Source organism: Pseudopipra pipra, chromosome 1 (genome assembly GCF_036250125.1).
Source record: "Pseudopipra pipra isolate bDixPip1 chromosome 1, bDixPip1.hap1, whole genome shotgun sequence".
In the NCBI taxonomy this organism is placed as follows: Eukaryota; Metazoa; Chordata; class Aves; order Passeriformes; family Pipridae; genus Pseudopipra; species Pseudopipra pipra.
The window spans coordinates 115,436,563-115,724,920 of NC_087549.1; the positions used below are offsets into that span (position 1 = coordinate 115,436,563).

The following is a 288,358-nucleotide window of genomic DNA, read 5'->3' on the forward strand; positions in this document are numbered from 1 at the left end:
TCTTGTTACCAAGGATGATGAAACTGATTTGTCTGCTAAACAAAGAGCTTTGTGGGGTTTTTTCCCCCACATGCTTTGTTCCAGCATTGCTTTATACTGTCACTGTGTAATTTGTAGTGATTTATTCCATTAATAATTGCTCATGCAGGCTGCCTTTGTAGTGGTGATTTTTAACGATGGGCATCTAAACTGTTCCACCCTGCATCCTTTACCAAAAGATTCCAAAGTCTAAACATGACAGGTACTGAGTTATTTGCAAAGCAGATACACTTCCATTTTTGCTATTGAAAAGTCAGAAATGACTTTCTGAGTGGAGTCATAGAGTTAATTCATGATCAAAGTAATTTTCTTGTCTGTGCACACTTCCTGACCAGATGTGGTTTTCCATTCTAACTGTGGTGGTTTATCAGTTGTTGGTATGAAGAGAGCATATGGGTAAACGATCTAATCAAAATACTGATAAACACCAGATACTGGAAAAATTTAATAATGTGTTTGTGAAAAGGGAGGGGAAATAATTTTCTATTTCTTAATTTTGCTACTAGTCAAACAATCTTGACTATGGTTGTTGTCAGCAGGTGCAAGAGTAGCTGACTAGAGAAGTGGCATATTCTTCTCATGAATTATAGAAAAAACAGTAACTGAGTGGTTGCTATAGTCAGGTGAGCTACAGAATTTGAGTTTAATAAAAGCTCTGTGCGTTTACAAGTTATTTATTTTCATAGCACAGCAGAATAATACCATTCAGTGCTAAATGAAATTAATGCACTTACCAGTGAAGAGACAAAGTGCCTATCGGTATATGATGTAATCATAATGAATTTTGAAATCCATGACAATTACGTAGATTTTCACAAGATAAAGTTCTTCAGACACACAAGTGAGTTGTCAGTATGACAATCAATGAAATGCTGTGCTATCCTCCTGTTGGTAACTTCAGGTAGCAAGGCTGAAAAGATGTTAGTCCTTAGTCTAGGAAAGAGCAATCAGAAGAAAGAAAGAAAAAAGACATCAAATACAGACAAGATGGCTGCAAAATGGAAAGGAATGAAGGATTCCCAGTGTTATCTCTACATAGTACTTGACTTGCAGCAAGTGATGTTTAGACTGGATGCAGGCAAGGCCTCATTTAATAGCCGAGGTAGTGCCACTCTGCAACCTTTAGGAGACAAGAGAAAAAAATGCAGTCAGTGTGTCAAGCATGATCCTGTCTCAGAGGAGGGAGAGAAACTTCTAGATGAGGTTCCTTTATTCTATGATTTCCTTCAAATGGGGCCCAACAAACCAGAGCCCTCTCAGTCAATGAAAACAGCAAGGGCTTGCTGAAATGCAGCCGCGTTCTGTGTCTCTAAGCAAGGCTTATATGTCTAGGGCATCTTCAGTTAGGTGGTCAGACCTTGTCTGGTTGTCTTGAGTCTCCAGAATACATATAATGAACCAGGATCATGTCTCTGTGAATGAGGAAATAGATATCCTATGAGAATCTCCTTTAAACCTGGGGGGAACAGAAGAAATGTAAAATCTTAATTGCTATTTCTCAGATCAGTACATTTTTAGGATTCCTGTTGAAATTCGTTGGGGCACTTTGAAGTTACTTTAAGGGAGGAACTAAGAGGATGAGCTGGAATCAGCTAATCTTACGCATGTGAGTGTTGTGGAAGCTGTTGCCCATATTTTTCATCACTAACCAGTTTGGTACCTGGGTTCTGCTCACATAGAGTTGTCCTCCTCCACTACTGAGTCTCTTTCAGGCGTGAAAATTACCAGTGGAAGTGCATGATGTCTGAACTTCTTTTCTGAGGCCCAGACTCACAACTTGAGTGCTTTTGTTTTTGAAATCCATAAGACAAGATTGTATCACCTCTCTCTGTGTTTGCCTCCAGCAGACAGAGATGTGGAACCTGAAAACAACCACAGAAAAAGAAACACACGTGCTGATCACCATAGATAATGGACCGATGCAAAATATGTAATCTGTGTGTGGTAGGTTTCTTACTTTCTAAAGTTTTAGATCCAAATGTATTGAAGAACACTGAATTTACACCATAAAACTGTTAAAAACATTTTCTTGTGGCCAGTGATGATCTGCCTGATTTAGAGTATTTTTTGAAATCAGCATTCCTGACTTTGCAGAGAAAGATTCTCTGTGTTCTTTCTGTGGTATATCTTGTATGTTAGACTAATCCATGAAGCTTTCAAATTGATTTTAGAAGGAATAAAGGTTTAAAGTTAAATGAATAGCAGCTAATACACAGTGCTCAGTATGCAAGATTCTGCCCTTGACAAGCCATAGTAAGTCTAATAATTCTTCTCACTTCTTCTACCTTATAAGTTCCTTAGAAGCAGCCATGAGATAGAATCTTAGAATCATTTAGGTTGTAAAAGACCCTTATGATCATCTGCTAAGTCCATTGTGTCATTTAGCACCACGTCTTTTAAATCTTTTAAATACCTCCAGGGATGGTGACAACCACTTCCCTGGGTAGCCTGTTCCTGGGCCTGTTAAGACTTTCAGAAGGTGAAAGATCATAATGGGCAAAATATTTCCTCCTCAGAATTCACAGATATCTGCATGAACAGTGGTGCAGTTCCATGCAAGAAGGCCGTTTACTGGTCCTTCCATGTACCATTGTCTCCTGGGGCACCTGAAGAGAAACGTACCTAGGAATTGGCAGTGGCACTATCAAAGTGAGTAACTGCAGCTTCCTGCTATGCGCTGTAAGAGGTAGTGGGGAAATGCTGCCAGTGTTTCAATTCCACATGCAGCAAGTTGTATTCACTTAGTGAAGCCCCAGACATTTTCCACCAGCTTACCTGCTCTCCAGCAAGGAGCTACTTCAGTCATGAATTACCACCTGTGTTTAGAAGTGCCAGCTTTTTAAAGTGTGATTTAGTTATTTGCTCCAGGGAGTTGTAGTATGTGGATTGTAGACAGCAAAGTGAATAACCCAAATGTGGTATTGGGATTTGGTAAGAATATGTTCTTGACAGGGTAGGTTTTTTCAAATACGTTTAATGATTTGTGTTGAATTACTTGATATTCAGTGAAGTTTAGTTTTGGATCCTCAAAGATACAGAGTTGCCCAAATTCCTCAGGTTAGGAATTACGCACCTGAAAATAGACAGGGGTAAAATACTACTGACAAGTACTGTTAAGTAATTTTCTAAGCTGCTCTGGCAGCTGATAGACATGCTGGTGGGCTGGAAAATTTTGTGGGAGGGCTGGAATATGAGTGAATGTGTTTGCTGCATGTATTTGAATGAGGTGTTCTTGGCGCAGCCCTAAGCAGAGCATGTTTTTACCTGCTCTCACTTATTTTAAAAGTATCACTGGACAGCCTTTTTTTTTTTTCATGTGGGATCATAAATACATGACATGGTGAAAGCATGACAACTCCGCAGTGTCTGCTCTGAACGCAGCTGTCTGCAGAGAGATACAGCTTAAGTTGTGCCAACGTGAGGCAGTTCTGTTTATGCCAACAATGATACTCTGTACCAGGATTTTAATACAGAATTGCACCCTTTTTTCTTTCTTAAAGGTACTTTGAGCGGGATGTAAAAACAATGCAACAGTGCCTGTGTTTTGTAAGGAGGATGGGATTTTTTAAGGCTTATCAAATATGTTTAAAAGGAAAGACTAAAAATTCTTTCTGCAAGTAGGACTGACTGTGAGAAATTTTTGCTAAGTGTGGTTCTGAGTTCTAATTTTGCTTATTGGTGCTTATATAAATCTGAAATATCTTCACTGAAGTCATTTGAGCTGCATGGAATTAAGCGATTGCAGAATTTACATCAAATGGTCCCCAGAGCTTTTTGTGCTGCTGTAAGCAGTTACAATTCATAACAGTAAATGAGCTAATATGTGTATGGGACATTCTTTTTGGATAGTGTGAGATACAGAGACTGTCAATCTAATTCTCATGAATGGAATTTTCTACAGCAACAGGGAAAAAAAATCTAATTTCCTCTTAGTGTAATTCAGAAAGCTTAGAGATATAGGAAATTCACTTGTAGCCAAAAAAAAAAAATCCTTTGTTGGTATGTGGGTGATATTCTTGCAACCTTTTTACAGCCCTCACATAAGGCATAAAGCTGACAATCTTTCAAGTCATTTCTGTCAGCCAATACAGGCCTGATGTTAAGAGGCCCTGTTACTGCAAAACTAGCCTTTTCTCTTTCTGGTCCAAGGAGCAGAAACAATGTTTTATTTGGATTGTTCTATCTCTAGGGAAGTAATAACTTGCGCATACACCCTTTGAACTAGTTAGGGATTTGATGCAATGTTTTGGTAAACTAACAGTACTCCACGCAAAGCATTAGATGTACTCTATCTGACATTAGATGTCATGTGTTCGATCAGAGAGTTTTCCTTAGGCAACAGCTAACCACAAAGTGAAAGGAAATCAAAGCTAGAATCGAAACATTTTATGGAAAGCCATCAGTCTCTTTTTCTCCCTTGCATCCTCTTTCCCTTTCTTTGATTAATTGATTTTATTAATTTATGATTGTGAGTCTTCAGTCACCTTCAGCTGAAAAGAGCATCACACATTGCCAAATATACATTTCTAGGAAAAAAGCTATTGCTCTTAGTCCAAGACTGCTATTCACCTTTCTTTCTCCTCCATTAAAATAGAGTAATGTGTGTCCAATACTGGTTCTTCAAGGGTGTTAAGCTTATAAAGACTGTTGTAGTTGTTCGCACTTATGAGATCCAAAATACATACTTAGCATATCCAACATGTATAGCACTTAGCATGTGAAGATGCTGTGTAAGTCATACATTGCATTAAAAACAATGGTACTGACATTTAGTTCATGAGATAGGAGAAGGTACATCCAGGTACAAACATATCTACTGGCTAAATTGGAATATAGTTAAACTTGACGGACTACTTACAGGACAAGAAATTAAGTATCAATGCTTTCATGGGCATAGAAACAAACAGAAAGAAGTCCATGTTTGGTCAGATTAATTTTTCACAAACAATATTCTTTGCAAGAACAGCAGAAAGATAAAACCCAGCTTGAAGCTTTGATAAGGAATTATTAAATAACTTCTATTTCTGCAAAGCTGTTCCAATAAGATAACATAAGAAGCAAACATTATAGGCACAGCAGTCAATATACAGAAGGCTGGTTTCAACCTAGCAGCAGTGGTTTGTGTGACACAGACTCAGGCTGCCAGCGTGAAGCCATGTCCTTTGGTACAACATGGAACAGTGAATGCAAATCAATCTCTGCTAGCAGAAGTAAAGAGAGAAGCTATAGTGCTTAAGCTAATTCCAAATAGATGAACTCAGTCCAACTGTTCAATTCCTTTATGCCTGTCACCAGTCTTGGCCAACGTGACTAAAGCCAGGTCTGACACTAAAAGCTAGAGCAGATAATGGCCTTTGGCTGCTAGGCTATTTGTGCTCCGAATCTTTGTAATATGTCATTATGAGAGACTGCAAACACAAAAGGCACTGTGAAGAGCATCCTGCCAGCACCCAAAGTACTGTTCTGTAGGACCTTTACTGTGCTTCATGTCCTACATATGCTATATACAAGGTCAAGTTTCCATGTTTTAATTGTAATAATAATTTTTTATTCCATAAATTTATTAGCATTGAAAAACAATCTGTCATTGCTTCTCTACTTTGTTGCCTTGCCACCTTTCCATTAAGATGGAAATGGTGCAGTTGTCTCTTTTAGGACTGCCTTTGTCAGAGGGTCAGTTAAGAAGATGGACTGTGCTTTTGGGACTGTGTGTGAAATGAATACATTTGCTGGGAAGTAGTCTGGGTGCCCATTAGGAACAATCAGGTGTAGCAGCAGAACTTAAGGCTTGGAAGACATGTTTCTCTGATGCAAGAAAAATTGATTTGTAATCACACTTTGAAGTCCTGTAAAGTTCTTCATTACTGAGTAATTGCTTTTTCTGTGACTATCTAAGGGAGAAGGAACATTACCCCGGTGGGAAGTATACCCTTCAGTTGAAGGTGATGATTCTAGATTTTGTCACAGAAAAAAGAGGGCTTTCTGAAATAATGGTTTTCCTGATGTGCAACAGAACCTGGTCCTGTCTTCCTTGGCTGTATGAGACTTTAGCTATGAGCACAAAGAAGAGGGAGCACTTACACTGATGTGGGATGGCTTTCTAGGCTATTTTGCCTTAGCACTGAAGGAGCACAGAAGCTCTACTTTAGAAGTGCTGATCTTTTAAAAAAGCTGCAAGCAAGATACCTCTTCCTCAAACCAGTATGCTTAAATTGATACTATTACAGTGTAGGTAATGACTGCAAAGGCTTTGGCTTCATGGCCTTCCTTGGCTGATAGACCCCAGCATTGGATAGGAGCAAGGACAGACTTCATCACTAGCCAAACAGGCCCAGGATGTTGAGTTTGGTAGCTTGACAGGCTTTCAATAGGCCTAAATTTTATATTCCCATTGTACATTATCTTACTATATTTTGCACATATATGGGGAAATGTAGCAATGAGTATAAGGGTTAAAATGTCAAGATATCTATCGGTAATACTTAAAACAGCCTTTGTAGCTGCAAGAACACAATCAGGACTGTAAAACTGGGTAAGGCTTGAAAAGATAGCTTAAACTGTGTTAGAAAGGATTTTAATATGCTGTGCAAAGTCTCTGTAAATATGGTGGCAAGATGCTAACTTGACTTGTCATATTTTCCTTTATTTGATGGTATTGTGATTTAAAGAGTCAAATAGTAACAAATCTGAAGAGATTTAATAACTTTCAAAACCCATCAATACTTAAATATTAATTTTTCTTAAAATAAATATATTTTAAAAAACAGAGGAAACTTCCCAGATATTGACTTCCTCTGTATCAGCCAGTTTGTTTAGGTACAGTACAGACAGATAGGAAGGCAAGGTTTGTGGTCCCAATGAATGTAGAGTTACCCTAGACTCAGAAGTCATTGGTTTTCGAAGCATCTGGAAAATTTCCCCTTGTATTCCACAAGATGTGTGAATCACGTCCAGTGGGTATCTTGTCAAAATTGATCGACTGAGAAACATATTTGAATGTGGGCACTTGCAAAGCTGTGTCAGCAAGTGCCTGTCAGCTGCACTGCGGGACCTGGCCACATGAGTGGTCTCTGCTTGCAGTTGTGAGGTGAAAGGTATCAGTTTAAACTGCTCACTCTGGTGCAGTGGAGATGCACGTATATATGTATATCAGGCATATATAGGACAGAGGGGCCAACGGGCTGTCACATGCTACTTTTCAGAGTCAGGATCACTTTCAAGCTCTCCTAACCTACTGGTGTGCTTTTCAGAAAGGACTTCTCAGTCCTTTCCTTCAGTCTGCTTCACTGGGACATATAACCGGAATAAGTTGGTCTTAAAAAGTCAAATTATTTATTCTCTAGCTACCTGTATGCAACTTATACCTTGAAAAGGAGGGGGAATGTAGATTACAGACTTCCTTAGTGAGAAAAGTATGTGCCACAGGGTAATTTGAATTGTCTTCTCTTGCTCTTACTGTGTGTCTTTCAAAGTCTCTGCCTTAGGGCAGAGTTATTCCTGCTGTACATGAAGTCCATATTGCCCTCCTCCATGTATATTTGCCATCAAGAACAATCCTTCAAATCCATTTTCAATGGGAACTGCCAGCAGTTCCCCTCCTGGGTCTTATGGAGCACTAGTGACAAGTGACAACACTGGAGTGACATCATTGCCGGATTTGTCAAGAACGTTTCCATTCTGGAGGAGAGCAGCCTGGGTTGTATGTTTTCCTCATATCTCAGTCAGCCTGCTGCTGTACTTTTGCCAGGTGTTTCTCATTAGAGCCCACTTTTGCTTTCCGTGCTTCAGCAATGATTAAATGTGTCCTGAAGCAAGATCCAAGAGGCAGTACAAACCTACAGGCCTAAGGGATCCAAGAATCATTTCTCAGGCAGAGATTTTGCGTGGCAAGGTAAAAAGAGTGATGGTGTCTGGGTTCCTAGGTTGTTCTAGTTCCTAGTTCTTCCTAGTTCTAGCAAGAAACTGAAGTTGATAGTACCTGAAGAACAAAGACACTGTGGGATAGTTGCTGGAGGATTGTTCTTATCAGGACCAGTCACATAGCACCTGTGCTGGCAATCTACTGTCAAAGTATGTCCAAAGAGTACTTAAGTTTCTATTGTCTTATTTTAGTAACGCAGTCTAGACTTTGTTACCAGGAATCATGTTTGGGCCTGTTAATAAAGGTAATTTGAGGTGCCACAGATTTATAGTATGCATATTGCTCGAGGACTGCAGGAAGGGTAGAAGGAACAGCCTGATTTGTTCCTGCCTTATTGCCTGAAAATAACATGCTGGTAGTGCTGAGTCACCTCCTTTTCATCCTGCAAGCTTGGTGTCCGTGAGTTTACTAGAACTGGGCTGAAAGTGGGCTCAAGGTTAGAACATGCATCTGAAAATAGAGTGGAAGAGCTGCTGTCTGTGGTGTTTAGTCAATATGATGGGTACACACAGAGTGTGTGCACTCTATTGGATCTAGGATATGGAACTTTTATTGCCTTGTTTCTCTAGCTGAAATTTTTGTTCTGTATTTGTGTAGTATATAGCACAGACATAGCGAGTACTTCAAAGATTATCACATAAACAAGTCTTGCAAATAGGCAGGGTAAGTAAACAAGAGGGATATTTTTGATCTGTGTTTATAGCAAGTTGTCACTGCATGTCAGCAATTTCACCCATGTTAAGTGCAGGGGGACCGGAAGGGGAAGAATGAGATAGCTCAGGGGTTGCTTAGGAAGAGCTTCAGCTAACTGTGAGAAGCTGCAAGAGAAAAGCACAGGGCTCTGGTTAGAAAATCTAATGGAGGAGACAGTAGAGCCTGATGTGATGGGCAAACTGGAGATGAGAGCAAAGGTGCGGTATGGCAGCAACTGTAGCTGAACTACTGGAGGCTGCCATGGTCCTCTCTCCTTTGAGGGCAGAGCCAGACAAAAATGAATCCCTCTTTTTAGGAATGTCTTTCAGCTGTCTCACCACACTGAACGATTGCTGAAGCAGCAGTGCTAGCACAAGAGAGGTAAATGGTAGCATGCAGAGGAGAGCGAGACTGCAGCAGCCCAGGTTCAGATTAAACCACACACCAATGGGATCACACACCAGCCTTCTGACAGTGAGTCAGAAATAATAGGTGCAAGGGAAGGAGTCTCATGAGTTGATTTTTCCTTACCTCCATGCGAACAGCTAATACAATCTCTCTCTCGGGGACTAGATTTGAACAGAGCATTTCAGTGATAGAAATAAATGGTGGGATATACTCCCTTGTATGGAACATTGTGCAAAACTTGAAACTTGGTAGTAGCAATACACACTAGAACTTTAACTTGTCCCTGGCCTAGACATCTTCAGAGGTGGTATTTTGGGTGTAGCTTCTCACAGGGGAAAATCCTTCCCCTCTGTAGCCAGAGAGAACATATAGCAGCCAGAAATGTCTGATTACTGTTGCTCCTGCTCTGTGAGACATAATGGAATTTATCATCTCTGTTGCAAAGCTGTCCTATTTTAATGGAACCATTTTTATCCACTCTGGGTCTTCTCCAAAAAAATTCTAGTGGCAAACGAATTTTATTTTAACTAAAAACTAAGAAGAGGGAAAGCCAGATGTGCCTTTGAAAGCTAATCATTCTGGCTGTAGAAGGAATTGTTTTCTAAATAACATAAGTCCTTACAGTCTGTTCCTACTAGTGCCAGAGTTCTTTGGGGAATTATTCTAAACTCTAGTCCTCAGCAAAGTAAGCTTTCCTGCAGCCAAGTATTAGAGTTAACCTTCAAGCTTTATTTTTATCTACAGTTTTCTTGGCAAATTCTGAAGCTTATGTTTGGCATTTTATTTCCTTCTGCAATCTTCTATCTTTGGTTTGTATTACACTTTGCAGAGCCTAGGGTTTATACAGGATTTTGGGTGGGTGATATAAATTCTAATAGATTTCTATATAATGTAATTTAGAAGCTTAAACAAAGAAAGCCATATTCTGCACTGGAGGATTTGTGCAGAGCTTTGCTGGACTGATGTTAATGTTACATAAACAACTATTTTCAGTAGTGTTTTGTTTTTCTTTCAAATGAAATTGTAATGGAGAAGAAGGTGGAGAGCAAATTTCTTACTGAAATGCAATACAACACTTAAATATCTTGGATGATCTGAGAATAGAGGCCAAACTTGGAGCCCTAACATTGTCATTATTATGTATATTTTCTCTGAGAAATCAAATCCTAGAAACTTTGTTTTTATAGACAATTCTGGTGTGCTAAATTTCTGGAATGTGTTTCTCTGCAGCTATCATAAAAGGTTTATATTAAATAGAGAAAAAAGTGTGTATAATGATTGCAAGACTGTATGTTCTTATTGTACCTTGCTATTAGTATAATTGTAACATACCTTTTGATCCCTAAGTCAGAACTGAATGTGTAAACATGATTTCTGTATCTGCTGGTGTAAATTAATGTTTTACTCACAGTTTAAGCAGGTCTGCTTATAAATAAAATTGTCAAAATCACTCCAAACCACACTACACAGCTGAAGATAAAAAGTGTTGTCTCTGTATGTTTTCACTTTGACAGAATGATATAAATGGAAGCTTAAGACAAATATTAACGGGGAGACAAAGTGGAAAGCCAGACCATTGACAGTGCCTGTCAAAGTTCAGCAGGGTGGTGGCAGCTTTAAACTGGAAAGTCTCGTGTGGGTGTCTTGAACAGACTTCTAGTACTGGTTTAGATCCAGAAATTGTGAAGGAATAAAATAAGAACAATTTCTTGGCTATAAATGGCAGCTCCCATAAAAGGCAAAGGAGAGTCATAAAATGTCAGGAACTATCTGAGGGTATATCTGTATGGACTATTTCTCACCAGAGTGATTAGCCCCAGCAGAGTTCCATGCTAACCTGCCAACTTGGTTCTCAGTTCAGAATGGCCTCATGTCTGGTCAGCTTTTCTTACTCTGTCTCTCCCTGCACACTTTTGAGATGATATACTGCATATATTTCTTAGGTTGTACATGAACTGCTTGACACAGATGCAGTCAAACCAGGGTAGCCAAAATTATTTACACAAGTTGTAAATCTGTAGTAAAGGAAGACTTTTGCTCCGACTGTATCTTGTTCAGGGAAGAATGAAACAGCAGAGACTGTATTTGGCTTTTTCTACCCCTTCTACATCCAGGCCAAGATGTATTTCTGTTAGACATAGTTAGTATGAGTCTTTATAGTCAAATAGTGTTGGAGTATTGGAACTACAAATATGGAAGAAAAAAAATAATTTTTAAGCTCAAATAAAATAGATAAACAAGCTGCAGGAGAGTTAAGCACTGTAAATGGGATCTTTAAAGTAGGTATATGCTAGTTCTAAGTGAAAACATGCATTTAGGTCACTGGTACAAATCATCAAAGTTGATATCCTAAAAATTAGGCTACTCGAGGATGTTTTAGGCAATACTGCTATTGTCCTTTAATATTTTCTACTTCTGGCAGCATTTTTCCTTTGGTGCTGTAGGAACTTCTGTTGTCCTGGAAATGGTGATAACATTTGTTTCAAAAAATCCTCTTATATCCATTGATAAAATGCTTAAACCAGGATAGTGAAAATTATGGCGTTTTTTTAAAAAAGAAATAATCTGAAAATCTGTATCAAAATTAGAGGTGAACAGAAATTCTGTGCAACTCTTCACAAAGTAGTAATGAATCTGTTGATGTCACTCAGAGCCACTACTTTTAGTTAATATCACTACCATGGCAATAATACTCATATCACCTTGGAGAATCACAGAATCATAAAATTGGATAGGGTTCTGAGCTACCTGATCTAGTAGATCTCCCTGCCCATTGCGACGGGTTGGACTAAATGACCTTTAAATGTCCCTTCCAAACCAAACTATTCCATGATTCTAAGATACCACGCCTGAGGGAGTAGCACAGGGCTCCTTGCTTTGTTTTATATTTTAGTCTGGAAATACTTTAGCAGATGCAACAGTCACCAAAGTAAGCAAGAGTTTTGTAACTAGGAACTGACTTGAAATGAGAGTCATGAGTTAGGTTCAAGATTTTTGCTTATTTTTATATTTTTTTCCAGGTTTGACTATTTGAAATTTAAATTGTTACATGTTCACTAAGAACCTACTGTTTCTTAAATTTTGGAGTAACTACTGTAACCCATTTGGCACATGTGGTAGTCTACTGACTAGTACAGACATCTGGTTACAAATGTGAAATATTTCAGGCTAGGTAGCCCAGTTTGAAAGATGTAAGTTTGTTTTTTTTTTTGTGTCTTGTAAATATCTTTACCAAATAATCCACTTTCATATTCTGTTTCCACATATTTTCTCTTTCCTTATTATTTATTTAAACTTAATTTATCTAGATATTGTTTCTTCTTTAATGTATTTCATAAATGATCTAATATCTGATTTTACTAAAATCCTTCGGATGAATTCCTTAGCCAATGTTGTGTATGAAATTTTCTGCTATGGTAGGTGAACTGCATGATCACAAAGAGAAAAGTTTTGTCTTTCAAGAAATCTGATTTTTCCATTATCAGACAGAAATTTGAGACTGTCTAACTATACTGCACTTTTGAAACAGAACAGATAAAGAACTAGTATTGTGAAGAGTATAAAGTGGACTTCAGCAGTACAAAGACAGTAGTGTCTATCCCATGCACTTGTAAACCTGTACAGAACAACTTTTTGCAATAAGAAATACACAGGAAATTAAACTCGTAGGACAAAGGATTTTTGAAGGCACCTGAGAGGAAGCTGAACGTGTCAGTGTACCCAGACGATTTTTGAAGACAGGGAGACAGCATAAAATTTGAACGTTGCAATTTCAAAGGAAGAAAATCCAAGAAGCTCTATATCTTTTCTATCTAAATGTTGATATCAATAGATTCCACCTCATCCCCCACTAATTAATCAATCAATCAATTAAAAAAACCCAATTTTAAGATAAAATGATTGCATTTTACTAAAACTGTAAATCCACGTGCCCTGTTTATAGGCATTTTAATCCTTTGCTAGAGAAATGCAAGTGCATTAGCAAACTTTTCCTGAACTTCTATGATTTTTTTCCCCCAGACTGGATTGTAACTTCACAGGCAAATTGTTTCGCAACAGCTGTGGAATTAAGGTGAAGTCCATATTTTAGATCTGAAACTCTTAAATGCAACTTCTCCATAATTGGAAATTCTTTGCCTAGATGTCTGTCAGGGACACAGCTATTTGTATCTTGCCAAAAACAACTTGGTGGTTTGCAATCACAAGGGAAAACTTAGCTCAGCTGGCTGATGGGATGTAATCTGACTCCTGCTCAGTTACCAGCGTGCTGCAGAAACATGTGTTCCATTTGTTGACAGAACAATGGTCCTGGGTAGCATTTACTTACAGTTTGGTATTTTCATAAATATTCTAAGAACTTAAGTTGTATAGCACAGAAAGTGCAGGTAGCAGTTTCCATTTTCACTGTGATGGCCTTGGGCCATCACTTCTCAGCGCACTGCCAGCTCACTCAGTAAATCCTCTAGACTGGAGTACGGGCAATTTAGGAATTGAGACAGACCATGCTGTACCTTGCTTTCCTTAGCTGGCCATTCTCATTTCTGGCTGCTTTATTCTTGCTCTAACCCTCAGAGCTTCTTTGCCCAAAATTGCCTAATGGGGGGGATTTGTGCCATGGCAATCTCCAGACTGGAAATAGAATTGAAAGCACATGGTGGAAGAGTCTTGAATGACAAGAACAAGAGTGCACTTTGATACTGGCTCAGGAAGATTTTCAGCTGTGATCTGTTTTTTTCTGGGCTCTTTTGCAGACCTGGAAAGTATTACTTTGTTTCGTGTTATCTGTTGGTGATTTATGAGGAATCTTTTTTGCTAAGAAGAATATTTAGGGAGACAGTAATCTCTGGATTTATGCTGTAATCACTTTCTCTCCTCAACAATGCATCTATTTGCCATTCATTTTTTTCTCCTTTCAGTTGGGAATCTTAAATGTATGGTATTTGCTCTTTAGAAGTCTCAGATAGATTTGAACTTTCTAGAAGTCGCATTTACACAAGGGACTTTGACAACAGTCCCCACACGAGGAGGTTTTAATCTCAGTAATTCCTAATCTGATTTGCATTAGGGAATACATGCAGCTCATTAGCAGCACTGTCGTCTTAAAGTTAATTACAGCATATCAAAATGTGGGACGTGTATTTGACTTGTAAATAAACGTTCCTAATATCCATGCTCCTCTATCAGTGCCAGAAACCCAGAGGTAGTGAGGATGTGCAGTGTTTCTCTGTAAGTGAGTGGGGAAGCAAAATAGGCCACCCATTTTCTCCCCCAAAATATCACAAAGCTGTGCCTAGAGGAACATGTAACCTCATTTGCATCAGTTGTGTCCTTCGTCAACAAACACATTTTTCACTATACGTTCCATGCTCTGTTAGAAACAACATTCAGATCTGTTCTCTCTTAGGAGACCAGGAGTGAGAGAGTTGCCTTCCTGTCTTATTGGTATCTTCTTGCTTAATTCCCCTTTGAAAGTAAAGGTTTCCTAATTCTTATGGAGAAAATAGGTTATATTTGAACATAAGAGATGGAAAAGGCAATGTTTAATAAATTTGATAATATTTAATAAAACAGTTGCAATCTGTAACTAGATTATATTTTATTTTGATTTATTATAATGTTTTATTTAAATATTAAAGGACTATAACTTCATTATGTTGCTGTTTTCTGTCTCTAAGTACCTCACTTCTCATGAGCTGAAACTTCTTAAATATGAAAGAAAATTATCTGGAGTTAGACATGCTTTTTGACTCTATTCTTGGTCAGAAAACAAAGATCACAACAGTGAATTGAAAACTTCTTATGTAGTAAAGATAGTTCATTTAAAAGGCAGTGATTCATAAATGTAGTCTTTCTTTTTTTAATATCTCAACTGATTACTGAAAGAAAGGAAAATTGTGTTAATGCAAATGATGTTAAAACTGTCTATAAATATATAGTCACCAGATCCTGGGTGAAGACCTTGTGGTATGACATTGTGAAACATAAACGCCAACTCTGAAGGCATTTTATATGTAGATAATTGGCATGTAGTTAATTGGGCGTTTTGGAACTGAGTCCAGAGGGTGTCCAAACTCATTTAGAACTTGGCTTTTCATCACAACAGGTATGATTAAATTCCCTGGGGTGATGGAAGAGAAACTGTGTGGGAAGAATATGCTCATCTGGAGAGCCTTATGGGAAAAGAGATTTGGTGTCCCACATTGCACAATTTACCTCAGCTACCTGTAATCCAGGATATATTAATATCTTTGGTGTTTATTTGCTGTCTTCCTTTTTTTGCTGTGCATGTGAAAAACTTTTACAGAGGTTGAATAACTTTTAATATTCTTCCTTGGCTGAGGAACAGGTTAAAGGTTAAATTTGTGACTTTAGGCTAAGTAGGGCTATAATAAAGGGTACTGATTGTTTTGGTGATGTGAAGGCCTGCATGGGTGAGGTTAAAATATTACACTGAGAGCCTGTTCAGAAAACAAGGAACAAGTGCAGCTGTGAAATGTGTGAAACTACAGGATTGAAAAGAACTTCTTGAAATCTTTTCTTGGAAGAGTCTTCTCCTACTGCAGGCACTTACATGCTGAAGTGCTTAATTACTACTTCAAGGTCTAAGGTGTTTCTTGCTTTCTCAAGGTTCCCTAGATCAATCTGAAAAGGGTTTCCTAGACCTTCATTCTCCTGATGTCTAGAAAGTTTTTTCAGCCTAAATTGACCCAATGTTGTCTTTTCTGTTAAACTGTTCCTTTCTTTGTCCTGGGGATAAAAGTAAATATCGTGGCTACCATAGAGCTAAACCATGCAAAGGTGGAACGTCAGGAAGGCCTCTTCTTCTAGTAAGCTGGCCGTGGTCGTGTAAGTTGGCACTGTGATCCAGTGAGCATTAAACATATGGTTAAGTCTGAGGATAGATTTCGCTGCTTTTCTATACAAGGGGTTGAAATTTCTTATATTTTAGATATTGCACACAAGCTCGATGGGGGAAGAAATATAAACTGGTGTTAAAAGTCAGCTGCATATATTATGACATGTAGAAATGTAACTGAAATGTCTTTGAAGTCTGGTAGTGCTACTGTTGATGGCCAAAGCTGTTATTTGTGTTACTGCAGCTGGACAAGGTAGGTATCACGTACAATTAAAGATAGTGCTAAGGAGGGATAAATAACAATAGATGGACATACTGTCAAGACATTTGGTAGTTTGTTAGAGACCTTTCATACTATTTGACCTGCCTTCTAAAATGGCCAGGTTCTATACACTGACATTAGTAAGTATTTTCCTTCTGTCAGAGGTATGTACTGATTTTACTATTGTGACATACCAGAAAGTTATTAAGCAGCAGATTTTTCTTTTCTTTTTTTCTTTTTTTTAAAGACAAGGTGAAACAAATTTCCCTAGACTAAAACCCGGTTTTGATCTGAGTAACAGTGGAAACACATATCTGTTCTAAAATGTGTATTCTTTCTCTTTATGTGGAAGAAAAATAGAAAAAAACTACAACTGATCTTTCAAAAGACATGAGAATTGAGGAGAGAAAATGAAGTGGAATAACCTGTCTTGACTTGCTATATACCTTTCAAATCTACTTTACTCATCTGAACCTGTATTCATTTAAGCTAGTGACTGTAATGATGGTGACATCACTGTTTTGTTTATACTGAAATTTCTTTCGAGGGCAATCACAAAAGAGATAATTATAGGAGATTGATTACTCCTCAACTTTGGAATTTGATAATTTTGGTATACCTCAAACATGCTGCACTTGTTCTCTAGTCTGCTTTTTTCTTAGCTTTATATTATGAACTCATCATGCCTGTGATTATTTCTTCATAAGCATTTAAAAACCACATAGTACAATAAATCTTCTGGGAAGAAACAAGAATAACTTTGATTCTTGACCATTTTAATGTACAATAAATATTTAGTCACAATTTTGTATTTAATATTACACCCAGAAACTGTGCAAAGATGAGCACTCAACACTTGTATATCTTAGTTAAGGATATCTGCCAGAATGCAGGTTGCTGTTAGTTTAGATTTGACCCTGTTATTCATGTGCCTGATAAGATGGTCTTCATTTACACAGTTGCTTCAGATTTGGGGTTTTTTTGTTAGTTTGCTTTAGGTTTTTTTGTTTTGTTTGGTTTGGTTTTTTTTTTTACAAGACCATTCATGCTGTATTCAGCATAGAAAATATGACAGCATTTACTTAATGAACAACTTCCCAGTGTTTAAGTGTTTTATTTTAGTTGTGCAGACTTAGGATATATTTATTATTTACTGCTCTAGGGTGATATTATTGTTTTATGCTTTTTAAAGTATTCAGCTTTATATGTCTGTTTGTTTTATAAGCACTGACTTTCATGACAGCTTTCACAAATATGAGAAGGGGAATTTACTCTCTTGCAGGTGGCTAGCCAAGCAATGTCAAGAGTTTCAACTGATCTTCAGTATCCAATTTTAGACACTTCAACTGGTAATTTTTTTACATGTTAAGTATTGCATGACACTCACCCTTTATTTGCAAATGTCTTTGGCTTTTTTTCAGTCTGAACCTGGCAAATCGGTACCCAGAAGGTAAAGAATACACCATTTAGTTGACCACATATGAGAAAGCTTCATTTTTAAAATTGTGATATAGAAAGTGCATTGGCAGGAGTCCTCAGACTCTTCAGTTTTTCTGCTATAATCTGCCTCCTGCCAGTGAAGTCTTACTTCCCTATGCCCTTTGGTTTGTCTTTAAGAGCATTAGGCCAGAATGCCTGTTTCTTCTTTTGCAGCGCTGTAGTTTGTGCTTCTTTCCTCACCCCTTCTTCCCCTCACCGCAGTTTTCACCTCTAATACTTACCTTTCTGATACTCAAGAAATCAGCATCTTTGTCCCCAGGCTTACTCCACATCTTTGATGGAGCCAGTCTTCTCAGCCTACCCAGGTGTTTCTCTTGCCTGTTTCCTTCTGCACCCGTGATTGTTCGCACTAGTATTTGTGTCTTTTTGCCCTTACTCCTTTTGTATGACTTTTGTTCCTCCTTTTTAAATGTTCTTTGTCCTAGTGCAGCTATAGAAACTGGCTTTCCTCTTTTCCTCACACAAAGATTTAATTTCTTGACTTTTTATTTGCTTCTGCCAGCATCAGATGCTCTAATGAGAAAGAAAGGTCAGGCCCTTTATCTTCTTTTCCCCTCAGCTCCTCCTTTTCTTTTTGCATTGGTGGCTTCTCAGTCTGAGACTCTGTCCTAGCCATGGAAACAATTTCTGCTTTGTCTGGGAAGAAAAGGTTAACAAGAACTACGGAATACTGACTCCTAGCATTTTCTTCCTTCACCATTCTTAGGGGCAGTGCTGCACCTAAAATAATCTTCTCTTGTGATTACCTGCCCCAGGTACTCTGCACTGTTAAAGTTGTTTATGTTTTCATTAATAATATTGGTCATCCCGTAGGAACAGTCTGTATTAACAGATAAAAGCCTTGAGAAAGAATCTGCTTTGGTAGAGGTAATGGCTGTTGCAGTTATCCCATCAGACGTCATCTTTTCTTCCTGTTCGTGAGGTCTGTGGTAGCTTCCTGTCAGAGGTTGTACTTGCCAGAGCAGCTGATGACTGGAGTGGATCGGATGCTGGTGTCAGGCTGGATGGAAGGTGCCTTTATCAGCCTCTAACTTCCTTCCTTTGAGCCCTGTGAATGCCTCATAGTTGGCAAGAAATTAAACAGGAGGAGAATAAAGTGTAAAGCTGACACTGATGGTGCTGCCCTAAGGAGACAGGCAATTTCCTAATCGGAGATGTGGCTTATCCAACCATTTCTGGCTCTTCTATCTGTGTCCAAGAATGTGTTTAGGGAGGGGGTGAGGGGAGGAAAGGGAGGAAGAGGAGTGGAGGAAAAGCACCATCAGGCCACTCTTGGTGGACCAGGTACATTATCTTATTAAAGATACTGATGATCCACTTCTTCAGTGCCACAAGAGCCCTATCCACCTCCTTTCATATGTCACCTGGTGTGTCAGTGACAGTCACACTAACACTCATATGCACAATGCTGGCCTGCTTCTATTTCCATAATGAATTCTAGAAGGTTTGGTAGGTTTCTGAATGTTTGGAAGTTCTGGACAACTTGTTGTGAGCAGTGGCATCACTTTCTCTTCACTCAGGCAGCATGGCATGGGAAAGCTAGGCTGGCCTTTTCTGCTATAGTTATACATATGGTGACCAGATGGAATGCAGTGAGCAAACAAGTTTTTCAGCTCAGCAAATGACTGCATGCTCACCTGGAGATATTGTTCTCAGTATAGTGTGCAAAGGAAGTACGGTGAATGAATGCTGGTCCCTACAGCCCTGCTGAACCTTGATTTGTCCATTGGGTATTCTCCGATGCCAGTGAAAAAAGTGCTGGAGCATCTTGACAGAGATCCCTCTACAGAGATCAAGAAGATAGTGGAAAAGGAACATTCTTTTATGCCAAAACCTAACCGGCATTCATGTCAGTAGGCTCCATTTTGATGGACTAAACATTCTTCTCACTCTGACTGAATTTTTAGAAACACTCCATCTGCTGTCCCACAAGAAATCTCACTAAATACTGTAGTTCACTGCACATTAAGGGAAGTTCTGCTTTAGATATTACTGTTCTCTGGACTGAGTCCCCAGAGAATGGAAAAGTTCTGTGCTTGTGAAGATGGGTTGTGTTTATCCCAATATCAATGAAGGACCTCTGCAATCTGCCTCCGAAGACACATATTTAGCACCAATTATGTGGGACCTGAAGTTACAATACATCCCTACTATATCCATGCTGTCTAGTACAAGACCATTTTCGATGGTTTATCTGGGTTGAAACCTGCCAGTACTGTTCCTGGAAGAGGAAAGCATGGAATAGGTCACAGTTATAATCCAGGTGTATCAAGGCCCTTTATATCAAGGTTATTATTTTTGTGGTGCCTGTGCACAGCACTTTATTTCTGTCTATTATCTATTCAAACTCAGCTAAGACCTGATCCAGGTCATAATCTTTGACTGAAGCGTGTGTTAAGATTGCTCCCTGTTCAATCAGTTCCACACAGCTTGCCTTACTTCGTCTCCTCAGTACAACTAGCAAGTGTAGCTTACACTAATGATAAGTTCCTCAAAGTACAGGTTATAGAGACCTGGTGTAGGCCCATGCCAAGTATTTCATTTGCAAGTTTCTTCCAAGCTGAGCTCTGGCCTTATGGCCAGGATTGCATTTGTGCCCAGTGCCATCCAACAGTGTGTGCACCTGCTGTTCCTTCCAGAACATTTGCTTCTGCTCAGAAAAACATTGAACCAATTTCTTTTGCAGACTGATCTGTCTCTGCCAGCGCCTTTCCTGAAAAGCACAGAGGGGGCTACTGGTCACCAACCCACTCTTCCTGCCCTTGCTCAGGCAAAGGTTCTGAGCCTTTCACTCTCCTGTGGCCAGCCTCCAGAGGAAGTGGGTCTCTGAGGTTGTGTTGAGCCTCCTGCCGACAGGCAGAGTGAGAGGCCTGCTTTGCCTCTACAGCCTGGTTTACATTTTTGTCTGTGGGCTCTGTGGAGCCTTCTTTTATAGTGCCCTTAGTCCAGCAGGGTGTTTGTTGGTGCACACATTCCTATCATTTGCTGCTTACAAAGCTGCTGATAAGACCAATAGCTCTCCTATATCCATTTGAGAGGGCCTGTTTGAGACCCAGATCCAATTCTGATCCCTTTGCCCTGACGCGTCGTGGATATATTGTATCTGCATAAGTCTGCCTGCCTTCTCTTTTACACTGCATCTCCTGTGATCCTAGTCTGATCCTAAAAACTCTATGCCTCTCATCAACTGACTCCAGACTTTGCTGCTTTTCATACATCAGGCTGGGACTGGTCCTACAGCGAAGTCACTGCTATTTTTTCCTGATGTTTTCCAGCCATTCAGAGTTCAGACACTGTATGTAACAAATAAGCACTAAGCCCAAAGCATCCTGAAAGTGGTCTAAGGAATTAGCTGTATTGCACGTGGTGTGGAGCAGTGTGGCCTCTCTGCCCCCCTGGTGCCTGTCAACTCCTTGTGTTCATGGTATCAGAGCCTCGCTGACAGCTCAGTCCAGAAGTCCTGGGCAAATAAAGGCTGCCTTCTCCTCAGGCCTGGTGGGGTGTCAGAGTGGAAAAAGGAGCCACAGCATGCAATTCCCCCCCAAACTGTAGTGGATGTTGTTAGAAGGAGAAGCCCCAGGGTGATGTGAACATGTCCTCAAGGAGAGGAAGCATGAAGAGATGGTTCACCTGCTGTGTGTGGATGTTCAGTCCCGTCAGCACAAGGTGTTTCACAACCGAATATGCCCGAGGAGGTGTCATCTTCACAGAGGCAGACAAGGCGAAGTTATCTCTAGTAGACAAGTGCAAACAGATGTTTCTTTCTAAAAACTTTCACCAGACCGAAGCCTTACAGGGGCAGCCAAAAGCACAACCTTGACACTACTCTCCCCCGCCACCCCTCCGGGCCTTTTGAATAAAGGATTGTTGGAATATTTATGCAAGGTCAAATAACATTATTTTTGGAAATGACTGAATTATTTTGATAACTTAAAAAAAAAAAAAATCAGCCTGAGGCAGGCACCTGGCATGGAAAATTTCAGCTTGCGTGTAAAAGCTTGGCAGAAGTTACCAGCAAGTGCGAAGGGTGTCAAAAAAATAAAACAGAAAAAAAAAGAGAAGAAAGGGAAGCGTCGAACAGCCGTAGTCACTGGCAGCGCTGGGAGCGCGCTGCCCTCCCGCCGCGCCATCCCGGGAGCTGATCCCTCGCATCCGTCGGCGATGCCGGCCGGGGAGCGGCCGGAGCGCGCGGAGCCGGTCCCGCCACGCGGCTCCGCGTGGGACCGCGCGCCCCCCTCCCGCCCCGCGCAGCCCCTGCCCCGGGAGCCCCGGGGGGCCGCGGCGGGCGGGCGGGGCGGCGGGCGCGGCCCTGCCTCCCATTGGCCCGGGCGGCGGCGCGGGGCGGGGGCAGCGGGCGCGCCGCCGAGGCGGTCCGGGCTCAGCCCCCGGCGCGGCGGAGCAGTCGCGGCCGCCCCGTCCCGAGGGCACCGGCGCCGCCCGCCCTCCCTCCGCCAGGCAGCGCAGCCCCCGCGTCCGGCTCCGGCGCGCCGTTCGCCTGTCGCTCCGCGCCCCCTGCTCTCGCTCTCTCTCGCTCCCGGGCGATCTCGGCGGGGCCGCGATGGAAGAGGAGCGGGCGGGCGAGCAGATGAGACCGTTGCTCACCACGGTAACGCGGGGGTGCGGTGCGGTGGGGGGCGCACAAAGGGGCTGCCGCGGGGCAGAGCCGCGGGGGGGCCGTCCCGCCCCCCTTCTGTCGGGGGACACGGCGGGGACCCCGCTGTGGCTCCCCCGCCCCCGGCGCCGCCGGTCCCCGAGCGGGCGGGGGGTCTCGGCCGCTGTCGCCCGGCGTGCCCGCATGCCGGCCGCGTGGCCGTGTCTCACCCCCCCGGCCCCCCCAGCGCGGGGCCGGAGCCCTTTGTTCGGCCGCGGGCTCCGTGCGCTCGGCGGCCGCGTCTGCACGGATCCCCCCTCCGCCCCCCTCGCCTTCCTTTGTGAGAGCCCCACGGGGCTTGTGCCGGCGGCGGCGGTGGGCGGCGCGGCCGCCCCTGGCCTCGCCTTTCTGCCTGCCCCGCTCGCTGACGAGTTCCTGGGCGAGGGAGAAGTGCGCACACATGGCAAGCGGCGAGCTTCCCCTCGCCCTCGAGGTGCGCGGCGGCGTGGTGGGGACGGGTGTCTAATCCTAGGGGTGGGAGTGTTGTTGGGAGGCAGATGGGTAAAACCACGGAGCTGAGGTTCGTTTCCTTCCCGGGCCGGTGGCTCAGTAAAGCAGGCATGTGTTGCCTTACTTCCTGTGCTACTGAAAAATACATGTGGTTCCACGGTTGTAATTTCCCCTCCCTTCGAATGACTCAAGGTCTGGATTTTGTTAATGAGCCTTTGAGCTCTTATTCTGATGTTCTCCTTCAGGGCCTTTTCCAAAAAGGTGTCGCACAGCAACTTGTCTACAGTGCCTGAAGAGGAGGCTTGTGGGCTTGTGTAGTTTGTAACACAAAGCGTGCTGTGGCAGACAGAGAAATAATACTGAAAACACATGCGTTTTCATCGTTTTTCTGTTACTCTTCAAGGAGAGACTTGAGTCACATTTGATAAAATTGGCAGTCTAATGAAGTATTCGCTTCCTGTGACATCAGTATGTTCAGTGTGTTTTTCCTTTGTTATAACAAGAGCGTTGATAATTTAGTGGTTCAAAGGTCCATGGATTTTGCAAATGTTACAATCTTTGTAGGTTGACTTCAGAAGTCAGTGTTTTGCAGATCTATTCCAGACCACTTCTCCACCGTGTCACTGCCCCCAAAAGGCATATTCCCAATTTATGTTAGATTGCTCAAGATAAATTCTAATTAAGAGCAGACTGCTTGATAGGCTTAATTCATGTTAAAACTACGTTGCTCCTCTGTATCAGGTGTCTCTTCTGAGCTGGCAGAAGAATACTCCCATGTAGTAAAGAGATGCTAGGCTTTGTAGAGCAAGGTGCAAAAACTGTGGGCTTGAAGTGTGGGGTTAAAGTTGAAGATAGTAATGGTTACGCTCAGGTGAATCCAAACAAAAAGAGGATTGCAGATGATGTGAAAGTCAGTGTGTCTTGAGCACATTTGTCAGGCCTGGCAGGAGTCATTAGGTTCTGTTGTAACAGAAATTAATTAGGGGTTTTTGAGACAGATGCAAAAGCTGCTGTGCTGTTGCATGGTCATTTTTGATGTAGGTGTTTTAAACAGAGGTGCTCAGTGAAGTGGTCCAGGTTGGTTTCCTTGCAACAGCAATGCCTGACCTCAGTACCGGAACTAGAAAAAAGGAATTTCTGTGGAAAACACAACAGGTAAATGGCTTACAGAAAAGACAGAATATGCTGATCTTGGGCAGTTACATAGTATAGCACAATATTGGATTTGTTGTGGGTTTTGTATGGGAGAGGTGTAATTTTAGATACACAAAAGCGACTTAATCCAAAATACGAGTATTTTTGACAATACAGCTTGACTTAATTTTTCTAATCCTGTGTTTCTTGACAGTACAGGCCACCTTCCTGATAGCAAAGCTTGCTGAAACTGCTTACATATGCATAGTTTTTTCAGAGGTAAACATCTCAGTAAGATGAAAGGACTTTGTAGAAAGTGAGAATCAAATTTAAGAACTTCAGTGCAGTGGCTTAAAAGTACAGGAGCATAATCAAACAAAGAGCTCTCTAAAATTTTCTTTTCTTCCTTCATCCAGTGTTGTTTCTGTGTTCATATAGTATTAGATATGTTATGTGTTAAGTTCTGGTGCCTTTCATATGGAGGAGTGCTTCTGTCAGTCACATGTTCCCCTCCCCCTCTGTTTATTTAATCAAAAGTATAAAATATTCTGTAACCTTGCTTGTTTTGTATTTTAGGTCCAGTCTTAAAGAAGAGAATCATCAAGTTTTTAGGACTTGGGTATTTTGAGGAACCTGCTTGGTGGCAATGTGTACATGGAAGTTGGAAGGGGGAGGTGAAGCAAATACCTGATAGTTATTACAACCAGAGAGCAACTGATGATCAGAACATCTGGTATGGCTAGAAAATACAATAGGAAAAAGACATGGAACTGCATAGATCTGTGGTCCTTTCATACCTTACGTACTGTAAGCTGTTCTGCCCCTCATCTTAGAACAGATACATTGTTATTGGAAAACCTTCACTAAAGGACAACAAAACATGAATTAGTTCAAAGACAAGAATGAATTCAACAGTCTGAGAGTTTTCAGCCTGGTAGAAATGATGGCACAGTGATACGGTAAGGCTCTATAAAACTGCTTTGGAGAGAGTAGGTGAACATGGAAGAGGAGGCACACAGTCAAATCAGAGTTAGATGCTTAGTTCAGAACAAACAAGATGATTCTTTACTCAGTGTAGGGATTCACAGGCGTACTTGTTATACAATGTGTACATAAAAAGTTTTTGTGGACTTAAGGGGAGGTTGGACAAGCATTGGAAGACAAATACATTGAGGTTTTTAAATAGATGAGCAACAGCCTCAGGAAGTCTGACTTTGAAAACAGCTGGAGGTTGTGAGAGTGTAAGGAGGAGCTGTTATACGCTTGTCTTGTTTTGCCTCTTCCCTCAGCATCTACTTATGGTAATTCTTGTTGGGTTTGTTTAAATAGGAGTGGAACATGGCAGTTTGTTTTCTGTACAGTGGTGAGTTTGACAATTACAATAATGGTGTTAAATACTGTGTAGTTTGGTGGGCTTCTTTGCAACAGCTGTAAGTAGCATCTAAAGGAAAATATATTGCTGTTCTGTTTCTAGGTATTTGCAGGTAATATTTTCAAAATACTTTGTTACCTTAAAAAAAAAAAAGTAGATGGAAACTTTTTTCCTTTGGTATTTGATACTATTTCATGTATCTCAAAATGTTCACAAGGTAGACCATGCAGTATAGCTGAGTAATGGGTTTGTGTTTTCTTTTTCTTTCGATGAAGCACATCTGTTTTTATCACTAATTCTACTGTAGATGATGATAGAACTGAAAGTGGCTCTGTTGGAGAAGGGTGAATTTCCAGCTTTTCCTTCTGGCTTTCCTAATCAAAGCAGTAAAAGTACTGTGGTTTGCCATATCTCACTGAAGAGGGCATTAATGTCCTTGTGCTTTTTCTGAAGTGGCTATGTGGTTGTCTGCTGTTTTTTATTTTTTAACAGCTGTGCATGCACATTATCAGCTGGGTTACAGGTACTTTCATCTGCTGCCTTCTTATTTGACATGGGGCTTTTGTTATGTTAAGTCAAATGACAGGTCTGAAGAGTATTATGCTGGTGAATATAGATTTTTTTCACATTAACATAGTAAGCTTGAGCTGGTGTTTTCCCTTTATGGTTGGACAAGGGCAACTGAGGGTATGTTTGTACTGCATAATTGAGGACTGTGCAGGAAACTCTCCTCCCCCACAAGTTTGTGGCATCTGGCTGAACACATGCTCTGCACAAGTTAAAGCAATACAGTTAAGAGTTGTGTGACAGTGTCCTAGCTAAATAGCCCTGATCAGAGAATTGTACTAGCTTTGCAGCCTTGCAGTCTTGAATCTATGACTGGAGAGACAAGCTGCTTTTCTGTGTTGTGCTGTTTGGGTATGGTGCATGCCTCGTACAGCTTGCACCGTGTAGTGGGCCTCTGGATTAGAGTATTGTAAGCTGCTCCTAAGTGCATATCTGGCAGTCTTTTTGAGTTCTTGAAAAGTTACCATGGCTGTCAAAAACTTGATGTCTTACTTGAGACCTTTCATTGAGCTTCATTGTAGTAGTTCTGTTTACTCTCCAAAATAAGCTATAAGGTGTACCAAGTTGAGTATTTGTTGCTTTATATCCATGTGATTGATCTGCTTCTGCAGGTGATTTGACATGTCACCATAATTGTTGTTGGCCTTTGAATATTGATGTCCTTACACAAGGATATCTGTTCCACAGGACCTTTAGTGGCCCTGAAGTAGTAGTCATACTTAGTAAATAGAACTGCTCTATAACTAGTGATTGATAAAAAAAATATAACTTTGAATATACTTGAATTTAGTTAGAGAGGGTCTCCAAAGAATACTGTCATGCTTTTGGTATAGCACATTCTGGAATGATAATCAAGTTTAAGGGCAAATCAAATTTTTTGCTAAAATGAAGGTAGCTATCCAGCTAGTATTTTGAAATAGTGATATGAATAGTGAGGCTCAAATGAGGTTTTTTTATATAAGCGGATGAAGTTGAGCACCACGTACTACTTAATCCAGTAGACCAGTGTCTGAATGCAAAATGAGACTTTAGATTCTTTTACAGATGATCTTACAATGTTCTTAAATATGTATTTCTAAATTTACATTTGCACAATTACTAGTAAGTGAAAATACTACAACATTATTTTTAATAAAGTGCAACAGTTGTGTTTAAAATGTCGGTTTTTACATTTTAGGGGCTCCTTTTTGTATTATTGAGACTAAACATTAATTATGCAAGCATCCTGAATCTACCTTGCCAGCATATCTCAACAGTTATTAGAAGGGATTATCTGTCTAAGAGTCTTATGTTAGTTTGTGTTTGTTACCCTCAGAGTTCCTTGTTTCACTGGGAATTAAATTTGCTGCAGTAGTGTCATAACAAAGAAAATGCGTATTTTAACCAGTAGATGGAGCCACTTTAGTTACATATCAGTGTGCCTATTTATCTGAGTTTAGAAAACTTAGTTTCTTCAAGTCTTTTCAGTCACTTTGTCTTTAGAGTATGGCTTATGGTGGTTTTAATAATTTCTTTACCTGCAGAAAAGACTAAATCTTTTATTCTTCCAATAACAGTGCCAGGATTGTATAGCAGGAAGGCTATTCCATTTTTATAAATGTGAAGGAAAAAAAAGTGAATGCTTGCTCTTAATGAGAATTACAGTTATCTCTGTAAATTGTCCAGTGTCACATGAGTAGAGCTCTATAGCCTTTGTACATCTTGTGTTGCCTGAAGTAAGGTTTTGGAATATTGATCCATAGTGATGTATATCTGACAGTCTGGAGGCTCTTGCGACTTCTGCCCAGGAAAGGCTGTTAGCTCAAACTGAGGTTTTGTTTTCCTTACTTCAGTGCCTTAAACTAAATTGACTCAGAGCTGTGTAATGAAATGGTTGTCCTATTTGGGTATACTGGCACCAGTTGTTTTATTTCAGCAATGCTGGAGTACTTCATAACCTTGAAATACCCCTTGCTTATTAATTCTAGCAAGTCCTGTTTTAGCAGAAGTATTCACAGTGCTGTACTCATTGTATCATCCTGTATCTTCCTTTAGAATCCACTTTTATAAAAGGTATATTTATGTTTTTCTTGGAGTTTGACTCTTTGCCCCTGCATTTGTCCTTAGTAGTGTATTAGACCTTCCCTTTCTCCTACTCTTTTGTCTTCTGCTCTGAAGGTTATGTTTGATTAACACAGTGTCAACTTGAAGAGTGGGACCTTATTCAAATCTTCGTTTGAACTGTCTCAATATATGGTATTTTGTGAGCTAGAGGTGTGTCACCTTCTTTCCCAGAATCCTACTGTGAGAGATTTTGAGGTTTCTTGTGACTCAGTGTTTTGGTTTTTTTTGATTATTTTGTTTGTTTTTCTGGTAAGGTGTGGGTGTATTTTTTTTGTTTTAACTTACTCAAACTAACTGGAAGTTTAAACTTTCTACAGCTGATATGGAATGAATACTGATATTTTTCGTAGTTGTGCTGGAAGGCATCTAGACTTACCTTCTTGGAGTATGGTTAAGATAGTATCCTGAAATATCAGAATATTTTTAAACTTAAAAACACACTTGAAGGTTTTTTTAAACTTAAGTAGATGTTTCCGGATTGGGCACCTGTTGTCACACTGTTGCTCCAGTTTAACAGAATGTCTGGAGTCTGCCTCCAAGCAAACTGGAGCTTCCTGTGAATGAGGCATGTGGGTGGAAGCTGCTGAGAGGAAGTGGGAGTTACAGAGAAGCATCCCCTGTATGTTGGAATTCTGCTGTTTGACCTACTCTGCCCTTTGCTACTGTTCTTTCTACAGTACAGCTGTACTATGATGTTCTGTTAGCTGAGATCTGCTTTCAGGTGGAGTGAACTGAGGAATCATATGAAAACTTCACTGTTTTTTTCAGTTATTATCTTTTTTACTATGGGGGCATGTGTGTATTAAGAGTGTGTATGTGGAAAGAATGTCTTGAAAAACTATGCTTCCCTAGAATGTAAAGTGAAGATTTATTTTTTCCCTTGCTCATTGTTGCACTAGACTGATTCCTCTGCATTTTCCATGACTAATGTCTGCTAAATATATGCTGTGTCTTGACTGGGATCTATTTTGAGATGAAGAAAAAGGCAGCTAAGTTATTGTGAGTACCTAGGCTGTGGCAAGGGTAATGATACCAGTGATTCCTTGCTAGAAAATAGTTAAGACTTTGCTCCAACAGAAAATGCTGCCTCTAAACACCATGACTGTTTCATTAGCATATTATCATCAGACTAGAAAATCAATAATCAGACTGCCTTGTGTATATATCTTTGTTACCAAAGAACAGAAAGACATTAAAGCAAACCTGTATTCATAGAGGTGTTGCAATGGAAAGTCATTTGGTGCCCATTTTTTGACTGTGATTGCTTCTCAGTGCAAGAATTGTTTTGCCATGTCAAGAGATTCAGGCTGCTGTGTTCTGGATCTCAAAAATCATACTAAGTGGAAGCATGTGCAATTTCTTTCTTTTAGACAGGGTTATGAGTAAGCTAATACAGCTACTAAATCATGTTTATTGCTAACTGATCAGACTTCAAGTTTGCATTTAGAAGCCCCGATTCTTCAGATTTTCTCTTATATTTTTAAGTAAAGGATGTCTGGCAGATGCTGATGTGTGTATCACCTTGTACAAAGGTCTTTTTTCTCTTTTTTCTATATAACTTCACTTTCAGAGGAAAAAATCAAATTGTGTGTTCTCCTCTTTATACTGCCCATCACATCCATTGTTAGTTTCAACCACAGCAGAGCTCTGGATTATCTAACTCCACCCCTGCCGATTAGGCAATGTCTGTGTATTCCTCCCACACCTGCTTCCACTTTTCATATTCTCTGTTTTGCATTTGAGCTCAGCCACAGGTTCCCTTTTCTTTCACATTGGTTCATTGTCAGGCCTGCTTGAATTCCTACATGCAGGAATGGTTCCTCTTGTGCTTTGAGGAGGTTGGTCTTGAAGATCAGCCAGCACTCACAGGCTTTCCCTTCACCCTCCATGGTAGTCTTCCAGGACATTCTACCGAGCAGATCCCTGAACAAGCTGAAACCTGTTCTCCTGAGTGTCATGTTGCAACTGTATCTACTGGGTCTTGCACTGTATGAGGTACTATTTGTCTTTCTCACTTCTCTTAAGACTTTAAACTTCACAATTTTCATGGTTGCTGTGGCCAAGGCTGCTCTTGGCTTCCACATTTCTGTCTGTTTCTTCCCTGTTTGTGAGCAACAGGTCCAGCAGAGCATATTTATTAGTTGGCTCATTGATGACTTGCATCAAGAAATCATTTTCAACAAACTCAAGAAAATTCCTGGAGTGCTTGTGTTTGGCTGTACCCTACTGGCAGATACTAATGGTTGTAGGCCCTAGTATGTGCCAGGGTCTGCAATCATGAAGCTTCCTTCAGCTTTCAAATGAAGGCTTTTTCTACTGCCCCTCCTTGATCAGGAGGTCTGTAGGAGGCATCTAGTACAAAGTCAGCCATGTTGCACTATTCTCTGATCCTTTCCTATAAGCTGTCGAGTACCTTGTCACTCATTCCAAGTAAAGCAGTGTGTGTTGCAAACAACCCTTTGCATGGATTGAAAACCATGTTCTTTACCTTCCCAGGCTGGCTTTTTTAGAGAATCTCTGTCCTTCCATTGCAGCACTCCAGCCATGTGAGCTGTCCCACCATCACACTAATTCCTGTGAGGTTATAGCTCTGCAATGGTGCATGGACTAAGTCCTCCTGTTACTTCTCGTGCTGTGTACATGTACTTGAGATGGGCCCACAGACAGGCTGCTTTACAGGGAAGTAAGAGAACCTTCTGTCTTGTGTTGCCCTTGTCTTCACTTCTCTCAATGTGACAAGTCTTATTCATAAGCTTATTGTGCCTGGTGGCAAGAGTACTCTTGCCACACTTTGTCAGATGAATCCTTGTTCCCGAAAGAAGTTCCTGTGGTCATAGCAGTAAAAGTTCTGCTAACTGATTATTGATGCTCTGAATGTATCTACTCTACCCTGAGCCATTTGCTTCTCACTGGAGAGACTGAGAAACACCACCTCAGCTACCTTGCCCACAGTGCTCAGTAGTCACTCTTGATTTTCTCAGTAGTTGCATTTTGGAAGTGTCATTGGTGTCCATATGGATAAGCAGGAAAGCGCAGTAGTTTGAGGATTGGATGAGCCTCAGTTCTCACAAAACAGTGTTCAAAAAGCATCAGACTTCCCAGGACCTCCTGCTTATGTTCCCTGTTGTGCAGTGTGTTCATCCCCTCCTGCAGGTCTTTCACCAGGACACTCAGCACCTCAAAGACAGCACACCACCATCAGATGGGGGAGGACACTGTGATCCACAGCACCAGGGAGGGGCAGCAGGTGCTTCCTTCAGGCCAACACCTGCATGGTGACATCCTCCCTGTGCAGTTCTTGAAGTTGAGATCTCTGATGTGCAAGGGACAGTTAATGTGGCAGTTGTTGGAAACTTCACCTTGTAATATGTTGCACAAACTTGAACCGTGCTTCAGGGCCCTTTTTAGTTTTGTGAACATCGGTTAGGTACCTCTCTTGTCTGAGCCCTGGGAGATGGATGCACTGCACAGGGGTTTAGGTCGTGAAAGTATTAAACTTTATCATCTAATTCTGTTCACAATATGGGTTTAAAATACACGTTTATGCGACTGTTTTGTTCTACTTCCAGTTGGTTTCTGATAGGTATATCACGTCAATATTATTTTAACAACTCAGTATTGTAAACTTACCTGTAATAACTGCTATTTCTTCAAGGCAGCTGTTCTTTAACAGTAATCATTTAAGTTTTTATTTGGCTGGTGCTGTTGCGTTGGCTGATGTTGCATAATTTCTTGGCTTCTCTGCTTGAAGGGACCAAACACAACAGATTTTCCTGTTTTGCCAGGTCATGTGCCTGTAATAATATATATCTCTTTCACTTACCTTGAAATACTTAACAACATTTAATAAATACCTCATTGTGTAGATGGGAGGTAGTTCTGCCATACTGGAGATGCTTCAGTTGAAAAGCCTAAATTTTCTTCTCTTTCTCTGTGTGATATCTGTAAACATAATTTGTTGTAGGTAGCTTTAGTCTATGTTCTAGGAATTACTTTCTGTATCTGTGTCTCTTTTACAGCGGGATTTTAACTGAATAATGCTACTGGGGCTCAGTAGGGCTAGACAAAACCAGATCATCTTTTCTAGTTGCTCCCCAGAAAAAACACTTAAAAGAAGGTATGCTGTGGGTTCTCTGACTAACTTGTGAAGTCAAAGGACTGATTGTGAGCTCTTCAATTACATTTCTAAACAATAATGTAGAATTATTTAGACTGCTGCCAGATTTATTGCTTCTTTGTTTCTATTTAAAAAAGGCTGTTGGAAACATATTTAAACTTACTGCTTGTTTTAGGCTACTGATTTTTGGAATTTTTTTTCCTTTGGCTTGTGTAACACTATTGTGAGGATATACTATTATGTAAGCACATGCATTTCTTTAACATGTCAGACATATTTCCAGACAGACTTTGTGTACAAAAAAGGAAATGAGAAACTTCTTAGTGACTAGCCACAGTTGGTGTTACTGTTAGTGGTAAATTCTTAATTTTGTTTGTCAAATAACTACACCCTACCAGCCATGAATTTTAAAACAGTTTATATAAAAACAAACAGATAGCATCTGATGATTGTTATGACTCATTTAAGGAAGTGATAAAACCCAAGAGTAGTAGAGATCCTTTCCTTTTTCAGCTTGATTTTTTTTTTATTAATATTACTGCGCTTGCGTGCCATTGAGAGATATCGAAAAAGAAATTAAGAAGGCAGATACTCTTGTAATTAATATTTGGTTGAATTGTAGATAGTGAGATAATGATAGAACGGAGAGACATGTTTCAGCTTATAAATTAAGTTTACAAAACCAGTTATTGTACAGTTTTAATTTTAGATTGTAAATACAATTAATTTGATTAAAGCTATTCTAACTGATTTTGTGGAAATTCTTGTGTTTTAAAAACTGCTGATATATGTCAATCAAAAAAGGGAGAACAACCTTTTTTTTTTTTTTTACATCACTGTTGCCATCCATCACCTGCCTTAACTACTGTTGTTATACAAAATGCTTGCAATTGCTTTACATTTTTTTAGAAACATAACCAGAGGTTCTTTTCAGCGTATTGTGTAATGTACTTTGCTAGATCAAATTTGATTGCTTTTACTGAAATCTGTAACTGTGCACGATTCTGTGTGTTGTAAGGATAAATATTCGTGGGCCTTGTTTTATATGCAGATGCTGTAGATAGAGCTTCAGCTGAGGAAGATCAGTTTACTGAGAAGTTGAGAGTGTTTTTCCTTAAAGTCAATGGAAGGAACATTTATTTTCAAACTAAGTAAAATTATAGAGTCTAGCCTCTAGAACAGGACACAACCCCCAAAAAATTACCAATCTGATCACTGAGAAGTAGAACAAATTAAATAGGGGTAGGATGCTGGCTTGTTTGGTTTTGGTTTGTTGTTTGTTTTTTTTTTTTTTAATGGAACAGCTGTTCACCAAATGATTTTGTTTGACGTGATAAAAAACCTTATTTGTCAAACAGAACATTTTGTTTGACATGATTAAAGGTACATAAATTGCGTTTTATAGACACAGTTTCCAGTTTATAACATTTGTATATTGCAACTGTGCTTGGTAGGTAGGCCCGTTGGCTTATAGTTCAGGAAGTAGATGGCCATATTGTACTGAGTGAAGCCCAGCAGTATTAGTCTGAGGCTTTAATTCGCAAGCACAAATGAGTTGCCTTGCTACGAAGACATAAATGAAGGGCAAAACATAAGTAGGGAACGGAGGAAATTTGTTAAGCTCAAGGTGAAAGAATATACCTACTGTTTGTATTCTGTGCTTTGCATTGACAGAACCTTTTGAAAAGCCAGGCAAACAAGAAAGTTCAGTGTCTTTTCTTGCTGGTGATGGGGCTAATGTACTGTAACCTATTTGGTATATGGGATTTTAGCTAATCCTAATACAGCAAATAACTTGGAATACGCTGCTTTGTTAAATAAGATAACGAATTTCTCTCTGTCACATTCAGTGGTTTGTTGTTTGCATTTACAGTAGCCCAGGCTGGGTGTGTGATGAGTATAAACTTCTGGATCCTGGAGGCAATGTAGAAGATGAACATTTGCATGTTGAAACAGTAGTTCTCAAACCAGGTCTAGTTTCCCAGGCCATATTCCATATGCTGTACAAGTGGTGTGCCCTTGCTAGTCCACATATATCAACTCTATAGTTGTGTTTTCTTTATGAGAGGGGTGCAAAGTTTTCACTTTGAAAACTATGTTGGGGGTTAATGCATTCACAAATAATTAACTTCAGCTTTTTGACAAAAGGCATTTTTTGTCTTTGGCTATTCTTAGAAGAAATGTGTAGGGCTTGATGACCACTGTTAAGATAAGGAATTTACAAACAGCTAAGGCTGTAGTCTTTGTTGCAGAATACTTTGAGTTGAAATTACCACTGGGGTATATTTTGAGTAAAGTCACAAGTGTCCACTTCCAGGTGCTGGGGGAGGTCTGTAGCCAGAAGGTGAACTTGGTGGCAGTGAAGGCACCCGGGATCCAGGAAAATGTGTATCTGTTTTCAGAAATAGCTTCTAGAGAATGCTGGCAGTATCTCCAAAGAGAGGTTTGAGTTTGTTTTAGAAGCTGCAGAGGTGGCAGGAGCTGGTGAGAGACACGGACAGTGGCAGTACAGGTGTCAGATGCTGTGAAAGCTGTAGAGAGCCCAAGGGGATTGCAGCTGGGGAGCTGAGTACTTGCAGAAGTGACAGAAAGGGTATGTATGCATGCTTGTTTCTGGAAGTAAAATGAGAGTGTACAACATGCTTGAAGTTCTACTGAAGAGTAAAGAATACATAACTCCAAGATGGCATATTGACTTATGTGTTGTGGCCTGCATTACTGCTATTTCTTGTCAAGCTCAGAGGATCGATTGTAAGTAAGGCTGTAAATAGTTTTGTGTATTATGGCCTCTTCATGATATGGAGAACCTGTTTGTTGCTTCAGTTGTCTCATAGTATAAAACAGGCTCTTAGGCGAAGACAGAAAAAAATTCTCTCCCCCCATTTTGAGAGTTGCTAAGAAAACCACCCAAATGCCATGAGTGAATACAATATGCTGTACAATTTAATGAGAACTGAACAATGTCTCTTTATTGGTGAACATTGTGTGCATTTATGTTTAAGATGTACTAAATTTAAATGGAAGAAGTTATATTGTTACAGAAAAGAATGGATATGACCTTAATTTGCAGAACTTGTCTCCTGTAGAACTCTGTCTCAAAATACTTTTGTCTTGTACAAGTCTAATACTTCACTAACAGATCCTCAGTAAACATTTAAGTCTAGTAGTATTCCTGAAGTGAAGTATAAGATAGAAAAGAGGAGAAGAATCTGGGAACTGCTTTCAACCTCCTCTTGCTTATATAGGAATCATTAAAATAATGGTCAAGAAAGTGGTTTATTGTGAGGAGTGATATGGGGCGAAGGAAAGTTGGGTGGTGTCCTTCTGTAGGCTCTGTGGTCAAGGTAATTCTCAAGCATTCCATGGAAAATTCATGTGTAACAGCAAGCAACAGAGATGAGTTTTAGGCATCTTGACAAGGCTGTAGTTCCACCTTTCCCCTTTTATTTTGGTGTACTATTTGGTATCCAGTGCTTTTCTTTGTTAGGAGGAGGTGTGCCTGACTTCTATCCTTAACCTTATCTCTTTATGATTGATATAAAGGTTGGATTCTATAATCTTGGAGGCCTTTTCCAGCTGAAATGGTTTCAAGTTGACAGATGGCCTCAAAGTATCAGGAACTGCAGAACCTATAAGAATAATCCTGTTTCCCCCTTGAGATACATTGTGATCATGCTTTGAGACAGTCCTAAGCAGTTATCTCCTAATTTTGCATCACCAGAAGGGACAAAAGTTCCAAATAAGTTACATGCTTTATATTCTATCTGATGACAAGGTCAGTAATCCTGTATCAATCCAAGTCATAAAAAGCCCAAACCCAGAAACTGTTACTAGTAAAGGAACAAGACTAAATGAGCCCATGGAAAAGAAACAAAGCTCTTGGTGCAGTTGGTCATGGAACTCTTTGTAGATGAGAAAGCTGGTCATTGTTAAGTGTCCTCTACTAATTCTGTAAGCTAATGTGTTTAACTTACTTGTAGCAAGTAGTTTGATGGAAGTCTTATTAATGGGAACAATGATTTATAGCAGTTGTTCAGAGGTTAGATGGAAGGAAACAACCAGAATTACTTGCTTTAAACTAAATAATTGGATGTGATCCTGTCATGGTGTTCTAAAACCGCACTTGAGAACAATCAAGACATCTTTTCATCACAGAAGGTGCTAGAGAATATGGCTACAGCACAATAGAGAAGTCGAGGATTTAGCCATTTATCTTCCCTTGCAACTGAGGGCTATGTTAGGTTTCTCTTTTTAAATATTTACTGGTGACTGGTTTTTTTGTGTTTCTGTTAGTGTAATAGAGAGGCCTGTAATTCAAGGCCTGCTCATGATGTGTTAGTAAAGTGGTCCCTGATTGTCAAGGCAGCGTCATGTGGGTGACTTACGTTCATGGCTTCTTAGTATTATCCTGTTGCAAATGGCTCCTTCAGTGGCTTCCTAATTTACAATAGTTAGAATTTTCCTCTGCAGTTCTATAAATTTCCAATTAAAGCAACTTAAGCAGAGGGATTTTTTTTTTTTTGTGTATGTTGTGATTATACTGCTATTTGTTCATAAAATCTGGGTGAAGAGGATAGTGCTTGAAAAATTGTGTTTGAGTTGATGCTTGATTAATAGAAAGTGTTGAGAATGTTCCACTTCAGAAGTGTAAGCACTGATATGTCTCCATTAAAATCATAGAAATCATAGAATCATTTAGGTTGGAAAATACCTTTGAGGTCTTCAAGTCTAACAAACTAATGTTTGTGCATTTATTAATATGCATTGGCAGTTCTTTTGATAACACTAGTAAAAAAGACTTTAATCAAGTTAGTTGGCAACACCTGGAAAATACACGAATGGCTATTTGAAAGAATATGGAGGTTTTCTGGAAGGCTTAGTTACAGAATGTAATATGGCTTTGAAGTGTCAATAAGTACATAGAGCTATTAAAGTAACAGAATTGCTATTTAAAGAAAAAGAAAATGGGTGAATTTCAGGAAGCCCTTAGTGAACTGTCTCTTACATCAACCTCTTCTTCCATCCTCCTTCTTATAAAGTGTTAGGCAGTGAATATTCCTAATTAATCACATCTCTTAAAACTACATACTTATCTTTGTCTCCTAATGCTTCTTAGTTCTTCTAGAGCTTTTAGAAGTGTGGGGCTGTCTTGCATATTCAAATTAAGACCTAGAAGAGAAGTGAAGCCTGCTGACAAAGTGGTTCCAAAAGTCTGAACTGTGGTGTAGTTCCTCTGTTGTGTGGTGTGTTCAGGATGATACTGCTTAGGAGAGAACACATGTTTATGAATATGTGTAAGTTGCTAATAACATTATATATGCCATATATACCAAACATCCAGTTGCATTATGGAATGAGTCAAAAGTAGAAACAAGCTTCAAATACATAGAATAAACTTTTCTTCAGACTATTTGCTTTGTTTCATTTCCTAAACATTAAGTGTAAATAAGCATTGCAGCCTTTTAAACTGCTTTTTGTTTAACATACTTCTCTTAGAATTTGAGCATGCAGCTGGATAATTTTCTTATAGAAAAGACTAGAAGAACTGTAACAATTGAGAGTGATGGATGTTGTCTGTACTACTGCACAATGGCTTCCTTTCTGAGGTTACCAGAACACCATGGTTTTTTTCCCATTTTTGTAGTCTGTATGACGGCATTTCAGATGTTTAAGTGCTTTGACCTTCTCTTGCATATCTAAATCACTTGTCCATGAGTGAAAATTGGAGGTTAATGGCAGGATCAGTGCATGCAAGAGATTTTTGACGTGTACTGCTTTCAGGTTCCCCCTAGTGTCCTGGTATGGATGTTGTAATTTTAAGCTGAGCTATCATTCAGTTTTCCTTTAATGGGGGAGCTTCCTTTTGGCACAGTTGTTCTGTCCCACTGAGAAAAGGGCATCTTACCCTTTCTCTGAGTTCCTGTCAGTGTACAGGGACCTCAGACAACATAAATAGCTTTTAGTAGACAGTTGACCTGGTTATAAATATTTTAAAATGGTCATTTATTTGTCCCATTTTGCTTGAATGATTTTGCTTTATATACTTTTTTTAAAAAAATAATGCTTCTGTTAATGTTGATTTTGATAATCAACGCTGGTTCAAATTGAAAAGACAGATGCTTTTGGAAACCTCAGTTTTTGAGGAAGTCTGTAAGAGGTGGCTATATCAGATATGAAATTATTGCTTCTATTTAAATGAATTAAATCTCAGACAGAAGCTCTGAAGTTGGTGCTAAGATAAGCAAAAGCTATGATGTCGTGCTGCCCCAAATATCAAAGTGTATTCAAATGTTAATAAAAAGGTACCACTTTCTGCCAAAGTTGAATGCCTTATTGTAATTCAGAGACAGTCTCATTTGATTAAGGTTAGAGTGCAGTAGAAGCCAGTTTGATTGTTTGTTTTGTACATGGGAGATCTTTACAACATGCTGTTGGTGACACTTTTCCAACCTAGTTTACAGGCAGTTGATTTTCTTCTGTTGAGTCAGTCCTGTGAATTAATGTAAGAATAAAAGCAAATAATTTGGTGGATAGGTTAATTTCTTTCTATGTGTCCAGACTTAGGTGAAGTAACACTGGAAAAATGGATGGATATGCTTATAATATGCATATGATCTAGACAAATGAGAAACTTTATCATTAGAAACATGGGTAGTTGCCTAGAGGACAAGTATATTCAAATTTTTCCTATTTAAATATTTCTTAACCTGTTGGTTTTGGCGGTAGGTGAGAAAGTTTCAATATTGCTGCTCTTAGTTGTTGTTTCCTCATATATCTTGTGTTTATTTTTTCAAGCTCTCTTCTGTATCAATTTGAGGTAGAACACAGTCTTTTGGAATCATGGAATGGTGAAAGCTTGGTTTAATTGCTAAAAACCTTCAAGTAAAGATGTTCTTCACCCCCAGAAAAACCCAATTGAACATTAAAGTTGTATTAATGCATACGTAATTAAGATATCTGATTGCAGAAATTTACTTGATATGATAACACATCCCCAGGGCTGTAAGCTGTGTTGTTCTTATTTTATGTCACAGTAAAAGCAATTATTGTATTCTGTGTAGATGGCGTCTCTATAGATTTGATAGTGTCAGAAAGAAATACTTATTCTCAAGACTTAGTTTCTAAATAGTTAGAAACATAATGCCATTTTTTTTTTCCCTTATCTGATATTTGAACAAAATTCATTTGGTTGCCAGGTACAGTTGTCATTGTCTAGATCAACTCTTGCATTTTTTTCAGCATTTAAAATTTCCCTGCTAGCTGTAAAGCCCTGAATTACAAATGTTAAGGTAAAGTTCTTGTAGCTGTTGGATGTAGCATATTTGATTCATATTGCTGGAAGGTCTTTTGCTTAGGTGTCCATTCTGGATGATGTATTTTATGTATTTGTCTTAATGTTTGGTTTACTGTGTATTTGACTTGGTATTTTATTTTTCTATCTGTTAAAAGTATCAGTTGTGTTTGTAAGGACATCTTAAAGGTGTTGAATCTCTTTTCAAGTTCAGGCAGAGAATGCAGGCGGGGACTTTGTGTCTAGGGCCATGACTTTTATTTATGGATGCCAGCCTTAGAGTTCCTAGGGCTAGTCAGAATTGCTGTAGTTGCATCTCATGGAGCTGGCTGGTGTAAGTTTACTCTGCAAGTTCAAATTTGCCTTACAAGAAAATCATGGCAGTAGAATTTTTATGGGTAGACCTTATGCAAGGCTGCATAATTGTCTCTCTTCCAGAAGTCATTGTGAAAGCCAAAAGACTAAGTTCTTTGTTGTTCATGCTCCAATTTCACTTAAAATCAATCTTTAACTTGTATTTGTGCTACTAGATGGCAGTGTAAAGATTAAGGTGTATGGAAGTGTAGTCTGGGTCTATGGGAGTCTGGGTAACTTCTATAGCTTATTTTAAAGTAATTAAAAATGCATTTTCACAGAGCACCCTTTTTAGTAGTTCTTGGCTGGTTAGAACTCCCATGCAAATGATGTTAAAATTCTCTAAAGCAGAGAATTCTAAGTGTTAAACAAATCAAGAGCAACTAATTTGCCTTCCATGTGTTGGATGTGGTCAACTTTTCTTACTAAATAGCCCCTCAAGTCATAAATTTACAATAAGAGTCCTACAGCATTTTTTTTTCTCTTTACAAGAAAAGTATGTGGACCTTTCTTAAAAATACTGTATTGTAGATTGTCCTCTACATAGTTATTCACAAAATGAAAAAATAATAAAATACTACAAACAATATCAGTAGTTTGTCCTTGAGACAAAGCATGAAGTAGCTAGAGTTAGGTTTTCTTTTTTTTTGGCTAATTTTTAGATCTGTCTCGGTTTCCCTTTGCATTTTGTGAACTGAACTTTCTTGTAAAATTAGCATCATATGCGATGGCATACATGAATCAGTTGTGTCAGAATCAACACCTTACTTTTAAACTGACTTCTCCCAGAACCTCCTAGTCAGACATAGTGAAAACATTACACTTCTTAGTACATCAGAAAATCTAGAAAGCTACTTGCTTTTTTTGAACAGAAACTAAAGGAGCTCAGCTGCATAGCTTTACATGATGTTAGGCAGGGCAAATAAGGAACAAAGTGGATCCCCTTTTAAATGTCCCTTCAGTGGCCCTTCTAAAGCCAATCCCTTTAGATTGGCTCCTAGAAGTTTCAAGATCTGAGAGATTTTTGTCTAATTATGTCTTCTCTTATAAAGGTTATTTTAGACTTTTCAGACATATAAGATACTCTGTTGTACTTGAGAATTGCAAGAGGAAAGTGGAAGAAATTTTGGCAAGAAAGTACACATTTTAAGATATGGCTTCATGGTGAGGGTGAGCTGGACTAATTAGATCCTGATCTCTGCAGGGGACATGTCATTCTCACTTTGTCCTGTCTCCGATCCCATAAGCTGATTAAACTTGTGAAGCTGGAAAAAAAACCAAACAAAAACGTCAAAAAATACCCAACATACTGAAACAGAACTTGACAGTGTTAGCTTTCTGAAATGAATATTAACTAAGATACATGTTTACTTATAATCAGAATTACAGAATCATAAAATGGTTTGGGTTGGAAGGCACCATCATTAGTTCAAGACCCCCCTGGCATGGACAGGAACACGTTCAACTAAGACCAGGTTGCTCAGACCTCCATCCAACCTGGTCTTGAACACCTCAGGAATGGGGCACCCACAGCTTCCCTGGGCAACTTGTTCCAGTGCCTCACCACCCTCACAGTAAAGAATTATTTCAGATATCTAATCTAAACCTACTCTCAGTTTGAAGCCTTTCCCCTCGTCTTGTCACTAGATGCTCTTATAAATAGTCTCTCTCCATCTTTCTTGTAGGCTCCCTTCAGGTACTGGAAGGCTGCAATTAGGTTGTCCTGAAGCCTTCTCTTTTCCAGGCTGAACAATCCCAATTTTCTGAGCCTTTCCTCATAGGAGAGTTGCTCCATCCCTCTCATCATCTTGGTGGCCCTCCTCTGGACTCTCTTCAACAGGTCAATGTCGTTCCTGTGCTGGGGACCCAGAGCCGGATGCAGCATTGCAGGTGGGGTCTCACAAGAGCAGAGTAGAGGGACAGAATCACATCCCTAAAAGGACCAACTTGCGTTGGCCGGGAATCGAACCCGGGCCTCCCCTCCCGCATGGCAGGCGAGAATTCTACCACTGAACCACCAATGCTAGTGATTTTTATTATTATTATTTCACCTCATTTTACACCTTGTCTTTATTTAAAAAATTTTGAATAAAACAAAACCTTTTATGCCACAAAAACCAAGGCACTAGCAATTTCTTGGATCTTCCCATCTGTTCTTCTACTGAAGAACTTTGCTTTCAGGTTGCTTGGGTAGCTTCCCCTTGCTCAGGACTTTGTGTGTGCAGCATCAATGGCTGCAACCAGCCCAGCCTTGTTTTTTATGTAATTGAGCCTTTTCAGTTACAAGTGTCTGTACTCTCTGCTAATTGAAAGTAGCACAGAACTTTTGGTTTCTTTTCAAGTAATAGTGTGTCATGCTACTTTTCTGAAGTAAACAGGGTGATATTTGTCAAAGTTCAAGACTTGCTAATACACTGGTGACTAGCTGACATTTAACATGTCACAGTGGTAATAGGCTAACTGGTATGCCTGATAAAAGTAGATTTCAGATACCTTGAAGTTACTCAGCATAACTTGGGAGATGTAATTTGTGGATTTTTTTTTTTTTTTACATTTTATTAAAATAATCTGCAAATAACAGCACCTGAATATTCTGTATGTTACAGCACTTAGCAAATTAAAAATTTATGATGGAATTCTGCCCTACTTCAGATTGCAGTGGTCATTAGCAGACCTGGAGCTTTACTTCCATTCTTCCTGCCGCCTTTTTAAAAAGAAATGTCGTGGGCCAGCAGATTGCTGATTCCTCCTGCTGTATCAGTTGCCTTCTACTAATGTTGGAAACATTGCCTTATGTTCCCATTATAGCTTGCTGAGTTTTGATCTGTAGGTAGTAATTTTTGTTCAGTCTAAGAGTAAACATGTCAGTAAGTTATTTAGAGATACTTGATTTGACTGGGATGCAGTTATATAAATGGAGAACTTGAGACACAGGGAAAGCTGAAGGTGAAGAGTTAAGGCTTGAATTCATGTGAATTGGTGAGATTCATGGTCTTTCACTTTGCTATGGAGAGAAAAACATGTATGTAAATATTCAGAAATTGCAGTAGTCATTGAAAGAATAATTTTTTTTATTTATTAGCTGCTGGTAGTTGGTGGTCTTGTCAGGGAACTGTTCTTTGTGGGTGTAGCTTGGTGTGATTGTATTTGAAGAATCTGCCCTAACTGAATAATTGGATGGTTTTACTTTTTAAAAAAATTTTTTTTCTCTTTTCCTTTTCTATTTTCCTCCTCAGTTTGCTGTCAGGAAAAAGCTTTCTTGTACCTGTACTTCAAATAATGTCAATACAAACAAGATAAAATTATCTGCCCCTTATTATGCTATTTCATATCTGGACTCATCAGCTGTTTGCTTCTATGCCATGTGTTCTAGGAAATTAGTCTAGAGGATGAATGTTTAGTATTTGGACATTGACCTGTTGGAGGGAGTCTGGAGGTGGGCCACAAAATTGATCAGAGGGATGGAGCAACTCTCCTATGAGGAAAGGCTGAGAGAACTGGATTGTTCAGCCTGGTAAAGAGAAGGCTTCAAGGTGACCTAGTTGCGGCCTTCCATTGCCTGAAAGGAGCCTACAAGAAAGGTGGAGAGAGGCTATTTACAAGGGCATGTAGTGACAGGATGAGGGGAATGGCTTAAAGCTGAAAGAGAGTAGGTTTAGATTAGATATTTGGAATAATTCTTTACTGTGAGGGTGATGAGGCACTGGAACAAGTTGCCCAGGGAACAGATTACCCCATCCCTGGAGATGTTCAAGGCCAGGTTGGATGGAACTCTGAGCAACCTGGTCTAGTTGAAGGTGTTCCTGTCACACCAGGGGGTTGGAATTAGATGAGCTTCAAGGTCCCCCTCCAACCCAAACCATTCTATGATTCAACATACTTGTACAAGTGATTGTAAAGCATTTAAACATGTGGCAAGTGATGAGGAATATGTTGTAAAGTGAGCAGGTTTGAATTTAGGAAATTATCCTCATCCTTCTGTGTGTGTGTCCATACCACATGCCCCCCCCCCCAAAAAAAAAAAAAGAAAACCAAAGAGTAAAAACGCAACCCCCTCAAACTCCCCAAAATCAAATCACCCATCCCCCCTAGCCTAACTCACTGCCATATGTGTGCTGACCTCATGCTCATACATTTTGGAGTGAAATTCTGGGGGGGTTCTGTTTGAAGATGGTCACTTTCATCCCTCTCTGCTGAGGGATGTTTTTGAGTCCAGGAATAAGTACTCAAAAGCTTTACACACATCTCTTGTTGTTCTGCTTCATCAGTGTATGCAGATCAGGGCTGTGGGGTGATTAATGAAGTAGTACATAGTACAGTAGAAAGCATAGTAATCTCACTGTTAATGAGGATTCGGATTATAAATTTCAGTGGTATCCTCTCTGGAGAGTAAGTTCTCAGCTGTCCAAGCGATGTGTAATTGTATAATTCCAGGAGGGTTTAAGCTAGTGATCTTGCCTCATTCATGCTTGTTCTCAGCATCCTGGTGGCTCCTGTCAGCTCTCCTGCAATGTGCTGCGAAACTCAAGAGTCCACTACTGCAACAATACACCAGAGAATATCTGCATAGGATACATCTTTTTTTTTTTGTACTCTTTCCTTTTTTTTTTTTTGGAAACACCCAGTTCCACGTGTATGTGCTGATACAAACTGAGGCAAGCTTGAAGTGTGCTATGCAGATGTATGCCTTGGCAACTAGCTATTATGTGGAAATTTTTATGGCTAGTTTTAATTCATGAAATGATGAGCCACTGTCTGCAAAAGTCTCTGTGTTCCCTTGCTAAAGTAATAACATCTCTTTGGAGGTATACCTTAGATTTAATTTCTTTGTAATAAGATACTCCTAGGAAGCTGTTCTTCTTAATATGAGTTAGTAGGTTCCCATTTAATAAGAAGCTGAACAAAACCATCCTGTGCTGGTTTAAAGGTAAACCAGCAGGGGAAATGAACCCAACTCAAAAGAGAGATTATGTCAGAATAACAATTTAATAAAATAATACAATAAGTACGATTATACAGACAAACAGTTGGTTTTAACCCACAAAACCCAAATGCATAACCCAGCACCCTGGGGCATGAACAGAGTGGTGTTCGTTGGGCCTCCTGAGTCCGAAGTAAAAGGAGAGGGGAAAACCTGTTGGTGAGAGTGCTGTTGCAGTCTGGTCAAGGGTGGTGATCTGCAGTCTTCCTCTGGATCCCACGAGTGGTTCCAAAAGTTCCAAGACTCCAAGATTATATATTCTCCAGTTCAGGCAGGAATGCTCAGTACTTCCCTCAGGGTGGAGGGTTCCTCAGTGGGCGTGAGGACAGGGAGGCGCCCTCCTGTCTCACAGGCCTCTTAACACCCAGTTTATAGTCTGAGGAGTCAGGCTCTATGTGCAGATGGTGTAAATGGTCCATTGATAACAGTTTCTGGGAAATGGCATGGAAGGCTATAGAATGCACAGTTTTGGGTTACACCCATACAACGATGAACTGGTCCCAGCTGTTCTAACTAGGACACATCCATAGTGGTATTTGACATACTAACATTAGACTGTGTCATACAACTTGCCCCTGCGTCATCTTAATCCCCTGGCACCTTGCCTCTCTCCTGACTCCCCCATGACCTGGGCCAGACTTGCCCCCTCCAAAATAAAGCCTCATTTAGAAGTATTGTCTTGCTGTCTCATAAGTATTTCTTGGTTTTTATATTCTTTTCTAAAGAGAGGTGCTTTGAGTTTGTTAAATTCTGCCCTTTCAGATGCATGAAGAAAGGCAGCAGTAAACCTTTGTTTTTTTCTTGGGGCTGCAGTATTGGAAAAGATGGTCATAGTATCATAGAATATCTCGAGTTGGAGGGGACCCATTGAGGTCATCAAGTCCAACTCCGTACTATAATTTGTTCATACAAGGAAGGATTGAGTTTGTATTATGGGTGCAATTCGTAACACCCCAATCCTCACCCCCCAAAACAGAATTTTAAAATATCAATAGAAACCTCATACTAGGTCTACCATTTTACAGGGCTGGGTGTCTGGGTATGTCAGTATGGTGCTTCTTTGCTTGCAAAGAGGCACTCAGTCTCCTTGCGCTCATATCTGGCTCTGTCCGATAGCAACTGGGCTGGAGCTCATGTGGTAAATTCTGCTGAGAGCTCAGTCCTGCTTACTGCAGCTGCTTTAAATGTCCTGCCATTTCAGAATGGCATATTAGCTCTGCCTGCTAGACACTCTGCAGACCCTGCAGTAAGGCAGTTCACTGCCACTTCATGATGGACTGGGATCATAGTTCTATATCGCTTGTGAAAAGATGAAAAGATCTAGGAGCTCAAAAGAATATTTTTTTTTTATAGGAGATACTTACTCTTTTGGACCTGTCTTTCAAAAATGTGATTTTATAGACTGAGATAAGATCAAATAAGTGTAGCTTGAAGGGGTATAAAAGTGAAAATTAAGAAGGATATATTGATAAAGAAAGTGTATGTTTCCTGATAGCTACTTATGTTTCTTTTTATTTAAAAAAAAAAGTCCTCATAGACTTCACAGAGATTCTTTTGCAGCATAAAGCATATGGTTAAAATATTGCTGCAGTACAAATAGTTCTGCTGAGTTCTCAGTGTTGTCACTGAACATGTTCAAGGATGTGATAATTTTGAATATATTTGCCTACAGTTTGTTTTAGAATACTTCTGTAGTTAAACATGTTAAGACAGTTGCAGTTTGAAGTTGCTGTGTTGTTCTCCATTTAATGCAAAGCTTTTTCCTGATATTTATTCTTAGGGAAGAGCAGATGTTTATCCACAAAGTGTTTTGGTATAGGACTTAAAAGACAAAACCTTCCATCTGTTTGAAAAAACCACATTTATATTTTGGAGTGTTGGATTTTTCAGCTTGGCTCTTTGTGAACATGTTCTTTGCTTTCTGCTTTTTAAAAAATGAATACAGCTTCTGAGTGTTTTTTTTCTTGTTTGTTTGTTCCAAAATTGAGTGACTGTTAACTAGGAATTGGTTGACTACAGCCTGTAAAGAGATTTCAGTAAGCTGCTTCAGAGAGGTGGGATTTTTCTGTAAGTTTCCAAACAAAGCAATTATTCTTTCCCAAACTTATAAAAAGAATAATAAAAAAAAATTCAAACCTGTGATTCCCACCCCGCTTATTCTATCCCAAAGGAATAGGCAGCCTCTTTCCCCATCATACACCCATCCTCAACCTAAACAAACCATCTTTTTGAACTTGTAGCAACTGAATTACTTCTAGTATGGATTTATGCTAAGAAACAGTGCATTGAAATATGGGAGAGTCAGAACACCAGGACACAATTCAGCAGAGCTGTTTCAGTATTCATCTGTGCAGGTGAAGAACTGTATGTATCTGTGCTCTGCATCAGGAAAAGAACAGGTTTGTTTTAGGATGCACAGTTCAGAAGAGAGCACTAAGAGTTAGGGTATCTATTTTGTTTGACTTTGTGCTTCCTGTATGAATCATTTAGTTTATGGTCATTTATGTATGGCAGCAGAGAGACCTTCAAGAGCTTGGAAGTGAAAAGGTGTATACATATTTTAGAGTGAACATATATTTCCAGAGTGGAAACAAACTACTTTTAAACTCTTGTCAGCACTATCTGAGAATACTTTTTGTAGTCTATGAATTATTGAAGCATTACTCTAGTCCAGAATTTTCTGGACTGAGAAAGACAGTGAGAGGAACTGAATGTGGCCTTCTATTTCTCTGCAGCTAGGTGATAAATACAGTCTTCGCAGTTGCACAATGTGGCTGGTGGTATTTGCACCAAGTTTATGAACAGTATGTTACTTGTTTTATTTTGTCCAAGTTGTTTGTTTGTTGGCATGGCACCAGTCCAGCTTCATTACTAGAGTTCTCGTCATACAAGAAGTAGGAATGAAAGAAGAAAAAACAAGGAAGGCAGTGGCATGTCATGAAGGTTAAGTTATGGATAACACCTTAAAGAGCCGGTTTTCTCATCATTTTATGATGGGACAAGGAGATTAAGGTATATGAGTGATGAAGAGGGAAAGAGTGAACTGAAGCTCTGAATTTGATCTGCTGGAGCGAAGGTTGCGTTTTTCTAAGGTTGGCTTAAGTGAGGAAAAAGTACTGCTGCTCACATCGTACCTGGAACAGAGAGCCATCTTACTCAGGCGGCAGCCATGAGGTTAATTGCAGCTAACAGCAAAGCTTTTTTACCTCTTCAACAGGAAAAAAAATAAATGAGGGGTTCTCTTTTTAGGAAGCCCTGGTTTATTTTGTCAAACAAGAATATATGGCTTGTGTAAAAAAAACCACCTGCTTTATAATGGATATTCAGTGAAAGGTTGATAATGCAGCAATAAACACACTTAGCAGATGTTTGACTTCTGGGTTGTTCTGTTCTGGGACCTGAGGTACAAATGTGTTTTCATTTTGTAGTGCTAATGAAGTCTTGGATCAGAGCAAAAATATTATCTTGGAGCTGTTCTTAGCAGCTGCTGATACAGAAAATGTTAAGTCTGGAACTCTGTTTCAGTTCCTTTTTTGGTATTCTCTGAGCTGGAATTGAAGGCACGCCGTCTTACCCATTCTGCTGCTGTGCGACCCTGCAGTAGCTGTAATCAGTGGCCTGGGAGATGAGAGACTGGAGCGGGAGCGATTGGCTGGAGAGCAATTTCCCGGAGTACATCTGTGTCAAGCAGAGCGAGCTAAAGCAGTCATGTATGCGCAGGCTCTGATCTCTTGGGAGGTTCATTACAGGGTCTCGTACAAGGGCATTCTCCGCTTCTGCACATCAGCATGGAAGAAGCTCGTCAAGGGAAGAAAATGCAACCTGTATGTAAATAGCAGCTGTATTACTTAATAATGGCTCAAACGTGCTTTGGTGCAAGTGACATGTAACAGCTGTGTCTCAGAATGGTGTGCTACCTTAGACTCACCAGTTGTGGAAGAAATTTTTGAAAGATCTGGTGATAGAAATAATACTTTGAGTACAGATTTCTGTATTAGGGAAGATATTTGCTCTGTTGTTGAAATTGCTTAATCATAGTAACCAACTTAATTCAGAAAGAAAATATACTTTTACAATTGTGAGAGCATACTACCAGGTTTTGAGAGTGGTTGAGTGTTTTGTGTTGGGTTATTTTTTATTTTTCTTTTGCATTATTTTGAGTCAGCCTTTTTTAATTTGAAGGTTATCAGCTGTGGCTTTGAGTGATTCTATGCAGGTATAGCAGGGATGTTTCTGGTAGTGAATCTTGAAATAATCTATTGATTGTTCTTTTTTGACCAAAAAAAAAAGGGAACTTAATTAGCTATGTAACTGAGGTAAAATGATCACGGAGATAGCATTTTCTTCAGACCTCAGTGGCACAGATAAAAAACTCCATTTGTGGGGATTTGTATAATGAAGCAGTGAATTCTAATATTAGTATCACAAGCTATTGCTTAGCACTTGTATGGGTTGTTGTTACCTCTGCCATGTAACTGCAATGCAGTGTTGTAACAGGGTTTACTACTTTAAGAGTTTCCTGGAAACTAAAACTTAGGGAATGGAATTTTCCTAAGCTGTAAAGCTTTACAGATTCCTGAATTATTTTATATAAATTTTATAAAACGACAAGTAAATTTTCTCTTTCCCTGTGTGAGCATAAGATGTTAGAGTTTGATTTAGACATGTTAAAATGCATCAGATTGCAGTGGCCTTTTGTTTGTAAGGGTCTCTGTAGAACAGTGATCGATTTTTGATTTTCATTATGATGCTACTTTTGGCTCTGGACGCAGCACTCTATCAAGCATGCATATGCCTAGAAGACTAGGTAATGATATGAGGTGGCTCGTTATAAGGATTCTGGTACTTCTGCTTTTTTTAACTGTAATTTCAGAAATTTAAGTGAATGGCGATGTGGATTTTTTTTTTGAATGAAATTTAGTCCTGTGAGGCAGTGATAAAAAACAACTTTGTAAAATAGCTACTATAATATTAGATATGCAGTTTGATATGTTGTGTTGGATTGGTGACATTATTTGCTAAGATTATGCAAATAAATAATTTTAAATTATTTGGTAAATTAATGGTAAATTTTCTGGCTTGCAGAACACTCACATTGACTTCAAATGGGCTTCTAATTTTAATCAAGTATTTACTTGTGTTTTAGTCATACTTTGCTAGGAAATAAGCCATCCTTTTTTCTTGCGTTTGTTCTAACCCAGGTTTTTTTACGAATTGCTGTGGTGTGTCATAGTTGACAGCCATTCATAATTGTGACCAGTCTCTTGGTGTTATGCTTCCTTTTCTTTCTGACTTTTTCTCCCAGTTTCATGTTCTGGTCTGATTAACACAGACACTTTGTTTACTGTTCAGAGATGTGTTTGATTTGTCTGGGATGGGACATGGCTTCTCTTGCAGGTTGTGGTGCTAAGTGTCACCCTGGCTGGAGTAACACCTGCTAGAAGTATTGAGATAAAACTGCTTATAAACATTAGATTTCAGTGGTATGAGAAGCAAAACATTAACATGTTTAGAGTCATTTTTCCTGAAAGGGTTTGGGGTTTGTGGTGTTTTTAAAGTAGTACATATACATATCTTTACTGCCATCCACATAGAGTTTTGGAAAGTAAAAGTAAAATGCAACTTGTGGAGAGTCTGACTGAAGTCTGTTTATGTCTATTGGACATACTTGTCCAAACAAGGTTTGTATAGCTGCTGTGTTTCTTGTAAGTCTCCTAGAAGCAGATTGGTCAGATGTATTTAGTAGGGTAAGCTGAGCAGCTAATTAGAGGATTAGCAGGCTAGGAAAACTTGTCTAAGTATTTCTAACCTCTTTCGTTATGGCTGTGGTCTTGCTGAAATCTAAATGTTAAACCTTCAGGCGAGGCTCTGAGTTGCTTTGATTAGGATGGATCTTCATTTACATGTGAGGATTATTGTATACAATAGTAATTGTACAGCCACAGATAAAATTCACAAGAAAAGGGGGTGTGTGCGTGTGTGGTGACACTAAAGCCATAGAGCTGTACTAGAGTCTTTACTGTAGTGCTTGAGCAATACACGATGCTAAGATAGTAGTGAAAAAAAATCTGGAAAGCAGCTGCTCCTGTGCAAATGAGACCATAGAAAATACAACTAAGGGGGAACCCATCAATATGGTATGCTTCCTATTTTAAACCTGGCAAGTGTTCTGTTTGTGAATTATTATTAATTGTGCTCTCATCCGTATATATTTAGAGGGCAAGGCCAGCTAAAAATTGTACTGTGACAAAATGAGGCAGGGCTCATTTATATTTGGTGCATTTTCCCTTGGCTGTTAGGCTGATGTGCTTGATTTAGAACTGGTAGTGTTTCATCACTCTGGCAGCTTCTGTAGATACAGTATTGCTGTGTAGAGGCTGTGCCCAAAGAACTTACTTCAGATGCATCTATAGGACTATTTAATGGACTGGGCAATACCTTCATTTACTGTTATTTAGAAAGAACTTTAATTTTTCATATCCTGGCTGTCCTTAAAGGAGGCAACAACCAGAGATGCCTGCCCTCCTTCCCACCGTGGGCTCACCTTACTTCTGGTTTAAAAGCAGACTCAGTTTGAAAGAAGTAAAACAATATATTTAGAACTAACCAAGTGCTGCTTTTAGTCGTTCCTGCAGATAAACCATGTCAAAAAGCCCTTTCTAATTTACTCGCTCTTAACTAAGGCTGCTCGGTGCTGTGTATGAGTAGCAGTGGGAGAGCTGTAGGGTAGACCTGATGATTGTCTGAGGTAGAATGATTGTCATTGAACTCTTCATACAGTAATCAAAGATGGTCTTATCAAATATATTTTTCTGGTTTCTTTTGTTATCACTTTCAGGGTTGCTGTCACTGGTAGACTTATCTCCTAATTTTGTAGGATTAGAACGCTGGTCTTGTCTGTTCCCCCCCTCCCTTCTTCTCCCCTTCCCGAACTATTAGTGGTTATTAACTTGCAGTTCTGGGAGGTTGCGTGGATAGAGAGGAGTCTGTATGTGCATTCTATAAATTGGAAATGTATTTTATTTCCGACCTACATGGAGTATTATGTGTGCTTAGAACAGAAATAGAGGCTTCTGAAGCAGACTGCTTTGGAAATGTGGCTGTGAAAATGAATCATGAATTGCCTTGCTGGTTCTTAATTATTTTGAAAAATATATTTCAATAGCTGTGTAACAAAACAAATGAATTAGTCTATCTATCTATCTATGAAAATTGTCAGTTTTAAAATATTTTTTATATATACATCCACATAACCTGGATACAGCTGCAAACTGAGGTTTTGTAGTTCCTCCTTGGTTATCTTTGAGATGTATGGTCAAAATGAAGGGTTTCTTTTTCATTGGTTCTTGAGCTAAACCTTTATTTTTGAAGCAGAGCAATATTAGAAGTATTCTGTTATTTAATTTTTTTGTTTGATTTGATCACTGGAGCCTTCCTTGATGGCTGTCTTCTGAATGCAGATCCAACAAAGGAGGGCTTATAATGAAACAGAAATCCTGCTTAGGCTATGCTTCCTAGGTTTACACTCATTCTGTTTACACTTGTTGCTGTAGGCCTCTACTGTTGTGTTGGATGGGTGGTTTGATCCAGCTTAACTGCTCTCCTATATACTGATGATGAAGGAAGAAAGAGCAGTATATGAAGAACAAATGTGATGTTGATCTCAGTTGGTAAATCTACAGTAGCATGCTTATAGAGATTTGCCAGTTGGGTCTGTAAGCAGTGTGTGCTCCTGCTTTGGGGGGAACGGCTTGTTGGTGCCACATTCCAGCCGAAGAGCTAAATCCTGTCTGCCAGATCTGGTGTCTCTACAAAAGCAGAGATGTATCCATGGGTTCTTGTGGGAAGGAGAAGGGAAATTACTTGCTTTCTCTTCAAGCCAGAGAGGTTGGGTTATAGTTACAGTCATAAAACAGTATGTAGGTTCACTGTGATGGTGTATGCAGTTGTATTAGAATATTATTAAAATAAGAACTACTACACTCTTGGCCAAGGACAGATGTATATGGGAAAAAAGTAGATATGAATACATCCCCTCTCTACTCTGCCCTGAGTTGGGGTTAGTTGTTTTTTTAATTGGTTGGTTTTGGTTTTTTTTTTTCTTAGTTTTTTTTTTCTTCATTTGCACCTACTTTAATAAATGCTGCAGCGAAGCTTCTTTGTAGCATGAAAGTGGTAGTGTAATTTTTTTCTGGGGGTGAGAGAGGAGGGATGATGGTGGATGTGGGGTTTTTTTGTTTGTTTTTGCCCTCTCCCACGGCCTACTTACTTATTTCCATGAGCACTAGTGCTGTCTCTTCTGGTGCTGCAAGTCTCTCAGTAATTCTGCTGGGGAAGAACTTTGATCTGAGAGAGTGTAAATGGAGCACATGAACATTGGCTTAGTTAAGTGATGTTCTTAAATGTTGAGCTCAAATTATTCTCAAAACAATTATTGAATGGCCTGTAGATTTCAAAGGTTTACGGTTAGCTGTATCAGCCATTTATGATCACTGTCTTAACACCAGAAATGAATTGACTGAACTGTATTTCAGGTACCTTAAAAATGTGCTGCTAGCAAGTTGTCTGTCTTGGAAGTGGTTATTCAGTGATGCACTTTGGCAGCGTGCCTGTCTGAAGTCTGTCGTGTGTGTGACTGCATAAGGTTAAGTGAGTTGCATGGTGAGAAGAGCTTGTACAGATGACCGTGGAAACTTGCCTTTGGAGTTAATACTCTGTGCGTCATGTTTGTGCTAGTCCACTATGTGGTAGCTAACACTGCTGGAGGTTGTCAGTTCTTCCAAACTTTAGGAACTTTCCTTCATGGTTCATGCAATTTAGGATTGACTCTTTTTTTCAACAGTACTTTTAAAAAACATGTAGCACTAATATTGTAGATATAAAAAGTGTATTGTACTAAATGATGACAGATGTTTGACAAGGTGAAGTGTTAATTTCTAACACTTGAAGTGAATTTCTGGGTGCTCGTTTGTCTGCAAAGGGGAATTACTCTTTCCTCCTGGACTGAGAAAAACCATTCAAAAGTCAGAGGTGGCAAGAGGAATTCTACTGGAAGTCTGGTAGAACACAGAGTGTTGATCTGATCTGCAGCAGTTGAAAAGGGATTTCATTTTCATGCTGGTGAGAGTTAGAAAGCTGAGAAGACAGGTTCTAATGTATGTAGGCACCTCTGGCTGAATATGAAGGTTTTACTGGAGGGTTGTTTCTACAGTATGTTTGTGTTAGGAAAAAGTAAGCATACGTAGTGTATCTTAATAGAATGTACTAGGCTTTTACTTTTCTCCCCCCTCCCCCAATTTGAAGTATGCTGGATTTGTTCTGTTTTTATAAATTACTATCTCCTTAAAAAAAGAAAAAAGACAAACCAAACGTGAAGACTTAATCTTGCTCTGGGGTACCTTAGTTGCTGCTTCTGTTGGGTTTTTTCCCTTCTCAGTTGTTCTGTCTCTTGACTGGAAATGAAAGTTACATACATTCTAAGTCTTGAATTTTACTTTGGCTCATCTTCAGCAGCTGTATTTGGGCATCTGTGGGATTATTGCATGTAAAGTTTCACATAAAGTGGCTGGTAAACTGCAGAGGAATGCTTGCTTTAAGCTCAAGTCATTCTCTGTGCCTAAAAAAGGGAAGTTGACAAGTTCTCAACAATCCCACTGCTCTTTGTTTATGTATGTAAAAAGTTCAGAAAGTAGAAGAGAGAACTAAAATGGCAGCTGTAATAGTTTTCCCTCGCTTTTGTGCCTTCAACTGGCATGATAGATCTAGAATTACTGGAAACGTGTGCCCTAGAGACTTTATTTTTAACCAGGAAAAGGTTGTAGTTTGGAATTACTTTTATAGAGTATTTGAATATTTTTGGTTTTTTTACCTGACCTAAGGCAAAAGTATCTCATACTGGGATTTGCTCTCGGCATTGCAAACAGATATGTTAAAATGATGCTTTGTGTTTTCCTGAACAAAGGCTGTAAATTATATGCTTTCTTCATGTATGATATTTGTGGTTGTTGATGGTTTATTCTTGGAAGAGTCTTTGCATATGTTGAGTACTTTGAGATAGTGATAGAACCGTTTGCAAGGGCACACGTGCCTTCCTGTAATCTAATCTTAAAAGTCATATTACTTTACACATTATGTGGTTTTTGAAGGCTGCTTCTATATGTTTGAGTTTGGCAAAGAACCTCTTTTACTAAAACAAAGGATGATAAATATTCATAATATGATGTAGGGCATACAGCAAATACTGTCTCAAAATGTTATTGGGAGATAAAAATCTTTTCTTGTGTGTGTATTTTCTGCAGTGTGTATGTAGTTTTCTATTGGTATGCAGTAGTTTGTATAATCTGGAGAAAAACTTTGTCTTCCTTTATTGCTCAAAAACTCTGTGTTTGACCAGATTTCAAGGGTCCTAAAAGGACTTTGAGGATGGGTGTATTTAGATACAGGATTTTTTTTTTGTAGTCTGTGGCTATATCAGTGAAGGTAATTATGGAACAGGTTTTGATAGCAATTTTCCTGTTATTAGTTTTGTGTTTTTTTTTTTTTTTCTCTCACATGTGATAAAATGAGATAGTTTAGAGGATTTGTGATTCTTCCATCTATATGCATCTCTATTTGGAGTTTAATGGTAATGTTCAAGATTACTGTGTGTATCTGTTTCTGTGAACTGGAGTGTATTACAATATATTTGATTTTGTTGTGTAGGAGACAGGAAATACTATTCCCCCACCCCCCATCACTCTCCCATCATCTTACCATGACACTTTTCAGATTTCTGCCAATCCTTCATTAATAGGTCCTTGTAACATTTTCACACATTTGTCCAACAGACGTGACTTTGGTTTAATCACACCAATTTTTTTAATTGTAGCTGTGTGAAGTGTGCAGGAATTTTGATTTTTCTACCCTACATGAAAAACTACTTTTGCAATGCAGCAGTAGTGACAAAGTTTAGGTTATGGTGTAATGCCTTCCTTGAAAACCCTATTTTTGGGGACACAACTCAGAGTCAACCTTTATTTAGTTTTCAGAGGCTTGTTCTGCCATGTGCCACTCTTTTTTTTTCTCTTGTATTCTTGCTTATTTACATAGTGCCAACTGCTGTTGGTTTTTTTTTTGCGGTCTAGCTGTCTTTAACCTTTTTTTAAACCTCATCTGACTTTTTTGTTCCCAGTATGTGGTGTCTGTCATCTTCATATTCTTTAATGTCTTTTCCCCAACAGGCAAACTAAGATTTAGATTTATTTTGGTGTGTGTTTGTATGTGTGCACAATACACTGTAGTAAATATCTTTTTTTATTAAGACTGAGGAGCTACATGTCCAAAACCAGCTTTCTCTGGGGGTGGGACCTGCTACAGTTTGTTTTAGCTTAAACCTGTTAAACAGGTATGTTGTTTTTCATCCTTGTCGCTTTCCTGTGAGATGACAAACTTGTTCTATATATAAAGCAATTGCATAATTCTAAGACCAAAGTTTAGGTGAGTGTCAACAATGTTAGGGTTCCCAGTCCCTGTAAGACTCCGGATTTAGGCTTCTGTTTTTTTCCTCAGGAAAAGTTACTTTAGTGAACTGATCCAGTGGAAAACTAATTAAGTTGTTATTAAAACAGCTAAAAACATAAAATCCATTGCTTAAGCGCTTTTTATCTGATGCCATGGTTGTTAGGTCTGGTTTAAGGAAAAAAGCATGTGCCCAAGGGAGCAGAAAGAGCAGGGACAACAACTCAGAGTCAACCTTTATTTAGCAGTTAGTGTGCCCTTATACTTGGATGTAAAGCACTACCCTTAGGCTGTGGGTCTTTTGGAGAACCAGTTCTGTCAGGAGGCTGTAATTTGTGAACTGTTAAAAGTGGACTGTATTCTAAGGAATGCAAACACACGCAGAAAGGCAAGTTTAATGTTATTTTTGATGTCAGGTCTGAGATGAGATTGAGATTTCTGCTGCTCAGTTAATTTCTGTCAAGACTGAGCAAAGGGACTGTTTTAAGGTTTTACATTATGAGTGGTGTGATCTCAGTAGTAATGGAATCTGACCAGGTCTTCTTGAAACTTCTGCTTTTTAACTTTGTACCTAAAAAAAAAAAGTGAATGCCTAAAAAAAAAAAGTGAATTAGGTAGGGATGTGGTTAACAAGCTGGCTGTTGAAACCTGAGTGAAGCAGTTATTTTCATCTTTCCAGAGTTGCTGGTGTAGGAGAGGCCCCCAAGTTGTGTAACTTAACCCTTTTGCTACCCCTTTGTTCACAAAAGCTTCTTATTTGTGCTGGAAAATCTCAGGAATTGTCCTCTAAGCAGATGAGTTCAGGATCTCTGAATGTCAAGTTATGTAACTTCCTATTAATTTCCCAGTTGTTTTATTAAAGTAGATTGATTGCTGTTGAATAAAAAACTAAAAGAATACTGCACTCCTGAAATGTATGTCCTAACCATTTATACGATGAAATCAAGAGCAGTGAAAAAGCAAATTGCCTGGTATTTAGCCTGTCTGTTGATTTACTCTCGTTTTCCTTCAATATAGGGTAACGTTTTCTTGAAGAATTGGATGGGTAGATTTTCAGTGATGTTTTCATTCTCAATTTCTAAGCGGTGAAAATGTACTGGTTTAGAAAACTTTGGTATACTGTTTCAGAACATATTTAGAAATTTAGGAAAAAATTAGTTCTACTTAATTTTAACTTAAACTTGTGTCTTCTTTCTTCAGGGTCACGATGAAGAAGCTGTTGTAGATATGGGCAAAATCAGCTCTACTATCAATACAAATTTTGAGAAGGAAGAACTAGAGAGTAAGTTTGTGGTGGTTTTCTGTTTGTTTAACACGCATTTTTTGCCTAGGGATAAAAGATGTATTTTCCATGCTAAAAGGAATCAGAATTTTATGGCTATCGTGAAATTCTAGCGAATAAAACTAGCGAAAGATAGAGATGACCTGCCCTGTGTTTTTGGTCTCCGTGCATGCTGGTAAATACTCACTGTTGTTCAAATCTGTCACAGAAGAAAATTAAAAAAAAAAATTTCTTTATGAAGCTTTCCAAGGAAAACTTGCTTCTGAGATTTAGGTTTGAAAAACTGATTGCTGTTGGTAAGTAATTTTCCAGCATGAGTGATGTCAAGTTCTGCAGAATCAAAACTCAGGAAACAGGGGTCATGAGGGAGATATTTGTTTTGTTTTCTGAAAGTTAAGTATTCTTGTGATTATGGTCATGCACTTTAAATACTGAGAGTCTGAACAGATGGGTAACAGTGCTTCTGGTTCCATAGTAAACTGTCCATGCCACAATCTGCAGAAGGTTACAGCACTATGGAATCCTGTTGGTCTTCATTATTTGACTCAGCATTTTGCATTTAGCGGTGAAAATAGCACTGTTTTAGTTTCATGTAGCAAAATGTAAAATTAGATACTTCATCTAAGACACAATTTCTTTCTTATTTGTAGAGGAATTAGATTGAGATGAAGATTCATGGATGCTAATTAATGAATCCAGAGGAAAAAGCTAGAGAGATCCAGTGTTAAAATCTTAGTTGTCTTTCATATAGAATGCTCTGAAGCTTAATTAACATTTGCAGAATGCTAGAAGACTATCAGTGGATTCACTAAGTAGTAGTGGCTCTTACTGCTGTAGAACGCTGGAGAGAGCCATGACAGCAGCAGTTTCTAGCTGAAAGAAGTTGATTTAGGTTGCTGTCACATTTTTCTTATACCATCAAGAGATGGTTTAAAATGATTAAAGTTGTTTGTTGCTGTTGCAGTCATACTCTTGCTCTATCCCTTCATTCTCCTACTCTTTTTTGTCTTGTGCTAACACTCTCCTTTGTCTGACCGTACCATAAGCCTGGTTAAGTATGTTAAGCCAGTGGAAAATGTAACAGCCCTGACTAAGGAAGATGGTCAAGCTCTCAGCTGTTGAGCATCCCAAACTGATTTGCCACGCAGATGGATGTGTGCCAGTGCTGAGCAGAGGAAGGAAGTATGAATGTAAGGCTGAGAGGTGCAGTGGTGGAGGCTGTGACAATGCCGGTTTAGATGGGGTTGAGCGGTGGGGAAACCACTGCTTTGGCTATTTCTGCAATTAAATCTTCAGTGCAGATTTAAGCTGTCTCCTCCTTAATTTCCTTCTCTTGCTTTTCTCTGGGAGATGACCCAGAGAAAGCATGTGTATGTTTTGCAGGCAGGCAGGGGTTAAAGGGGAAGCAGGCATCCAGCTGGAGTGGTGTGCTGGGCAGCAGCCTGAGCAGCTGTAATGCCTCAACCACAACGAATGACATGGGAATGTGCAGCCAAATAATTTCCCCAGTCTCTTTCATAGCACATTGTAGGAGTGCCTCAACTAGTACAACACTGTAGTTACCTGAGATACTGGGTGGGAAGGCAGGGGGTTCAGGCTGCTTGAGGCAATTTAAGCACTGACTGTGGAAAGTACCCTTGTCTTACCCACAGCCAAAGAATAAATTAAGGTAAAATGAAGACTTCTGTCTGATGAGCAATTGAGTCAGCAGTTAAAAGGAGAAGGCAAGATCTCACTGTCCTCACCTTGCTCTTAGTCATGCAGCTTTATCTTTCCTTTTACTACATCTCACTCTTTTTGGAGTGACCCAGTGTAAATGTCTCAACACAAACAGAGGTTAAACAAATAACTAGTAAGAATCATCTGACAAGGTTGACAAGAAAAATGTATTCCAATAGGATTATCAAATATCTGAAGCTTGATATAGGCACACATTTTCACACATGAGTAGGAATTATTCACATATTTTGTAGTGTCTTCTATATTTTTAAGAATTTTTTTTTTACTGGTAGAGTGGCGAAAGGGAGGGACAGTATGTATTTTGACTTTAATCAGTGGAAATTGTTCCAAAGTAAGAACAAGTTTTTCTTTTCCTGTATGAAAGAGAAAGGAATGTAAGTGTGGTTGTTTATGACTCATATAGTTATCTTCTCAGAGATTCTTCAAATTCAGGGTATTCAGGATAAACTTATGTGAACTTAACAGCTCTGTTTACAAGATCATTATTTATGAGCTATTATGATGAAAGTAGGTATGTGGGATTTTGAGGTTTTGTTTTTAATTGTGGTATTAAAATCTTAAAAGGGGAGAAATGGAATTGTTGGCTGCAAGCAGTAAAGCAACTCCAATTAGTATTCTTTTTCATTTCTGACGTGAAGATTTTCCTGTAGGCTTAAGAAGACCTGTACTAAAGCATTAGGCATTGGAAGTGTTTTAAGACCTGAAACTATTTCAGTCCAGTCTTTCAGCATGTGTTTCTGGTGACTTGAAAAGCAGTTATAGGAATTTGGAACCTTTCCAGAAGTGTGTGTTGATATATTTTCAAGGAGAGGCAGCAAGCAGTAAATGCAGTTCAGCTATGATGTGAAGCACCAAACCTTTAAGAGCCAGCATGGACAGGTGATATTTAACTGCTTTAAAGTGTGTTGATAGATTTGCTGCTGTAGAAGGTATAATTTTGCTACTGATACTAAAGCAAAGGTTTCTTGTTGTTGTCAGTATTGAATATTAATATCTTCTGGAAATTTTGTGATGAAATGCTAATGGAAAGAGGGCCAAATGCTAAAGGGAAAAATAGTTCTTGGATTTAGGGCTTCTCAAGCTCTGCATTCTATTTATGGTGGCTGGTAAAGTGTGGTACCTATCTGGAGTGACAGTGTTTAGTTTAGAAAGGTTAGGCACAGGCTATTTGCTTCCTAACACTTTTCCTGTAAAAGAGAAATGGTTAGAGACAGTAAATTGCAATTGTGGGCAGACTGTGTGTGTACTAAATAAAGGTACTGCACTTTGCTGAAGCTGTAAGGCCTTACTTTGAAATAACAAATGTCAGTTTACAGAAGAACTAGAAGAGGGAATAACATCTTAAAATAACCTTTTTAAGAGCACCTGATGTTCTTAACTTGATGCCAGGCTCTTTGAGATGCAATGAATGAGAGTAATAACAGAGTAAACCAGGAGGTGGAAGTAAGGCAAGAATATTAATGGCAAAGGTATTTTCTGTGATCTTGTTAAAGGTGTTTTCTCTTAAGAACCACGTTCAAGGAAGGTGTTCAAGGAAGATTTTCTTAAACCTATGTTACGATGTTTGGCTTGATACTACCGAGACCTGTCTTTTAAAATGTGTAGTTAATTTTCAGTCTTGATTTGAGGATACATCCACTAGATACAGTTTAAGGGAAAAGAGATGTATTCTATTACTCTTAGCAGACCAGTTACAAGCATAGCAAAGATAAGGAGTTTACATATAACAGAAGTTTTATTCCAGGAACAATCTGAGGTCAAGAATGTGTATCTTGGTAGGCTGGTTTTCTGTGGCATAAATCCAAGCAGCAGCTTCAAGAGTTAAGATGATTTAATAGCTACACTACTCTCACACGATCCTGTGGCAGGTGTAAGTAGTGTTTACGTTTCAAGTGACCCTTTCATCTCTTACACGTTGATGGTTTAGAGCCTTAATTTTTACTTATGAAAAAAGCTTAATCTTAGTTGACAATGACAGGTAATTAAATTTTTTCCTTCTCTATAAGTGAATATTGTGTATATAAGTGGAAGAGTTGCTCTACGAGTGTTTTGCAGTTTAAAGGGTTATGAGTCATTAAAAATTGTTTCAGTATTATGAAAGGGTTTTGGGGAACTAAGAATTATAGGGCAACTTGTAGTAGAATCTATTGCTGGGATTTTTTTTCAGGTGGCAGGTTTACTATTATTTTATTCTATAATATTAATACTAGCTACCTATTCTAGATGTATCTAAGTTTCAACTGTTCAAAAACCCATGAATTATTGCTGTCAAATCTTTTAAGAAAACAAGTTGTACAGGAGCAGGTAACACAAGTAATAAAACAGGACATTGTTGTTGCTGGTAGTTGAAGATTGTGCTTAGTTATGTTTTTGTGCTCTGTAATAGGCTGTACAGATTTGAATAGGCAGTACAGAACAGGTTTGTTATGGTGCTCAAACTGAGAATGAAGGCTTTAACCTTTAGGAGACCCCTTATGGTCTAGAAAAAGAAACATATTTAACAGGAAAAAAAATCTGAAATGGTTTCTTATGAAGTTGTGTCTTTTTATGTGGTCCACAAGTAGAAAAATGCAAAACTACTTTTGAAAACAAAAATAATTTAGGATGGCCATCAACGATTCTTGCAGAACACCATTTATCCATGCTCTTTGGTGATATCCCTGAATTGAGAAGATTCCCTATGTAATATTTTTCATATCTTAAAATATCAGGAAATAGATGCATTTGGCAAAACGATCCATTTAAGCAGTTGTACAAGAGAGGAGTGTGATCAAAATTATAAAGTGTCTGTATTAGTGACCCACAGATGAAGATAAAAAGTCTTCTTTGCGGAAGTTTTTTTTTAAATACTTAACATGCACAGTGTTACAAATGTAGAAGCCTTCTGTCCTTACAGGGCAGTGGAGGTATGTGTGATGGAGGCCTGATGATTTTTAATGTCCCTTCCAACCCAAATCATTCTTTGATTTTATGATGTGATTAGTGGACAAAGGGCCAGTCTTGGATCTTAGTGGGACTTTAGCTTGAATTGTGTCTTTCTAGGTTTTCTCTCCTCCAACAGAAACTACTCTCTGAAATTTTCTTGGGTATGTATCCTTTTTCCTGAGCTCTGCTGCAGAGACAGGCTGGACCAAAGACTTTCATCTCAGATAAAGTGTGGGGCCCAGCTCCCACAGTACCAAGTGCTGGCTCCTTTCCCAGGCAAGGGACATGGGTGCTGGCAGTGAACTACAGAGACCTGGGGTGCATGTATTGTGCCAGAATCCCTGTGTGGCTTTGCCAGCTGGCACTAAGCTTTTCCTATTACTGTTCCTACCTGCATGTCTAATGTAATTACTGATTATGGCTTTTTGAGTATTTGATTATGTCAAATGGAAATAGTGCATTTCTCTCTATGACTGCCCCTACCCACTCACATTTGGTTTCAAGTCAGAAAAAAATCACTTTTATGTGTAATGAGAAATCTAGCGTTTACTGCTTCTGTTAGCGTAATATAATGCTGTCTTTTGTTGTATAGAGAGAAAACACTCTTACTGAGCTGCCTTACCATATGCTGTGCTTACTGTGGTTTTGGATTATGCTTCTCCATTTTATCTATCCAAGTATAAAGAGTGTATTCTCAGATATACTTAATTACTAGGAGCAGTAGGAGATTTCGGAGTACAGCTTAGGAGATGTTGTGGATTCTAAAATATGCTGCACTGTGGAGAACCTTTGGGTTCCAGCTATGGCATATAGCTATCCTGTGAAAGAATTTTCTTTACTCCCTTATACAGATTTGGTTTGAAAAATTTATCTCAAATGTTTAATTCTGAAAGCAAGAGATAGCTTTTGTCAGATAGTTCTTTTAATAAAGCGCAGAGTCCTCGGTAACTAAAGTTTATACAATAACTGAAAAATGCTCTTCGTGTTAAAATATTCAGTTTATGTCTTGTGCAAAGAGTTTCACTATCAATATTAATTTATGTGTTTAATTGTGCATTCTTCAGAAATGAGGTATTACTTTTAATTAGAAAATTAGAGAATTAACACAGAAGTATTTTCAGTGAATTACTGACTTGAGTGAATTTTCAGAATTTTCATTATAAATAAACAAGGTGGGGGGAGGGCGGTGTGTGTGTGTGTGTAAATGAGGGATTCTTCTTGTTCCTTAAGTTTTGCCAGAGCAGGGACTATTTGGAGAAGACCTGTGGGTTGTGAAGTTTTTTGGGGCATGAAAAGACTTTTTTGTTCTCACACTTATTTCTTGCATCCACTTTAGGTAATTTTTCCCATTTGTGTGCTTCTACCTTCAGAGCAGTCCTGTGACTGAAAAGGTAGAATTTGTGCTGATAGATTGTGTTGAGCTTATTTTTGTGCATACAAGTACTCTGTGACGTAAGAGAAATTAATGTCAAGGCATGAGATGCTATGTTCCAAATCTTTCCTACTAGGGTAATGCATTCAGAGATGTCAGTTAAGAGACAACAAAACAGCTGGGTTTTTTCCCCCCATTTTATGATCTAAAGGAATAAATTAGGATCTCTCCTGCAGATTCTCCAGTTTTTCCATAATTGAATGCTTTGTATTGGGGCAAGATAGACAAAGACATTATTTGATTAAGTAAAGGCTTCTGTTTAAAATAAATGATATATCTTCAGATTATGATTTGAAGACTTTCAGAAAAAAACAGTAATTCTTGTCACTAAGTTTTTGTCTTCAGCAGACTTGGGAGTTTATTGAGAAGATGGGGTCAGACTCTTGTTGGAGGTGCATTGTGAAAGGGTGAGGGGAACCACATGAAGATGAAGTATTGGAAGTGATGATTGAATACTTAAAAAATTTTTTTTCATGCAGTATATTGCTATAGATTGTTATAGGTTGCCCGAGAGGCTGTAGAATATATATCCTTAAAGGTACTAAAAGCTTGGCAGGTTGTCATCCTAACCAACCTGATCAAAAAGATGGCTTCAGCTTTGAAGTTGGCTGTACTTTGAGCAAGATTGGACCAGGTAGCTCACCTCTCTGATGGTCCTTACATCCATCAATAATATATGATCTCTCTTAGTTCAAATTTCTAAGTAACAGGAATTGAGAATTCACATAGATATACACTTGAATTTTTTTCCATTATTAACATGTGGTGGAAGAATATTATTGTTTGTATGAAGCTTAAAAGGCATCTAACCAAAGAAAAGAGAAAATTCTGTGTGGAATTGTACTTCAAGCGTTGCCAAATCAGAGGATTTTTGGATACGTGTTTTTGATCTCTCAGACTTCAGAAGTCTTCTACCATTTTCATAGGAGCTTTGGGGAGAAATTGGGAAACTTAAAGCATTTTCTTTTTTGTGAATTTTAAAGGACTTTAAACAAACTTACTTTTGGAGTGATACCAACCATGTGATAGAGATGTTGCAAGTTCCTAACATTTAAATTTGTTTCATACTGATAAGGGCCTTAAGTAGTAAATGCTCTTGGTGGATTTGAACAGCTAAGCTTGGATAAAGTCATGTTGGATTAAAATGAGCAATTATCTCTTGAGCTTTGTATTACTAAATTTAGTATTGGGCAGTCTACTAATTCTATTGATTATTGGTTTATAGTAATTCTGTAAGAAGCTTTGCTTGAAAGTTGTACTGTGGTACAGACATTTATGTGAATAAAGCTTTGAAGGTCACATAATTGTACTTTTCAAGCTTTTAAAAAACAATATTCAAGTAAAAGGTAGTGTTCCTTTTAGAAATAACAGTGATGCTAGAAATATACATTCCAGCCTTTTTAGAGCTAACTTTTTTTGTTGGGTTTTTTTTGTCGTCGTTTTTTTTTTTTTTTTGCTAGGCTGAAGGGTACTATAGGTTGTTTCATCCAATTCATTGGGAATGAAGGAAAAAAAATCCCTGTGCTTTTGTTTTGTTTTGCTTTTCCTTGTAAATTGTGTTTGTAAGTAAATCTTTATCTGTCTGCCTCCAAATATTATTATTCCTATCTGAATAACGAAACTCAAGGGAACACTGACCTACTCAATGCAACTGTCTTATTCTTAGAGGGCTTCTCAGTGCTTTTCTTTGTTGAGTTAGAATCAAAGTTAAGCTTGTCCAGGTTTTATTATCTAGTTTTGCCCTACCTTTGGAGTGAATATATCTGCAACATGTTTTTGTGGAATAATGGCAGTATACTAAAAGTAATAGTTTTGGATTTCCTAGATAGTAGTTGAAATGTCTTTATTTTTGACTGTTTGTGATACTGAAAAAAAGTCCCTTTCTTAAGCAACAGTCTGGTGTACTGTCTTAGTCTATTGTATTGCCACCCCCAATGCTTACTCTGAAAAAGAAAAATAATTCAGAGGCTCTTTTTCAACATCGAGTTTTTTCTTCAAGTTATTCTGATGGAATTACATTGGGTTGTGATGCATTTTACTTAATCATCACTGCAAATCATCTTGCTCATCAACATTTCATATCGTCCCAAGATACCGTTGCAGGTGTAGCAGTCACTTTGCATATAAAAAAGTGCTTTGGGGAAGGTATTCTTGTTTTTTTCATTTGCCTGCAAGACTGTGTCTATGTTTCCCTGTCTTTGTGAGACTCTCATTTGCTAGGGTAGCGAGAAGGTGGGTTCTTTAAAGTTTCCTTTCAGAGTTGAAAAGCAATGTCAGTGTTGTAGGTTGTGGGCTGACTGACTGGCAGTGCCTACTTCGTGTGCCTTGAAGCAACCATGAGGCACCTGGACTTGATTCTGTGGTAGTCATAGCTGAGAGGTCAGTGCATTTTGGTGGGAAAGGAATTTGCTATGGATACAGGTTGTTTAAAAATACCTTTGTTTTGTTGCTTATTTCAGGTTGGCTTTCCATAGGTTTTACCTGTCCCTTTGCAACATATCTGCTCTTCTTCAAACTTTTCTACTGAAAAAAATTTTGTCAGATTGCAATTTTGTAAAAGGAGATAGGCTCCTCATAAGGACATAGACTCCTCATTTGGTTGTTCTACCTCCTCTTCATGCTGCAACGTAGTCTTTGACTGTGGGAATGATCACACTATTACAAATGCCAATTTTTGCAATAGCAGGCTATATTGTTGAAGATGGAGGCCCTTGAAAAAAATTGTGTGGGAGTTTTGTTTGTTATTGAGTACAGAAAACAGTGTGGAATCCTAGTCTCTAATTTACGAGTAAAGCAAGAGACCAAAATGTGGAAGTCCTTCCAATTTTTCAGGAAGTAAAATCCTGAACAGTTTCACATTACTGCAAGGTTTTTTTTGTGTGTGTGCAATGTTCAAAACACATGCTTAAAACAGTCTTATTAACAATATTAAAACAAGGATTTATATAAAATGTTCTATTGGTAGAAGAATGCTGGAGTTTCTCTTAGGAGGAGATAGTTTCTGCAAAAAAATCCAACACTTTGACAACGAATAGAACTGTTTAGTCGTATATGTAAACTGTAGTTTAATAATTGCCAGTTGAACTTATAAAATAAAACAGAAATCTCAACAGGCATGATAACAACATTTGCAGTGAGTGGTGGCTCGCTAGGTTGCACCAGGCAGCTTTGAGTGGGATGTGGTGAGTAACACAATTATTTTTGAGCCTACTACGTTTGCTTTCTCTGTGCATAAGATTATTGTATCATGATAGTATCAATAACATGACCATAGCTAACGATGCCTCCTGGTCATATTATATACCAAGTGCACTGATTTATGTTTAGGTGTCACATTGGCATTAAGTTCTCTGGGAATTGCATTGTGCATAGCAGTCACGGAGGGTGGAGGTCAGGCTGCCCAGCAGGGGCTGGGCATTCCTGTTGGAAGAAGCTCACAAAAGACAAGTCTCTCTCTATAAATAGGACTCTATAAATTAATCTCTTTTCCACTCATGGAAACAAATAGCTTTTAATATACTTAATTTCAGACTTGGTCGTAGTGCCAGTCAGTTGACTCTAATTAAACTGGTGTTGGAAGTCTGTCAAGAATTGGGTTTTGTTACGTGAAAAGGAATCTTGACCAAATTAATTAAACATTGAACTTACTCATGTGTTAGTACTGATTTTTACTTGTATTTTTAGTCATGTAGCACTGTAAATATACACAAAACTTCTGTAAAGCCAGTATCTTTTTAAACTTAGGGATTCTTTTTTGGTAAACAAGTTTGACGTCCTACCACTTTTTATTTCTTTAAAACTCTAATCACCGGGATTTTATAATATCTTCAGTCTAATCTGTTGTTCTATACACACATATATATGTGCATGTATGTGTACAGTCACAGCTCCTAGGGCTTGCTTGTATCGTGTAAATTTGCTGAATTTGTCTAAGAGCTGGAAAACCACTTCCTTTTCCTTTGGTTAATGTCAGTCTTCTGAAATAACTCTTCTGCAGTATGAAGCAGAATATTTAGCGTTAACCTCCAGGCTTCTAGTTAATATGTCTCTTCCGGAGATTGTTTGTTTAAATAGGAATTGAAATGCTATTGTATATGCTATCTCCATTACAGGAGACACGGTAGTAATATGTTCATAACAGTCTGTTGATTGATTTCTTTTGCCAAGTTGATGATAGTATTGTCTTAATGTGAAAGGTCAAAGGAAAAACAAGATGTTGAAAGTATATGATTTAAAGAGCAGTCTATTAATTTGAGGATGTCCTCCTAAATTTATTAAAAAAAAATCTAGGATAGGAAAAAAAAATCAGCCTCTCTGTAAGTTATTTGAGGTGTTGGCATACACTTCAAAACATAAGTTCTTATTATGTTCCTGATAGTAAATTAATGGTATAATTGAACATCAGTTCCATCTAGATGTGTCACATGCTACTTGAGGAAATGTTGGCAGCTCTTTCAGGAAGAGAAAACTCCTTGCAGACTCTAAATGATGGGTCAGTTTCTTAATGATGTTAATAAGCTGAACCAGGAGATTACATTTATGCCATTCTAGTGACTGTCCTGATATGAATCCCTGCAAAAAAGAGGAGCACTGTGTAATTCCTCTGCCTTGGCTTCATGTTTATCCAGTAGTTTCTTTAAGTGTTATTGGTCAAGCTTGTATTTATGTATTACTTGTTTCCCAATTGAATTTTTAAACTGAGTAAGAATATGGCCCAATTTATCAGGGAAATGAGTCTAGCACTAGTTACTTGACATGCTGGGAGGACAGAAACAAAACGCTCTTAGTAGTTTACTACAGGTAGTTTTGTCTAGTGCTTTTGGATTTCTTTTTCTCAAACCCCTTGTCTTTAGATGCTAAATATGGGCAGCAAGTCAGTTTTTCTTTAATTATTTCCTTTTAAACAGGCCACAGAGCTGTGTATATTGGAGTTCATGTCCCACTTGGAAAGCCAGGCCGTCGACGGCATAGACATCGTGGGCACAGGCATCACAGAAGGAAAAAAGAAAAAGAAACTGACAGAGAGGATGGCCGAGAATCTCCATCATATGGTGAGAAATTTGTTGTGCGAGTTCTTTGCCTCTCTTGAAAATAAACTTGTAGTAGTTAACTCTGCTTAAATGTTGCTTGTTTTGTGCTATTTCTTTTATTCTCTCTGTAATTAACGTCTTTCTGTGTACAACCAGACAAGGATTTTGTGGTTGTGTTTTATCTAAGTCATAAGCTATTGGACTTGGTCCAGCTGTCCACATGAATGTTCAGCAGCCTGCACTGAATAGGTTAGACTAGAGCTTTGTAATGCTCTCCTGTAGCATGAAAATCTGTGTTATTTAAATTAGACACCTTTTTTCAGATTGTGTAGTCGTGTATGCTTCTTCGTCTGATTTTTAAAAGTAAGAATGTAGCTGTGAAGCAGCGTTTGCCATGGTAATTTGATCAATGATCTAAGTATTTACTTCAGCCTTTTTGCTGTCTGTTAGTAAGGGAATTGTACTGCCTCCTAAGTTTGTGTTTTGGATCATAAACTTGCCCCCCAGTCTACCTCTTATCCTCAAGAGATGATAATTTTTTCTTATCATTCTCCGAAATGAAATTATTTGGCAGTACTCTTAGCAGTTTTTCTTCAAGACCCTATGTCCACTTTTATTCCTAGATTGCAGTGAATGGGCAGGCTACACTGCAATGTTTGAATTCCAGTGAGGACATCATGCTGTTCACTATTACCTTTCTATAACTAGAACCATGTTCTTCACGGGGCCAATACCTGAAAAAAAGGAGTCTTCCAATGGAAATGCTTTGACAAGTCTCCTTTTGCCATTCTCCTCTGGTTCTTGGTTTCATCCATCTTCGAGGTTTCCCCTCCCAAATGTAAATTATTATAATTGACATTATGTTTGTAGAGTCTTGCTGTACGGTTTTTGAAGCACCAAGTGATATTAAATTGATAGAAAACCAGTTCTCTGTTCTGGTTACTTCTTTATCCTGGATACATAGGTTATGGCAGGATTCTTGGGGTGTACTGGTTTTGGGACGGAAACAATCTGCTATGGGTCTGATAATGAATGTTGTTTGCATTCAAAAGAGCTCATTTCAGAACTGTTACTGGATGATGAGCTATGCCAGAACATCAATGCATAAGCAAAATTCAAATTTGAATGAAGTTTGTTAGTAATTCAGATCTTATGTCTAAATCTAAAGGGTGCTCTTCCTTCTACGCTAGAAGCATACAGTTGTATGTTCACATCTCATAGCTGTGAGAGTGATGTTTCAGTGAAAAAAGTAAAATTTTTAAAATTGAGATTTACCTGAATCTTCGATCTCTGACCTTCCTGAGATAACATTATAATTACTACATTACTGAACCGTTGTAATTTGAGTTGAAACAAAATCTTTATATAGGTATTAAAAGTATCTAAAACCATGTGCTTTTATTGGTGGGGTTTTTTTTAAAGTTTTGGTCATAGCACTGAAATCCAGTACTTACTTTTAATCAATAGAGATTGTTTAATATCCTTACAAGTTTTTACTGAGCCAATGGGCATTATATTATGAGAAGGTAAAATATTTCCTCAACACTTTAGCTGCATAGCTTCTGCTTTGCTATGCTAATTTATACATAGTGCTCCAACTACACAATGAAAAAATTAATTTTTTTCTTATCCTATGTTAGTAGCAACAGGCCATAGAAAAGTCTTCTGCTTTAACTGTGTGAGTACCTAGGTACTCACAATTGAGTATCTTCAGCTATTATTTGGGCTGTTTTTTTCCAACAGCCTGTTTTGTTTTCTCATTTTCTCCTGTAATTAGTGTCTGTGTTATGATGGTATCATTTATTTTGTTCTCAAAATGAAAATAAGGTTTCTAGCCTTTTGGTTTATTAATTTTTACTTTTTTTTAACCAGTTTTGCTGTTGATTTTTTTTTCACATTGGCAATCTATGGAAGCGCTAAAAATACTTAATTACTTTTCATAAATGTAAGTTTTCAGATGTTTTGTTTTCAGAAACAATGCAAAATTTTCAGAGAGCCTCCTTTTAAAGAAATGTCCATATTTGTTTTGTTCCTCTTCTCTCTTAAAGAAGATGTTGTGCTGCATGTTTCTAACTGAGAGCAGGAATTTTTACTGTTATGTAGTGTTTCTTGTGTAATATAAGTATGAATTCTTTTAATTGTTAAGTTTCTCCTTTTCTTCAAGACACACCATCTCAACGGGTGCAGTTTATCTTGGGTACTGAAGATGACGATGAACACATTCCTCATGATCTCTTCACTGAAATGGATGAACTTTACTTCAGGGATGGAGAAGAATATGAATGGAGAGAAACGGCTAGGTATGCTGGGAGTAGATTGTTTCAAGGTATACATGTGTGAGTCGACACACAATAGGCAGCCAGAACACCCACAAAACCGTGGCTGAAATGCAAAGGGTAAATTTGTTTCATTACTTTGCTAACTGGAGGACTCTGAAGCAGCACCCAGACTGAGACACACAAGCAGGAACGCTGGCCCTGTTAGGCTCAGTCCATCCTGATGGGCAGTGGGCCTGCTGTTTGCACCCGTGTATGAAAGGCCTGCGCATGTGTAGTTTACCACCATGCTTTTATCCCCCTGTACTTTTTTATAATCTCTGAGCTTTGATCTTTCTCCCAAGATAGAGAGCTCAAGCATGTCCGTAGGAGTGCTTCCAGGTCTCTGTAAAGACCTCTATTATCTCTACACAGAGATTCTACTTCTCAAAACAGACAGAGGATAAACAGCAGGAGGCATTGTATATGGGGTTTCCCACACTGTTATTTTCCAGACCTCAGCATTCCCAGCTGCAAGGTCACTTGAGCGAATCTACCATCCTTCTTGCCATTCTTCTACTTTTAAACCTTTCCTCCCAACAATATTATAGTGATTTTATTTCAAAGAACTGTAAACAGGGTTTGAGTTAGAATCTTCACTAACTAGAATTGCCTACTCAACTCATGCTCAGCAAAACAAAACTTCTGGGTTTTTTTGTCCAACTTTGAAAGAATCAATATGGTTTCTCAAGAGACCCTCAGTCTTACTGGTTGGTGCTGTGTTCAGTTTCCTAGTACTGATCATACTGAACGTTGTGAAAGGTAGGACTAACTGAGTTACTAATACAGGTGTTCGTCCATAGAGTGGTACCTCTCTGGTATATAATTGTCGATATATTGGTGTCACTTTTTTTCTCACTCAGACATAAAGAAAACCAGGTATTATGTTTTTCTTGGGTAGTATTTGACTAGTTTTTTGCGAATTGCATGCATGAACATTACAGGATGCTATGATTGTTTTTGGCCTATGCTAGTTTAGTTGCTTCCCTCTACATATGCGTTGTAATAAATTCTTCTGCGTTCAGTACTTCCAACTACCTTGTTGCATGCTAGCTTTTGCAGAAGTTTGATTTGCATAATGCTTGTGAGTTGGAATCAAGATCAATTTATAGTTGCACATATTAGTATTGCCCAGTGCTTAAATATCTGACGTAGAACCCTTAGGAGACTTGAACATCCTGTATGGTGTGTTTCAGACAACTTTCTGGTCCTAAAATACTGACAAAATCAAGATATGCAAATCAATACTCTTCACAAGAATGTGTGAATAGACAGGTATTGTTCAAACCAAAAGAAACAAAATGGGCAAAAACTAAAACATTTGAGTGTGGTTAAAAGGCCTGATAAAAATGTCAATCAGTTGGGCTGTCTGAGAAAATGAAAGGCAGTGTGATTTGGTTTCATGCGATTTCCTGTTCCGTGTCATGCCAGAGTCACATGGAAGGATGGGATTACTTGCCAAATTTTCTTTCCAGGAGAAATATAAGTATGTGTATGTGAATGCTTTTCAGGTGGCTGAAATTTGAAGAGGATGTTGAAGATGGTGGTGATCGATGGAGCAAGCCTTATGTAGCAACTCTGTCTCTGCACAGTCTCTTTGAACTGCGAAGCTGTATTCTAAATGGGACGGTCATGTTGGACATGAGAGCAAACACACTTGATGAGATAGCAGGTTGCAGCAAAACTTTCTAAAAATATTTCTAAGTTTTAATCTATTTGAGGTGGTTTTGGTGGTGTCTTTATGTTCTTGAAATACTATATTGAAGAAACAGGTATGTGCATGCTTACTGCAGTTTTCTTGATCTGTTTATAAGGAATTTGGTTTCTACAAACTTCACATACAAAAAACTACACTGGATGAGTAGGAGCTCCTTTCATATGTATTTTAGGATGAGGCCCAGAATTTGCCTTTATGTTCTAATCGCTGAATGTGTTCTTTGTCTTTGTTTCTACAGATGAATTGTAAATATCTGCCAGAACATTTTAGGAGTTATTTGTGCACTTTAGTACCATAATTATTAATCATAATTTGGCTGATGTTAACTTGATGCCATTAGTGCAGTTGGTTGTTGCACATCTGGTATTTTTTTCACCTTTATACGAGGTGAGCAGAAATAAATTTCGTACATGTTGTTTGACCTACTATGTTGAGTGTCCTCACTAATCACATCGTCATTTGGGATACACAGTCAGCTTTGGAGAGTTTCATGTATATATAATATATACACATACACACGTACATATCTATGTACATTATATATATCTGCTTAGCCTGAATGTCTTTGAATTAATTGTACACAATTTTCCTGGTATCGTTTGCTACAGGTACCACACAGTGGATTGCATTTGCAGGAATCATACTAGAATTAGGGCAGACTAACATGTGATGTGGACAAGGTGTTTTGGCCTTAAAAACTTTGGCAGTGCTTGAAATGTTTTCTTGTTTTGAAATCTTCAAAATTCACTCAGGAAATTGTCATTCCCTTCCTATTTTCTTGACTTACTGAACAAGAGCATTCAGTGCATTGTTTGTAAATGTAATGTTTTTGTTTATGATATTATTTTTAATAATTGAATTTAACAATATTCTTAGTTCATAAGAAAAATAGTTATTGCTTAATTCTATGTAAATGGCGCTCTTGATAGTGGATATTTTAGTTGGAACTAGGATGTCTTAAGAGATTTTATGAATTTGTTTCGAGTTAATTTTAGGTGCCATTGTGAAGTATGTAGGGTAACAGTCTTTGGTATACAAATGTATTGTCTTGTTTCCATGAGCCAGGAATACCTAGTAGGTATTATTGTTTTTTACTCAAAGAGGAGGGAGAAGGTGGCAGGTTTCCTTCTGACAACCTCTAACAAATGGCTGTGTGTTACCACTAATCCCAGAAGGAAGCTGCACTGTACTGACAGACACTTCGCTGCATAGAGTTTTGATAGTAAGGTATCCTGAGCTGTAACATTTTTCATTGTGAAAAGTTCTATGTCATTTCAGTTTAGCACTGCAGTTGAGTTCTCAATACATTAGATACAATTGGCAATCTATATTTGAAAAGTCGTCATATAGGTTTTTGTTGCCTTATGCTGGTTGGACCTTTTTTATGGATTTATTTTACTTTTTATTATTTAAAAAAAAGGGCAGCTAAGAAATCACAGTAGATACTTTCCCTGATATGGAGGCTTTCTCTCGTGGTGTGAGCATACTGCTGAGATGCTCTTTTGAAACTTGATGTTGTTTGACAGATGATTAGTTAGTTTTACATGATATTACTAGATATTGTTTTACACTTCCTCCTCTAAAGCATGTGAATCACATGAAGTTCAGTAAAGAGTCTCAGGATATTAGGGCATCCAAAGATGACAGAGGAGTTATGGAATTCATCTCATTCTGTAGTAACTTTCACTTTTATATAGTTTAAGTAACACCAGGTTAAGACTGTCATGTCTGTTTTCCATCATATTTCTGTCTTTGTGTACTCACTTCTAGTGTAGGGTTGTTGATTACATTAGATACTTTTTTGAATGGGAGTCACCATTGGAAGTTGAAGTAAATGCCAGTACATTATAAAATATTAAGTAATTTATTTGTTGAAATGGTGCTACTAATAAATATTGTCTCTTGGATCTGCATGTTGTGCTTTCCTTATTCTCACATCTGCTTGTTTAGTGACATTTGAAAATTTCCTGTGGATTCTTGAAGATAACTTTTTTGTTTAAGAAAAGATTTTTATTGGAATAGATTAAATTTTTTTTCTAACTTGGTGCAACTACAGTGCTGGAATGTGGTGAAGGAGAGCTTTGATAGCTACCTATATAATTTCCTTTTTTGTTCTTGTATTATATAGATATGGTTTTGGACAACATGATTGCCTCTGGCCAACTGGATGAATCCATACGAGAGAATGTGAGAGAGGCTCTCCTAAAAAGGCACCATCATCAGAATGAGAAAAAATTCAGCAGTCGGATTCCTCTGGTTCGGTCTTTCGCAGATATAGGCAAGAAACATTCTGACCCTCACTTGCTTGAACGAAATGGTGAGATAAGTTGTAGCATCCAGTTTGTACTAACCTGGTAAATAATGTTCTCACTTGGAGATGAAGGAAAGCTCAGCTCGTAATAGCAGATAAGTGTTTCCCTCTTCATGAGCAAAGAACTAACAATAATCTGGATGGTGTTTCTGGATATTTTTTAATTTACTCAAACATTCTACTCCTGCCTGTATACCACAGCATGCATTATTATTTTGAAGTATAGAAATAGACCTACATTGGTCCTAATGTTTTTTAGTATATGCTTTTATAAAATGTGCAATGTTTGAGGAATTTCAGCATCGTGGCATAACTTTATATGTGTGTATAAAATGGATGCTACTTGCTTATACAGTCTTTGCACAAGAGATTGACATAGTGATCATAGAATGAGTTAAGTGATTCTGATAATTAATGTGTTTTATTCCAGTGTTGTTATGTCAATATGGCTAGAAAAAGTTCACCATGCCAATGGTGAAGATAATACATTTAGCTAGGACACTCTTTATTTTTAACTGGTTTTGTAGAAAAGGATCTAATGGGGAAAAACAATCCCAAACCCAAGAAAGGTATTAGCAATGTTTTTAGAAGCTGCACCACATCTTGTTTTGAACCAATTCCTGAAAATCTACTCTAGACATCCAGTTCCAAACTCCAAATAGCAATATGTACTGCAGAGCAGCTTACTTGTATTCTTGTATTTCTGTGACCTCTGTTTCCATCTCTGTTCTTTGTTTTCTTTTACCTTGTGTTAACTAAGACATAATTTTTTTTAATCTAGTGAAAACTAAGGATTTCATGAAACTGTCCTCGAAGGGAACTTCTTTTCCTGTCTTAAAAGATGCCTCATTGCATAAAATATGTTTCACTTAGTTTAATACTCATTAGGAGCTACATACTCTGGAGAACTCTACAGCAAATGCCCAAGCTTACTGATACTTTTTGTTAGGCAGGGAGTATAAGGTGTATGCTTAAATATTTCTCTGATAGTTTCAGAATTTTTTTTTTCAAGACTGAAAATGCACCAAATTTATACGAGTGTGTTGTCTTCTGTAACTCCCAAGTCTCCTGTTTTGTTCAACAAATATGAAAATTTCACACACAGACTTGGTTTTTTCTGTCCTTGAACACCTGTGTTTCCAGTTGTAATTCTGAGAATTTTGTATTTAAGGTCTCTTGCTTGTCAGTTACCTTTCGTGTATCACTTCCACTTTCCAACACATTTTATTCATAATACTATTTCCACAACAGAATATGGGATATATGCTGAAATAAGAAACCAGTATAATATGGTGAACTTTTTCTCAACATATACCGATTTACTTCTTTCTTTATAATCCTACAGTGATCCTCTAAACTGGTAAACTGAAAATGCATATGTGCATAGTACTTCTTAGGCTCCTTAGAGGGGTGTGTCTGTTTAGGACATCTCATGTTCGTGATTTATCACCAGTATACTGACAGAAATCTAGCTATTACTGTAGTGATTAATACAGGCAAAATCAACCAGTTTGCTCTGCTGGTCCTATTTTCTTTACTGCACTGCAGTTTTGTGGTTTTAATAGTTGATTTTTGATTCTTTTGTTTTTAATTTAAATCAGGTTTGTATCTGTAGGATCCAGTCTTTCACTGTTTGGGGGGGGGGGAATATATGTAACCTTTACCTAGGCATGCTTTTTATCCTTGTTGTAAATTATTCTAGGGTTGTTCAGTGTACTAGTCTCAGTAGTGCCTACTATAAATGTGAGAGTAAACATGTCTACTTCGATATTTCCTTGCTTGATGGCATGGTACATGAAAACAGCATGTTTTGGGTTTCAGGCATTGTAGGAGAAGTAATCAGTAATCTTTTCGAGGAGACTACCATCCCAGGAAAAGTGGTTTTGGTAAACAGGAGAAATGGTATCGCTAAACCTTCTAATAGAAGTGCTTACATACATGAGTATCAACAGTCTCTTTTCCTGCTTAAGGAAGAACTGAAATCCATTGCAAACTCCAATCTGAGGGAACCATCACAAGACTATGTTCTCTTCATATGAAATTAGTGGGACACTGAAGCTGGATAGGGGCAGAAAAATAACAATGGATTTGGAGAAATGTGTTTGATTTTAGGCATATTGGGGCTATTGGTAAGTCATAGCAAGAGGAAATGGAGAAGGGACTATGTATCTCATTTTGGTGCCCTCTTCAAAAATATATGTTGAGGATACAGCTGCCTGGGAAAATTCTTAGTAAAACAAGGCTTATATTGGAAGACAGTTGCATTTAACACAATTGGATACGTTTGATCATGTTCACTTTTTAAATAAGAATTTTTTTGTATATAGTGAATGGAGTTAACTGAAGTATTTTAATGTTTTGGTTGCTAATGATTTTTCAATGTACTTTTTGGATGGCATTAACAGTATCTGCTGTGCAGTTTGGAATAAGATATTATTCTAGAAAAGAATAAGAGTCAGTTTCAAGAGATAAAAAATAAGGTAATATCTTCTCCCACGGATCTTTGGCATTCTAATTAGTACTTCTCAGTAATTTCTGACTTCTGTAATGTCTGAAATCAGATTTACTCTTATCTCTTGTCTTACTTGCATGAGTATGACACTGTGGCCTGTAAAGCTTGCAATTTGCTATGTAAATTGTTAATGCATATTTGTTTCTGTGTGGGTTTGGTTTTTTGTTTTATTTTTTTTTAATTTAATATATCCCTTTTGTAAGCCTCATGGTGTTCCATTTGTTTTATCTCAGGGGAAGGCCTTTCAGCCTCCCGCCACTCTTTGCGAACAGGTCTCTCTGCCTCAAATATTTCCCTGAGAAGAGAAAGCCGTTTGTCAGTTCTTCTCAATTACCTTCTTCCTTCTTCAAGAGCTGGAACCCCGGCAGCCTCGAGGTGTACAACACCTGTAACTACCCCTCAAAACACACCACCCTCCAGTCCTACGTGCAGTCTCCTGCCAACCACAAGTGCCCAGCCAAGTCCACTTCAGGGCAAGGAATTACTGGTGTCACCTGCCAGTGATGACATTCCCTCAGTAGTAATTCATCCACCCGAGGAGGACTTAGAATTGCAGGAAAGCCAGGAAAAGAAGACAGAGGAAAATATTGGCAAAACACCAGGCAACTACTGAAATTTAAGCTGTCCATGTGTGATGCTCTCTGCATCTGGATCACTTGCATTGCGATGTTTTTGGCACATAACTTGGGCACAAAGGAATATGATAACTATTACCTCTGCCTGCATGTTTATTTCTTCTCAGTTGTGATTGTTTTCTTGTTTGGCATTTTTAACTTTTTAGCTTTTAACTAAAGCAAGCAAAAAATTCTTTAATTAACATTCATTTGTATAATTAAAAAGTAATATGGCTTTAAAATGTAATATATAAGCAAAATGTCAAAAATGGTGGCCTTTTCCTTTCACTCACCTACAGTCCATATCAGGTTTTGCTTTGGTTTTATCAGTGGTTAATATTTTAAAACAGTGTTTGTTATCCTGAGATAGGTACAGCTGAAGACATGGTGAAGTATTAGAGATGATATGAAAAGAATTAGGAAGGATGCCATTATCAGTAGTGTTCATAGTCAGTTGTATAATGAAGTCGTCAAGCAGTTTTATTTTTGTTTTTTTGCTTTTAAAAACCATGACTGTTAAAACCAATAGGACTTTATGATGAAATTTTCGGGTACAGTTCACCTACAACTGTTTCCAGATAACTCTCCATTAGTGGATTGCATCAGCTTCAGACACTCAATCAATGTTTTGTTGTGTTTGATATGCAAAATTGGAGAAGGTAGTTAAGAGTTTGTAATTGTAGATTGGAGCTCAGCAATTTTTTTATTTTTTTGTCTTGCAAGACTTTGTTCTTTATATGTAAAAAGGTATATAGATGTATAGATTAGTTGAAAGAAACTGTCAAAACATTCCAACTTTTCTTGAATTGTTTTTAGTAAAAGTTTCATTACTCATGCATTCTGCAGACGTAGTCTTATACTTGCTTTACTTTTGCGGAATTATTACCTAGGTATAGACTTCATGATACTTCTAGGTAGATCACGTTTTTAAGGCAGAGATCATCTTTCTTTTCAGCCTTCAGCCTCCTCCTGCCTTTTTTTTTCCTCCCCTTCTCAGAAATTTGTCTTGCCAAAACTTAGTGTATAGGTTTGTCTGCTTTAGACCTGTGTGTAGTGGGGTGGGAGAGGGGCTGATTTCAAACAGGTCTTCAATTGGTGAGGCTTTTCTTGGCTATTTCCTCACTTGTTTAATAAATAAGAGCACATTGTTACATATAGCAGCGAAACAATGCTGAGAGAGAAAAGGCTGTGGTTGTCTGCCTTTTCACATTCGGCAGCCAAGTCACTGAAAAGGAAAGAGCAAACTGTGTCATAAGCTGTTATCTTCAGATGAAGTATAGGGACCTCGTCATTACTTAAATTCAGAAAAGCAAACAAAAACCTCTTTCTCTGACTTCCTTATGGGAAATTAAGAGCATTCACATGAAGTTTATTCTCTCATGGGTCATCTTGCAAAGGTAATTAGAAACCAGAAGTAAAGTAACAGCTGTAATTGGTTTTCCAGTTCTCATTTGTCTGACAGGAATGACAGCATGCCAGACCCAAGGTCTTTAGAACACAAGAGAAGACAAACAAATGAAAATAAAGTACTTTATGCTATTATTATCATCACTAATAAAGCCTTCCGCCAGAATTTCCAAATTGCATTCAAATTGCTTTTGTTCCGATGTTTCTCATAAAGGAAAAATCTGAAAGGGATGGTTTTCTAGTTAATCATAAGTAAAAGTCTTTTCAGAGAATGTTAAACACCAACAATGATGGAAGACATTTTTGTTTTCTGGGGTTTTCCCCCTTTTTTTAATTCAAGTAATCATCTGACCACAGAAAGACACCTTTTCCTTAGAGATGCCTTTGAAGACATTCTCAGACTATGACTTCAGAGCTGCAACTGGACTAATCTTTTTCTTGAGAAGCAGAATCAGAAGGAAACCCTGAGGAGGAAGTAATCTTCCTGGTGTTAATTAAAAAAAAAAAATCTTCCTGCTCTATTCTACTATAGAGTATGCTCTGTATTACCTCTCTAGTAATTCATAATATTGCAATCTGAATAAATTTTCCACATCTGTGTGATTGAGTTGGTTTTGCCTCCTCTGAGCATTAGGAACTGTGTTAATTTTCTAATAGGTGACATTCTTCTGTTTAGCATTCATCTGTCCTTGGCCTTGTGTTCTTCAGAGTTTATTTTTTAGTCTTTACTATTAATAGCTGGAAGGTTACTGAGCTTAATGTGAGCTACTGTAAAAGGAGGGAAGAGGGACACACCTTCTGTCTACCACTTAATTTTCATCAGCCAGTCATCAGTTTGTAGTAAGTCAACCAGACAAAGGGTTCTCTTAATTTTTTTTTTTGCTATCATTTGAAGAACTATTGAATAATGAATTCCATTGGTAAGGCTAGGAGGAGAACTGTGTCACAGCTAAAAATGAACACTGTTAATTCACCAACATTCTTTGAGCTTTCTTGATGTCTGAGCAATAGCAAAGCAGCAAAGAGGTCTTTTGGTTCACTGATAAGTGTACTTTAGAACTGAGCAAAATATCATTTAAAACAGCTTTGCTCTTAAAATAATTACTTACTGAAAATAGTAATTCAGAAAGGTTTTCATACTTGCTTTCTAGTAGTAATTTGAACATTTTTTTCACATTAAGACTGCATTGGAATTTAGTTTTAAAAATTGCTTCTTATTTCCTCAAATATAAATATGGTATGACTTCATATTTAAGAGTTTTTTATTATATAATCTTTGTCTATATAATTACAGTGAAATAGTCATGCTTAGGTGTTGAACTCATATCTTCCTCATCTTATATGAAGCAGAGATGTGAGACAATTGCTAGAAAATGCACATGATCTTTAGTGAAGGTATAGTTATAAATACTTTGACTTGAGTGATCCTAAGAGGTTATAATTCAAATTACTCAACACTCAATCCACTGTTGTCTTTTGGAGGAGACAGGTGGTACATCTGCCTAACTAACAACATCAAGAAGAGTACTGTGTGTTTTTAATGATCCCCTTGGTAGCTTGGTAATGATAAATTTCTCTGTCTCATAGTCTGAAAAGTACTACTAGGTAGTTGTCCTTTTTGCAGTAGCCTCTGAGTTTGCATCTACTGAACCGGAGAAGAGAGGGAAATAAGTTCTTTTATTAGTGTGAGATTTGAAGTGTTTCAGTATTAGAGAAGATAACTTTTTACTCAGAGTTTCCCTGCAAACATCAGAATGATTGATACGCATAATGAAATGCAGTGTCATATGGAAATGCTTGCCCAGGTCTGAAAACGTATAAGCAGTTTTGTCTTGTGAGAGCAGCAGTCTGTCCAACTGCAAGGCCAACAGAAAGGAAAACTATTTACACATGGTTTAAGATCAGACAAATGTCAGTGCTGAAACTTGTAAGCTTGAACTATGAGTGGGTGGAGAAATTTTGAAGGCAAACCTTTTAGAAGAATCAGTATCACTTTGGTACTGAAATAATAAGTGTTTATGCTAATATGTAGAATCCTTATTCTCTGTCCTTCTCCTTGATTCTCTCCCCTTTTTGTTCTAGTCTCTGCTTGCTCTTGCTCTCAGTGCATTTCTGAAAAGTTCTGAATGATGCATTATGACTCATCTTTCATCAATTACAAACATTTTGAGTTTCCTGTATTGCTACTGGAAGAGGGGACAAAGTAGAAAAAGTTTATACATATAAACTTTTATATTATGCTGCTCTTCTGTAACAACCGTTTAATATTTATTTCTAGTTCTACAAACACATCAACTCTTAAGCAGTTAAATACTTTGATCAGCTCATTTCACAGGTGGTTGATGCTGTGATTCTTGTGAATAATGCTTAAATCTTGGAGCAGAAAAATAGAATATGTTTTCTTGGGGGGATTTTTTGTTGTCTAGCTAACTGAACATAGTATTTATAGCGTTAGCTCATTACTTGTGCATGTTAGGATTTATGAAGGAAATGACAGCCTATTAACTTCATTTGATTTTTGCTTCAGGAAAAACTACCCATACCACTTATATCCCTATGAACTGTAAGAATGAAAATTAATGGTAAAGGCTGGACCTGCATATTTTCTGTTGATAAGATGACTCTTTGAGAGAGTTTTTTTGGAAACAAATATGGGGGTGAAATAGAATGAATTCGGTTGTCATTTGAATGCTAAAAAGTATCTAAGTTGCTAAATTATAAACATGGAAGTATGCAAATAGTTATGTGACAGTAATTATGATAGAACAATAGCCCAGATGTAGCCACTGATGACTTAATTTTTTATCTTGACTAGTGTGACACTTGATTTAAATACAAACTTTCTCTTTGTAATAGATGTTCAGACTTCAGTCTTTGTGTAGATGTGGTTTTGAAAGCATGTGAAAACATGTTCTGTCACCACAGCTGAGAGGTGTGGACAAGCAAGAAGGCCAATTGCACTTATAGTGCATGTTAAACTGAACAAATAAAAGCTCTGTAATCCAAAAGGTGGGATTTGGGCTTGACTGTGCGTGCCTAGACCAGCTTTTAAATGTTAATTGGGTATATGACGCAACATGGAATTCAGTGTATATGAACACTTGGGTTACATTGACTTTTGCATCCTTTACTGAACCTGCAATTCAGTGCTGCTGGCAGTGTAGCAAGCTACATAAGATGGTTTTGTTTTGGTGCAGGTGTTAGAGGGAAGCTGTATGTTGAACTTGAATAACCTCATTGTGCATGCTTCTTCAGCTAAAGTGTATATTCCATGTAGTAACATCTGGTCAGATGAATAGTAGGAACTTTGGTCTGTTGATGGAAATCATGGTTTGCAAACTGTCTATCCGTCATATAGTACACAATTTACTTGTCCAGCTTAGTTAGGATATCATTCCTTTTATTTGTAGCCTGAGGCCTGCTGATGCTTTTTACAATTGCAGTAGCTTCCACACAGCAGACTAGATAGCAGAGGTGTTTGCATTTGGTGTCCAAGGACTTCTTAGTATGGTGAAGGTGCTATATACTAACTACTATATCAGTTATGACTAAAATGTCAGCAGTTATTTTTTCTGTGATTTAAATAGCTGCGATGTTTTCTGGTGACTGTTTTGCAAATGGCCATCATTTGGGCAATACTTAATTTTTTAAATTATGTCATTATTTGGCAACACAGTGACTTCTTAGTGTTGCATTTATGATACTAATGTAGGGCACTTGTACTGAATAACATGCACATTTGCTTTGAGCAAGCTGCCACATTGAGTTTTGGTAGTGTTGCACACTCCGTTCACTTCATGCACCATTTTGAACTTAACTTCTTTGTTTTAATTTAGGGCTATTAGCATCTCCACAGTCAGCACCTGGAAACTTAGACACTGGGAAAAGTGGAGATGTTAAAGGTACTGGGACAGGAGGAAGCAGAGAAAACAGCACTGTTGATTTTAGTAAGGTAAGTAAACATTAAATACCTTAGTGTTTAGCACAAATTAATTGTGAAACAAAAAATGTGCTGGTTGTAACTTCCCCCTTAGTTACAACTAAGACATGTACCAGTGTACACAAGACATAGGTACTTAGAGATAACTTGTACATCCAAGTGTCAGAATATGGTCTATGCTAAATGTGTCACATGTTTTGAAATTCTTCCCAGTGGGATGGAACATACTGTTTGATTTTCTCAGTATTTTGGTAACGTAAGAGTGCAGCTGCTGTACTTTCTCATGCAGATGGAGGTATTTTCAGATCTGCTGTTGAGTCTCATGTGAAAAGAATTTTGTAGATTTCCTTCGACGACTTCTTGTTTGTTTTTCGGTTTGTGTTTTTTTTTTTTTTTTTTCTGAAGAGAGCTTTTAAAGAGGATTTGCTGTATATGTATTATGAGTTTCCTGTACAAAAGTTACTGTACCTCTTAATCATTAGGAACATATACTATCACTTTCTGAAGGAAACCTTGTAAAAAATCTACTGTAAATCTGTTGTTTTTCTTTCATAATTTAAATTTCCTGGGCAAGTTCCATTATGGCTTTTACTATAAAACTTAGTCTGTAGTGTCATCTGTACTGCAAAACACAGTAAAGAGAATTGGTTTGCCAAGTTCAATAATTATGTGTAAGGAAAGCTAACTTACAGTGTAGTTCTGATCTAATCATGGTAGGTACCATATATTCCTGCTCCTCTGTCACAGTTTTTGTATTTTTGCTTGGCCTGTCCTTGTGTACACCTGCCTTGTCTCCTGTTGGACAGGAGTCAGCCTCCTGGCACTGTAGTTGTGGCACACTTGGTGTGGGACTCAAGAGGCCATCTGTAAGTTCCCTAGCTAACGATGTACCTGGTGCTTGTGTGTGTGTATGTGAACACAGAGTTCATGTCCTGCACCGCTTTCTAATGCACTTCTGTAATTATGTACAGAAACGGATGTGAAGATTTTCAGTTGTCATATTCTTTATGGATGAAGAGATAAACATACAGATTATTTTTCAAAATTATGACACATTTGAAATACACAGCTGCGAAATAACTCACTGCATTCTAGAAACCATGTGTAATTACATGAACTCTCTTTAGTTAATTGTGCATAGATTTTGTTAATTTATGTCCTATCATAAAATGTTTGTCATTATAGTATTAGAAAGGTAATTATGCAGTTTGGAGTCTTCTAGGTGTTAGTAATTCTAACTTATAGAAAATAGTTTATTATTATTTGGCTGGATGGCTGACATTCTCTAAATGTGTTTGTCTTTTCTGTACTGTGGGATACTTAATTTGCTTTTTAATTTTTCTTTGTAGCATAAATGTCTAGTAAATACTGATAAATGTAATTATGTTACAAAATTTCTGCTAAAAAATGTAAGGGAATAAACACTTGTTTCATCTTTGTATGAATAGGTTGATATGAACTTCATGAGGAAAATTCCTTCAGGAGCAGAAGCATCAAATGTGTTAGTGGGAGAAGTAGATTTTTTAGAAAGACCCATTATTGCTTTTGTGAGGCTCTCCCCTGCTGTGCTTCTCTCGGGTCTCACAGAGGTTCCAGTTCCTACACGGTAAATAAATGCCTGTAAAGTCTGGCTTTACTTATGCAATATTTAAGATCTCAAGTAGCTGAAAGTTTTTATGTATACTGTATTAAGCTCAAGAAGGGTAGAGTTTTGTTTAACATTATGCCAGTCATTTGCTGCAAAATTTGAATGAATGAGGTCTGCCATAAAATTCTCTGAATGTATAAAATATGTTATGATGCTGTTTTAAGCAAGTGCAGGAGTTGAAACTGATAGATGACTTGGAGTAAAAGCAGTGAGTCTTCCAAGCTTGTGTTGCCATTTTAAAGATGGGCATGAAGATTGTTATAATTCCCTTTGGTGTGACACAGCTTGTCAGTGGGGAAGAGCCCACTAAGTCTGAAAGACTGTCTGACCTGAATCTCTGTTTTTTTTCTATACAAATACTCTGTATATGAATAACCTAGGTGGTAGAAAGACCTTTTTTAATTATTATGTGCTCAAATCTACATGATTAACCACTAGAGTAACCAATCTGCAGCTAATACATTGAAGTGGCTTTCAGTCTGCAATATGCCATCCAGCCTGGTGCACCCACCCCTACTCCCCCAGAATCATGGGTCTCACGAGTATACTGTGGGTATGTTTACTACAGATGTTCAGAATATCAAAATGCTGGTCCCATCCATGATGAAGGTAGCAGATCATTTCATCAGTCATCATGGAGAACACTTGATTTTCTGTGCACATTGATGTATCGGGCTGTTATGTGGTGTTTGGCATACATTTGTACATTCATGTTTTTTGGTGGTTTTTTTCAGTGTTTGTTTATCTTTGTAATTTTCAGCTTACTCTTTTGAAAGGCAAAAATATATGTGAGAATTTTCAGAGGATACTTGACATTAGTGCTTATGCTTATTGGGAAATTCCAAAATTTCTGCATACAGATTATTGTATTAATGTAGCTAAAATTATTCTGTCCTAAGTTTTTAGAATGGTGTAGACTTGCAGATTTGGAATAGCATGCTTGGATCCTGAAGATGCACTATCAGTTTCAATAAGGGTAGTAAATTTGCAAAGGAGACATAGAATTGAGCTTTTTGTACTGTGAGATAAACGATGATGTTACTTTCTTTCAAGTGTGTTGTGCTTAGGAACTTCATTTTCATGGATTATAGGAAGAAGGTTGTGAAACAAATGACTGAGGTTTTACTTTTTACTCCTTGGTTTGTATCCTTTTGAATTCATAAGATGCTACTTGTGTTCAAGGTTTTGGTGGAGTTTTTTGTTTCTTCTGTTTTTTAATAAAAAAATAATTGCAATAACTATTACTGGGGTTGGAAATAGAGACTGTCTGTTAACATATGTGTTAGGCTTACTTAAGAAGATTTTTGAAGTAATTTTGGTTCAGATTTGAATTCCTTCCTATAATGACTTTGAGGCAAGTTTTTTCAGTGTTGCAGCAGTCTTTTAAGATCTGAAATGGTAAAAATGATATTTTTACTTCACTACTAAATTTTGCTTAAACATTAGTTTGAAAGACCCTTTCTGAGTACATGCAGATGAGTCAACCATATTCAGCTCCATTGCTTTCTCCACAGGTTTTTGTTTTTATTGCTGGGACCAGTAGGAAAAGCTCCACAGTACCATGAAATTGGAAGATCAATAGCAACACTTATGACAGATGATGTGAGTGATGTATTTTAAATGCTCGTAGTTAAAGTCTAGAATAATATATTTACCACCTGATTTCAAGAAATGATTTTGGAGTGACAGGTTAAAGAAAAAACCCCCGCAAACTGGTTAAATGAATAACGGTTAATTATTTCTTGTGTTGGTGAAGTAGATCAGGGTAAATTAACTTTCCTCTTTGTCTGTCTTGAAGAAATCCTAAATGCATTTCTGAAAAAGTTATTTTGGCTTTGGTGTATAGATTTCATTTTTGTTTTAAATCAGTTAACAGAAAGACTATATAGAACTGGTTTTGATATGAATCACTGTATGTTAAAAAGGACGCAACAAACTGTGTAAGTGTTCAGGACAGAAGGTTTTAAGAATGCATGCAATTGAGTCATCATAGGTATTTTTTTATCTAACCAAGGTCAAATAATTAAAATTAGAATTCTTCTTGCCATTTGAAGTCATATATTAAGAACCCTATTGGTTTTAAAGGCCACAGGGGAATCAGAACTTTTTAAGGTCGTTGCCATCTTACTGAGCAGAATTAGGATGTTTTAAATTTGGCTTCACATTGAGCGCCACCTACTGAATTGCTGATAATTTTTAGGGTTATCTAGCAGAAATTAAAGTACTTTTTACTCTAGCACAATTTGAAGTTTGGAAATGTAAACCAAAAAATTGTCATTTTGCAGTTCAGTAACTAGCCTGTGAATAGAGTTTTTGTTCAGTGTGAGAACTGAATATTGAAAGCTTTATTTGCATGTTCTGATTTTTTTAGGTAGGCTGATCTGATTTTTAGGAATACTGTAGATCATTGAAATATGAAAAAATATGAATTATTTAGTGGTCTAAAAAGACCTAAATAGGCTTACAAGATCTAATTTAAGATCAGATAATTTAATGGTTGGGTAATTAGAGACAAACAGTTCAGGTTTCAAGTGTACAGAAGCAATTTAGGATCATCTTCTGCAGACAGTTTTTTAATAGCAAAACTAGCACATTTTCTTCTGTCTGTTTATAAAATACATCTTGGGGTTCAAGGACTGTTTTTTTATTTTATACTGCCTGTTTGTCAATTCAGAGTTTTCTGTTGTCATCTGTAAAACAGTGCAGTGGTTTTGTTTTGTTTTTTAATAGTTGGAGGATTGTTTTCATGTGCTTTTTAAGTAGTCTTTTAAACTTAATTAAGCTAGATGTATACAAATGAAGGTTTTATTCTTAATAAAAACTTGTGTTTTGGTTTGAAACTCATTTGAAATACTTTCTGTCCTGATTTAGCACAGCACAAGTGGTACAGTGGCTGTAGGGCAGAATTATTCAGGCAATAGTACATGAATTTGGTGGCCTGAATATTGAAGATTAACTTTTAATTTAATTTTAAAAGTGAACTCAGTATTCATTCTGAGTTTGAAGATAAAACTGCCTCATTTTATGGTCCATAGGAATGTGCATACAGGTAGCTTTTAATGCAAAAGTATGCAGGTAAAGCAGAAGTCGAACATTTCAGGACCTATATTTTCCAGGTCTTTTAATTTAAAACTAATGAAGTGTAAGCATTATATAATGATAACCAGTTACTCTTTCAGAAAAATAAAATAAAAACAAATGTTGAGTACTTTCTTCTTGTAGGTTTTCCATGATGTTGCCTATAAAGCAAAAGACCGAAATGATTTGTTGTCAGGAATTGATGAATTTTTAGACCAAGTGACAGTCCTGCCTCCAGGAGAGTGGGATCCTTCTATACGAATTGAGCCGCCAAAAAGTGTTCCTTCCCAGGTAAAAGAAAAAAAAAAGTCCAGTCTTTCTTGTAGTGAGGGGGCCAAAACTGAACACAGGATTTGAGCTGCCAAGTACAGAGGGACAAGCACTGCTCTAGTCCTGCTGGCCACACTGTTCTTGATACAGACAAAGATGTCGTTGGCCTTTCTGGCCACCTGGGCATACTGCTAGCTGATATCCACTTGGCTGAAAACCATCAGGAAAGTCCCCACATCTATTTTACAAGAAAAAGTGGATTGTCAATTTAAGTTAAAAAAAAAATTAAAAAAAGAGAAATGAAGAAAAGAAGAGGGGGAAAAAAGACATTAATCAGTTTTCTGCTATGCTGTTAAGTAAATTGTATTTAATATATTTCCTTCTGAAGTACTGAGTTCATATGAGAAGTAGGAGAATTGGTCAGAAATTGTACCTGAGTTCGTATTATAAATTTTGCTACCAGTCTAGCAATGATCAGCAAGAATATTTTTATTCTTATAAAAACTTCTGTTTGCATGCGGCTTTGATTGAAATGCCTTAATGGATTTTGTCTAGCTTATAGTGTTCGCAAAATATTTATGAAATAGATAAAAATTGATCATACCACTCAGTTGTGATGATACAGGCTTAGAATGAGAGCCAGGAAAAGTGAGTCCTTAGAGAGATTGTTTCTTCTCCTTCTCCCTCTTTACAGCTTAGGGGAATTTGGGCTGACGGGATCAAAAGCAGGGGAGAGACCAGTGCTCTTGGTTCAGAAGGTTGAGTCTAGTGGTGTTTCGGTGGAGCCACTGGAATAGAAGGGGGTGACAGCAGTGCAGTTTATTGGTGAATTGCCTGAGGCTACCATGTAACTTTTTTCCAAAATAAGCAGGGCTCAAGGTTTTTTGGAAGGAAAATTCAGCTGAGAAATTTATGAGGAGCTGGTGAGCAGCCTGTTCGGGAGGGGACTGACTTCTCATTTATACTTCAGTTAAATACTGTGCATGTCATAAAGTGCTAGAGGTTTCTGCTAGAGGTTTCTGCTCTGGAAATGGTTGAGAAAAAGTATCTCAGTATTTCTGGGCCTCATTGTTGAGCCTCTACTGTGTCTTGAAAAGCCAGGCTTTGTTTTATCATGTTTCAGGAACCTATTTCTCGTAGAAAGAGGAAAGATTAATACTGTTGTGCAAGGTACTAGTAAGATCTTTTGGAGAGTGTTGTACAGTTCTAGTTGTCTGTAAACAACAAAAGATGAATTTGGCAAACGGAGGACTGCTGATCATCTGGGAATATCAAAAAAGGTTTGGAAGGCATAATGTCTCTGCACGCTGTCTTTTAACTATACTTTATAGTCTCAGAGAATCTCTTTTTTCTTTTTGTTTCTTTTTCCTTTTTTTTCCCCCTGTCTTTTCTGTAGGAGAAAAGGAAGGCACCTAAATTTCCAAATGGATCTACTCCTACAGGAGAGACTCTCAAAGAAGAAGGCCATCATGCTGGACCTGAACTTCAGAGAACTGGAAGGTGTGTTCACTTCCCTAAATGCTAGCTACCATAAAGAAATAGAAGTGATAAATCTTCATCTTAATGATTGACATTTGAACATAAAAAAATCATGCTATAAGTGTCAGAGTGCATCCTTTGTCCTTTTCAAGTGTTGGATTCTTGCCTGTAAGTGCCAATCTGCTGAAGTATTTTCAAGTCTGTGGCAATGTTTCTCAACACATTTGCGAAGGATTTCACATAAGATGCTGCCTAATTTAACTAACTGACTTTTAAGAGTTGGGTTTTAAATTTTAATCTTCAAGAGCATGCAATTATCATAATTACAGCAGGCATATGCAATTTTAAGTATTGGGCTAGGTACTAAAAATCTCCATTAATGCAAATCTGTTTTATTAAACATATATGAAATGGAACAACAAGAAATATAAAGTGGCAAAAAGTACTTTGGTATTGGTTAGCTTTGGGTTTTGGTCAGGTTTCTTTTAGACCTAAAATAAAATTGAGGAATTTCTTTCAGTTGTTATTCTCTGTTAATTATGAAATACTTTCCAAAGAAATCCCAACACTGGAAATACTTGGTTAAGATTAAACTTTAAGATCTCAAATGAGAGTAAAGATTAAATCAGCTGAGAGATTCTGGAATATGTGTGCAGTGTTGTTTTCCCCAGAATAATAAACTTCCAAATGCAATGCATCTTTCTCATACATTTGCGAGAAAGGCGTTACAACATTTGTGTTGATTTTTACCATTGTGATTTGTTATAATTACTTTTTGCCTCTTTGTAGACACTATGTGGAGCTGAGAAGTTTGTTTCTGCCCACAGATGAAGCTGTTCTTTTTCTTAGGAATGTTTGGTTGTTTTTTTTAATAATTAAAATAAATTTTTTAAGTGCAAATTAATACCTGGTATTTTGGAGTCCTAAAGTTTTTTTAAATTGCCAAATCTTTTTAATATCTTGATAATAACTTACCTGGTTAAACTAACTTACATATGTTTGGTTTTGTATTTACATTTATAGAATATCTGTGTACTCCAGCTGTGTACTCCTAAATTTATTTATGGACCTAATCATATGTATGTAGGGAATTCAAATCACTACTCCAACAAGTAGTATTTCAAAATTACTACTTGGAGTAGTAATATTGAAATGTATCAATGCAGTGGTCTTGGTTGATGTTTAGCATATTTCTTCTGTTCCTGGTTTGGAATATCATAAAACAGATTTGACTTTAAACAGCATTTAGGTAAAATAGTTTGCAAAGTTATTTTTTCAGTATCTAGCCCATATACAACAATACCTAGCCAGCTTTAAAAAATGTGGCTAACCTGCTTGATTGTATTTGGAATACTGCTGAATTGGAATAGATAATATTCTCATTTATGTTTTTAACTGTTATGATTTAATCTGGATTATGAAATAGCTAATTTGTGCCGGCAATAGGCACTGGCAGTGATGTGTAGCCCATAGTTTTGAACTAGCTAGAATCCTTTAGTGTACAGTTTGACGAGTTTCATCTCACCTATTTAGGCTTTTTGGTGGTTTGATACTTGACATCCAAAGGAAAGCACCTTTTTTCTTGAGTGACTTCAAGGATGCATTAAGCCTGCAGTGCCTGGCCTCGATTCTTTTCCTATACTGTGCCTGTATGTCTCCTGTAATCACTTTTGGAGGGCTCCTGGGAGAAGCTACACAAGGCAGAATAGTGAGTACAAAGAATGGTAGTGGCCAGGCTTTTAGACCTTCAGAGGCAAGTCACTGTGTGCATTTGTCTCATTTATTTATACTTGTATTTGAAGAATTTACCCACAGCACTTGATTAGCCTGCCCCAAAGCAGATCTTCCCCAAAAGGTAAATGCTGTGGAAAATGTGGGGAACCCATGTGAACAGGAGAAGATGCACAGTGGAGGTAAAAAATGTTTATCCTGCCTTATTGGATGAATGGCTTGCATTGCCTTCTTTTTGGCTACTTAAAAGTAATGAATAGCAGTAAAGGTGCACCATCCCACTAGGCCTACTTTAGGCAAAGTCAGAGGCTCAAGGTGGATAGCCAAGAACATGTACTGGCCTTGAGTAGTAGGCCTAAGAGGATGATATAATGCCTGCGGTGTATGGCGAGCAGTTCATTGTGTGTTTATGTAACGGACAGGATATGTATGTGCTTGCACTAAAGGTATGTTGGTCACAATAAAATCAAGTGTCTAAGGTTTATGAGCAGAAAATACTCTTCATTGTAAATGATTTGAATGTGAATCATGTCCTTACAAAATTTTGATAGCGTTATATAACATAATACCAGCACCTTTTTTCACAGAATATCATTGTACTTGAGTTTTTGGAGCAGGGAAAAATTACTTCATATCAGCAGTGTTAATAACTTAGTGTCAATTGGCTTATGAGTAAACTAGTTTGAAGTGTATTTTCTGTTTTTAAATCTATCACAAAGAAACAAGGCTTTGTCCTTTCAGGGGAGGGAAGCATATATTCAGACATGTCCTTTACAAATTTTAAGATTCTGGTAAAGCTTATAATGATATAAAATTCTTCTTGATACTTAGATGAAGTTTTAAAGCTTGTATTATATTAAAATTCAGTTAACTCTTCTATCTCTTCCAAATATTTCTGTTGACTCAAATTTTTGTTAATTGATGTAGCACTTGAAGCTGATAGAAAATGCAGAAATAAATTGTATCTTTTTTGCATGCTGGTATCGCCACTCTAAATATAGGAATTATTATCAGAATGTCAGCGTAAATTCTGAATTTACACGTATAATTATGAAAATATATACTCCTTTTAAAGCTTGATTCTTAAACACCTTCTTTCTTTTAGCTATCTGGAATTGTTTGTGGGTTTGTTCCTGCCTTCAGATACTTGGTGTGCATCATTGAATAAAACATTTAGTTACTGCACACACATGTTCAAGCACAGTAGCTGATACTGTAAGGTACACAGTTTGTCTTTGAAACCTTCCCTCGCATTCTCAGAGGTCATCACGTCCACAGTACTCCTCTCCCTGCTACCCTGACTGAGAGCCCCAAGGTTAATGCATTGACTAACCAAAAGCACTAATTCAAAGGTAATAGAACAAGAGACTGGGATTATATCTTTTTTCCTAATATAATGAACAAAGGACTCATTTTCATTTTTAATAACCCCAGTTCAGCAAACCATTTTGACCATTTTCAGATGCTTTCCTGAATTGGAGCTCAAGATTGCACAGATACTAGACTTGCATAATTGCATAATAGCAAACGCCTAAAAATTCCATCAGGAACCCTGTAATTCCATTACAGGAATCTGTAATCCATGACTTCTTATAGTGGTAGGTGGTGTAGTTAAGTATTTTTAAAATTAAATTTAGTATAATTTTAGTATTTAAAATTCCTGCCCCTCCCTTTTGAGGCGCATATTAACTGGTTTATTTTTTAGCAGATAATGTTATAGTAAAACATTTAATTCAAGAACTGAAGTAGTTATCTTAATTCAGTGAAAGAAATGCATTACCAGGTGGGACATTGGTTTACTGCTCATCTATTTTTGGTGTCATGTATACATAAACCAGTATCGTTCAGTAATTTCCCCTGCACCTCCGCCTGTCAGTTTGTTTTTTCTTTTGTAATGCTTGGTTGACTAATGCAGGTTTGATACGGCAGGCCGTATCATGTTTTGGCACAGGTATGTTGCAATATATATATTAATTTTCTTTACAGAGACAGATAATTCTTCCCATAAACTACATGTTTAGTAACTTTTTTTTTTTTTAAATTTATGTTTTAAACATATATATAATTGTTGGTATGCTTTTCCTCCATAGCTAGCAGGACTAGTAACTTGTTCTAGTTGGATGGCTTTATGTTTCTCAGGAGTGAAACTTTCAAAATCTTTTGTCCATGGTATTGTTACTGCAAAACTGTGTTAAGTTATTCTTGTCTCAAACATCAGTATTAATTGCAATGTTTTTACATCTTGTCTTGTTTCTAAGTTAATGCATCTTAAAGCTGTATTTATGCAGATGTGATGCTAAACGTTAACCTGAAAGGCAGCATAGTTACAGCAGTTTCTTTTCCCCCAAACAGAGTGCAATAGAGTCTCTCTTTGGAGCCTCATTAACTGGGATTGCCTATTCTCTCTTTGCGGGGCAACCTCTTACTATCTTGGGAAGCACCGGACCAGTTTTAGTATTTGAAAAAATATTATTTAAATTTTGCAGGTAAGTGATGTTTATATTAGCCCGATGAACTTTTTAACTTTCTAACCTATTAGAATAGCTGTAATTGAAAACATATGTGCATTAAATGTGTATCTGTCCAAGATGATAAATGCAGTGGCAAGAGACTGAGAAATTTGTATAGTTTGGGAAAGCTGTGAGGCACTGATGAACCTTAATGAGAAAATCAGTGATAAGAAGTGTTTAGGACTTTAATTAAAGTTATATTCTGAGTGTATGGACATGTTGGTTTTGGTTCTGCAGGGGTAAGCAAGGGTTGATCGGCAGATCAATCCAGGAGAAACCGTCTGGGCAGTTCTGGAGAGATCATCCCTGTGGTGCTTCCCAAGCTAGGTAGTTGCACTGTCAATCCTAGAAACACCTTGCAGTGTTGCTTTGCTTTGGTGGAAGATGAGACAAAAAAAGTTTCTGTGTCCTTCAGAGCTAACATCAAGGATGAGAAAAGGGATGAATACCTATTGAGCTTGGCCTCAGTATCTGTTTTCAAATAGAATATAGTATTCATGATTTTTGGCTCAGTTAATACTTTTTGTTTCTTTGTTCACACAGGGATTACGATCTTTCCTACCTCTCCCTGCGAACTAGCATTGGTCTGTGGACTGCATTTCTATGCATTGTGCTTGTAGCCACTGATGCCAGCAGCCTTGTGTGCTACATCACTCGTTTTACTGAGGAAGCTTTTGCCGCCCTTATATGCATCATATTTATCTATGAGGCATTGGAAAAGCTTTTTCATTTGGGAGAAGTATATGCCTTCAATATGCACAATGATTTGAATAAACTGACTTTATATTCGTAAGTACCAAGTTTCTATTTGTTAGTGAAATAAGTAGGAAAATATAGAGACATACCATTTACTAACTAGCAATGGGTGCCTCTTCCAAGAAGGATAGGAGGAATGCTGGGGGTGGTATGGGCATGAGAAACCTCAGAAAAATTCTATTCAGGATGCAGTGGAATTGAATTCTCTGCCTTAGCTATGGGTGGTTGGAAGGGATGAGGGGCCGTGACAAAGCCTGCTTTAACTGCAGCTTTACTAAAGGTCAGAAAAGGAGTTCTGCCTTACTACTTCTAGAAATCAAAGCTTATATTATAGTTTCATGAAAGAGGAGGAGTTGGATTACGAGCTCACACCTGCCAGAAGGAGATTCTGCTCACCGTTGCTGAGAGAAGCCGCTCCATTTCACATAGCTTAAATGAAATCAAAAGTGCAGCTGTTCTTTGATTCATCAGCAACACAAAATAAACTGTTTATCAGTGATCCATATGTTCAAGATCAGTATCAGTAATACAGCAGATAAACCACAATGTGAGAACACTTCAGAAATACTAGTAAAAACCTATACATTTTTAAATTGTCTTCTATTACTAATCTCCAGAAGTTCTAATTGCTCCCACACCAATATTTACCCTCCTGCCCCAGACATGTGGATTACAGTCTCACACACCATCTTTGAGGAATACAGGTTTCTCTGCTAATGCCCCCCCTCCTGCTGGACATGTACATCCTCCAGTTTTAGTTGTACCTGTGTGGTTACAAAGTGGTGGTGAGGGAGCCCCCAGCGAGGTCATGTCCATACACCTGAGGTGGGAGTTCCTGCTTGTTGCACTGGGCAGTCACTCCCTAGTTGGAGAGCAGAGTACTCACCATTCTGCTGGGCAGCTGCTCTGCCTGGCTAAGGCAGAGCTCATCTTGCACACAGAGTGACTCCTGGCAAGGTTTTGACTATTGTGCGTCTACTCCAAGATCTCTTCTCACTTTTACAAACATTGATGCTTCTTTGCTACTTTTTTTCAGGATGAAAAGGCAAACACCCTCTCAGACTGCTTCTTGTGTTCTGTTCACACACGACATTTGCACTCACTTTATTGTCTGAACAGCTTTTAAGACCAGGTCCTGTTGCCAGGAATGGGCCATGGAAGTACATTCACTTCCCAATTTCCCTTTATTTACTGGCTGATCATCCCTCTGTTTAAATGGCTCTGGGACCTCACTGGACTCCTATATGAGCATGTTAAGTTCACTAATAAGACAGAAACTGCTCTGTAGGTCTTCTAGCCCTCACCACCTGATTGTGTTTTGCTATAGGCAGGCCACAAGGGTGGAGAGAAGAAAGTGTGATTTTTTTCTTTGGTTTGTCTCTGTGAGGTATCACATGTCTTTCAGGACGTGCCACGGTGTTCAGCTTTGATTTGTCCTGTATTTTTTTTCTATCACAAAGCTGTAGGAGATTCAACCTTTTACAATTGCTCTTTGTCTCTTTTCTTTTTTTTTTCCCTCTGTACCCCCAATGGTGAAGAGTGTGCAAAACAAGCATGCTTATCTAAGTGAGCCACAAGACAATCTCAATACTCTTACATTTTCTGTTTTTTTTTTCTTCTTCTGGATTTCCACTTATCTACTTGGTGGCATCCGTTATCTTCATTGCATTTGTTGAGAAATTTCTTTTGTCAGTCTTCCCTTTCAGCATGCTTGTTTATGTTACTGCCTTGACTAACAACTAAGTATGCTTTGTTTTTTTCTCATCGTACTTATGGTTGCAATTCTTTTCTCGTCTGATGATTCTGTGTTTGCAACTACCTTGTATGAATTACTGCTTTTCAGTCCTCTCCTATTTCCTTTTGCTGTTACTGTAGGATTCAGTTAACAAAATATGTTTACTTACTAATTTTTAAGTCCCCAAAACATTGTACTTTGCAAATCTAGGTTCTTTCTGCCTTTGCACATTTAGTGTTTTTTTTCCTTCTTTACCTTCACACCATCAAATGCAAATTTGCCCTTCCATGGTTCTTTGGGGGTTTTTTTAGTGTCTTGGTGAATCTGATAGAAAAGGAGACTCATTTCTTGCTTATTACCTGTTTCTTTTCTTCTACATAAATGTTTACCTGTTAAGCTTATCATTTGGTGTACTTGAATTTTATTTGAAAACATCCCATTAAATCAAAATAGTGTTTTGGTTTTTTTTATTTTTTTATTTGATGTGTGCTTCTGTCAACCTGTCTGACAGAAGGGTTTCTGGTCCAAGTGTGAAAAAGAGTGCAGTAGGGAGGGACACTTTTACTCCTACAAAAATGTTACTAAAAAAAGCATGTTATGTAGTTGCTTTAAACTCAAGCAGTGTATGCATTTATATCTTCAGTTAGCTCACTGCATACTCAAAAATGGTGTCTTACTTCAGCATGACAGGTTTTGGTCATGTGTAGATCAGAAGGCATGCAAATATAAGATAAATGGCTAACTATCAGAGCTTTAGAACAGACAAAAGACTTAGAAACTTCTAGAGGCTAGTCACATAGTCTAGTTTGAAAAGGAGTTAAAGGATTTGTTGAAATGTAGTCATCTACACCAGTTTTTTAAATGAAATGGTTTCAATATCTCTGTTTCCTCTTATGTTAGTATGCAGTAAGACTAACTGAAGATTCACTCATTTGTGGGATGTTATGCAGTATGGAAGTCTAAAAACCTTCACTGGTACACAGTCATAGAAAACTATTTGTGCCAAGTTTGTTGAATTATTTAAAAATAACACAATATTTGTTAGTATAGGGTTGTTGGAAAGTGGAGTCATTTGGATTTTTGTCTTCATCTGTTACTCACAATATGTAGAAGTCCACATATGTTTTGTATTTCATTTTTTTTTCAGGTGCTTCTGTTTTTAAAAACTGGCAGATCAGTCAAATAGTTAAGTCAATATTTTACCTGCTTCTCATTCTTTAAAATACATAGTTTTGGGGGTTTTTTGTACTATTTGTTAAACCTCCTCAGCAGTTGTCTCTGATTCTTGATTTTCCCCACCATGCCAGTAGTTCGCATGCTGTAAGGAGGAGCCTTTTACTCTGCTTCTTTCCTAAAAGGTTGAGATAAACTCCGGCTTAAACTCTTAAGCATTTTTGAATTTACTGCAAATTGCTGCATTTTGGCACATACAGCTTAAAAGCAGGAAAACTATTTTTTTTCTTCCCTTCAGATGTGTGTGTTCTGAGCCTGAGAAACCAAGCAATGAAACATTGCGTGTGTGGAGGAGTATGAATAAGTCTGGGGAAGATATAGCATGGAGCAACCTTACAGTTTCTGTGAGTATCTGAGATCTATATATGTCTCTGTGTGTTTGTATGTATAAAAAATATCTGCACAATACCAGTTTGATTAATATTTTTTCATCTGATTTCTTTTTTTATTTGAACGTGGATTGTTTTCCTTATAACTGTATTTCTGAACCCTCTCATTCCTTCCATGAGGCTTTAAACAGTCATTGTAGAGATTTCAGTGAGCGAGTCCAGGGCAGTAAATGATAATATTTTAGTAAATGCTAATACTAATGCTACAGTAGTCTGCTTTAGGTAGCCACTTTAGCCTGATAGGCAGCACAGTTGTCTTCCTGAAGTGCAGATGAATATGATGAGGGGAATAAACAGGAACTTTGTTTCTTCCGTTTCCTGGAAAAGATGAACAAATATTTTTAAGATGATGTAAAGATGGAATCTGCAGTAAAAATGTGGTAGCAAACATGTTCCATTAGTTTGTTGGACATTGGTATAACTAGAACAGAATCAAAGGATCTACCTAAATATTGATTGGAAGAAAATAATTATTTGAAATTGAAAATAAGTGTTTGGAACAAGGTTGAAAGCATTCCTTTCTGAAGTGGATTTTATACCAGTATCTGATTTTGTGGGTAGGTGAAGAGGGGATAGTTTCTATGTGGAAGTGCTCTGGGAGGCTTTAGGGAGAAACACTTTTGCTGATTAGTAGTTCCTTGGGTGGTGGGAGGTGGACTAAATGCAGCTGTGTACAGCCACTTTGTGTACCCTGGCATCTTGTTTCCACCTACATCTTTGATTTGGATCTGGTATAAATTTTGTGTTGCATTTGCTAGCAACACACTGTGTGCCCACTTTAGGCATCTGAGGCTACTAAAGCAGCAGCAGCAATCTGTATATGGGCTCCCATTGTGTCTAAGCCTAGACATTAACACTGAAAGTATGTGTCTTCCACAGCAAAACCACAGTGCTTTACTTGGGCTTTAGCAGTGCTGTTTTCTGTGTACCACTAATGACTTCTAGTTTACCATAATCACTTAGAATGGCAGTTTCTCTTGGACTTAGTTTTTATATTTACTTTATTATTTATTTTATATACCTTTTCATCCTCTGAATCACCTTTAGTCTACCTGAGAGATGGAACTGATCCAGGATTTGGTTGTGCTTGTAATCAAACTACGTTGTTAACAAGAATTCTTGTCATAAGTTACATTTCCAGTGATTACTCTGCTTTAAGACTAGGTTGTGGCAGTGCTGTTTCCAACTATTTGATTTATTGGCTTGTTGATTCCTTGTACCTCCCTGCGTCTGCTTTAACTTTTTGCTTTGCATTTCAATAAGCCTTTTGGATAGGGATCATCTGAACTGGTTTTCTTTTTTATTCAAATCCCTTATTTACCATGCATTTCTACTTTGCCAGAAACTTTTTTCTTATGGTTGGATTAATCTTGTTTTACAAAGTCTGTTTATTTTCCTTAACGGTATCAGAACAAAACAAAATCATCAATAAAGAGGTGAGAGAAACTGAGGAGATGGTTTTTTTATGTCTGTTAGCTTGAAAGTTGATGTTGGATCTTCTGCTTTTCATGGGCTTAGTCCTCAGTCTTTTATTTTATATACATTCTATCTTGCAATGCTTTGAAAAACAGAATAAAAATAATGTGAAAGTAAAGGAATTGGGCATCTCCCAACATTTTGGCATCCTGAAATAATCAGTGATGGCTACTGTGGCTTTTCTGGAACAGACAGCACACATTTTTGGCATTTCAGGGTAGGTAGTGATAAAGGAAAGAACCCCCTTTTTTGGGATTGTGGACGTTCTCAAATGTGTTTTAAATCAAAAAGTTGCAAGCTTGATTGAATATACTATATGTATAAAACATAGAAATTTAAAGAGTTTTTCTCTTTGCAGGAATGTTTAAAATTTCATGGTGTGTTTCGTGGATCAGCTTGTGGCCATCACGGACCATATATTCCAGATGTTCTCTTCTGGTCTGTCATACTATTCTTTACCACATTTTTCCTCTCCTCTTTCCTTAAGAAATTCAAGACTAAACGCTATTTCCCAACTAAGGTAATTCTGATTAGAGGCTGTTGTTATCTTGTGATAAATACCTTAATATAACTTAAATTGAAATTTTTATTGCGATATTTATTTTAAGACAGAAAAGGAGATTAAACCCCCAAAATTAGCTAATAATTGCAAAAATGAAGACATTAGAGGAAAGAAATCGGCTGCAGAAAATTCAGTTCTTAGTTTATACTTTGTTATAGTTGTAACAAGATGTTCTAAACATTGGAAGACCTAATCCCTTAAGTTAATGGGAATTGCCAGATATCATTTGGAGAGATAATACTGCTGCTGTTTTCCTCGCTTATCCATACAAAACAGTTGATTGCTTTCCCCAGACTACTGATGTTTGTAGAGTTCTGAGTGGTTTCTCAGGGGAATGTGTTTTCTAATAGAGACTGATATAATGATGATCCTTGGACTGATTTACACATTGTCTTGTAGACAGAATGAAGTGGTTAGATGTTCTATAAACCTCAGCCTACTCCTGCAAAATGTTCCTTATGTTTAATAAAATTATCTCTGATAATCTGAATGTATTGCAGATTATCTGCCTCCTATTGATTAAAACATCAAATGTATGAATATTGATTTCAGAACTCTTCAGTAATGTTACTGACTTAAGCTACAAGAGACTAGCTGTGATGGCTGAGTCCCCTGGTAGGGTTGAGGGGACAGGAAGGTGATGAGGGAGTTATTTTGCCTCTTGCAGAAAACCACTTTTAAATGAGGTAATTGGATGAACAGCATTATGAGGTAGTTGAATGTACAGAATGTTTATCTTAAGCAACTTCATATGCTGGCAGGCAGATTAGTGTGAAAAAACAGAGAAAATATATGTAATGTTCAGTGACATAGTATAATGTAGACAGACTTCACTTTTCATAGGGGAGAAATTGTCTTTCTGTACATGCAAATTGTAATGATGAAAAAAACAAGACTTAACACAAGTCTTTCCTTTATAGGTGCGTTCTACCATCAGTGACTTTGCAGTATTTCTGACCATAGTAATCATGGTTTTGATTGACTATTTTATAGGAATACCTTCTCCTAAGCTCCATGTTCCAGAGAAATTTGAAGTAAGAAATAAAACCTTTTGAAAATGCTTGCAGTTTTATAGACAATAAAACAGTGGAGTTGTATAGAAACAGAAATGTCTCTTTTTTGCTTACAATGTAGTTGATCAAGTAGTCTCTCAGAAAAGATGGATGTCTCACCTGACAGAAGAGACTGCTTTATATTATAACTGAAAAGGAAGCATTCTTTTGTGCAAATGTACAAATATGAGGGATTGAATGGATTTGTTTTAATTTTTTCCACATAAATGTTATGTTCACTTGTAATAGCTAAATCAGTCTTTTGGTCAAAGCCATTGGAAAAAAATCTGAATGCATATTTAAGAAACTGATCTGTTGTTCGTTGAAGTTGTTTGCAGCAATAAAATCTGCATTCTGTTATAGTCATTTAATTCTTATTCTTGTTGGGGGTTTTTTACAGCCCACCCGAAAAGACCGAGGATGGTTCATAGATCCTCTTGGAAGCAACCCTTGGTGGACACTCTTAGTTGCTGCTGTTCCTGCTTTACTCTGTACTATTCTCATTTTCATGGATCAACAAATAACAGCTGTTATTATAAACAGGAAAGAGCATAAACTGAAGGTAAAGTAATTTTTCTGAAAGCCTAGTGTTGCGTAAGTCAAGTTTATTTTAAATCAGATTCATTCTGCAAATTTATGGAACATTAACAGCAGCTACTAAATAAATGTTTAAATTGACTAATAAAGAACAAATACAATTTTGTAGACCCTCTCAAAGTATGTAATTTTATAGTTCTAGATTATTTACTGGCTGAGTTGGAAATATGGTATCATATAAATAGAAAGTTTATCAAGATATTTGTTTGCTTAATTTTACAGAAAGGCTGTGGTTATCATCTTGATCTGCTGATGGTTGGTGTTATGTTGGGGATATGTTCTCTCATGGGTTTACCATGGTTTGTTGCTGCAACTGTCCTGTCTATAAGTCACGTTAACAGCCTGAAAGTTGAATCTCAGTGCTCAGCACCAGGAGAACAACCAAAGTTTTTGGGAATCCGGGAGCAGCGAGTGACAGGATTGATGATTTTTGTGCTGATGGGGATGTCAGTGTTCATGACCTCTGTGTTAAAGGTAAAAGTTTTTCCAAAATAGTTTCTTTGTGCTTTTGATTTTGATGTTGTGATTTAGCATTTCATAATGTTAGGAAGTTTTATTATGTTAAGTAAAACATGCCTGGACCCATTCTTTAATTTCTTTTTTAGCAACAGATGTTAGTTGAATAGAAACAGTGTGGGAGGATGTAAGAAAACAAAATCTGAGAAAACTAGGAACATAGTGAGTAGTAAAGAAAGCAACCTTTGTCTGTCATACCTGGTTTTCTTGCCAGCTCTTTTAGTTTATTGAATCTATATTACCCAAAACCCGTAGTTTTTATGGGAGTGCATAAATGGGGAGAGAAAAGGAATGTGATAAAGATATCAAGTTACTTGAGCAGAAGTAATACAATACAGCAGAAGGAACAAAACCATCTGGTTTAAAAGGTGATAGTCAGAAATTATATTGTTCACTTGTTCTTATCTTCAGCTTATTAAACTTCATTTGATGCTTATAGTGTCAAGATTTTCTTACGCATCATCATGGTGTAATAGTGATTTTGCTGGTTGTATTGTAGGTTCAGATTACACTTTTTCTCTTAATTGATATCCCTAGTGGCCTTTCAAGGACTTTATTGAAAGAAAACTACTCAGTTCGGTTGGCTTTTTGCTCAGATTTTACTAAAAGCTCTTCAACTTCTGCTTAGTTGTTTCAAATCCAGTAGTTAAAAGGAGAAACAAAAGAACTGCTCTTTGTTGCCAGAATATCAGATATTGCATCATTGCTAATACCTTTATAGAATTTTGCAAAAGTCAGTTTAAAGACAGATCATAAGTAATTTCATGAGAAACATAACTTCTTAAATTTAGATAATGGGAAGGAATAAACCTGTGAACACACAGCTATAGTTTAGTAATTAGAGTTACATATTGTAAATTCTAAAGAATTGGCCATTTGTATGTGTTAAAGAATGTCAAGGTCTGAAAACAATAAGGCTGTACTAGTTACTAAAAATAGGTATTCAGAGTTGACAACCTCTGGTTGAAAAGCTACCAAGAACTTTGCTATATAATGCAAATAATCAGAAACAAAAGCAAAAATAATGAAATAGATTTATTGTTGCTCAAAAGCAAAAGTTAAAAGTGCTGATTGCTGAAACAAGATGTTTACCCCATGTTAAAACAGCTGATTCTTAGAAACTAACGCTTTTTTAATGGACCTGTGGTAACAGGAATGAAATAATTTCTCTTGTTTTTTATTAAATGTTTTTCTTTTTCAGTGTGAATGACTGTTATTGTTCAAAAGAAGTAAGGAGAACAAAGCCTTGCATCTGTCAGTTGCTGTGCTTTTGTTCCATGTGTGGATTTATACTGATTTAATGCAGTAGAAGTTAAAATATCAAATTATAGAACTTACAGTGAAGACACTAGCCATACCACACACACAGTAATGAATCCCTAAGGCATAGTTTTATTCCACACTGTTTAATCAAAGCTTGATTAAGTTCAAGTTCAAGCTTGATAGTAGCAGTTTTTATTAAGATTTCAAATTGTACATTGACTGTCCTTTACTTGAAAGCTTCACTGTAGAGGTTTGATGCAAGTGCCACTGAAATCAGTGGATAACTTTGTTATCTTACTAGGCTTTAAATTATATTAAGGGATAAAATTATTTAATATTAAATTATATAAGATGTATATTATATATTATTATTTAAATTATTGTAAATTTTATCTGCAGTAAGCTTTAAATTGATCTTACTGAAGCAAAATTTAGCTCTGAAAAATTAGCAGACTTTCATAGCTCAGCTGGTATGGTGGGGTTTTTGTTTCAACTGCTCCAGAAATGCAAGATAAGTGATCAAAAGTAAGACTTCATATGGTAATTTCATGAAGTTGTGCAGAATCCAGTAGTGCCAATACAGTTCCTATCAAATTGCAACATAAAGCAGTATACGTAGCATGAATAAAAATCTTGGTTGCAACCTAGAAAATTGAATGAATGGGCAGTCAAGATGGAACTGCTTTTTTAATCCTGGGGATAGCCTTGTTAGTTCTAGATTTTTTTGCTACTCAGTGATGCATATATTTTCTCTATAAATAAAGGGCCTCAGATTTTACAGATTTCACTTCAGTAAAATATAAAGTAAAAAATAACTTGGTCTGTGTCTTTCTCTGATATGGACTGCTATCTTATGCCGTGTTGATTCCACTTTTAACTGTGAGTGTTTTTTCTTCCCCAGTTTATTCCAATGCCAGTTTTGTATGGTGTATTTCTTTACATGGGAGTATCTTCATTAAAAGGCATTCAGGTAAAATCTGATATTAATGAGCAGTTTGTTTAACACTGAAAAGGAAACTGTAACACACCACATTATGTGAGCCACAATAATGCTACTCCATATTGTCTGAATAGTGTGTAGGATAATTTCCTGAGTGTCACAATTCTTACAGTATTGTGCCTTCACTTTCCAGTTCTTTTTAATTTATTCCTTCAATAGTCTAGCCAAGAAGCAAATTTTCTGCAATATTCTGGAATTTTTTATTATTAGTGTGAGGGGGGGGGAACCCAACAAAATAGCCCCCAGTTCCACCTCCTTGAATATTCAGTGTCTTTCATTAGTGTTTTATTTGGAATTAGCTTACCTTTGTGGAGTCCCGTAAAAATGTTTATTTTCTTTCGGAGAGACATAAAATAATTAACTGAAGGATGATTTCATTTTCCGTGCAGTTTTTTGACCGTATAAAATTGTTTGGAATGCCTGCCAAACATCAACCTGACTTGATTTATCTACGTTATGTGCCACTCTGGAAGGTTCATATCTTTACAGTCATTCAACTCACTTGTCTAGTTCTGTTGTGGGTGATTAAAGCCTCTGCAGCTGCTGTTGTTTTCCCTATGATGGTAAGTTTTCTTTTTTACAAGTTAGTAATTTTACAAGAGTATGTGATTTATCCAGAATCTCTTCAAAAGATGTTTGTTGCTTTAAGAAAGAAAGGAGTGGGAAAGAAACCAAAAACCCCTTTGAAACACAAAGACTTTTCATTTCCTGAAAATAAGCAGTTCAATTGTGAATAGCTATTGAAAGTGGAAATTATTTAACTTTGTGGTAAGATAAAACTAGTAGTAGAAAAAAGGGCTTCAACTACAGATTGAGCGTACTGAAAGCATGTGTGAATTTTTGTTCATTTAAATAGTTAAATATAAATAATTTCATTTGTGGTTCCCTTAAGGTTCTAGCTTTAGTGTTCATTCGCAAGCTCATGGATTTATGTTTCACCAAAAGAGAGCTTAGTTGGCTTGATGATCTTATGCCAGAAAGTAAAAAGAAGAAAGAAGATGACAAAAAGATAAAAGAGAAAGAAGTAAGTGTGAAAACAATCAAACTAAGCGTGTTGTAAATTACTAGGAAATAATAGGATGAAAAAGAATTTTAAGTGACTTGAGCATATGACCTTATATACCAAATATACATTTTGAAATTCCTTACTAATGAGATTTAATTCTAGAGGAACTATTGCTGAAAGTTAAGGAATTAAGTCACTGTTTCAATTATACTATTATGGACTATGATTCTTATTTGTGATGAAAATTACCAAGCAAAGTGGAAAGAAGCAGTAGTTAACACAAAAATGTTGAGTTTTGTGTCTTTCATCAGATTAGAAGGAGAGAAAATGAAGAGGGAGAGAAAAAGGAAGGGGAGATGGAAGTGGTGGAGTAGGGTTCCTTATCCTGCTTAAATTCGCCACAGAACTGTTCATAGTATCAGGGATATGGTGCTCGTGTGTGTGTGTGTGTTTTCATTAAAAGCAACTGCGAGTTACCAGTAAGATAGTAATACAGCTTGTGTAACTTCTCCATAAAAGTCCAGCCTTGCTGTACATCACCTAGCTGAATTCCTTACAAAGCTTGTAACACCCTCCTTCCCCATTCTCCCATCTCCCTTGCCTGAATAAAACACTTCTAAGAGAAAAGGTCATAAGCTTTTTCTCCTGCATGCAACTCCAGTACCTTATCCAAATGGAATAATTGTCAGTGTGAGATACTTTGGTTTCTGCTGCACGACTAATTTTACAAACTTCTTACTTGGAATTTACAGGAAGCAGAGAGAATGCTTTCAGACAATGAAAGCGTACACCTTGCATATGGAGAAGCAAGTTTGAATTTTCCTGTAAAAACGCTGAAATGCAGGTATAATAAAATGTTGGTATTTTAAAAGTTTTTGTATTACATGGTGTAATTTGCTTTATATTAAGTTGGTATGGGTTGAATTAATTTTTTTTCTTCCCAAGCTTGTAACTTAGCCATGATTAGGAATTATGAAGGTATATCTCATGATGCTACAGTAGTTTTTTTATGTTGCATTGTTCTTTAAAACTACATCTTAATTATAAATTTACATGACCATCTTGAACAGATCAGATGACTCAATTTCGACCAGCTGTACTAAAGGTGAAGAAGCATCCTTGGTCAGTTTTTATGGAATATTTGTGTGCTACTGTGCATGAAATACTGAGCATTAAGCAACTAATAGCATCAGTTGAGCCATGTGTTTACCAGCCACTTGGATTTTTCAGACAAAGTCTAAGTGTGTAATTCTTTGGTTTACTTCAGTGAGGTCTAAAGTCAGTAACTTCTATGGTGCAAAAACCCCTTTTTACAGGCAACCATTTTTACTTTAGTAAAAGGTCATTTTCTGAAAGTAGATATGAGGACAGGTTCTTTTCCAGAAAAGGGAGTGCTGGAATTTCACTGATGGAAATTCCTTCAGCTTTGGAAGGCATTTTGTCTCAGTATGTCTCTCCCTTACTGGGGGTTGTATTTAACTGAGTTGTCAAGTATTCTACAACTGTTCCAACACACTCTGAAGATGTGACAGACAAGTAACTTACCACTTTTCTTTTCCTCTCTGAGCGTTCCTGGGTTAAAAATTGGCCTTCCTATGAATCTAGGGTAGTGTCAGGTCTACCTTGATGTGAGTTGGGAACAGGCAGAAATTATTCCTGATGAGTATTACTCGGAGAGCAGGCTTAATCAGACTGTTGCAACTCAAATGAAAATACTAAATGCTAAAGCTTTTTTAAAAAACAATTGAGTTACTAATTGCTCTCACAGTAGAACTGTGATTTCATCAACTGTGTGTGTGTGTTTACTATGTATTCTGCTGCCTTGTATCTTATGGGGATTCCTGAGGAAAAATGACTTTGAAAAATTTCTTTGCCGTTTGAAAACCTCTTACAGATAACCTGGAGTAGACTGTGAAGCTTAAGTATGGAACAGGACAGAAAACATATGTACAGGCAACACCTAAGTCTACCGTACATGTAAATGTGTGGAGGACAGAAGTGGAAATAGATTTAAAAAACTTACCATCTCTGAGGGTGAACTTATCTTCTACAGGACTTGGGAGGAGAGTGGTCTGGCAAAAGAACGTTGAAAAATGTCTTTGCTGGAAAAAAACCAAAGCTTGAAATCTGTCTAGATAATTGTAATTTCTAGATTTTTAGTAGTTTTAACTCTCACCTGAGATACCAATTTTGAAATTTTATTAACATTTGCTTCTTTGCCCTTGATTATTTCCTGGAAGCCACCTAAAGTAACTGGTTTATGAAAGCCTTAGCAGAACAGTGTGATTAAATTCATTATTTCTGAGCATATGAGTTATCTCTCAAATATTCTCAATGTCTTAGTGCTATCTATGTGAAAAACTCTTCCAAGATGATGTGTGATTATGGTAGTGCTAGTGAGTTAAATTTTCAATTTTTTGTTGAAATACATTTTTGAGAGATGAACTCAACTTGTGGCTGTGTAAATATTGAGAAAAGGCACAACTGATGTAAATGATGAGTGACAGTAAGTATAATACTGTTGCAAGGAATTGAATACTAACCAGAAAGTATGTTTGTTCTTTAGCATTGATCCCTCAGTTGTAAACATATCAGACGAAATGGCCAAAACTGCACAGTGGAAGGCTCTTTCCATGAGTACTGAGAATGCCAAAGTAACCAGAGCTAACCTGAGGTAGCTATAATTACTCACATGTTTTCTAATTGTGGTCTTGTGTTTAGCAACTGTACTTGTATTTCTTGAAATGTATATCAAAAAAAATGAATATATGTGTTTTGTAACTCTAAGTTACTGACTTTTAGTTTAGAGGAACTTGAATTCAAACTTAATTTTTCTTCATTATGAAGTTTATCAATTTCTATAAGGAATTATTTAATTAAATGTATTATTTTAAATAGTAATTTTGAAATTACTCTTTATTTGCTTAATACAAGTGTTTACTGCTCTGATGGGCTTAGGGTTTCTAAATACTAGAGTGTATATGAGCATGGGAGTGGTTTGATCCTCAACATTACAAATTCGACTGGGAATAATGGTAAGTCACTTTCATTGTTGCTTTATGCTGCCTAGGATCTGCCTTAGGGTTCTGTGGGTGGGTTGCTTGATTCATTTTCCTCAACTCATTTTTAATATTATAAAAATTAAACCTGTCTCAAATACTACCTTCACTAAGTATAAAATATATTTGAATGAGGTACTGGACAGATCAGGAGTCTCAGTTCCCTGTGAGCTGACGTGCATCTTCTGTTCTGATTGGGAGCCTTTTTCTCAGTGAAGTCCCCGTCAAACAACCAGCTCTGGGTGCAATGAATCATTCTGCTCTTCTGTCCTAGTTTCTTTCCTGTCTGTCCGAATCTATCAAGGGAAATAAACCAAAACCTGAATACGTGGAATATCCTCAACTTCCTGAAAGGCTTGTATTTTATAGGGACTGGTATCTGTGAACTGTTCCATCACAATGCAACTATTGCTTAGTAGTTTTTATGTAGGAAAGAAGGGAGAATGGGCATGGTTGCCTTGGAACACTAAGCTTATGCAATCCTATTGTCTACGCATCTCTCTTGGTTGATCCCTTTCAGCCAATTCTGTCAAAGGAAGGCATGTTTCAAAGATAAGAAATTGTCAGATTTTGTATAAAATTACATCTCAGTGGAGGAGTTCATGGTGAGAAGGGAGTGTTCATATGTAACTGTGCAAACTATCTCAGGTGCCATTGAGCTTGCATCATGGAAACAGTAGAAGTGAGTGGCCACTTAGCACTTTTGTACCATCTGACTATCAGCACGTGTGTTGCTCCAAATTAGGCATGGAAATACGGCTTTGCTTTGGCCAGACAGCAGGTCAGCCAAGGGTGAAGAGGAAAAACTGAAGAGACTTGTGAGTGCAGGCACCATTTTGAGTGAACCTCTAGCCTGTATTTGTTTAAACACTTTTAAAATGTTTAATTTCGTGTTTAATTGAAACATTTTTAAAACTTGAGTACTACACGAACAAGACTGTCAGGAAGACAAATAATAGAGGCATTAGATAGATAACAGAGCATATCTATCAGTCTGCCCTCTTCTTTTAATTGTTTTCTTTCATGCAAAATTCTCAGAAATCTGTTACAGAATTTGTGGATGTTTCTAGTACCTTATCTGATAGTTGTTGGGTGTATAAGGCTTGAAGAGATACAGACCTGTATTTTTCTTTCCAGAATAATTAAAATTTTGGTTTTTAGGTAGTTACAAGTTAGGAAAGCACAAGATGGAGTTGTACTGTTTCCTGAGTAAGTTAAGTTAGTATAGAATTATATGCAGCACTAGCAAATCAGGCTTCTGACAAGTTTGCAATGTTTTTTGATTACTAAGCATGTATTCATTATTCCATCCATTTGTTATGTTTTGCTGTTAGACATTTCCCTTTTATTCCATAACATGCCCTGCTTGAGCTTAGTACAGTAAAAATTTCATCTTGGTAGAGAACTTCCTAAAACTATAAATTGAAAATAAAAAACTGATACCAGAAACCAGCTCTTTCAAGAGGCAATCTGATATTGCATCAATCTAGAAAATGTTAAAAGGCAGGACTTCCTTGAGCCTTAACTCCGTTGCTGTTTTGAGATATTTGCTACACTTTCTTGTCTAGTGGGTGCTGTCAAGATTTAGAGATGTCACTACTGCTCAGTCGAAAGTAATTACCAGTAAATTATTCATCTCAGTTCTGTTAAGGTTTTTCTGTGTAACAGTCTTCATTTTGTGGTATGGACAGATATTCAGTGCTGTGGTAAAAATGGTTCTGTAGGCAGTGCTGTTTTCAGATTTATCAGTTTCAAATACTAATGCAAGCATGTCTTTTGTAATTCCAGAGGACATGTTGTGTGGGTTGACATTATTTACTAAAAATTATGTATTTAAAAAAAATACATTTCTTCATTTTTTTTTTCTGAATCTGAACTGATTCAGATTGCTTTTTCTTTCTCCCTCAACCATCTGTCATAGTTTACAGACTCTGTGGAGTCTGCACACACTTGTATTTTCCAAGGAGTCCCAGAATTTTTCTCTTTGTATGAATTTTTAATACATTTTTTTCCTTAGAGAGCAACTTTACAGATGTGTCATCTCTTCTAATACTCATGCCTCGAGAATCCTTCCTCTTATGCTCTTTCATTTTATCTTCTACTGTCCTGCAATTACCTCGGGACATTCCTTTTTGTCCTTGAATAAGGCACCGTTCAATGGCTGCGTCCCTAAGAGGATCAGTTGTTCAGGTGCCAGCCAACCACTTGTCTTTAGGGTCTTCCACTTCACTTGAATGGACACTTATGCAGGTTTCTAAACCGTTCTCTACTGTTGTTGCAAGAGTGGTTCTTCCTTTTGAAAAGACCTAAATGTTTTCCCAGTCTTGTATTATGAACAAAATAGTTTCCCTGTCCAAGAATAAAGCAGTGTTAGTAATATTGCTTGTTAAGTATTTTTGAGTATTTTTAACTAGACGATTTTGCAGGTTGCTGTGTCGTTGGTTTTTTTCTTTTTAAAGATGTTTTGCCAAACAGTTTCAAATCAATAATAGCAGTGGGATTGGAAATGGTATTTATGGATGAGAGATTGGCATTTTCTCTCTTTAGGCTTGTACTGTTCTTGTGAATAGTATTTAACAATTACTAAAATTTAATAGAATTGCATCATGAAAGTGTCTCTATGTAAATACTTCTAGTGTTCTTTGTAAAGTATAAAATGTTTGAAAGTGAACCAAACCTTACATTTTCCTCTCTGTTTTTGAACAGCCCTGAAAAACCAGAAAGTGTGAAAATAGAAGTGGAAAAATCACCTGTTGTGAAATATGTGGATGCTGAAACATCTTTATAGAACGGAACCAAGAGGAATTGTGTGTATTTGTGTGTGTATATATGTATCACTGTAGGATATTATACCATGGAAGTGTGATTTCCAATTTAAGGAGCAACATATATTTAATTCTGCCATTGTTTAGGGCACTGTAGATATGCTTGCGTAATGCGAAGATTTTTCCAATAAGTAAGATGAGCGGTAATCACACTTCAGCTATTTATTTTATTGGGAATTTTATTTTAATTTTTAAATAGGAAGACTGTAATGAATGCTTATTATTTTCAATAATCAATATGTGCATAAAAGTTACATCAGCTTTTGCTGATGGTTACTGGTCCACATGGCTTAAAGTTTTGCAATACCTCTGTTTATAATGTGCGCTACAGAAGTTTGTTTTCCATGCAGGCAATTAGTGCTTGTTTTTTGCAGGGTATACTTTTTTTTGTGGTTTCATAGAACAAATATTAATGTGCTGTTGACAAGAACTGCTGTGGTTTATGTCTCCACTCCATGCTAGTGTTTTCTGGAATCTATCTCTCCTATTCTACAGAAGTGGCCTAGAGCCCTAAGTCAGATGGTTAGTTAAGCCTTAAAATATATCTAAATACCCTGGTTTCCTGCTTTCCTTTTTTTTTTTTTAATTGTGTCTTGGTTTTTCATTATTGTCCAGTAGCAGTATGAGTGCAGTAATTGTAGTTAGATCCCCAAGTCAGTATTTGCCATTCTGGACACTCCATGTTTACACAATATAATTTGAAATTACAGGCAGCAATTTGGTCTCTACAAAGTTATACATACTTACCACAACAGTACTCTTGAATTCTTTTCTTCTGGTTTTTACTTGCATTTTTTTCTATTAACTTGCGGAGTCTGATTTACTTAGCTCTAAGAATGAAATACTCTAAAAGTTTCATGTCTTCATCAAATATATTTCTTGGGTTTTAAATTTACTGTGTATTTGATTAAATTAGCTGTAGTTTAATTCTGGAATAGGTTTATGATCAGTATTATTTTATGGATTACTAATTGCTTGTGGTATTTGTGTGTACAGTTCTGATCCTCTCCATTGTAAAGGGCATATATGATATCACACCAACTTATTTTTAAACACTTTATTTATTTTAATTAGTATAAATTTTTATCATGTACAATGAATTGAAGAAATAAATATTCATTTATTAAAGTAAATGGGATTTTTGGGGGGCTCTACTGATAAAGATACAGTCAGTGTGCATTTATTATACTTAACATTTTCAAGTTCTAGAGTTTAGCACTATAATATTTGAAATAATGAGAATTTTATATATAAATGAAAATCTTGATCAATTACCTGCGCAGTTTCCATTGTTAATAATTTTTGCCTTATACCTTAGGGGTTTTTTTTGTATTTACTTTCCATCTTTTTACATTCTGTATTGCCACTAGACCTTTCTGGATGTATTGCAATGGCTTTAATTAGAATCTGTGCTAATTTAAAATTAGAAGATGCTGTTTGCTATTAAGCAAACTGTTGGCAAAATTGGGAGTTTTATCATGGACCAGTTGAGGTGGTCCAGCAAAAGGAGCTGATTCTGGCGGAAGGCAGACTTTATCTGAAAATACCACTTGAGGTGGAATTTTGGTGCACTTCAGCCAAGTGTCACCTCAAGAGAAGGTAATTGTATATTACAAAAATAAAGCAATCAGTGGGAATAAATAGAAACATTTAAAAATAGCATTTACATTACATGGACTGTTACTGTTCCCTTTAAATGTAATGTAATTATTTAACATTTTTCTTCCTTTTTTTTTTTCCTTTTTTCATTTGACTGAATTCCAAGAAGACAGTTTAAAGAAAGGAAGTTGTAGTGTACAGCAGTATGAATAATGGTATCCAAACTGTCATAACAAAGGCTCAGGTCAGTGGCAAAGCAAGTGAGGTCTGCATTAGCAGTTTGACCAATACTGTGTAATGACCGGTGTTCTTAGATAATAGTGTAGCTTGTGCCTTAGTTTGAGTTTGTGCTCTTTTAGAAAATAACCCATGTTTTCCCTCTGATCAAACTGAGATACAGTGAAACTACAGCAGATGGTTTCCCAAAACTTTCTACATTATTTAAAAAAATAAAAAGCACATATCTGCATGTCAGTTGTTGACTACTAAGTAGCTCTTGCTGAATCGAAGAGAGAAGATATTTTGAACATTTTAGGTAACATTGTCCACAACACATTACTTTTGTTCTAGTCCTCCCAGTAGTATTTTACACTTAATGTTTAGAGTCCTACAACAGTTTCCAAAGACACAAAAAATTACTATAAGCCTCTTGGATTTCTAACTCTTTAATGCTGGAAATCAGGGTTCTGTGGTGCTGCACACCTTGTATCTGGCTTCTACTTTGGGAAGGTTAAGTTTAGGTCAATATTACAGTGGAAGTGGATATATTTCTAGTAAAGTAGAAAGGAAACAAAACCAAAGCCCACAAGTCTAATCACAGTATTTATTTATTGTGTAGATATTTTAATCAGTGCCAGAAAGACCATAACTTGGCAAACCAGTTTACAGTAATCTTTAGTTCCAGTATTCCTAGGCAGTAGTAGCACGTTATACTTGCACTTTTTCCCCATATGAACAGGAGAAGATCTGGTATTAAGTGCATAAATCTCTATTGATAATCCATGGTTAAGTGATTCGCTGCTCATTTTACACCTTCTCTGCTTTAACATCACGCATGGTATTAAAATGAAACGGCTAAGGATGTAGTTTCTATTTTAGATATATGTTTTGCCTTAATGGATGCAAAAGAGCAGTGATAATTGCTGTGCACTGATTTTTTTTCATAGGGTTTAAGCCCTGTAAAAACTACGCCAATGTATTTCCATTCCAACAGTCAGAGAAAAATAAACAACCCTGCACTTTTTTTAGATGCCTTGGTTTCCTGGAATGGAGCTTAGTGCTACTGTGTACCTGGCTGCAGAGCCACCTCAGGAAGTCCCTCTTTTTTCCTTTTTTTTCCCCCCCTTCTTCTTTTTTCATTTTTTTCTTTTCTTTTTTTTTCTAATTTATTTAAAAATATGAATGTTTACATGAAGTGTAGGTCTTAATTTTGACCACTCCATTTAAATTATCATCTAAAATGTATCACTTAAAATGCAGTTGCATGTTTAAATTATATTCTAGACAAGTCATTCTTACTGTTTTCATATGTATTACAGTGACATGTTTCTCATTCTGTTTACATATGCCCAAGTTAATGACAGTTTCTTCCTAGATTAATTTTGCAGTTATAATATTTTTAAAATTTTTCTGTGAAATGTTCCAAATTGCCAAGTTTGTCATCATAAAACCTTTTAGGGTAGAATTTGGTGCCCTAATGGTGTTTTTTTCCAACCAAGTATCTTGGCCATTTTTTCCACATTTAATGAACGTTCTCCCGTAAGTTATCATTTGCTTCATTCACTTGCATCTCTGTCTGTATACAGTAACTTCCTAAAGGCAGGTTCGACAGGCTGTAAAATATATCTGTAACAAATAGTTGTCACATCACAGAGCCTGCACCATTCTAAAGGGTTTGTCTTGTACATATGTTCTGTAAATCATAAGGTAAATGGTTCATGACTTTCAGTTCACAAATTTAGTCTGTCAGATGAGCATCACAGTGAGCTTAGTTTTCTTTTTGCTTTTTTTATGATTAGTAATGTTTTAATTACTCATCTAGGACAAAATTATCAAGTACAGTACAAATGTGTGAAATATTTTCTTTATACCAACAGTAATTTATTTTATGGCAAATTTTAAGACTATAGAGACACACAGCTTTGAGTCAGCATAAATGTAGTGCTATAAATAAAGCAAATTGCTCAGTAAGTTTAAGTCGATTTTATTTTATAATGTTTTTAGTGAAAACCTCTAGAACTTTGTAGTTGGCATTGAAGTTAACCTAAAGACACTTTCATATTGAATTTAGTATCTGTTGACATTTATTTGGAATAATGAATAAGTTTGAAAATGGATACTTTTCTAAATTATTTTATTGGAAAGACACATCATTTATAGTATTTTCTTTTCTATCGTTGCTGATGGTCCTGTGCAAAAGTGTCTTCCAGGTTCGGCTTCTGCAGCTGAACTGAGGTTTTGATTTTAATACTCTTTATTTGAAATGTGATTACATACTGTACGGTTTGAATTTTTTACAACTGCTTTTCTAATTACAGTGACGTTTTCTTACTTTATAACCAAATCCAAAGCAAACGAAAACATTATTCCAGCTGTAGAATCAAAATTCAGTTTATACAGAAAACACAACTCTCAGACTTGTCTTTAATGTGAAAGATTCAGCCTTTGTGTTGTTTTAATTACTGCTAGAATAAAATTATCTTTTGTAACATTTCAGAAAGTTGGTAAAAGCAATAAAAAAATCTCCTGGACTCTATTCAGGCCGTTTCTGTTTTTATTGCCCGGGACCAGGGGCCTGGAGGTGCCGGGATCTGGCTCTACGGGGAGGGTTCGGCCATGGCGTCCCCGTGCCCATGGCAACGGCGCCGGGCGGAAGCGGTAGCCAGCGTCCCCCAGGGCTGCGGAGCACGACGGCTCGCGATAGGCCGGCGGGCCGGCTCGCTCCAAGAAGAAGTGAGACGATTGGCCGTGGGGTCCCGTCCGGGCGGAGGGAGCGTCGCCGCCGTCGCCGGGCCGCGGAGGGGAGCCGAGCGCGCGCCGCGGCGTGAGTGGGAAGGGGCGGGTGGAGCGCGCGGCGCGCTGAGCGGCCGCGGGGGAGGGAACGGGAGGGAAGGGGGAAGGAAAGGCGGTATCTCCATCCCTCTCCCATTCCGCTTGATGACGTCTTCCCCAGCCCTGCACCTTTGCCAGCTCTGAGCGTTCAGGAGGCATTAGACAACCTCTCGTGATTCACAAAGGCTCCAAGTCATAGCGGTGTAATTCCCCATAAAGGTCTGACCGGTAGCAAGGGCGGAGAGGTTGAACTTCACAGAGCTACGTGTTTTTCTTGAGTTGATACTGAGCTGCTCACTAGACTTCAGAAATCAGGTTTTTTCTTCCCCCTCTACCCCTCCCCCATCCGTGAACTGCAGATTAACAGGGTGGATTTAGGCAGACTACAGATAAAAGTTATGCTGTGGAAAACAGCCCAGAGACTGACACTGCGTGAGGTCAGGAATCTGAGAACAGGCCTGTCCATTTATGGCTCCACTGGAACTGAGGTGGTGCAGAGAGAAAACAAAAAAACCAATCAAACCCAAACCAGCAGAAGCTTGAATACTCTTATTTGTTAGGAAAGCAGGAACCTTACATTGGATTCTAGTTATCCTTTAGAAAATCCCCAAAGGAGTTATTAAATAAAATTTCTGATAAATATATATGCATGTGAAAGTTGTCATATACAGCAAACACAGATTTCCATATTGATTCAGTCAATAAAATGAAAGAAATACTCTTCAAATATTGTCTGTATGGGTTCTTCAGTACAATTTCCTAGACACAGACTGTGACTGGTGGGGATCTATTTGTCTGACTGCTGTGTTCTCTGAGAACAAGAGGGGAAGACATCCAGACTTTCCTTTGTTTCCATCAGACAAGAGAGGAAAAGTACCTTTTGGTAACTTTTCATCATCTTTGATGCTTCCTTTGCCATCACTTTGACCATATTTGGAATCAATTTCTATTTTGACAGTAATATATTGATAAATGCTCTTTTAAGGAGCGAATTTTCATCTGACCTTCATCTGACCCAGTTTATGGTATTAGATACATTCCTGTCTAGTAACAGCATCAAAAGTCTTACTAAAGCCAAGATATAACGTATCTACTGTTTCTTTATCCACTTTAAGCCAATTATCTTGTGTATGATTAGATAGTGGAACTCAGCCACTGGAGTGATTAAGGAAGGAGTTCAAGGGTAAATCCATCAACTAGTTGGCTTACAAACTGTCCATATCCAGTAGTTATTGCTAATAAAGATTATAAAGAATGTGAGATGTCTTTTTGAAGAGAACGTTACACTGTAGTTGTTGTTGGTAGATATATCCTCCAACCTGTCTTTGTGTTCTTGTTTATTTTGGGGGTTGTTTTCACCTTCTGAAGCTTATGTGTTTAAGTCATCTGAGATGGATACTGGATTGGGCCGCAGATCAAGTCTGGGATAATTCCTTTGTCTCCTGTTTCTCATCATGTGGATTCTTTCATTTCTGACAGGATTCTTGGAGCATTTCTTGTCCTATCCTGCATTCCAGTGCTATCAGAATGCATCTCCCTTCCTATGTAATTAAATGAACATAACTAATTACATGTAATTATCCCCAGTTAAAGTGAATTAATTAATATTGCTCTCATTGTTTTAAATGGAATGAAATAAGACTGTAAAGACATTTTCCTTTTAATGTGTTTCTGTTCTTTTAAAGAGTTGTCTGATCCCGTTTTTTTTCTGGCACAACCTAAGTGAGTGTTGTTTGGTTTGTTTCTTACACTTTACTCATGGCTGGCTTAATAGCAGGGGGATAGTTATGAGGATAGTGAATAGCCTGGCTTCATGGAAATTTCTACTGGCATGAGTAAAGAAGAAACAGAGGGGTGGGAACTTATCCAGCAACTTCAAGAAAGTCAAATAAGTGTGAGAATAGTTAAGGAATATTTAATATCTGTTTTCTCTCAGGTTTTTGGCTGACAGAATGAAAAGAGGGGGTTATTTCCTTTTGTCTACCCCTCACTCAGGGTGTGGTGCTAATATACCTACCTGATTTAATGACTGAGGAAAGAGACTTTCTGCTCTTCTCTCGATTTACACCTGTGCCTTCCTGCCAGTCAGCAGAGATACTCATCAGGCTACTGTAACAGTGAATTAAAATGGTAGAAGTGTTACTGTACTTGAAGGGAGGCATATTGTTCCCTTTCTCTAAATTGGCTCAGGTTGGGTCACATCAGCTGAAGAAGAGGACAGTGGCTGAGGCTGGGAAGGGAAGGAAAGGGGAAAGCTATTTTCATCAGCAGGTGGCTGTTAATGAATGGGTTTAATCTCTGTAGTAAAGCTGAAGGGCACAGCACTTTAAGCTGCATGGATAAATGCTCCTTTCTGGATGTTGTCCCTGCCCTTGTACAGCAGAAGTACTTGGGGACAAGCTGCAAGGTCATAGGGGTTAAAATAGGAGAGTTTATTCATAACCTGAATCAGGTTTCCCAGTCCAGTGAGCTGTGCATCTATGGTGATGCTCTGCTGACAGACCGGAGAGATCTGTCTGTATGAAATAGAGGTAACACCAGGGTGAGTTCTCAGGGCTGGGTGAGGGCTCTGTCCTTGAGTGAACTACATCCCTTCATTTTCAGGCAGCAGTGCAGGGAATTTGACTTGATGTTTGTGAGGTTCAATTTTATAGAGAGACTTTTGGATCTGTAATGGCAATGGACCTTAAAAATATTAGTCAGCTGTTCCTCTGTTTCATCTTTACCAAGGTACAGTAAACAGCAAAAGCATTGGACTGGCAGCCCTAAAGCAAGGTTGATCTGCAGCTGCAAAATGTAAATAATCACAGACTTAACAATTTTGGATTAAATCCTAGCCATACTGGGAATCCTGCTGTTTGTGGTTTAGAGATTTAACCCAAGGGTTACTTTTTTTCATGGGATGCTGAAAATTTTAAAAATTTAACTCTGTTTGCTCATGGACAAGTTGTTTGTGTGTGGTTTTGTGTGGTAGTTCTTTAATTGGTTGAAATCTGTTCTTTGTGAAAATGTACTCGTGATCAAGTTGACAGTTTGTGAGTTTCACACTTTTTCCTACTGTACAAATGTGAGGTGCTTATTGCATCATGTCATGCCTCGATAATGTCTCAAATAGATGGGTGTACTGGGGAGATGATATAAGAACATCATTAAAACAATACATGGAAATTCTCACGAGGACTCTTAACCATGCTTAACAGTGTACGTGTCTCCTCTTTTAATGCTCTTGAAGCAGAGGAAATAAATGCTTCGAGCTAGCTGCATTTGGTTTAATCTGAACTCAAGAATTTTGTCTACTGACTGTTAGAACAGATTCTGTTTATATTAATTCCTTGGTAATAACTGGTGCCACAGAAGTGTTCTGAGGTGTTTTTTAATAACCTTGTTGAGGAGATGCATGGGAGAGAGAGAGATTTCTTGTAGATCCAGATCAATCGTTCTCTACGTGGGGACTAGTGGTAAGGTAAAGGCTTGTTCAGAAGACTAGAAATGAATGAACTGGGCTTACAGGCCACTTCCCAGAGTGATTTAATACAGTGCATGAGTTCATACTGTCAGCAGTTGCAGTTTGGGTACTTCTGTGATGCAAAATTGTATAGTTGGAAAAAATATGTTCATTTGAGAAGGAGCAGCTTCTTTCTGGTAGTTTACAAATGCTTTTGTTTCCTGACTGGTTTTCTTCTTCTTCTTTTCAATGCTTTTGTTCCTGACTGGTTTTCTTCTTCTTTACATTTATGAGGAAGAGGAATAAAAATCAGTAGTAGAAGAATTCTACACTGCAGGAGGCTGTCACGTTTCATATGGAAAATTATATTAAAGAGACACCAAAGGCAACATCCAAACGGTCTGTATTTAGCGTATAGTAAAATGGGTAGAAAGGATGAGATAGTGGAATTATATCCTCGTTTTTTAAATTGGAAATGCTCTACCAATGTTACAGCTGTATCCAGTTCTCTAGGATAATTTTACAAACTCAGTCTGTTTCTGACCATCCTTTTTTTTTCTTCACTGAGAACAGGATTTACATCAATATAATTACTTTTGTGGCAGCAAGAGATTCCCCTTGAATATACTCTTTCTGTATCTTTCTGTCTCTTTCTAGGGCTTTATAAGATTTTCAGTGAACAAATGTATGCTGTGCCAGCGACTAGCTGAGGGCTTTTGTGGGAAGTCAGACCTACATGTATGCTTGACTGCAGGAATTTAATACATGGTAACGGCCAATTGAGCTAGCTCTGTTTGTCTGTGGAAATAAGCTGTGTGTCCCACTGCAAGGAATGCGGACACTATTGGTATAAGGCATTCAGCTGAGATTCAGAAGACCTAGTTCTAAACTACTGAAAATTTCTGTTATTCTTTGGCAGACTGACTGTAGATTCATAGAATGGTTTGGATTGGAAGGGACCTCGAGATCATCTGGTTCCAAGTCTACATGTCTGGTTGCTCACAGTCCTGTCCGACCTGACCTTGAACACTTCCAGAGACGAAGCATCCACTACTTCTCTGGGCGACCTGTTCCAGTGCCTCACCACCCTCACAGTAAAGAATTTCTTCCTAAGATCTAATGTAAACCTATTCTCTTTCAGTTTAAAGCCATCACCCTTTGTCTTATCATTACACGCCCTTGTAAAAAGTCCCTCTCCTGCTCTCTTGTACTTTAAGTACTGGAAGGCTGCTCTAATGTCTCAAGCCTTCTCACCTCCAGGCTGAACAACTCCAGCTCTCTCAGCCTGCCTTCACAGAAGAAGTGCTCCAGCCCTCTGATATAAGAGCCCGGATTTGAGCTACAAGCTCATCGAAGGGGTTTTACTTTGAAAATATACAAGGCTCCAAAAGTCCACTCGCTGGATCTATTAAAAGGGCCTTCAGTTCTTTTAATACCTTGAGAGAGTGCATGGGAGAAGACGCTGCACACGTTTCTCAGGAGGTCAAACACACTTTTACTGGCAATCTTTAGACAATAAGGGAACTTGGCAAAAATTTAAAGGGCAACATTCAACCAAAACAGAGCATTCCACAAAGCATTGACTTAGTACATGCTAACTCATACAACTTAGCAAAATCCAACCCATCTGGCTTTCAGTTAATCTCCTTTCTTGATACTTGGGTAAGAGAAGAAGAAGTAAAAAAAGAGAGAGAAGAATAGAGAATTATAGCCACCACCCCATATCCAGCATAGATCCAGCTACCAGTAGTCCAGGAGATGGCAGGACTGCAACCATGTGATGGCCACATGGTGTTGGTTTTATCTGCTCAGGCCTCCTGTGGCCGCCCACGGCAGGTGGGACTTCTGGTGTGACAGCCATTCTGGGGCTGGGTTAGGGGCTCCAGGGAGTGTGGTATTGGGCAGTGCTCCCGGGCTGTCCAAGGAGGCTCGAAGGGGTGGGGTGTGGAATGGACACCACTTCACCTTTGCGAAATTTGACCTGTCCCTTCCGCCCCTCCCCCCCCACGTTTGAGTTGGTCTGAGACAATAATAATATAATAATCCAGTATCTCACACTCTGATCATCATCATAGCTCCCCTCTGCACTCACTCCAACTGGTCCATGTCATTCTTCTGCCAGGGGCCCCAGAGCTGGATGCAGTACCCCAGGTGGGGTTTCCCGGGAGCAGAGTAGAGGGGGAGAATCACCTCTCTCGACTTGCTGTATGCATCTCATTTATTTGTAAGATACCTCCTTTTTCTACCCTTTGTTCAACTTGTTTATTTGGATGATAAAACTGTTATATTCTCTGTTGTCTGGACAACAGCTTGTTTTTGACAACCTTGATGTTAGCCTGTAAGCACTGCTGTGACATAAATAGCCAATCCATGGTGAGAAATAATGGTAATAAGACGAAAGAAGAGGAAAAATCCTAATAAAAATACATGCAATAGCAAGACAGCCAGTATTATCTACCCACGTGTTAATATCTGGAATTCTAAAGGATATCCTGATATAATGCCCAAGGTTTCATGCTGAGAAAATGGTAAAACTGGGTTTTTTTTCTTAAAGTTCTGTCAGTTGGTTCTGTAAGTAAACAGGTGTTCCTTTTGCTGCAATGATATAATTCTTTGTATCTACTTTATTTTTAAGGAAATGAGTTTTTAGCCACATAATGATAATTGTAATACACAATGCCTGATCAGGACAAAAAGTTGAGGAGCACAGAAAAAGCAACAGACAAACCTCATGGGATCTCTAATGAGGTATAGTATCTGACGTTTTACTTTGAACTTCAGCAAGACTCGTGTGGAATTTGCACTGGCTGCCAAAGCAGAATGCTTTAATTTGAAATGCAATGTAAACATGACAACTGTTACTCTGGTCACAAAGTTTATTTACACCTTTGTTGATTTAAGTCATTCTGGAGAATTTGTAAATTCACAAAATGGGGACACTAGGCAACACCAGAAAACTTTATTTTCTGCCAGTTGCATTGTTGCTTGTTGACCTTCCTTACTCTTATGGAAATACTTTTATGTAACTATTAGCACATGTCTTTATGCTATCGTGTTTTTTCCTAGGGATTATTCTGACCTGAAAAAACTTCAGTCTCTCTTGAATGCTCAGTCAAGGAACCAACAGGTATTTTTCAATAACTGTTATTAAACATGCTTTAGAATTCTAATTAATGGTGATTATGGTTTGTGGCGTATACTTAGAACATCGTGTTCTATTATGATTAAACTTTTTTTTTTCCAATGTTAGACCTACTGTGTGGGACAAATCCCATTTTGAACGGGTAAAAGAATGAAACTGCTCCTCTTCTCATCTTACTACACCGTATCTTTTTTATTTTAAGGGGAAAAAATAACTTCATTTTGTATCTTGAGCAGGTTTTATGCAGCTGTTGTTGCATATAGTCAAGTAGTCTAATAGATTTGTTCTCCTCCGTGCCCTGCCACAATGTCACAAGAAGGTAGGCTTAGAGATGTGTAAGTTACAACAAAGGGGAGAGTGTTAAAGAATATAAAATAAGATCAGCATTTTAACCATAATCAGTTTGTCTTTGGAGAATAACACTTCAGCTAAAAATATTCAAAGCATAAATATCAATGCATGAAACTTACAGAACACAGTAAAGTCTCCTTAACCTCAACTCACTTAGTGAAGCTTGTATTTGCCATTTGAAGCAAAGAAAACCAACATGTGATGATGGGTGTGCGTCTTTGGAATGCCAGAACACTTTTTCCCTTTCTATTCTGTAAAAAGATATGACAAAATGCCTTAAGGATTCATCTGCCTGAGGTAGGAGTTGTGCACTTTCTACGTGGTTGGAATTGTTTCTGAGCCAAAAGCTGAGACATGTGAATTCTGCAACCTAAAATAAATATGAAGGCTGTGCAAGTGTAGAATTGGGACAGGTAAGGAGCATAGATAATGAGCGTGTGTTGCATATTTTGTTGAGTTTTGCTATTATAAATTTTAAAAGACACCATTCTTCACGTTTTGTTTATGTACTTGTTTTCCGGTCTAGCTTTGCGTCAGTTTTCTGCCGCCTCAGTTTTGTTTTGAAGGGGTTGTGCGTATTTTATGATGGGAAGTTATAGGTCTGAAGTTCAAGTCAGAACTTGGGAAAAGGTACTTTTGCTGGATAATATTCTCATAGAACTTAAAATGCAGTGTTTGCCTAATGATGACTATCCCTTTCCTCCTTAGCTTCCAGCTATATATTTTGAAAGTGTTCAATCCAGTGTGACAAGAGCTTGTAAAAATGTGAAAAGCAAGGAACAAGAACCCAGTGGTCAATGGCAAGAATCAACAGAAGCTGCTGAGCTTGAAAAATTTAGGTAAAAATAAAAAAAAACTAATGTGATGGGACACTTGTTTCTCCGAGTATCTTTATATTCTTGTATCTAAAGCTTATTGAGGTGTTGAAGGCATTTATATTTGTACTTATGTTTATTACTTATATTTTGATATTAACCCGGTATTTGAGACAGGAATGATGTATTTTTAACTTTCTAAACCTAACTGTGAATGTTTCTGCCTTTGTAAGTTTCAAACACTTACTCCCACTCAACAGAGTATACTGTTGAGAGTTAATATACTCATTTTAAATAGTGATCATTTCTTCATTTGGAAAACTTATACCGTTATAATAGTCCCAAAGTATGCGTGAGAAAGACTGTTCTTCCATACTGTTAATGTCTGGCAATCTGAAATTGTGTTATTCCATGTTAACTGCTGATATGACATTTCTTATTTTTTCTTGCTGAAGTTATTTTTTGGCAAACTAAAATTATCTTGTGACAAGTTAATTTGCAATTCAGCATTTTCTTTTTTTTTTTTTTTGATCTCATTAGTGTGACCTACAAGAATGAGAGAAATTTTAGCGAACGTCCCAAACACAGGCTGTTTCAAGATATCTTTATGGCTTTAGTCAAGAACAGACTTACCCACAGGTCAGTATATCGAACACATTCATATCCGAGAAGGAGGCCCACTCTTTCTTGCCTTAAGCAAAGAATGAAGATGCATGGAGAATATTTCATGTTGTTTCAACAATCTATATGGCATATATGTTTCAGCAATACAACTCTTTGTGGAAACCACCTGCTGCACATCTCTTCATAATCTCAATTTTAAACAACTACTTCTCTATTGGTTTTGGGGAGCAAATGCTCAGGTTAGTGGGACAGAGTAAAGAAGAACTGAGTATATGATAAAAATTGGTTGACCAAAATTCTAACAACTGCTATGTTTCCTTGATCATTTATCCATATCTAGTATCTGGAATCTACGATTTGCTTTCCTAATTTATTTTACTGATTTTATTTGTATTTTATGAACGGCTTACCTTTATAGACAGGCTTTCATAAAATTCAGATGAGTTTGTGCCACTTGTTCCTATTTATTTGTACTTGTGTGTATTATAGGATTAGAAAGGGAAATCCCTTTCTTATGCTACTCTCATTTAAGTAAGGAAAAAGTGCAAGACCTTAAAAAAATAGTGGGGGCAGATAAAGACATTTTCTGTGAAAAAAAAAACATTTTTCAGGATTTCTTTTACTATACTCCACTGCAGTGTGTTGTATTTTTATTTTTTAAAGCCCAAATATATTTTCCAACAAAAACTTTAAATGGTACAGAAGCTTAAAGGAGGAATCCTAGAGCATTTAAAAGTATTAATGTGTAACTGCTAGAATTTACAGAAGAACTTAAAAAAATCGCATAGCTTGCTTGAACCTTTATTCAAAACTACCTGGGGAACTAGGGATCTCATAATTGATTATATAAGTACCAGTGAATTTGAAACTGATCATTTAAGTGATTTATAAATCCAGTGCCTCTTTTTTGCACGTTAACTCAGTACTCACCAGTGGGAGGTCAGTGTCTCAGCTTCATTTACCAGAAAATCTAAGAGTAGCTTACACTGTGAATTCCCAAGTTCTATTTTTACATTGTGGCATGCTTGGCTTATATTTTGGTTTTCTTTGGTGATCCTTATTGTTAATAACGATATAGCAAAATGAGCCTCTTTTATGAAAAATGAAAGCACCCAGGTAAGATTAATGAAACAAGCATATCTTTGTAGGTATGTAAAACCCATATGTCTTCTCTTTGGAACTGCTTCCATTTCTTTGTGTCAGAGCCATAGACTGTCACATTGATTTGCATTACATGCTTTGGCTGGCATAACAATGTTGTTTGGGTGCAAGAAAAAATCACCCCTCCTTACTGGCATCACTGTGCGTGCAGAAGTCCTGGTTGCAGGTAGTTCTGTTGACAAGAAGACTGTGATCAGCTTAGCTTAAGTAGTTTGGATAAGGTGCATAACTAAGGTTGAAAAAATCCTGCTGGTGTAAGGTGGATATACACTGGCATATGTAGTAGTGTGTGCTGTAAATGTCACCATAGTAGAAGAGGCTCTCAAATGTTAACCAGGCTCAGAGAATGACTGTCCACCATGGCAAAAACTTCAGGTCACTTTAAAACCTGGCCTGCAAATTTTGCACACAGGTATATGGTTGCTGTTTTTATTCCATGAAAGTTTTGTGCTGTTCGGAAGATGCAAATTATGGAATCATAATGAAAAATAGTATTTCTTGAGGCAGAATATTGGCAGAGGGGCTGAGATTTTGTTAGCATCTATTTGTAAAACATTTATTTTTATCAAAGTATTTTTAGCTATTGGCATAATTCCTAACTGCAAATGATAAAATAGGAAGAGAACTGACATGTCCCATAAACTTCTTCTGTTTCTTGGAAATTTATCCAAACAAATTCTATCCTCTCAGTTAAAACAACAAAAACACACAGCAAAGATGTCTAATTTTAGGTTTATTTTAAATAGTAAGATGGGGTTATATACCTTCAACAGACAATGGAAACTGTGATTCTGTTACTGGTATTTTATGCAGGATTACTGCCCCTGGGTGCTTTGTGCAAATCTGCAAATTTGATTGTGTTTTCTGCCAAGCCTTGTGCTGGAGAACTGTGTGGAGGAATATAAAGGGGGAAGTTCTATGTGGAAATACAATCCTATTTCAAGAACATTTGAACTATAGCTATTTTTAGTTCTATAGCATACATATTTGTACATAAGTGTATTTTGTGCACTGAAGTTTGCTGTGTGGTTTCTCTCTTATTTCTGCCTTTTTGGGCCTTGATCCAAACACTTAAAGTATCTTTATATCAGAGCACACTCAATTTGTTCTTAGAGATAAGCATGTACTTTCCTGCATCAGTTCAGTGATAATAAGTGATGGCTGGCAATGCTCATATAATGAAATAAATTTATTTATAGCTGCTAGTAGGTTTGAATATAAACAGTATTAAAAGTTCTATGTTATAGTATGTTGAACAGTTGTAGCTCACTAATCTTCTAGTCAATTGATTCCCAAATCAAACTGTTTTATTTGTTTAAACACTATTTTATTGAATTTGGTTAATGTTTTGAATATTTCTTTTACAGGGAGTGGGTTATTCAAGTTCCATCCACCCATTTTCTTAGAATATTGATCTACCTGAGATTATTAATAAGGGATCCATGCTATCAGGTCAGTATGTCAAAATATTGTTTCTTGCTTGGATAGGAGAATGCATATAAGCATCATGCATATAAGCTGTGTTGGTGTTTATGTATAAAGCCATTTGTTCTTATGAATGCATACTTATTATATGTATGTGCCTATATTTCTGTATGTGAAGATGTGATTTGCAAACAAACAGATTCCAAGAGTGATTTTGCACTGTTACTGAATAACTTGCTCAATTTCTGGTATTTCTTATGTAGCGTCTGTTGTTGCTAACCCTAACAAAGAAACTGTAAATCTCCCAACAGATGGATGGGTCATTCCACTGAGCCCTAGGCTCTGTACTTGACTTTACCATATAAATAGGTAAAATTGCCATAATGTAGTAAGTGAAGTAAACTGAAAGCCACAGTTTTAAAACCTTTAAAATTTCACTTCTGTGTTTTTATCTACTTATTTTAAGTAATTCTTAACTCTGAAGGTGCTAAGCATTTCAAAATGTCCATTGACTTTGACCACTGGAGTCAGAATTTCTCAATAAACAAACAAAGTTTGTTTCCAGGACAAACAAAGCATTTATGTTCTAGTGTTCTCTTTTTCTGGAATTTTCCATATTTTGACTGATTTTTAATTTTTTTTTCAATCTTCCTGTAGGAAATGCTTCACAGCTTGGGTGGAATTGAAAATCTAGCTCAGGTAGAATTCCTCATATACCCTTACCCATTATGTTTGCATGTCAGTTTATTATGTTTGGAACGAAATACACTGCAAAAAGCAGTGTCCATATACTCCTGGTTTATGGAACAAAGAGAGTCCAGTACTCTGCACATAAGCAGTTGGTGTGGTCTTTTTCATTAGTGTACAAAACTGTACAAAGCATCTGTCCTTATATACTATTGCATTACAGAACATTTTTTCATGAGACAGATGCACCACCTACAGGCTATTTCTGTGCATAACATTCTGGGTTTAGGAAGTCTTAAAACTTTTTTTACTGGTATTCTTTATTTTTTCTCTTCTTGTAGTATATGGAAACAGTAGCAAATAGCTGTCTTAATTACGGAGAGGAGCAGCATGATGTAGACAAGTTGGTCAACATGACATGTAAGTGTTATAGCTGATAACAGACGTGATAAGGTTACTTAAAACTTTTTGGGTGAGGCTTAAAATGTTGAGAATACTTGAGGCGGTCATTAAGTAAGATACTACTAGAATCATTGTAGGCATCAGCACACAAATAAAAACTGAAATTCCTGTGGAAAAATATATTTCGTTTTTCTACGTTTAAGTATTTTAGAAATTATTACCTCTTTATGCATTGAACTGGCAGAGTAAAATTAGCTAGTCACGGTTCAAAGAACTTTTGCAGTATTTTGCTTTATTATCTAACTAAATGAGTGAGCAGTATTTTTTTTCATCTTTTCGTGTTTCATTGTCATCCTTCAGGTGTTTTTCATATTTTTGGTGTATAAACTAAATAATGAATAAATCATAAATATGTCATTACTGTCTACTTAGTTTCCCAATTAATTAGACACCTATTTAGTGAGCTAGAATTGTGAATATAATTGATGAACAGGGTAAAGGAGTTTTCTGCTTAAAGGCTTATTTGCTTTTTCAAAGTGTATTAGCTAATTTAGTGAAAAACATACAAATTTTCAGAACTTCAGAAATGGTTAACAAAGACATATTAAGACACTTATAATTTGATTTTTGCTTTGTTTTGTTTTTTTCTTCCAGGGAAAGAAATCTTTTTTCTGATCACTCTTCAGTTAGAAGTTTATCTAGTGCAAATGCAGCAGGGACAATCCAGGAGCTTCATTTGTCAGATGATTTGAGTCCTGAGGAGATCCAAGAAAATACTTTCTCACTTCAGGCGGGTAGGTTTATAAGGTCTAATCCTCTGTTATATCTTTATGTACATTTACACAAAAGGATTCAAAATATTTCAAAATTGTAAATTTTATACCTGCTTTAGGGAGTAGGAGCACCAAGTGAGATGTATTTATTTCCATATGTGCAATATCAGCACTTATTTTCAAAAAGCATACTTTTGTTAGAAAGAAGCAAAGCATGAAGTATTAAGTATATGGGAATTAGATATATTTTTCACCTGTAAAAACATCTTGTATGTATAATTTTGGGTTTACCCTGAGATTATTTTTATTTGATTATGTTTTTCCCTCTATTCAAATTTGCTATGGTAGATCAATCATGAATTGATTATGATGGAACTCTGTTTCAAAGTGATATTCTAAAGACTAACAGTCAGGTTAGGATTCCTCAGTAGTTATGGAGCAAATTCCTTTTAGAGGAGATTTCTCAATAGGAAGTCAACTTCCCATTCTGAAAGCCTTCTGGAGGATCATGTCTTTTTCCAATCACTATAGAAGGACAATGCAAAATATCCTTACTAGAATTACATAAATGTTATCTCTGAAGAATTGGCAATGTGAAATAAATCTAGTATCCAATCTCCCTGTCTTTATCTTGACCCAGGCATTTCTCCATCCTATTTTCTCCCTCTGTCCCATTAAAGAGGGGGAGTGAATGAGCAACTAGATGAGCTTTTGGCCCTTTGCTAAGGTTAATCCACCATATTATCCAAATATATGTATGAATCTGGCCCTAAAGGTTACATCTGAATTTTTATTCTAGCTTGTTGTGCTGTGATTACTGAGCTGGTGCTCAATGAGACTAATGCTTACCAAGTTGTACAGGTAGGAAGGGAAGATTTTATTCACTTAAGTAAGCTACTATAGTTTATCATTTCAATTAATTGTTGTTGTTCGCTGTCATAATTTAAGAGATTGCAAAATATGCCTTTCTGCAACTTTAGTATTTCTGTTTCTTTACAGAGTTACACACAGAGACATAGGCACAAAGGTATCAAAATAAGTGTCTGGTTGTCTGGAAGAATAAACAGCATTATTCAGACAAGGTTCATTTTGGTTGGCATCTCTTGCTGTGCTTTTTTCATATTCGAAACAGGATAGTAAATAAGAGTAGTCACAGAATTAACTGAGAAATGCAAATTCTGAATTACATGAAGTTTATTAAAGCAAACTATGCAGCTTAAAATTGACGTGTTATTTCACATCAATTTATCTTCTCTTAAGGGTGTTGTATTTCTGAGATAACTTCCTGGCATTCCATCTCCAGGGGTAAACCATTCTTAAAATCTCTGATTGTATTCCAGACCTAGTCAAAGATAAAAGTAATTAGAACATAAATAGCAATGAAAACCTGTAGCCAGCTCTTACACTCTGAACGTTAACTCAGTGATCAAAGCCTTCAACTTAGCCTAAAACCCAACTAGAAGTATTCCTCAAGGAACTGAGGATCCTTAAATATGACCAGGAAATAAGTTTGTGTATATTTCAAAACTATTGGTTAGCAGGAAAGGAATGAAAGTAAGCCTAGAAAAAAATATTTTCCATGATTCTTAAGCACTAAAATCATCAATAAACAATTTAGACAACTTTTTATCTGAACAATGTAACTACATACATTTTAGACTGAGTCTGATTTCATCAAAATAGAATATCACTTGCTTAAATTAAATGATTTTAACATAGAGGTTTTCTGTGTTGCTCTCACAATGCATGGTAACTGTAGTCAGTAAATTTCTTAAAAATTGACGGTACAATGTGCAGCCTGGGAAAAGATGTTGCAAACTTAACTTCTCCTACTCATTCTGTTAAGACACTGACTTCTCCATTTGTCAAAACACCAGCCAACAATTCCTCTCTCAGATCAGGACATACCTTCAAGCATGTTCATTTCCATTGGAGTTCCACCGTACAACAGCCACTGTAATTTAAAATCCTACTTCTTTCTCGGTGCTAATACAACTTTGAGAGTTGCATGGGGAACAAGATGAAGGAACTCACTTGGGTTAAAAACAGAGGAAGAAGATTTGCAGCTCATTCACTTATGTGCCGAGGAAGTCGATCTAAGTGACCTCTAAAGGTTTATACTATTTAGTGTCAAAGGACTCTTGGTTCAGGCATTTGGGAACCTTTTGCTTCTGCTGTAATTGCCTTCTACCCATCTGTCTTGTCTCCTTGCCTCAACTTACAGCCTTGGTAGCAGTCTGCAGTAATGCTGGTAGCAGATAGAATGTGCTTATGATTCAATGGCTCTATTGCACCATCTAAAACCTTAGCTTAAGTCTACCTTCATGAACAGTTGAAGAAAACATGAAAAAAACTGCAACAGAGCCTCAGCAGAGCTGGCGCATATTTCCTTCAACTTTGCTAGAGAGGAGTTTTCAACAGGGAGCTTATCAAGTAATTGGGAGCAGTACTCTTAACTAAATGAACCAGTACCCATCTATCAGACCAATACAGTGGATACATTAATGGAGGACACATGGTTGTATGAAAATGGAAGCTGAAATCAGTATGGTTTTCACAAAATCCTGCTGAAGGCACAGACTCCTCAAGCTATCACTTTTGGTGTTTCTCCAATTTTTGTTTATTGAGACTGGATTTTTTGTTCCTGACAATTCAGAATATTCACATGGTGACAGGAGATCTGTTGCTGCAATTTCTTTCACCTCCAGAGATGGAAGCATTGCTTCATTATCCGTTGAAAAGCTCTCTGCAGTATCAGTTTAAATGGAACAGTGATTTAATTCTTTTGTAGATTTAAGTAATTTGAACTTATATTTTAGATGTTGAGAACTTGTCTATTGGTATTAGCTTCTGATTTATCTGAAGCAACACTGATTCTTATTGGTGGTTTCTGTGCAAAGGAGCACTATTAATATTGACCTTTCTCTGTTTCTAGGCAAATGGAATATGTACAATAGCTGATTTTACCCAACAAAGAAAGGAATGCTGAAAAAGCCAGTTTATTACAGGTAACTGTAGTTATTATGATTGGACATTGAAAGCCCCAAACAGTTCCTGAGAATTTTTTATGAACTGAAGTTTATTTTATAGTGAAAAAAAAAGTCATACTTAAAGGGGAAACGCCCTCCACCAAAACAAACCCAGGAATAACAAATGGCCCACGAACTAAAAGTTAAATTGTGCTTCTATTTCTGGTTTTCTGTTCTGATTTACTTTGTTTCTAAAACCTTATATAGTGTAAAGGAAAGTGAATATTTTTATTGTGATACTCTTTCCTCCAGTTTTTCAGGTTGCCCAGCATCAGATCTTCTTTGTAGTGTCTTAATTGTCATTGAAACTCACTGTAAATTTGACACTGTACTAATATCTGTTTATTTCTGGAGCATCCTACTGCAGCTGTTACATGATATATAGGAAAACAATCACATGAAGTAGAAAAAATGTAAGTGTAGGATAAGTAAAGACCCACTAAGCGTAGAATGGCTCTTGGTTTTGCATGTCATTACCCCCATAAATGTACCGGTTTGAGTCAAGTTAGGCTAAAGGTTATCAGTAGTAATTAATTATCTGGTAGCTTTTCTCAGGCTCTGTGAAAATGTGGGTGTCTCTCTAAGCTATAGGAAAGTAGTGGGCTGGGGTTCGGGGATGAACACAGCTGCTGCTGCTCTGGTTGCCCTTCTCTGGGCAAGTCTGAGAAAGTCCTTAGCACAGGTGGATGCAGTCAGGATCCTGCCTCTCACCTGCTCTTTGTTCTGGCATAGCTTTACACTAACATGGTTACATAGCTACTCAACTATCTAATCAGGTAGGCGTGCTTGAATAGTAAGGGAAGGCATTTCCACAAAAAAAGGGTTTCATTCTAGTGTCATCTTTCTCATTGCAGTTCTTCTAGATTAGGGCTGGGGAGCTGATTCAGTGCAGTAGGCGTCTTTCTACTACAACAGAGTTTTATAGTGCATTTCAGTTAAATCATCTTAAGGATGAGATAAATAAAAGTCTTCCTAAAGGATGTATGAAACTAACATTGAGTCTAATGAACTGGAGCATATGCACACTACAGTTGCCTCACAGAATTGTAAGGGGTTTAATTTATGCCCACTGAGATTTTTAGATTGCAGCAGAATGTGTTGGAAATAACTCACAAGAGCTACTAAGCAACTGTAGCTGGGTTAAACATGAAGACAATGTGAATTAATAATGGACTTCATGATCACATATGAAAGCTAAATCTGTTTTGGGTAAACATTAAGAAGTATATTTTTATGAAACCTTATTCATATTCTCCCACAGCCATCTGTATTGCCTTTGTCATTGTTACTGCTATGAAATACAGTGGCAGCTATTGAAATACCCTTTTTTAATTTCTTAGGTATTTTTCTTAGAATTTTTTGAATGCTGGTCTGGTTTCTTTACTGCCCCATTGTCTATGTTTTCAGTGATTAAATGTCAGCTTCTTTCTGCCATGCTACCTTAGTGATCTTACTCCATGACTATCTTTGTTTGCTCAGCCAAGCTAAAGATGAGTTGCATAAAAGCATACATATTAGCTACCTGCCAGTGGCTGTTTTAAAAATAACCTTCCTTTAGAAAAGATCATATTGGAACAAAGATACATAAATATAGAAACTGAGGTGCATAAAGATTCCTGTAAATATGATGAATTTAGGATTAAAAAGTTGAGTGTTCTCTCTTTCTCACTCTTCTTTTTTTGTCCCCTGCTAAAACTTACAGTGTTCTACACTGTATTTTTCAGAAAAAATGCAAAATGCTTTTTCTACCGCAACATTACAAACCCACTGATTACATTTACCTTTTTCAGCATTGGAGAGGAGATCAGTCTCAAGTCTTGAGCTATCTGCAAACAAAAAGAGATGATTGAGATTTAAATGTTCCTCAGCATGTGCTATTGTCACCAACTGTTTTTTTAAAACATTTTTTTTCCCTAAATATTCCAGCATACTTTTAAAATACAGGAGGAGCTTAATATATTTTTATTCCCTTTGTTATCGGGTAAATAAGATAATCTATCTAGTCATTTAAATACCAAGTATACCAGTGTGTAAAGTCAAGGGGAATCCTTGTTGTTTATCAGTGGCTTTTCCATTTGTGTATAAATTTCTTATTAATGTAGTACTTTTCCTGTTGTAGTGTTATGCTTTCAGAGCCCTGAGATTTCTCTTCAGTATGGAAAGATATCGGCATGTTTTCAAAAGGTACAGTAACCAAATGTTTTGTGAAACTCCTTTAGGATAGTTTTCAAAAGTCCAAAAAAAGACCTATTTTTTAAATGTAATTTATTATCAACAGGAGGAAATAGTAATGGGCAATTTCTGTCCTGTCCACTGCTACAGATAGCCAACCCTGCACTACATCGGTGTGAGTCTACAAGATTTGGATATTCAATGTGGGGACTTGTGTGCATGCCAGACAACCTGGCTCTGCATGGGCTCCTTCTCCCCCTGTGAATCAACGTTTTAAATATGTTGAGGACAGATTCAATACTGTTGGAGATAAAACATACTTCTACCCTGAAGATTAGCAGATGCAAGTTGCAGCCCTCAATAGTAGCAATTAACTGGGAGCAGTAAAATTTTTTCTCTGAGCCCTCAATTCCTTCACATGGGAATGACTTTGCATCAAGCTGTTTTACTTAGGAGTGTTGTTGAAAGGTTTCGATCAATAAGGACAAAATGTTTTTCATCAATTACCCATTTTTACTACTAAGATGACAGTTTCACACCTTTGGCTGCAAAGGCCATGTGCAATATAACAGTGTGATTTGTGGTATTAGAATAGTAATCATAATGCTTAGGAGCTCTGCCTGTCAATAGTGTTTCTAGTATGTATCAGAAATTACTAAAATTCAAATATAACTTTTGTGTTATATTTTATTTTTTAAAAGCAGATTTTGTACTGAAAGTGCCCTAGTTTGTAGTGAATTGTCATGGTTGCTGACAGGTTTTTGCAGAATCTGGGCCAATTTGCCCTCTTGATTTTTCCAAATACCTTAATCTCCTGCATTTCTACTTCTGCCAGAACATTAAAAAGAAACAACTTCTGTTCAGCATGTAACTAATCAATTATTGCCTACTATCTGTTAGCTTTTGCTTTTCTCAGTCCTTTTCATCTTTTAGACTAGACTTCTTCAGCAAAAATTCTAATATGGGTGTCATCATTCTCTGAATGCAGAGAATTGTTAATCCTATCACTTAATGCATTACAAGAAGAAACTCAGATACTGTAAGAAAAAAAATAGGAAAATTACTGGAAACTCAGTGGAGGCTGAAGTCTGACTTTTAAAAAGTCCTTTAACTGCTATGTCTGTAATGTTAGAGGGCTAATGTCTCAATAGATTAGTAAAAAATAAGTGTATTATTTAGGATGTTCTGGAGTAAGTTGTAATAATAAACACGGACAAGTCTCTGCTGTAGATTAATCGCTACTGTTTCTAAAATATATAAAAAAATTATACCTTTGTAGACTTTTCCCAGCTGACTTATTTGAAATCTTCATTGATATTGGACATTATGTGTGTGATATCAGAGCTTACGAAGGGTTGGCATCAAAGCTAAATTTGTTAAAGGTAAGTAAAAACCTTAAACCTTCATAGCTTTAAGAAGTTGTATTCTTGCACATTCTTAGCACAAGAAAGGCATGAAATATTTTATATTTATTTATTTGTCATTTAATTTATGACTAGGAGGATGTACTGAAGCAAATTGCTGAAAGTATTGAGAGTATGAATCAGAATAAGGCACCCACAAAACATATAGGAAATTATGCAATTTTAGAGCACCTTGGCAGTGGAGCTTTTGGAAGTGTATATAAGGTAAACTTCCCTTTTGCTATTATTTTACAGATTTGAGGGGAATTTTCACAAAGAAGGTCTAATGCCTGTTTTAGGCAGAACTGTCCTTTGAATTTCAGTAGGGGAATGTAGGTGCAAAAAGGCCTTTATGGATCTGGGCTTGTTGTTAGTGTTTACTGTGATTTAGTTTGTTCCATCTTGTATTTGTAAGGTTGACCAGCGTATCTCTTAGGTTTTCTACTTTTACTTTCTTTTAGTTCATTTCCACAAATGGCATTTCTATCTATTACAAAGGCTAATAAATCTGTGTAAAACCACAGAAATTCAAGCATGTTTTATCTGAAAAGCAACACTGAGCACAGGTAATGTCACTTCAAACACTGTGCAAGTTCAGCAGTGTAGTGCTAATCTCTATTGTGGGACTCTGTTTCTTCTATTGATCACATCATACACACATTATAACGTTTGTGAGAAAGCCCTGGACTTTGAAAACTAATCCGATAGCCACAATAACATTCTTTCTATCCCCATCCTATATTAATTGTACAAAGGTTATATCTTATTTATAGATTAGGAAGCATAATGGACGAAATCTCCTGGCAATGAAAGAAGTCAATTTACACAATCCAGCATTTGGAAAAGACAAAAAAGACAGAGACAGTAGTGTAAGAAACATTGTCTCTGAATTAACCATCATCAGAGAGCAGGTATGTCTCACAAACTCTGATTTGATGTGTGGACGTTCTCGTATGGAAAACTGCCTAGTGGAAAAGGACCTGGGGATGCTGGTTGACAGCTGCCTGAACATGAGTCAACAGTGTGCCCAGGTGGCCAAGAAGGCCAATGGAATCCTGGCTTGTATTAGAAATAGTGTGGCCAGCAGGACCAGGGAAGTGATTGTCCCTCTGTACATGGCACTGGTGAGGCTGCACCTTGAATCCTGTGTCCAGTTTTGGGCCTCCCACTACAAGAAAGACATTGAAGTGCTGCAGCGTGATCAGAGAAGGGCAACAGAGCTGGTGAAACGTACAGAGAGTAAGTCATGTGAAGAGCAGCTGAGGGAACTGGGGTTGTTTAGCCTGGAGAAAAGGAGGCACAGGGGTGACCTTTTCACTCTCTAAAACTAACTGAAAGGAGGTTGTAGCAAGGTGGGGCATCAGCCCAGGGAACTAGTGATAGGACAGGAGGAAATGGCCTTGAGTTGTGCCAGGGGAGATTTAAATTGGATATTAGGAAAAAGTTTTTCACCAAAAGGGTGGTCAGGCGTGGGAACAGACTGTCCAGGGAAGTGGTAGAGTCACCATCCCTGGAGATACTTAAAGGATGTGCAGATGTGGCACTTGGGGACCTGGTTTAGTGATGAACTTGGCAGTGCTGGGCTAACGGTTGGATGCAATGATCTTTAAGGTGTTTTCCAACATAAATAATTCTATATAGCATGACTCCCAGCAGCTTTTGCTTTTTTTTTCATTCAATCAGTACTGTATTGGCCCCCTTTACCTGAATTCTGCTGATAATGAAAACCTGCTTACTGTAGTGTTAGCAGCAGTGCAAATGCTTGTTACTAAAGATTCTTACTTTATATGTTGGCAGTATTTGAACTTTTTTCAGAGATTCTGTAAATTAAGATTTTGATAAAAAACTGATGAGTCTTTGTTACATTCATTCAAGTCTTGGTTTTAAAATACAGTGAGAAGGTAGTCTTTTCTTGTAACTGAAAACTAGAAAAACAAACTAATCGTTAGTGCTCCTGAGCTAAGAAAGCCAATACTTTGATACGGGTATAATTACTTGTCTTCAAACTTCATTTACTCTCTTTCAATTATTAAGGGGAGAGAGGAGAGGAATCATACTGTATTTTCCTTCTGGTTGCTCTAGTAATGTGCAACATTTCTCTGTGTTTGGGGTAGCAGTGAAGATCTGCTGCACTGCAGTTCATAAACAACTTTGTGGAATCCTTATGATATCATTACTTCCAATGTGTAGCTTAAACATTATAAATACTGTGCCGTCAGTTTAACTATTCTAAGCATTTACATTTCTTTCCTCATTGTAGCTTTATCATCCAAGTGTTGTACGATATTATAGAACCTTCTTGGAAAGTAGGTATAAATGCAGAGAATTACCACATTTTACATAATGAATAAATAGAAATATGTCATAAAACCACTTACAGCTTGTCAGGAGTCAAATTTAAGCAATAATCTTCAAGAACTGTTACAGTTCAGACAGCCTTATATTCCTTTAAAATTGGAAAAATGGTGAGAAATTATATTTGTTTATCTATCAGTAAAACTAGATGCAATGTAAACATATGGCAAGCATCATTCTTCTTCTAAAAAGATCCAAAATTTAGAACTGAAATGCTAAACAGGGAGAAAAGCTATAGTGAGTCGTAGGATGAAAGATACAGATTGCCCAGCCACATTCTCTTAATTTTCTTTTATAAAGAGTTATCTACATACACCTGCCCCCTGAGTGATTATCAGACAGTGACTTCCTTATAGTTGCTGTGACATAAATTGAGGAAAAAATGGAATACCAAGGAGTAGAGTCATGATTAAAATGTATCTGTCTGTACAAATTAAATTTTTTAAAAAGTAAAAAATAGCTTCTAAAATATATTTTTACCTCAAATACTCTATTTTCAAATGCCTTCTGTGTAAATATAATGTTCTATTAATTTTCTTTTATGTAGATGACAGATTGTACATAGTCATGGAGCTCATAGAGGGGATGCCATTGGGAGAACACTTTCACACTCTGAAGGAAAAACAACAACAGTTTATGGAAGACAGAATATGGCATATATTTATCCAAGTAAGGACCTCCATTCCTTTTACCAGAACTTTCCTGGATGTAATTGGTAGCACCATTTTTTTAGGCTAATAAATGACAAAGTAATACTTATTCTATCAGATGCCAATATCAGCTATGAATTTAATTTTATATGCCTTTATTAAGATTGTAGTTAAAGAATCTTTGTAAGGTCCTTTCTGTTTGTTTTTAAGCTTTGTCTAGCTCTTTGTTATTTGCATAAAGAGAAGAGGATTGTTCATCAAGATCTCATTCTGAACAATGTCATGTTAGGGGATAAAGACAAAGTTACAATTAGTAAGTAGAACTGCTTTTCTCTAAGACAATTTCTCATGATGTACCTGAGAAGCATTTCTTTACTGAAACTCTCAGAAGGTTTTGATTTCCTGGGCCATTGGTCACCATACTTGGAAGCTAGTAAATTATTGCCTTGTGATCCTATAGTATCGAATGGCATGGGTTGAAAGGGGTCTTAAAGATCATCTATTTTCAATCCCCCTTGCTGTAGGCAGGGACACCTTCCACTAGACCGGGTTGCTCAGAGCTCCATCCAACCTGACCTTAAAAACTTCCAGGGATGGAGCATCCATGACTTCTCTGGGCAACCTGTTCCAATGCCTCAGTGCCTTCACAGTAGTTTTTCTAATATGTGATCTAAACCTACTCTCTTTCAGTTTGAAACCATTCCTCCTTGTCCTGTCACTACATCCTCTTGTAAAAAGTTCCTCTCCAGCCCTAATTTTCTGTATAGATTGGGAATGAGAAGCTGGAGAGAAGTGCTGCAGAAAGGGGTCCTGGTCTATGGCAAGTTGAATATGAGTCAGCAGTGCCCCGGCAGCCAGGAGGGCCAACCGTGTCCTGGGGGGCATCAGGCAAAGCATCACCAGCTGGTTGAGGGAGGGGATTGTCCCGCTCTGCTCTGCACTGGTGCAGCCTCACCTTGAATATTGTGTGCAGTTTTGGGCACCACAATATAAGAAAGATACTAAGCTGTTAGAGAGTGTCCAAAGGAGGGCAATAAAGCTGGAGAAGTGTCTGGAGGAGAAGCTGTATGAGGAGCAGCTGAGGTCTATTCAGCCTGGAGAAGAGGAGACTGAGGGGAGACCTCATTGCAGTCTACAACTTCCTCATAAAGAGAAGAGGAGGGGCCGGTGCTGGTCTCTTTGCTCTCATGACCAGTGACAGGACCCGAGGGAATGGCATGAAGCTGATATGGGAGAGGTTTAGGTTGGATATCAGGAAAAGGTTTTTCACCCAAAGGGTGTTATAGATTGCCCAGGGAAGTGGTCACAGCACCAAACCTGTCTGAGTTCAGGAAGCATTTGGACAAGACTCTCGGTAACATGGTGCGATTGTTGGGGTGTCCTGTGCAGAGTTGCAAGTTGGACTCTATGATCCTGATGAGTCCCTTCCAACCTAACATATTCTGTGATTCTATGATTCTTCTAGGCTTCCTTCAGGTACTGGAAGGCCACAATTAGGTCCCCTGAAACTCTCTCTTTTCCAAGATGAAAAAACCCAATTCTCTCAGCCTTTCCTTTTAGGAGAGGTGCTCCATGCTTCTAATCGTCTTGGTGGCCCTCGTCTGGACTCACTCCAGCAGATCATTATGCTTCCTGTGCTGGGGACCTCATAGGTGTTTGCAGTACTGCAGGTGGTGTCTCAACAGAGCAGAGTAGAGGGGCAGAATCACTTCCCTCGACCTGCTGGGTGCAGCCCAGGGTAGGGTTGGCTTTTACATTGCCAGCTCATGTCTAGCCTTTCATCCACCAGCACCTCCAAGTCCTTCTTGGCAGGGCTGCTCTTGATCTGTTCATCCCACAGCCTGTATTGATGTGGAGGTTGCCCCAACCCAGGTGTGCACTTGGTCTTGTTAAACTGCATGAGATTCCCATGTGTCCACTTCTCAAGCTTGTCCAGGTCCCTTTGGATGGCATCCCATTGTTCAGGTGTGTCAGCCGCAACACTCAGCTTGGTGTCGTCTGCAAATTTGGTAAGAGTGCACTCAGTCCCTTCGTCTTTGTTATTAATGAAGATATTACCTAAGACTGATACGAGTATGGGCACCTGAGGGACACCACTTGTCACTGATGTCCACTGGGGACTCTGAGCCATTGACCACTACCATCTGGATGCAATCATCCAACTACTTTTTTATCCGTCTGTCAGTCCGCTCATCAAATTTATCTCTCTTCAATTTAGAGAGAAGATGTTGTGGGGGATTGTGTCAAAGGCTTTACAGAAGTCCAGATAAATGACACGTGTAGCCCTTTCCTTGTCCACTGATGTAGTCACTCCATCACAGAAGGCCACTAGGTTGTTTGGGCAGGACTTGCCCTTGGTGAAACCTGAATTGCGTCCCTGTCCTCCACCTGCCTTAGCGTAGCTTCTAGGAGGATCTGTTCCATGATCTTCCCAGGCACAGAAGTAAAATAATTGCTAATACTAATTTTGTGTTCATTGCCACCAGGTGTCATCAGCCATGACTATATTTTTTTGCAGCTATGTATGTCAAATATGATGGAGGAGATGATTTAGCCTGAAAAAAATTAAACTGTAGCTATGCTTCAGTGCCTGTTTTTATTTACATCAGCAAGAATATTGAAATAATGAGATTACATAGCAAGTGCTAATGAACGTACAAAGTAAAACAGCTGTCACTTTTATTCTATTCCAATTCTACCATGACTTGTTAGTATCCTTCAGTTGTTCCCAGTGATCAGCTGCAGTGAGGTGCTATTTGTCTAAGCCTGACTAGTGAATATTCTTCTGTAATCACCACAGTGTGGAGGCGGGAGCCTAGGCAGATTCTAGGATAGGCTTTGAAAGCAGTATGTGTGTGAACAGTACAAAGCATGGCATAGCTTTGGTCTTTGAGTGAATCAATACAACCTGGTACACACAGCAAGTCTTACAGACAATTCAGATCCTGTAGTTTTTTAAGTTCCCAGAGAACTACTGCATGCTTTCTTACTGCTCATGACACAGAAGAAAATAAACTATTTGAATGCCGCAGAATTGTTGTGAGAAGTCTTTATGCAAAATTCAACCTCTCTTCTTTAAATCTAACAGGAAGGTGTAGGTGTATGCACACACTCATGCACAAAACAATCAGCTGTAAATATTCAGCAACTGTTGTTTCATAGTAAATATTTTTACCTGATGATGTACGTACTTAAATTCATTCATTATGAAATTGTATATGCCAAAAGCCCTCTGATTCATAGTAATGATATAGTTTTGAAAGAAGGTGATTTAATAGAGCTTTGAGTGATGAAAATAAATATTCAGAATATTAAAGTATCATATAAGTGTATTTTATATCATCATACTACCACTGAGGGACACTCTTGTCTTGATTTAACAACTTTTCCTTATCTCTGATCCAATCTAAATATAAAGAAGTGTAAGCGTACTTTCAAATGTAAGCTCAAAATTGACAGAAATATTAATGCTTTTTAATGGCAAAGATTTACAGGAGTTGAGGAAATTGGAAGAACTGAAACTTATTTGGACCATTTCTACAGTGATTGGTTCAAAATTATTGCAATATTTAAACAAACACTTTATTTAGTCCTACAACTAGTACCAGTGTAGTAACCATTGAATTTTTTGAGGGAGCTGAAGACCTTTTATCTATTGCTTCTGAATTTTAGTGAGCCCTGTTTTATGACTGTAATGAAATTAAGAGTAATTTACTTTCTTTCTGACGACAGTAAATCTCTACTCTATTGGTGCCTGCTGTGGTATTGTGCCTTAACTCGTACCATTTATGAGTATGCCAAAGACTGGAGCATTTTGTGATCTTGATAATTATATCTTACAGTTTTTGAGGGTAAATGTACTATCCATTTGAGAATTTTAAGTGGTTCTTGATGAAAGTTTGTTCTGGCCTCAGATGTGAAAGAGTTAATTTTCCTTCTAGTAGCTGGTACTGTGCTATGTTTTGAACTTAGTATGACAATAATGTTATAACACACTGATGTTTTAGTTGTTGCTAGGTAGTGTTTACTCTAAATCAAGGACTTTTCAGTTTTCCATCCTCTGCCAGTGAGGAGGTGCATGGCAAGCTGGGTGGGGGAGCACAGCCAGAACAGCTGACCTGAACTAGCCAAAGGGATATTCCATATGATAGAACACTACAGCTCATATATAAACTGGAGGGAGTTGGCTGGGAGCTGCTGATTGCTGCTTTGGGACTGGCTGGGCATCACTCAGCAGGTGGTGAGCAACTGTAGTGCGGATCACTTGTTTTTCCTGAGTTTTATTCCTCTCTCTCTCTCTCTCTCTCTCTCTCTCTCTCTCTGTCTCATCATCATCATGGTAATAATTATTATTATAATATTGTATTTTGTTTCTATAATTGGACTGTTCTCATATAAACTGACCAGTTTTACGTGTTTTTTTTTCCCCAGTTCTCCTCCCCAGTGGGGGAGGTGGGGAATTGAGTGTCTGGTACTGAGTTGCTGGCTGGGGTTAAACCATGACAAAGTTAATACAAAATGTCAGATGAATATGAAGCATATGCTAAAATATTAAGAAATCTCTGCATTGAATTTATCCTGTCAGCTTTTATAAAAAGAGAAGGTCTGCTCCAAGATCTACTGAAAACTGTAGTTCTGTGTTTACAAGCTGCACAGTCATCCTAAATAGAGTTAGTTCAATTTTCTGGAGTCTTTCAAATCTGAAAACTGACCCAAATGTTGCCTTGATCTAACTAGAATAATGTTTCTGTGGACTACCTGTGAAGCGGTGTTGTGTGACTATGTAATCAAGTTATGGCCCAAATTATTTTGTTTCATAAAAGAAGTTTGTATATCTTATAATGCTGCTATTTTTTCTTTTCCTCAATCAGTTCTTCTGGAAATAGTAACTCTTGTTAATCTCTTGCTATGAGACTCTGCAGGCTGATGATATAACAAAGGCAGCTCATTCCTCTGTAACTAATGTTCAAAATGTAACTAACTTCAAAAATGTCTTTAGAGAGGCACCTTAGCTTCAGAATCTCATGGTATATTTTTATTAAAAAAAAATGAATGAAGTGAGCAAAGTGCTTCTATAGATTAAGACTTTAATTTTGCAGCAGTCCCAGCAATGAATTGCTTTAAGAAAGTTCTTCAACCCACAAATAGGCATTTCATACCATGTATGTGACAACGGAACCTCTCACATTCCAAACCCCTTGAAGATCTCTTCTGCAGTTTCTTCATTTACGCTGGTTGAAAAGGAAAGGAGTGCATAGTGTGGGAGACACTCCCACCTTGCTGTCAGAGCAGAAAACAATAAACCTGCTAAAGAATTATGCTTGTTAGTCCTGAATTCATAAAGAAAAATTCTACAGGTGGTCCTTGTAGAAAATTCCAGCAGGGAGCTATGGAGAAAGGTGGCTGAAAGCAAGAATTCATGTAGAGAACTCTGCAACTGGCCTGGCACAATGTAAGATTAAGTTGAGGGACCTTTTCTAGTGATGGTCTCTGAATATCATGTCTATAGATCTTACTGAAAAAGGTTGCCTGAGCTAATACCTCATGCTCTTGTGGGACCCCACCTAAGTACTATGTCCAGCTCTGGGGTCCTCAGCACAAGGACATGGACCTGTTGGAGTAAGTCCAGACGAGGACCACAAAGAGTATTAGAGGGGTGGAACACCTCTCCTGTGAGGAAAGGCTGAGAAAGTTGAGATTATTCAGCCCAGAGAAGAAGAGACTCTGGGGAGACCTTAGAGTACCTTCCTGTACCTAAAACCGGCTACAAGAGAGCTGGAGAGGGACTTTTTAAAGGGCATGTAGTGATAGGACAAGGGGTGATGGCTTTAAACTGAGAGTAGGCTTAGATTAGATATGAGAAAAAAATTCCTTACTGTGGGGGTGGTGAGGCACTGGAACAGATTGCCCAAATAAGTTGTGGATGCCTCATCCCTGGAAGTGTTCAAGACCAGGTTGGATGCAGCTTTGAGCAACCTGGTCTAGTGAAAGGTGTCTCTGCCTTTGTCAGGGGAGTTGGAACTAGATGACCCTAAGGTCCATTCCAAACCAAACCCTTTTATGATAATAATATGAAGAATTTTTGAATATTTGTAGTCACACTGTGTTTTCTTTTTCTTAAATAATGTGTGTGGTTAGATACTATTCTTATTCAGGTCTTTCTTTATTGTTTTGGTTTGGAACTTATGCAAGGTACAAATAAAAATGCTAAGCCCAGGAGGTGCTTCATTTTGATGTGAAGATTATATAAATTGCTTTGTATTTCCCAGGACATCATTTACACATATCAATTAAATCTGAATTATCCAATATTTTTCAGGCTCTTTTAAGTTTGCATATGCAAACAGACATTTACAGTCTGATCCTAGCCAGGCTGTCTCTGACTGTAGAGAACTTTAAGCGTGTTGCTGTTATGTAGTCTCTGGAACTGCCCACTCTACTAATTTTCTGTTTAATTTCTGACATAAATTTGATAGGAAGGTGTCCATAATTACTATCTTTTATGTTAGTACAGCATTTAATCTTAATCGATTCAGCTACAAATGCTTGAAAATATAAATACCAGATTATGCTCACCTGCAGTTTCACAAAATATCTCTTTCTAAATTGATAGAAAAGTGTTACTGAAACTGTACATCTCTGGTCAGATTGAATGTCTAATTTATTGTTTCTGACACACAAAAAAGTAGAATCTTAGGCAAAGCCTGGATGAAAGTTGTTTTGTATAGGGTTTTAGAGATTCATTGAACTGGTACTATCTGTGGCTTTCAGTTTAATCTGACCAGCTTTTTTGTAGAAGACATTGAGAAGTTACAGCTCTGAATTGAAAATGAGTATCTGCTTTTATTGCAGCTATATTTTACTGCAGCTGTATTTTGTTTCTGTTACAGTGTGTTTCTGTCTAGAGCTTCATAGCTGCATCTGTTTGTAGGACAAAGTAGAAGACTCTGTAGATCATCACTTTTCCTCAGTGTCATTTAGTTGCACCAAGGTTTAGACCTTGATGGTCAGAGGGCTGTGTGGAATCACTTTGACACCTTTCGGAGCTGATATCAAGGAGAATTATGAAGGATCCCGTACTCTCTTTTGGGCAGCATGTTCTGTTTAATGTTTAGTGCACATTATAAAATAGCAGCAGAAAGGATCTATATGAATCAGAAACCTAGGATTATATAGCAGCAGAATAGTTGTTTTGAGACAACCCATCTGTCTGATATATTTCTAATCATAGCAGGCAGCCATGCAGTGTCAGAACAGTGAATTGAATGAGACTTGGAAAGTTCAAATATTTTCTGGATGCTGGAAGAAGGTGTAGTGGGTTGACCCTGGCGAGATACCGGGTACCCACTACAGCTGCTCTCTCACTCTCCCTCTGCAACTGGATAGAAGAGAGAGGAAAAAAAAAACCAAAACAGTTAAGAATTCATGAGTAGAGATAAGAGCTGGGAGAGGTCAGTGACTGATTACCTTCACAGGCAAAACAAGACTTCAAGTGGGGATGGTACTTATATTTATTACTAACAGGATAAGAGCCAAAGAGTGAGAAATAAAACAGTCTTAAAAACACCTTCCCCCCCACCCCTCCTTTCTTCCATGTTCTCCCTCCTCCCCCCAGCGCTGCAGGGGGACGGGGAATGGGGGTTACAGTCAGTTGTTGTTTCTGCTGCTGCTCAGAGAGAGGAGTCCTTCCCCTGCTCCCGTGGGGTCCCTCCCATGGGAGACAGCCCTTGATGGACCTCTCTGGCATGAGTCCATCCCTCAGGCAGCAGTTCTTCCCAAACTGCTGGCCTGTGGGTCACTCCTCCATGGGGTGCAGTCTCTCATGAATGAGCTGTACCGATGTGGGTCCCCCACAGGGGCCACAAGTCCTACCTGGGAAAAACCTGCTGCAGCGTGGGCTTCCCTCTTCATGGGCTGCAGGTCTCTGGCACAACCCTGCTCCATCCTGGGCCTCCCATGGGGTCACAGCCTCCTTCATGCATCCACCTGCTCCAGCATGGGCTTCTCCATGGGCTGCAGGTGGGTCTGTGCACCCCGATGGTCCTCCATGGGCTGCAGGGGCACAGCTGCTCCACCGTGGTCTTCATCACGGGCTATGGGGGCCACAGCTCTGGCACCTGGAGCACTCCTCCACCTCCTTCTGCACTGACATTAGTGTCTACGTTGTTATTCCCATGTTCTCACTCTGCTCTTCCCCGGCTGGAATTTCTTCTGCCCAACAATCTTCTGTTCTTAAATATGTTATCACAGAGGTGTTACTATTCCTTCTAATTGGCTCGGCCTTGGCCAGCGGCAGGAAGTCCGTCCTGGAGCCAGCTGGCATTGGCTCCACGGGACAGGGGAAGCTTCTAGAAGCTTCGAGCAGAAACCAGCCCTGTAGCCCCCCCGCTGCTACCAAACCCCACAGAAACCCACTACAGTAGGCTACCTGTTAATTTTGAAATTCAGAATACTTGCTTATTTAGTGCTTTAGAAGACCTGTTGGGTCTGGATTCTATGCCATGCCCAGAGAAGCAGTGGCCATGAGATAAAGTGGATATAACCAGTGTCTGTTGTGTGTTGGTCACTACTTTTCAAAGTCACTTGAATCAGTGCTAGTTTTTTAGCAGGTTATATGGCTCATTTAACTAATAGTCATTGTCAGAATTGCTACCCTTCATACTAAGGCTCAAGGAAATGCTTTATTTTCAAAGCTATTTTCAGAATAGGCTGAGTGGAATCCTCCACTTGTTTATGTTGACACTGTAAATGAAACATTCTGGAAACTCTTGGTGGATTAATGGCATGATTGTATCTTTACAAATCATAGTTCTAGATGTGGATAAATGCTTAGGTTCTAGTGCAGAAGTTACAAGCTTCACAAAACTGACAGTAGACTGCTTACAAAGCATTCACAGACTACTCTGAGTTGGAAGGGACCCACAAGGATCATAGAGTCCAACTCTCGAGTGGACTCTACGGGGATTGAACTCACAGACCTTGTTGTTATTAGCAACATGCTCTAACCAACTAAGCTAGAGATATTTGATAACAGCATACAGAAAGGAGAATGATAGGATAGCTAGTAGGTTTATTTGGGAATGAGGAGAAATTAATTCTGTCCCCATTCTGTTGATGGGAAAGAGTAGAGTAAGTATGTACTACTGTTGATTAAATTGCAAATTATCTTGATTTTGACATATGCTTTTAGGGAAAATAAAATTAAACTTCTAATTTTATACTCTGAATTAATGTAACTCAATAAGTTGCTGACAAACTTTCTTGCTGAAGAGAAGCAAAGGGATTTTGCCTCATCCTGAGCCCTTCAGCTTAGAGAAAGAAACTGTTCAGTGGGTACACAATGAAAATCTGACATGAGCAGGTCTGAAGTTCACATATGTGATGAATTTGATATTCCATTCATCCTCCTTTTTTGCTGTGCTTTTGGTTTTTCTGTGCATATTTGATTTTAGGAGGAATTAATGCCGTTTTCAAATAGGGTTCAAATATAAATTAAGGCAACAAATGTGCCAATATGAAATAAGTGTTGTTAAGATGTAATATCTAGATAATTTTCCTCTCGTCTTTACTGTAGAAGATAAATCTACTAGTTGAAATCGTTGGGAAATGAAATAGCAAATGAAAAAACAGATATTTATTTGTCAATAAAAAGAGAAAAAAGCGTTGCATGTATCTAAAGCGCTCATTTGAAGAGACTGCTAAGATTTAGAAAGTTTTTGTAATTCGCCTATTATGAAAGCTGAAGACATCATTCTGTAGGAGGTTAAGATACTAGTCAAGTCAGCCTACTTATTGTTCCATAGTTCTATCTTCCCTTCATGCGCTCTTCCACAGAGTGTTAATCTTTTTTGAAGCTATCTTACTTTGTTATCACTTTGCTACTCTAAACACAATATAAACAAATGAAAACAAGTGAAGAGGGGTGTTTCAGATTCTAAAGGATTATGACTATCATACTGTGTTAATTTTTCTTCCTATCTGAAGACTGTCTTGCGTAGTTGTTTGACTATTTTTTAATGAATTAAAAGAAAATTAACCTTTAATTTACTAGATTCCTGATACACAGTCGAAAAACTCTCAAGGCTTAATGTTCACAATCAGAGTTCAAAATATAGTAAATTTGATAATACTGTGGAGAGACGTGTCTATTGATAATGAATTGCCAGTGAAATTGCATATCTAGCCATAGTGTATAAAAATCCATCTAATGGTGAAAGTTTGTTAGTTTTTTGTTGTCTTTGAATAGACTAAAAATAATACTTTATTTTTAAGGATGCCAAGCTTCGAACCATTAGAGAAATTGCATCAGTTGAGGTTGCACAGTAGACAAAGCACCAAAAACTATTGCCATGGAAATCTTGTTTTAGAAAACTTGTTGGCTAGGTTGTTTTACCTACCATTACTCTCAATTTACAAACTCTAGTGTTAGGATGGTACAAACAGTTGTAGTGGTGTTATGCATGTAATTCACATGAACTTGAAAAATATTAAAATAGTATTTAAAACCGGAAAATGTATAATTTTTCCAAAATGAAATGTGCAGATAAAAGCAATCATTATTTTGCAGCAACAGACAATTTTTTTGGGGGGGCAGATAGATCATTCCATTGGTACCATTAGAGCTCCAAGACTGCTTCCTCAGGAAAATGTGTCATTCACTAGTTTTTTTTTTTTTAATTTCAGATGTACTATAGAATAACCATTGTTTGTTTTGTTTTTAGTACAAAAGAAGTAATTTTTAATTTTCTGGGAAGTAGGACAAACTAAAAGTCAAAATGAGGGAGTTTGTTACTTTGGGGGGAGAATGAATTTGCCTCAGTAATGCCGGTTTTATTCCTGCATTGCAAAACTACAGAGAGCAACAAGTGTCAGACAAGTCAATGATTTTAGGACTACAATATTGGATTTGGGACTAGATTAAAGTAGCATGGAGATAGCCTAGAAAAAGGGTGAGCTAAACATATCAAGACACAAGAGTCATGTGATCTGGTTTCCAGAGATTGTGCAAGAGAGATGCAGGAATAGTTCCTTTTTATATCAGAGGGCTACCAGATCATCTTTCTTTGAATCACTTAGATCAGCTTATAATTTCCCCTTTGGATGGACTGATGCAGCATACATTTCTGCATCCTGATGTTGGCAGTGGCTGGATGGCTTGCTTACCCTCTCCTTTCTTCCTGTTTTATTCTATCTCTTTGTCTTTGTTCTTTCCAGACTTTGTTTTGGTTCATCTAATTTAGTGGTTTACAAAGCTTTCACTTACTTTCTGAGTATGATTCTCTAAGGGCTCTTCTTTTCCATTTTTCTCTGGTCACTTTTATTCTACTGGTATTTATCATATGTCAGCATTCATACAGTTCCAGCAAGTACTCACAACACTTCTGTTAATTGGTAGGTTGCTTTTTTTTGTGTGAGAACAGAAACTGTAGGAAAATATTTGGAAGCTGTAAGGTTTTTATTTTTTTTTGAAATTTCTGAGATTTGTGATCAAATGCATCTATATCCTCACAAGTATGTGTAAATTAAGTCTAACCTCTGGAAGGTTAGGTCTAGCTTCCCATACTTAAGAGCTATGTCTTAATGCTTGGTGTACCATTAGTTGAAGTAACTGTGGACAAATTGAGATAGTTCAGGAGAATGCTTTCTTTAATAAGCAGAATTTTGAATTTCAGAAGTGACCAATAAGATCATAAGATTCATTAGATCAGATCAAGGATTTATGCAAGTGCCTCTCTGTGCTAAAGGGTGACATGTTGGTAAAGTTCATAAGAAGTTGAGCAAATATTGAGTTATCTTTCTCTCACAATTCCTGTTTCAGGACATTGATAAATATGAATTATTGCAGTGGGTCCTCATTAATCAAGCTGCAGTTCATAGCTGAAACAATGCTCACCAGTTAACAGGGGTCATTTTCCTGTATGATCATATCTTCATTTAATGATATGCAAGGCAGGCCTCTCACAATTCTCAGAAGGTATTTCATTTGTTTGTTAGTTATTGTAGCAACTTTTGGCATCAAATACCAAATAATCATGGAGTATTAAAACTTGTAGACCAAATTATAAGCTGCAGATAGATGCTTACACAAATTAAAAGAAGCAATTTCACTAGTTCAATGCTGTTCAACATTTGCCAGTTCTTTTTCATTCAATTCTGTATTACAGGCTTTGAAAAGCTACGAAAAAATATTTATGCTTAATGTAAAGCTGATTGTCCTGTGCTTTACATTCCTTAGCTCTGGCAGCACCAGTTGTATATAGGAGCTTCTTGCTGGTGTCAAGACAATTTAGCAGAATTTGGAAAAAGCAGTTGCCAATTAAAGGTTTTTTTCTTTCCATTTCTGAGGACTTGAGCCTAAAAAGAAGAGACTATATTTACTCTATCTGGCTGATTTTCTTGCTTTCTTCCCCCCCCCCCCCCAGATAATAGCTAATGTTGATTTAAAATAGACTACTTCCAGAACTGAAATATCCAGCTTTCATCTTTCCTTTACTAAGTCTTTCAAGCACCAGGAACTACATTTATTGATTGTTGTAATGTCTTAATACTCTTTCTTCATAGAATATTATTTGAAGGATTCCAAAGGAGGGAATTAAGAATGATTCACCCTAATTAATTCAAGGAAGTATCAACATTGCAAAAACCTCTGGTCCTTTTGGGATTAATATTCCCTGGAGTGAACTGCCTTAGCACTGCCTTAACTCAGAGGCAAAAGGAGGCTTCTCAGGGATCCTGTTAATTTAGTATTCTTTCTTCTTATATTTCCCAAACACTGCAGAGCTAGTCCTTTGGACATTTTGTTTAAAGAAAAATGATCTGTGTCTTGGGTATCTAGATTTGGGTTTCTTATCAAAGGCCCTTTCTGAATTAGAGATCTACTCTTTTTCAGATCCTGAAGGCTTGAACTGAGCAAGAACCAACAGAAATTAATTTTTCTTACCTGTATTTCTTCTGATCTGCAGCTTTTGATGAGTGGTAACATTCTGAAATAAATTTTTTGTGAATTATGTCACTCAAAGCAATTGGAATAGGCATGGTATGGGCTCTGCCTAAGTAGAACAGGAGTCTTAAAATGTTTTAAACTATGTTATTTACACACAAATCTTCCCACTTCTGAAGTAGTATTAGCATACAAAATTTATTAACAGGGTTTAACAAGTACAATAGCTTTCTTTTGATCTTTGTGCTTGGACTTAATGAATTACTATGATGTATCTTAGCTGCACTGTTGAGACAGCAGTAAAGTACTGAATTGAAAAAATAAAACTTGAACTGCTTGCATGGAACTTTGATTAAAAATATCATCTCTAAAGACTTTGTGTGACATTTTGTGAAAGACTACCTAATAATTACACAAAAGGCACTTATATCAACATAACTGCATGATCATCTAAATCTACAGCTTTTGTCACAAGGTAAGGCTAAGATTCAGCATTATTTCAATACCAAATGCAGTCTTTGAACATGAACTATCAAGTTATTAGATCCTCCTGTACTCATTTGAAATTAAATTTCTGAGAAAGTCTGCCCTTCTGCTGTTATAATTTCAAGGAAAGTGAAATAATTAGCATTAATTTGGTCATTAGATCACTGTTTATTAGATACTCACTATTGTCATACAGTTTACTGAAATATATTAATAGAAACCTGAAACTGGTCGTATAGTTTGCATTGAAACCATTAGAGGTGTGTTTAAATATTTTTAAAGCGGTTAGGCCTGATTCAAACGTAAGTTGCTGATGAATGTGGAGACAGAAAGATAATATGGTCCAGTTCTGTGAAATGTAAAAGATAAAAAAAAAAAAATCCCAAACCTCCTTTCAACCCTTTCCTAACTGTTCAGCTGTTGTGAATGAGCACTGATTTCACGCAGAGAGGGTGACTATTGAGATGTGAATCTTTTTTTTCTTTATCATAGCTGACTTTGGGCTTGCAAAGCAGAAGCAAGAAAACTGCAAACTTGCATCAGTAGTAGGAACCATTCTATACTCATGGTAAGTACTCCTGCATACAACATTCAGTCCAGTGACTTCTGTCTTCACGGTTACTCTTTTGGAGCAGATAGGCAAGTTACAATGGAATAAGGAACAAGGTGCAAGGTACCCACCCACAGCTACTCTGCATAATTGGTTGCGTACCGATTTTATTGTCTATTCTTGCACAGGGTAGTTACTGGGGGTTAAGTTGTTGCAAAAATGAACTAACTGTGATTGTGTAGTAACTAATTCACATATATATATATATATATATATATATATATGGAATATCCATATAATAAAGAAATGTGGGTGTAAAGTATAAAAAGATACATGCAAATGGTATCAATTACCATCACCACATGTGATGGCCTTACACCTGTGAGAATGCTTCGCCTGTGCTGTAGTAAGTAAAGGTTCCAAGCTACCAGGAGAGCTACTGATTGCTCTGAGTTAAGAGGAAGTCAAGAACCTAGGCGCTTGGCAGTTGAACATAGTTCATGATGCCACTTTTGAATTTGTGGCTTTTGAATTCCTAGTGCCAGTATGATAATGATTGACGCTTATTCCCCAGAAATCACTAAATCCTAAAATGGCTTCAAGGGTGAGACCTTGTAATATGTTAAATATTCAAGTCCCATACCTTGAAGACTAATCCTTGGAATTCTTCATAGTGAGCAAAGGCAAGGCTGCCTCAATTGGTTCTCCAAATACTCCTGAAGCATAGCACAGTCTCTGAGTGACACTCAATCTGTGAGTGATAGTTTGGGTAGTTAAAGAGTAATAAGAGTTTGGTGCAACTAGTTATGTGCCATCTTTTTCAGCTTCTCTGAAATAATTGGTTTTGTTCAGTTATAACTGGGCAGAGAAGCTGTTGATGAGAAGTTACTGTGCTCTTCTAAACAACAGTTTAAAAGTAGATGTGTCAAAGGTGTCAAAACCATGCCCCAGTGACCCTCAGGGTCACTGAGTTGTAATTTTCTTATCCTATTTAGATTCAATTCCTTTTATCCCCTGTTAGATGCCTGTGTTTCTGTTCACTGATGTCTTTTGGTCTTTTAATATTTTGTAGGAAATTTTTTCTTTGAAAGTACTAATCTGTAGATTTAAATACTCTCTTTTTATATATAATTTTTGCTTATACTATATTTATTATTCTCATACCCTGTCTTTGTACATGGAAGTTCACATAAGAGCTATGACTTTGGCAATTCTCTTTCTAACTCTTCGTCCAGTTATTTGGATGCAGGATTGAGGATAAAATGTCACTTACATGTTGCAGTCTCTCAAGTGGTCTTTTGGGACGTTAGTTGTCAGTTCTACTACACAAGCAAAATCATAGAAGCAGTGATCCTTGTCTGTCTGCAGTCAGAAAAAAGAACAAGGGTAAAGTACAGATGTCTTTGTATTTAAAATATATGCTTGAGTAATATTTAAAATGACAGGCTAAAATATTAAAATCTTTCCAATGTCATAATAATTTAAGAATGTTCAAAAGGCTTTGCAAACAGCTGAATGCACTGAATGCCACCTTCAAGGTGCTTGGTTAGTACTGTGTATGACAGTGGGCTTTATGAAATAGAAACCTGTTCACAAGGAAAGAAGTGAACTGATTGAGTATTTTAACACAAGTCTTGAACAGAAGTCAGAGCCTATAGACTTAATCTGTGCTTGGACTAGATTTTTTTTGTGGGTTTTTTTTGATATGATTTAAGTAGATGTGAAAGGCTATAAAAGTCAAAACATTGGGACTGCATATTTACCAATATTAGTTTTTCCAAAAAAAAAAAAAGGAAGGGAGGGAGACAAAGAGATATGAGACAGCATTTTCATTTTAGAATGGCAGAAATTGCTTTCTTCTGAATTGACAGGATAATAGTTCTGGGTATTTTGAGTTACAACCCACCATTTTGGAGCAGACAATATAGTACAGAAACAAAACAATGAATAATAAAAGTAGTGTCTGATGCTTATTATTTAAATTTGGCTATGCAGCATTATGCAGAGTGTTTCAGATAAAAACATATCACTATATGTACCAAACATAATTGTATTTGGGCTTGACTGAATCAATTTGCTAATGCAATGTTTTAAACCCTGTGTCATCATAAAGTAACAGCAGACAGTGTTTTATGTTTAGAGAGAGGACCTCATATAATTATGCTTTGTAATTGTGATGGTTTTTAATTTTACTTCATACTGATTGTATTCTACTATCATACTAATTAAATTCCTTTTAATTGGTTATATTCCTGAATTAAAGAATCCAGCAATGTGTGTGTTTAGAACCCCAGATGTATTAAATTGATGTGTTTACACTTAATACATTAAAAATTGTGGAAAAAACTGCTCTAGGGAATTTGTAATGAATCCCGAAGTCTTTTCCCAGCTCATAAGTCACCAGAAACAATCTGCTCCAAGTTAACGGTGGCAGAGTCTTTATTATCGTGCTGTCTCGAAGGCCTTCCCAGAAGAGACACAGCAATTGTCCATGGTTATAGAGAATGATGTTTCCTTTCACTTATAACTTCCATTTCTTTGTTTCACAAAAAGGATTGTAACTTACGAAAGGGACATATAGAAACAGATCAAGATATACATATATATAATTGGATATGTATAGAAAAAATTTAGATAAACTCTTGGAAATGAAATAAATTTTGAGATTGGGATGGAATAGAGAATCCCATCATAATTCCTTGAGAACTTTACTGATCTTGAAAAGCTGTTGAGAAACTGTGAGAAGACCCCTCAGAAGTCATGAAGAAGTGGGCAAGAAGATTCCACTTTAGTTGACGAACTAACTTGATCTTTCTGAAACAAAATTGTTCTCAACTGTTAGAAAACTGTTGCACAGAACCATGTTAAGTAAGATTTGGCTTTTTGTGCTAAAGTTGAGGAGTTTTCTTGCTGTGGTGTTTTGAGGAAACTCTCATTTTAGTGGTAATTAGAGGTACTATTTTACTTACATCTTCTCTGGTGTGGAGGATAAAATATTCCTTGTTATTACTTTTTGTTTACAGACTACACAGTCAGTCTGCATACTGTGTTATGTTAACCAGATTTCTTTTCTAGTACTGGTCACTGCTTCTGTTTATAGCCATATCTTATGAGAACACTGCATAAATCAGTATTGTGATATGATTTGTATGATGTCGTCGCCGTCACAAAAACATGGTGGGATGACTCGTATGGCTGGAGTGCTGCCATGGGTGGCTACAAGCTCTTCAGAAGGGACAGGCAAGGTAGGAGAGGTGGAGGGGTGGCTCTATATGTTAGAGAGTCTCTTGACTCTGTAGAACTTGAAGGCAGTAACAATAAGATTGAGTGCCTGTGGATCAGAATCAGGGGGAAGGCCAACAAGGCTGACATCCTGTTGGGAGTCTGTTACAGACCACCCAACCAGGATGATGAAGACGATGAATTATTCTACAAGCAGCTGACAGGTGTCTCAAAATTGCCAGCCCTTGTTCTCGTGAGTGACTTTAACCTGCCAGATGTCTGCTGGGAACTCCACACAGCAGAGAAGAGGCAGTCTAGGAGATTCCTAGAGCATATAGAGGATAATTTCCTGCTCCAGCTGGTAAATGAGCCTACCAGAGATGGGGCCCCGCTAGACCTGCTGTTCACAAACAGAGAGGGGCTGGTGGGAGATGCAGTGGTCGGAGGCCATCTGGGGCACACTGACCATGAAATAATAGTTTTCAATACCCAGGGATGCAAGAAGGGCCATCAGTAAAACCTCTACACTGGACTTCCAGGGGCAGATTTCAGCCTATTCAGAAGACTAGTTCTGAATGTACCCTGGGAAACAACCCTTGAAAGCAAAGGCGTCCAGGAGGGATGGACATGCTTCGAGGAGACAGTCTTGAATGCACAGGAGCAGGCTGTCCCAGTGTGCCAAAAGGCAAGCTGGTGGGGAAGATGGTCAGCCTGGCTGAACAGGGAGATTTTGAAGGAAATTAGGGTAAAAAAGAGAGCCTACCAATTATGGAAAAAAGGGATGACTACTCAGGAAGAGTTTAGGAATGTAATTAGCTCTTGTAGAAAGAAAATTAGAGAGATGAAGACACAATTTGAACTCAATCTTGCCACTTCTGTTAAGGATAACAAAAAGGCTTATAAGTAGCTTAAAGTCATAGCATAGGTTTTTTACTTCAAAGAGAGTGTGAAAACAATTTTCTGTACTTGTTTTCTAACAAGTGAATGGTGCTGATCTGGCTTCTAAAGAGTTATTTTAATGTTGGGGGCTAGGGTGTAGTATGTAATAATTTTATAGACTCCACAATGAATTTAAACTGCTATGTTGAAAAAAACCTGCTATTCTAGTGCTGTAACACATTGTAAACCAGCAGTGTTCTTCTTGGAAATAGTTATTTCTATAGAACTTGTATAAATTGTACAGCAATTATTTTAATGTATAACAATTATTATTTTATTATCTCTATGGAAGAGATAATAATAATGGATGAACACTTTTTATTAGAATAAGATTAGTCATTTCATCAAACTAATTTATGAGCTTGTAAATGTCTTTTAGTCCAATGTTACTGGTATTTGCTTGCTAGAATTGTTCTTTCCTTTTTCTTTTAAGTACCGTTAATTGAGCTACATTTAGATAAACTATGCTCCTATGACATCTGAACTACAGGACTTAAAATACTTTCAGTGGGTTTATTTCTGCTTTTCCCATTCTCTTCTGTCTTAGATGTCAGCTCTATTGGTACCTTGGCAAAACCTTACTGTTTCTAAATCTTACTATTTCTTGTTCTGCCTTACTTTGTTGCTCAGTATATGATGTACTGTTTCAAATTCTAGTGCCATTATATGTCATTTTGCTGTCTTTGATGCTTCCTTAATAGACTGTTTGCTGTCTTTGATGGTTAGTTAAAGCTGTTTGCTCTGTTTATTTGTGTTTTGGGCTTTAGTTTCTGGTGTGACCTTTGTTCAGTTACTTGCTTTTTCATGGTAGCCAGATTTCAAACCTCTATCTCAAACCTTATCCTACCTTCTCTTTAGTCTTTGCTCAGTTTTCCATGTAGCCTTACTTTTTCAGCTGATGTTTGTAAGTGGTCTATCAAATAATACATTTTAATATAAAAAAAAATAAATTATACCTAGATTATTATGTTATGAGCCTGTGTGCATATGTCATCTATTAACTTCCATAATAGTTTTGGGGCCTTTATTTAGATTTGGGAATTTTAAATTCTATGTAAAAGAAGAGAATGAAGTTACTGTTTTATTCAGGTAAAATCTTCATCTTTCTGCTGTCTGCTTTCTTTCTGGTTTTTTTGGTGGGTTCTTTTTTCCTTTTTTTTCCATTTAATCTATACTGAATGTGATTGCTAGACAGAAAAATTGTTATTAGTTAATTATTTTGTATATTAGGTCCCAGCAAATCCAAATACTTGCAAAGTCATCTAATTCATACCTTACTGTGAAACACAAGTTACTGTTAGAAACAAGTCTCTGTGTGGCTGGGATTCATCTTGCTTATATGTAGCAATTTAAAAGCTGAGCATCTTATTCCAGTCAAGCAGGTAGATGATTACTGAAAGTAATGGAAAAAATAGGCACTTCAATAATGAATTTCATCCCATCTATCTTAAACAGTTATTTTAGGATGAGATGAATTAACCACCTGATGTGCCTATCTCTCTTCATTTGCTACACAGGGATCTGAGCATAAATCTAACTTAGAGGAGTTTAAAGTTAGGTGAAATTGACACCTTATATGAAATCAGTTATTAAAGATTGAGGTTTATTTTAGAGTTGTTGTAGAATTGGATTTGCTACTGTTTGTAGATCTTTTTGCAGATGCCTACTTTTCCATATCTCCCTTTAAAATATAAAGACTTATGCCATTTGTTTATAAGCTTGGTTAGCTGGACAAAGGCACTGACTGAAGTTCATTCCAAAAGGCATATATCTCATTTAGAAAAATCCTTTGCCATTTTTTAAATGTTCAGATTTCTGTTCCACAGATAAAAGGAAAAAAATATTTTCTTGAGCAGTTTATACAGTTACAGACTTAAGGCAGTTCCTTAAGCATTTTACATGAAATTTGGATATTAAGTCTTAGAAGTACCTGTCAGATGTATGTTAGCAGTACCTTTTTAGAATATGAGTGTTTCAGGTTTTTTATGTATATGGATAACACTTTGCCACAACTTACAGATACAATTTGTCTACAGCGTTTCTTTTTAAACTGACAGCTTGACAATTTGCTAGATATTTTTGTATAAATAAGAACAACAGATGTATGGACTGTACAGTGATGCTTGGTTTTAATAATATAAATAACAAATCACACTGAAAGGAAATTTTATTTTGTAAGTTTCGGAATCTGGCTTATACTTCCTTTTGTTGTTTCAGACTTTGATCCACAAAGGAATAATGGTGTAAATTAGAACTGTATTGTGTTTTTCTGTTTTAAGCCTCCCAGAGGATCTGTATGTAATACTGGAACACTAAATTATGTATTAATGATACTTTGATTTGTCCTTATAGCTTACTCACAGATGCATATGATAATCTTGGAAATTCAGAAGCATAAAAAAGTTGAAACAGCTGGGCGCAGAGTTTAGTTAGATAACTGTATTTTTATTACAGTGTGAAAGGTGATACTTCATTACATTCTTCAGTAATAGTAAGACAATGAAGAAAGAAGCAGCTTGATCTTCAGATCACATTTTCTAATAGAGCCTACAAGGCTTTTTAAATTGTCCTTGAAAAAAAATTATTAAAAAAGTGAAGACCGAGAAACACGTAGCAATTTTAAACATTGACTCCCAGCAAGTCTTTTCTGCAGATTGACAGATACAGCAGGTAGACGAGAAGGCCAGATTCCAAATGAATTGTATCTTTACGATATATTGTATCTTTATGAGATTTGTATCTTTATGAGATATTTTCCCGATATACCTAGATGCTCTATCGTGATGATGGGAAAAAACATTGCAAATAGATGTGTAACTTTTTAAAAAGTTTATAGAACCTATTCAACTGGGGGGTAAATTCACTTAAAAGGCCATGAAACTCCAGTACTTGTGGTCAACATAAAGGATACTTAAATGTTGATACCTGGAATCTTGCATTATGCTGAGAGTTCTCCCAGTTTTTGTAGACAATGTAACTCAATAGTACTGTACACTGAGTGCTCCCAAATTGCTTTGTTTTGCAATGAAACATTCTGGCTGGAAAATTCTAGACACCCAAAATATATCTTTGAGTAGGAGTACGGATATACATATGCACACATAACACAGTCATTGGTCACAGCCGGCACGACTTCAGGAGAGGAAAGTCCTGCTTATCAAACCCAATTTCCTTTTATGACAAGGTAACCCAGCTAGCTGATCAAGGGAAGCCAGTTGATGTAATCTTTTTGGATTTCAGTAAAGCTTTCGATACTGTCTCTCACAGGATCCTTCTGGGCAAAATGTCCAGCACAACTGGATAACCACATCACCTGTTGGGTGAGCAGTTGGCTCACGGGTCGAGCACAGAGGGTGATAGTGAAAGGGGTAGCATCAGACTGGTGAACTGTCACTAGTGGGGTTCCACAGGGCTCTGTCTTGGGCCCTGTGCTCTTCAACATCTTCATAAATGGATGCAGGACTGGAAAGGATACTAAGCAAGTTTGCAGATGACACAAAACTGGGAGGAGCTGTTGACTCCCTTGAAGGCAGGGAGGCCCTGCAGAGAGACACTGACAAATTAGAGGACTGGGCAATCACCAACCATATGAAGTTCAACAAGGGAAAGTGCCGGATTCTGCACATGGGATGGGGCAACCCTGGATGTTTGTACAGACTGGGGAATGAGATGCTGGAAAGCAGTGCCAAGGAAAGGGACCTGGGGGTCCTGGTCAACGGCAAGTTGAATATGAGTCAGCAGTGCCCTGACAGCCAGGAGGGCCAACTGTGTCCTGGGGGGCATCAGACAAAGCATCGCCAGCCGGTTGAGGGAGGGGATTGTCCTGCTCTGCTCTGTGCTGGTGCAGCCTCACCTTGAATATTGTGTGCAGTTTTGGACACCACAATATAAGAAAGATACTAAGCTATTAGAGAATGTCCAAAGGAGGACAGTGAAGATGGTGAAGGGCCTTGAGGGGAAGCTGTATGAGGAGCAACTGAGGTCACTTGATCTGTTCAGCCTGGAGAAGAGGAGACTGAGGGGAGACCTCATTGTAGTCTACAACTTCCTCGTGGGTGAAAGAGGAGGGGTAGACACTGATCTCTTTTCTGTGGTTACCAGTGACAGAACCCAAAAGAATGGCCTGAAGTTATGTCAAGAGAGGTTTAGGTTGGATATTAGGAAAAGGTTCTTCCCCCAGAGGGTGGTTGGGCACTGTAACAGGCTCCCCAGGAAAATGATCACAGCACCAAGCCTGACAGAGTTCAAGAAGCATTTGGATGATACTCTTGGGCACGTGGTGTGACTATTGGGAATGGTCCTGTGCAGGGCCAGGATCTGGACTTGATGACCCTTGTAGGTCCCTTCCAACTCAGCATATTCTGTGATTCTGTTTTTCTGTGATATATAGGTATGCACATATATATTGAGACATACATAAACATGCAGACACACACACACAGTTATGAGAAATCAATGAATGTTCATACTTGTAGAGAATTTAATTCAGTTTAGATAGCATTTAGCAGATACTGTCATACTTTTTTTGTTTGTTTGTTTGTTTAATTCATTGTTCAACAATGTCAAATTAAGCATGGATTGTTTTATCCAGTTAGCAACACTGTTTCTGGTATAACTACATTCAAAGGAAGTTGTCATATTGATGTCTTCCGTGCTTTCAAGTACATATGACATTTTACATTACAAGAATTCTTGGCAATTACTTTTGTTCTACTGCAGCCATTGATACTTACGCCGGAGACTTTGAAATTGCCTGGTGGTGTCCCAGCAAGTACGGACATATCTAGGAATTTTTGGAAGATGATGTTTTCCATGTATTCAATCATGAGAACATTTAGATATGGATTTCTTGGGAAACTTTGATGTCTTAATGAACATCCATGAAATATATCCTTCAGCTTTAAAGATACTTTTAAAGAAGACACTTGTGCAATGAAGTGCATTGCTCTATGAAATTCAGAAAGTGCTGAAATTAGCACTTGTTTTCTCTAGCACTAAAGGTTCACAGGTGTAAAAGCAGTGGAAGTATAATGGTCTGCACATGATAAAAAAGTGAGGAGTTCAAAGATGGAGAACATGTAGTAGTTGAATGTAACTTGCTGGTCTTCTACTTCTGAGTATGAAAACAGGAGTCCTCACAATAAGATTCTTCTGCTCTTTTCACCAGGTTTTTATATAGCCTTTATTCTCAGAAAGAAGAACTAGTAAGAGATATGCAGAAGTTTTTTATACATTTTCTGTGATATAAACTGTGTCAATGAAATGATTAAAGGGAAAAAATCCAATTGTGAAAAAAAAAACCAAACTGCAACAGCCATACTCCTGTGCAAACACAAGCATTTGCGTAAATGTAATGATAAACTAGATTAAAGAACTGAGCTGGCTAAAAAATAGTTTGGGTCTTTGTATAATGGGTCTGACATCTTTGGGTCTGATGTATAATACAGCTGTAGAAGTACTTGTGCTGGAACAGGAGAGCAACAGTGGTGGAAAAGAGTGAGTGGGAACAGCAGGAGCAAGACACCATTTGACTGTCAGTATTTTTCAAATATACAGCCTAAACAACTTACCACATGTGGGGCTGTCCTGGTCTTCACAGTTTCATGTGCGCTTTAAGTTTTTGATGCGGAAAAAAGTAGGTATGAGTGACTGTTTGCACTTAAGAATTTGTAAGAGGATCTGGTGCTCTGAACATGATTCTGCCTTGGATATTTAATGACTTAGGTATGAAGAAGGTTTTTGTTTAACAAAGCAATAGGAGTAAAGAACAATGGAATGAACTTTTTAAAAAATGTCATTTGATTTATATTAATATGTGATCTGGGTGAACTAGAAGTGAGTTGATGGCAGTTTTTCATGTGTTCTGTAACAATGTCTTATTATACTGCAAGGTCACAAATTATTTTTCAAAGTTAATATATTTGACATCTCTAAGCAATAGTATATAAAGTTAGCACACATCAAAACTTGAAGGTTTGTAGATGCAAAGAAATACAAATCAGTTGTTGAAGGTTAACTGGATGTCCATATCTTTATTTTCAAAAGTGTGAGATGAAAAACCCAAAAAGTAAATTATATAACGTGGTTCTGCTTCAGACAGAGAGGTACTGAATTTGTGCTGAAAGAAAGCAGTGAGTTAGTGAGTTCCCTAAACTGTTGATCAACAGCAGTGTAGCTGAGATTTACAGTGGTTTATTGCTAGGATCTTGGTTTTGAACATTTTTCAGTGATTATTGATGTTTTAGATTGAGACACTTCACACAAATTTATTACTAGTTGCAGTGAAGAGCGTTCTTCCACATCAAACTAGTGTTTAGGTTTTTTTGAAAGACATTAAGAAAAACATAAGGCAGGCATTATATAGTCAGCTGTATCCTACAGCTATTAGTGGCCTGTCACTGAATGTGGATTAGTTTTGCCTCTCTATAGACTAAATTATATGAATATAGAGGAACTTTCTGGGCAGAGACAGGCAATGCTTGGACTAGAAAATAAAAATATTGAGATTACACTGATGAGAGAGCTTACACATGAAAGTGGCCTCTCTTAGCTGACTTCACCCTTTTCAAAATTACATTCCCCACCTGATGGCAAGAGGATTTATGACACTGTAAAACTGCCATCTGAAGGTAGTAAATTTCTTCCTGTACATTTTAAAAAATGATGGAAATGATGATTTTTTCTCTAAATGTCAGTAGAAATTTAGAATGCTTGAAAAGATGTCTTTTGTGAAGAAAATTTTATATATATATATATATATGTAAATATTTAACATAATTTGTAATGAGGAAAAAATGGTAGCAAGTTAGAAGGCAACATACTAAATTATTATAGACTTACTTGGCCTTACATTCAAAATAGAAAACTGTGAAAGTAAAATTTTTAACTAGCAATTGAAAATCCTGTTCCTACTTCATCACTCAAGGGATAGACAGAATATTCCCAAAAGGCTTGTGTTGAATTCTTCATGTAGGTGAGAAATGCAAATAGCTTACAGCAGTGTTCTCAGGAGCTCTTTATTCAGATTGTCAGTTTTGTGGCTCCTGTTTCTTCTTCCATTGGTTTTACTGGTAATTATTGAAGCTATAATATTGAACATGTATCTGTATGTAGCTTACAGCAAACTAGACAGAGAAAAACTGACAAGGAGCAACTGGGTTTCTATTTTTTTTTCTCTTTTGGAATGATGCTGATGGTGAGCAGCTATTTTTTTTTTCCTTATAGTTTTTTCCCCTTCTTTCTGTGACTCAGAGAACTGATTATAGAGTAAATGTAGTTTTTTTCACACTGGTTTCATAACTGTCTAGTTGAAACCATGTTGAAACCATGAAAATAGTCCTCATACTTTATAGAATGCCATATACCAGCATGTTCTTACACCTGTTGGAAGCACCAGTGAACACTGTACTAAGATAACTCACAAGTGGCTTATTGAAGTTCTGTGCAGAGTGGGAAATCTTCACTGGTTTTGCCCCATATAAAGTCAGCCTGATAGTATTGACATTTTTTAGAAGTTTTAGAAGCTCTAAGAAATTAATGCTTCATTCCCCCATCTCCTGTTTTCTTCCCTCTCCAAATTCAGGACTTCTTTCTTCATTTTGAAACTTCTGTCTACTAATAACTAATGTGAACGTGAGCTAATTGAGTGAGGATTGTCCTCTATCATATAGCTATGTGTTAGTGCAAATATAGCAGATTCAGTTTTAATTTAAAAGTATTCTTAAAGAAAAACCATGACAAAATAACATCAATAAGCAAAATTATAAATGAAAGCTTGATTGCAAAAATACCTCCAAGGCCATGTAGAGATGATTTAGTTAAATGTGTTTGATATCTTATAAGTAGCACAAATACTGAAAAGATTTGGTTATTATAATTTTTTTAAAATCCTAATTAAAAATGTAGGATGGTACGGAAAGCTATCTTCTGTATTTAAAGTAGCTGCTTAAAATTTTGTAGAAGTAGTTCAGAAGAAAAAACAAGTAACTCTTTGGATTAAGCAATGGCTCATTTTAAGGCTGTTGGCATAGAAGACTTTGTTATTAAGAATAAAAACAATGCTTGTATATTGAACAAGAGTGAACTTTCTGAGAAACAATTATAAAATTGTGTGTTAGATGCTGAGAATTAGGACACTTATTCTGTAGATATAATTTTGTGTCTTTCATTTAGAAGAATTTTTGCTGCAGACATTTTTTTAGTAAAGGACCCTCTCATAGTTGACATAATGTTCCTGGAGTAAGCTTTTTCAGCTTGAATATGTAATTTGGAAATGACCAGTTATTTGTAAACTTAGATGAAAATGTAGTGATTATCTTGAATATATTAGCTGCAAGAATTAAATTACTAATTAGATAAGTATCTGCCACCACTTTTAATAACTGTGGATATCAGAGAGCATGGCATCAGTACTGCTGCTTTGTGGCAGTAAAAGCAGCCCTTGAAGCAATGGAAATTTCATTCTTTATCAGCTAGAGTTCCCCCCTTTTCTGTGTTCTGTTTTGACACTGAATGCATTTGAAACTGATGCAGACATCTGTTTGCTAAAAATTTAATTAGTACCACTGTCCTTTTTCAGCCAATTAAGATCTCTTAATCTAAGAATTAAAGAAGAATCCTACCTTTACAAATAAACCGAGAAAAGGTCATACCACCACTATGCCCTTAAATTTTCAGTGTTTGTGAGTACAGCTGGTTCTACTCATTCTTTCTGGTCTTGACCAGACAGTGACAGTTTATACACAGTTGTCAACTGAATTAGGCAAACCATATGTACTCCCACCACCCTCCTGTTTGTGGGTGTCAGTGTACAGGAACAGAAGTGGGTACTTTCTCTGCTTGGCATCCCTCAACAGCGTGGATCAAAAAGATGCAACTGGCTGCAGAACTGTTTTGCTAGTCAACAAGTACTGTACCCCACCCACATTTCTAACTAGCAGATGGTGAGGCAAGCCTGTAGAGCATGGTGAGGGATTTCACTACATCTCTTAAAAGTAAATAAATAATATTTGAAAATCCTATTAAAAAAATCTAAATTACATTATGAATTAGCCATAAAAGTATAGCATCATATAAGTATAGGATTTTATATTTGCTCTAAAACTTTCATGGTCACCTTAAAAAAATATTACTTTGCTAATTTAAAGTATTTCTTAAGCATGAGACAGTATTTTTTATGGTGTTGGTCATCCTAATGCTCTAAATATCAGAGACTTCTGACTAAGACATTTGTTCTGGAAGAAAAGATCAAATAGTACTCTGCTGCAAGTTCTCCTTTTGATTAAAAAAAAAGGAAAAAGAAAAAGGCATTAGATGTGCATTTAGAACATGAAATCTTTCAGCATGAATAAACAGAACAAATTACTTCATTAACTTCCAGCTATTGTGCATTTGTGTGAAACCATGCTAAAACTACAACTTTGTCAGCACTATATTCTTTCTGTGATTTCCAAATCATAGTATTATTTTTTTCAAGTCTGTTTGCTCTGGACATCAAGCAAGGTTCTTCTCTGCTGTTCACAAACACAAGATTCTGCAGGCCAGCTAATGGGTGCTTCTGTTTCTCTCTTGATTGTATTCAACTCACTCTTCCTGTGAGTGCTATGCATTGTGTGGCATTTTGCATAGTTACATAGATTTGGCTTGAGTAATCTCAATTTGGTATTTTAATATAATTTAGTCCTTTAAAAATAGTAATTTTTAACTTGATCTCTATGCATGAAAATTATCAGTAGAATGAAAGACTGGAATTCAAGTCAGATTTATTTTTCTGGATAGGAGCATGCTTAGAACTTTACAAAGACAGGGACTTTGCCTTACTGAGCTCACCATCTAAGTTGCTATACTGATGTTTGCTCTAATAGACACTTCTAATACATAAAAATGAAATTTCCACAAAGTTGTGAGTTAGTGTCACAGACCGTCACAGACAGTGTGATTGCAGAAATGCTATTATGTTCTAACACCATATTCAATATCCCGTATTCCACTCTATTGTTACGTAACAGCAGCAGAAGATTCAAGAAAAATTGCTAATTAGGTTTCCCTCAGGAATCTGTATCTCACTTGATCAATTTTATCAGCAGTGTGTGACCTGTCAGTTTCTCTCACCTTCCTGCACTGTGACCTCTGTTCTGCCTTTCTATTCTGTTAAATTAATTTAATTTATCTTATCATAATTTATCTTGGGACTTCATCCCATTTATTTTAAAAATCTGTTTTCTGCATTTTATACATAGCAGCAGGACATCTCCTAGCATCATTAATTGAATTTACACAGTACCTCTCAGTTCCAAAATAAGGCATTTTACCAAAGATATCAGTAGTATAATTATGAAGTTGATATAGTTCTTCCAAATTCTAAGCTGAAGGGGGTAACGTAAACAAGTAGGTTTTCAAGTTGATTTTCAGATGAAAGAAGTCAAGTAGGTTTTGTATCTCTGAATGATTACAGAGAGAAAAAAATAAGTGCAAAAAACCCTCAAACCGCATCCTGCGATATGGCTCTTACTTACTGCTAAGACTTGACCTCCAACATCAGAATATACCTACTAATATAAATTATTATCATCCAGGTTCATGAAAAGTACTGAAGAAATTAGAAAAGGGAAGTGGAGTCTGAAATTGCTGCCTTCTTCCGTTTGCTTTCAATGGATCTTTACAATATTTTTTTGTGTTGTCATCTGGCTGGCTGCTGAGTGTCCACGCTGCATCCTCACACAAATGCATTACAGTAGTTTTAAGAGGATGAAAATGATACAATGAGTAAAGTTTATTGACTTACATTAATAGCAAACCTGTATCCATTAGCATTCTAAATATGGGAGTTGAATTTAAATCTTTCTGATATCTGAATTACAAGACGATGTGATATACTTATCTATTCTCTAGTCCATTTTATTGAAATGCCATCACTGTAAACAAGTTCTAAATCCTGTAGTTCACTTGTATCCATTAAGTCCAAAGACATAAAATGAGTGGAAAGGACAAGTGAACAACATAAAAACCACTAGTGTTATGAGAAGAACTTCAGTAGAGGTCGAAAAACTATTAATTGTGCTTCCTCTTAAAGAATTTGGCTGATAAAGGAAATAAATGCAGCCTTTTGAATGTAATTGTGTGTGCTCTGAAATTATGTTGTGGTGACTAACTAAATATTGGGTGAGGTTTTTTAGAAAATAAGCCTACTTCTAGGTGAATTCATTCAATGCTTGTGACTTGCATTGCTTTCTACTTCGTCCTGAAGTTGTGAAGAGTGAGCCGTATGGAGAAAAGGCTGATGTCTGGGCTGCAGGATGCATCCTTTATCAGATGGCAACTCTGAACCCACCATTTTACAGCCCCAATATGCTCTCCTTGGCTACTAAGGTATTCAGATTTGTGAGATCAATGTACCAGTTATTTCTGCATGTGTTCGCATGATCCGTGGGAATTTGTTTAAGGTTATAGATGCACAGACTGCTCTCAGTTCTAATGTGTGAATGAGCATTAAGTGTTTATCATTGTGTGAGTTGGTATCTTGCCATTCTAATTGCAAAAATTGCTTGTAAATATTAATCTCTTATTACCTCTCAGACTAGCATATTTTACTCATTGCATTTAGTGATAGGAGCTTCAGATATATAAAATTGCTTGATGTAATAATATTGGATTTTCTACAGCGTTGTGTATCTACATCTTCAGAAGATTTCATAAATTAAAATAGATAATTGGGGGTTTGTGCTTATTGTTTCCTTGATTTTGATATTGTAGCACTTTAGTCTGCAGTGATTATATACATTAATGTGGATACCCGATTGGAAGTGATATTCTGCATTAGAAGATGTGTTCTAAGTTGTTTTGCAAGTTAGAGCTGATGATGTGATGCCCATCAACAAAGAAACAATATTTATCATATGGGATCTTGAAATAAATAATGGAGTGTTTTTCTTCAACAAACTGTAGCTTATTTATTTTTCAGATAGTAGGGGCTATGTATGAACCTGTGCCAGAAGGACTGTACTCTGAAAAAGTGTCATTTACCATTAAGAGATAATTACTCATCTCATTTTATTTCGACATCCTTCTGAAAAGATGTTTTTGTTTTCTGTGCTTCCAGCAGAGATAATGTGACAGTTTGCAGACTTAAGCAACTGCCAGTATTTGTCTCTGAAAAGGAAATATCTTTAGATTTAAGGAAAAACAGAGGTATCTCCTTACCTCAATAATAACATCTACAATACAGCTGCACACATGCAAGGGAAAACATACCAGTATAGTCAGCACATTCATTTAGCCAATTCATTTAAAATTCTTTAAATTTTTAAATTTAACAATATCAGCACTGTAGTTAATTCCCTACACATCAATTTTTCCCCCCCATGAAAATACAGCATTTTGAGTAATATTCAAATACAGATTATGGTCAAGGAAGTAACCCTGTTACAATATGTTATTTATAGATCACTGTGTGATCACATTCATAGTTTTTTCTGTTTATTTGACTGATGGAAATATGTTTTCCACTGCCTTATAATCCCGTTAGCATGATAGCAGAGATAACAAAGCAGAGAGAATGCAGTAATGGAGGAAAAAACGAGACTGTATGTGTTCTACTCACTCATCACGTATTTGTCTTAGCTATGTTTACATCTTTCTGGGGATAATGTCATGTGTAAAGCAAAGCACAGAGTGAAGTGGAGATCTAGCTCCCTTGATTTTTCCATTTTAGAAAAAGCCCCACTTAGCACAAAAATGCTTATACTTTCTCAGATATGCAATTCCATCTCTAAAAAAACACTTTACTGTACAAAGACTAAGGGTTTTATACTATGTTTTATTGTACAAAAAGGTTTCTATTATTTAAAGACCCTGAGAATGAAGGACAACAATGGCGAGTATAGGTGCTAATAGCACTAAAATTTACGTTTAGGAGATTTGGAAATTAATTTTAATGAAAATATTAAAATTTTTACATTACCTAATGATTTCTCTACATATTTTATAATAGCATGAGAAGCGTAAAGTGTTGTTTGTTTTTATTTGTTTTATTTTTAGTATTATCTCTTACTATGGGTTAATTCTTAAATTACGGCTTTGTTTAGGTTGTGAGATGTTTAGAAAGAAAGAATAAGGAACATTAAAGAAAAGCAGTAATAATGAGATTTTAGTTATAATATATGTGAGGAAAAATTAACAGAAAAGGAGCTATTTTTGAATGACTGAAACACAATACATATTCAAAGATGAATGTCATAAATAGAAAAATAATTTCTTGATCATGATTAGAAAAAACATTGAAAGGTTAATGTTGCAACCGTAAATTTGCATTTAGCATTATTACTCTTCTTCAGTATTGTTATTAAAATAGAGTTTTATTGGATTAAACTACAGAAGAAAGTTCTGGAATCATAATCACCGAAGTTTTTCAGAGCTGAACATCAATCTAGTTGGTGTTTAGTCATAAATCATTTCTAGATGCATGGGAAATGGAAATAGAACTCATGAGAAATGTTTTATAACTCACATTGTTCTGGGAAATTTTGTCCAATTTCAGTCAACCATTCCATCAGCAGATATTAGGGTGGTTAATAGGCCCCAATGAGTATGAGTGTTCACCATCACAAAGCTTCCTCCATCTGTCCAACAAAGGCTTCATTGACTTCCTCTTTGGTTTTATGTGGTTTATAGCAGGTGTCTACCACAATGTCACCCATGTTGGTCTGTTCCTCTGATCCTCACTCGTAAGCTTTTGACTATACACAGTCAGGTTGCACCCACCCTGACCCGAGCCTTTCCTCCTCACTGATAGAATTGAGATCACCATCTCTGTTCAGTGCCCTTCACACTTGATCCCAGTGCACTGTAGTTACTTTCAGTGTGTTCGGAGTTGACCCTGATAGTGTTATTTGTGCCCATATGAATGAACAGCAAGAAGTAATAGCCCAAGGGTCAGGATGAATCAGTAGTATCTCCACAATGTCCTGAGTCCAAGCAACAGACATCACAGACATCAAATCAGATCAAGTAGATGGATGCCTCTGTTCCTCAGCCTCAAATGACTGTCAGCTACTGCATCTTATTTGTGATGTGAACTCTTGATTCAGACTCACCTGGCTCTGATGTGTCCTCCATTAGATCTTATTCTTCCTCACCTTTTGCTAGGTCACTATACCTATTCTGTAATTATATATCTGTAGTCAGAGGAAAAGCCTTCCTTCTCTTGGCAGAAGTCACAAGTCCCCAGTCTAGCTCCTCTTGGGAGCCTCCATCCACTGATTCTTTGAGGGTAAGCTCTAGATTTTCCTCCTTCTTTGCATTGTTTTGAGAGCGTTGTTTGTCTCTGCAAAGTCTCTGTGAAAATTGTGACATTCTTCTGTAAATCCTTCTGACAACACACTCCCTCACAGATGCTTTGTTCAGTGGTGCAGCTCCTTGACTAGAGCACAGTCGCCACAAGGGAGGCAATGTCTCTCCCAGTCCCACAAATAGGCCCTGGGCACTCCCTGGTGTGTCTGGGGGTGCACAGCTGCAGCCCCTAGTTGCAGTTTTGTCTGGATTGGTGCCAAGGATGATTGTTCCAGCTGATACCAGGGGCTGTGCTGTGGTATTTCAACAAGGCTGCACAGCATCAAACTGTCCCATGCTGAATGAACAGAGTGCTGGCCTGCATGACTCCATAAATACCAGTGGAGAAATACAGTGGTGAAAAATGTTTGTTGTTTTTTTTTTTTTTAGAAATAAGTAAATAGAGAATATTATTTCTGTAGCTGCTTGACTCCTCATGCAGAGGCGCGTCCAGACATAGTGGAGGTCAGCTCACTGCTGCCTGATGTTATGATGAAATACCTGGATGTTCTATCCACCTCTCATCTCATGTTGGAGAAGAAACTGGATCAGGAGAGGAGACGAACCCAGCAGTACTCCATGGAGGCTAATTGAAATGCAGTAACCTATCACCATCAGCTTTCCATTTTATCACAAGTAAGTACATGTATTAGACTTTATTTTTTCTTATCATTGTTTGCCATATCTGAGAAAATAACAAAGCAGAAAATAAATCAAAATGAATCCTCTTGTAACATTTTTCTGTGCAGGCTCTTTAATTTATTTTTAACAAGGTATTCATTAATATTTTTTTTTGCACATGCTTATGCAGGAAAAATGACAGTATCTCAAAAGCCAGTATCATTCCATGTTGGAAAATGGCATTGTTATGGAGGTTCTTGCAGTTTTGATAATATCTGATAACATTTAATTATTATTGCAGCCTTGTGAATGATTTGTGAATAGGAGAATATACACCTGGTTAGGGTGGAACGAATTGATAATCTTGTGTATGATTCATAAACAATGACACCTAGAAAATGGAACTTACACAAATATAATTTTTAAATACAGATTGCTAAATACAAACCCTTGATGCTGATAAGGTATTTGCTCATGTTTTCTAACTGCCTGATACAGTTCTGCAGAAATACTTCTTGCAGTTCTTCCATTTGCTTCAGGCTGTGTTTTAAGCACCCTTCATGAAGGACATCAGTATTTTACATAATGAACCAAACTTGTATATGATCTCAGAGAATTTATTTAGAAAATACAAGGATAATGTTTCTGTGTAGCAAAAGCGCACTGTGAAAATTATTGTTATGGTAATTGAAAAGCAAAGTTATAATTTACACAGCCACTCTTGTCTGTCCAGAAGTTGAATCTATTAGATTCTTTTTGTCAGAGTTCAGTAGTTTGCACTGAAGAAATTCTGTGTAGGAAAAGGGTTTTCAGGAACACAATTTGGTCCCAAACTCCATGGTCTTTTTGTTCCTGGCCAAATGTAGCACTTGTAGAAATTGTTAATATTTTTTTTCAATAGTTTTTTGACCTATCAGTCTAAGATCATTATTTTTATTATACCCTTTTTTTTTTTCAAGGAGAAGAATTCCAAAAACTTCCAGAAAACTTTTAACAAACCACTCCTTTTTGAAATGTAAGAGGTATTAGGATGCAAGAAAGATACAGAATAGAATTTTTAACTTAAAACAGTACAAGCAATTTTTTTCCATTTTTTTTTTTTATTTTCTTACCCTACACATTTGGAAGTTTGTTGTATTTCATTATTTTTTCATTTCTTGATATAGTCATTGTCTTGCATAACTGTGATGAAATTTGCAAAAAAATGTGCTATTAATGGAAAGATGCTAGGTTTGGGATTTACATGCAATTATCTTGTCTTTAGAGAAGAGTCCCCTATCCAGACGTTTGTAAGATATGATAGAACTGATAGTTTTTCATAGAAGGTTAGAGTACTTCTGTTTTGTATAAATACTTTGAAAATACACCTATCTACAAAAAGAAAAGAAAAATGCCTCTGTATTTTGGGTGATAATGGCTAATCTTCTTGAGGAAGAAATACTGTAGTTCTAGTTTCACTCCAGTAGATATTTTATTTTGAATATTAAGGGAACATGAGATTCTGACAAAGATCCAGAACACTGAAGAACCATAGGGGAATATAGCTTAGTACTGAGAAGTGGGAGACCTAACTGTGTGTCCTTGCTGTAAATAAGATAGAATAAACAGGCTAGGATCTTCCAAATTTCAGGGGAGTGCTGCAGAGCTTAGAAACAGAAGGAGCCATGTTGTTTCTTTCTTCCCAGTACTTTGGAAAATTTTATGAAGTTGGAGAATTTCTAACGAAGAGAATAATTTTTCCTGAAAAGTTTGTCTTTTGAAAAAATAGGCAATATTCTGACTAAAAGTGCTAGGAAGAATTTCAAGCAGCTGCTCCTGAAATAAAAACTCTGTGAGGTATAGACAGCCTAATTCATCTTAGTCAAGGCCCCAGCTACTCCACAGCCAAGTAATTTGTCATTTTTCCATGGTGTCAGAGAATTCGGTGTTTCTGCCATGTAGTTCACTGTTTTGTTGAAGCCAACTATCTTATACTTTGTTTTCTCTACTGAAATGTACTTATGGCCTCCTTTTTCATCCCAGTTGTGTCATATTGTGAATGTTTCTGAAATAAGGACTGTACTCTCTGTCCTGCTTTATGGAACTAAGCAACAGAGATCTTTTGGAACCAGAGTGGAATCTGTTTTATAAGTATTGTAAGACTAGTTTGTAAGCAGGTAAGTAGGCAATTGAAAGGCATGCCAATAGATGATGTTGAAGTATAGTTATCTTGTGTGATAAGTATAGCATAAAATCCATGCTTGAAAATAATCCTAGTAAAAAGAATCATTATCATCTTCCCACATAAATTCTTATTTTTTGTTGTTTTCCATAGAAATTGTTGTTTATGTCAGAACAGAAGCAGATGTATGGGTGACAGGTCTTTAATAAAGTTAGTGTGTTCAGCTCTGAAAGGTTAAGGTTGCTGACATTATACAGGATACAAAGGACCCAACAAGTAGTAATAATGGCAATAATTTTCTCTCACATTGTACCGCTCATTTGAAGGTGATCAATATTACATTTTCATGCTCAGGGTAGGAAGAGGTGGAGAGGAAAAAGGTATTTTGTGTAAGGTCACTGAACAGACTAGTGGCAAACCTGAGTTTTCTGTGTTTCAAGGCAAATATGAGTCTCAAAACAGTAGTTGATCTAACTAACAAATTATCTTTCTAGTGTTGTCCTTTGAAGAAATGAGTGTGTAGCCAAATAGTAATTTGATTTCTTTTTTGAAGTATATAGATTTGAAAAATTTGATTGGTCTGTTTAGAAAAAGGTGAAATAAGTCACTTTTCTTACTTTGGAAATATGTTTCATTACATGGGCATCATCCATGATTGTTTCATCTAGCATATATCCTGAAGTGTTTTTAACTTTTTTTCCATTGCCATATTTTTAATGTAAAATATAAATATACCTAAAACAATATAGAATTATGAATATTCAGATCTGTCCTGTCTTTTGAATGTGGTAGAGAAAAATGTAAGTTTTATAATTGGAGTCTGTCAGCTAAAAATATATAACAGAATATGAGCCATTTGTACCTTCTGCTACTCTCAGAGTAGCAGAATATATTAAAAATGGGCAGACATGATAGACTACCTGTCTGATCAGAGCAACTTCCTTTTCTTAGTTTCTGTAGTACTGATTCGTGCATGTGGCACACATATTCTGTCACATTTTTTCTCTATACCAGGTAATACCGTGTTCTTTAATTTTTGTATTAATAATGTCACTAAATATTCATTTCATTTTTAAATTAATCTATGCAAATCCATATATTCAGATCACCTAACCAGTTAAGCAGAGTAAAGGGAAACTAAGATGCTTAGGTAATGGGAAAAGTAAGTCCAACTTTTTTTCTGAGTGTAGTCTGGTCTATGGAGTGGATCCACATTCCAGGTTAGTCAGGGCTAACAGAGTGTCAAAAGTCATTCACAGCGCTTGGTCTGACCTGGTCCCTTTAGGTGGCCCTTAGCTGAGTGCTTTGTCCTAATGTTCAAGTGCACAAGAACTCTTATTAGCCAGGCTGCTCTCTGCATTTTTTTTTTCACACTTGGACGGGTAAGTCTTCCCCTAACCCAGCATGCTGGGGGGTGTGGCATATAGGCCATGGTGAGTCATCTTCCATTTAGATTGGATTTTAGCTGCAGGTCAGCACTGGCCCTCCCAGGCTAATGTGTAGGTATCAAGGTGCTGTGCTTCTGGTGGACTAGGATGCTGCTGCTGGAAAACACACTGATTATTCTGTTTGCAGGCAGCCTGGCTACTGCCTATGCTAAGAAGCCTGCCTGCCTCTCTCCTGCAGAATCTGTTCAACTTGTTATTGGTTAGAAATACTGAAAGAAGCAGCATGGCTGTTTTCAAACAGGACTATATCTAAATGACTAAATCTGAACTAAAGAGCCTGGCCAGACCTGAAATGGCTGATGGGAGTTTCCTGTCTTCTCTTTGTGACATAACCCTTAATAATCTACCTCTAGATGATTATGAGTTGATTGCATTATGTCTTTTCTGGATTGATTTAGAAACATGAATGAGTCTTGAGAAATGCTGGGATTTCTTTCTATGCCCCTTCTATCACAAAGACCATAATGTAAATAAATGTGAAGTGTTTTGTAATAATACCTGTAAATAGAGACCATGCTACTGTTACCAGTCTTCTTCATCCACAGGAATGGATTTATCTTTTTCTTCATCCACAGGGATCTGTGACCAAAGGCAGAAGGGTTAGAGATCATGATTTAAGAATCTGTACTTTTGTAACCACCCTGCAGGCTACTGGCAACTCTTGTAATTCACAGCAGCCATCGATTTCCTCACAAGAAAGAGGACAGTATTGCAGCTATCTGAAAGACAAAGAAACACAAAATGATTTAGCTGCTTTTTCACCAAGTCATTTCCCCCCACACCCAAATTCAGTTCTGCTCTGTTGGCAATTGTTGTGCTAATAATCATGTTAGTTTCTAAGCATCACCACATGCATTACAAAGTAGTACTTAATTAGCAATTCAATTTGAATTAATCAAGTTTTTTTATTAACTCAGAAAAAGACATAAAGATTGGATTAATGTTCATTTTAATTTCCTTTTTCTTTGTGTTTAGAAATAGATTTTGTGCAATTCAGCCTTTTGGTACATAAAAGATTTTTTTTTTTCTTAAAACAGCCATGTATGTGTGCAGCAACTGCTTTTGTATCAGTTGAAGCAATGACTATACTTGGTTTTAAAACACTTAGAAGGCAACAGGTTATTAATATTGCAGAAATAGAGTCCTGTATTTATGTTAGATTAGAATATTAAAATATTTTTTAAAATTTATTATTAAAATGTATTAAAATTGTATTTAAAAACTGGGTGATAATGACTGTGCACTGCTGCATACAATTCCCTTTGGAAATGGGTGAGGACTCGGGAATGTCATGAAGACTTAACATTCCACCAGTTCTTTTCTTCTTCTACCTTTCACTCCACTGACACCATTCTGTTTTGACATTTATGTAGCAGGTACTAGATTTAAAGTTTAAATGTTAGAAATGTTGGCGTGATAAAAAGAAAGTAACCGTTTTAGATTTATACTGTGTATGTTTGGAGAATAGAGTAATGATATAAAAACTGTTTTGCAGGTATATTTTTTTAAGTGTTGCTGAACGTAGAAAATAGTCATCACAGCCATATGTGAAAACATATGATCAGACTCTTAAGGACAAACACATAATATGCTTAATTCAGCTTCAATTTGTTAATACATCTAAATACTTTAATAGAATTACTGGATATAAGGCAGGAAGAGTTGTCAGAGATTATCTTGTCCCTCTCTGAGCTTTAGAGCTACCTGTCACTCCTGGCAGGTATTTGACCAGTCAGTCATAAAAAAGTCATGTGATAGAAACAGTTTAGAAACAGCAGATATCCACAAACTGTCTTTACAGTCAGCAGTCACATCTGATTGAGTCTTTCTTTCCATTTGAAGATAACATCTAGGAAATGATGAAGATGCCTGAAGCATCCTGGGCATACCCACAGCACATATACACTGTGCTATACACAATATCTAAAGTTGGTCTGATGCTTGCAGAAAATTTTGGTCTTACTTTGTATACTTGACAGAGTAGATACGATATGCATGTCTTGTTTCCAGGAGATACTAGATGGACATATGCATGTGCACTTGACATTTTCAGACCCAATCTTAAGTGCCATAAAAGCACTCTGAGAGCACTAAATCCAGAATATCCCCAGAACACTGCATTTGCTGAGCACATTCAGACCAGTTACATTGTGTATGAACACTTATTTCTCTCTTCAGGATCCCAGATAGATGCAATAGTTGAACACTTGATTACTGAAATTGTCCTCCTGACAATGGAAACATGTAAAAGTTATGTCTTTTCTCTTTTATGTTGGTTCCCCTCTCTGTGATTTTTTTTTTTTTTAATATGGACTGAATAATAAAAAATGTGGAGAGACAGGAAAAGAAAGAAATGAAAACAATCAGAGGTCTACAAAACACGACTTAAAAAGTAAGATTGACATAATTTTAAGCGTAGTGTTCAAAATTGTACCTAATTACTCCAACTGAGAATCTTATTGGTATCAACTAGAAAGAATAAACAATTCTTTGGAATTATTCTTTATACATCCCAGTATGATGTTCACCTTTTCGTAACAGCGTGGTGTTGTTGAGTCATATTCTGTTTCTCATCCATCAAAATCCCCATATCTTTTCCTGCACAGCTTCTGTCTGACCAGTCTTTCCCCAGTCTGTGCCTTTGTACAGTTGTTCCCCATTGCTCATAGAACTTTGGTTTCTCTCTATTTAAACTTCGTAAGTTCTTTTAGTTTCTCCAGCTTCTCAGAACTTTCTTTGACACCTATTGTCAGATTCACTGACACAGCTCTGTGTATGATGTATATGCTGCAGTATGATATATGATGTGAATGTATCGCAGTCCAGGCACCTTTAACAGGCACTCTATCTATCCATTATTCAGATTATCATTGTAATTCAGTGACACCATTGAGTAGTTTTGGAACAAGGTCAAAAAAGGATCCTGAAAAACTGTGCTCGCTACCCATTTTCAGTGTAACAAACACTGGAAGCACTTACCAAGTTAAGTACAATTTTTATGGTCAATTATGCAGCCAACTGATCGTGATTTTGTCTAGGTCACACTTCCCTAGCTTTCTTGTAAGGTGTCATGAAAAACATTGTCAAAAGCCTTGCTAAAACCCATATGTAACATCTACTTCTTGTTCCTAATGCACAAGAGCTGTTACCCTCTTACTGAAAAAAATACATTGTTTTAGCATGTTTTTTCCCTGACAATTTCATGTCAGCTATTATTCATTTTATCGCTAACTTGTAGGTTTTTACAAATAGTTTAATAGTGGAAATAGTTCTGTTTTTTTTTCTTGAAATAGAAATTCAATTGATTAGCATAATGCTGTAATTGTAAATGTCTCGAATAAAGAAGATTAATTAAACACTGTTTGCAAATGCCACTAGAGAGCTCTATATCTCTTGAAGATAGAAAAGTTAATTCTTCTGGACAGTAATATGACAAAACAGAGCTAAACAAAAGATCGATATCTTTATTCTACTTGGGTTTGTTAGATTTTTTTAGATTTCCACTGGAAGTCAAAAAGAGCAATTTAGGCTTCACTTATCCAAAAATTAGGTATAACTTGATTTTATAGTAGTAATGGTGACCAATGAAGAGACAAGTGTACAGGATATGGATGAAGATAGAATTTTTTGTTCATGGCTAGGACACAAGTTTCCAGAGATGCTTTTGCTCAGTAATAAAGATAGATGAATGCTGGAAAAAAAAATGAATTGGTTCATTATTTGAACATTTCTTTGCAGAGGGACTTTTTTCCCCTTAGCTTTTGTTTTCAACTGTGTTTGTACTAGAAGGCAGAGTTTGTTTCAACAAAAGTGGCAATCAATCTGATGCATGGGGAAACTGAGACACTAGTTTATTGTGAAAATAAACTGAATCAACTAATGGAATCTCCATAAAGATTTGTAAAATACTGGAATGCTAGAATCAAGTGTAGGTATGAGCATAGTTCAAATGAATATGTATCAACCTAAACTCAAACTCCTCTTTGAATGTTTGTGATGTTTTGAGTATGCCACTGTTTCATAGATTTCTTCAAAAGATAAGTATCTGTCTTTCTACTTATCTGAAAGAAGTATGTCTGAGACTTTGAGGCATATGAAAATGATTGCTTCACTGTGTTGGAGAAAAGTTTCTCCATCCTCTTCTCATAAAATGATGTCCATATGTAGATCCTTATGTTCCCCCTCCAATGGTGACCAAAATCATTGAACTTGCATTGCAGCCTCCTCTAGTCAGGGTACTTTTGTCCCTCTAAATCATCCAGTTGTCTTACTCAAAAAAAAGAAAAAGCAGTATATAATCTCATTTTTGAAACTTATTAGCTATTTTCTAGGTGGAGCAAAATATACACAGCAAATGTATTTATTACTCTCAGATTACTAATGAATACTATAGTTTTCTATGTTCAACTGTTATGTAAATGGGCCAGATTTTATGTATAGACAGGTTATAGCTTTACAGTTTATATGACTGCTTTAAGGCTTTAGAATATGTTTCACTGATCTCTGAGCAGTTTCTATAGCAGGTCTGACAATTATTTTTGTCATGAGGTCTGTGGAATTCAATTCACACATTTTGAACAAGTTTCCCATCTTGATGGGCTGCTAGATCTGAAACCAGTTGGTAATAGCTTCTTTTTGATTTTTTTTTTAATTCAACTCCACCTGATTTAGAAGTTATTGTTAACAGTTAGTCTTTTGAGTATGAGGTTCAGTCCTGTAAATGTTGAAAGAAGATTTAAGTTTGAAATGTCTGTGCAATTTGACCCTTCTCTGTCTTGACTTTGTTTTCTTTAACGTAAAACAAGTGAGTTGGTTCTTTTCAGTAACTGTGCTCTGACTGTTCAGGGTACGATGTGTGCTCATATTCCAGGACTAGACTGCTCTCTTCAAGTGAACTAGAGAGTCATCATTAGTGGTGGTCATGCTGTGCTACACTCCAGTCACTGCTATTGTGACATCTTGGACATAAGCTCAGTCCAGTACTTAAGTATAAAATTATCTTTTCCCACCTGAATTTAAGGAGAAAGGCTTGACCATCCATCTCTTACAAGTTAAGTTATAGATTTGGGAGTAGAACCAAAGATGGGGAAGTAATTGAAGCAGACCTATTACACAGACAGTGTATAGTCAGTGCTCAGGGGTGCAGTCAGGTTTCTGAGGAGAAAGGTTTTCTAGTGCACCCACTCTGCTCTTTCCTGATAAGATCAAAATACTTCTTGGGAAAAACTTTGAAAGAAGTTGACCTAGATAAAGAACAAATTGTCTTAGGCAGACTTGGTAAAAATATAAATATTTAGGAATGTATTATCTCCTGAAATTAATATTAAAGATACTAATTTGTTTAATCTGATATATTTGTATAATTTATCTCCTGTCCTCCTTTATCACACTTTGCTCTGACAAGATAGGGTAAAAAGAAACATGAATTTATTTACACACAACAGAACTAATATGTGAAGACTTGGAACAATATATACAGAGATCATAAAACATCTTCCTTCAAAATACGTTGCATTAAAATAGAAGCAATAACAGGGATCAGGGATTTCTATTCTTTCTAGAAAAACAATAAACACTGACAGCAGCAGAGGCAGAATTTTAAACTTATTAAAGAACCTTGTGCTACAAACAGGATGCAACAGTTAAATGTTACAGGCAAATAATTTATATTGGATGTTTTATTTTCCTAGCTCTGCGTTTGGTCAGTTCAGCCTTGGGGTCTCTGACATGGCATCATGTCAAGTTAATTCCATATTTTACTACCATCTTGGCTGTTATGCAGGTTTTGCGTTGTCCAGAACTGGACTGCTGTTTATTATCTAAGCTGGAAGAGAGTAAATCTACCAGTGCTTGTACCTGGGAACCTACTGTCTTTGTCCAGTCTTCTGTTTTTATTCAGTGTTTGCTTCTGGTCTGGCGTTTGTTTCATTTTTTTCACTTTCAATACTTGTTGTGAAAAGATTGTCATCAAGAACAAAGATGTCTTTTATGTAAACACTAGAAATACTTTTTTTTGGTTTGAAAGTTTTGTTCTAAATTTAGAATCAGTGACTGAACCAGTTACTGTACAGTCCTGGACTAGAAGCTAAGTGGGAACAAAAAGAGTGTTTTTATGCGTGTATGCACAAGTGACACTTTCATTTTCAGAATTTGTAATAAGTTCTGGAAAGTGACAATATATAACATTTCCTTTTTATTCTTTGTTGTCAGAAAAATTATGACAAGTTGAGTCTTCAAGTAGCAGCAATGGAGCAACCAGTTGCAAAAGTCAATTTTCAGAAAATACTGACCTTCCAGTTGATAGTTGTCAGTCTGCATGTAGAAAATATGAGGAAGGAACATATGAAGAAATTCTGGTAGAGTATCACAGGACTATAGAGAAAGGTAGGCATTAGCAAAAGAAGCATCAGGGTGCTGATGGTGGTCAGAGGTGGGTTAAAAGCTTCTTTGTTTTGATTTTTTTGTGCAGGTGTGTTCTCTGAATTAGATGCTGAGCTGGATATACTTGACTACTCAAGCAGCTCCCGTTCAAGTAATTTGAAAGAGTCTGCTATTGGTAATATTCTTTAAGAATTAAGTGTGCACTAATTTCTAACAGCAAAGCAGTCGTTTATTCCAGAATGTTAGGTTATTTCATTATTTGTTGCACTATCTGAACTACCTAAGTAAAGAAAATAACTGTGCCTCTGTGGCAGCCATTTCCAGTTTAATACATTTTGCATCTCATAGTCTTTGTGTAGCTTGTCTCTGTATTTTGCAGTAACGTCTGTGAAAGCTGGAATATTATTGGGCGACTTGACAAAGAAGGGAGTTTTAAATTTGAAGCCCTAAGATGACTAGTATTGATAAGAAACAGATGGAAGAGTGTGAAAAATAAAGTTGAAAGAGGCAGGCTTTAGCTGTCTAGATGAATTGGCTGAATGGAATTGAAGGAAGGCTTAATGATTAAAACAGGATTATGTGATAAAACAGAGCATTAATTCTGCTTATAGTTATTTATGGTAGGCAAATAGGAAAGCATCAGCTGTGTTGGGTGTTATCTTAAGTAACAGTTTTTTCTGATTATGTTCCAAATATGAAAATTTAACAGAAAAAAACCCCAAAAAACAGCTCTAACTGCTTTGAGTCACTTGCAAAATTGTGAGCTACCATGATGAACCTATTAAAAGGGATGAGATTATGATTAGAGAAAATCAAAGAGCATTTTATACTAGAAAAAAGAGATGGACATTAGAGTTGAACAAAATTTAAGATTTTCATTCATCCTGTTTCGTTCTGAAAGAAAATTTGTGGATGATTTAAAATGTACTTTTTAGTAAAGGGAATGTAGTCGTGTGAAAATTAACAAATATTATTGGTACAAGGTCCCAGGCTTCATAAAACATAGAATAATATTACTTTATCTGTTCGTAATGCTATCTGCTAACTGGATTTCTTTCAGATTTTGGCCCAGGTGCTGAAGAAATATGACTACTTTTAATTGAAATGTCTAACCATTAGCTCAGGGCAAATAAATGATTTAATAATTCTATTTAAAATCCATTAATATGATTTGCTAATTGTAACTGGATAGCCTGCCTTTCTAAAGGCTGGAGGACCTGTGGCAGGCCAGCCCTGAGATTATTATCAAAGTTTTCTTTAAAAAATAATAATTTTAAAAAGCACTTTGTTGCTTTCTTGTGCTAAGAGAGTAGCAGGAGAATGCTACGGGATACAGGGAAGCCTAGTCTAACTGTGGGAGAGGGCCTGCATAAAAGGAATCCCTTGAGAAAAGCAGCTTGTGGAGACAAATGTTCTATTTTGTGTTTATACTGAAGAATAACTCATTGTGTATCTCACAGAAATGTAATTAATTGTGGGCTAGTTCAGTGTCGTGCACAGACATTTGAAATCTTTGTAATTTGTAACTTGACACACCCAAAGCATTAGTGGTAATGATTTCCTTGTAGTCTGTTTTGCTTGACTGAGACCTGGACATTAACAAAACATCAACTTTTTCTAATATTTGAATATTATGGTACCAGGTTTCCATATTTTTAATTAAATATTTTAAGTGGAAAGATCCAGTCGGCTCCTGTCAATCGCAGTAACTTTAATCAGCATTTCTAGAAATCATTATTCATTTTTCTCCCAGCATAGAGTTTAATTGTTATATAAATACTTCAAGACTGCTTTTGCAGAAAAATAACTCTGTAGTCTTATGTTCTTAAATCACCTCTGGTGTCTACTTAATGTTGAAGTCAGTGTTGTATATTGGTTGTAATTAATGCTGGCAAATGTTTCTTCTTTTCAAGGATAAAGAAAAGGTAGCTTTAAAAAAATAATTATAAATTCAGGATAATTGGGTATTACTTGGATTATGCTCCATTCATTACTGATAAATGGCTAACAGAGTTTGCATTATCAGCCATGGTTTTTTCAAGCATGTCAGCATTGCAGGGGAAAATGTGACCAATTTTCATCTAACTAACTTGGAAACTGCTAACATGAAGATGTGAGTTTTAGTTATGGGTACATTGATGAGGACCTTGAAAAGATTTGTCTAGTCATGCTGTCATCGCATCATTCTCAGAATAAACATGATCTGCAACCGTAGAAAAATATCAGTCTAATTTAAAACTAGGGCGGTATCTTGTGTGATATGCTGAGTTGTTCATTGGCACTGAAGCTGGTATGCATTTGACAGTGTAATGGGGGTAAGCTTTTTTTATAGTCCGCTATTGTCATAATGTTTTCAATAATTTTACATACTCTGATTTTCAATTATCCTTTAAGAAAAGGATTATTCTTCTTAGTCTAGACAATGTATTTCTACAAGACCAACTCCTTTACTCTCAAGATGGCCAAATGCAGGGTATGTAGATTCTGGAAGAGTTATTCCTGGTACTTGAAATGATTAATCCTACAGAAGCAAGATTCTATATATTTCAGAAGCATAGAGGCAGTAGTGACAGATGCATTTTTTTTTTTCCCCATCTGAAGTCCTATTAATTTGAAAACAGAAAGATTGACAGAGGGTAGGGCCATACTGAGTCAAAAGGAATGAAGAGTGATGGGATGATAAAAGTTTACTTGCTGCTGTTTTTTCTTATTTTAAAATTACAAAGTTCCCAACTTTACCTTAACTTAGACACGTTTAAGGGATTTTTACTTGCTTTTGGTTTACAGTGTAACTGTACCTTCATTTCTGCTGGTAAACCCAAGTAGCAGGAAAATATATATCTTAATGCAAAGTAGTCCAGCAGAGCTAGTATGTCAGTTGAGTGAGAGTTTAAAAATTTACTCTATGTTTGGGAATGCTTTTTTTTGGAAAATAGTTTTTGTTTCCCTTAATCTTGTTCACTTACACTGCAATTGGGACAGCATCCTAAATACATTGAAAGACATGACTGTGTAAAACATTGTAAAACATCCTATTAGAAATCCTATGACCTTCCTCACAATAAAAATGAAGCATGCAGTATATTCCTTTCAGAATTGCTCAGCCAATAGCTTTTCATAAGGCTAAGAAATCTCAGTGTACAGTCCTGCTGTGCTGCTCTATCTTTCTTAGAATTTTTTTGTTACCTCATAATTTAATTTATGTTTTCAGTGTTTGGGGTAACCTTTGATCTAACTTGTGACCAATAAGCAAAGACATTGATATTCAGGATTCCTTTCCTAAATTTCTGCAAACCAATAGTATTCAGAGTTACCATGTAATGAAGACACCACAGATCTGCCTGAAGAATATTCTAGTGATGTAACTGTAGAGGGGTCTCCTATATCTTTCTTGGAGCTTTTAGAAATATAACGTGTTTACACAGTGCCAGACTTGAGTTTTGTGCAGGTGATGCTCATATCCAGTTGAATAATTGGGGATTCTAGAACTAGGATGCTCTCAAAATAGGAGATCTGTATGTTGTATGTAGCAAATGATTGGGCTCTGAGTTTAGGTCATCGCTTAGCTCCACATTTAACTACTTTTGAGGATAACAAGGAACACTGTATGAAATGAAACCCCCATTCAGTAATGTTGCTTGCTGTCTGGAGTCAGTAATCTGCAGTCAACTACATTATATCTTACAAGTTCTGTGATCATAGAGCTGAGCTTTTTTTTTTTTTGACTTAGACCAGTTGCATTTGATGAGTTTAATGTTTTGAGAGGATATTTCTTCTTTCAATAACGTGATTAGATAGTCTTGTAAGTCTTTAGGATAAGATTGTCTGACATCTGCTATATATGATTCTTTAGATTGTGAAGGGAAAGCTTAGGAAATTCCTTGAAAATTATTATTGCATCAAGAAAACTATCATTTGCACAATGGGCTGTCTGTGAAGAACTTTGGAGATCTTAGTGTTTTGTAGGCTTGCTCTTCCCAATTTATCTAAGATTCAGATTTCTCTTGAGACCTTGGGCTAATGGGTCTTTGTAGAAAATATCAGCTAGAACAAGGTCTGCTGAGACCTGGTTTTCCTGTATGATGCTGGAGTTAAGTTCAAAGTATGTTTATGTCAACTTCTGTTGCTGTACATGAAGTCCCTGCTAGTGAGAAAAGAACTTAGTTGTTTACTCTGCAAAAGGGCTTAATTAATGTGCTTGGGATTGGCCATTCCAGTGCACAGTGGTTTAAAGGACAGCTTACTAAGAGTATTTTGAATAAATAAAGGTAATTTGACCTTTCTCCTGAAAAGATCATTAAGCTGTCATTCAAAAAACCACATCCTTTGCTTCCATTTTGTTCAAAGAGATACACCGAAGTTTTCTGCTGATGTGAAATCTTGATTCAGTGTTCCTACCAGTCTGATCAAACTTGAGAGGGTTTTCAGAGATTTTTTAGATAACATTGAAGTGAAAGTTAAAGCCAAAGCAAAAGTTATTATCTCCTCAGGTTTTTCTGATCTCATATTGTGTTATAAACTCTTCTCGTGAAATTACATGGTTAGGTGCCTGCAAGAGCAAAACACTGAACTGCCTATTAAAAGGTATTTATATGATTTTCACTTATTTCAATGCATGTTAAGAAGTTAAAGCCTTAGAAGCTGCTTTAATTACATCCGCTATTAAAGACCAAAGTAGCAGTCAGAGAAGTTCTTTATGCCTCATTTAATTTTTTTTTTTAAATGTCCTCAAGGAATCTTCATAGAGCTATTCAGAATAGAGAGGCTGATGCGAATTAAAAGCTTTGGCTTTTGCGTGTCTTTCACATTCTAACAAGAGTGGGCACAAAATAGGAGAGAGATGAAGGATGTGTATTTCATTTTTCCTTGAGATCCTCTCAAACAGAGAAATATCCTCTTGCAAGGCATTTGAACAAAACATATTGCCTTGCTCTTCCTATCCCTGTCAAAGGAGTAACCATGGTAAAAGGAAATACAGTCCGGGTAACCCTGGGCTGAACATCAGGACGCACAATGTGCTCCGTGACTTGTTAGTTAACTTGTCTGCATCTTAATCTTTTTTCTTACTCCTCATCTGGCTTTGTATGATTAGCATAACTCATACACAGAAGGCTAAGTATTATAAATAAAGTCTTTAGTGTTATGTGTGTGTATATACACATGAATGTTTGTTACAGTGATTTTTACATCTCCTTGTGATTAGTTATTGAATAGATTATTTGGCTGTGTTTTCATAGTGACTAACACATAATGAGATTTTTCTCTCTGATGTAGCTGCTCAGTGGGTCTCTAACATAATAATAAGCAATAAAAATAGGGCTGAAGGATGTTTGCTATTGTTTAGTGATGTTCTGCATCATGACTTCTGTGGTTTTTTTGGTTCTGTTTTTTTAACATTAGTGTTTTCCTAACTTTAGCATATGAATCAGAAAATACTATGTCTCTGCCATGTACAGTGAGTGGTGAGACAGATTCTGGTGTGAAATATCACGCACTTGTAAATACACTCATAAACTGGCAGATTAGCAAGTCAAATGTGGTGAGTCATCAAACTGATCAAGCAAATTTGGATATGAACCCTTTACTCATTGAAAGACCATTTATTTGAAACAGCCAAAGGGTATAGTATTTCAAACCCAATTTTGTGTATGAATACTTGGAAAAAGGTGTGTGTGTTTTTTATAAAATTCTAGCAAAGACCTAGAATTCAAACTTAGCTTTCTAGCCAAGTGGCTTCTGGTACTAATTTTCATGAATATATTCACGTAATATATTGTGGTGTTTATTGTGTCTGAAGTTGGAACTCAAAATCCTTACCCCAAGCAGCGTGATTCAGGTTCAGTCAGTGCTTCTACTTTTGTATTTGTATTATTGTGTCTGCATCCTAAGCGGGTAAAATATCTGTTCCTTGAATAGGCACAATCATATTTTGCATGTCATTCTTTACTTTCTAGACAGTAGACACTGTCTTTGTCTATTTTTCCGTCTCAGTAAAAAGGTTAATTGAAGTACTTTTGCTTCTATGAGGGCCTAGTTTATTTGCTATTACATAGGTCAGCTTTTCTTACCCAACAGTCTTTTATGCTAGCTACTACAGAATATTAATATCTGTTTTCCTAAGCAAATCATTAACAAGGAGTAAAATTGTTTCTTTTTCTTTCATTCTCTGTCTGTCTGTGTTCCTCCTTTTTAGGGAAACAGATTTGGCCTAAAAATGTATCGTTTCTTTTGGTTTTAAAGTGATTCCAGTGTGACAGATGCAAGCCTCCTTCAGGATTTTTTTTTTAAATTCAGAGGATATCAGAAAAGTAAGAAAAATAGAGGCACTATATTTCAAAGTACAACACAAAGTATGTTTGAACACAAAAAGATTTAAGACTCTCAGAAATGTGTTTGCTCTACTGTTGCTCTAGAACTAATATAACTACTGTAACAAGACCAACAATGGGAAAACTAGTATAAATGTGACATAAAATCTTTTTTTTTCTTATCTTCTATTTGAATGATTAGTTCTTGTTTAATGGTAATGCTGGCAATGTTAGTAAGTGTGGAAAAAAATCTCATGTAGACAAAGATGAAGGGAATTTTATTAAAATCCATGAATTGTATGGGAAAATTGTTCTAGAATATTCTAATCTTACTATTCAGACTCTCAGTTAGCAGAATTATCTTTTCATTAAACATACACTTATTCCTCATTCAAAATGAGATACTATTTGTAGGACAGAGTGGTCTCATACGTCCAAATTACCATGAAAAAAGTGGTTTTACAGGAGTGTTTTAAGGCAAATGCTTAAGACTAAGATTTAAGGCAATGCTTTCCAAGTGTAGAAATAATAACATTACCCTTCCTTTTTGACATTTTTGGCACTATGCACTAATTATGTTAATGTTTACATACAGTTTTATTGCTTATTAGATGTTGGACCAATAACTGGTCTTCAAAGTCTTAAATTCAGTAGGATTATATAAGAAGTGAGGTATTGTAGATGTTACTGCATATGAATAGTTAGCTAATAGAATGGTGGCAATAAAACCCTGGTGGAACAAGGTTTAGACAACCCCTCAAAGGTCCCCTGAAAAAGTGGACTCTATCCAGACTAGCGACAATGTTGTGGTTATAGCGGTAGCAGTAACTGTAATAATTGACTGCAAATCTTCTGTGGACATCTAGTCAATATGTATTGTTAGTTTCTGTGAAATTCTGAAAGTGTTTATTAAAATACTGTGTGGGGCTGAGATTTTAGTTTATGATGTAGGAAACTCTTCAATGCATCAAACAGTAACTCGATAATCAAATGGGGTTTGGAGTTTGCTTAACACTGTTTTTTAAAATTTATTTTGACACCATGTCTGGGAAGTAGAAAATACTAACATGCATGTTTTGGGGTCTTTTTAAGCAAAAGATAATATTTGTGTCCTTGTTTCAGGTATAATTAAACAAAGTTTTAGTACTTCTGGAAGAGAACCAAAGATAAGGTAGGTGTGATTTATATTTTTAATATAAATTATATAATTGATCACTGTTATGATCAATTCCAGTTGTTTGATTCACAGTGAAACAATTCTGCAATTCCCTTCATGAAACATTTCCTTACTTACCATTACAGATTCATATTGTATCAGCCTACGACACTCAGTCTGCTTGAAGATGTTGTAAGAGGGTGCTTGCACTCAAAAGCTTTACATGATAAATAGTTTTAAAAATAGACTTTGCTACATCAGCTAAACTGAGTTATTTGGTCACCCAAATTCTGGTTTTGTGTTTTTAAGCAGATGTTTTTCCATACAAAAATGTGTTTGTGTATTGGATAGTGTGAGTATATTGTAGTAGTGTAGAGTAGGATCTTGTCCCTTTGAACTTCTCTACACATAGAAACCCATTTTTTGTATTGTGGAGGCCCATTTACTTCAGAAAAAGAAACAAAAGAAGCAGAATGTGTCACGTCATCCCTCTTCCTCTTCTAAAGGTCTTCCTTATTCTTCTGTTGTTTATTTAGTCCTGCATCAAACACATTCCTGACCAACCATTATTTTTTCTGATCTCCTTGGCACCACTCTTACTCACAGACTCTGTTCTTTGTTTCTTTATTTCTGCTTTTCTTTCATATCTGAAAAAAAAACCTCAAAATGACTCTTGGCTGCATCTGCCTCCTGAACAATTTTTTTCTTTTCACCTTTAACTTAGCTATGTGAGTATTTATAATGATGGCATTGATTCCTCTTATGTTTCTCCACAGACACCATTTTAACCAAAGGCAATATTTTATTTTTGCTTTGAGAGTGGTTCTTAGCATGTCACCATCCAGTCTGTCACTTATCACTTCACAGCTTTAGTCCTGTTGCAGTCAGTAGTGGCAGCCTCCTCATGCTTGTGTTGAAGCAAGCATGTCTTTTTCTCTGTACAAATTCACTAGTCCACAAATCTCTGTCCCTCACATAATCATTAGAAAAGCTATCTCCTTATCTATCTTCATAACTACTCCTTGAAACTGTAGTTTTCCCTACTGCCACAAAAATATATACAAATTCTTGCCATACTAAGACTATCACAGCTGGCACCCATCAGGACATCATATCGGTTCATTCCGTTTCCTCTCTGTTCTTATTGGTTTTTTATTACTTATTTCAGCTAGTGAAATCTGCCAGCTGGGAAAAAGTTTGTGTAGAGTACAGAGCAGGATCTAACACTGAAACATGTAGACCTGTATTTCTAACATTGAGATATGGCTATCCTCGTGATGTAATATTATTTTTTTCCCCCATTTTACCAGTACTGTATGCATTATTACTCGTGTTTTTCTCCTCTAAACAATAATTATTCTTCATGTTTTCCATCTATAAGAAGGGTTAACCAAAAGGTCCTTAAACATGTACAAGTGCAAAATCTAGTGGATTATTGAGTTTTCAGTATTCAAATCCTCTCTACAGACTTTGTGTGTTCCAGGCTGAAAACTGAGCAGGGAAAGAAACTTTTATTTAGTAGAAGTTATGCTGGACACGCAGAGTAAGCCAGCCTTTATGTAACTTAAAAATGCACAGTTAAAAACTAGGGGATTTGGACAATTTCCTTTAGAGGAAACATGAGACGTAGTCAGGAAATACTGTTATTTTATTTACAGTCGTTGATGCCAAACACAATTAAAACTTTTTTTTTTTTTTCCAAATAATGATAGAGATTATGTTGACAGTCCTGGATCAAGATTGCGACCAGGTAATTTCATGCTTGCAAGAAATTAAAACTTTAACTTAAATTAAACCTAACAATTTCCAAGTTTTAAGCATTATTACGTTATTCTCCTGTTGCATATAGAGTGTTTTCTCATAGTCTACCAGTTGCAGATCTTTACAATATGAAATGTTATGGTTTTATCTAATAATTGTATTTTAAAATATTAGAAAATGAGACAATTACATTTCACATACAAGTATGTTGTCTGAAATATCATTAAGGTACTTCTTAAAAATATGAATTCCAATAGTAAATCAGTAAGATCTCATTTTAATGGTCATTATCCTGACTAAACTTCTGCTGAATGCAATTAGAATTTCCCCTGAGAAATGAGTTTTCATAGAGCCCTTGTAAATTATCATGTATTTATACATCGTGATTGATTAAACAAGTTTTCTATTGAGATGCTTTTCTTTCTTACTGAGAAGCTTCACATACTGTGAGCTGCTAAGCTCTGATTTCAGAATGCGTATTGTCTGAATTAAATAATACTTGAAAGAAAATTATTTTGAGCAGTTGAGATATTGATCATAAAAAAGTCCTTTTTGTCTATACTAAGTTCTATTTTACATTTTTCATATAAAAATTCTATTAAAATTTTTCATTTTAAAAATTGCAGTACAAATCAAAATTTGATGTCAACCTTCTGCAGTTTCAGTGCTGTTTACTAAAGAGTGCCATTATAATAACAACACAATTAAAACCCACTATCCAGCCGTAAGGTATCAGAAGTATCATGATTTACAGACAAATGCTTTAACCTTTGTTGATATTTTCAGTTCTGTGGGTAATTTGAGTAGATCCAATATCTTTTTTCAGTAATGTTTCCCTTTTGGATAAAAGTCTTAAAAACTTTGATCAAGTCTTCAGCAGCCTATTCACACGTGTGCCCTCATCCTCCAGATAATGCTATACTTCTGTATTTAAAAACAACCCAACAAACAAGAAACTTGGAGCAGTCTGGAGTGTATGGACTTTGAGGATACTCCTGAAGTTCCTAGCTTAACATTGGGTCTTCAGCTGTCTTTGAAGCACCTGTACACTACAAGTAGGCATTACATCTGGTCCTCCTAGATTTTTAGTTCATATTGTTGCTGTCATACTAGAAAAGAGAGAAAGCTCTGTACACTGAATAACAGGGAAATCCATGTTATATTCTACTCAGTCATTTTTGTTTGCTGTTATCATTCTAAATATATTTTTATTCAGAAAAAAATTCTGAAGACACACAAAAGAAAGGGCACTGATTTGTTTTCTTTTGGTTTGTTATACAAGCCATTGACAGGAAAAGAGAAGACAAATACCACAGAACAGGGAATACTGAAAAAGATAACATGCCAAGAAAATAAAGGTTTTCTGACTGTCCTAATAAAAGCTGAAGATTCACAGGTCATAACAGCAAGACTGGGTATTGAATAGAACAGTGTTGAAACAGTTGGTAGAGAGGTGAAAATGAGGCAGAAAGAGCTAAATACAAATTGCTCTTCCAGGGGTATGTATTTTAGATTATTACAGTATGGCTTCCACTGTCACCTTGACCAGAAAAAATAATCTAAATTCTTCTCTGAGTGACTCAGGGGAAATGCAAGACTTTTCCTCTTACTCATCATTAAGACAAGACTTAGGGAAAAAGTGTCAAACTGAATTTTACTTGACTCTGTCAACACATCTGCCAAAAGGCCACAAAAACCCCCCAGTAACAGCAATGACATCATCATCTTCCTGATCCTACTGGAAATGTGTCCCTCTGTGACGGAAAAGGACATTTTCTGTAACTCTCTATTTCTGTGATAGCACGGCTCAGAACTGAATGGTCCCTAGACACTCCAGTTTGTGAATGTCTGTCTTCTACTTCTTGTTAAAGTAGCCAGCACAGAAATTCAGCAACATTAGCATTTATATCTACAGATTTTAAACAGCGTATTCTATTACTGTACTAAGGCAACAAAATGAGCTGGCCTCCTGATTTTACTCTTGTCATCTACAGCATCAGCAGGAATTGCTGTATCACAAAGGAAGGTGCGTCAGATCACTGACCCCGTTCAGCAGATTCTTATTCAGCTCTACAAAATTATCTTCATCACTCAAGTATGCTTTACTGTTGCTTCTGACATTCTATGCTTTTTAGTTATTTGCTGTTGTCAAAATGATGGTACTGCAAAGTGCTGCTAATTTAGTCACTGTTCTTTAAAAACAACAGAACTTGACATTTTTGCAGATGGCAGGATGCTTTAAAAATATATCATTTAAATAAAGACTAACCCTGAATATTAGTATGTGGAGGATGGCAATAATTGAGTCATGTGAAAAAAAATCAGTGGCTCACCTCAGAAAAATGGGTTGTACAGTAAATTATTTTTACAACATTCGGTCATACTAGCAATACGATTATTTAAGGTGAAAATATCATATACTGACTTGGAGAGTATATAAAATGCTTTCCTCTATAGCAATAGTTCCTAGATAACTTCAAAGTTAAATTTTTCTATTATCAATAAGTAGTAATACTTTTGTGGGATTTTAGTGCAATAGTTCAAATCCTGAATATGTTAAATGTTTTTAAATGTTTTTAAATGTCGGATCTTTTTCAAACTTAAGACTTATTTTAAAATTAAGTTGAAATGCTTCGTAATGAAAGAGAGCTGAAGTTATTTCATGCTGATTCCAAAGCAAAAATGGAGCTGATACAAATCTACATTGAACTCTCCACTAAAAATGTGATGGAAAACTTTTTCTTCTCTGGAAAGATGGCTGCCATGCAGCTACTTGCTATTCTTAAATAAATATCTTTTTGTTTTCCAAAATGAAGTGTTTATCTTCAGCATGTGATGTTTATCACCTCAGGGATTTTCAGATTGATGAGCCAAATTTGTTCAGTTTTGTTTAAAACAGAATAGCATAACTGAACTTGAGTGTGCTTTGCATGTCTCTTTTCTTTCCTTTTTTTTTTATTCTTTTTAGCTGTCAAGCTTGTCAAAACAGGTAACACAGGAATTAAATCATCAGAGACAAAGAAATAATCATAATTTAAAATAATTGGAAATTATCTCCCTCTCCCAGTAGCAGTAACAAGGCAGTTCAGCCTTTACATGGTATATTAGGAGTATGTCCAAGGTGCTCGTTAGTGAACCTGTCCTCTCTGTTGAAGGTTTTATCAAGTGGCCTACTAATTAATAGAAGATATCACAATGTGGATGCCCAATAACTGAGAACTAACAGCAGCTCACAGACTGATTCAGAATTGACCAGTGAAGCAGCAGCAAGAACTTTGATGCTTTTGGTGTCATTTAGTTTCAGAATGGGAAAGCAGAGAAACCAGGATCCATACCTGTACTTGTTTATGCTGTACTATATGCTTCTCTTGTACTTGTTTATGTTCTTACCAGTCTAAGGTCAAATATTTTTTTCATAATATATAGCTGGTTTATCAAAGTCTTTTATATATTTCAGCTGACAATTCTAAACTGAAGTTTGCAAGGGAGAGTTCTTGCCTGTTAGTTCTTGGCTGCTAGCAGCCTTCTCAACCCAGTTTCCATGGGAACAAGAATCAGAGTGATCTCTGGAAAACAATGTAAAAAAAAGCTTTTAAAAAAGCATTATGTAAATCCTTGGCCTTTTTTTTTTTTTTTAACTGATCTGACAGCTGATTTCCTTAAAACAAAAGCTAAAATTGAACACTAGTGCCTAAGGCAACTCCAAGTTTCTGAAGCAGTGGACTTGTTCTTCACCGCTTCTGCTTCAGTATATCCCAGTATGCCCACGGTACATTAACTGCACACAGTTGATTGCACTGGTATGTAATCTATAGGGCATCTTGCAAGCCTTTCCTAAGGCATAATTTTTTTTACTGGCTTATGGGCTAAGGAACATTCAACACCTGACTTAAAGCGTATATGTAAGACCTTATCTGCATGAAGAGAGAGTAGTATCTGTCTGTAACCAAAAACCTGTATGCAACCAGCTGTCTGGTGAAGTCTTTTGTGCATAGAATGTGACTTTGATCTCTGGTTTGTCAGAGCAAATCAGGATTCCTGTGGGCCAAATAAAACTGTTCTGGATTTATAGCTGTCTAAAAACAGTAATTTGTTCGAGTGGGATAAATGTCTTTATAATGTGTACTGTGTCAGTGTTTGAATGTGAATTGTTAGTGGTCAAACCCTCCTTAAGTAGTCAAAGAGCTTCTGAATGCAGTGGAGTGGCACTTTATGAATTTATATCAATGATGTGAGTATAAAGTGTATACTAAATGGTAGAAAATCATATTTTTTCAAACGGTGCCTGCAGGTATAAGCAACTATACAGAAACAGCATAGACCATGGTTTCAAAAAGGTAGTAACATATCATCCAATTGTTGTCAGACTGAGTTGGTGTCATTGCAGTGCCCAATAGTGAAAACTTTACATTTACTGCTGCAGCATAAAAAATATTTAAAAGGAAGAGACATCCTTTGAACTCTATATTAAAGACTTTAAGCACTATAAAGTATGATTTGTACTTTTTTAAAAAATGTAAATATAGATGAAATATGTATTCTTTTTCAACCAAAAAAATACAGGAGGAAAAAGTATACAAAATAAGTTATGCTTTATAGACAAGTGAAATATAGATTACTTCCCACAGGTAGCTTCTAGCAAAAGAGACATTCTGAATTGTATTAACACCCATAATGACCTTAAAAGAGCCTGTTGAAGCAATTCTATGCACATTGAATGAAGAGCTAAGCTTCTTGAAATTCCATTAATTTCAACTGAATCGACTCATTACAGCCATACAACCATAGTCTAATGGTTGATGGGCTTTATCTATAGAAAAATGTCATAGAATCATAGAATCAGCCGGGTTGGAAGGGAACTCTGCGGTCATCAAGTCCAACCCTTGATCCACTACCACTGTGGTTACTAGACCATGGCACTAAGTGCCACATCCTGTCTTATCTTAAAAACGTCCTGGGATGGAGAATCCACTACTTCCCTGGGCAGCCCATTCCAAAGTCTGATTGCCCTCTCTGTAAAGAAATTCTTCCTAACATCTAAACTAAACCTCCCCTGGCACAGCTTAAGACCATGCCCTCTTGTCTTGCTGATAGTTGCCTGGGAAAAGAGACCAACCCCCACCTGGCTACAACCTCCTTTCAGGGAGTTGTAGAGAGTGATGAGGTCTCCCCTGAGCCTCCTCTTCTCCAGGCTGAACAGCCCCAGCTCCCTCAGCCTCTCCTCATAGGACTTGTGCTCGAGTCCTAAATGTCCCAAATACTAGCACTTTGATCAGGGAGGCAAATCTAGTTGTACCTATGTTAGGCTTGTTATTATGGTGTTTACCTTCAATGCTAGAGGAACTGAGTTATATGATAAGCCAACAGAGTAGGCAAACCAAGGAGCCTTATTATAATATGCTATTAAATCAAGTCATGTGCTGTTGTTTATCACCATGCTGTTAGATATCAGTGTTTCTTTTTGAAGTGTAGATACTTTTTTCACTAATGGTACTGCTGCATGGGTCATCTTTATGGAAGTTGTAACTGAGTGGTGGAAACATCTGTTTCTTTGTTTCATATAGCTTCCTCCAGCTTTGCAATGCAACTTGAAAAGGAGAATCATTGAGAGGTTCAAGAAGTCCCTCTTCAGTCAGCAGAGCAATCCTTGTAATCTGAAATCAGAAAAGAAAAAGGTGTAGTACACCATTTATTACATTGAATTTGTCCCTTTTTCTATTTGAATTATGCTATTGATATTAGTATCACAAAAATATAAGTGTAAGAGTCAATTTTTAAAAGGAAATATTTAGAATATTCTCTAGATATCTTTTATTTGGCAAATATGGAGGTTCATTAAGTAAGTAGTTTCTGTAGGTTGGTTTCAAGTTTTTCTCTCATCATTAGAACATTTTTTGTAAATGGAAAGGACCCACAAGCTTCTAGCACACAAAATCAGACTTCATCTCATCAGAGCTCGAAAAGACGAGGAAGGGAAATGCAACTGGAGTTTATGTAAGCTCTTAATTTATGTAAGCTCTTCTTAATTTGTTAATAGTTTTTCAGTATTTTTCATGTTTTGGAATGTATTCCTACTCAAACCATTAATTTTAAGAAAGCAATGTCCCAGAGAGCCTTGAGTATAACATACTTTGTCCCATGGTTGCATAGTGTGTCAGCAACAGTTTAGTGTCATCATTTTAAAACCACTGCAGATTTGCAAGAATGGCCTGACTAAAGAACCGTGCCTACATATTTTCCAATGACAGGCTGGATGCTCTCCAACAGAGAAAGAGCTAACAATAATATCAGAATTTCTACATGTTCCTTCAAAATCTCCTGAGAACACTGTAATCGGCAAAGGATTTGAAAATTACTTCCTTGTCATCTGTGCACTGGGGGAGACTGAAGCTAAGACTGAATTAGTGACAAAGCAGTTATTAGGTATTTTATTGTACCTAAAATTTGATGACTAAGGTGATTTATTATCATTCACATAATTCTCCTGTGTGACCTAATTTGATTGTTACCTACTTATGCTGAATTGTGGAACCTTCTGCATCATTGTTTGCTACAAAATAGACTGACCCCAAATGCTGGATCCTTCCTATGCTTTTGTAATAATTAACCTCAGATGCTTAAACTTCATGGAAGGTGGTTACTTAGTGTTTACTTTGGTTTACATTGGTAGTACATTAGAAAGATAATTAAAGATGTTTCTTTCTGAGCTATTGGTTTCACGCCAATTTGAAAACTGTAAATCAGGCTGGGACTTATATATTAAACAATTCTTGTATTTCATCCATAACATTAAATCTAAGAAATATCTGCTCATTGTGTATTGAGTTGATGTTTTCAGAAAAGGATGCCCAAAATAGGGTAAGAAAAAGGATATGTTTATTATAAAATTAACCTAATTTTCAAGTGTCTAGAAATAAATGAAAGTATTCATAAATGTTATCAACAAATGTGAAATGGTGTTAGCTTTAAAACTATTGGGTTTGAACCTCAAGAAAAGGGAAGAAATACTCTATTTAAAATGTAAATGGTAGCAAATTTAAAATGTTTCAAATGTTGTGTGCAATTCTGGGCATTTCCAACTTGAAGGAAATAGTTATAGAAACTATTAAAAGGAATAACAGGAAGTGCTGTTAGAAGGTTGGAGAATTGATAAGCATCAGTAAATAAATGTTACGTGATTTACCAAAATCACCACCATAAATGCACTGGGTAACATGGATATCATTTGGAGGTAGTGGGAGGAACCTAAATAGAGAAAAGAATTAGGTTGAACTCTTCCAGCAAGTGTTAAGAGGTTGTGCAATTTCTGCAAATAAAATTTAAAAATAAAGTGATTTTAACTATGACAAATTAGAAAACCTAATTAGAATAATAGACAAAAAGATTCATCCACTCATCAGTGATGGGGTAAAGGTCTTCCAGCAAGAGATATTCTTCTGTTTCTGTAACTGTAAAAGTGTTATCATGCTGCAGAAATCATAACTGGAATTTCTTTCCTGCACACAAAGGTACTTTCCTGTCAGAGATGTTGCCAGTGGATGTTTTCAAAACTAGATGTTTTTAAGTTTAATATCAATATCCTTGTTCACATAATCAAGTAGTTCAACTGACTTTCAGGTTTCAGAAGTTCAGGCATCCCTCCAATGGGAATTATACTGCTTGAATATAGGCCTACATTTCACTTGAAGCCCCAGTTTTGAAAACAAGTTATCAGCTGCTTCTCTCCTTGGTTCAGGAAAATACACTTCCCTGTTAATCTTCACACAAATGTATCATTTATGACATTTTGTTCAGATAGTTTGAAGAACTCAGTGCTTTATACTAAGTGCAGATAGGCAGCTTGTAATGTTCAGTCAGTGTTTCTGGAGAGAAAAAGCTAGAATGTTCACAATTGTGTTCACCACTTTTTGATTAATCTAAAAAGAGGTGAAATCTCTTGACTTTTGATTGCACTGGGAAACATAGGAAAGGGTAAACTGCCTCAGAAGTCTGAAGTTTTGGCAAATGGGAAGGATGGAGATTTCAGTTGTCTTTCTTTTCTTTTTCTCCTCCCCCCCCCCCCCCAGTTGCTGGAAGGTTCTCCTGAATTGATTGAGCCCAACATCTTCACAGCAGATTAGCATGTGGTACTTCTTTCTTCGGGTGGAAATATGTTGCTTCCAGATGATAGAAAAAGTAAACAAAGCATCAAAACTTCTGTAGTGGCATATAGGTTTCTAATAAAATGTATGGTGTCAAAGCAGAAGGAATTGCTGCTCCAAGATCTGTCTTCAAAGGCAACTGATTTTCATTATCAGGGTTTTTTTTGTTTTGTTTTGTTTAATTCCTGGTGAGATGTGCAGTTCACCACTGCTGGAAATTTCTACTAATTTAGGAGAGTTTACTTTGGAATTACAAAGAAATATAAAAGATGCAAGTACTTTATGGTTCATCCATGAAAATTAATAGAAATGTTTGTAACCAAAAATGTCATACTTAAGATTTACCTGTCCTTGCACATGATTTTTAAACAAACTCTGTTCAAACCCTATGTTGTTCTTTTGTCATGTTTGGAACAGTTACAATGCGTTGGTTTAATTATGTAGCTAGATCAAGCCATACAAACATAAGGAGGAAAATATGTGTATGTGTGTGTATATATATATATATATATACACTTCAGAAAATATAACAATATATATGTCAAATATGCTTTGGACAAGTGATACTCAGCATGACAAATAATAAACACCATGTTTAATCAAACCTACAGCTGTGGCATCATCCAGGGTGGGGAACCACAATTCCTGGTTCAGAGACTTGTTTTATTATGTGCTTCTTTGTGCAATGGACATAAGGGAAAAGTGCAGCCTATATTTTGGTAACTGTACCATTTACATTCTTCTAAATACAAGAAAAGCTGTGTTGAAATCCATGAACTAGAGGATACAGTAACATTAAAAATCTGTGATGCCAGAAAGAAAAGTGAGAAGCTTTGGTTTTTATGGGCTTTGTGTTGAAACATTGTAGTTACATCAGTTACACAGCTTATTGCAAAAACCAAAATTAATACTAGATGTCAAGGGTGATATTTGAGTAGGAAATGAGTCCCTAACAATCACTTTAAATATAAGCATTATTTTGTTCCCGGAGACAATGCAATTTTTGAGATGCTCATTATCAGTAATTTTTGAATCTCTTAACCTGCAGACAATACTTTTGCCCTCACAAATTGCTGCTGACTCTGTGCCCTTCCCACTGTAAATTGTAAGTGGGAAAAAATAAGAAAGTTACATTTCCATGTTCTGTTTGATAAAGTCTTTATTTTCCATCAGTTTGACCACTTTCATAATAAGCGCATCAAATGTTCACATCATGAAAATGTTCACCTTTTCAGGGGTTCATTGTGGTCAGTGGAAGTTACTGATAATGAAGCAGATGTAGTGGGATTGCTAAGAAACTTATAAGGGATCATAAATTCCAAATTCAGTAGTATAACATTACTTGCCTTTTTCTTTAAGGCATGGTTGGCACTTCTGACATGGCAGAAGGGGTGACATATGAGCAGTTGCAGGTAAGCTGTATGTATACCTATATGTATTCATTTATTACTGTTAATGAAGATAATTTACTGAAATTAAGTTCTTTTTTGTTGTAGACTCTAATTAAAGAGGTTCTAGAGGAAAATGATTATTACAGTTTCTCTTCTAACAGGTCAGTCTAGTCAATTTAAAAAGAAAAAGTTAATTATGATGTGCTAAAACCAAATTTATCATTGTCCTGTTTATGTGATTGCAATTTCACTTTAAACTTACTGCAATATGTGGTTTATTATAATGCATGAATGCATGGACTGGAAGAAATGTATGTGGGACACATTAGCTAATCTAAGCAGGTTTTTTCGGCCATATCTGTTTTCTTCATTCAGATGAAAGAGTAGTAGAAGTATGGCAGCAATTTCCTCACGTTTTTCCACATATAAACCCACATCTGAACAAAACGTTCACTGCATAGAAGTATATTTTATTTTAATAGTCTACCATTACAGGGTTGAAGGGATGAAGCTGATATATTTAGTAAAATACATGAGTACAGCACAAAAAGCAGTATAAGTGGTTACTAGCACAAAAGTGCAGGGGGTGAAAAAAAATGTAATGGTCTGTGAAACTAGGCAAATGCTTTGTCCTGGAGATGGTATATCTTTTCTGTGGGAAAACTTTGAGGAAAGAAAATATATGAAACATATCAATATAGTCCACAACATAAGCCTAGCATTTCTCATATTTTTCACCTGCTAGCCTGTTACTTATGTTCTCAAATATTCTTTAGTGCAAAAAACCATTAACTACTTTCATCAAGTAGGTCTATTCTTGTCTTTGCAGTATTCACCATTTTAAAGTCTGAGAGACTGCAGTTAGTTTTCTAAAACAAACAAACATACACCCACCCCACTCCCTTCCCCCCAATAGAAATATTAAGAGGTTTTAAAAATTTATACTTCCTGTTGCCTCAGCGATATTTTCCAGGTTTTTTTTATCTCTGTAAACTTTCTGATATGGATTGACTCAAGTTTGAAAAATTTCTAATGATATTCTGAATATTTCTATAGGCTACTCGTTAAATTGGAATTCCAGCTTGCAAGTGTCTTGCAGCTGCCAGCTCAAAGTACTGAAAAATCATGATTCAACACTCCCAAAATAAAATATTTGTTCAATCTCTAAACCTTCAGGGTATACTTGAATTTTGTTTACAGATTACTGTTTCAGCCATGAGGTCTGACAAATTTGTTTATAAGTGTGTTCAAATTCAAAAATTTCTGTCCTAATCCCAAGGTCCCAGGATTTGGTGCTGTAGAAATAATATCACACGACTTATGAAAAAGAAAAATACTCTCATTTTTAACATCAAGATCTAACAAGTCTTATTGTAAATGTACAAATGTGTTATAGTTGTATAGGCATTTATCTCACAGACTGCTAAAAAGTGTCTTAATTAATTGTAATGAAGCAGCTGTGTGCTAAATATGGACTTCTTTTTTTTTAGAAAAGCTACTACAAAGTTATCTATTGAAGGAAATCATAGAGTCACAGTATATCTCATTTTAAAGGATCATTGAGTCCAAATCCCTGCTCCTCACAGGACTACCTAAAACTAAACTATATGAATAAGAGCATCATCCAGACACTCCTTGAACTCTTGGCAGGATTTGTGCCCTGATCACTTGCCTGGGGAGCCTGTTCCAATATCCAACCACCCATCCTAATGTCCGATCTGAACTTTCCCAGTGCAACTTTGTTCCATTTCCTCATATCCTATTGTAGTAAATTTCATTGCTGAAATGTAAAGGCTTCTTGAGATTGCAGGCACATATACTAATACTTTCAATGTCTAACACAGGAGTGCCACAGAAATGCACATGAGACTAACAGCAGTGAAATAATTAACGGTATTTTTCTCCTGATTTATTCAGGATTACTTTTTTTTTCTGCTGTGCTGGAGTTCCCTAGAGAGTAGCAGTTCTGCAGAAGACTAACTTAAGATTCTAATTTTTTAAAAATTTTATTTTAAAGGAGACATAAGAGAACATTCTTCATAGCTACACAGGACAACAGTGTAGTATAAGGAATTCTTCTCTATGCTATGTTTATTCTGGAGAAAGAAACAGGTAAAAGAGCAAGAGGTGCATTTTCATGCATACATAAAGTCTGGAGAATGCCAGTGGATGTTCAGTATCCTTCTTTACATTGGTGGATGCACTATGTATTTGATTTTTGTAGGAACATAGGAAAACTGGAAAGCACATTGTGTTTCCCCAGAGTCATGCCCTTTCTATGTTATCCACAATCAGTGTTGATTTGTGTTTTTTACGTGGCACTTGTAGTGAAGACTTGATTGATTTTGGACCAACTAGATATCATAAGACCTAAATTGATTTTGGAATGAATTTTGGAGGAATGGAGTGAAATGTTCTCATAGGTACGAATCTCCTTACAAGTTAAGATTTATGTTGTCTAGATTTGACTTTTTTTTTTTTTTGAGTTGCTTAGAATTGATAATGGTGTGCAATAACAGCTATTGTAGACTTTGACCAACTCCACTGCATGTGTGTCACTGTAACATGTCCTGGCTTTTGCTGGCAGATATAAAACAGTCATACTGCAGCCCTGTTGTTGGTCTATCACCAGCAACTTGATTTTTCAGTATGCTTTTTGTGGTGGGTTGACCCTGGCTTCATGCCAAGTATCAACCAAAGCCGCTCTATCACTCCCCTCTGCAACAGGACAGCGGAGAGAAAAATATAACAAAAGGTCAGGAATTGAGATAAGGACAAGGAGAGATCACTCATCCATTACTGTCATAGGCAGAAAAGACTCAAGTTAGGAATATTAACTGAATTTGTTACCAAAAAATCATAGCAGGATAATTGAGAAGTAAAAAAATTTTTAAAAACACCTTTCCCCACCTTTTCCTCCTTTCCAGGCTCTACCTCCTCCCCCACAGTGGCACAGGAAGGTGGGAAAGGGGTATACGGTCAGTTCATCACACACTGTTCCTGCTACTGATCAGGAAGAAGAGTCCTTCCTCTGCTCCAGTGTGGGGTTCCTCCCACAGGAGACAGTTCTCCATGAATTTCTCCAGCATGAGTCCATCCCATGGGCTACAGTTCTTTATGAACTGTTCCAGCATGGGTCACTTTTCCACAGGATGCAGTCCTTCAAGAACAGCCTGCTGTAGTGTGGGTCCCCCACAGGGTCATAAGTCCTACCAGCAAACCTGCTCCAGTGTGGGCTCCTCTCTCCATGGGTCTGCAGGTCCCTTCCTGGAGCTTGCTCCAGCACAGGTTTCCCATGGGTTCACAGTTTCTTTTCGGACATCCACCCACTCCAGCATGGGTCTCCTTCACAGGCTGCAGGTGGATCTCTGCACTCCCATTAACCTTCATGGGCTACAGAGAAACAGCCTGTTTCACCATGGTCTTTCACCACAGGCTGCAGGGGAATGTCAGCTCTGGCACCTGGAACACCTCCTCCCATTCCTTCACTTGACCTTGGTGTCTGCAGAGCTGTTCCTCTCGCATATTCTCACTCCTCTTGTGTCTGAGTGCAATTAAATCTGCACAATAACCTTTTCTTAAATATATTATCGCAGATGTGTTACTATCATTCCTGATTGGAATTGGCCAGTGGTGTGTCCCTCCTGGCACTGGCATTGGCTCTGTTGGACATGGGAGAAGCTTCTGGCAGCTTCTCATAGAAACCACTCGTGTAGCCCCCTCGCTACCAAAACCTGGCCAAGCAAACCCAGTACATTTTGAATCCTATTATTTGCTGTGATGCGTAATTTTGTTTGGTTCCCATCCCCACTATTACATTAATTGTTTCCCAGACAAGGTTCTACTCCCAAATAACTTATTATTTTTTCCTTTTCTTCCAGGGAATTGACAGACCACACTTTGGCCTTGGCTGTCAAAAACTTGTTTATATTTCCAGAGAACTTGCCATGTTTTCTGTAGTGTGTGCTGCTTGGTGCCAATCAGAGCTTTCAGAACTTGAGCAGTTTGGGTTGTTTTTTTTGTTTTTTTTTTTTTTTTTTTCTGCTTGCACTCTCTCCAAATAGCCAAACAGTCCAGTTTTGATAACTGTCCAGTATTGAATGATTCATTTGGCTGGCAGACATGAATCATTAGGTTTCACCTTGAACTCTCCAGCAGCTTAAGTGAGCTAGAAGAACAAATCAGTCTCCCAAGCTGCACTGCAAGTCGCTTATTGGTGTCCACCATTATCTGGTTTTATTCCATCATGCAGTAATTGGTTTGCAGCCCTCTCTGCAACATCCTTTCAGCCATTCTTGCCTAAAGCTGTTTTGAGCCTCGCTCTACTTCCTCTCCTTTATACACAGTGAAACACTTCAGAAGCAACTGCAAATTTTCTGGCAGAAACTTAGTACATCCTGTGGCTTTCTTGGGATCCCTTTCTTAGAAAAGTGTTCACAGAAAAGCTTTAGAAAAAAGTACTAGGAGTAATGAGTATCTATATCATTTGCTTTAGCAACATATAGGACAATATTTTAATATTTATTTTAATATTTATTTTAAAACTTTCTTAACTTATGTTAAAAGCTTTTAGTTTAGATTGAGTTTTTCATTTTCTAAGATAGGAAGTTGTAATGATGCAGCATGTGTGGGCCTTTCGCAGTGGAAACAGTGTGACAGCACTTCTAGCAGGAAACAAATTGCCTTCTCTTCAGCCCATTATACCTTTCTAGCTCTTCGAGTAGTAATGGGAAGAAAAAGAGCTCCAAAGGCTCAAAAGCCCTCGGAGGACACATCAAAACACCACAAACTTAACTTGTGAAATTGCAAATGTTTGAAGGCGTTTCTTCATTTTAAGGCCAAATTTCTTCACAGTTTCTGGCCAAGTTGACTAGACAGTTTGTTGAAAGGCTACAAGTCGAATTCTGGTTTGGAACAAAGAACTGGGGCATGTGTGCTATGGCTAAAAGCACTGTTAAATGCAGAATAAACAGCTAGGTATCATTATAATATAATCTTTTACCTCATTGTGGAGCATACTTTATAGAGAAAACATTCTTATAATATGTTTTATTTACTTTCAGGTTTGGGGAAATTTGTGTGTGGATTTTGTTTCTTTCCCATAACTGTTGCCCCTTTCTGTACCCTCCTGAAATTCCAATAATGTAAGATGGGAAACCAAACCTTAAGTGAGGCAATGACATGAAAATTGTAGTAGGACAAAAAAACTCTATAAAGGGTTAAAAATTATTCAAGTAACTTAACCAAGTGATGAGAGAAACATGAATTCTTTAGAAACTGAGACAGCTTCATAAGAAAAATGTCATGCTTTTTTTCCCCCCTATTTTCATTATAATAGTAATTACTATCTCAATACCAGTCATTTCATGGGGATTAATGACCAGCTGAGGATAATGACCCTGAGCTTTATCTTGGATAATCAACTTGTGCCCATTTATCACTAATCTCCTGAAATTACTCAGCACTCCAATTGTATTACTTATTTATACAGAAACTGGGTAAACAGGCAAAAAAACCCCCCCAAAACCCCTCCTGTAATGTTTCAAAATTATTCCATTCACATCCATTTTTTCTCTTTTTCACCTTCTGATTTAATATTATACTGCACAAGAGGCAGGCTCCTTGTTTGTGAAGCTATTTATGAACAGAACAACGAATACTTGTTTCAAAATTTCATCATGTTTTTCTATATTGAAGTACACATGTAATACCCAAATTCATGTAGAAATCTATTTTTAATAAATTGCATGAAGAGACCTAATCCAAGCAGAAACTCAGTTATATGAAAAGAAGATTTGCTATAAATAAACAAAAATAGCAATGGTCAGAGGAGAGTTGTGTTCAGCTGAGGGCTGTAGCTCTGTCGTGGTCTAACCCCCTGGGCAATTCAGTACCACTCACTCACTCCCCTGCAGTGGGACAGAGGAGAGAATTGAAAGAATAAAAGTGAGAAAGCTTTTGGCTTGAGATAAAGACAGTTTAATAGGTAAAGCAAAAGCTGCATATCAAAGCAAAGCAAAGTAAGGAATTAATTCTGTGCTTCCCAACAGCAGGCAGATGCTCAGCCATTTCCAGTAAAACAGGACTCCATCATGTCTTATGATTGCTTAGAACGACAAGTCCATAACTCCAAATGTCCTGCCCTGCCCTTCCTTCCTCTTTGCTCCAACTTTTATTGCAGAACATGATGCTATATGATGTAGAACTTGCCTTTGGTCAGTTGGAGTCAGCTGTCCCGGCTATGTCCCTTCCCACATTCAATAATTGAAACACTAGTGTGTTGTCAACACCATTTTCAGCACAAATCCAAAACATAGCACCATACAAACTACTATGAAGAAATTTAACTTTATCCCAGCCAAAACCAGTACAAGCTCATATGACCATAGGTCTGTTTGTCAGAAATGTTGTTTCAACATTAGTTTTGTAGGAAGAAAAATTATTGCAATGCAAGTAAGAATAGAAGGAAACAGACTTCATAATCAAGTGCATGTATTGATATGTTGTCATATATAATTTTCTTAACTTTCTTCAATGCAGTCTTTTCCATTGTTACTGAATTTTTAGAAATAGAGAAGCAACTATTCTTGTAGTTAAAGAGCTATTTTCATGAAGAGGAAAACCATCAAGTCTAGCTCTAATGATATCTATGCATTTTTAACTACTCAAAGAATAGCTCAAAGTATTATTCCCAGAGGCATTATATAGCTCAGGAATGACAGCAAGTTCTGAATTGTGCCCTTTTGAGGCAGCCCTCATTGTATTGGGTCTATGGTCCATAATTTGAAAATAGAAATGTATTAATGGAGCTTTTTCTATCTGCAAATTCTTACCATGTTAATTAAGTATTCTTTAACACTTAATGCATCTCTTTGTGTTAGATGACTAACGGATTCAAATTTGTCCTTAGTTTAGTTAATGTTTTTTTAATGTTCTAGAACCTACCAAACCAGACAATAGATGACTGTACACAGCTCCAGCACTCCTGGTATATAAAGTGGATTTTTTGACTTAGTGATATCTAGGTGATTTAAGACACTGCTACTTTTTATTCCCTCCTGGCACCCCTTCAGCTAATGTTGCCAGGCATTTTCTGATAATTGTTTTCTTCCAAATGGTTGTCCATGTTGAGTCCTACTTCTTACACATACAAAAGATTGTTTTAGCCAGCAATGTTTATTAGAGTCATACCAATGTTCTGTTGGATTGTACTTCTACCCAAGGAGGTAAAAAAGTCTGCCAAAGTTCAGCAGTACTTTTTAACTATAATTATGATTATTTTTTCTTTTTCTTTTTTTTTTTTTTTTTTTTTTTATGATTTCTAAACACGAATGGCTGCAACAGTCTTTCATTCACCCCCCTGCAATTCTGATGGCTACCAGCTGAGTGTCTGTGTGGCACCATTAGTATGTCTCTCTATTTTCTCAGACCAGCATTAACTACACCTTTTGAGTTAGCTGTCCTTCCACTAAGAGGCAGTATTGGCCTATATTTCCTAAGTCACAGATCCTACAGAAATTAGAAGCAACATGAAAACCTGGGGTAGCAATTGATCCTACCTTCAACTCCATCCAGCTCCTAGGGTTAGACAGTGACTAATACTTGTCACATTGATTAATACAGAGAGTTCCACCAACAGTGAAACATTTGGCCAGGAGATGGATTAAAAGATATAGGGTTTGCTTCTGCACATGGTGATAGTGACACTGCTCCTTTCACACTTGCTAGAGACATAATTTTTACCAAATTGTTACAGCTGCACAAATGTTGGCTATACTCAGAAGATACATGTGCCAGGCTTCATGGTAATGGTTGAAATCTAGAGAAATAATGACTTGTAAACTAGGAAAAATGTATGCCTTGGATCGTAGGGTATTAGCAGCTGTACATGTCAAAATCAAATGCCCAGGTGTGAAAAACTTACTGCTAAGTGTGTTTTTAGAGAATTACAGGAATATTCTGGTCACTTCAGGCATGACCTGAATGACAAAAAGAATTGGAAATTTTTTTTTCTGGTATTACAATACCATAATAAAGCACTTTTCCCACTTTGCTTAATAGGGTTTTTTTTTTTAAGTTTTTTTCCCTATGAAGCAGAATGATAGGGACTGTAGCAGAAACTACAGAAACTACTATTGCCCTCTAGCTGTTAGTTAGCATCAAGACTGATAGATTTGACTAGTCTTAGGTCTGCTAGGTATAAGAGAGGTATAACCTGGCTGTTTTTCATGACATTGTGTTGTGCAGAACAGAGAAGTGATCCAGGGATCTGTCTGATGCAAGTACCAGAACAATCTGACCATGTGCTAGGACGGTCATTGATGCAGAATCTCTCCCCTCACTCAGCTGAAGATTCTCTTTAGCAATGAGATATGTGGAAAGGTGCATTTCACCTCTTGTTGGAAAAAATGAAAGATCATCTGGCCTGAGTTTAGGCTGACTGGTCGGTAGAAAGTCATTGATACAGTTCAGTAATGTACACATGAAATTAAGTGGTCTCCTGACAATGGAAATGCCTGAAGTCCACACTGTCTGTTAGAAAATGTGCATGTGTATGAAGCTGTCTGTCAGCATTTGGACTGTGGGAATGACTGTTTTCAACAGCAGGCAGATGGCTCTGATCCCTTGCAGAGATCACATGCCCTGAGCTCTCAGACGTTCTTACATGAGCTCTCCATCTTTGAACAGAAGCATCTGTCATCACAGATTTGTTTGGCCAAGATAAGATGGGTTTGCTGTTGCAGTTCTGAAGCAGGTCTTTCTACCTGTTTGAGGAAAAGACTTACTTTGAGAACGACTTCTCTGTGTCTGAGGTGTCTGCTTGGTGGAATTCTTGCTTAGAGCATAGATAAAGTCTGTCAAAGAACGTCAAATAAGAAGGCACCTTCCTACTTAAGATGGTTCAGAAAGCTCAGTGTAGTCTGGAATGATTCTTGTGCAAGCAGACTGTCTTTGGACTAAACACTTTAAGTTGAAATAAAGGGAAAGTGGTGGTGGTGGGGGTTATTTCTTTGATTGGTTGGTTTTGAGGCTTTAGTGGTTTGGTCCAGCAAGGGCAGATTAGCTGGTAAGAAGGTAATACCTTTCCATGTCATAGCAAGATGCTGTTGAAAGGCACTTGGGAGCTCTTAGGCTAAACAAAAGACAATCTGAAAGTTTTTGAAGAAATGGAAGATGAGATTGGTTTCAAGTGTGCAGAAATCAGTGCCATAGAAAGGTAAATCCTTTTTTACCTGTTTCAAGATCTTCTTAATGACTATGGCTAGAGGAGGAATTGCACGTTGTTACATAGGTAGCTGTTGATATAGTGGTGCAAGATAAAACAAAAGCTATTCTAGGATGTCAATATAGTACTAACTGGCACAGTTAGTACTATAGTACTTAGTTCCTCTAAGTATTGTAATTATGTCCCTTATATACTTATAATTGTGTCCTTAAATACTCCCTTTTTACTAGCAGAACCTCCATTTACTGATAAGAGGAAGTCAGATCTTCGTTTTTCTGACATGGTGCTTCATGAAGATAATTCTTAGGCCTCATCAGATTATCAACTCCAGTTTTGAAAATTCATTTGAAACCTCTTTTTTAAGACTGATCATGTGAAAATTATGTTCATCTTACTGGGACATTTTATCTGTAAACCACTTCAGTCTCCTGAGTTTCCCATGTTTCCATGGAGTCCTGTAGTTCCAGAAATCTGGGCCATGGAAGGAGCTGAGAGATTTTAGCTTTTACAGCACTGAACAAAGGTATTGAAGGTAAGAAGCTTTGCCCTACGTTGCTTGACCATATTAAAAAAAATCTACTGTTGTTTTCTTTATTAACTTGTGTGTTGTAGCAAGGATTTCAAATTGGGACAAGAAAATACAAGACAAAAGGAGATCCAGGGAGACATTACTGCAGCCTTTCAATACTTACAAGGGGCTTATAATAGATAAGAGATAAATTTTTTACCAGGGCCTGTAGCAACAGCATAAGGACAATGGTTTTAGAGTAGATTTAGATTGGACCTAAGGAAGAAGTTTTTTTCGTGAGGGTGGTGAGATGCTGGAACAGGTTGCCCAGAAAAGTTGTGGATGCCCCATCCCTGGAAGTGTTCAAGGTCAGGTTGGATGGCATTTTCGGAACTTGATCTAATGAAAGACATACCTGCCAATGGCAGGAGTGTTGAACTACATGGTCTTTAAAGTCCCTTTCCAGTCAAAACCATTCCCTGGTTCTAATTTTTGCACAGGTACAGTGCCCCATCAAGGATTATGTTATCCACATACCAGGCTGAACGGAAGTCTACTGTCAGCCTTCAGTCTATATGTTTTGTTTTTCCTTAAATGCACTTGACTTTACAACTTTAATAACAATCTTTCAGCGTAGGGATTTCTATCTGCATGTGTTGAAGTATGTTTGCAAAGCTGTAAACTACTTTTCATGTCTTTCCTCATTCCTGCAATACTTCCATATCTTTCAGTACTTCAGTAATCAAAATAACACTGCTTCCTAAGGAACCATCTGTATTAAGGAAAGTTTGAAAGGTCTTTGGATATCTGAGTTACACATATTGTATACAAGGAGTCAGGGAAAATTTCAGAAGAGGTCTTACACTTGGATTGGAGACTGGTGGAGTTTTGAGACAAAACCAAGACAACCTGTTTTACTTTCTCACAGCAGTGATTATGAGACGTCTTTACGTCATATTTTCATAGAATAATTATAACAATGTAAGACATCTTGATTATGAGACACGTTTCACCAATATAGAGCTGACAGATGCAGCTCCATCACTTTCTGTGCTAATTTTCTATGTAGCATAGAAACAGGCTACAGAGGAATTAGAAAAGGAGAAAGAAGTGGTGTTAAAGACTTGCTTTCTACTAATTCTCCATAGTGCTGAAGTCTGGAGATGTTACATCAGCAACATAAGTTAAAGCTGGCCCACAAATAGATTGTGTAGCATTCAGGCTTCATTGATTATCTGTGGGAGAACTTTGCACCATGCTGCTCTAACTCTATTTGTGTACAGTGCAGACTAGTCCATAAATTTTGAGTCAGAGGATCATTAGACAAACTAATTCCCTGTGTGTAGCATAAATGATAAAATTTCACCCAGAGATTTCTGCATCAAACTGTTGTAAGCTCTGAACTGAAACCATTTCTTTTGATAGACTTCTGGGGTTCTTTGGCTTCTGCATTATGCTCATACATCAGCTTTCTGCTGATAGCACAGAGATTGATCCCATACTTGGTGAGTGAGAATAGTGGGAAATTCTTACTTCCAACTAATAACTGATTTTTTTCCTCCCAGGTGTCTCTACTTTCCAAAGGGAACAAAGAACTATCCAGCAAAAGAAGAGAATATGTGATTCTGAACAAAGGGTTTGGAATTGTTCCTAATGAAGTCAACCTGCCTGTACTTCAGCTGAGACTGATTACTAAAGGGTCAAGCTTTGCTCATTAAATAACATCCAGATGGAATACCAATGTGGGGCAGCTTCGAGACCTCACAGGGTATTTCAGGATGATACTCTTTAGCTTTGTTTACAGCATAAGCACTTTGCAAGGAACATTGGGAAAAATGCTTTCAGGTTTATAAATTAGGAGAAAAGCACAGTTCTCAACAGTAAATACCTTCTCTTTTTAGAATATGGTTTGCATAGTCAGGTTTTCTGGAACAACAGTTCAACCTTATTTATGTCCATTTATGTCTTCTGTGGGAAGAAAAAGAGCTTTGTAACATGACCAGGCAGAAAATATATCTAGGTTCACTCTACCAGAATTAGAGACAAATTAAACACAATCAGTATGATTTTAATATTTAGAAGGAATTTCACTTCTTATATTTAGGTAATTGCAAATTCTAATGCTGGTGTGACATGTTAATTGTCATTATTTGTAAATGACATAGCTTCTGAAATTGTTGTTATTTTAAAACCAGCTGGCTTTACTGCTGTTTCAAAATGTCTTCATATTATATGTCTGTCTTTAGCCACACGTTGTATACATCTGTGTACATAAAATGTGTCATGTACATTTGTATACATTTTATATACACGTATGTTTTACTGTTTAACAGACTTAAGTAAATTAAATACATTCTTTGCTACTAATCAGAATTGAAGTACTTAAGAGCACTTCCAGAATTTCAGTATTTATTCACTGTATTAAATGTAGATAAAAATGTCTCACTGCTAGCAGAGAAGCTGTGTTTTTGTCTACAGTTTAGGAAGGAATACTTATCAATAACAAAGACTTCTCTCTACAGTTGCTACTGTGGCAATCATAACTATTGCAAATAACCAGGATGCACTTGGTGATACAGTTTTATTATCTCTGTTAAAAATTATTAGCCTTATAGTCATCACACGATTACTTATAAGTAATTTCATGCAGATGTATGTTGTGTACTTTTTTCTTTATTTTCCCCCCAGTGGTTTGTTTGTAACTATAAACAGCTAATTGGCATTCATTTCCTAACAATTTAAGTGTATAATTTACTTATAATGTGTGACTTCAACATCCTGAATTGTGAAGCAGTGAAAAAGGGCCCAGTGGACAATGTAAAAAATAATAATAATAGTAATAAAATCTACCCTCTTTTCCTGTGTACATGGTGTTGAAAGTCTTCAGGAGCTGCCTTTGCATCCATACAATGGTAGAATACGGATAGCAGAGGTCTCTTAAGGGTCAAGACACATAATTTCTAAGGTATTACCACCAGGTAGCTACAGTTTGCACCATGAATCACCATAGAAGATGTGTTTCCTCCAATGTTGCCTCTAAAAATCAATTCCTATTTTAGTTCAGCGTGTTAGTTTTGCTTTACTAGAATGTAGAAGGGGAATGCAGTATGGTTAAATCTGATGGATTATAAAGTAAATCCATGCTGTATATGACTGCCAGTAGAATTGATTACATGGATATTTTATCCAAAAATTCTTTATTTAAATTCAACCTTGATATGTTCTACTCAAACTGTGTATGAATTCTCATAATTTTCCACTAAAATAGCATATAACCAATCTACACTGAAAGTAACCTTTTAATATACTTTTTTCAGAAATGTCTTATAATTCTAAATTGTCAGAGTGCATTGAATGCCTTAGAAATAATTTGGACTTTATTTCAAGCATGTTTCATTGTTTTTATTTTGTCTGGCTTTGTATGATGTTACTTCATACTTGATGGCATTATTTTTGCTGAGAAATAGAGTATAATTAATTACTCTTATTGTGTTTTTCTTAATGTGTTTTTAGTGCTGTTAACTTTGAAGGAAATTTTGTACTTGTTTTTCTGACTGTGAGGAGTGGAATAAGCTCTGGTGGCCAGCTGAGGAGCAGACAAGCGGTGGATTGGTGGCACGTGCAGCTGCAACCACCAAGGGTTTGATTTAAAGCAGGAGATCAGTGGTCTTTTCTGTTCCTTTCCCAGTCTGTGTTCACTAGGAATTTTTTCCCTTCCTGCTTGCAACAGTACTGACACGCTGACTTGAAAGAAAGAGTTGGCGCATTTTACATCTAGGACAATCAGTTGCTGCAGAAGATTCATTATCTAATCTGTTAAGTAATTTATGGTACTAGTGTGTAGATGCTCTCCAGTGAGGTCAGTGTCCATCGTATTTCTGACAGGTATAATTTCTGTATGGCTAAATTTTGTACAGAAAATATAGATAAAGCATCTTTAGGGAAACAGAGAAACAAAAAATAAGTTGCTTAATATAATTCAGGAAATCATCAGCAAACTTGAGAATGGAACCTACATCTCCTGAGTTCCAGTCCAGTGCATAACTAGTATCCTTCAAGGTGTGGAGCTCTTTTTCTCATGTGTACATCTTTAGTAAAGTTACATCTTTAGTGTAACTTGTGCAAAAATCAGAGAAACAGGCATAGCTGTACTTAATTAGCTAGTTGAAAAAGATCCTGCAAAGTGTGTTACTAACCATGCTGAAACGTTGTACTGAACTACAGTTAATTTTTGGTTATTCATTAGTCTAAACTGTGATTTATGTAGGCCTTTCCTACAGTTTGTTGGCTGCAGTGAAGTATCTGAGATTATGTAGTATTATGCCTTCTATTATTCATGCACTTACTTTCTACAATCATCTGATTACAAGCACTTTGTCAGGAGAACATGCTGTGTGTATATGCTGTAGCCTGATTTACATATGTTGTGCTCTCTCTGAATCATTTCACAGTCTCATTTCATATCCCTGAATAATCAAATATTGACATTGTATCAAATCATTAGTTTTATTCTATAAGGTAATTCTTGTTTATGGTCACAGAATAATGTATTTAAAGACTGTTTAACGTGGTTGTAACTTTTAGGATTGCTGCCTGGTAATTGGTATTTCGTATCAAGAAATTTGACAACCAGTTATGGAACTTATGGAATTATGTTAGTTAAAGAAGAAAGGCCAACAAATTTCCTTATTAAAAACAAGAAAACTTCTAGCAGTGACCTCCCTAAACTGAATAATATACACAATTTTAGCACGTATCAATTCTGCCCTGATTTTAGGAAGAACCAGCAATTCTGAATGAACTGCATTTCAGGAGATGTGAAAAGAGGAAGCCACTTGAGAATATCTGGTTTTGAATATATGAATTCACCGTGCACTTGAATTAAAAAACTTCTCAACTGAAAGTTTCATCATTCAATTTGTCTAGACAGACAACAGCAATTGGAAACAAAGCTCTTCTAATTAATTCTGTTTCTTGACTTGCAGGAAGCTAAATCACATGAATACTCTGTGTTCAACTGTTCTCAACAGGAGATGCAGAGAATTGTAAAGAGAAAACTAGTCATTTTACAATATTTGACATTTGAGTCTTCAAATTTCCTATCGAGCTAAAAACTTACAACTAGTAAGATTTTGCTTCCCTAGTTGAACTCATTGTCCACTGTGATATTTTGACTTATGTTTCTAATAATGCCAGTCAGGACATATTCCTTGACTTAAGCTATAACTGGACTTACTCAGTTTTGCTCAAAATTTAGGTTTGCCATAGCTTCATTACTGTCTTTTGTCTGCCTTCATCTCCATTTGTGCAATGTAAGCAAATACAGATAGTGTTGGACCTTGCCTGAGCAATGGAATCTGTAGTCAGCTACATTCCAAATCTTGTTTATAGACACTAAAGATGCACACATTTTCATGTATGTATACATGTAAATGTGTATATAGGTATCTATATATAATATATATGTGATTTTAAAAATTAGTATAGTTGAAATCTTAGCAGTCTAATTCAAGAATCATTATTAGTCTAGATCTGTTGCAGGAAAAGAAAGAATACTAATGCAGTTAAATTGCTTTGCAAACATTTTCTAGCTTCTCCCCATTCTGGGGGTTTATGCTCACCCTTCCACTGCTTCTTTGTGTCCCAAGGCCAGTAGTTTGATTCTGGTGGGGTAGTTACCATGAGTTGTCATCATCTGGAGTCCTGTGCCAGGAGGAATAGGATGTTCTTATTGATGGCTCATTCTTCCTCTAGGATCCACCACTTGGGATCATTTTTATACATTTGCTAACACATTTTCTCCCCTTTGCTATTTCTTCATTGGTCTGCAGCTCCATGATACGTCTGTTTTATCATGTATAGTGCATTTTACATGTACTGGATACTATTTCTTTGTTCTCTCAGCTACCTCTAAACATAGTTTAGTCCAGGTCTGCATTTTGTTACTGTTTATGGCTGAGTTGTTTATAGCCGCTGATGGCAAGTGTGTGCCTCATCTCTTACCATGCCATTCCTAATTCCTCTATATCACATCCTGTGTCTTAAGACCCAGCTGTCTTAAGGCCCAGCTGTCTTAAGGCCCCTGCTATCAGACCAGGCCTGTATCTCTTCATACTATATCATTGTGCTAGTCTCATAAGTATCTCATCATACATTGAGTAAATGCTTTTTGCAGCTATCTATATAAAACTACGGTTGTTCAAAGATAAACAGCAATAAAACAAATTAGAGGTATTGAACTGGTCAGTTAGAGGAATCACAAACACTATTCCAATTGAAACAGCGTACACCTGAAGGGTTGTGTATCTAATATCAGTTGTGATCCTTTGTAGTCCAAATGCAGCCAATGAAAATAGACTGTGGACAGCAGTGTGCCAAGCAGAAGCAAGACTGACCAATTTTTCATCTGTTAGTGGTATTGGCAGGAATGGTCCTCTTCTGAAGACCTGTAGGAGCCACCAGGACCACAGTAAACCCCAGAGACTTTTGTAAAGCTCTACAATGCAGTCTGATAGTCTTAAATTATGTTGTGCTGGATGGATCATTTCTACAATTAGGTTTAAATTCCACAGCGTAGGCATTAAATAAATGAGTGAGGTGTAGCACTCTGCAGACAGCTATTTTTAAAGATGTCTTCAATGAGGCCCAAATTAAGGTTGACCTATTTGTCATCTTCTCTTTGAGACAGACATTTACCATGCTTCTTTACATACAGTTTGAATTACAGTTTGAATACTGTCTCTGAATAAGAAAACCTGGCAGTCAATTAAAGCTTTGCCTTGAATGACCTGCCCACTGACTTTCAGAAAGATTAAATGATGATGAAATAATACTGATTCTTTTAATTGAAAAATAATTATAGAGTGGATGGAAAAAGATGTTCCTTACATGAAGGAATAATGGACAATGTCAAACATCGTGTTCCTGAACCAGTTCATCAGCAGCAAACTAACTTCTCATAGCCTTGTTCTCAGTTAGAAGTGCTGAGAGAGAGGCTGGTGGAAATCATTGGGTATAAACCTTTTTTTAACAATAGGAAATTCACTTTGTGTTCAGATTTCACTAGGTGACAGTGAGTGTACTTGACAGAGCAGCATTTTGGGACAACTGTTGAAAAAATCCAGTCATTGCAAAGCATGACAATAATGATTCAGCACTGTTCTGCTGAAATCACTATCCATTATGGAGTATTTGAATATCTAATCAGGCTACTTCCCTTCATTTATTGAGACATGAGACTGCCCACACTCACAAAATAAGTATTACGAGTATTTCTAAGAATGAGTCTCCAGGCTGATGCATTTTCTGAACCCCTTGGCCTTTGCATTGGTGTGTTTAGCACTGAGGTGACACAGAGAAGCTCAGGATATATTGCTATAGAACCTGGGGATCAACAAATTCCTACAAGGGAGGAAGTCTTTCACCTTTTTATTATCAATGTAACATAGAAAACCAGCTAATATGGCTACAAGGGCTCTAGCAAGAGCTAGAGCAGGGAAAAAACAACCAGCACACTGACATTATCCTGGTGAGTACTCAGGGGGGACTTTGTTGAAGCTGCCACTGTAAAGGCATTTTGTTTGCAGACTGTACCCTGTTGCAGGATGCCAGGAAAATATGTATAGTTTCCAACAAATGGAATTTTCTTAGAGTTTTAGTAGAAAAAATATAGTCTCCACATAACTGAAGCTATGCTCAACCCATCTATTCTTAACTTTTTTTCACCTTCTGTGGCTTGTTTTTGTCAGCCTATGAAGAGATAGTATACTAATATGTAGGGGAGAGATTAATTTCCTCGGGCTATTTTTCAAGATATGTTCTTTGATTTTGTGTATTCCTCTGTAGCTGCACTGTTCTTTTGTATACCTCAGAAAGATCTAGAAGATATTCTTCATTTGTCAACCAAACATGCTTGGCAACAAGCTGCATCTTTTGTTTAAACTGAAGAGGGGTTTGCCATCTTTTTTGAATGTGTGATTGTTACCCCTGCCTCGTCTCATTCCTATTTGTCAAGACTGCACATTGTAAAGGTTCGCTGTTCACTGCTTTAAAGAGACAGCCCAATGCATTGCATTCAGATAAACTTAAAAAAAACCCCTGAAAGGTATCCTGAAATATGTTACACCATAATTTGTAAGAGAAAACACAGTGAATTTTGTACTGAATTTCTGTAATCATCACTACAGCACATACTGCTGTTTTTTCCTAAAGCAAATTATATATATCCTCTTCATTTCAATGTGTTAAGTGCTTGACAGTAATTATTCTACGTATTTGCTTCATTGCCAAGTAAAATATTAAGGCTGAAATACCCTTAATGGTAGGGACTAACATCCTGTAGCTTTGACTCAGGATGTCAGGATGTTTTGTAAAAAGCCTTTAGATTTGTTGGTATTTCAATATTATTCCTTTATATTTGTGGAATTTTCTTGCAATTTTCTTTTTCATTCAGTTTTAGAGGGAGATGAAGATTATTACTGTGTGTCACTGGGACAAAGTAGACACAAAAGGTGGGAAGAAGACTAGGAATCCTGGTAAATATTTTGAAATTTCGTTATTACATTTGAGAGTTTTGTTTAGATGAGATAAGGCACTTGTATTTTTGTAACATATTGGAGGACTTTAATAGTAATTTGCATTCCTGTACAACTTCCCATTTAAGGCTCTGAAGTGCTTTATAGACATTAATTAACTAAATCTTTTAGCACCCAAACAAGGTAAAGTTTAAGATCCTCATTTTACAGATGCAAAAGCTATACAAAGAGAGGGATGCTTAGCAATAGCTTAACTCTTTTATCCATAGACCAGAACTCTGGTGGAAGGTTTTGTTGAGTGAAACAGCACATATGGATGAGAAGAGCAAGTCCTTGAGAATTTGTTTTGAACGCTATTTTCATGCCAAGCTTGTAAGATCAAGTTTCTTGATTTTTTTTACTTGTATTTTAGCAATTAGATCTTCTTTCTTCCCTCAAAATAGAGATCTTGCATCAAAAAATGTTCTTATAATTATTTACTTGTTTGAAAATAGAAACTTTTGATGTATTCCTGAAGAAGAGAGAAAATCTAGTTTCTATGAACTTGACTGACTTTCCAGTCTTGTTGCGTACACCACAGTTAATAATTTGTTTAAGAAAATAAAACCTGGAAGCAGAAACGTAGTGATATAAAGCTGTGTTTTGACCTTATTCCTAGCTGCTGTTGATGCAGCTGATTGTGTGGATGTCCTAGTACCGCCACTAGTAAACTGAAAAAAAACCACAAACAACAGAAGGGAAAAGCTAAAGTGGTGAATGAGGATGTGCAGATACATCTTTGCAGAAAAGGACCTGGGAGTCCTTGTGGACCAAGTTAAACATAAGCCAGCAGTGTGCCCTTGTGGCATAGAAGGTGAATGGTATCCTGGGCTGCACCATAGGGCTTTTGCCAGCAGGTCAAGGAAGTTGATCTTTCGCCTCTGCTCAGCACTAGTGAGGCCATCATTGAGTGCTGTGTCCGGTGCTAGCTCTCCAGTACAAGTACATAGACATTTTGGAGTGAGCCCAACAAAGAGAGTCCAACAAAGGGCCCCAAAGATGATGAAAGGACAGGAGCATCTCACAAAGGAGAAAAGGCTGAGGGAGCTGAGACTGTCCACCTGGAGAAGAGTAGGCTCAGGAGGATCTTATCAAAGTGTATAAACATCTGAAGGGAATGTGCAAAGAGGACAGAGGCAGGCTCTTTTCAGTGGTACCCAGTGATAGGACCAATGGCAACGGGCACAAAGATGAAGACCCAGAGGCTCTGTCTGAACACGCTTTCACTGTGAAGGTGACTGAGTGCTGGCACAGTCCAGAGAGGTTGTGGACTCTCCATTCTTGGAGCTATTCAAAAAGCCTCTGGACATGGTCCTAGGCATTCAGCTCTAGGTGACCCTGCTTGAGCAAGGCAGTTGGATGAGATGATTTGCAGATGTCCCTTCCACCCTGTAGTTCTGTGAATTTCCGTTATAGCTGATCTGAAAAACCCAGAAGTTTAGAACTGGTCTGCAAAACTCAGTTTTTAATCGGTCCTATGGATGTCAGCATTTCCAGTTGTAATCACAAATTATTCTATACACAATAGTCATGAAGCAATATGAGAAAACTCTGCAGGCTGACATTAAGACTGGTTTTTGAATGTGAAAATTCTAACTGCCCCTGTGTGATAGTCTTTCTTGGTGGTACTGACTGCGCATGGAATGACTTCTGTTTTTAGTTTTTCAGTGGTAAAAGGGAAATGGTACAATGCACTGTTGAAAAAAATAAATAAAATACATATAACTCATGAAATGTGTTATTTAAATAGGATTGTCTAACAACAGTCATTAAATCAGTCTTTTTTTTCCTTAATTTGTTATAATCTAAAAATTTTTCTGTAAAGAATACTAGGAATTTGAGAAAAAAAACTACAAAAGGTAAAAATAAAGGATTCTGGCATAATTTGTTATTATACTGCTGATAATGTATTTTTATAAAACTGAAAATAACTGGCAAATAAAGCGGGAAGGAATTGGTAACATTTCGGAGGGCTGAGAGAGAAAGATTGCCCATAACCTACTAAAGCAATGACCACAGTATGAATGCTTTTCTCGTGTTTAAATTTTTTTATTAGATAAGGGAATTTAATATTATTTATTAGGAGAAAAACGCAAAGCTGTTTCTCTGTATCAAGGATTTTCATTGGATTAGTAACAGCTTTTGTATTAATACTGCTTCCTTTTGTATTGCTTTCGTGACTTGTTTTTCTTCATTTGTGTGTATTTCTTAGAATCTCAGAGACAACATTTGGGCCATTTGGAAACATTCCGCTCTAGTGTAGAAATGTACTCTGCAGTGAGTGTTGGATTGTACACAGGAGTGTAGGCTTCCTGTCTTCCAGCTGAGCTTCTTGGAAAATGTCATCCATTGGTACACAGTACTACCTAGCTTTTTTTTCTTGATGAATTGTATGTTATTTAATTGGTTTTTCTGTATCCTTGGGATTAGAAAATTCATGTGAGGTATTCTTTTGTTCTTATTATACAGTGAAACCATATATTTTACACGAGGCCTGGAAAAGGCAAGTAAAATCTGATCTTTCTGTAGTTTCAATCTCTTTTCTTGGAAATTCACAATTACGGCAGTAGTTGTGACTTCACAACTACTGTGCCTCACACACATACCTTTCCTTCCTTATTTAGCTGTACTTTGTTCACTCAAGCTTGTTATACCATCATTAATATCAGATCTGTATAGTAAAAATCTCTCTGTGTAATTCTTCTTTCTAAATGTTCAGGATGTTGTTTATTCATTCATTTCTTACTTATAGTAGGTATATGTTGCTGATTCAAGAGATGCTTATTTTGTTCTCTGTTAGTTGGAAAGCTGCAGGTGTTCCAAAGTGCCATCAGATGTTCTCAGAAACCTACTGCCAGTCATACTCACTAAAACGTCAGAATTTTTATTCACAGAATTTAGGGACATAACAAAGTTTTCTTAGCACGTGGGGAGGCATAAAATACTATTTATGCCTTTTTAGAAATGTACGTTAGGTATGCAAATGCTAACCCTCCAATTGTTTTGTATTTTATTTTACTTACTAATACTGACAGCAATGTCTTTGTTGATTTTCTGCAAATTCCTGTTAACTTTTTAGCCTGTTCCTCAGGTCGAAATTTAATAATGTCTTTTAAACACATTTAGAGTTTTGTTTTTCCTTTTTGTTTCTGGATAGTGTTATTTGCTTCATGACTGTTAGACTTTTTATTTAATATGCATTAGCCTGAAACATTCCATGAAAAATGTGTGGAACGTGAATTCTAATATATTGCAGAGACTTAATAGGTATTAATAGAGCAATAATGCAGTAGCAGACACAGACCAGATTACAGCTTGTAAATTACAGCCAATGTACTGAGGGCAAACACCATTAACAAAACATAATTTGAACATTAAAGAGATTGTGTATGTAATCAGGACATCTGCCAAAACCATATCCAAAGATGCAGAGGTCCTCTAGCACACTTCTTTTGCAGCATGCATTTGTACAACTCAATGTCTTCATCTGTCCAATTGAATTAAGTATTCTAAAGTACAGCCAGAAAGATAATTGCTACAGGAACACCAGACACAAATACAACTTAAGTGGAGGTAATGTTCGTAAAATGTGGTCTGCTGACAGCCTCGGATGTAGATCTCTTTATCTACATTAGCTGATGGAGTGATTCCTGTGTCATGTGGGGCCTCACAGAGAATGAAGAGAGTTGGCTAGTTGCTTTGCTACTGTTTTCAGTCTCTTCCTGAAACTACACTGGCTTAAATCAATCACCTAGATAAGAACAAATTTGAACTCAGTGTTGCTTGAAGAGGAGTGTGATCTTCCTAGCTGGAGCTTGAGTGCGGCTGAAAATCAGAAGGGAGAATCATTTGCATTTTGTATTTTGCCAAGGTTTCTGACAGTTTGCCTGCTTTGAGATTTCTGTTAAGCAAAGGAATTAAATCTTCCCAGTTCTTCACTGATCCCTGTATGAAATGTTGTCATTTTCCTCATCAGAATCTCCAAACACTCAAGAAAAATCCAAACCCAGGACCCAATTCCATGTTGATAAAGAATTTTGAAAAATTATCCTAGTAAAAGAGTGAAATGCAAGATTATCTCTCTGCATTGGACAAAGTGCCTGAAAAGTGTTGAAGAGCAGATAGATGTAATGGACATTTAATCTTTTGCACAAGTAGACTTTTGTATGCATTCCATCCTTGCTTTGTCTGATGCAACTCACTTGAATCAGTTCTGTTGATAGATTTTGATATATGATGTCTATCAGTGGGGAACAATCTCTTTGAACTCAAAACAAATTGTTTCATGGGAGCTGGAATTTCAGATCATTAACAGACCATAGATGGTAAATGACAGGCACTACTTATATAAATCCATTCTCAAAGAAGTGACTGAGAACAGAAAGGCCAATTAAAAAGCTATGGACTAGTCATCTAGTTAGAACATCATCACAAGCTCAACAGCTGTTTCATGCCTAGCTCTGTAAGTCATCAGTGACTTAAGGCATTGATTTTCTTGGCAAGCCACTAAAATTCTTGAGTTTACTCTCTATGTGACTCAAATGCTAATAATGTACTGTTTATATGTTTGAATCCTGCCTCTGATCATGTAACATCTTTCTGCAGTGGCTCTTAGATGCCTCCTGTTCTGTTTTCCCTGCCTAATTACATTTTGTTTCTGTTGCTCTCTAGCACTATCCTGTGTAGTGAGCTTGTAATCGTTTCCACCGAAAAGCCAGCCAGAGTCTTTTGGCCTGAAGTGTTTGTACCTCCACATTTTACTTAATTGACAATATGAAGGCATTTAAGTGATCAGATGCCTGACAGTAGTCTTGAACATTGATAGAAGGGGACAGGAGAGGAAGTGTCATAGTGTTATTTCAGTGTGAGGGTGTTTTATTTGGATGTTCAGCTACATTTTTCGTTTGGTCTTTGTTCAAGCTCCTACCTTAATTTCATGCTATTCAACCAATTCACAAACCCAATTTTTGAAGCTTATATAGAAATCATGGCAACTTATCAGAGTGTGAACCCGTCACTCCAGCTATGCTACAGCTCTGTCTGATTTAGAAAGAGCTTCATTATGCTCTACACACACCATAACCAGAGCAGAAATGCTAGTGGTGCATTGAAGCTGAATGTTTGATTTGGAAGTGACTAAAGAAGGGTTTTCCGTTGTTCAGGCACCATGAAAAAAAGGAATTCCTATCCTTGAGGGTGCTGGACAATGAGCATCATATTTGCTTATACCTACCTCAACAGGAACTACCCAGGAGAATCAGAGGTCAGAATAACAGATTAGAGCAAGGTCTTTTTCTGAGGCCTCTTCTGCCTCCAGTCTGTCAGGCTCCATTCATGGACTTCAGTTATCATCCATTAGTCCTTCCCTATATGCTGAAAGGACCACTATCCTACAGGAAAAAATATGTCTTGAATCACTTTAAGGCTTTGTAGCCCTTTCAGGTTCCCCTGTGTTAATATTTGTATGTGAAGGTAACTCATGCAGTAAATCAGGCAACTGTTGATTAAATTAGAGTGACCTGAGAGGAAAAAACCAAAACAGATGCTAAGGAATTATTCTTCAAGGAAGCGTTTTAAATGGCTCAAAATCTTCAAACTGCTGCTGAGCATAGCTTGAAAATGAATTCAGAGTTTCAATTGCCTTAAGGCCCATAGGCAATTACTGGAATAGGCATCTGCATGACATGCTTTTAAACTCTATATGCATTGTAAAAATGAGGCAGGGGGTAGAAGGTGGGGTTTACAGGCATATGACAAACCCAAGAGGAATTCCTAACGGAGGAACTGTATGCTGATCTTTTTCTAAACCCACAGGTCACAAAGTGCAGGAGGAGATGTTAGCAATATTTGTTTCACATTAAGAAGGCATCATTTCAGATAATGCAGGAGAAATGAATGTTATTGAAGCAATCAGACTGTGAGTGTTGCTGTCCAATAAAGCACTGCCTAGAATTTGCTGAGAGCAGTGATGGAAAATGACTACTGCTATTATCCAGGTAAGTTTTTGGCTCTGGTAGCAAAAAACAAACTCTTGAAAACCTGGAACAAAATCATGGAGTTTAAATGTAAAGTACTGAGGCATCCATTCTTGATCTTAGATGTTGGCGTTCTCCCAAAATTTTAGAAAAGTGATGTTCTTGATTCATATAAAATGGTACAAAAGGTCGGTTCAGAAACTATCCTAGTTTTGATAATCTTGTTTGAATGGGTAAAGAACAGAGGAAACATGCCAACTTTTTGTTCTCACTGCCACTAAACAGGTTCCACAGCAGTTTTTTCCTGTCTGTCAGTACAGATCCTCTCTGTATTCTTCTCTTTTCCTTCCTGTTTATTCTTACAGGAAGTGTTAGACATCTTCTTTATAACAGAATTGTTGGATTGAGATGGTGCTATCTTTCTAATATTCCTCTGAAGCCTTTTTCTTTAGCTACTGGTTGTCTTGCTGTCTTCACATCTGATTAGTGAATGCTCGTCATTTAAAAAAGCAGAGTAAAATGGAAAGGAGATAGAAGCTTCAAGAGGAATGGTAAAATAGAGGCATCTGCATTCTGTTTTCTGATCTTTAACCCATGAGACCATTTCTCAAGCCATGTAATGAAATGTTTAATCAGTGTTTCTAACTTTCATACTGCTTATTTTACAGAAGGTCTTCTATGTGCCTATAGTTATTTTGGGAAAACACTGCTGGATTACTTGCATGTGTGGACACTCTTTAATGCAGAATAGGAGAACCTGATCTCTTTTAGCTCAATGTATCTGTAAAGGAATAGCTCTAGCAATATCCATTTACATAAAAGCAATGAAAAATATTCTATTCTGTAGCTCATTTGCTAGAGAAATTGGTGCAAGACATATTTTCCCTTCTTTCTTTCTCTATGCCAATGGGATCACTAAAATAATAGAAAATAAGTCTGGAAAGGATTTTGAGATTGATTATTTGCCTCAAGGTAGGACCAATTAGACTTGATAAACTTCTCACAGGTGCTTGTATGTAACCAGTTATTCTTTTTTACAAACTTCAAAGGTTGGCCTTTTACCAGTCTCTAAATGAGCAAAAGCTCAGTTATTCTGAGCCAGAGAAATGATAACCAGATAGGCTTGCTACCTGTAATAATTTGTATCCACTCTCTAGCTCTAGTTGAACTCGTGTTGGTAATTCATTGACTAATAGTTTTGATAATTCACTTGACAGCCAGAAGTTATGTTCTATTCTCTCTCAGGAAGACTCATGCTGCTGCATCTGGGGTTACTGAGCTGCTACTGACTGTTACTGTTTAAAATTTGCAATTATTATGGATTCCGTCAAAACCCATGAGGTGGTTATGTGACCAAGAAAATCATATTGTAAAACTTTCCAGGTGCCCCAGCCCAGTCTTTCACAACTGTTAACATTACGAATGTTTCTTGTGGTCTAAGCTGAGCTTTCTCATTTTAAAGTCCAGTTTAAATTCCTTATTTATTATCCTCTTTTTTTTTATGAATACTGTTACTTTTCTCTTTGCAAAAACCTTTTGTATTCTTGAAATCTCTTTCTGTGTTCTTCTGAGTCATCTGTAGGCTTCCTTTCATTGATTTCTTAGGGGAAAAAAAGGTACAGAATCTGACTACCAAATTTTTATATCTTGAATATTAGGTAGCCCTTGAAATTGATCTTAACGTTAAATAGTTGTGTAAAAAAAAGCCCTCCTTATATGTCCATATAGAGATTGTCATGTATGAGGTAGAGACTTAAGTTTCTGACATGTAATTAAAAATCAAGAGAAAATTAGTGTTCATAATCTTCAATGTATGAAGTAATCTTAGCCTGTCTGTTTCATTCAGCTTACAGGCTAAATATTGCTTCCAGAATTGTGATCTGCTGTTAATGACATGATTGTGTCGACTGTACCTACTATGTTGTACCTAGCTGGTGTGCTTGACTCTTGTTCTCAGCAGATCATCTGTTTCTAGATAGCCTGACACATAGTTATTGTTTAGCTTCCCAAGCATCATTTTAACACAGTTGCAGGTAAGTATGGCTTCATGACTTTAGATAATGCTGCTGTGTTCTAATTACAGTGGCTACAGCACTACGTTAGTAGGCCTTGCACGTCTTGTTCTGGCGTGGTTGGATTGCTCAGAAAACGTAAGAATGATTCTATGAACTCATAAAAAAGGTTCAATCTTTCATTAAGGTAAAGACTGTAAAACTATTTTGTACGTGAATTCTAATGCAGGATGGTGTTTGATATGAAAATATATGTTCAAGCTTTTGTAGTAAACTGGTACATTGTTCTCAGACAGCTTTTGCAGCTACAGAACCTGTTTAACTGATGGACTGTTGGGTCTAAATCATTTTCAAATTGCTTAGGTCATAGTCATTTCAGTGAAAAAGAACATTAACATGTGATCAGTGCTTTCCACAACCCAGCAATGTGAATGAACATCAAAGCTCAGGAAACTAAAAGCCTATGAAAAGCAAGATGAAATGAAATGTACCATGTTAAATATTTGAGAACTCTTATGTCAAATGATTATTGATGAAATAATAAGTTCAGAGCCAGAATTCATCACACAAAATCAGTTTTGAGTAGTCACAGGAAAATATCTTGCTGTTGCAAGGTTAAACTAGAGCTATGGTTGATATAGGGAGTGGTCTTCAGGTTTAAACACTGATGAAACAAGAATTAACAAAGGTATACAAAAAATAAACACCTCTGTGTTTAGTTGAGAAAACACTGAAAATTACCTAAGCAGCAAGAACGGGAAAATAACTAGATATTACAGGGAACGGCATAGGCCAGGGAACAGGTTGTCAGTACTGGAGCTTGAAATAAATGATAGGTGAGAAATGGAAAAATCAGTCAGAGGAAAAAGAACAAGGTAAGGCAGAGTAAATGGAAATGTTATGAAAAGCAATGGCATGAAACATGGCATGGGATTGTGAACTGTGGTACTGGATCATATATGATCAATATATGTTCCTTGCACTAAATAATCAATGTATGTACACAGGTTATCACTTATTTTTACTATTTACTGTACTTCATTAGTCAAGTTTAAGAAGGTTGGTCTTTTTGGTTGTTTGTTGTTTGTTTGGGATTTTTTAAATTTGTTTTGGTGATCTAGACCACACCAACTAAGCAATTAAAATTTAAAATTTTTACTTTGGATCAGAACATTTTTCACTTATGTTAGAATATGTTATGTATACTCTAGAATATGAAGTCATGTGGATCCTGTTTGTGTAGATCCTCAGAGGTGTCACAACCCAAGCCTAAGAGGACTAGATCACATGTGGTTTGGAGGGAATTCTATTTCTTTTACAGTTTTTGCCGATTCCCTGGAAGGAAGTTAGATTTATTGGTCTTACCTATGGCAATCTTCCAAAAATTGTCATCAGATTTCCAATCCTCCATTCTTCAGATAATATGTCTGATTTAAGTGAGGGTTTACAGCTCCTGCTTAATAGCACAATTCCTTTAGAACTCTTCAGGAATATCTGGGTTTTTTTGAGATTTTTTTACACTACTTCTACTGATTTGTTCTAAAAGGCCAAGTGCTGGGTCCTGCACTTTGGTCACAACAACCCCCTGCAGTGCTACAGGCTGGGCACAGAGTGGCTGAAGAGCAGCCAGGCAGAAAGGCATCTGGGAGTCTGGATTGACAGGAAGCTGAACATGAGCCAGCAGTGTGCCCAGGTGGCCAAGAAGGCCAATGGCATCCTGGCCTGGATCAGGAATAGTGTGGCCAACAGGTCCAGGGAAGTGATTCTTCCCCTGTACTCAGTGCTGGTGAGGCCACACCTGGAGTGCTGTGTCCAGTTCTGGGCCCCTCAGTTCAGGAAGGATATTGAGGTGCTGGAGCAGGTCCAGAGAAGAGCAACGAGGCTGGTGAAGGGACTCGAGTACAGGCCCTATGAGGAGAGGCTGAGGGAGCTGGGGTTGTTTAGCCTGGAGAAGAGGAGGCTCAGGGGAGACCTTATCACTCTCTACAACTCCCTGAAAGGAGGTTGCAGCCAGGTGAGGGTTGGTCTCTTCTCCCAGGCAGCTGTCAGTAAGAGAAGAGGGCATGGTCTTAAGCTCTGCCAGGGGAGTTTTAGGTTGGATATTAGGAAGAAATTTTTTACAGAGAGGGTAATCAGGCATTGGAATGGGCTGCCCAGGGAAGTGGTGGATTCTCCATCCCAGGAGGTTTTTAAGATAAGACTGGATGTGGCACTTAGTGCCATGGTCTAGTAACCACAGTGGTAGTGGACCAAGGGTTGGACTTGATGATCTCAGAGTTCCCTTCCAACCCATCTGATTCTAGGATTCTTTACTACTGGCTCTTCAGTTTGAGACACTTCCTCCTAGCTGCTCCTTCAAAACACTGTATGAGTGAAGAAACTTAACTAAGCTCCTCCATAGCAAACATCAGTGCAAAGCATTCTTTCATCTGTACCCCTACAAGTGTGCTTCTTTACATCCCTATGACCTGAAATTCTCCTGTTTCTCACACATTTTAGAAAGATGTTGTTAGCCAGTAGAAGGTTGCAGCTGTTCTATCATGTTCTATACTTCTAATGTGCCAATCCTAAATGCTGGGGTTTGGCATGGATGTGAATTGCTGTCTTTGAGATTCTTTCTTTAATAGTCATGGTCACTATATCAGTGTCATTTTGATACAAATCCAGTAATGTACTCAGGAAACAATCAAGCATTGCTTCTCCGCTTCTGGATGTTAGTTGTTCCAAGAAAATGTAGTTTAAATGGTGTAAAATTGCTTATTATGTGATATTGTGAAATTTGCTCAGTATGTAGGAAGATGAAACTGCTCCATAATTAGTCTTTTGCACTTGTACTCTTATTCCCAGCTACTCCTCTGGATACTTAAGAATATAATTATCTTTATAATAATAATAACAACAGCAAAAATAATAACAATCCTTTTCAATTTGGGCATGGAAAATTTGCTCTGTATGGACTCGATGCTTCTTATTGACATTGTTAATTTTTGTGTCCTATTTGACTCTCTGCTTTCTTTAATATGTAAATGCTCATTCAGAGTTGTCCCTACTAGGTCATTCCTATATAATTAGTACACCTTCAGTATTATGATGAAGACTATACTTTTCACCAAACTTTTGAGATATCTTATTATCACATACAGCCAAGCATTTCAGACCATCACTTCATTTTTAGGCTCTTACAAAGTATTTGGAAGGGTGATCTTGAGCTGATCATCTGTTTTTGTAGACCTGCCATAACAAGTTTTATTTATTTGTTGACACTGTAATTCACTGTTTCCTCTTAGACTTTCATGAACTTCTATGTTAAACTTTATTTGAAAATTTAATCTCTAGTTAATGACTTAATCCTTCAAATATCTGTTACATCATGTTGCTCTTCTTAACACTTGTTGTTTTTTTTAAAGTCTTAACTGTAAAAACTATTCTGTATTGATTTTGATTTCAGATGTGAAAAAATTATTTCTGTTGTACAGAGACATTTCTTTCTTTATACTCTCCATCTATCCAAGCTTTCCCAAGTCATAATAAATTAAACCTTCTGTGTCCATTACAATTTTCTGAACTATGCCTTGAACTAACTCAACAGGTCGTCTCCTCTTTGTCTGGTCCTAGTCAAGCCGCAAGAAGCACTTCAGAAAATTGCTGTCACAGAGATTGAAGCCTTGAACTGTCTCATAGTAGCTATGCTTCTCCACCTGGAGCAGCCCTTTCTATTGTCTTCTCCCTTGATTGGAGTTCCTGTTACATCCAAGCTTCCTGTGTTGGTTTACTTATTTTTAGCCTGTGCCTGTATCCTCTTAGCATAATATACATGGACAGAAAAGCTTGTGGTAGGCTGTTTTCCACCTATGAATTTCATGTAAAAGGCATATTTTGCTGGCTTACCATCTTGGTACGTGAGCCAGCAATGGAGATACCATCCCTTGATTTGATTGTTGTAATAATTCCTTGATTACATGTTTGTCCGTGTCTAGGTCAGTTGCCAACTAGGTGAACGTAGTTCACCAGGAAGATGGTAACATATGGATGTTACCATCCATAGATGTGTAAGAGATAGATAGAAAGATCAAGAAAATCTTTGGATGAGTGTGGGAAAGAATTAGAAGATTGTAACAACTGAGATCTGATACGCAGGAGTCAACTGGCAGTACAGAGTCAAGCCAAGCAGGCAAGTTCAGGTTCAGGGGGCATCTTAGCACAAATGAAATGATTTTTTATGGCTGCTTTAGTGAAGCTTTCATTAAAGTCTTGGCAATAGCCCAAAGCCAGTCTATGTTGAAGAGATTGAAGTGCAATTGGAAAAAATAATCTTTATGCAACAACTGAGTCAGTGCAGAGGAAGGAGTGTGTGTTTTTCACTTGTGTGTAAAAGAAAGAAGGGGAAAAATCTCTCTCATCTTTTGCATATCCAGGAAAAACATTCAGGATATCATTGTCTTGTGGCTTGTGTGGAATTTCATTTGCAGTGCTGCCTCAGAAGGCCTCTGTATAGTGAAAACACTTAAGCAGTTCAGGATTGGTTTCCTGAAATCATAAACACTGAACCTGCAAGTTTTGTTTGCCAGGAGGCAATCAATGCATGGGCAGTTTAAATCCCTCCGCCACATGGTGTTTGTATTTGCTGATGTGCTTCAGACAAGCATTTTCTTGCATTCTGAGGTCTGTGCAATAGAGATAAGCCTGACTTCACACTCCTGAACAAGCTTGAAAGGGCACTTTTTCAGCAGGAAGGAAGGGATGGTTCTAAATTGTAATCCAGATTGCATCTCAGTCCGGAAGCTTGAACCTATCTCTGTTTTACATGCACTGACCCTCACAAGAGCTGAAAAGATTTATGTTTCTTCAGGACAAATAAGGTCAATGGTTCGTTTGCCTGGCATTTCTTTTGAGAGCCCCTGACCATAACAGGCATTTGTAGTTCCCTCACAGTTAAAGCTTCACTTGCATGTCTGACCTTTTTGACCACTGTCAGAACATCACTGCCATTTGTCAGTGCCTCTGACACTTTGTTGCTGAATATTTTGTTGTGAACTGGTTATTGAACCTCTGCTGCTGCCAAGAGATGTGTGGTCCTGAAACTGGTGACACAGACAGATGTCTGTCACCTGTGCACTGGGGAAACATCAAACCTAGAAGGCCATGAGGGATCAAGATGGTTAACTGAGCTGTGACAGCCACGTAGTGTGATGGTGGTGGCCCTGTGCTCTGGCTGGCACAAGCAAAACCCTAAAAGTGAGACACAATCTTTGTACTGCCTTGAGACTTTAGGCACTCGAGTTTCATTTCTTTGCCTGTCCTTTCATTATTGCTATTAACATAAAGCAATATCATTAATATGGTTTAAATTTCTTGAGTGCACATAGCATCAACTTGCCAAGATCCACAAGTAACTTTTATAGCAACAGCTAACGTCTTCATTTCAGAAATCCGAAGAACTACAAGTGAAATTAATCATGGCATAGCCTTCTAAATTTGATATAATTCAATATTAATCGGATTTAATAAACAAGAGGATGGATCAAGGCATTGCTAATAGGATACAGAATCTTCAAGCCCCCATCTGAAAGTCAGTGCTACTTACAGATTAGTGAGGTGGTTTCTGTGAATTGAATCTGGCAATATCATTGCAATGTCTCTGGCCATATCTAGAGTGGATATATTCTGCAGTTCACTAAGTCTTCATTATTCATATTCAGAGATTTGCATGAAAACCTTGCATGAAAATCAGGGCATAAGGCGGGAAGGTGCACCCAGCTGTGTAGTGGAGCAACTGAAATACTGAACCTCAGAGCTTGGAAACACTTGCAGGTTGTGTAGGTTGATCTGTGACTGTAGATATACCACCTTCAAATTAGCTCAGGAGGTGGTTGCAAGAATGGTTGCATTGACGTCATCTTCACTGCTCATCAGAGCTTGTAGAGCCCTGGGCAGATGGGAATTTCTTAGAAGTTTTTGCAGTTCTCTGTGGGTGAAAGGGGATTCCCTTGGGTATCAGCTTAACAACTTCTGTAGATATTCCAACAGTTTGAGAAATAACCAAGAATAGTATGTACCAAGATAGCAAAAGAGTGAAAAATAAGGTTCTTGTCAGTGAATGTATTTTTATTACTTTGGATTCTACAGGTGTTGTTACTTCTGCTGTCACCACAGTATCTAAATAACTTCCAGCATTTTGTTAACATGTGAATAGTCTCAGTCAGGAGTATATTTTCCTTCTTTCATATTCTTTTCATCCTGAGACCGAAGCATATATTTCTATAAGGAAAAAAATGGAAATGAAATTTGTGTAAAAAGTGTACCTAATTTTTTTATTTTGTATCGTTGTCTATGCATATATGTATAGGTAGAAAATATTGTCTCTCTATCTATTATGCATACTATATATTATATGTTAATATATTTTATATATATTTATATCTTGCCTTTTTGAAGCCAATGATGAGGAGATTCTGCAGGCTTCAAGATGGAGATGCCATTTTAGATAATGATCAAATGCAATGGAAAATTTAATATATGAAACAAAGACAGCGTCAGGAGCAAATATCTAGTTATCATCATGACCAGTATCCCAACTGAGGTTGCAGACTGGATGTTTGTTGAAAGAGAGACTTTTGAAGAATACAGAAGGATTACAGCTTTGCATTGATCTTGTACCTAAGCCAGTGAAAAAGAGGTGTTCTCTAAGTATGGCAGAATAGCCATGAAGTATGTTTTCCACATCATTCTCCTAGAGAACCTGATTGCTCATGGCTTGGATGGATGCATTCCTAGCTGTGTAAAAGCTGGCTGGCTGACTGAGCCCCGACAGCATTGGTGAATGGAGTTACATACAGTTGGCAGCCAGTCACAGGTGTTGTTCCCCAGGGATCAGTGTTGGAGCCAGTTCTATTTAATATTTTTATCAATTGGATAATGGATGAGGGGATCAAGTGCATCCCCAGTCAGTTTGCAAACAACAACAATTTTGACCAGGACTGTTGATCTGCCAGAAGGTAGGAAGGTTCTACAGAGAGATTTGGACAGGCTGGATCAATGGGCTGAGGCCAGCTGTATGGTGCTCAATAAGGTCAAGTTCTGGGTCCTGCACTTGGGTTGCAACAACTCCATGCAGTGCTACAGGCTGGAGAAGGAGTGTCTGGAAAGCTGCCTGGTGGAAAAGGACTTTGGGGTTGTCACAGGTTTACTCGTTCTAAAAATCCAAGCAGAAATTTTCCTTTCCCCTGTCCCACTGTAAGAGAAGGAGGTTGAACGAGGAGGGGGAAGGGGTAATTAACTATACAAAAGAACTAGCTGGCAGACCTGCATTCCCAGCTAATAGCCCATCTAAAAAAACTGCAGGGAGGGAGGAGGAGTTTTTCTCCTCCTCTCCTTACAAAACAGGGAACACTTCACTTTGAGCCTTAAAGGGGGCAAGATGTACTGGAAAAGCTTGGAGGCCATTTTGCTCTCAACCTGGTTATCTGTCTGTTCTCCGGCCTCGGTTTGTCTACGGTCTGCTCTGTTCCAGCCAAATCTGCTCAGATTTCATCGTAGAGTTTGTACTCACTGACGAACAAAGGAGGAGTCCTGTCTACAGCCAGCTGCAGACAGCATGAGTTTAGTGGGAAAGAAACAACCTTTCTTTCCCCTTTCTTACCCTTCCCCAACACAGGGCAACTGCAGGCTCTGCTCCTCCAGAGATCCAACAGCGCTCTTGCCCACCGTGATTAGAATTGCGCTGGAGGACAGAGAAGTATCAGACTGTTTCCTTTTTGAGGGGGACTTTTTGGGTACAGGATTATTGCTTAGCTATTTTTGTGTTCTGTTACTGTTTTTGCCAATATACATATATCCTTTAATAAAGGGTTGTTATTTCTTCCTTTTTCCATACTTCCTCGATTGGAGCCTCTTAATTTCGGATTTACAATTGCTAAGAGAGAAGAATTTGGTCTACCTCATAACTCATCCTCCTTAGCAAAACACTCCAGTCTCTTTAAACTGAGACAGGGGTGCTGGTGAACAGCCAGCTGAACATCAGCCAGCAGTGTGCCCAGGTGGCCAAGAAGGCCAATGACATCCTGGTCTGTATCAGAAATAGTGTGGCCAGCAGGACCAGGGAAGTAATTGTCCCCCTGTACTTGGCACTGGTGAGGCTGCACCTCAAGTTCTATGCCCACTTCTGGGCTCCTCACTGCAAGAAAGGCACTGAGGTGCTGGAGCATGTCCAGAGAAGGACAACAGAGCTGGTGAAGGGTCTGGAGCACAAGTCTTATGAGGAGCAGCTGAGGGAGCTGGGGTTGTTTAGCCTGGAGAAGAGTAGGCTCAAGGGAACCTTTTTGCTCTCTACAACTACCTGAAAGCAGATTGTAGGAGGTAGGGGTCAGTCTCTTCTCCCCGGTAAAAAGTGACAAGATGAGAGGAAGTAGCCCCAAGTTGTTCCAGGGGAGGTTTAGATTGGATATTGGGAAAAATTTCTTCACTGAAAGAGTTACCAAGTGTTGGAGCAGGCTGCCCAGGGAAGTGTTTGAGTCACCATCCCTGGAGGTATTTAAATGACATGTAGATATGGCACTTGGGGACATGATTTAGTGGTGGACTTTGCAGTGCTGGGTTGATGGTTGGACTTGATGGTCTTAGATGTCTTTTCCAGCCTAAACAATTCTATGGTTCAATGAGTCTGTAATGTACATGGATACATAAATTTCTTCATGGGTGTCTGTTTAGGATGTGAATGGAAAAAAATCCTGTGGGTTTTCAGTATGTGTGTGCTTGTGTGTCTGTGCCTAACATAGGCAAAATTAGAAAAACATCCAAAACTGCAAGAGTTGGAAAATGGCCAAGTAGGATGGGCAAATATATCAACTTCCTGCCTTGTGGTGGGGAGATCTCTAAAATCCTGCAGTTTCCTAGAAGACTTCCCAATGTTCAGTATGTGTATGTAGTCTTCTCCTATATGCTGTATTTCATACAGAAAAACAGAAAGAGTGCCCAGTGTAACAGTAATCCAATCCCAGCTATCTCCAATTCTTCTACAAACTCCGGTTGTAGAAGACTGCTAGGCATGGATCAGAAGGGCATAAATCAAACTCTGCTTTTATTTTTCCTTTCCTAAAATCCTCTTTCAAAGAAATCAGAATTGTATTTAAGATATGAAAGAACATTTATCTTCTTTGCTGATGCCCTCCTCTGTTAGCAAAAACGTACAGTAAGTACAGGCATATGGGTGAATTTGCACAGCTAACACCTTTGAAAAAATGTTGGGTTGTTTCCCAGTGTTTGTTCTCTTCTACAGTTAAACTTTAAATAAATGAGTTTTTACCTCACTTCTCTTTTGGGCTCTTTAGAAAATATGAAAGAATTGATTTTTGTATGATCTGTTCCCCAGCAGTCTGATAGGCTCAGCTACCAAAGTCAAAGTTTAGTCACTGTCTCAAACAAGTCACCCATTAAGGTAGAATGTATAGAATTACCCAGTTTCAGAGTTTGATGTAGGTCTTACTTTGCTCGTTTACTTTGTCCATCTAGACCCTTGTGTGGAACAAAACCTGAAAATATGAAGCAAATAAAAGGATAAATTAGAAAATCTTGTGTTTATTTTTAATACAAAATATTTTTAAGCAAAAAAATGCAACATTGCTGAAGGGCCTGATTCATTGGCTTTGCGTACTTCAGGAATGTCAAACTGAATGCAGGTTCAAATACTTCACTTGAAAACTTTAATTTAACTGTAACAGAGAGGTGGCCAAACTGGTTCTTTACCTGCATGTAGCCTCTGGTGCCACGTTTATATCACACAAACACCAGAAGGCTGACATGGAGTTCTTGGAATAAAATTTGGGTTGTGGCTGTGGAAGCAGGGAATGTAACATAGGCTGTGAAAATATTTTTTCCAAGCTGTCCAAGAAACTCACCCTTTGGGTCTGAGATACTTGGATGTGTCTTGTGGATTTTTTTGTTTGACATATGAAGAATCTGACACATACTTGAAAGAGGAGAAAGACTGGTCATCTCTTGACAGAAAATATGTTTTTCCCATGTTGTTTAACTTCTCATTTTCATAATGCATATTCTTACTGCTTCAATTTGCATTTTGCTAACTTTTCTGTCCCTGTATACAACTACTTCTCAGGGTAAGCTGGAAGCTGCTTCTGTCAATAGTCTGCAAGCTTTGTTTTTTATTTAGGAAGAGGCCAAAGGTAATGATGATTCTGCTGTGATTAAGAGCTGGTTTGCAGGGAGATGAGAAACTTCAGTCTCCAATGAATTATCAGCTCAGTTTTTGTTCAGATGTTTGCTCCACTTGTCCATCTCCTGGAGAAGAGCAGACGGGCAAAATGAGCAAAATCCTTACTCCATTTTCTAGAAGGAATTAGAAGAAGGTGCAGAAAAATCCCAGCAGCTCTACTCTCTTGTACCTCTCCTGCCTCGTGTCACCCTGCAATAACATAGCTGTTCAGTCCCTTTTGACAATGCTGAGTCTTGAAAGAGAAGAGTATGGATCACAAGCCAGGAACTGAAAGTATGACACTGGGAAGTAAAAGTGGTGGTCAGGCTCTATTTGCCTCAAAATTGCTTGGAAAGGGAACAAGACTCTCTAGAGAAGGCTGAAAGTAGGCAAATATCACTCCTATCTTCAAGAAAGAAAATTTGGAGAACTATAGGCTGATCAGTGTCATCCTGATGCCTGAGAGCATGAGGGCATGAATAATCCCACAAATCATTTCCAGACACTTGAAAGACAAGAAGGTGTTTAGGAAAATAAGTATGGATTTATAAAGGGCAAATCATACCTGACCCAATCTGATAGTCTTCTATGATGCGCTTGGATGAGGGGAAAGCAGTGCTGTAGTTTTTCTTGACTTTAGCAAGGCTTTTGACATTGTTTTCCCTAGCATCCTTAAGTCAAAATGATGATGTATGGCCTAGATAAATGAACAGGGAAATGGATCGAAAACTGACTGCACCAATGGGCTTAGAGAGCACCTTTGACACAAAGTCCAGCTGGAAGCTGGTCACTAGTGAAGTATCCTCAGGGTCAATATTGGGTCCAGAACTGTTTAAAACTTCACTAATGACCTGAAGTATGAGACAAAGTACACCATCAGGAAATTTGCAGATGATAGACCAAATGGATGTGTTCCTATTTAAAAGAAACTCAACAGGCTGGGGAAATGGACTGACAGGAACCTCATGAAGTTCAACAAAGGTAAAAGCAAAGTCCTGCGTCTGGGGATGGATAACCATGCACCAGATGTGGTGGGGGCTGACTAGCTGAAAAACAACTTTCTAGAAAAGTACCTGGGGGTCCTGGTGGATACAAAGTTCAATATGAACCAGCAATATGCCCTTGCAGCAAAGGAGGCCAGCAGTAACCTGAGCTGCATTAGGAGGAGTTTTCCAAGCAGGTCGAGGGAGGTGATCCTTCCCCATATTCAGCACTGGTGAGATGCATCTGCAGTGATGGGTCCAATTCTGGGCTCCCCTATCCAAGAGACATGGACATACTGGGACAAGACCAGCAAAGGGCCACAAAGATGATTAAGGGACAGGAACACCTCTGCTATGAGGAAAGGCTGAGAGAGCAGGGAGTGTTCAGTCTGGAGAAGAGAAGGCTTGGGAGGATTTTTTCCATATGCAGAAATACTGGGTTGGAAGGGAGGAGAACACGTGAGTAAGAAAGATGGAGCCAGACTTTTCTCAGTGGTGGCAGGCAAAAGGCATGAGACAATGGGCAATTATTCAAATGCAGGGAATTCTACTTAAACCTAAGGAGAAAAAAAATCTTTATGATTAAGTGAATACTGGAACAGGTTGCTATACAGAAGGGCTATGTAGTCTCCATCCTTTGAGATAGTCAGAACTCAGCCAAACAACCTGTGCAACATGTTCTAGTTGACTGTGTTAACCTAGATGATGTCTGTAGGTGGTTTCTTCCAACCTCTACCATTGTGTGATCCTGCCAATCAATATGTGGACTCATCTGTTCCAATTGTCAAAGAGGAGTCTGAAAATCCCATACAAAAACATCTTGCTGTTTCAATGTCAGTGATATTTTTTGTGTGAGGGTATTTTTTTATATTTTTTTAACCTTTGGGGTTGTCACTAAAAACTAAGTATAGATGTGTTTTCATGATGAAGCCTGGCAAGATAGAAATGGTTTCCTCTTTTCTTCAAGGATAAATAAAGATAGAACCTTACCAACTGTTTAGCTGGCTACTGAGACTCCTTGGGTGCTGAGGATGTCTGTACACAGGAAAACTTTTCACTTGGGAGACCCACTAAATACCTGAACTTCTAGCATATTTAGACCCTGCTGAATATACCTAAAGAAAATAAAAGCCCTCACCATACCTGTGCAAGATAGGAGTGTAAGCAGGCTATTAACCTGTTGGAAATAGATCCTGGTATCAGCTTTTGGCAATTTTCACAAAATCTCAACTGTGTGTTGCTGGTTTCCTATGAAAAAAGTGTAGAGAATGACCTAGAATCTGCCCCTAGATGGCCATGTCAGCTGCACTAAATACACATCTGATGAGTCTGTTTTAGAAAGGATGTAGCAAATAGGATTGGAGTCCAGAGGATCTGAAGGGAAAAAAAAGGGAGACTAACACCTCCCTCTGTTTTTTCAGCTCCTGTATTTCTGGCTATGGGTCATTATCAAGAAGCCAACTAATAACTTCCTAGATCAATAGAGGTGTTCAACAGAGCAACATCTTCCCCCTTCTCTTCCTCCAATATCCTAGCAGAGAGATGTATGTCAGCATCTGTGCTGGTCTCAAATATTCCAGACACTGCTGGACACAGAAGATAAAAAAATCAGTTGAGAGCAATTGTGTGACGGTTGAATAGCTTTCCTGCAAAGTGAGGCTGAATGGGCTGGAAAAGTCATGGTGGAAAGGGGAATGTAGAGGTTAATAAAATAATTTCTGTTGTGGGTTTGGTGGATTGGAAGCAATTACTTGTGGCTGCTCATAAGAGGAAGCACTGGGGACATGAGCTGAATTCCCTCCACCCCACCTTCCCCCTTGCCCACAAAGAAAAGGAAGAAAGAGAGAGGTATTTACTCCTCTAGTGAAATGTGGCTGTTATTGTCACAGGAGCGCAACAGTGGTGAGAACTAAAGCAGGCTCTGAAAGAGTTGAGATGTGGAGCAGGAGGAGCAGCTGCCTTTCAGTCTTGATGGTCTGGATGATACCTGTGGCAGAGAAAGCTCACCAGCACAGATGTTATGAGGTGCCCCATGCAAAGATTACCTCTAAGCATACAGTCCAGTCTATATTTAGAGAGAGGACACTGGGATAGAGAGTCCTTTGGCCTCACCTAGTTAGACTGTGCTTCTGTACTCAGGCAGAAAGGTATAGCAGATCTCAGAACCTCGGAGCTGTCATTCCCAGAAGACAGCTAAATCTTGCTCTTATTTACGCATTTTGGCAGTATAAGCACAATTTCCATTGAATTAAACACAGATCAGCACTTGTCCGTGAGAAGATATTTTAAAACCTCTTAATGCAATTAGAATTGTATTAAGGTTGTAAAATCCATTGCCAGGACACAGGAGCTAAAGAAAGTACCAGTAGCAGGAGCAGGTGATAGTGATGACATGCAACATCTTTTCTTCCTGCTGTCATTCCTTGTGTCCCTAAGTACTGGCATCTCAATTATTTAGTGTCACGTGACAAATACGGGTGTGTTATGTTATAACTATTGTAAGAAACTGTGAAGGTAAGGTTTGGAGTCTTCATTATAACAAAAATGATTAGGCATGCTTTCTGTATTTTTGCCTGCAGTATTTTTTGTCTTGAACAGTGTCTGTCATTTTTCCTTTTGGTGATAATGTCATTGTATGATTAGGCATTGAAACCCACTGATTATAGGAAATAATGTGGAAAACTCCTAGATACATGCTAGTCTCCATTTCACTATAAATAATGAGTAATCAGGAAGCTGAAGTATATTTGTCTTGTTGGATTTTTTTTTTGCCTCTTTTAGAGTCCATTTCATTTATTTCTGATTAATGTTTCTGAGTTGGGAGCCGTGAATAAGTCAAGAAGAAAGATCATAACTGGAGGGATGCCATACTGTCTGAAGGTAATTTGTCTACTCTTGTTTATGGGTTATGACTAGTAATGGCATTCTTAGTTATCTTTTACACTTGAACAGACAACTTAATTAATTCACATACAAAATTTTGAATCCAAGTAAGTGGTGAGTATCTCATAAAACCCCCTTGCTTTTAGTGTTTTCTGAGGCACTCTCTCATTTCAGAGCATGATATAGCCATGATCTGAGGCAGTGTCCTATTTAGAAAAGCATAAACCTGGACACAGTTATTCTGCTCTCAGGGATCTTACTTAAACTTTAGGCTATACAGATCAATGGGGTTAAGACTCTGTATCTTCTTTGATTCACCAGAGAAATGATATTGCCTGTCTACAGACATACAAAGGCTTTTTGATTGTATTCTCACCCTTTAAAGCCCCACTGTTTCTCAGGTTCTTTCTCTCCTAATGCATAGTCCTTAACATACAGACTCTGACTTCATTTACATAGTCCACCCAAAGACCTTTGTGCTCTCCTTTCTAACCCATCACTCTTTATCCAGCTGTCATTAAATTAAATTTACATACACTCCATCATTCATAGCTCCTTAACTTGCAGCACGTGTGTTCAGCGGCAGATGGAAGCAGGAAGAAAAATTGCCTCTGCTGCCAGGTTTCATTTCCCAAGGTAGAGAGAGGTTATAGATCAGGAATGAATGAGGACACTTAATAGGAAAATGCACACAAACTTTGTCGTACTGTGGAGGATGCTTGAACAGCTGTAAATAAGCTGTACTTTTGGAGTACTGGTCCATGATCAGTTCCAGGGACAGCTTCCTTTGTTGCTCTGTGTTGGCCAGTTCCAATGGTGAGTTTGTGCAGGAGTAGGTATACCCATTAGCCAGAGTACAGACAACACTGAAGTGGACATGAAGGCCATCTCCACCTTTCTGCAGTGGACAGCCTTGACCCCAAAATTTAAACCAAGTTTTCTTAAAAACTGAAAACATAAATATTCCATATACCACAAAACTCCTGGTTTCTGCTTCAGTTCTGGATGCATCTTGCTCCACAACTACTGCCTTTTGTCATTCCTTTGGAATGGCAGTAGCTCAAAACTTCCCTTATCCAGTCCCCTCTGGATTCCTGATGGTGAATGGTGACATAGTTTCTTTGTGGTTGTGCTGGTTTAAAGGTAAACCAGCAGGGGAAATGAACTCAACTCAAAAGAGAGATTATAAGTCAGAATAACAATTTAATAAAATAATACAATAAGTACGATTATACAGACAAACAATTGTTTTTAACCCACAAAACCCAAATGCATAACCCAGCACCCTGGGGCATGAACAGAGTGGTGTTCTTTGGGCCCCCTGAGTCCAAAGTAAAAGGAGAGGGAAAAACCTGTTGGTGAGAGTGCTGTTGCAGTCTGGTCAAGGGTGATGATTGCAGTCCGGTCAAGAGTGGTGGTTGCAGTCTGGTTGAAAAGTGGTGGTTGCAGTCCAGTCGAGAGTGGTGGTCTGCAGTTTGGTTGAGAGCGGTGATCTGCAGTCTTCCTCTGGATCCCACGAGTGGTTCCAAAAGTTCCAAGACCCCAAGATTATATATTCTCCAGTTCAGGCAGGAATGCCCAGTACTTCCCTCAGGGCGGGTAGTTCCACAAAGAGTGTGAGGACAGGGAGGCACCCTCCTATCTCACAGGCCTCTTAACACCCAGTTTATAGCCTGAGGAGTCAGGCTGCTCTGGGCAGATGGTGTAAATGGTCTATTGATAACAGTTTCTGGGAAATGGCATGGAATGCTATAGAATACACAGTTTTGGATTACACCCATACAGTGATGAACTGGTCCCAGCTGTTCTAACTAGGACAGTGGTGGAGAGGCCCCCCTGACATAGCACTGAGTTCACTGGCTCATGTGATGACAACTCGACTACCACACAGGTATCTGGTGGCTGGGCTGCTTAAAGAGTCCTGCTTCCTGACATTCACTTCCAATCCTGTACAGCTCCACTGTTGTGTTGGCATAACTGATCACGCAGCTGGCTGAAAAACAGTTTTAGGGCTGGATCCTTTCCCTCCCCTAGTTCTCTGACAGACCTTGTTATCAGTGCTGTCAGTGGCACAGGGATGCAACAAGGGTGGCCTCTGTGGGGAAGCTCTGTTTAGCCAACAATGTTGCTGGGATACAGGTTAACCTGGCCTTTAATAAGCAGGAATAGTGCAAAGGAGAGCATTGTCAGTACACAGAACACTGTGAGAGCTGAAAAGTCTTTTGGCAGAAGGAGAGTGACATTGGCAGTTTGAGCTGTGCATGCAGAGTATTCATACATATGTTAAGAAACAGAGAATTTGGAAGTGTAGAACATGGAAGACCTACACTGCCAATGGATTTTGTGGTTCCCTTCAAAGCCAGGTATGGGATCCTGTCAGCCCATATGTACTGTTTTCCCAGAATAGTTGACTGCTTCAGTACCTGGCTAGAGTAAGAGCCACACATATGTGAATGCTTGTAGAAACTGTGTTTATGAATGTCCAGATCACAACAGGATTTAATGAATGAAGATATGTCACACTAAAATATAGGCATATAGTGACATAAGATTGTGGGACCAAGAGGAGTGTTACCTCTCATTCAGCCAAGAAGTTGCTAGCAACCCAGTCAAGTACAGAAAATAGTGACTGGACCCTTAAAGTACCATTTCCTTTTTCTTCCTTACTTTTAATCCTCCTCTTGTTATCTGTTAAGACAGAATCAAATAAATTTGATCACCACCCAGAAAGAAGGTGAAATATTGATGGAGGTGGAAAATATCAAAAGGGAGGTTGGCTGAAAAAAACTGTTAAGGTTAGCATGCTTCAACAGGAAGATGGTTTGATATGAGTCAGGAGTGCAAATAGTCAACCTTTCAGATATGGTCTGAATAGTGGAGGCATGGACAGGCTTTTCTTTAATTTCTTCACCTGTATTTTTTTATAAACATTTGAAACTGGGTTGTTTCTTTTGTAGGTTGGAAATCAGTGCTTTATGCATTTCACTTTACCCTCCTTTGACCTGATAGTGATTTTAAGGTAACTGGTTAACACAAGATATTTCTCATCCACAGGTGAGGTTAATCTTTAAGTCAAAGCCCTGACATGTGTGAAGAAACACTCAGCTCCCTTACATCTCACTCAGGGGTCAGGTACCTACCAGCAGCTAGAGTAGGTCAGCACAGAACCACGTGAGCCTGTTGAAGGGCTGACACTGGAAAAGCTGGGTGGGGAGAAGTGTCATCTAGAGAGGGTGTATAACTAGGAAGGCTCCCCAGCTAGCCACAGGTCAGCAAAGAGCACATCCAAATCCCTTCTGTGAGAAATGTGAAACTCTGTGTTATATCACCATCTCCCAGGCACCCATCCTGCTGTTCTAACAGGTGTACCAGTGCAGAGCAATGCCAGGAGAATTCTATTGATAATGGGAGTGAAAGTGGAGGTAATGCTGTACAGCAGAGCAGAGCTAGCAGCTGGGATGAGTCAGAGCAGTCAGTTTTAGCCTCCTAGGACAAATAAGAGTGCTTAGTTCTTCCTTCCCTAATGCCTTCCTTTGCTGACTTAATGTCTTCAGCATCTGATAAAGTATGAAGAGAATTAGATTATTTCTCACTCTTGCACATTGGGGCATTTTAAGAGGAAGCCATTATCACAGGTACATATTTGCAATTTGCAGTTTTGCTGTCCCCAGTGTCTTGAAGTTGGGGGCAGAGGCATTCATCACCTACCTGTAACATCCCCAGTGAATGAGCAAGAAGATAGAGGATTTGCTGAGAGGACACTGAGAAAAAACAAGGAGTATTTCCAAGTGTTAGAAGAGAGCTTTACCAGGTGCTAAACTCAGTGGCCCAGGAAGTTGATTTTGGGGAAGTCAGCAGTGTTTGCTGAAAGAGTCCTTCCGTAGCTGAAGTTCCAGAAAGTTGCTTCAGGATTTGATCTAATAATAGATCCCAGATGATGGTTATGGTAGAAACCTAATTTCCAGCTGCCCTGCCTTGTCTATAAATTAGGACATTAGCCTGCTACTCACAATTTCCTCTTGCCATTTGTAAGTACCACGGAACAACAGGGTCTAATGTAATATGATATGAAAAGTTTTGAAGTAGATTTTAATGGAAAATGGAAAATGAAATGATGGTCCTGTGTGTAAGGGCTGTAATAAGAAGAAATGTATTCTTCTTGCCTAATGAATTTACTGGGAAATATATTGCCAATTATGCTCAACTCTTTCTGCATAAAGTCACCAACTAACAGACGTGGTTATTTAAAGAGCTGCCAGTGCAGGGCAGATGGGAAGAAAGGAGTGGAAATGCAAAGGCACTTCTGAGGCTGGCAGATGCATTAAAAAGTGGAAATAAGGAGAAATGGCTGTTACTGACAAGGACAGACTGACTGCTAGAGAAACCATATTTCAAATATCATCTTTACATAGGTGATTCTCCACAGGTTTCTGGCGGGTGCTTCATGCCCTTGGTTAGCATTTCACTGACATGGGAAAGGTAGAAAGATATTTGAGACTCTAGTATTCTGTTGTCAGGATCCTTCACATCAAAACCTTGGGAAAAAAATGAGGTTGAATTTCGCTTTGTTTCTTTTCAAACTGTTTCTGAATCTTGCACATGTCTGTCTCTGCAAGATGAGATAAACCAGACTTTAATCTGCAGAAATAATTTCTGTAGTCCCTCAACTGACCCTGAGATTAGCTCAGTTGGTTGGAGCATGGTGCTAATAACACCAATTGGGTGGGTTGTGGGTTTGTTCCCTGTATGGGCCGTTCACTTAACAGTTGGACTTGATGGTCCTTATGGGTCCTTTCCAACATAGAATATTCTGTGATTCTATGAAAACAGCACTGCATGAGGTTTTCCTGGAAATTAATCTGCATAATATCTTGAAAAATAGAATTATCTCCAGTAACTCTCACCCTGCAACAAATGAACTGAGCTTATATGAAGTATATTAACAGGGGGCAAAAGGGAGTGCGCATTCCACTCTTTATTGTCCCTCTATTGCACTAACTCTCCATTAGAACTGTGTCATTAATCTCATGAGAATTTTGCTGATAAAGCATCGGTTTCTTAACCGAGTCAATGCATATTTGGTCCTGAATCCTTATCCCATGTTAATTCTCTATGCATTACATTACTGGTTGGTTTTTTTTTTTTTTTTTTTTTTTGTTTTGGTGGGGTTTTTTTTGTTTGTTTTTTTTTTTGTTTGTTTTTTTTTTTTGGTGTAAACACTAAGTTAGATGGATTAGACAGGCTTTGGCCTAACTAAATTCTTGGCCAGAGCATTAAGCACAACATGAAAAATCAGCCATGAAAATCAATCACAAGGATTGGATCACAGAAGTGGATATGGTTGATCTAGTTTTACTTGCTGAGTGGCATTTCCAGGATAAAAGGAGAACATTATTGTTTAAAGATACCATAATGAAGTTTCTGCAGCTTGAAAATGAAGCAACCCTTCATGCGTTAAGTAGGCAGTGCGGCATTCAGTAACATAAAGAAGTCTTCAGTAAAATAAAAAAGGTCTTTTACCTTTAGGCTTACAGCTAGAATCAGCATCGTTGGATTACTCTGTGGATGCAACTTTCATATACAAGCAGCAAAGGGCTTTGACTCAACTTTCTGTAAGTTTCGTGGGCTTTATATTAATAGAGAAAACTGTGATCCTTTAATGACTTTGTTACTTCTCTGGAAATGGTCTGAGCTTTTTCTAAAATTCTTCTCCTTCTCTACTTGTTTTTTTAAACTTATTCACCTTGATCTGTCTCAGTCCTTGGGACCCACAAGTGTTTGACAACTGTCTGCCATTGTAGGAGGTAGGCCTTTACCTGAATGAGTTTGGAATTATTTTGTGTAATACTTGGGAAATAAAAGTTTGTTTTAATACAATGTGCTGACATGCAGAAAAAATAGTTCACTTGCTTCAGTTATGTAGGAGGTCTCAGGTTGAATAACTCACCTCAAAAACTGCACTCAGGTTGCTTTTCAAAGTCTCCTTTTTCAAACATTTCATGACTGTGAGGCATTTATTTATTTCTGCTTGATTCATTCCAGCTCTGAGTGGCAGGCCTTGTCTGGATGAAAAACACAAGCATTTGACCATGGCTGGGAGTCTTTTTTCTAACTCATGAATAGCTTGGCAGCATTACCAATTTAGCTATCACCTGCTACTATGCCTGCCTGTGAAGGACTGTTTTCCAGGGGGAATTGTCTGATAAAGCACACATATGTGTGTCTGATACACACAAACATGTGTAAGTGCATTCAAGATCCCAGAAACACCACCTCCCACAGCAGAGCACTGTGCAGAAAATCCAGGTCAGGCACTGGAAACTATAATATAGTCATGTCAGTGCATTGCAGTACTTGGGCTGATAAACCACATCCCTGAGCAGGTCTCTGTAGTGTAGGAGCAGCACAGCTTTGATCTTCCACTTCCTTTTCTAATCCTGGAGGTGGATCTCTTGTGGATTTTGTTTGGACAGGTGAAACTGCCCCATGCACCACAGCACTGGGCTGCTTCTCCAGAGGTGTGGGCTAAATTGGGAACTACATGCAGACACTGGTTTCATATCTCTTAGATGCTTCTTCTCCTAAGGCCTCCTGTTAAGAAGGAAGGATATGAGCAGATTGACTTCCGGAAATGCTGGCAAGAAGTTGTTCTCATTAACTTCGATGGGAATAGTCCTGCAAAGGAGCTGTTTTTGACTAGTGCCTTCTAGATGCTAGCAGTGCCCATATATTCCTTACTGCAGAGACATGCCAGGTTTGATTAATTCTGCTAGGATAGTACAGACCAGGATGCAGTAGAAGTAGCATGTGTGTATATGTCAAATTGCTAATGACAGCTCTGCCTACACTTCATGTTGAAACAGTTCCAAGATGTGTCAGAAAGAAGAGGTATATAATAATTGACAGTGAAGAAAGCAATGTGAAATTTAAGCAGCCATCATCAGAGCTTGCACCTAAAAAGCAGAATAAGATTACTGTGAGACTAGTTAATGAGTTGAGAGTCATGAATTTGAACTAATATCTGACTTGATTGAATCCTTGCAGCACTCTCTCAATCTGCAGATGAAAAAAGGGAAATAGTTTACCTTTCACTATGGCAGTGCAAACAGATGAGATATTGATTAGAGACCCCTTAGTTAAAAAAAAAAAGGTGAGAAGATGGACCCAAATACAACAAATGTATACATCTCAGAGTCATCTCAATAAGGTAGAGTTATTGCAAGGTTTCCAAATGATTCACAGTGCCTGAAGTACCATGTTTTCATGTTCTAGTTCTCTATATCTTGGCGATTTGAGTTTTCTTATCTGATTTCAACTCAGAAATTATTTATGGTAATTATTTGATCAATTGTTTTAGCTAAGGAGATATTAATCCAGAAGTTTCTGGGTAGTCTATTTCTATGAACTGATCTTTCTTTAAAGCTTTACAACAGCAGTAAGAAAATATTCTTCAGTATTCTCCCATATCTGGCCATTTCAGAACGGGGAAATATCACCTCCATCAGCCCAATCCCTGCTCTGCCTTGAAGGACTGAAAAATCCCCAAGTCACAGGAAACTGAACCTAAGGAGAAATGCCAGGCGATAGAAGATGAAAAGCGATTGAAGTGTCTTACATATGCACATTACGGTCTCTGTGGGGACGCATTTGCTGTCCTTTGAAGTCCTCCATATGGACTGTTGAAAATGTCACAGCCTGCAATTTAGCTCACTAAGAAATACAAGATGTTTTCTTCCTTCTCTCCTGTAGATCTTTCTATCACCTGCCATCTTCTTCAGCCACTTCTAGAAACTGCAAAATTAGGAATGACAAAACACGCAAAAATGAATCATAGGTAGAAGTGACAGCTCAGAAATATCAAAATGTGCTGTAGGTGGGACTTGATTTAAAATGGAACATGAAAAAAAGAGCAGGAATTCTTTGGAAAAAAAAAAGTAATATTCAGAGAGTGGAAATCTGATGCCTCTGAAAATCCTAGTAAGAAAAGAAATGGCAAAAAAATCAACACAGCCAAGAGAACACCGCAGAGATCTATGTAATTAAACAGCTCGATGTGTTAGAATTTGGTGATCCAATTTGCTCCTAGACATTAGCTTCTGTTGAAGTCAGACCTTTCCAGATGTCTGGTTATTTCTACCTCTTTAAGTCTAGGGTCAATTACTTTGGTTCACGTTTGTTTCCACTGTAAAGGTTTACGTGCCTTTGATGACTTAGCATTCACAAGAAAAGACAGAACAATGTTTTGTTTGTATTGTTGCAATAGCTAAAGCTGAGTCAGCTGTTTTAAATATAACTTTACAGGGTTCTCTTTTCATTCTTTAAGACTCAAATGTTATTTTTTTTCTTAACAATGCCTGCAATCACTTACAGTGAAGTCTGTGAGCCAAAGCAATCTGATAAACGATGACAATTGAATCTACTATTGTGAGCATTGAATCTGCTATAGTATCAAGGCCTTAATGCTTGTCTAATTGCTTCTTTAAATGTAAACATGGAATTACAGGAACTACCTATATATGGTCACAGTGCAGCTGGTATTCAAAGTATCCCTCTGGGGCATGCAGTGCCACAATTGTGTTTATTTCTCCATCTTTAGGAAACACTCTCAGACCTCATTTTGCTGAAATGACAACTTTGAAATCTTCCCCATAATAAAGCAGGGCTTCATTTGTATCTTACAGGTGTTCAGACCTCAGTCTTCTCCATAGCTGTGACCTGCATCTAGACCAAAAACCAACCTCTTTGTTTTCTTCATGAAAGAGATGTTTCATAAGAGAGACAGCTCCCGCCCCAAAGAGCTTGTGGTTTGCACCTAGGCCTGAGATTGTGGAAGGATGCCACTAACAGGTAAGAAGGATGCACAAAGTAGCAGTGACGTGGCTGTGGGTTCTGGAGTACATAGCAGCCTTGAGCCTACACATCTGGGGAGAAACTACAATGGAAACCACAAAATTACTTGGAGATAAATGTGCTTCTACACACCTTTTCATGACCCTAGGACAATGGTAAGCTCTGGCACACTGTATCTTTTACCTTTAATTCTGTTATGTCAGATAATGCCTTCAAAATACCTGTAATATGTAAAATCTCTGGGGCCTTCGGGCCTTTATGGCTTCCTTGTCACCCTTGTGGCATTTGGACAAGTATTGCAGAAAAGTGATGAAGGAGGTTTTTGAGTCTGAAGAAATTGATTGAAATCTTTGATTTCAAAGAGCTTTGTCTCAGGGCAACACAGCTGAAGTCAGTTCTTCAGTTCTGGAGAGGCTGGAGCCAGAGAAGAAGAATTAGGTAAATATTTTGAAGAATTTTTCCATCTATATGACTTTATAAGTCAATTTTCTCCTCTTTTTTGATTTTAGAGGGTAATCACTTATCTAGAGAATAGACAGCCTTGGGCTGATCTGAAGCAAGACTTCTCTAAAAGCATCTGCACTCATGCTGGTTCTGAGAAACATCAGGGCAGGCTTCAAGAAACACTGTAAGGGAATACCAAAGCTTCCAGGGAAAATGCAGATCTTTCCAGCTGAGTTGGAGCTACCTCGTGGAACTTGAGCTGAAACCCAGTGTAATTTTATGCTCCTGGACTGGTCTGAATGTGCATTCCCTTTGACTGCAGACCAGCACGCTAGTGCTGGGAACAGCATTCTTATTCTATAAGGAGGGAAGGGGAGTTGTTTGCAAAGGGGTTTTAAAGCGTGATGGGTTTCTTGCAAGTGTGAAACGATGTAATGACTAAAATACTAGTCACATACCATTCTGTTTTAAAATATGTTTTTCTTCTTGCAAGGGAGGAAGAAGTTGAAAAGTTGAAAACACTATATGCTTTTTATTACGTTTCTTCTTCATATGCACTGTATTGGCTTTTATCCCCTGAAGTATTAAAAAACAATATTTTGAAAACCACTTCAAAGAAATCAAAGAGCACCCCAAATACTCATAAACACACATAGTTATACTGTGTATATATAATGTTACATATGGCGTAACTCCTGAATTTGCAGCCTAATCTTCTCTTGTGCTGGGCACATGAAATCTCTAAAAGCAAATTACTCAGCACTAGCAGAAGAAATGGACTCTTTGCCCGTGCTTTCTGCCAAAACCCCTATGCCTCACACAATATCATCCATATGGCTCAGACAGGATGAGATCCCTCCAAGGGATTAAACACTATCCCAGCAATTCTTCCCCTCCACTTTATCCAAAAAACTGCATGAGCACAACTGTCCCTTTGGCAAACTCAGAGGTGATAACAGGCAAGAAGGGTGAGGGACGGCTCTCACAAGAGGTGACAGATCTCAAATGAAGCCATAGAGATAAACTAGGAGGATGGTCAGAGGCACAGATATTTGGACAGGATGTTAGAATATCTATGTGGGTTGTTAAGAAATGCACATGGCGAGAAATATTTTGTGAACCATTTCTTCAACATGGGCTGCTCATGTTGTACAAGCAGAAGCATTCCCCTTGTGAGTGCCACCACAGGCAACTGCTCAGAAACCTTGGAAGCACTGAACCTGCATGTACAATAAGACTCTATGAAAGTAATGAGAAAAGAAACGAACATAGGTCATGAAAAATACAGAGACTGCCAGTTATATATGATGAAGAAGATAAGTGACCTCCTGGCTATTCTTGGCCATAATCTTCAGTTCTTTGTCTCTGCTCAGGGTTATAAAGCTATAATGTTCTTACTTCTGTTTGTCACAGTCCTCACAGACAGGTGAGAGGGCTCACCAGGGTGGGTTTCCCTGTGGCTTCCATGAGTCTGATAACCAGCTGATACTCTTGTGTGACTGCTGTGTATCTCCTGGTCTGCCCTTGCCCTGGTGCTGGTTCTCATTCTGCCATGAGGCTTGGTCTGGTCACCCAGCTCCTCATCCTAGCCCAGTCTTTGTGGCTTAGCTCTAGGCGTGTGAATGAGGTGCAGTGCTGCCTACCCTACACTGAAAGGGCTGTGCTGACCTTCTTCATGTTGGCAATGTCAGTCTTTGCAGGTCCTACCAAAAGAAACTCTCTGTAGGTCTATATACTATGTAGTTCTCTCTTTAAACCCTACACAGGCCTTAGTCACAGTCCATCTTGGAGAGATTTCAAATTTAAGTAGAACAATTAACAAAACCTAACAGGCATATAGGAGCTATGCTGCTATCTCTTTTCTTCTTCCCTTTGTCTTTCTTCCCTCTGTAATTATTCACAAGACTGTCCAACCCAAAACCTGAAAGAAAAGACATCCCTGAGAGGTTATGTCTGAGATAGGCTGTTTTATTTGATGCTGTAATTTCCCTTTGGCCATGTCACTTACACTTGTTGCAACCTCTGCAAAATAATATATTGAAGCAATGATATGGTGATAGGGACACCTTAGGCTTTGTGTGTAGGAGGCTGTAAAGAGATTAGTGTTAGTGATTGGCTGTATAATGCAAACTAGATGCATACATGTGAGTATGGCTATTCCTCTAAAGGAAATATTTACAATCTTTCCATAACTCATGTTTTCTGCAAACTGTGAAGCGAAAGGTGTCAGCGTTAATTCTGCTTGTATGTCAAGGTTTTTTCTCATGGAAAATGTCCCTCTCCTTCCATATTTCCTACAGCGTTTCACTGTCTGAAGTTGAGAAGGACTTTCACAGTTCCTTTACAGAAACTGCCGTAGCATTTCCTTTCCCAGAAATGCTGCCTTCCACAGGTAGCACAAGTGTTTGTGCTTTCAGAGCTTTATCCAAAAAAGTCAGCTGTGTTGCTGTAGCACTGTTTTTGCAAGCAATGCCTCAAATACCTGCATCTTCAAAGACCAGGGACATAGAAGAAACACTGTGTGGGTGGATAGCCAGTATTGACTTCCTCAGTCCTGCCTGCCTTTCTTAAATGGTCTCTGAAGTGATTTTTTTTTCCAAAAAGTACATGATTGTAGTTAAGAGAGAAAAATGAGCTGTTAATCAGAAACAAACCATTTGCTCTAACAGCTCAGATACACCTGGGGCAGAGATTGCCATGTGTGATACATCCATATTAAACAGCATATGGGCAGGCTTTTCTTTTCATGGTTGCCTTTATCATTAAAAATTAGTATCATTTTTGCACAGATGGCTTCAGCCCAAGCAGAGTCCGGATGACTCAGTTGTCCACTACATCCTCAATTACATTTGGTGCTAAAGAGGAAAGGTACTTTGTTTCAATCTGCAAACAGGATATGCTGAGTACTTTTTGTGCCCTTTCTCTGGACCTGCTCATACAAAATAGACCAGTGATTAATATACTGAAACAACTGTTTTATAAAGGACACTAGCCACTGATTTCAGAGGCTTCCCTCCCTTTCCTGAGTGTTCCAGATTCACAGAGCAAATACCTGTGTCTACATGAAGTTTCTTCGAGGTATTGTTATGATATGAAATTACAGCTGTAACTCCAGGCGGTTGTATGTCCTCACATATATTTGCTCTGGTTGACCCACCAGGCCTTTCAGGCACATAAGTCAATTTAATTTTGTTGACTTCAGGGCCTTATCAGGTCACATACTAACCTGTTTCAGCAGTAGCCTGTGCTTTGTCTTATATTCTGTTTAGGTCTCACTGTGGATTAATACCATCTGAGGATTTACAAAAGCAAATGTTAAAGGCAAACAACACTATTGTTACACAAGCCTCTGACAATGAAGTAAGGATAAAATTAGAGATCGGTGAGAACTGTTATTTCCTTGGGCATTTTATGCATTCATACATACCCCTAACTTCACCTCCAAAAGCTACAGCCAAGTCTCAATCATAATGCAATACTCCCATGTGTAAGGATTCCTTTGGTAGACTTCAAGACAGTATAATCTTGCAGAGAGCAGATGTAAATTCTCCAAAGTGATTAGCAGAGAATTCTTTCAGTGCAAAGGAAGATAATAGTTGAAAAAATTATGGATGACTTGAAAAGGAAGGGAGATAATAGATAAAATTCCTCCAGTTTTATATTAGATGGACTGAAAACTGCAGTGGTTCAGGAGCTGGTTTATGGACAAGCTGCTACTATAAAGCTGGCAACTTCCATGGGAGTGGCATGGCAGAAAACCAAAAATAGGAACAATCTTAGATAGTGAATTTTTATATACTGCTGCACATCTACCTGAAATCTTGGAAATGCATTGCATTTCCAGGAATCCCATTCCCATCATCACTGAATTTGCCATAATGTTCTGGGAACACTTTCCTGAGAAAAAAATTTCAGATATCTGTAGGAGTAAAGCATCAGAGTTCAGTAGCTGAGAGATCTGTGCTAAGAAGCCACAGCACACCACTGCTGGTATGCTAGAAACACTTATATACAAGGAAGAGCTGACTTAGATTGGGAGCAGGATTCCTTCAGCAAAATTTGACCTCATTCAAGTTATGGAAGTTCTGTAGGTCTAATCAGATTAATTTTCTCTGACCTATCATTCTAATGCATGCAAACATGCACACATACACGCCACTCCCCTTGCCCTTAACTTAAATTATCCTTAAGAAATTAAGACTCTTCCTTATTCTGAATATGGAAGACTGTAAGCTCTTTGAAGAAATGAGACATGATATTTAAATAAGGAGTTTAGCTGAAACCCCAGTTTTATTTCAGAAGAATATGTTTATAAACAGTTTTCAGTACTTTTAGAGCCTGGCTTCAACAGAAAGATTGTTTCTGGCCCATGTTAATTCGATGAGAGCCCTATCTCCAACTCACACTAATTGCATCTCTGCTTAGGTGGCTTCAGTGATTTCTGGGAGATATCTTCTAAATAGCATCTGACAGAACAAATGCTATTAAATATGAGTAAGAGCACTGGAATCTGGGTATGTATCAAGGTGAGAATCTTGACTGAAAGCCCTTGAAATTGAATTAGTCTTTCACAGTCCTTTTCTGTGTCACCACTGGTCATTTTCTACTAGCTGCTGTGCTTCCTGTCTCTGTTGTTGTCCATGTTCCTCGTGCTGCCTTACCCTGCAGATTTACCATTCTTTGTCTTTGACTCCTTGTCCCAACTCCTTTTCCTTTCCAAGGAAATGATGAGATGTTGAAGAGACTCAGTTTATCTACTCTCAAGACATTCAGGGAGAGCTGGATCACACTGAAACATCTCAAAAAAATGCATCTCTAACTAAGCCATTTACTACAATTCTGATTTGAGGTGCCCTGATCTCTACTGTGGCTGCCAGAAACTAATTTTACTGAGGCAGGAGCAAATGAGACACCTGTAACCTGACAACATTCAGAGAAATACAATTGATTTCCACAATAAAGCCTGATACTCCAGCATTGAAGGCTTGTGTTCAAAGAAGCTTAAAATCTTTCTCAACTGCACTTAGATTAAAGGAAAACAATCGGTGTGATGGATAGCTTATTTCCTGGAGAGCCAAACTAAGGAGCAGTGCTCATTTGGGACAGTGCATTTCAAAGGGGCTTCATTCACTGAAAGGTTAGAATTCATCCCCTCATTCCATAGGGCAGGGGATATGAATATATTAAGACCAGTTGAATGACTGTGCTGGGTCAAATGGCAAACACTTGTGACACTTCCTCCTACATCTCTCTCGGGCCCCAAATATTTCCACTTCAGGGACTTCCTGATTTTTCATTATACGTGTAATTCTCACTATATTTCTTTTTCATGAACATGTGCAGTTTCACTTTGAACCTATGTCAATTTTTAGCACCCTTAAGTAGTTTAGCAACAAGTTCTCCAGTCTACTGTTTACTATGTGAATAATCAAAATATTTTGTTTGTATTGGACCTGGTTCATGTTATCTTTATTTGATGCTCTCCAGTTCTTGTACTAAAAGACACTGAACATCAATTCCTATCCATCCATGACAGTCTGATTTTGTAAATGTATACCACATCATCCCCACTTATCCCTTTTCCAGACTGCAGTGCTTAGACTTAATATGAATAGGCTTTCATGTCCTTGATCATCTGTACTTCTTGCCTTTCTGTCAGCTTTCTCAAAGTCTGAAGTAACAGACTATGGATTTATACAGTCACAGAATAGTATTACATTTTGTTCTGCATTCATTTTCTAATAATGCCAAACATTTGATTTCCTCTGTTGTCTGCTGTGGGGTATTGAACTTTTGTTTCAATGGAGCCACTTATAAGAGTCTCGGGACATCCAGAGGGGGTGAAAGCCAGTTTAAAGCCCATCATTCTTTGTGTGAAGTCAGAATTATTTTACCCATGTGCCTCACTTTGCATTTAGCTGTACCAAACATCTTCTGTCATATTATTACACATTTTATTCTGTTTCTCAGTCTTGATCTGAGACTTCATACAGCCAGCCTGCAGGCTGACTTATAAAGGTGGTGTTGCCAACAAGTTTTCTTGTTCCACTATTCAGCCATTTCAGAGTTTTCTTATGAGTATGTTGAACAGTAGAGGTGTCAGCACAGACCCCTGAAAAATTCCTCTTAATTCTTCCCTCCATTGAAAGAACTGATCATTTGTTCTCTTTTCTGTCTTATAACCATGCATGAAATTCCCTCTAAGAGCTGCATTTGGTGAGGGTCTTTCTCAAAGCCTTCTGGAATTAAAAATAGACTGTATTATCAGATAACCCTGCCCCATATGTAAGCTTGTTGACATCACAAAAAAAAAAAAAGCAGGATTATGACCTTTTATATAAAGCTTCTATGACTCTATCAGTGTGGATTATTTATGGTGCAATGCTTACGGAATTGCCTGCTAACCCTTCATAGCTTCTGTTCGTTTGTCCAATATGGACATCAGTCTGATGTTCCTGTAATTCTCCACTGGGACCTCTGCATCACATATGTTATCCTCCAGTTTTAAGTACCCAGACTGTTTTAAATGAAAGGTTACACAAGTCTCCAGCAATTCAGCTATTTCATCCTTGAATTGCTTTAAAACTCTTGAGTGATTACCATCTGGTCTTGGCAATGTATTACTGCTCTTTATATCATTTTTCCCAAACTCCTTCTGGAGTCACTTCAGTATGTGTAATGACCTGAACTAACCCGTGAGTCTCTCTTTACTCCTGGGTAGGCCAGGGTGTAGAGCATTTGAGTGACTAATGCATTTCTGAAAGCAGAGATCTTGCTGCTGGTGTTTGGTTATGTTGCATCGGTTAGCCAGTAATTGCATGTGTAAAGGTACTCTGTGAAGGAATGTAATAGTGTAGTAGTGAGAAGGTAATTTTTCATCATTAATTGTCAGGGTGGCTGTGCTTGGAACACTGGCTGTGTTGTTCAGGGACAAAGTGCCATGAAGCCAGGAGTACCCGCACTGAGGTAGCCCACCCAGTTACCCCCACTAGCATCTGGTGTCTGGCTACAAAACCAGTTGTTCTGTGGAAGTAGAGACATTAGTAAGCATCACAGGAGCAGGGTTAAGGAGCAGGAGTTGCATTCTGTGTGTTGGTGGGACCCAAGGAGTGAGCCCAGGAAAAGTATTTCCTTCTTACAGCCTAACTACAGCCTCCAGAGAGCTTGTAGCTGAAAGTAGGACACACAGGATAAGGGCTGCTTGGAACAGCAAGGCATCACATACAGCTCTTCACGAGAGCAGTTACAAGTGGCTTTCCTTATGCTTAGAAGTACTTGGAAATACCAAGAATTTCTTAAGGCAGGGACAACTTTATTTTGGTTACGCTCATCTCAGTTTAGGCTGAGTCCTTGCGTTGCAGCAGTGGGCGTTGCATTTGGCTGGGTCCGGGGGTTGAATTTGTGTGTTGGCACCAGTTTCATTCTGTGTCTGCACCAGGTGCTTCCATGGTTTCTTCTGCCTCCAGCTCAGGGGAATGAGGAAAGGCTGCAGAGAATGGATATTGTGGAGCAGTGAGGGCTGCCTGTGCTTCCCTGGAGGTCGAAGTGGCCTGAGGGAATGCGTGTCTGCTTGCCAGCTGATTTTCCCTGGCTCAGCGGAGCCAACCTACATGACTTCCAGGCTCCATTTTCCTTCTCTTTGCTTTTTAATAAAGAAGAACAGTTGAGTCAGTTCATACTGTTCCTTCAAGCTTCAATTTTTTCACTGTCTCCATAGTGAAAAGGTTATAAACTTTCTCCTGTGAGCTTTCAGCTCCATGTTGCTTCTGGCTCTGTACATTGCATACATAGAAGGCACTAAAAGCATTCAAAACAAATCCCTGGATATATAATTCTATAATTTGTCGTGTTAAGCCCTGAGAGAGCATCTTCTCTATCTGAACGAGAGCAGAGTGCTGTGAGCTAAGAATTTTGGGTCAAGAAATAATAGTGGCTACTGACAGATGATTTGCTTGAGTGAGTTTTCATTATCAAGCTAAAACATAACAGTTAAGATAAGGCTTAATAACAGGTGTTTTTTTCCTTTAATAACACATTACACTGAACTGATCTCTTGATGGTCCACTAGTCTCATCAACTCACAGCTGGTTTCATGTCTTAATGAGAGCTGCTGAACAAGTGGGCTGTGTTCTGGATTGTACTGAAGTGTGTTTGCACCCTGGCAACTCCATATAATTTAAAAAAAAAATCTGTTTGAGGTGTAGCATTATCTTAAGAAAACCAACTCTCTCCTGCTGTACATAGTTAATAGTAGAAGGAGCGGTGAAAAATAGCATGAAATTGCAGGAAGATTTATGTTAGACTTACAGGCTAAAGGAGGGGAAGAGAGGGAGAGAGAGAATAAGATTTTAGAGAAGTGGAAAAATCACGACAAGAAATGACAGTAAGTTTGTTTAAGGGTCAGATCTATTTCCCTGCCTTCAGCCACCTGAGGGGTAGATGCATAATCTACGATGGTCTGCCATTCTGGTTCATGGGAAAAATGTGTTTTCTACTCCCAAGATAGAATGGAATGCCCCGTTAGAGATGTTTATGTTCTGTGTGAACTGTGGAGGAAAGCTAGGCCAATGGCTTGGATGGCTAGATTTAGCAAAGATGAACTCCAGACCTCATCTAGTCTTGAGTAAGGCTTTTAAGGTTTGGTTTTCATAGAAGCGGCCATGCAATTCAATATGTGGCAGTATGTGTCTGACATGCCACCAACTTCAAGATGCATTTTTCTTCTTGCAATTAATGCAAGTCATTAAGTTATTGTCTGTGAAGATTTTGCAAAACTCTGCTATTGACTTTGGATCTTTCCCTAATTCCAGCTCTGATGTCTTGGAATAGCTGGGAGGAGATTTGCTAAAAAGTCAGCAGTTGTGCCTGCAGACACTGAATTCCACCTGGTGAGCTGGATGCTTTTGTGACTCAAAAACTGTCTCTCTTACTTTAATTTCAGAGTCAAACTTTTCCCATTACAGAAAACATAATGATATCCGAATTGTAGGTGTGTTGCAAATATTAATGAATTAATGCTTAAAAATGCTATAGAAAATGTAGAAATGCCTTAGAAAAGTGTTGTCATTTTCTATATTGTTTTAATTTTTAAAGATCTTTTCACCACATTAATTAAATCAACTAATTAAACTAATCCTGTAGTGTAATTTGCAATCCCCTAATAGATCTCCTTTGATTTGGATCTCATAGATTTTTTAATTTTTGCTCTTTTCTTTGTCTTGCTCTCTTGACAAACTATAACACAGCACCCGTTTAGCACACACTGGCTTTTCTTAGGAGTCTCTGTGCTGGGAGTGGACACAATAATCTACAATAAGTATTTCCAAGCTCTTGCTATTCCCAGCTGTTACTCAGAGACAGATCAGCATTTAAGTCCTTTTTGCTCTCTCACTACACTGAACTTGGTACTCCACAGGGTCTAAGTTTAGCCCTCATTTTTCAAACATCTTAATACCCTGATATCCAAGGAACATGTAGGTAGTCTGTAGGTAGTGAACCTGCAGTTAAAAGAGATGGAAATGCAGGTGTCTCACCTTCTCTTTTTCTTGCCCTTTTCCCACCTCATGCAATTAAAAATTCTGAGGTATCTTCCCATTGCCTCTCCCACTATAGCTGAAACATATCTTAAGCTTGTACATAAAAGGCTGAATGGGGCCAAAATTAGAGGGGTTTGAAGAAAATGGTGCAGGGAAACTGCAAAATAGGAAAAAAAATTATTTCTAGATGCAGTGAAAAGGGTGAGGGAGATTGTTTTTTTCCTTACAGCCATATTTTTGCCCCTTTTACTCATAAGTGGTTTAATTCCTCACAACAACAGTTTTTGGACAATCTTTCATTAAGATAGTGATTTCCCAGCAGTTATTTCAATATGAAAAACTGAGATTGTCATATGGAGGTATACAAAACTTTGTGGTTGAATTCACACACAAATACTGGTTTTTGGCTCAGAAGTCATTGGTTTTCGGCTCAGAAGTCATTGGTTTTCACACTTCATTTGTTCCCATTCTGCCTTTCCAAACAGCTGATTTTGAAATGATTTGATGAGTACCCAGATCAAATAGAGAGTGCTTAGGTCCTACCATAAGCTGGCATCACTTCTCCTCAAGGCTTACTGTGAATGCTGTGTTGCAAATCTCAAGTGCTGCATTGTAAAACCATTTAAAACATATGAGACCATGGATTAAATAATAGGTTTTGCTACAAACTGTATGATGGCCAGTTTCTGTTGAAAGGGAGCTGACTTGCCTGTACTTTTAAATGATACTTAAAACTTGTTAAAATCTATGTTTCAAGTTACAGTTTAGTTAGGTAAAGGTCAGTTTCGAAGATGATCTGTAAACATTTAATTAAAATCTGGTTTTACTTTAGGGCTCTTCATCATATTTCAAATCTGTCCATTAAATTCAGTTTTAGCATAGGTCCATGGTTTGGATTACTGTCAAGCATGCTGCTAACTCTTTAGAATTGCCTTGTTTCAACCCAGAGCCCATCTTTACTACAGAACATTGGTCTGAATTTCTAAAGTTACTTAGATGGAAAATGGTTTTGAAAAAAGGGGCTTATTTAATAGCTGAAAAGGCTCACTCAGCAGCTCAGGGATCAGTTTTAAGTACTCAGGTTAGAGAGATATATATGCCTACAGTCACATAGGATTGCATAGATTAAATTACACACACTGTTACGTAAAAATTCCTTTTTGTCTTTTGCATTTGCTCATCTCTTTTACTAAGTCAAGCCATAAAGACGTATAGTTGTTTGTATATTTTAGCAAAAAAGGCCTGCACTTCTTGAAAAACAGAAAAGCAACTATGAGCCTTCAGTGTTACAGTCGATTAGATTCCCTGATGTTTGCCCTGATCATTTTTGTCACAAAAAGCGGCGTTGAAAGAGTACATGTACTAGTTTCTCATAAGCATGCTGTGGTTTAATCATGGCTAAATTGCAAAATTCATTAGGCAGCTTAGAAAGAATTTATTTTCTTCCAATATATTTTACAGTTCTATCTCTACATTCAATCTCCCTATTGCAACGTAAGTCTTCCTCAATGGTGTTAAAATTTGGTGATTTTTTCCAGGCCTAGAGCTTGAGGTGTATAAGGGAGCGGCACGTGAAACCTGCCAGGGCAGTTATCCTGTGGTTTCTGCATGCTTCCCGTTCCCAGGAGGCCAGTGGGAGCCCCGAGCTCAGTGATGGCAATGGGGACCTTCACATTGCCCTGGCAACTGCTCTGGCAAGTATGTGAAACTTAGGATGTTAGTGAGGCTACCTTATTCCCTTTTCTACATCCCTTGCAAAACAAAGTGTTTCTTTTCATGAGATCAAGTCTAAAGATCAGTATTTGATTGTGTCATTTGTGTATATGAAGTGGTCCACAAAAATGGACTACACACCACAGAAAATCCTATAGGAAATAAAAAGCAGAACATAGATTTCTCTGTGGTAATGAAGAAAATTGAACTGTTTTTTCTGCAAAGTAATGTTCTTTCTATGTAATAAACAAAATACTTTCTCTTTGCTTTCTGCGTTTCTATGTGGTAATGAATTATAAAGAGACCTTTGTTCCCCTCTGCATATTCCTAAGAACATATTCCTTTTGTTTCTTAGGAAGAAGACTAAGTACACCATCACCAGATACTTTCATATGGATTAGTGATTAATGCTCCTTACTGTAACAGGAATGGCTAGGTGTCTGCTAATGCACTTCCAAGTGTTCCCAAAGAGTGGCTGTGGATGCAGTCTCTAGATTTGCATTCAGAAGGTAATGACCTGATAGTAAAAGCAAATTAAATTGGACTGATCCAAATATATTGTCACTGAGTCTTAAATCCAAGTCACCTACTGGGTTTTTATTTTGCTTCTACTGTTTGCTAGGTAATGAAGGATTGACTTCTAACATTCATTATAACATGGCATTATTGTTATGAGTGAGAAAACACTGTCATGGTAAAATCTTCTATTCAGCTGCATAAAACTTTCTAGCAAAATTACCCTTTGGGCTGAAGCTACTTATTCTTGTTCTCCTCATAGAAGTAATTTGTTTTTAAAAAGTATTACAATGCTCTTTGGCGGTGGGGAGAGAAATACATTAAAAAAAAATAAAAGAAAAGGAATTACCTTGTTACAGAATGTGATTCTTTGATCATTAAGAAATGACTTACAATTACAACTTCAGACTTGCTGGGTTTCATACCCAAGGAGCACAGGTGATTGTTCTGTGTTTGGAAAAGTTTCATTAGTTAGAAATATCAGTGCAGTCTTGCCAATTCCATTTGCCTTTTCAAGGCAAACCGTGAGTCATTCTGCAGAAATATGTTTCTTCAAGTGTTTGTGTTTGTGCAGGCAATGGGATATTTCATGTTTACAGAGGACTGCGTGGCTAACAAGTTATTTTGTATATGTAAATGTATGTCTACTGTCATGTAAAGCTACACACTAGCACATACTCTTTGTGACTTTTTGGAGTTCCATTGGAAAAATTGGCCCTTGGTATTTATTCTCTTGCTTCTCTTTTCCTTACAATAGTTTGTATGAGTAGAACCCCAAATACAGCACTGAGCAGCAACAATTTAGAGGTTATTTTGGTGGATGTTGTTTTCCCTGTCCAATATGAATTGTCTTGCCTGTATAAATCCTAGAAAAAAGAAAGCAACATGACAATGAATTTTCAAGAACACAGTTAAAGATTAAAGTAAACCAGTGGAATTGGGTAGACAAATAATTTATGAAATAAAGAGGGGTTTTTTTTCATTATTATTTTCACATTGCAGTGGATTTGAAAGAACATCAAATGTAGCATATGAGGGGAAGTAGAGCCATGAATAAATTAACTGGTTGCTCCATTCCTTGGTTTTGGAAAGTCACAGATGTCACTGTAGGAGTTGTGGCCAGGAATAATAGTATGTCAGTGAAATTACTTGTAGTACCACAAGAAGGGGCTGCTAATGTAGTAGGGTGAACAGGTGAGAGAAGAGTACTTGGAATGTCATTGTTTTGCCTTTCTGACTGAGACATTTTATTTCAAATTATGCAGTATGTCTCTTGCTTATAAAGAGAGACTTTGAGGAATTTTCAAAATCAAATGTAGCAGTAAAGCCTGCCAGACTTTTGAGTCTGGGCATGTCTCTCCATTCTTCTGCAGCTGGCAATAGCACACCATAGTGACAATCACTTGGAAACCTAATATTCTGCTCTGATAACTTTACCCCAAGTCTCTGTGGCCAGATAATCATGTGATTTCCCTTCTCTTTGATGCACACAAGGAAGTATGGTCTACTGGCTGGGCCATACTCGGAATAAAGTGAAATTGCGTCACCTGCAATCCTATTCTATCACTTTGAGGTTAAGCTAAACTCAGAAACAGTAAGGTGAACTGATCTTCATATTTTTGGCTCATCACTTCCAAATTTGGTGCAATATTTAGGAATTTTAGAGTTAAAGATCTCTGTTTGGCTCTGTAGGCGAAAAAGGGAGAGGTCAGTTGTGATTGCACGACATTTCTGTTTAGGTCAAGGCTGACAGGTTTTCAGCTATGATGATGACAGTCTATGACCAGAAGGAAATGTTCTAGGAATCATATTGCAGACCAGAGAGATTAGTAAGTCAGTAGTAACTGGGAAAATTGATTTTAAAAAAGTCCATGTGATTTTATGGGGAAGAGAAATTGAAGTATTCTCTCACAATAAACCAGTCCTCAGTAACGAGAGCTGTTACCCAGGAGACAGGTAATAAACCTATAGGAAAGAAAGCGGAATGTAGCTAGAAAAGAGAGAAGGGGGTCAGAGTTAGCAGCAGGATTTAAGACACACACTGCAAAACCTATCTAAGACACAAAAAAATCAGATTAAATGAATCTATGAATTTCCCTTTGGCTAGTGTCCCTCAGTAGAGTCTGAGTCTCATGCCTAGTCTTTTTGGTCTTCATTTCACTATGCACTCCTTCTCTCTTGCTCCAACAGTTGAAAACATACTGTCAGGCTTTTCTTTTTCTAGCTCTGAAATACCTAGGTTCCCTGAGAGTTACTGTTTTTCACTGAATCCTGAAACATTAGTGAGAGCTAACCAGTTTCAGCCAATGCACCACTATAGTCAGTGAGAGCAGTCCATTCTAAAAGTGCAGTCAGGGGATAGCAAATTGGCAAAAAGAATACTTTTAGCCTATCTTCTCCCCACATGCCTAGATTTACACATTTCTCTGTGATATGGGATAAAGCAAAACACCTTCAAGTGTCTTCAGCATCCCCTCAAATGGTCTTTGAACTCACAACATCATAAACAACAACACTAACAAGGTGGGTCTCAATGATTTTTCTTTCCAGGCCTGACCTCTGCTTTGTGGAGAGCTGAAACAAAGTCTATGTTAACAAGAGTGGAAAAGAGTGCTGCACAGAATTTGGAGTCTGCTGAGGGAGACTGAATGGTTCAGCCAGCTCTGGGAATATCTGTCTGGTGCAGGGACAAGGAGGACAGGGCTGCACTGAGCAATGATACAAGTGTGACCTGCTGTCAGATTTGCCAGGGAGACTCAGAATGACAAAAAAGGTTACTTCCAGGCAGGAGGTATTTTATTTTATTCAGACTTCTCTATTTAAAGTGTACAGATTTTCTATTGGAATAATTATATAGCTGATGTGCACACATGGTGTTCTATAAAACTTGTGCTTATGGACATACACAGTTGTTGATTTTTCCCCACAGTGATTTTTGAACCAGCTGTGTGATGTCACCCAAACTCAAGAGGGAGACAAGGTTCTGGAAGACAAGAAGGGAGGAAGACCAGGAACCTTGCTGAGAACACTCTGATGGTGAGTGCAGTGGGAACCCCATGGAGCAGAGCCTTACACCGGTTCTAGCTCCACACAGAATTTCAGCCTTGTACCAGTTTATAAAGTAGTATCAATGAGCCTCAAGACATCAACCTGCAGAAACCAGGCTTCTTCAGTCCCAGTATTCAGTAACCAACATTTTCTCTGCAGATATTCAAGCACAGAGGTGCTTTACCCAAGGGAGGTAGAGGATTTCCTCTTCTCTTTCCTCCTTTGCAGTAACACTCTCTAGTAGGGTGTATCGTGCCTGTCCTGTCATGGGGATGAAAGGGAACCTGTGCTTGCTGCAGGCCCCTAAGACCATCATGATGATTGCTTATGATTTTGATGCCTTAAGGTCCATCTGATTTTTTTTATTTTTCCAATTTTTATAAGTAGATAAATAGTAGAAGTAGATTTAGAAGCAGCAGCATTTCATTCCTTTACCCTTAGCACAGAAACTACACACATTTCCCAACCCTATTACCCCATTCCATGCTCCCTATATCAATTCTACCCCCGAATTCCAGTAGAAATGTTTAGTCTCCTTTAAGATAGGCCTGTTGTGTTTGGAGAATGCTTGTATCTTAGCCTAAACCGCAGAACACGGTCAGAAACTGGGTGTACCCTTTGTACTCTGAAGAAGATGAAGACTGATGAAGAGAGGGTCTTAAAGACCCCAGCCCCAATTCCCAAGGGGCATGACTGAGGGTGGTCCAGGGCAAAAGCCATGGGGTGGAAACATCTGGGATTGGACAGACAATATTATAAATTGTAACATCTGTACAGAGGGGCTTGAGTGTGCATTTTGTAATCTTATGCCTAGGCACAAATTAAAACCCTTTCCTTATCTCACCTTCAAGACTAATTTGCCTCGGAGTTTTTTTCTCCCTAGATTTTCTTTTAGGCATCAATTTACCCTCTACAGCTCTGATTCTGGTGTGAGAGGTGTATGTGGCTGTAGCTCTCCCTAAGGTCAGAGCCTCACTGTGGGTACTTTCTCTAGACCACCAGCTCTGTGTGGGGATAATGTTTGTCACAAGATCAGTCTAGTCTCAGTGACCTAGGGACCCATGGACTACAAGGCATTACTCTTTTCTTCGTTTTCTCCCCCAGGTGAAATTTTGCCTGACAGAATCCAGGCTGTGCTGAAGGCAGTGCTCTGAAATGTGCAATAAGTTATTTTTGCCTTGGCAGTGCTCTCCAGACATAGCAACAGTATTTGAAGACAAAGGGCATGAAGCAGTAAAATATGCCAGATTTGAGTATTTGACCAAGATGCTAATAAATCTGGCAGTGTTGGCAGGGATACATGCCAGTGAGCTCACATAGCAAATGTATGCAGATGCCTCTTTTTATATTGAAATTACCTCTTTTTCTTTTCCATGAAAGAGGGGAAGAAGTTGTTGGCCTTTTCAAACCGCTAACATTTGGATTTATGAGCGTGCCACCCATATTTTTGTGTGGGGAGGACTGCCATCTCTAGTCTTGGCACTGCTAAAATTAACTGGCATCTTAGGCCATATAAGCTGCTTATTCCCAAATGTCAAGTCACTAGGGGCACTTACAGCAAAGAGAATGTTAATGGGATATTTCTGAGAATGAGCATTAAGTATGGGAAACACTGGAGCAAAGAAGTGCATGTTTGAAAGCCATTTAAGTACCTTAGGCACCAGCCAGAGCGTTGTGTGGTGGGAAGCTGGTGAGAGGCACAGTTGTACAGAGGGAGTTGTGAAACCCAGTAATTTCCTCATCCTGAACACTTTGTATTAGCTTCCATTCCCAGCACAAGGAGCACTTATTCCTCAGCTTGTTCAGCAAAGATGTTCTTGACTTAGCTGGCCCATCAACCCATCCGTAACAGAACCTTATGGCTGTGGCCATCTCATTCAGATTTCACAAAGAAAATTGCTTTCTCCTACCACAAACAAGAATATAATAAGGGAAATACTGCACCATAACAACTGTTTCATGTTTCAGAAGTGAAGCCTGGGCCTAATCAGACCCTAACTTGATTTGCTGAAATCAGAATCAGGTCAGAAAGAAAGAAAATGTATGCTGTGCTTGAGATTAGTATTTTGTATATTTTTACAACTGACTAGCTATAAAAGCTAGTCATGTGAAAGGAAATAATTTGCCTATGAAGCCTCACTGCTGTGTGCAAACTGTTTTAAAAGGGATGGTGGAAATCTGGGATCTCTCCTGCACTTGCCTGTTGGGAGGGCAGGATTGTGTGAACAATTTCTCCTGCATTTTTGTAGGCCTTGCCTTGACATGTCTTGGCACAGACAGTAAAAAATACTGCGCAATCAACATGGCTTCAGGCTCAGAAGCTGACACAAAGAAGGATCTGTGCCAAGATTAAGGAGGAGTCCCAAAAGTTAAACATATGTTCTCACCTTGTATGAGCACCTGCCATAATCCAACTAGAAGTGGTCAATAGAGTATGTTTGTATCGTGAACACTTTCATGTAACCAATAATGTGGAAGAGAAATCGCGTGCCGGGGTGTAGAAACAGTATTTAAAGAGCATCTTTGTAAATAAAGCAGACATTTTGCGGATCACATTGGTCGTTTGCACTTTGTCCTGAGCCCCTCCGCCAATACTTGCCCAGACCACTGAAACAGATTTGCATGACAGCTCCTCTACTGTGTAAAAGGTGTATTAGATTTGAGATCTGGCACCTCCTTTTCTCCTCTGAACTCCAAAACACACCTGGGCAATTCACTTCTCTCCCTTCTCATAATGCTTATCCATCCTTAGAAAAGAAAAAAAAAAAAGCCCTAACATAAAACCACCTGAAATCTCACCCTTTTTGACATTTGTAGAATAGACCAAAAACAGGTTATCAGTTTCTTTCATTTCCCCTTTCCTACCCCCTTTCACCGTTCCCCACTTTATCCTAATCAAAGTTAATACATTCCAAATAATATCTATGTTGACATAGGAATAACTTGGTGTTTCTGAGGAGAATGTTTGCTAGGTAACCTTGAATGCAGAAAGTCGATGGGGTCTGCAGAGATGCATATCGATGTCCTAGTGAGGCAATTCCCTGGGGAACACCGTCTCGTCTCTCTAATTGGGGGAACTTGACTTAAACGGCAGCTGGCCAAGTGCAACTCCAATTACTGGAACCACTCAGGCAAACCTCAGGAGACATGATCGGGTTTTCAGCAGCAGATGATTTGGGGTAAGTAAGTACTGGAAATTCAGCAATGCACACTGGGCTTTTTTTGAGTTTGACTGTCAGGGCTTAAACTTAAATCTACTGTTACTGCAACTACGTTTTTTCTCATGGGAATGTAGAGAGGTCAGTTCTCAACCACACTGTTTCAGCTTTTACATTCTTTAGTGTAAAAGCCTCTTCTTGGGAGAAATGGATACAGAAAAGTATTGTCTTAATGAACTGACTACCAAGTCCTTAGCAAAGCTGGACTTTTTGAAGCCACATTTTATAGCAGAGATGCATTGAGATTCCACCCATTCACCCATAAACCCAGTAAGGAACTGCATTACAGTGCTGATTTCATGATGTTTCTGTCTAAACAGCTTTCCATAGCCACTATTTTATTCATTTTTATATTCTGCCTCTTCTTCCTGGTATATATGTGCTGTCTAGCTATCTTAACTAAGGCCCAACCTCCTCATTACTGATCTCATCATAGTGTATGACATTATGACAATTTTATGCATACAAATTTTCACATGGTTTGCTTCTCTTTCTTGTCAGCAATTATGAGCTGTCATTAAAAGTGTGAGAAATGGTTACTGTGCTGTTAGAATTTTAAACTGACAGATAATCTAAAGGGAATTACAGAAAGGGGAAGAACATGAAGACTCAGAAAAACAATGCAGAAGAGAACTTGGAAATAGATGAAATAGTGGAAGAATATAAAGAACAGGAAAATATAGTTCCTGGTCTCATAATTTCAGTTTATTCTCTGGTACAGGGAGCCCATGACAGTTTTCTAGTCACAGTTTAAGCAGATGTATTTGGGAAAAGGGAAGAGAGTGCCCTGTAAAAGCCAGCAGAATTGTCTCTATATAGTCAGCTAGACCACAACATAATCAAAATCAGCTACGGCCATGTCATATGGATTGACATGGATGTATATTTGTGGTACCTCAGCTATACATATAGGCTTTCTGTACAGTAGCTGTTTCACTCTGTCACAATGTCCCATAATGATACAGCTCTGTCACTATATTGTATTATATACTGGACATCACTCTTACACATATATGGTATTTCTAATTCTTGTTTGCTTCCACAGGAAACTAAAAAGCTATAAATATAGTGGTATAATATTGCCTATCACAGCCTACATCAGTATTTCAAGCTTCTTGCCTAATCAGTTAATGACATTTCTCTGTTCTACTGAAGAGAGAAAGTGAAGCCTGTGAAAAAAGCAGTCTTTTCATCCTGAGACAGGTGGGGAGCACAAAGAACTGAGCAAGCACCAGGAAGGGCTTCCCAGACCCAGCAGTAGGCTCAGGATGCAGCTAATGTGTCCAAGCTCTTGCATCACCAGTCAGAAAGAAAGATTGTTCATGGGTGACAGAGAGTCTGCTGAGTACCTTGTCCAGCAAAGAATGAATGCGACTGAAATGGCTGATGGATATCATCACAGCAGTAGTATCTGCCAGCAAAGGATTTATGACAACAGCTCTAATTGTTTTTACTGAGAGGGAGAAATCTTCCTCATAAATAAGCCACTAAATTGACTGCTTGATTCTGGTTGTTATCAGAATTTATTTGTTTGCCGTAGTAAGAAAATTCTGGATCAACAGGGGCAAAGACAGGGTTAAAAGGGACTCCACATAAGAAAGCTGAGAATAGTCAAGAGCAATAAGGCCTGTAATCTCTGTCACGTAGTTATGCCTTCTGAAGCCTCTTTTCTGCAAATGGGTTGACTATTCTTTGCTATGGAAATTTGTTCATTGACACTGTTCTTTGGGTTCTCACAGGATTTTATGGAGAACAGAAAAAACCAAATGATCCTATGTTTATGGCATAGTAGAAAACGTAAAGAAAATGTCTGGTGTGATGTAAATGTAGATTCTAACAGAGTGGTGGGCTTTCTTTTTCTGCTTGTAGTGCCCAGACCATTTCCATCCCATCAGCTGAGGGAAACATTACAACCATCATTATAAGCAGACATGAGATTCCTACCATTCAAATGTATGCATGTATTGGTCTAAAAATGCTACATTCTAGGGCTGAGTCTGGGCATGATTTTGGTTCTGCTAGGGAATATTCATTGAGCATCCTAATATCTGGGGATATCAGGGAGAGAGATTCAACACCAGCTCTTTAGAGAGTTGTGTAAAAAGGAAGGTTATTGTTCTGAAGGATTAAAAGGAAATTAGGAAAAACAATGTGTCTTGATGTGTCTTGAGAATACTCCAGACAATTATAAGCATGAGCATGTCAAAGCAAATTCCTATGCTTCCCCCCCCCCCAGGATATGCATTGTAAAAGCAGACATTCATCTTGATATTTGTCTCATTTAGAAATGAAGGCAGAACAAGCTACAGAAGACTAGTGGAAAAAACTGGTAATACAGTTAGGTAAAACTGTATAACAATATTATCTGAAAGGAGGAAAAGGAGATTTTCTTGATCCCAAGATGTATTGCATACCTTCACATAAGCAGATAGCTGCAGAGGTAAGTCATAAATACCATTGCTAAGTAAGTGTGAAATGGAGTCATGGGATATTACTAGTCTTTGACATTCTTGGATAAAAAATGTAATGAAATCAAAATAGAAAAATGAGAAAGGAGGCAAAGAAATTCTCATTTTTCTTCCACATGCAGGTGGAATCAGCCTACCATGTAATTCTGTATCGGAAGGAAACTCTATAAGCTAACAGACCGCTCCATCTTTCGTAACTGATCAAATAAGGCATTGCCTAATAACAAGAAGACTGCAAGAAATTTTAATAACATCAGGTTATTGAACAAGTGAAATACAGAAACATGACAAACCTCTCCTTTCAGGATGTTCAATTAGTTTATGTTATTGCTGACTCAGGGAAGGATGGTCCTGGGCTTATCTTTCTTGAGTAAAAGCACAGAGACCAGATGCCAGCAGATATTGAGCATCCAGAGCATGTCACCACAACGGCCCTTTCTTTGAATCTTTAATTTATGTAGCATTTACTAGATCTCTTGCTCAAGTTTTTACCTTTTTTCCAGAAGACTGTGAATAGTGGCCTTTCAGCTGCTGCTGTGGTTTACCAGTTTTCAATCAGAAGCTGGAAGAAGTACTAGCTGGCCCAGGAGCCCAGAACGGAGACATTACCTCAGCATATGAAGATGGATCTTGAGGTTAGTGTCTAGCACAGACCTGGGTTTTATTTAGCAATGAAGAGAAGTGGAATAAGTTCCTGTCTCTGCCACAAGCCTTCAGGACAAGCAGAGGGAAGTATTCAGGTAGTACATCCAGGCTGATACTAAATGGGTTACAGTAACTGTGTCCAAAAAGCTAATGATTGTAATCTGAAGTCTGAAATATTATGTACCACAAAATGGTAGAGATCTGTCTAGACTTTGATTGTGGTGTGTGAAAAAATAATCTGTCTTTCAAGTCGAGCAGCACATTGGCTGATTCTTGAATAAAACCAGTCTGGATTGTGTAAATGAATATTTTCCTCACTCATATGCTGTTCGTATGTTTTGAACAGAACATGAGTATTTTTAATTTTTCAGCTAAGAATTTAAAGTGGCAATATGACCAGTTTTGAGACTTTTGGCCTCTCCTTTTGACCCACTTTTGAGGCAGGGTAACTGAAGTTCTTGTTAATAGATCCCTTGGGGTGGATTATTGTGAAACAACACTGAATGACCAATGTATATGTGAGCCAGGTTTATTTTAAAACAATTTGGTTGTGCTGGAAAGGAGGCATGTTGCCATTTTTGTTCTTTTCCAGAAAAATATTAAATTATCTTGAAGAAAATATACAAGGAAAAGAAAGAAAGAGAAGGAAAAGACAAGAGTAGATAATGGAAAGATATCACCACCAGATCCAGCAAAGAGACTTAATCATTGCAATTTTGATGTCTGTGGCCTGAGTGAAGGTCACAGTCTTGATCTGTTTGGGGTGGGGGCCCACGCAGCAGAGTTCGCCAGGTTATGTATGTTCAGGCCTAAGTGTGAACTTTTACATTATCTGATACAACACTGTGGAAATGAGGGGGGGTGGGGAGAGGTAGGGGCGGGAGTGTGTGCTTTAGGGGGGGTCTTTGATGGTTTGTGGCCCCTTCTAATGACATGTTTGGCCCTGCTTCCCATGACTGTGTGCTTGTGCCAGTTGTGCCTTATCAGAAGGGAGGAATACCTTCAGGCTTACATGTGAATGCCCAATACTTTCTTTCGGGGGAATTTTTACAGCGTTAGGTGCAGTTGTGCCTTACTGGGAGGGAGGAAATCGGAGTGATAAACAGCATTACCCCACCTCCAAAGGATCTGCTTCTTATCTTCTTTTCCCCTTATCTGGCGTGAAAACACCTTAACAGTCCCAGGTTATCAGGGAAAAACTGATCACAGGGCTCAATCAGTTTACCTAAGCAAAGTTCAGTCTCTTACATTAGTTCAATGTATTTTAATGTAATCAAATGACAAATCTGCTCTCTAAGTGAATGAACAGCTACCACTATATCAGTGGGAAAACAGCTCTGATTTTGGCTGAATTATAGGCTTTCAAAGAAGTGAAATGGTTGGAGTGCAAGAGTTCATAAGCACTGAAATCCCAGTGATTTGTAAAGCACTGAAGCCTAATAGGGCCAAGATTTTGGCTAGAAGATATGAAAAAATGTACTACTAGTTCCATTTTCAAAAGTTGGCCAAGTCTGCTGGTGACCTAAAGCTGTGTAATGGTTTATAGGAAGATTTTTGGACCAAGGAGATCATGGTTTCTACTTGTCCAGTGTCCCGTTTCATGACTCTATCATGTTTTGTGCATATTTTCAATTCCCATCCTTCCTCTGTGCTTCTTTCCATCTGTCTTTTCTGTGGCCTCTCTCATCTCTATTTATGTCATAGTCAAGCCAGTCTGGCAAAAATAGGAAGGAAAATATAATTGTTAATTTGCAGTCAGATAAGTCCTAAAACATGTCAGACCAGGTGCTGATTGGCTTCATCCCCAGTTCTTCCCCTCTAGCTTCAAAACTAAAAGGTGAAGTTGTGAAGCCTGTGAAGGCTTTGCACCCCAGGTATTTTCATCTGGGGAGAAACAGATTGTAATCAAGAGCTGACTGAGTACATATAACATATTCTATAGGAAAATGCATGTCTTTCATGCAAAGGAAGGCATAGATTTGTGCAAAAGATGACAAACACCAGCCATAGGAAAAATACTAGATCTTTAAGACATGTTTTTAAACAATTATAAGTTAGGAATTTAAAATAGGATTGATGTCAAGAACCAAGTCACACAAGACTCATAATTTAAACAGTTTTCTGTATGCCATCTCACAATGTCAGAAGCTTAATTAAGTTTGGCTTTAAATTCTTCCAGCCTAAAAAAATAAATAAGTGATGGAATTGAACTGGCATGCCAGTGATTTAGAAATAGCTTGTACATAGTCAAGGGCAAGGAGCTCATTGTTAAATTCAGTACCAAATCAGAGGTTTTACATTGTTTTGAAGCCCAAGGAAGAGGAAAAAAGCATTCATTTTTTTGAAAACTTAATTCTGTGAATTAAGACCTTCTCATATGGTCTCAAAATTTGTTCAGTGAGTTCTTTTCACTTGCATGAGCTGCCTCAGAATTGCTGTATAAAGTATGCTGTTTGCTCACCAGTAAAGACAGTGACTCCTCAAGGGAAAGTAAAATCTACTCCTCCTAAGATATGAGATTAAATACTACATCCAATGAAGTCTATAGGAAAATGCCTGATCAGTTTAGTGCAGACAGGTTTTCTTCCATGTGTATTTGTTGATATCAAGAGAACCTTCTGGGAAATAATAGAAAATAATGAAATTTTTGTGTTACAGAATTCTCTTCTTATACAAATTAATGCCAAGGCTACTTCCAACTTTTGTGCTCGATCAAAACCATAGATTAAAAGTGTAGTCAGGTGTGTAGGGTGAACAGGCCTTGATCTGACATCTCTGCAAAAGATTGAAAAATAGTGTGACATTTACATTTTTGCAGTGTGCTAAAACCTGAACTGAATGTATCTGGACACTTCAGAGCTGCAGCTGCAATGGCTTTTCTGAAACAGAAAAGGTGCTGAGACATTACTCTTTTTATCTTTCTAATTTCCACTCACTAAAAACAACATAGAGGCAAGAAAAGAACTGATTATGGCAAACCAATATTTCCAGATGTTCCAGGTAAATATTTACTTCTGAAGATCAGTTTCTCCCCATCTCAGCACAGGTGCTTATCATATCAGGTGCCATGTCTTCAGTGCTTAGGACTAATGATATTCAACTATTTTCCTCACCTAAGTATGCCTTAAAATCCTAATTGATCGCTGAAGGTAAGATTCAAGTCCTAACAGTGCTGGAACGGGGAATACAGGGACATCTGAGTAACATGCTGGAAGATGGAAGGCTTAAAGTGTTTGTAATTTTGTCTTAAAATACCATGAATATTGAAGGTTAGTGGGCCTTTTTGTGTACAGAATGCAGCATAAATAAATGTGCATTGCACAGGTGATAGCGAACAGATTTCTGTTCCTCAGAGACTGTTAGACCAGTCTGTGGGTGCTGTTTTGGCAAAACTGTAAAGTGAAAGATGCATTCAGTTCTCTATCAGTTCAGGTGCATTATAGACCTATCTTTCACGAAGTGCTCTTTCCTCCAACATTTAAACTTCCGAGGTTGCCTGACCATGCATTGACTTATGCTTCTGTTCCCTTTTATTTTAAATGCAAGCTTTCTTTTGCAGCTTGTCTGTTTTACTTGTATGTGAGTGAGCTTCTATTTTTAGCATGACCATGCCAGATTCTTTTTGTTGATCATCAGTAAACCTGTCTCATTATTTGCCTATTCTAGACATTAAATATTCGATGCTATTGATAGCAGAACATAAGTTCAGTCATTGCAGTTTTATTATCTTTCCTTAGATAAGTCTATAGGAGAAGAGTCTCTTTGATTTGATTTTTTAGTTTAATTTGGTAAAAGCTTGACTGGATGTTTCATTTTCATTTTACTTCTTTTCCTGAGTTAATTAACATATTCTTTTTGCTACATCCAGTGAAACTGATAAGAATGCCTACATTCCAATTCAACTGAGGATATAAAAGGAGCCTCTTGGTGTCTAATTACAGCAAGTAAGAAAGAGGGCTGAGGCCAGAACTGATTTATGGACTAGTGCATCATGTAATCTACCTACTGTAAGTCACTGAATTTCTAAATGGCAGCCTATGGAGGTAAAAAATCTAGAGTACTTCTCTATATTTTCTTTTCATGCCAACAAAATACTTAACTAGGAGATAGAAGGTTATTTTGCATTAATACGCCTTTTCTCATTTTAGGGAAAAAGGGAACCTTCTGAGAGAGTATAAGGATAATCCTCATTAAGACGTTATTAACAAGGCATATTATTAGAACCGTTAAAGCCATTGCCCTTGATTATAAATGAGTAAATTGGTTAATGAGAACAGTAGTTAATTGGGGATATTATTGCTAAATGGGGAAATTATATGAAAATTAAATACATCACATTGGATCTTCTACACCATTAAAGATCTAGGAGGAAAGAGATTGAGGAGGAGGGAATGAGAAAGCAGCAGTCATAAAGTAGAAGTGCATTTTAAAAAGTGTATTGCAAAAGTCTATTAAAACCGAATAAAAGTCAATGGTGCATATTTACTCTGCTGAAACTCACCTGAAGCTACTTCTTGCAGACTATAGACAGAAAATCTCAAACTCCATCACTGTGCTGAAATGCTGTCTAATCATAGAGCCATCTGGTAGGGATAAGATTTGCCCCCCTGCAAATGTGATGTGATGTCTTAAGATCCAGGCATCACATCTGTCCTTCCTCAAGCTTCTTCTTTCACATGTTTTATCCACTGTAATAACTCTGAGTGTTTTGAGCAGCTGTTTGCTATAAGGGTTATATTTTTTCTGTCTTTTGCAGGCTTAATTGTACTTCCTTTTCTAGTTAGCTCTGCTGAAAATTACATGCCTTCCTGCCAATAAGCTATTGTGAGGGAAAACAATGCACATACACATTATATCCAGGGACCTCAGGAAATCATCTGGTCCAATAACCCTTCTCAAGCAGGGCTACCTAGACCTGTTTGACCAGGACCATGTCCAGACAGCTTCTGAATAGTTCCAAGGATGGAGGATCCATAACCTCTCAGGACAACTTGATGAAGTGCTCCATCACTCTCAGTGATGTAAAAAAATAAAAAAGTGATTCCTGATGTTCAGACAGAACCTCTTGTGGCTTTGTCTGTGTTTATTGGCTCTTGTCCTGTCACTGGATATCACTGGAAAAAACCTGTCTCCCTCTATTTTTCACTCTCCCTTCAGGTATTTATACACATTAACGAGATACTCCTTGATCCCCACCTGAGCCTTCTCTTCTCTAGGTTAAACAGCGTTCCGGCCGCAACCATCCTATGATTCTGTGTTTTCTCTTAGGCAGCTAAAATACACCCTGGGTTAGTTGCGGTTGGAGAAGGTTACCTGCCTTTGGAGAAGAAAAGGGGAAGGAAATTGCCTTATCAATTCTGCCTTGAAACCACAGACATGGAGGTGGGTGTCCATACTACCACAGAACTCAGTGCCAGGCCCAACCCAACAGCAGGCAGAATCATCTTGGAAGGTTTGCAAGAAAAAGCAGCACTCCTTTGGGAATGGTTTGCTTTGCCAGGTAAATCATGTGGACAAGATGCTTGTTCAGCTTGGAGCGTGCCTAGGGCCACTCTCTGTGGCTGTATAGATACAGTCCAGCAAATAATACAAGTAAACACTGATTCTGTACCTTTGCTGTCACCTCTAACCATGCTGTGTATTTTTAAGCTTGATCCACAAGGAAATCAGTTCGGCCTAGGGTTGTCAAAAGCAGTATGACAAACTTCTGACTGGAGTTCCTTGCAGCTCCTTAGGTGCAATGAGACTACGTGGCAATGCCTTTAAGGTGTTGCAGGCTACTGCTGGGGCAGTTTGTCAGCCAGCTGCCTTCAGCTTGTGTGTAGTCAGGGTTAAACTTGGAGATGAAGGGATAGGAGGATACAGCTCTGGCAACACACTTCTCGACTTAAATTAGTCTCCATTTAAAGCAAGAAAGATGCACAATTTAAGGCCTTCCAGAACTACATTGGCAAGTGCTGTCTTAGCAGCTTGTGGAATATTTAAGAGTTTAAGGTGTATGGTTGGAGTTACAGTAGAAGTGCTAGGTGTGACTCAAAGCTGGCCACTTGAGAGCACTGGTGCTGCTAGCTGTAATTATTAATTGTCTATGGGATGAACAGCCTGGGGCACAGGCTGTCATTTATAGTGGCATGTGCAATGAACTGCTTAGTTTCCAGATGAAATTGTAACACAAACACAGATGGAGTGATCACATCCCACCCACTCTAATTAATTCTTCTTGAAATTCCTAATGCAGTATTTTCTCTTCCAGATTTCCCCTTTATGAAGAAAAAAATAAAAAATGTTCTCTGGAGTGTTGTTGGAAGAGGGGAGGAAGGGGCTGTATGGCTCCCAAGTGACACATTGACAAACCTTATACTAAGCCTATGAAGGACTGAGGCTTTCTTCAACTTTAGAGCTACTTTGGAAACCCAAAGACATGGCAGGAGTGGGTGAAGAGGGAAGGGCAGGAGATCCGTACTGAACAGTGTTTTCCATTCAATTGCAGAAAGCAAATCCACAGCATGCTGCCAATTTCCTGTCATTTGTTTGATGGTGGTGGCATACTGTGGAGCGCCAAGCTGAGCATCCCATAGATCTCCTGCATAAAAAATGTGTGGGAAGTTGATGATACATGTCTTGTAACAAAACAACACATAAGGCCTGCGCATCACTGAAGTCTTTTTCTATCTCTTTATTTTTTAGTATTACCCTGAAGAAGAGTTTGAGTTTGTCATCCTGAAGCTACAAAACAATTTGGTTCTTATGTGAGATGGTAAAAACATCCTGCAAAAAACAAAATGTGACGGAAATATTAAATATCAGATCATAGTTCTGTGAAAAGAGTAATGTGAATTATCCACAGATAAACTCCCAGGAATACTGTTTAGCTGGGGCACCTCTTCTTTTCTCTGATCTTATCTGTCAGAGATTGTTCTGGTGATGTATGTTTCATTTCATATCTCACTTTAAAAAAGCAGTCAATCTTTGCTCTTCCATTTTCCCACATTGCTATGAGTTAATGTAATGTTCTTTATCTTGCCTGATGTAAGAACAAAAATCCTAGAGCTGTTACTCTCCCCCTACCCTCTCAGTCATCACAAGAGCTGGTCATGGTTATGCTCTGCTAAGCTGAAGGCCCAGGAGGGCTACTATGTTTCCTTCTAAACCTTCATAACCATTTTCATTTTAGCTTAAGCAGCTCTCAGTTTTCTGACAGTTTTTAGCCGCTTGTTCCTCAATTGCTTCAGCTACGTCTAGGCTACTTCAAGGAGAGAGAAGGAATTTGTCTGAGAATAAAGGATGCCCTTTAGGCCTCTATCCTGTTGAGGGAAGGTTAATGTATTAACATAAAGCAAAGAACTGACAGTTTTGGCCAGGCACATCCATGGCCTTTTCCCACTGTAGTGTTTAAATGCCTCATAACTACCTGTGAACTTACCCTTACTGTGCTACAGTCAGCTTCATAAGTCATTGTTCTTAACCCCACCCGCTATAAAAACATAGAAAAATGTTAATTAAAATTGCCCAGATCGTGCCCCTTAAATTGACATTGAAAACAAGAAGTTGGCTCAAGTCTGAGTCACCAACCCGTATTTTAACAAGGCCTTTCTCCCAGCTCTCCTAGTTGTTTGTCTGGTGCGGCTCTGCTTTTTCCTAAGCAGGGTATGTACATTGAAAGGCTTGGGGTGACCCGTTTTATGCTGAGTCCCTTATGAAACTCATCTCGAGTGAGACATAAACTTAAGGCTTTTTTGGGGATATTTTGGACATCTTCAAACAACCAACACCCAAGCTGTGCATGCAGGGAAACCCATTACAGATTTCCTGAGATGTAAAAGAGGATCTTGACTCCAGATCTGCTAGAAATAGACAACATATCAGCCAGAGAAGGAATATTCTGCATAAAATTCACTCTGAGTCAAGTTACATCAGGAACAAGACAGCCAAAATCAAACTTCTTCCCCAGCTAAATTACAGATACTCATAAAGTCTAGCTGCAGGCTCACATAATTGAAGCTAATATGCTAATTGTAGCAAAGCCTGGACTCCAGCCAGAATATAAAGCCGTATTGCAACACTGGTAGATGATCTGTGGCATTAATGGGTACAGAGTGATCTCTTTTCTTAGGGCCCCTGTTGATATCTTATCTGTGCCACCATAAGCTGCCACTGTCTCTCTCAGGGGGGCTAAAATGTGCTGTGGTAATGACAGCTTATTATGGGTGGGAGCTGCCCACTGAGTTGCCACAGTAAATTATCCCTCCATCTTTAGACTTCTTTTAGATGATCCAACTATTTCTCTGATTTTCTTGAAAGATAGCAATGGGCCACACTTTGAATTGGTGAGCCAATACAGACCATGAGCCAGCAATATACAGAGGTTTTGGTACAGAGACAGGATGGTGCCCCAAAGCCTTCATAAGATCAGTCTGTGAAGAAAGACCAAGGAGTCAAAAGGAGCCTAGAACAGACAACGAAGATCTGGTAAACATCTGCACTAAACTGACCAACATGGCAATCCCTTGTTGGAGATAAAATCTCATGTGGTATAATTAATGAGTAATGTTTTATAATGTCTCAATTTGCCCCAAAGTCTCCAACCCTTCTTGATGGACATATGTACAGTTAATCACTTCTCCTACGGCAATTTGACATCCTGGAGCCCTGACCCTTTGGCAAGTAAATCCTAGTAGTATAGACGACTGCTTGGTACATCCTCAGTGCCAAGGCTCCCATGGCACATCCAACTAGTGCTTCACTCTCAGCAAGGAACTCCAGATAAAGTCAGGATGTGGGTTCTTGACTACCTGAAGACTCAAATCTTCTTGACTGGGCTCTTCTGATTAATTTGGCTGAATAAATTTCCTTTACTAGACCTGTACTTGCTGATGTTGCTTCTCTCAACTGAAGTAGGAGTGCTAAGACGTAGTGTGTTCAAGTTCCGCTGCTAAGAACAGGTACTTTTGTGTGTATATCAAATATGCTTTCAGGTGCCTCCACAGACGGATTAAGCTTGGTAGTGCTACAAATGACACAGTGACTTCTGGACAATCTATTACTGTGCTCACAGTGAAGGAAACTGGATGACAAGGTCTGTAAGGAGCAGATAGCAGATCTGAGGCAGGTCTGTGTGTATGGAACATACCTCAGTGTTCTGTGTACCCCAGTAACCTAAGAAAATGCATACTGGGCTAAGGTGTTCGTGGTACTTTTCCACTGGAATTGCTGCCGTGTTCAGCCCTTGTCTCACTACGCCATCCTGCCTGTGCAACTGCAGAAAACCTTCCCTCAGTCAAAGGAAGTACTGGAAATTTTACTGCAGATGAACCTGTAAGTTCATAGGTTTAGTCTAAATCTTGTTATGGTTTTGCCTATAAAGGCATAGTTTTATAATAATAAAATTATGGATTTATAATTATCATTAATTTTATTATAAATTAATACACTTAATAATTAATACATTGTTTTTGTTACATGTAACATATATGTAAACACAAAATATTTTTATCTCTTTATATGACATAAATATAGAATCAAATGTAATTTTTTTCAAATTAATGCAGTTCTTGGCTATGGGACATGCTGGCATGGAACAGAGGAGATCTGACCCTGTAAGCCAAAACCTAATTGCATCTTGAGATGGTAAACTTTTCCCATTCCAAACAATAAGTTTTGTAAACACTGTTACGTCCCAAATCAAGGTCAATTATAAGATTGCAGAAGGCAGTGCTTTTCACTAAAATATCAAGGCTAAAATTAAACTATTTTTTTTTTTTGAAAAGTCATCATGTTACAGAAAGCAACAATGAAAAAAAACCTTTAATCCAGAAGATGGTCCCTCCTCTGATGCGTGTAGAAAGAATGTCTAAGCACAGCTCATGTCACTATATTCTGCTCAGTAACAGAAAGCTGGTGGAAAAGATGATGGGGTTTTTGGAGTACCAGCAAGCACTGTGTTAGTATGTTAGGCTTACATGTGAATGGAAATATGGGACACACATCTGCTCTACATAAGTTTAGGTGATTTTGTTTTCCATTTCAGTGGCACATTCAGTTTCCTGTGTTGATGAAGTTATTACCAGTATGCCTCAGGGAAAATCAAAGGATGATGCTGGTGTACTGTCAGAACTGTTATTTTAGTTAGTTAGTTAGGTAATTAGTTAGTTTAACCCAGGGTGAAAAGTGTGAGGTAGCTGTATGTCTGAGATGGATATACATTCTTAATGATTTCTCTAAAATGAATTGTTAAAGCATATGTAGCCAGATAATTTGGTGGGGGCACCACCCTGGGGTAAAGACATTCATTTGTCTAGGGGCAGTTTTTAGAGGTGCAAATTTGTTCTAAATTTACTCCTACAGTAAGCAGCAATATTGCTTAGCATGGGGTTAGTCCACAAGAGCTCTGTAACATTTCCCATTAACAACTATCTGCTCACACCAGCAGAGCAGCTATTTGACGCTGAGGCTGCTATGACAGCTACTTGAACATATAAATAGAATCACGCTTTATAAATGTGACAGTATCATATGGTTGAATGAATGGAAGTGCTGAAGTGGGAAAAATTTCTCTTGCCTCATAATTATGTGTGTGTTAGTATTACATTCAGTGAAGTGGTAGGCCTGGTTAGACCCAAGAATGAAACAGTTTTGACAAGCTTTAATTTAAACTATATCTGTGATAAAATTATTAAATTCAGGTTTCTGATGTAGATGAGTCCCAGCACTGTATCTGTGCACATAGCCAGTGCATTTTGCCTTCAGCTCTCTGTCTGATCCAGGAAGTCTTCAGGTGATCTCTGCGTGGATGAGGCAATGAACTGACTTGAGTCAATGCGATAGATTGATCGCTTACTTGTTTTGCAGCAAAGCAACTGACTGATTACTACAGCTATCTAGGTGGGAATTTCAGATAATTTCCCATTGTGCCTAGACCAGGTGATAGGCACTATTTGTGTGCTTCAATGTTGGTGAACTCCCTGGGGAGGAATCCTGGGCAGTCCCAGTTATAGCCTTATTCCTGCAGCAGGTGAGGGAACTGGCCAAACTGTACATGGATAAATTTAAATAGTCTGCAGAATGCAGATGCAGAAGTGTCTTAGGAAATGTTCAAGATTTGACTAGACAACTACCTAAGCAGCCTGAACTAATTAAGGGAGTGCAGCAGGAGTTTGGATTAGATGACTTTCATAGGTCCCTTTCAACCTAAATTATGCTCTAGTTCTATGGTTTTAGGTAGGACATTTTGTATGTAGTATGAAAGTTAGAAGATGTTCTATTCACAGTTTTAAGATAATAAATACGAATAGATCACTGATGTACTGTATTCACCATGTAGGACTACAGACCAGCTGGACTGTAAGAAATCATTAGAACAGATTGTGGTATCCAATCTTGATCTTGTAGAAGCCAGTCTTGCAAGAATGCTTGCAATGGAGACTCCCATCCAGACAGTAACTGACCATCCTATTTGAGAGGTTTGATTCCCCACATGACTGAAAATGTTTATGCAAAATACCCTAGTGTGTGTCTATAGATGTCTGTGCAGTGCAGCCCTGCAAGCTTCCACTGACTGGAAATGGATGGACTATTGGAAATTGTGTATTGGAAATTGTGTGGACAACCAGAGTTCAAGTGAGTTTTTTTCTGCATCCTAGATTGTGCTTCTGGTCCTGCTTTGCATAACAACACGGGAGTGGATGGGATGTTGCGAGTCCTGAATTCTTCTCAGAACCCATTCAAGGTTATCATTGTGTGATCAGGAATGAAGGAGTTGGGCAAGAACTGGTTAGTTCCAAGTGTTTTTCTTGTGGGTTGTCTTTCCATCAATATGGCTTGTTTAATATAATCATTGCAAAGAACAACACTAGTGGATTTTCTTTAGGAGATACAGGGGGAAAAAAAATGTCAGTCAAAAAACCCAATGAAAAGCCCAACCAAAATTCAGTGGCAAATTGTGTGAATTTGTGGTACTTGTTCTATAGCAATGGAAAAGATTAGAACAGAAACTTCTCAGCAGGTCCTGTTTTTTTCCCTTCAGAACAATTATTCAGATGACCTAAATACTTATTAAAATTTTCTTTTCCTTTCTGTTTTACTTTTCCTTGTCTACTCCAGTCCAGATACCACAAAAGGCTATGTCTCTATGCTATGACGAAGACTCCAATTTGTACTTCTGTGTGCAAGAAGATATAGCTCAAGAGACCAGCAGCAGAATTTATTTTCTACCATACACACAGACACATATATGACAATGACATATTTCAAGATGTTTCAAATATTTCCTTCTAAAAAACACTGATGCCACATTCCTGCAACACAATATCATATTCTGTAGGTGTTGCGGACAGATGATGCCAATCAAACACTGGAAGCAAGAATATTTTTGTGTCATTCTCGCGCAGTCAATCTTATCCCAGAGATAATAGCAAAAACAATTTTTCTTGAAATCCTGATAAATGCACCATTTTCTAGATATGGCTTGATTTCATGCTGTCTTGAAAGAGTTATTGGCTTCGATTTTTTGAAACCCTGTGCACAGCATAAACAGTGCAAAGTATTCTTTCCCATTTGTAAAATATTATAAGTAGCCCTTGGAAACTTTGATTTCTATTTAATCTTCTGCTTCATGCCTTCACTGATAGTGAAAATCATTATCAAATGCCATTTTGATGTGTTACCTCATGCAGTGAATTACTGAAGTCAACTGAACAGTAACAAACAGAGTGAAGGCTGGTCTGCTTGCAGACCTGTATAACTTCACTGATGTCAGTACTATTAAATTTATCTATGTCCAACTGGAATTGAACCCAGATCTTTATTTAGTTTGCTAGCAGGCTGTAGATTTACATTCTCAGAGTCTGTTCCAATGTCAGGTGAAGTCAATGACAGTCTGCACTGACTTTCAGTGGTTTTAGATGAGGCCCTAGTTCCTTAATGTGATGACATAAAGGTCATTTATAGGTCTTTTTTGGTGAAAATGATGGGTGCAAGACAGTAGAGCAGATTACCATGTAGCCAATGATTGTTTCACTGGATGGGGCTTTTCTGGCTCTGAAGCTGGAGCAGTCATACATGGTAGTCAGGAGAGGTAGAGGGGGAATTGTCCCTTTTGACCAGGTTTGGTGATTGCTTTTCCCTTTTTCATAGGATGTATGTTTTTACCTGATTCTGAAACTTTAAAACTGTAACTTTAATTGGCTGGGATTTACATCCACTAGGAATCTGACCCAGAGGTTTTGTACCTTTCTGATAATCAGCAAACCAGAGTATATTGACAAGCCCTGCAACAGTTCTCGTTAACTGCAAGCTGTTTTCTCTGATTTACAGTGCACAGCAGGGCCATCTGTTATACCAGTTCTCCAGGGCCCTGAACTTCTTACTCCACCCCTTAAAATCACCTGGAGCACATCATCAGTGGCTTCCAGCCAGCAGGTTCCTGCCCTGACACACAGACCTCTCTTACTGATTGTCTTAGTGCCTCTGAGAGCCAGGTGTGACAATAGGACTCCTGCCTCTTCAGAAAACACTCAGGACATTAAATAAAAATAATGTACTGTACATGATTTGTCTGCAGCATTATTTCTTTCTTGGTAGTCATTTTGTGATTGCTTTGTGTTTCCTTTTGCCAGGTCCTAATCAACCCAGCAAATCCATAATCATCAGAAAGCAGGTCTGGACATGTGGATCCACAGAATTGTCCTGATCCCAGTTCACATTCTCACTTGCTAGGTACTTGCTGAACAAAAGGAGATCACATAAATGCTTCATAATTCCACGGCATCCTTTGGCAAGTATTTCAACTCGCACAAAGAACCATTTTCTTTGTTGTTTGTTCTGAATCTGGCTCCCACCAGATCATTTGAAGATCTACAGTTCTTGAAGTAGAAAACACTGTTCCAGTTGCTTCCTGTTACCATGTTGAGCCAATCATCATTTTTTTGGGATAATTTTTCTGAACTCAGAAGTCATAACCTGCCTCAGTTGCTTCTTATATGAAGATTTTTGCTGTTTCAGATCATCCTTCTTACTTTTCTTTGGATCTTTTCTAATTCTAATATAAATTTTCTGACACAGGGAGATTAAAACTGCATATTTTTTAAAGTGTAGGCAAACCATGGATCCATACAGTGGTATGGTAATATTGTCTATTGTGCTTTATTTTTCTTACTAATTCCCCTTATATTATATTAGCTTATATTTCCCCCTGACTGCTACTGAGTAATACGCTGATGTATTCATGGAATGTTTTCACTTCTGACTATTAGTGCTGGGCTCAGAACCTATAATTTAAGACATTAGAAGTACTTCCGTCCAGCGCTCATCCCTTTATGTTTATCTGTATTGAAAGCTCTCAGCTGTTGTGATTCTACCCAGGCACTCAGTCTTGTAAGTTGTGCAGTTCTTCACAGACAGTTCGTTTATCAATATTCTAATTAGAACAGGCTCCTGCACACATCACTGTAGACCTTCACTGCTTTCTACCTACTGTCATGGTTGTTCACTCCTCCTCTCTTATTTTTTAATGCTTTTTAGAAGTGCTAAGGAAACTAAATGAGAAGAAATTTGCTGAAGGTGCTTTCAAAGTACAGATGCACCCCACCAGCCAGTTCACCCTTATTCAACTCCTTGCTGACTTCTTCAAATAACTACACTGAGCCTGCAAGATAAGGCATACTCTTTAAAAAAGCCCATGAGTACTCTTCCCTAAGAGATCGTACTTATCCAGGTGCCTGGTCTTTGTGATATTAGCATGCTGTTGAAGACAAGGACAGGTATTAGAATTCCATATTTGCACTTCCATGGTTCTCCCTGAAACAGGTTTTTTTTGTTCATTTAGTATCATATCTGATGTCTTCAAGTGCTCAGGTGTGTGAAGTTTTAAGCATGTTATCCACCCCTTTTAGTAAACAAACTACTTCATTGTGGAGGTCTTTCAGAGCTATTGGGTGAACGACATCTTAATCCTGACAATTTGCTACTCTTGTCCATTTTCTCAAGGACAAAAATAACCTCATCTATTTTACAGTCAATTTAGTATCACACAGATTTTGTAACGAGGTCTCCCACAAAAAGGAGTCTGAGCACGGGGATTGTGCCTATTTTTTCTGTTTTGTGTGTTGATTCTAAGGTGCTGTTAAGCTTCTTGGCAATCACCTCACTCACTGAATCTGAATCTAAGCACTTTTTTATATCCTGATCATTCACAGACCCAAAAGACTCTCAAGCGAGCCCGTTTTCCCTCACGTGCTTCAAGATCTATTATTGTGCTTTTGCCAAGAATTAGGAGTGCAACTAGAACTAGTGATGGGAGTTAGATGTCCATGAGAAGTAGTGGATAACAGAAAACATAAAAAAAAACATTCTGTGTAGTTTGGGCAATTCTTTACTTCTTGAAAATCGATCTATTCATGACCAAAGACTATCTGTACTTTCTGTCTCCTGCTCATCTTACACTGGGGGAAATCTCGGGTTTAGATCCAGGGCCAGCTGCACAATTCAAGTATTTATCATCACATGTTGCCAAGACCAAGTCATACCAGAGCGCATTCATGGAACGATGATAGATAGCCAGTGTGATACGAACACTCTTTCAAAGATCATGGAAATGTTGGCTGCTTTCTTCTGTGATTTTTCATGAGTAGGATTCAAATATTTATTTACCAATTCAGAAAAACCTTATGTTCCTTTAAAAGTACAAGCGACGTTAGAAAAGTTCTGGAAGAAACTCTAAGTTCCTGTTTCACTAGGACTCTTTCATTTTTAAGTAGATTATTATAAAGTGATATTGGCAATTGCCAAGGCAATTGCACAGGGTACAACTCTTTCCATCAGCTGAGCAGAGGTAATTCGATTGAAAACCTAGGTGCATTAGTCTAATTCAATACTGTACAGAAATGTACAATCAGTTATACATCATATCATCTCAGCACTGTGTCAGATCAATATCTGTTTTCAGCAGGAAAAATATGCAGGTTGTGCTGAAGATATGACTAATGGGAATGCTTTTTGGAGTGTGTGTGCAGTTTGCACTGTAAGGAATGATGACAATTGGTTTCATCTGGAGTAATTACAGCTCAGTGAACACTAGTTAGGCAATTACTCAAAGGAAATCCTCTTGAGGGAAGCATATCTCAGCTTTGAGAAGAAAACACATCCAATATAAATTTCTTATGTGTGGTAGAAAAACGTTTATTCTTCAAAAAGAAATAAAAAGCAACAAAAACAGAGTAACAGACGATTCACCAAGTCCCACAGAATGTCGTGTTTCCTACATGGAAAAAACCCTTCATTTTACACTGTCAAGTTTTAGTCTCCATGATGTCATGAACTTCTTAGGAAGGTAAAAGAGAGAGGAAAGGTAGTTTTGACAAAGTGCTTGGTCGTCTGCATTTCTAATACTGAGTGTCTCCAGAGAGTGCTCAGGGAGAACAAAGGATTATGCATTGGGTAAGGTATGCATGTGATGAATGCGTTTTATGATATATGCTTTATGAAACATTGTGGGAATGTTGTATCTTGAAATAATCTTTGAATGGTTCTGACCTCCAGGAAGACCATTTTAAGCAGAAAAAACCATACTAATTCAAGAACATGCCTAAACATCCTGAATTCCGGATGTCCCCGGGGAAGCAAAAGAGGTATTTCGCATGTGATACTTCAGAGTGCAACTCCAGAAAGTGACATAATAGGGGAATGGTGCTAATAATTAGAGCTATATTTGAGAAAGAGTTCTTTTTTCAATGCCTCCTTGTTATTGGAGTAAGGAGCTAAGAAAGATGAGGAAAAGGAAATCCTGAACAAAAGAGATAAATATAGTGCCAGGTGGTGTTCCCAGGGCTCTTCCCTTGGATTAAAAGACCATCTTCTATTTTGGTCTGCTGTTACAGGTATAAGCAGAAGCCTTAATCCCAATCTATCAAGCCTCTGCAGAACTACACAAAGGAATTTACTCATCAATAAAGCCTTTTTTGGATTGTAGGATTCAGCCTGCAAAGAATCAGGTCTTTTAACGAAACCTATTGACAAAGCTTATAAAACAAAGACATTACG

At 37.7% G+C, this 288,358-nt stretch overlaps 2 protein-coding genes, 1 long non-coding RNA gene and 1 other non-coding gene across 12 annotated transcripts; 3 read left to right on the forward strand and 1 right to left on the reverse strand.

Annotated features, from left to right (window-relative positions):
- Nucleotides 1–22,036: 22,036 nt before the first annotated feature.
- On the forward strand, nt 22,037–115,959 carry SLC4A7 (solute carrier family 4 member 7). 9 transcript variants are annotated; one of them, XM_064672666.1, is made up of 28 exons: nt 22,068–22,285; nt 57,396–57,477; nt 68,482–68,625; nt 70,769–70,904; nt 72,431–72,591; nt 74,765–74,953; nt 77,693–78,061; nt 83,317–83,432; nt 84,227–84,286; nt 84,869–85,026; nt 86,583–86,670; nt 88,291–88,437; nt 89,813–89,916; nt 91,429–91,603; nt 93,979–94,112; nt 94,680–94,925; nt 98,099–98,204; nt 100,084–100,245; nt 101,208–101,321; nt 101,740–101,901; nt 102,159–102,410; nt 104,617–104,685; nt 105,105–105,278; nt 105,608–105,739; nt 106,474–106,565; nt 108,288–108,395; nt 111,487–111,587; nt 113,374–115,959. In XM_064672666.1, the coding sequence occupies exons 1-27, from the start codon at nt 22,238–22,240 to the stop codon at nt 111,566–111,568; spliced, it is 3,810 nt and encodes a 1,269-aa protein (XP_064528736.1). In that variant the 5' UTR covers nt 22,068–22,237; the 3' UTR covers nt 111,569–111,587; nt 113,374–115,959. The 9 variants fall into 9 exon arrangements, 8 of the variants coding, with proteins under 8 accessions (XP_064528716.1, XP_064528736.1, XP_064528682.1 ...); XR_010434660.1 differs by lacking the exon at nt 77,693–78,061 and having other exon boundaries at nt 22,071–22,285; nt 113,374–113,448; nt 114,371–115,959; XM_064672612.1 differs by lacking the exon at nt 77,693–78,061 and having other exon boundaries at nt 22,071–22,285; nt 113,371–115,959.
- On the reverse strand, nt 41,667–41,742 carry TRNAG-GCC (transfer RNA glycine (anticodon GCC)). Its single transcript has one exon. It is a non-coding gene; the product is annotated as a tRNA-Gly (tRNA).
- Nucleotides 115,960–116,071: 112 nt separating the features above from the next.
- Nucleotides 116,072–205,313, forward strand: NEK10 (NIMA related kinase 10). Its single transcript, XM_064643897.1, is given in 33 exon segments — nt 116,072–116,247; nt 122,336–122,453; nt 122,767–122,827; nt 123,902–124,032; nt 124,549–124,647; nt 127,161–127,245; nt 127,876–127,917; nt 128,247–128,329; nt 128,962–129,101; nt 129,880–129,941; nt 132,016–132,035; nt 132,037–132,088; nt 134,229–134,293; nt 135,561–135,663; nt 135,781–135,909; nt 136,458–136,595; nt 137,945–137,990; nt 138,587–138,708; nt 138,900–139,002; nt 152,608–152,682; nt 168,063–168,193; nt 168,786–168,857; nt 171,575–171,787; nt 181,592–181,613; nt 181,616–181,765; nt 189,193–189,241; nt 190,939–190,976; nt 192,982–193,082; nt 196,552–196,662; nt 199,054–199,162; nt 200,488–200,540; nt 200,625–200,680; nt 203,447–205,313. Coding segments are annotated over 32 exon segments (3,369 nt in total). The 5' UTR covers nt 116,072–116,247; nt 122,336–122,376; the 3' UTR covers nt 204,078–205,313.
- A 35,471-nt stretch (nt 205,314–240,784) lies between these two features.
- LOC135420099 (uncharacterized) lies at nt 240,785–261,983 on the forward strand. The gene is made up of 5 exons (XR_010433368.1): nt 240,785–240,883; nt 249,568–249,733; nt 258,991–259,068; nt 261,255–261,414; nt 261,785–261,983. It is a non-coding gene; the product is annotated as an uncharacterized LOC135420099 (long non-coding RNA).
- The last annotated feature ends 26,375 nt before the right edge of the window (nt 261,984–288,358 follow it).

Bases quoted from the DNA above. Each gene is read 5' to 3' on its own strand.
- SLC4A7 (XM_064672666.1), top strand. From the start codon at position 22,238: ATGGAAGAGGAGCGGGCGGGCGAGCAGATGAGACCGTTGCTCACCACG. The intron at 72,592-74,764 runs GTTGCAGCAAAA...TGTATTATATAG, and splicing joins CACACTTGATGAGATAGCAG to ATATGGTTTTGGACAACATG. The intron at 101,322-101,739 runs GTAAGAAATAAA...GGTTTTTTACAG, and splicing joins ATGTTCCAGAGAAATTTGAA to CCCACCCGAAAAGACCGAGG.